Source organism: Pinus tabuliformis, chromosome X (assembly GCF_031772625.1).
Source record: "Pinus tabuliformis cultivar Carrire ecotype Pingquan chromosome X, CPIR1, whole genome shotgun sequence".
In the NCBI taxonomy this organism is placed as follows: domain Eukaryota; kingdom Viridiplantae; phylum Streptophyta; class Pinopsida; order Pinales; family Pinaceae; genus Pinus; species Pinus tabuliformis.
Window position 1 is genome coordinate 773,078,865 of NC_142308.1, and position 288,358 is coordinate 773,367,222.

Consider the following 288,358-nt stretch of genomic DNA (forward strand, 5'->3'; position numbering starts at 1 on the left):
AATGTATTTGGATCCAGATAAATGAAGTCATTACTGAGATATGGCCTTCAATTGAAATAATCTTTGAGCAAGATGAACTAGTACAGATGGCCAAGCAAGCCATAGCATATGTAAAGAAAGATTTGGATTCAAAGCCAGGAAAGGCACATGCATTGATAAGGGTTTTGAATTCCAAAACCAAAGATGAATTGGAGGAATATGATATAGAGGACATGACAGAGACCATACTGGAAGTGAGAAGAGTTCTCATTAAGAAAAATTTGATGTTGCAGCTAGAAAATAAGTGCCATAACCTCGAATCAAGTATTCATAATTTTTACAGAAAATTTTCGGTTTTACACCAAAAGGGATTACCTAGATTACAAGGAGTGACAGATAAATTAATTGATCTAGAAGATTATCAAACAAAATTATGTTCAACTGCCAATGATAAATCCATGTTTGCAAAGATCAAAGGCGCAATCACAAGTGTAGTGTTTATTGAAGGCCGCAATTATGATTTAATCATCAAGCATGAGATAAATCATTTATTTGTGGTAAAACCAACTTTTCAAAAATATACTGAGGTAGATGAAACTTATAGAAGATTAATCAAATACCAGATTCCAAATGAAGAAAGATGGGAAGAATTATGAAAATTACTGAAGTAATGAGTCAGCAACAGTCATCAGCAGATTCAGCAGCAGAATAGCAAGTTTATCAGCCACATCAGCACCAAAATCCTCGAACCTAGAGACAACAACTTCAGCAGTTTCATTTCTCTATATTTATGTACGATTTTTGTAGAAACGTATCTAGATATTTTCCAATGTATCTTGATATTTTACTTTAGATAATTTGGGAACATTTTGTATAAATAATTCCCAATTCGAATTGTAAAGGGTTGCACCCTTGGACTAAGTTTATTTGAAGCAAAATTACATGTATCTGAAGTTGTTTGATATCAATAAAAGGATTCTGAATTTGTTTCAAACAACTTGTTATCTCTGTGAGTTTTTTTCATGTTATTCATTCCATTCTGTTATTTCAACATGTATTTATTTTTATGAAGAAATCTGAATAAGATATAAATTGAATATCAGTCTATCTTAAATATCCTACAAAGTTATAATCAATTACAGAGATTAGTTTATTAGACTATTTGTCTAAATAAAATCCTCTACATCAATTAATTGTCAATTATTCATGAATTTAGATGCATTTTGTTGGTTAGTGAACACAGTTTACTAGCATTTGTCTTATGATTATTTTAAATATTCTATCTAAATACTTAAAACTCGTATTTTCTCTGAATTCTTCATTCCAAATCTTTTAAAGCTAAATTACTATTTAGAAGTAAAGAAACAGCCATTTCATTGTTTTGAAGAGAAATTAGGACACAGTACCTGTTTACATAAGCTTAAACATTAGTCTTCCACAAATTTAAAAAACAACCAAAATATTTTAGATGCTCTGGCATAATTACCTAACCTATAATTATCTCATAGGACAGCAGCTTGAATGGTGTAATTTTAATGTCACTTTCTTCCATTTTGCATGTAACTTCTCATATTAGAGTTTATCTTGTGCCATATTAAAAAGCGCAGTATCTTTTGTGAACTCTTGCTTCTCAATATTTATGCAAAATTTGTCATTCAAAAATCCAAATGAACTTGTTTTCATTTATCCTTCGACTTTAAATCTCTTATGAAAGAAGTCATTAGAGTTTCTAGGGAAGTGAACTGTGATCCACCTTTCTTCATCCAAGTTCCTCTTACCTTAACCTCGACCTAATTGACTCCATTACCAATTGAATAAAGGCACTAGTCTTGTGTTCATCACTCTAAATTTCTCTCTTTTCTCTCATTTCATGGTAGCTAGGGTTAGGGTTTGGTCAAAATCTGCATTTAATAGCACTTTCATATCTATATGTTCATCCTTTGGGTAGGAATTGCATTAATTATTGTTTTCAATGCAGAATCTACCATTTATTGCATTTTTACCATAAAATTTAGGGCTAACATCTAAATTTATTGTGTTGTTATCTATATTTTAAACCATTAAAAATTGTATTGACATATCCCTTGCTTAACTCTTTCATAGCCTTCAAGCCTTTGTTGATTTTATCCTTAGTATGTTATTTCTTGGTTGTTATATGTTTTTGCATGTTATAAATATGCATGTCATTGAAACCCTAACTTATAAAAGTATTTTCTTAGCTTATTAGGTTGGTTGAAAGTGTACTTGAACATTTGTAAATCTTATCTTCACCTCCAAGGCTTTGTCGGTACCTTCTTCCATAACCATCAAGATTTTTCACCCTTGAGCCTTCCTTTATTGAAGATCTTTCTAGGTCATATTGTTAACAAGATCTGAGAATCATTTTTCTTGGTAACTCTTTGGGGGATAACATTTGACCACAAAACAGCAACAGAGAGGCCGTGAGGTGACACCGGAGGTTGAGTCTTTGTTTCCATAAGACCTAGAATGCCTAATGAGGCTTTGCACTAAACCGTTATATATTGCGGTAACATGAACAAATACAGATCCAATTATTATCACAACTCAAAAAGATATAAATTCAATTGAAGTAACAACATAGTCAGATGTTGCAGTACAAACAATGCAAATCCCAAGTGCAGATCTTGTGACCAACCAAGCAACATCAGTGTGTGAAGAAGAAATTAAACCAATAAAATGTTATAAGCATGATAAAGGATAGTCATGCTAGAAAGGCACCTTATCAACATCTTAATCATAAGAGCATATACCTTAACCCATTTGTATATTAACATCAAACTGAAAAGAAACTACTAACCCATCTTACGAAGAATATTGATACTAATAAATCTTGGGAATCTTGTAAATGCAATGTTTTGCAAAAGATCGAATTAGAATGGTCAAATCATGTTATAGTTCGACAAATTTCTTCGGTGCTTAAAAGTTCTCATATTATCAACCATGACAACATCAAAAGACAAAATCAAGTAAAAGTACAAGACAATATTTTCATCAATAAGCTTTGACGATAAAGCCTTTCTAAAAGGAAGGCAATGTTATAAACATAAAAAAACAAATATGTATAACAATATTATTTTATTTTATTTTAATAACAATGAAAAGACATGTCTCAAAGGACGTTACTCTTAATGAAAATACACTCTCACTTAGGTAGATATATGGGGTCCACATTTGTATATCATATCCTTTTCTCATACATTATTCAATATATTATTATTCCTATATATATATCACATCTTGTACAAAATTTAGTTGACTTCAGATTAAGATTTCCATACTAAGTTTGTTTTGGCTGTAATCCCTTGTGTTTTCTACCATCGTTAGTTGTATACCCAACTGTTAAGGATTCATCCTCAGAGTTCGATCTCGTTGCAAGTTTGCAATGGCTAGCATGGTGGCAATTCAGTGTTTTCTATTCTATTCAGGTAAAGAGCTACAAGCATAGCTTCTCTTTGTTCAATATTTTATAAATAACATAATGTCGGTTTGTTTTAATATCCAAAAGAAAAATGTTGTAACAAGGCAACGGCTCTCATAATCTAATATGGGCACATTCGTCGTCTGAGACTAGATAATTGGAGATACAGCCTCACACTATTTGGTACTATAGTACTATTTGTCTTGGGATTTGTTGAGTAGAACATTGCTTGCATAGAGGTACGTATCCAACACAAATAATACAGAATCCAGATCATGCAAAATATAAAAGTAGCACTTCTGGAACACTAAACACATAGCCATTTACTTTAGAAACTGATCAAGAAAAAAAGCCCATATATATTGGTAGGAAGTGGACACTTAAGTTACAAATAATCTTAAATGAATAAAGCTTCTACTATTTTTTCATTTTCTTCACAGGTTTCCCAGTTCCTTGGCTATTCTTATATTCTTGGAGCATCTTATACACCTGCACAGCTGGACATATCTCAGCAGTTGTAATAAATCAGTTTAATGAATAACAACAAAGAGCATCTTGCAACTTATACCTTTCTTACTCCACTTGTCAAGCCCATGCTGTGAATGGCCTTCTTACCTACCCACTTTACAACTGTGCCATTTTCATCTTCGTTTTGCTGCATTCCATGAAGCCCATCTTTGTACACAGAAAAAGTTGTTAGAATGACTACTAGACTACAATCAATCCTGACCAAGAATTTCTATGGAACTCTTCTAATATATGAATGCAAAGGATACAATTGCTATCTACCTGGGGCATGCAAGACCATCCACTCAATGTACATGTGAAGCCGAATGTGTGAAAATACATGAATATACTGCCCAACTGACTTTCGCAAAATTTCCTTATATGTTCCTTGGCTAGTTTGAATCCCTAATGAAATTTCCAGATACCGATCCATGGTCACTTTTTGTTCATCAAGGCTGAGATTCAATCCACTAAGCAAGACAGAGGGAAACTCCCAAAGGCCTGCAAGTAACCCTTGTTGGGGTCTTCTCACAAGAAGGAATGAATTTCTGTCACTGTTTATACATAGAAAGTTTTCACTTTCATTTTCTGGAGACATTTCAACCACACAAACAGCTGCAAACTCCTCCCTAGGCATTGGCTTCAAAACTTTCATTGGGTAATCAATAACAGATGGAGCTGTCACAGCCTCTACTGTATTGTACACTGTGGACAGAGACTGCATGGCATGCTTATTCTTTGAATCATAGCTTCTAACAATAGCAAGTGCATTACAGTGTTCCGCAACTGGACATGAAGAACAAGCAGGACTCGTTGGGGTACAAATGGTAGCACCAAGCTCCATAAGTGCTTGGTTGAAGTCACCTGGTGCCTTTGGATCAACAAGTTGACCTGCCAACTCCCTGTACAAGGACTGCAATTTCAGCATCCTATATCCATATTATGTCAAATAGCACAAAAAATTGTCAAACCTTAGCAGGGATTTGGCATAACATTAGGCTTACTAATTACAGACAACCTGATCTCTTGGAATTGGTAAGTTAACAGCCAGAATCATGCACAAACCAATAGAATTTCAACCCACGATCATATGGAAAAACTTGAATAGAACCCTTTATATATTATCCAATCAAAGCTCTGAGAGTGGACGACAATGTGATAAATGTTATGCGTTTCTCCTATGTTTTTCTGCTAGCACATAGCATGGACAAGAATGTCTCACTGCAATGACTGGCAATATTCCTCATTTTGATTTTGACAGTAAAGATTGTCTTTGTCTTTCCTGTCACACTGGCAGACAAAGGAGGGGCTTGACTTTGAAAACTTTCAATTAAGGTAATGCTAATCAAAAGCACAACTAACCCTCATATCCATTGAAGGAAATATAGAGCAGCCACATGTCAGTCTTTCTTTTTAATTGCACCTGAGAAAAGAGTGTTTGGAATCTGTCTTGCTTGATCAGGAAGCTTGAAATTAGATCTGAGTGTGTTATCACCAATTCATTATGCATTTATTCCTACCTATTATATTGATTATATGAAACAAGGATAAGCTTTAAAGGCTAGCATTCCTACCATGTGCCTGAAGTCAAATTCGAAGACCCTAAAAACAAGATGTGAGAGAGATTGAAAGAAATCAAGATCTTCAACCATGTTCATTCTCTAAAAGCGAAAGGTGAAACCAGTGATTGTGAAGATAAGGTATGCACTAGCAAGTGCAAAATGATCTGGCAAGATTTGTACATTTATGAGTTACATACAGATTGAGAATGTCTTTGAACTTTATCATTGCTCTATGTACTGTTATCACCCCAAGAAACTCTCCTAGGTTGTATCTCAAAGATGCTCGAGAACATTACAAACTCAACAAAAATGTTGGAAATTGGATGAATGGAAGGAATGATGCATATTCAAGCCAGATAACCACTTCTACTATGCTTAACCCCAGACATGGGTGAACACCCCAAGACTACAAGGCTTTAGACCGCCAATCACTCACAGTTTAAGGAATAGGTGAAGATGGAGAATACTGACCACACAGCAGATGCACAAGACCATGTGATGGCCAGCTGCAACCAGTAAAAGGTCTGCAAATCAATTACCTAATGCACAGACAGGATGACAGCTCTCTGGCACTAAAATAACAGAAACCTGCATAACATATTCAATGATACATACTAGATTCTAACACAGAGGTGGGAAGACAGCCCCTCAAATGCTAAATATCAAGAGCACATGAATAAATGCATAACAGGCACAGCCTAGAATAGAGAAGAAGTGGAAAGTGAGCAATTAACAACAAAAGAAGCTTGTGTTCGCTGAAAATGAAGACCAGACGCTGCAGGTATCACAGTAGTTACAGTCTCTAGAAGTTGAACCTTACATCAATACTGCAACATTCAACCCTGATTACATCTTTGTTCTGGGTATAGATAGAGTTCGTTTACAAAGATATTCTGTTGTTCTATGCGTGGAGGGGTCATAATAGACCACCAACCACCTTAACTCTCTGATGGAGTGTCTGCGACAATCTGCTGGCTTTAATGAACAAATCTGATCCTTTCTGATATTTTGTTGTCCTTCTCGAGAAGGTGGAGTGTTCACTGAAAGAAGCCCCATAATTGGTTAACGCTTTGATCTGCTCGAGGCCGTCCTTCCCTTCTCGGCCATGCTTTCTTGTTAAATGTAGTTGTTGAGGATTTATTATACCGAGAGCTGAAAAACTGGGCCACCTTCTTCCTTCGAAAGCAGAGAACAGTCGAGGGTGGTACAGACAGTATGGCGGAGGCGTGAATACGACGGGAACAATTATTGGCCGTCGATCGCGCGGATGAACGGCTGGGATTGAATCGGAGGGGGCTATCGGGAGGAAACGTGGACGGACGAATGTGGGTCGTCGAATCGCAGTCGAGCAGATCCGACAATGATCGAAGGTCGAAATTACGCGGGGGTTAACGAGCGGGAGACGGGCGGGACGGTGGTAAACGGTATTCCCCGCACCACCTTTGGAGCTGCAGCGGTTTCCGTATAAACCCTAGCGATCCCAATCAACGTGCGACACGTGGCTTCCGCAACGGGCGGGAAACCGCTTTCCCCGCGCGTTAATGAGTGGACAACTCGCGCGATCGGGAGGAGCGACTACCGTCCGATCGCGCGACGGACGGTCGGATCGCGGGGGACACGCATGAGGTTTAACGTGTGGGAAAAAGGGTTGTGGTGGCGAGGACTGTTGGATCAGGACGATCAACAGTGGGGATTAAGGCGGAGGGTTATATGGGCACGGGTTCGTGTATTAAGCACCCGGGGCTAAAGAAATATGGGTTATGCAGAGTTTAGAAGAATAAAACAGAGGCAGCGAGGTAAAAGAAATTAAGCGGGGAAATAGGGAAAGGTGAGGAATGAAAAGGTTTTAGGAGAAAAACAGAGATACGAAGGGCTAAGAGAGTATGAGGAAGCTGAAGGAGAAGAAGGTAAATGACTGCTGCGAGCTCCCTTTTCTGCATAAACACATAGCCGAACTAATATTTGGTCCTCCAAATGTTGAAGTTTGTAGCAGAGCTAACACTGCCTCCTTCTGGGGATGGGATCCTCCCTGTGAGGTCTCAAGAACTGCAGACCAATGCCTTCATACAAAACAAGCTTAAAAACAGTGCCTAGTATCCATTGGGCATGGAGTCAAACTAAGTCTACACTAAAACCTGTAAAAGAAAATGCTTACAATCATTAAGGCCTGAGGACCTTAAACAACATAAATATTCAAAAACTGGCCAACTGATGGGCCATCAAAATTGTTTCTCCCTCTCGGTCGGTTCATCATAGAGCTGCAAAACTGGATTTATTTGATTGTCTACCTCAAACAGTTTGGGGCATTTGACCTTATCAAGTAGAGATGATCTATATTTCACCCCCTTTCTGTAAGGTCTCCTCCTTGGATGTTCTTCATGGGAGCCTTTGTACACCTGATGAATAACCATGGTAGCTATGTACTTGTCTGTGTTATCTGTGGCCTGCACAACTATTATAAAAGGTGTACCAATGTGTTCATGTGTGGAGGACAGAAAAACATCATCTGCTCCTGCATTTTTCTTAGAACAGTCCTCATCCAAGGAGGAGTCCAAAAACTGTGCACCCTCTTCCTCTGTCATCTGACAAGCTGCCCTATCAAGCTCTGTGGAGGCTAACTGAGCAGGTTTCGGAATATCAAGACAGATATTATCCATATCAGCCTTGAGCATTGAATTTTGTCCTGCCTTAGTGTTCAGGGGGCAACTTTGAGGGATTGTCACTTGAGCATACAGAGAAACATAAGATGATGGGGAGCTTTCTTCTCCCTTACTGATCACTGGGCTGGGGACAAAAGCAGGCTGGTGAACTTGCAGATTTGCATAGTCATTAGAAGCTAAGCTGGCCTTGGGCTCAGATTCTTCGAGAATGGTGGGACCAGCTGTTGGTTGCTTTTGCTGATCAGCTTGTTGTTCTGCAGCTACAACAAACTCACAAGCAGTGCCATTGGATAATGCTTCTTCATATGCAGCTCTGGTTAAGAAGAGGGCACTACCCTTATCTTCCAAACCATGGACCTCATCCTCTTCTTCATACTGCTCTTCTTCCATGACTATACTCTAAAAAAGGGTCTTCACCCTTTTATCTTCATTTGCATCTTTATTTCTCTGCAAAATCTGCAAATGCTCATTTGCTCCTCTATATGGATTTGGAGTTGGAAGAGAAAAGAAACAATGAGCTCCTGCTTCTTCAGAATGCTGCTCAACCATTAATTTGGAAACTTCAGAGGCCAAAAACTCAGTCATCCTAGAAATTTTATCGATATCAGGATCTGAGGATGATGAGGACTCACCCCCGTGTCCTCTTCTTTCAGCATCACCTTCGAGTCTTTCTGCAGCAATGATGTTTGCTTCTACTTCAAAGGCTGCATTTTGCATATCAGCCAAAGAAGCACATCTTCTTTCTCTTAACAGCAGGCAGAACTAAGAATCGAAAGCATTGGCATAAGTAATCACAGCAGAAGTGGGGGTAGGCTTTATTTCACATGGTATTCTGTTGTACATAAGGTTGAATCTCTTGTTGAAATCGGACAGCAGCTCATCATCTTCCCTCTGCAAGTTCCCAAACTCACTATAATAATAGAGCAGATCTTTATTATTCCCCCAGTGCTTTAGGAACACACCATCTAAAGCCTCAATGTCTGCAATAGACCTAGGGGGTAATTCTCTGAACCATTTTCTAGCTTCTCCCTCTAGGCTTTGGACAAAAACCCTCATCCACACATCCTCTTCATTGATATCCAGGTTATCAACATAACAATAAAAAGATTCAAGGTGCTCTTCAGCTGATACTCCTTCTGTACCAGTAAACTTAGGCATATATTCTTGATAATCTCTTGCAGGCATGGCATTTAAGGGGACAGGCAAGACCAAGGTCCATACCTAGCAACAACTATTCTTTCTATATTTGTAAGAGCTTGTTGACCTGCCATGACTGGGGTATATGAAAGGATACTGTAGTGGTATGGATCAATGAAAAGGATGACAGAGACAAAGGAATATAATGGATAGCATGGATGCTTTCTTGGACTGAGATCCGAAAGGGGAATGCATGAACAAGGAGCTGTATGAATCTCCAAGGGTATTTCTACAGTAGCAGAGATACATGGGACTTTTAAGGCTTACCTGATCCTGATGCTCCTTTCTACGATGTTTTTTTTCTACTTAATGATCTTCTCAGGGTCAGGCACTGGTTCAGCTGGTGATTTCTGAAGATTTCTCCGAGCATACCTCACAAACTGAGCCAGGACTGCAATGTGGAGTCGCCAAAGGTTGGTCTTTCTCCAGTGGAGTCGCCAGATAGATGATTACAACCAGAAACGTGCCCAGACCTTGTCTATCATCAAAATCTGGAACTCTGTCGTCTTCCAGGGAAGCTGAGCTTCAATCTCCTCTCCCCGACAACGGCGCCAATTAATGTTATCACCCCAAGAAACTCTCCTAAGTTGTATCTCAGAGATGCTCGGGAACATTACAAACTCAACAAAAATGTTGGAAATTTGATGAATGGAAGGAACGATGCATATTCAAGCCAGATAACCACTTCTACTATGCTTAACCCCAGATATGGGTGAACACCCCCAGACTACAAGGCTTTAGACCACCAATCACTCACAGTTTAAGGAATAGGTGAAGATGGCGAATACTGACCACACCAGCAGATGCACAAGACCATGTGATGGCCGGCTGCAACCAGTAAAAGGTCTGCAAATCAATTACCTAATGCACAGACAGGATGACAGCTCTCTGGCACTAAAATAATAGAAACCTGCATAACATATTCAATGATACATACTAGATTCTAACACAGAGGTGGGATGACAGCCCCTCAAATGCTAAATATCAAGAGCACATGAATAAATGCATAACAGGCACAACCTAGAACAGAGAAGAAGTGGAAAGTGAACAATTAACAGCAAAAGAAGCTTGTATTAGCTAAAAATGAAGACCAGACGCTGCAGGTATCACAGTAGTTACAGTCTCCAGAAGTTGAACCTTACATCAATACTGCAATCATCAACCCTGATTACATCTTTGTTTTGGGTATATATAGAGTTCGTTGCATGGAGGGGTCATAATGGACCACCAACCACCTTAACTCTCTGATGGAGTGTCTGCTACAATCTGCTGACTTTAATGAACAAATCTGATCCTTTTTGATATTCTGTTGTCCTTCTCGAGCAGGTGAAGTGTTGACTGAAAGAAGCCCCATAACTGGTTAACGCTTTGATCCCCTCGAGGCTGTCCTTCCCTTCTCGGCCATGCTTTCTTGTTAAATGTAGTTGTTGAGGATTTATTACACCAAGAGCTGAAAAATTGGCCACCTTCTTCCTTCGGAAGCAGAGAACAGTCGAGGGTGGTACAAACAGTATGGCGGAAGCGTGAATATGACGGGAACAATTATTGGCCGTCGGATCATGCAGATGAATGGCTGGGATTGAATCGGAGGGAGCTATCGGGAGGAAACGTGGACGGATGAACGTGGGCCATCGGATCGCAGTCAAGCAAATCTGACGGCGATCGGAGGTCGAAAGTACGCGGGGGTTAACGAGCGGGAGACGGGCGGGATGGCGGTAAGCGGTATTCCCCGCACCGCCTTTGGAGCTACGGCAGTTTCCGTATAAACCCGCGCAATCCCACTCAACGCGCGGCACGTGGCTTCTGCGACGGGCAGGAAACCGCTTTCCCCGCCCGTTAACGAGTGGACAACTCGCGCAATCGGGAGGAGCGACTACCGTCCAATCGCGCGACGGACAGTCGGATGGCAGGGAACGCGCACAAGGTTTAACGTGCGGGAAAAAGGGTTGTGGTGGCGGGGACCGTTGGATTAGGACGATCAGTGGTGGGGATTAAGTCGGAGGGTTATATGAGCGCGGGTTCGTGTATTAAGCGCCCAGGGCTAAAGAAATATGGGTTATGCAGAGTTTAGAATAATAAAACAGAGGCAGCGGGGTAAAAGAAATTAAGCGGGGAAATAGGGAAAGGTGAGGAATGAAGAGATTTTAGGAGAAAAACAGAGATACGGAGGGCTAAGAGAGTATAAGGAAGCTGAAGGAGAAGAAGGTAAATGACTGCTGCGAGCTCCCTTTTCTGCATAAACACATGGCCGAGCTGATATTTGGTCCTCCAAATGCTGAAGTTTGTAGCAGAGTTAACATGTACTTCCAGTTCCAAGCAAATCTCCTACAAATATCGCATTGTTCTTTGATATGTGTCTATGGCTTCTGTAACGACCCATTAATAAAATTTTAAACTTTAAAATTTTATCATATATATATATATATATATATTATAAAGTTTTATAAAGTATTTAATTAGACCTTATAAAATGAATTTATAAAAATATCACTTAAACTTTATAGCTTATATAATATAAATGTTATAAAATATGTCATTTACCTTTATAACTTTTATAATGAAAATTTATAAAAATATCACTTAAACTTTATAGCTTATATAATATAAATGTTATAAAATATGTCATTTACCTTTATAACTTTTATAATGAAAATTTATAAAGATATCACTTAAACTTTATGACGTATATACAACAAATATTATAAAACATAAAGGGAAATTGTAAGCGTAAATCTCAGCTGTCCTAAAAGATCTATATATCTACCACAGTCCATTAATAAAGGGGGCCAACCAACTGAATACTTATTACAGAGTGCAGGGGACAGTAAGAAATATCGGAGAGCCATCAATGCGTGAAAGGCGGTGGCTGCAAGTGGGAGGGCGGCCACCGCCAGGCCGGTAAATAAATAGCAGAGGCCTGAACCGGGAGAAGGGGGGGAAAAAAACCAGAGAGGGGCAGTAGAGAACGAGAAGGATAAATTCATCAGCAGGAAGCCGAGAGAAGGGATTTTTACCAATTGAAGAGCTTTAAGTGGTCTGGGGTTCTGGGCACGGAGGGACAGAGAGCCTCTGTGGAGAGCTTTCTGGATTGAGCAACTAGGTTTGCTCTGTCTGGTTGGGTGGTATTGGTCATCTCGAAACTGGGTCAAAACAGCCATGGCATCACCAGCAGCGGGATCGCCAGTTCAGTAGCAGAATCAGCAATCAGCTAGCAGTTCAGGTATGTGCCGATTACAGTTTATGCATTATTGTTTTTCCAGTTTATGAGTATTTATATGTTTGCTGTATTTCGAAACCTGGGCACTACAGCTTCACCCTTTTCAGAACAAGATCAACAGTTGTGCCTCTAATAGATGATGTCAAAATTCAATCATAATGTTATAATGGAAAATACAGTTCAAACTTCAAACGTTGGAGTGCATTTGTAAACAAAAAAGGACATTCATAGCTTACCAAAGTCGCTTGATAGTAGTAGACAACTTAGGATTTGCAGATATAGCTTTCAACCTGCAAAGCACTCGACCCACGTTACCATCGACCACAGGCACAGCCTGCAAGCATGAAGATTCCATAGTTTGGATAACCAGCTATTGCTAAAATCAGGAAATAAAATGTTAAAATATGTTACCTGCTTAAAGGCAATAGAAGCAATAGCCCCAGCTGTATAGTCACCAATCCCTGGAATATTTTTGAGATTTTCCAGAGTATGCGGAAATACTCCTCCCTGCCTTTCTACAATCTTTTTTGCTCCCTATATTTCATTCAACCCTCAACCCATAAATCAGGTACATTTTGAATAAAAAAATTAAAACCTTCAAGAACATAGGAACTGAGTTCATATGCTTAATTTTGTCCAGATTTGAATTATTCCTCAGCAAACAGATAATAAACAAATGCAACATGAATTGGAAAGGCCAGGAAGGGCTAATAAGAGAAACAAAGTAGGGTTTGATTTAGAGAAACAAAGCAATAACCTGAATTATTGCAACGATTATCCCTCAACAAACCCAACAAAAAACAAAGAAGTACAGAAAGCATTGAAAGGCTAGAAATAGTAGCTGCATTTACAAAAACAAGCATGAACTCTGTCTAGAATGCCTATCTGATTTACATATAAGAATGTCAAAGTACAAGTACCTCTAACAGATAACGGGCTCGCCTGTAGTAACCCAGCCCTGCCCAAATGTCATTAACCTCCTGGTTGAAACAAAATGAAGAATGAGATCAGTTAGCTTATTCACGATCACATATCACTCCTATCTTAATACCCACAGGACTTCAAAGGTAACTGAAGGTGTGGGGAATTACATTTTTTTTATTATGAATGGTCAGTACAAGTTACATTGTGCTATTTTGACACAATGGAAGTCAACTCAGTCTCTTCTTGAAGTATCTATGACATTGGGGTTGTTGAGAGTCCCAAGTGAAAACAAGAGAATTGGTTGGAACCAAAGACAAACCCAAATTCTGCAATAACCCAGCAACAAATGCATTACGTAGAAATGCCCAAGCACAAGTATGCTACACAAGGGATGCACAAGTGCACCCAAAAGAAATGCCAAACACAAGAGAATGCCAAAGATGTAGGTGGCCTTACACAAAAAACACTTTGTAAGAGAGATTAAGAAGATCACGAGATGAAAGTTGTGATTTATTTATAGACAACACAAGTAGGGCACTAACCATTAGTGGGGTTAATGAGTCTACCTTATACAAGTTTTAACTAGGTCAGGCTTAACCACTTTCTAGTATTACAATAAATGATCAAAGGATGGTCTTAGCCATGATTACAAATAGCTATATCATACAGATGAGTGTGTCGTGGCCATGAGAAGATTCCCACTATAATTCTAACACCCTTGATGTGTTGGAAATACTAGGAGGGTGAATCAATATTTCATTACTTTTGACAATTTTTCACTTAGTTAATCTTGAAACTGAATACAAATTAAATAATCAATCGTCCACAATGTATGAACACAGAGATTAAAGTGCAAATCAAAATTTGAAGAAGAAATAATTGAAAACAATCTTTAATTTATTACAATCTCTAGTGAAGACACCAATCCTTTGTAAGCACCAACTAACAAAAATTGCAGGCTCCAACCTGTCAAGAAGACGAGGACAACCATCTGTTAATCAAAGTTGTCATTGATGTCAATATGGCATTGTTTGTGATGGAAATATTCTTGTGATGCATGAATAACCCTTTGCCCTAACCTCATGCAAACCCTATGAGAAAACCCTAAGCATGAAGATGATGCATATTCCCTTGCTCTATTAAACCCTAGGAATGCTTGTTCTTAATGATTCCCTAAATGTATGTCTAGCAATGATGAAGCATGCCAAAACATATCCCAAGTCTATGAACATAAATTCTAGAAACCTAGACCTTATCTTAAAACCCTAGATTCCCAATGTCATCATGATGCAACCCTAAACCCTAGCTCTAAATGACACCCTAATTGTTGCATGAATAAAATGTTGGCTTTCAAACCCTAGCATGAAATCCTAATTCTAAAAACCATATACGTGAATACCCAAACCCTAGCAATATATGCATATAATGGAAAGCTAGATTTTATGATGCCTTTATTATATATGAATAAATACATTACTAAATATAAACTTAACCCTTATCCCATGAGAATTAATGACCAACGTATATATGAAACCATACATGGCATTAACTTTGATTAATGGCAGACAAACATGGCATACATGACCATACATGGAAGACATAATGCAGCAGCATGGTGTAATATATCATCCATGGGATATAACACTCGCATGGCAAACAAGGTCTTTTCCACATGGTAGACAAGATCTTATATGATCCATCTTTCACATGGCAGACAAGGTCTTATATTATCCATCACATGGAAGATAGAAGTAATGCATACATCACATGGCAGACAAATAAATAAATGTTAAAAAAAATATCCTAAAGATATGTCGGCTTCAACAAAATTCGGCCTCTCCTCCAACTGACGTATCTATTCGTATAACTCAAAAAACTAGTATATATTAATGTTTAAAACTCAGCATTCAAATCATAAAATCTCGGTGATCAATACAAATACGAGGCTCAGAAGGAGACAGAACCCGAGGAGAAAAAAAAGAATTAATTGTTTGGGCAATTCTTATTATAACATAGTTTTTATTCCTCGGATCTGTGGACAGAACTGTGACAGTATCGTTTCAGATCTCGGACGTGTATTTGCAGAGGCTGATACCTTAAGAACAGTCCTAGAACTGTTATATTTCAGACTTGTTTTTGGAGGCTCGGCTGAAGGAATGAGATTCTGTAATTGTATTTATATCAGCAGAATTTGAGACGTATCCCTGTGGAAGCTAGCAAAGAGTCTGAGACAATCTTATATATGGAGAAGCAAAAATTAGAAGGTTGTTATAACTCTGTCCAAGAATTTTGAAGCTATTATATCTCTGTCCAAGCGAAGATTCTGAGGCTATAAGACTACTGTATCAAAGGCATTCCTTGTTACAGGGAAAAGGAAGAGTTATTACCATACTCATTTCAGATTAAGGCTAAGTATATCCTACCAGTGCAACAATTTAAGCAAGACTTGAATAGGGAGTTAAGTGTCTTTTGAAGGAAGTTCTTGAGGGTGTTTTGGAGGTGTACTGACGCTGTTTTGAAGGAGCCTTTTGAAGAAAAGACTATTCTTCAAGAACCATCTAGGATACCAATTTCAATAAGGATTTTAGGGATTGGGAAACTCTTTCACAAGTCATATCCCTAAACCTAATCCTCAAATCCCCACATCCCTATCCCAGAAGACATTTTACCTTGCTCAGAAAGCAAGCAAGTTCCATTCTTGACCCTCTTCTAGAAAGGAATTGCTTGAGTCACTTTATATCCATTTGTTGATTTATCCTTCATTTGTGACTCCATATATACTGGGTCTCCTCCCATCGGTGAAAGTCCATAAAGAGAAAGGAGCCTTAGCTGAGGTGAAAATGGGCTAAGTCTCCATTTGTTGCCCTTGGCCTAACATTTGACCTTTTAGGAATCCCCTTTAGGTCACCTTTAGGAATCCAAAGCGGAGCAAGGAAGAGGACATGGACCATCGAGCAAAACAGGGGACATTTCTGTTATAATAGAGCTAGTTTGATGGAATTGAATATAAAAAGAATCCTAATAATGCTCTCCTCGAAGAAGCATATTACCAAAATCATGTAACAAATACCTTAGTCGTTATTCTTTAAGAGAAGAGAGAAGAAGAGAGTTCCCTCTTGCCAAGCAACCAAGATGAAAATGACCTAGAGGATTTCGCCAATGAGCACAAAGATGATTCTTCGTTGGGACCACAAGATGACCAGGATGATTTTGAGAGCACATGTGTTGAGGAGAATGAGGCTATGGAAAGTAAGGCCAAGACTGACCTTAACTCTCTCAACGGTATTACTCATGATGACTCTCCTTTTGAGAACCTTGAGGAAGGTGATCCCATGAGCTCCTTGGAGGATGACAATAGAGATTATTTCTGCATTGAAAAGGAGAAATGGGAGATTGTTGGGCCTCAATTTGATTATGCTCCCATTTATTATACTGACAAAGAAGAAGAGATTGAGATTGGTTTTCCCTTTATCCTAGGCATTACTTACAATGACATACCCATCGATACCCTTGGAAAGGAGAATTATTATTTTCCCTTGCATGAAGAAGGACAGTTGGAAATGATTGAATCTCCTTTTGATGAAAACCAAATCTTTGATGCTTATAATGAGGAAAGAAATGAGGCTCCTACCTACCCACCTCGTGATTATATATTCAAATAGCTTGAGCCTTTAGATTATGGGGAAGGAAAAACTGTGGAATATGACACTTCAGCCTCCCCTTTACCTTTCCCTCTTGTTCATCATCATGTGTCTTCCTCAAGTAAGTCCCTCATCCCTTTTACTATGACCTCGAGTAACCATGTTCCTTTCCCTCTTTCTGAATATGGTGTCAAGGAAGAACCTTTCATTGAATATACCTTGTCCCCTTTGACTCACCTGCAGGGTTTTGCTCACTTCATGACCTCCCCTGTCCGATGTGACCATCACATTCAGCAACCCATTTGTTGCACTCCTTCTTTCTCTTACCCTTAGTTCCCCTCTCATCACAACCATGTAACATCATCAAAGTGTGATATTACAAGAAGTGTTTGTGATGAGGAGTTCTCGAGAGCGATCTTTCTCTCCACCATTGTGTACTTAGAGGGAAAACCCAGGACCTCTAGATTGACCTATTTTCTTTCTCCTAGGACTTCTCTTTACCTTGATTGGAGATCATGTTTTCCCACCTCCCACTCGCTTCATCCACCATGTGACTATGTCCACATTCGATTTGGGAGTTGTTACATGAGTAATCATACTGGCAGGCATATGTATATTGATGTGATGATATGCTGGTTGCACTGGCTTTATGATTACACTTAGTATTAGCCTTACTATATGCATGTTAGGATAGGATGCATTGCATGCTCATTTTCTCATTAGAACTAACATCGTATGATATTTCTCATGGTAGATTAGATGCATCTAAATTAAAATTTGCATATTTTATTTTTCTGTTGATTTTATGGCCTAACATTAAGCATGTGCGATCATGAGACGTTGCGAAAGCATGTTGCCCTGTGTTCTTCATCTCTTATATGTGCAGATAACAGGTCTACGGTAACCAAGAGATTGTTGGAGTTTTCATGACCTCTCATTCAAGTAGCTTCATCCACTTCTTCGAAATATCACGTCTGTAATGTCCCCATTTTTATTTTTCTCCATAGTACAGCCAGGGTGGATTTCCAAGGCAGGGGATGGCCAGGTCAGAGGAGCAGGTTTATGTCATCAGGGGTCCCAATGGAGTTTTGAGGAGTTTTTATGGGGTCTGATAGCGTTCACTTGGCATATTCATCATCATGAGCAGTTTTGCACATCTTGTTTTTGGTTTCGTGACTTTCTGATGATTCCCGTAAAATGGGGTTATTATTGGGCACGACTTTAATTAATTATGTTCAAGGTGGCATTCCGAGAGGAATATTTGATAAAAACACCTTAGTGTAATAGCTCGTTGGAACCGGAATGAGAAGATCTACAGGATAGGACGCTGAGAAGTGATTTATGATGGTCGGAGAGAGTATGGTGCGCGGTTTACCATTTTTCTTGATTGAAAATGACTTTAATTAGTCATTTAATTAAGGAAAAATAATTAATTGGAGGAAATGGGCCAAAAGTGACTTAAGTGAAATAAAATAAAATTAAAAGGTCACTTAAGATAAAGTCAATGGAGGAGCTTCTAGAATAATAATAAAATAATAAAATAAGATGCTTCTAGAGGCTTGGAGATCTATCCATCAGATCTATAAAAGAAGAGGAGGAGGTCATTTGGAGACATCTTGGATTTGTGTATTGTCTTTGTGGTGAGGTTTTGAGAACTCGGTTCTCTACTTCAGCAGTAGCCCCAGGACGGAAACCCTTGGGTGATTCAGTGAGAGTGGGCGAGCACCCATCTCTTCCCTTGGTGGATCCATTCAAGATTCACAGGTTGCAGTTTATTGATTTTCAATTTGTTTTGGAGGCCAATTGCAGCATTATTGTAGATCTATTTGGGGCCATCATCTCAGCCATATTCCTTCTCTTGTACTAGCTTATTTACATATTAATAAAATAAGGTTGAGATCTTCTACATGTTTATATTTTCTATTATTCAGTGGCAAATTCCATTTCCCATTTTTGTCGTAAATTTTGTAGTTTAATTTGTGCAAATTGCTTATGGTGTTGATGGCTTAAATTTCTGAAGTATTTTTGAGTTGGAATTGCAAGAAAATCCAAATTGTACCATTTGGGACATTACAGTAGTATCAGAGTTGGTTTTCCTGCCAGCCTGAGGGTTTTAATTGCAAATTATTCAAGGGTTTATATTGGAGGTGCCGAAAGAAAATTATTTCCAGATGAAGCAAAAATAAATTCTTTTATTAGTTGAAGTTGTGATTTTGCTACAGTAAAATATGTTTTGTTGGAGAAACAAGCTATTATTGTTTGTGGATTAAAATTGTTAATCTATTTGCCGAAGGATAATTGTTGCAGGTATGTCAAAAAAAAATTGTTGGACTGGATTTATTGCAGGGCTGAAATTATTCTGCTAGGCCGAATTCATTTTGTTGGGCCAAAATTATTTTGCTAGATCAAATTTATATTTTTGGACCAAGATTATTTTGTTGGGTTGAATTTATCTTTCTATACCGAGATTATTTTGCTGGGCCAAATTTATCTTGCAGGGCCAAAATTATTCTACTGTGGGGAATTTCTCTTGGTGGGCCAAAATTATTTGTTGGACTAAGTTTATTTGTTGGAGCCCAATTTATTTTCCCGAGCCTAGTTTATTTTCCAAAGCCAAATTTATCTATTGGGGCTAAGTTTATTTGTTACACCCAATTTATCTTCCATATCCCACTTTATTTACCGGAGGTTTTGCAAGAGATTTCTCTCATTTGAGTCAACGATTTTGTAGTAAAATTGCAAGATTAAAGAGTTGGAGCATTGTGGTACAAATTTATCTTATTTGGAGCAGTGTGCAGATTTGGGCAAATTGGGAAACTCACACTAAATTGGGACTTTTCAGATCAACTAGAATTTACCCAAAACTTTTCTGGGTTTTTCTGGGTTTTATGAGAAGATTTTGTGCTTAAAGTTTCATAATTGTTTGGGTAGTATTCGGGCTGTAAATCAATATTCCTTCAGCAGTTCGTTTTATTGGTAAATTGGGTAATTCACACCACTTGGTGGGTTTGATATCTACTTAGATTTAAGCCAAACCATTTCTGGGTTTTTATGGTTTTGGTGTGAGGAGATCCAAGTTAAATTTTCATAATTTTTTGAGCAGTTTTAAGGACAGAAATTTCGGTTCTTCATCAGTGGCAGCAATAGTGTTTTCTCGACGATGTGTGCTACTAGTTTGGGCCATTTCCAACACTTGGGTCTACTTCTGGGTTTTGCATGCATGCAGTGTGGTATCGAATTCATTTGAGCATTATAATTCTCTCAAGCATTTTCCTCTCATACTTATTTATGTTGCAAGTGTTTCCACTTTATCTGCAAAGTGTTTGACAAAAGTATTGCTTGCTAACTGTTTGTTAAAATTTCTCAAAGAAAGTTTTTTATTTGTTGAGTTAGTGAGAGAGTATGGTGGGTCTACATGAGGTGTTCATATTATATTTAGACCTCTATGTAATTGTTGAGTGTGACTTGTGAGGGAATTGTTGCTCTATTATCATGTACTTGTCCTCATTGAGCTAAAGCCATGGAGAAACTCACAAAACTCCTAAATAAATTGGAAAAATTAAACAATGACCCTTGGAACCACCATGCATCATTGGACCAGAAACCCAAGCAAGACAACAAACCTTTATCAAGAGGAATCTATGCCATTCTTCAAAAAGAACAACCAAAGGATGTGCAGAAGGGGCAGGAAATAGGGCACAAAATATTTGCACTAGGGACAGATTTGAAGCACATGAGGGTCACATGGAAAGTCCTTTTCAAACTGGATGAACTAGATGCACTCACTTCCGAAGTGAACTAGTTAGAAGGGAAGAAACTCATTTGGGCTCTAAGACCAGCTATGCTTGCTCTCATACAACCCAAGTTCTTGGACGAACCTTGTGAAGGGGTTAGACTTCCAGTTGCATCTTGTCTCAGTAACATCATGAGACTAGCCACCCCTATATCTCCTTACAATGATGATGTTATGAGGAGAGTTATCAAGATGTGATCCAGGTGGCTCCAGAGACACACAGGACAGAGGGCTTATGGAAGCTCGAAAATCAAAGTGATCAGAATGATTTTGAACCAGGACCAGAGCGTAAATCTTGTCATCCTGGTCGCAGCAGTGCGAACGGTTCATCAATCCAAGCTCGTATGAGGGAGAACGAGCCAGTCAAAGTTTTGGTCAAAAGGTGCGCTGTGGGCCAGGTTTAAGTGTCCTACAATTTGATTGACCCCAGGGTATGAAACCTAGCTCCTGAAAGCAGTCGAAATTGTGACCTCGTTAAATTGCCCAATATCCCTTATTTTTTACAAGATTTGAAAATTGCCCCTTAAAAAAAAAATCAAAAAAATATATTTTTTGGGGTGGTGGGCCACCAACCCCACCACCCCCCCCAAACCAACATATCACAAATTGTATTTAAATTTGGCCAACGGGCCATGAACCCCGTTGGCCCCCAAACCCAACCTCCAAACCGTATATATATTAAGCATTTTAAATATGGGGTGGGTGGCCCGCGCGGGCCACCTCCGATGAACCCGGCCCACACCCCCAATATTAAGCATTTTAAATATGGGGTGGGTGGCCCGGGCAGGCCTCGAACCCGCCCGACCAGTCCGGCCAGCCCACCTCCCCGCACCCTCACACACTCCCCCATACACCATGTGATACGTACCATTAACCAATGCCCCCATTTAATGTTCAAAACCAACGCGCCTCCAAACAATGACATGCCTCCAAATAATTAATAAGCCAGCCCACTTTAATGCATGCTGCGGAGGATTATGGGGCGGGCTGCCCAATGCGGACCCGACCCCCCAATGAAAAAAATATTTATATGCAGTAGTTAAAACAAAAGGGTATTAAAATGGAGGGATCGGGGTTTGACCACCCGACCTCCGGCTCCTCCTTACTATTCGTCTCCTCATTCCAATCTACCTAAACAACATTTCTTGTTTAATCCGCCACCAAAACTTTATATAAAACCCAGTTTTCTTAATGCGCCCAATGATGGAGGAATCAAGAGTGTGCACGAAAACCGAGGCAGAATTTTTTAATGAATTTATTGCAGGGTGGAACCATGATTGAGCGAAATTTCCAATTGGGTGAAATTTTTGTAGTGTCCAAATTGGACAAATTTTATGTCGGTCCTACACTTTTCAGCAACACAAACTCGATGGCACAGTTAGTTTCCTAATCTGAGCAGCAGATTTGCAAATGACCCAGAAGAGGGAATCTTTGAGGAATCTAGGGGGAATCTAAAAGATTCCTTGAGCCCCAGATTTCCACTTTCTTAGAATTCAGAAATTTGACAGTGGATTTTGCATTATTCGATGCCACAAATCTGATGGTGTGTTCAGATTTTCCCTTTGCTCATTTCATTTTTTGGCCACTTTTCAAAGAGGAGTGTAGGTGTCAACATTCATGTGCGAGCATTCATTTCCATGCGATTCAACACCGTGAGATCGATGGTACGAACAGCTTCAGCAGTTTGACATCCTCTTCTTCAGATGGCCCCAAGATGTGAGGTATATGCAGCGTGTTCATGTACTTTTTTCTATGCATTGTGCTACACAGATCCATGTTTGATGTTTGATGAGGGATCTTGTTTCTTACTTGTTTTCATGATTCCTACTTGATGTGATGCGGAAACATTTGTGGGATGTACTTGTCATGATTCGTCATGTTTTGTTTGAGATCCCTTTGTCGTCATGTTGATGGGATACTCATGTTGTCGCCATGTATGTTTGCATTGAGATCCCTTTTATGTCATGTTGGCGGGATGCTCATCATGCATGAGTTTGTGTCATACTGATAGGAGTACCTTTTTGAATGAGATTTTCCATGCGTGAGGCATTTTCCTTGTATGATAGCGACATCACCTCTTACATACATCATCACTATTGACAGCACTTAACGCAACGGCCTACACCATCTTGACACTGGGGCCTGGAGACGTAGTCCCTCCTGGACGAACTCCATTATCAACAGCTTATGTTTTCATGTGTTGATGATTGTCATGTTTCTCTTCTTTACAGCATGCAAATGTATTCATTTATGTTCTTTTAAAAATGCAATTTAACACATCACGAAAGTAAAAGGTCTTGGAAGGGTCCTTTGTCACACCCGGACCCGAATCAAGTGGTATCAGAGCGGTCTTTGCGTGGATGTGAATTGCAAGCGTGAACAATGGAACGTGCAGCGACAGAGGATGAAAAAGAAATGTACGAGACCATGCTCAAAATTTCCAAAAGGGTGGAAATAATGTATGAAACTCTACAGAAAGAAACAAAGGAAAAGGAGCGATTGCAGTTTCAGCTGCGAGCCACGAAAGAGGCCCTGGAAGAACTGAAGCACAACAAACATAATCTTCAAACAGAGAATGTTGATTGAAGATGCTTCTACATGAAGAGAAAGAGGAAAAACAAAGTGTGCTATGACAGCTGCAAGCTAAGGACGAGGCCTTGGAAAAGCTGCAGCGTGACCCATGTGAGGTAAAAAGTAATTCTCTAAATTCATGTATGTGTCCTGATGATGATTTCGCTGTTTTTGAAATCATACCATAGGAATTGGCTCCAAACTGTTGAAGAAAATGGGGTATGAAGGAAAAGGCTTGGGGAATGCGCCGAGACAGCTAGCGAACCAACAACAACAGGTGATGAGAAGCCCTCATCAGTGCTTTCCAAATCAACATAGGAGGTAAAAGATGTTGATTTCCTTTCGGTTTGGTCTTCACATAGTATGATTTCTATTGGAGATGTGGAGATCCCAATTACAGGAACAAACATGAGGCTCCTTACCAGGATGAGGCACGAGGAGGAAAAAGAACTTGGTGTTAATAACCAAGGCATAACTCAACCATTCGAGGTTGTGCAGAGACCTCAATTTGCAGGCTTGAGATACACCAAAGGAGAATGCTCGAAGGTGTCATATGCTTCTGAGACATCGTCGAAATCGTCGAGGAAAGAGAATGATGAGAACACATCCCCATCACCCTATGGCAGTGCCCATTGCAAAGAAAGAGCTAAGGCAAGCTCTCATAGCCATACTTACACCAGAGACGGCAAGGAAAGGTATAACTGCTCTCGACATTCGAATGTTCATTTCGATTATAATCGTGTTTTTAATGATGAGCGTAAAACATGGCATCGAAAAACATGTACCTTTTGTGGATTACATAACCATACATTTTCTAAGTGTTGGAAAAGAATCTCAGCACACAAAAGGAGGATGCATGAACGACCCTCTCAACAGCATGTAAAGAAACATGTTAAGCAAATTTGGAGGAAGAAGATGTATTGCAGTCATTGCAACAGAGGTGGCCATCAAAGAGCCACTTGTTGGAGGCTCCATCCAGAGCAGCACCTTAAAGACAAAGCGTCGGTGCATGAACCAGATGAAGCAGTTGTTCGACAAAGAAAATCGCCACAAGGAAGCGACCCATTCACCTTGATAAGTGAAAAATGGTTTCTACATATGTTAGCTTGTCATGGTCGTGCTTTTGTGAATCATTTGTTGCATTTTTAAATGTAAAAGTGATGATGTGTTTTCCATCACTTCTTCAGCAACAATGATGCCTGGTCTTATTTCGTGTTGAATGATAAACTGTGAAAGTGATGTCGTGTTTCCATCACTTGTCAAAGAAAACGATATTGTTTGGCCGTATCTATGTAAATCATGTGTTGGAGTGATGAAATGTTTTCCGTCACTTGTTGAAGCAACAATGATATGTTGGTCGTGTTTTCGTAGCTGGGGTATTGCGTCCATCTTGATGTAAACTTGACCATCGAGTATGTGTTATAAACTCGTGGCAAGTATGGGATGCTTGGGTCATTAGTTGGTCATGAGAGTCAAACATGTAATTTTCAAAACTACTATAAGTTGCAGAGGTTGCAGGTGTTGACTCATCGCTTAAGGCTCCGAAGAACAAAGGTGAAGGAGATGGAAGCGAGACCTTTCAGGACGCTTGTGATGCAGACAAGGTATAGAGAAATTGCAGATTATTTTTCATGCTTTTGGAGGACCAAAAGCTCCTCAGTGGGGAGGATTAATCCAGGTGGCTCCAAAGAGACACACAAGTCAAAGAGGGCTTACGAAAGCTCGAAAATCAAAGTGATCAGAATGCTTTCGAACCAAGACCAGAGCATAGATCTCATCGTCCTGATCGCAGCGGTGCGAACAATTCGTCAACCCGAGATTGTATGAGGGAGCACAAGCCAGTCAAATTTTTGGTCAAAAGGTGGGTTGTGGCCTAGGTTTAAGTGTCCTGCAATTTGACCGAGCCCGGGGCATGAAACCTAGCTCCCGAACACGGTCGAAATTGTGGCCTCGTTAAATTGCCCAATATGCCTTATTTTCTAAAGATTTGAAAATCACCCCTTTAAAAAAAAAAACAAAAAAATATATTTTTTGGGGTGGCGAGCCACCAACCCCGCCACCCCCCCCAACCAACAAATCACAAATTGTATTTGAATTTGACCAACGGGCCATGACCCCCGTCAGCCCCCAAACCCAACCTCCAAACCGTATATATATTAAGCATTTTAAATATGGGGTGGGCATGGGCCACCTCCGGTGGACCCGACCCACACCCCTAATCATTACTCTCTCTCTCTCTCTCGCTCTCTCTCTCTCTCTCTCTCTCTCTCTCTCTCTCTCTCTCTCTCTCTATATATATATATATATATATGCCGAGGGTGGCGAGGCTCGAACCCACCCGGCCAGTGCGGTCAGCCCGCCTCCCGAGCACCCTCACACACTCCCCCATACACCATGTGATACGTACCATTAACCAACACCCCCATTTAATGTTCAAAACCAACGCGCCTCCAAACAATGACATGCCTCCAAATAATTAATAGGCCATCCCACTTTAATGCACGTTGCGGAGGATTATGGGGTCGGGGTTTGACCCCCCGACCTCCTCCTTACTATTCGCCTCCTCATACCAATCCGCTTAAACAGCATTTCTTGTTTAATCCGCCACCAAAAATTTATATAAAACCCAGTTTTCTTAATGCACCCAAGGATGGAGGAATCATGAGTGTGCACGGAAACTGAGGCAGAATTTTTTAATGAATTTATTGCAGTTTGAACCATGATTGAGCGAAATTTCCAGGAGGGTGAAATTTGTGCAGTGTCCAAATTGGACGAATTTTATGTCGATCTTACACTTCTCAGCGGCACGAACCCAATGGCGCAGTCAGTTCCCTGATCTGAGCAACAGATTTGCAGAGGACCCAGAGGAGGGAATCTTTGAGGAATCTAAGGGGAATCTAAAAGATTCCTTGAGCCCCAGATTTCCACTTTCTCATAATTCAGAAATTTGACAGTCGATTTTGCAATAATCGACGCCAAAAATATGATGGTGTGTTCAGATTTTCCATTTGCTCATTTCATTTTTCGGCCACTTTTCAAAGTGGAGTGCAGGTGTTAGCATTCATGTGCAAGCAGTCATTTCCATGTGATTCGACGCCGTGAGATCGATGGTACGAACAGCTTCAGCAGTTTGACATCCTCTTCTTCAGATGGCCCCAAGATGTGAGGTATATGCAGTGTGTTCATGTACTTCTTTTTGCTATGCATTGTGTTGCATAGATCCCTGTTTGATGTTTGATGAGGGATCTTGTTTCTTACTTGTTTTCATGATTCCTGCTTGATGTGATGCGGAATCATTTGTGGGATGTATTTGTTGTCATGATTTGTCATGTTTTGTTTGAGATCCGTTTGTCGTCATGTTGATGGGATATTCATGTTGTCGCCATGTATGTTTGCATTGAGATCCCTTTTATGCCATGTTGGCGGGATGCTCTTCATGCATGAGTTTGTGTCATACTGATAGGAGTACCTTTTTGAATGAGAGTTTCCTGCAGCGGAACATCTCTTGGAGCCACTCGTGCGTGAGGGCATTGTTATTGTATGATAGCGACATCACCTCTTATGTACATCATCACTATTGAAAGCACTTAATGTAGTGGCCTACACCATCTTGACACCGGGGCCCGGAGACGTAGTCCCTCCTGGACGAACTCCGTTATAAACGGCTTATGTTTTCATGTGTTGATGATTGTCATGTTCCTCTTCTTTACATCATGCATATGTATTCATTTATGTTCTTTTAAAAATGCAATTTAACATTTCACGAAAGTAAAAGGTCTTGGAAGGGTCCTTGTCACACCCGGACCCGGATCAAGATGATAGTAGATACTTTTCAGGACTTGGATAACAGTGTAGGTTCTACCTTTGGGAAGAAGGTTGAGATTTTAGAAGTTATGGCTATGGCTAGGACTTATGAAATCATGTTTGATCAAGAGTGTGATGGTTTGATCCTACAGATGTTCCACTTCTTCTTCAACATTAAGAAACATCATCCTGACACAGTGATATCACACATGTAGTCCATCTTGTCATCATGTATGAGAGGTCGTGATGCCATCTGTCTGGAGTTGCAGTCTCGATTGTTGTTTTTTTGGAGGAGAGAGCAGGTGGTCTCACCTGCGGCTTATGAGCTAGACGAAAGGTTGGTTGACTAGAACATAGGGTGGCTCAGGAGACAGTTGACCAAGGAGGAGCTACTCAGGTTTGGGAGATCATGCAGTAGGAATGCGCTGAGGAGAAAGGGACTTTGCTTCATCTACAAGGGACCTTGGGGACCTGACCACTCATGCTTGAGTGACACTGAGGAGATGACAGAGGTAGAGCAGGTGGAGATTCCTTCTAACCTTCAGGGCGAGGATTCTTATTTGGACGAGTCCATGGGTTCATAAGAGGACGCCTCCAAGGAGCATGAGTCATGTAGAGTTGTTGACAACAGGCCAGATTCATATGATGAGCAATTAGTGGACCATATGGGAGACATTCAGGATGATGAGTCATTAGTGGTGATTCAGCATGAGCATCATATGGTGGAGTATGACTCAGCTGAGGAGGAGGATGTCTGCAGTATGCATGATGAGCCTTCTGTGGTGATCCAGTTCGAGTTTCATATTGAGGCTGTGATAGTGGAGGATGAGCAGCCACCCTTGGGGTCCGTCATTGATGAGGAGCAGACAGATGTACATACAGCTAGTAGGGTGGCAGTATTTGCAAACGCATGTCTTCAGGAGATGTTGGAGTATGACAGGACAGTTTGCAAGAGATTGGTGGACTGGAGGAGCATAGAGTTTCCTACCAAATGAGGGAAGTGGCAGCGCATCCATCTTTGGGTCTACCCATTGATGAGGCGCAAACAGACGAAGTGGCAGTCGGCAAAGCTGCAGCAATTTCAGACAACAACCCTCTCCAAGAGTACATAGACAAGGTGTGGAGCATAGTTTGGTGACTCGTACCCATTGTAGGTAGAGAGGTAGGCTTCTTTCAACGGATGTTGTCGATTGACCAGGTAGAGCAGCACGAGTTGAGCATGGACCAACATCAGCATAGTGGACTTGTTCCTTACACCAGAGTCCATGCCTTAGATTGGCGGGAAATCATGAGTTGGTATCCTTTCGATGGAGTATCAACCTTAGTTCAAGGCACAGTACAGTAGGGGCACTTAGATGAGGGGGTTACTATATGTTTTAGTGGGCAGTGGGATGTGGACCAACAGTTCATCAGTATTTCAGTAGCACTAGCCCAGCATCAGCAGAGTGGGGTTGACCTCGACCTATGCCCGAGGTTGGATTGGAGAGAGGTGATGAGTTGGTATTCGCTTGATGGAGCAGCAACTATAGCCAAAGAAAGAGCAAAGTCTGAGCCAAGGGACATGGGCGATGATTGGCCATGGCGGCATTGGGATCCAGGTGGATATACTAGTAGCAGGTTGAGTCAGAGATGGGCATGGGCATCAGGTATTGGGGGATCCAGTCATGTTTGGATTGCTTGGAGGCATGATGTGGACTAGTGGTTCATATGGGATCCTGGTATCAGTTTGTAGATGCCTCTACAGTGCACAGGTGCGGATTTCTTGATGGCAAGCAATCTTGGCGCGACAAGGTTTGTAATGTCCCCATTTTTAATTTTCTCCATAGTACAGCGAGGGTGGATTTCCAGGGCAAGGGAAGGCCAAGTCAGTCGAGCAGGTTTATGTCATCACGGGTCCCGATGGAGTTTTGAGGTGTTTTTATGGGGTCTAATGGCATTCTCTTGGCATATTCATCATCATGAACAGTTCTGCACATCTTTGTTTTGGTTCCGTGACTTTTTGATAATTCCCGTAAAACGGGGTTATTATTGGGCATAACTTAATTAATTACGCTCAAGGTCGCATTCCGAGAGGAATATTTGACAGAACACCTTAGTGTAATAGCTCGTTGGAACCGGAATGACAAGATGCTAAGAAGTGATTTCTGGTGGGCGAAGAGCGTATGGTGGGCAATTTACCATTTTCCTTGATTAAAAATGACTTTTGTTAGTCACATAATTAAGGAAAAATAATTAATTGAAGGAAATGGACCAAAAGTGACTTAAGTGAAATAAAATAAAATTAAAGTTCACTTAAGATAAAGTCAATGAAGGAGCTTCTAGAACAATAATAAAAAAATAAAATAAGATGTTTCTAGAGGCTTGGAGATATATCCATCAGATCTATAAAAGAGGAGGAGGAGGTCATTTGGAGACATCTTGGATTTGTGTATTGTCTTTGTGGTGAGGTTTTGAGAACCCAGTTCTCTACTTCAGCAGTAGCCCCGAGACGGGAACCCTCGGGTAATTCAGTGAGAGTGGGCGAGCACCCATCTCTTCCCTTGGCGGATCCATTCAAGGTTCACAGATTGCAGTTTATTGATATTCAATTTGTTTTGGAGGCCAATTGCGGTACTATTGTAGATCTATTTGGGGCCATCATCTTAGCCATAGTCCTGCCCTTGTACTAGCTTATTTACATATTAATAAAATAAGGCTGAGATCTTCTCCATAAATATTGTCTATTATTTAGTTGCAGATTCTATTTCCCGTTTTTGCCGTAAATTTTGTGATTTAATTTGTGCAAATTGTTTATGGTATTGACACCTTAAATTTCTGAAGTATTTATGAGATGGAATTTCAAGAAAACCCCAAATTGTACCATTTGGGATATTACAACATCCCAGTTGGAGCTAGATGTTACCCACCATTTTGTGGGTGATATCCATAGGAGAAAAAAAATTCTCCAAGATGGTCCTTAGCCGGCAGCTGGCAGCCCCTTGCAACCACCAAATAGCTTGTTGTGTCATTTCTCCGCCACTTGAGCGAGCCATGTGGTCCCTCACCCATCTACCATGATAATATGTTTAAAGGTGGGCCTCCCAAACCTAAAAGTATGCCTTGTCATTTGGTAATTGAGTATTGTAGTTTGCTTATGATGGACACTTCTGAGCATGGATTAATGGGGGATTCGGCAAAAAGAATGGGCTAGGTCTGTGCTCTTGTCCACTAGGTTCACATAGGGTTAGCTTTCCCCTTCCCCTTGCCCACACCTTGGATTTGGCCTGGAATGATGTCCCAGAGGTTTATGCAGCTAAAAAGAAAGATAAAAACATAATTGACCACACTCAACAAGAAAATGTACCACAAAATGCAAAAGATGGTCGAGACAAACACATTTAGCACATGGGCAAAAGCCAATACATGAGCTCTAGAGTCTAGAGTCTACCCCATCATCATGGACATCACCCTAGTTCTTCCAGGTTATATGGTCCTCCTTCATCATATAGGAACCCATGATAATCCCAACCCCTAGTGGGTAATGAACCACCCTACCTTAAAAGGGGGGTATTCATTGCTATATATCACACATGATGCTCTTACCCCTTTAGCCCAAAGCAATTAATTAAAGAAAAATCATAAAAAGGCAAAAGGCATATAAAGAAAGGTGGAAAAATCAAGGTCAAGACACCTCATTGCTCCCTCCTATACATTATAGACCCAAGTGTGGGCTTCCCTTTTATCAACTACCCTTATACCCTAGCATGTGGCCTAGAGCTGCCCCTTCTAATCCCCTATTTCATCCACCTCTCTATCACATACCACTACCTTTTAAAGAATGTACCTAGAACATATTATCCCCTTTAGAAGTAGAAACCACTTAATAGGATACTTGGTCAACCCAATTTGGAGCTTGGAGACATTAGCACATGCCAAAAGCCCATTATGAAGTCCCCCCTGTGGTCCATCGTTGGTAAGCTCTTTTACTCGATTTCTCTAATGACTTGTTGTACTGGAAGGCTAGGGGATGCATTGGATCTTATGCAGGATTGCAAATGGTCTCCATCTTGGGTTTGGTCTCCCTATACGAGGTCCTAACCCTCCAAAGGGCTACATTGGCACATGTAGGGTGTGCGTTGAGAGCCATGGGCCTCCACAATAGTAGACAACAATCCATGGATCACTGAGGATGTTCTGAGATTGCTCGAGATTCACCTATTGGACGAGGAAGATGCACCTGGTACACCATGCCCAGTCGGCCCCACCGTTGCACCATACACTTGGCAAGTGACCCAGGACTTGCACACTGATGTGCCATCATTTATTCCATCATATAAGCCCTTGCAAATGGCCTATAGACATCTTCGACTTACTTGGAGACCCATGAGGTTATTAGTGTGCCCCCACACCCACTGGGAGCACCACAGGTTTATTGTTTGGAGAACAAGGGGCCACCCCATTGTCCATCATTTTGAGGGTCCTATTCATCATTATGGCACTTATTGACCTCATCAGGCTTCTTGGAGGACCCTACGACATGCATAGATTATTATTAGACCTCTTGAGAGGCTTATCATTTTATTTGTGAACTAGTTTGGCAGGCTTGTCACCAAAAGTTAGTTAATTTGCACATTATTTTATTTTAGGGGCTAATGTAGGCCCAATTAGGTAATTTGAACTCCTAATGAGTGTATAAATAGGAGTTAGATGAATTCACTTTGTATCATCACTTGACTTGGGATCATTCTCTCTCTTGATAACTTCACACTTTTCCATGGAGAATATTTTTGGATCATGGATGAATTTTGATGTGTGGATTGGGTCTTCTTATCTTGGAGCTTCTTATATTGCAAATGTGTTGATGGTTGGATATATTCTCTTACATGTAAGTACAATTTTGATGTTATTTTCTTTTACTTCGCTGCATACATTGATCATGAGATTTTCGCTATTTTTTGGCTAGCTATTGCATGCATTTATGGCATCAATGTGGAATTATGTATCTATACAGCTTATCTCTATTTATGAGCCATGTTTGATGAACGAACTATCCCAGAGGTCGAATTTACCTTGACAAGCCTTCTCCATTTGCAACGAAGTATAAATGCTTTTAAGGTCACTTTTCTTCTCTTGCCCTTGACCTTGGATGAAGTTGACTTTGAGAGCCTCCTTGAACAAGAAACGAGATCCATCTTCATAGTTCGCCTCGACTCCATATCCCCAAGAGGAATTTTGCACTGACCATCAAAAGGTGGTCACTTTAAACCTATTTTTTCACCTTTTTCTCTTTTTCCTAGGTATAGCCACGCTGGGCCACCTAGGGCATCAATTTCCCTACGATGTAGCTATCCAAAAAGTCCGATCTCCCAGCCACTCCAGCGCTGGTGTGTCCTCAAGGCCTCCTCCAATTTTGAAGCCATTACGATAGTGTAGTGGTAAGATAACCCAAGCCCTAACTCTGAGATCAAAGTTTGTCGTAGCATCCCCAAGGATAGTGCCTCATACAATCAATTTGACACCTTTAAGTGAAGATTCTTGCTTTGATCCTTTCCGCCTCCTTGTCTGGGTTAAGAACATTATTGGTTGCTAAATTCATGCCCCTTAACCTAGGTTGGGTCCACTTGGTCCTGTGTGGTCCCGCATCTTTGAAAAGACTATTCTTCAAAAACCATCTGGGATACCAATTTCAAAAAGGATTTTAGGGGTTGGGAAACTCTTTCACAAGTCATATTCCCTAAACCTAACCCTCAAATCCCCACATCCTTCTCCTATAAGATATTGTACCTTGCTTAGAAAGAAAGCAAGTTCCATTATTGACCCTCTTATGGAAATGAATTGTTTGAGTCACTTTATATCCATTTGTTGATTTATCCTTCGTTTGTGACTCCATATATACCGAGTCTCCTCCCATCAGTGAAAGTTCGTAAAGAGTACGGAGCCTTAGCTGAGGTGACAGTGGGCTAAGTCTCCATTTGTTTCCCTTGGCCTAGCATTTGACCCTCTAGGAATTCTTTTTAGGTCCCCTACTAGTTTGAGTGGTAACATTTTGGTGTCATTGTTGGGGACACGAAACATGTGCTTTCTTCGCCATACAACATTATTGATATATCATTTGACGACTCTATTGGAGGAGCAAAGTCCTAGTTCCTCATTGAACTTCAAAGTCAAATGATTGTAGGGTGAAGCAGGCATTTGTGAAGGCATTTCAATTCACCCTGGCGACTCCATTTTGCCATTATATGCAAGATAATGAAAAATGGTTAGAGAAAGTATCCACAACATTAGCCCCAAAGAAGAACAAGACCTATGGGAAAGATTGGATTCGTGATATGAGCTTTGTGGTCATCTGATATAACACGATAACAAGGACTTTATAGTCAATTTTTATAACAGGAGCAGTGCAAACCTTGACAGCATAAGGCAGGAGTATGAAGAAGGGCCCACAGATTATCTCTTCTTGGAGCTTGACTATTATACTGGTGCATTTAATTCGTTGTCTCACAAGATCAAAGAAAAATATGGCTCATTACCAGATGAGGATTTGGATGACTGGGATGACCAAGAAAATGAGGATGATGAACAAATATCAGTTATGGAATTGCGGACCAATAGAAGTGAAGTGAAAGACATCTCCTCTAAGGATGACGAAGAGTTGGATCTTGAAAGCCTCTAAATCACGCAGAAAAGAATGGATGAATATAGTAGGTCATGCAGGGGGTTAGTAAGGGAATGTAATTCTAATGAAGTATTTTCCCATTTATATGATGAAGAGGTGAATCTTCATAAGATGAAATGTGAATATAAAGAGAACCCTACTAATGCCCTCCTCTTCGAAGCATATTACCAAAATCATGTAACAAATACCTTAGCCATTATTCTTCAAGAGAAGAGAGAAGAAGAGAGGTCCTGCTTATTAAGCAACCAAGATGAAGATGACCTTGAGGATCTCGCCAATGACCAAGAAGATGATTCCTCATTGGGGCCACAAGATGTCCAAGATGATTTTGAGAGCACATGTATTGAGGGAATGAGCCTATGGAAAGTAAGGCCAAGAATGACCTTACCTCTCTTAATGGTAGTACTCATGATGACTCTCTTTTTGAGAACCTTGAGGAAGGTGATCCCATTAGCCCTTGGAGGATGACATTGGAGAGTATTTCCGCATTGAAAAGGATAAATGGGAGATTGTTGGGCCTCTATTTGTTTATGCTCCCATTTATGATAATGTTAAAGAAGATGAGATTGAGATTGGTTTTCCCTTTACCCCGGGCATTACTTACGATGACATACCCATCCATACCCTTGGAAAGGAGAATTATTATTTGCCCTTGCATGAAGAAGGACAATTGGAAATGATTGATTCTCCTTTTGTTAAAAACCCAATCTTTGATGCTTATAATGAGGAAAGCAATGAGGCTCCTACCTACCCACCTCATGATTATATATTCAAATCGCTTGAGCCTTTAGATTATGGGGAAGGAAAAACCGTCGAATATGACACTTCACCCTTCCCTTTTCCTTTCCCTCTTGTTCATCATCCTGAGTCTTCCCCAAGTAAGTCCCTCGTCCCTTTTGTTATTACCTCGAGTGACCATGTCCCTTTCCCCCTTTCTGAATATGGTGTCAAGGAAGAACCCTTCATTGAATATAACTTATCCCCTTTGACTCACACACGGCGTTTTGATCATTTCATGACCTCCCCTCTCCGATGTGACCATCACATTGAGCAACCCATTTGTTGTACTCCTTCTTTCTCCCACCCTTTGTTCCCCTCTCATCACAACCATGTCATATCTTCAATGCATGATATTGCAAGCAGTGTTTATGATGAGGAGTTCTTGAGAGTGATCTTTCATTACACCATTATGTACTTAGAGGGAAAATCCAAGACCTCTAGATTGACCTATTTTCTTTCTCCTGGGACTTCCCTTTGCCTTGGATGGAGATCATGGTTTCCCACCTCCCACCCGCTTCACCCGCCATGTGACTATGTCCACATTTGATTTGGGAGTTGTTACATGAGTAATCATACTAGCAGGCATATGTATATTTATGTGATGATATGTTGGTTGTGTTGACCACTATGTGTCAACTACCCATAGCAGTACACCCCCATTCGACTTTCATCATTAGCCCGATCATGTTATGTTGTAAACCCAGTCTGCATGTGTAAATTGTATGTTGAAATTTGGTACCGGAGGACAGGTGGTTCCCTTAGGCTTTGATCTTTGGCCTAGGGAAAAGTGTCCAAAAGAATTTAATTTTTCTCCTAAAGTGACTTTATAATTTTATAAAGTTAAATCTAATTTAAAAGTGACTTTAAGTGATAAAGTTACGAAGCCTAATTTTAAAGTAACTTTTATAAAGTAAATGAAAAATTAGAAAGGAAAAGTGACATTGGAAATAAATGACTAAGTGGGTCTTTATTAAAGTGGGGTGAATTAAAAAATAGAAAGTGAGATTTAAATGAGCATTTAATCTCAGCCATTGATCTAAATCTATTTCAGCCATTGGATTTAGAGATCACCCAAAAGTCACTTGGATCACCCAAAAGTCACTTGGAGTTATATTAAAGGAGGAAAAGGAGGAAAAGGTCATTCATTCTTTCATGAGCAGATTGGAAAAAGGAGAGCAAGAGAGCAAGAGAGATTTCTGTGCAAGGAGGAGAAGGAGACAGCAGCTTGGCACACATTCCAAGGCAGCAGTTGAGCAGATTTGTACAGCTGATTCAGCACATAGTGAAAGGCAGATTTTTGCACAAAAATCGAGGAGCAGTTTGCTGATTTTTCTGCACACAAAACAGAGGCCGTACAGCATTTATTGCTGCCCTGTTTGCTGTAATTTCAAGATTGCTGTGAGGCACGAGAAAGGAGATAAGTTGTAAATTTGCTTGCTGATTTTTTGCTGAATAATTCTCACTGTAAAAAGACAATTTTCAGAAATAAAGAAGAGCTCTCAAACTGGTTTTCCCCAAGAGTTGTAGGGGGTTTTTCCAGGGTCAAGTTGACCAAAAATATCAGTGTTTTAATGTGTTTTAATGGCTGTTTTTGATTGCTGATTTTTAATTCTGCAATTTCCAGCATTCTGAAAAATTTCCAGAATTTGTGTTTTCAGCAATATTTATTTCTTTCAGTCTGTTAAATGTATGGTAATGGGAATGGGCATTTAACTACATGGGAGAAATAAGGAGAAACTGAAAACCGGGGTGGGAAAACAGAGATTTTTACATGGTATCAGAGCTTGAGTGTTGAAGGGCAGTTTGGGACAGCAAAAGGAAAAATTACAGTTGCTGATTTTTCACTCAGAAAATTCCAGCAAGCTGATTTTTTCATAAACAGCAGTTTTATCTTTACTACAGCAGTGCTATTCTTTCAGTTTTAGGACAGCAGGATGTCATTGCGATTGAGGGTGGAGGATAGGTTGGATGGACATATAAATTACAGCGTTTGGAAGGAGAGAATGCAGAGTATCTTTGAGGAGGCAGAAGTCTGGGATATCATGGTGCATACCGCACAAAACCCTGTTGTTGTCCCCACTGATGTTACTCAGTTGGCTGAATATAAAAAGAAGAACAATAAGGGTAAGAGGTTGATTCTAGACGGAATCAAAGACCATTGCATTCCTCATGTGAGAGGAAAGAGCAATGCCCATGAGATGTGGACAGCATTGTCCAATCTCTACCAGAGTACCAACGAGAACCGGAAGATGGTCCTGAAGGAGAAGCTGAAGAACATTAAGATGGGGAATGATAGTGCAGCTGGATATCTTACAAAGATTACCAATTTGAGAGATGAGTTGGCAGCGATTGGAGAGGCCATTCCATCCACTGAGTTGGTGCGTATTGCAGTGAATGGTCTCCCCCGTTCATGGTTGAACTTTGCTGATGGGGTTTGTGCACGTGAGACCCTTCCCACATGGGAGAGGTTTTGGGATGATTGCATTCAGACAGAGATTAGGAAAGGACAGCTTAGGGCAGCCAAGCCAGTTGAGCAGGATGAGGACGTAGCACTGGTGGCAGGAGGCAAGAAAGGCAAAGGGAAGAAGCAGGCTTCCACAAGCGGTGGTGGGGGCAAAGGCAAAGGTAAAGGTAAACAGGGGAACTCACAGAAGGACTATTCCAAGGTGAAGTGTTGGAATTGTCAAAAGATGGGACACTATGCAGTTGTGTGTCCAGAGAAGAAGAAGAAGAAGGGGAAGAACCAAGACGTGGCAGCTTCAGCAGAGATTGAGGACTTTGCTGGTCATTTTGACCGAGAGTTTGCGTTCACTACATGTGAGTCCTCTAATGCAAGATCACTGCCACACAGGTTCAGAGGGAGCATGCTTTTCCCTCGATTAGCAGAGCATCTACAGGTATCTGGTATGTGGACAGTGGGGCTTCACGTCACATGACAGGAGTCTGGGAGTACTTCTCAGAGCTTTCAGAGAGTGGCACTGATATTGAGGTAGTACTCGGTGATGACAGAGTTGTTAGAGCAGTCGGGGTGGGGACAGTGACATTTCAGAGGGAGTCCAAACCTCCCTTGAAGGTGTCAGAGGTTCTTTATGTGCCAGGGATGAGGAAGAACCTCATATCCGTCTCAGCTTTGGGGGACAGAGGATATGAGGTACTGTTCAGGGGAGGACAGGTGTTGATGTATCCCAGGGGCACTCCAGCTGATTCAGCTAGAGTGATAGGTGTACGCCATGCAAAGGTGTACAAGTTTGCATTTCAGCCCCTTTTGGCATTGAGCAGTAGTACCGACAGCAGAGCTAGCAGTTCTGAGCTGTGTGAGATTTGGCACCGCAGGATGGGACATATGTATCATGGAGCCTTGAGGACATTGCGGGAGATCACTACAGGTGTGCCAGATTTCAGTACTGATCACTTTGATACTTGCAGAGGTTGTGCGATGGACAAGTTTGCCAAATCCCCTTTTCCTAGCAGTGACAGCAGAGCGACGGGGATACTTGATTTGATTCATTCCAATGTGAGCGGTCGGATGTCTCATGTTTCCTTGAGTGGATATGAGTACTATGTTTTATTCATTGATGATCACTCCAGGAGGACCTGGATTTATTTTTTGAAGACCAAGAGTGAGGTCTTCAAGCGGTTTCAGGAGTTCAAAGCTCTTGTGGAGACTCAGACAGGTCGAAAGATCAAGTCCTTGAGGTCGGACAATGGAGGAGAGTACACCCTTGGAGAGTTTGTTGACTATTGTGCGGAGGCAAGCATTAGGAGGGAGTTCACTGTTCCTTACAACCCCCAGCAGAACGGGGTTGCAGAGAGGAAGAACAGATCCATTATAGGGACTGCCAAAGCCATGTTACATGATCAGGGGTTGCCATTGTTCTTGTGGGCAGAGGCCTGCAACACAGTTGTTTACTTGCAGAACAGGAGTCCGCATCGTGCCTTGGGGCACATGACTCCGGAGGAGGCTTTCTCTGGGAAGAAGCCTGATCTTGGTCATCTTCATATCTTTGGATGCATTACATACTCCTATATACCCAAGGAGAAGAGGACCAAACTAGAGCCCACCGCAGAGAAGGGTATCTTTGTGGGCTACAGTGAGACCTCAAAGGCCTTTCGGATTTACATTCCTGCACAGAGGAGAGTTGTTGTCAGACGGGATGTGAAGTTTGAGGAGGACAGGGCCTTTAGGAGGTCACGAGAGTTAGAGTATCTGGATCAGCCAGACCCTTAGCAGCAGTTGAGTCAGTCGCAGGGATCCAGTGGGCAAGGATCAGGAGGATCCGGAGGTACATCTATGAGGATGTCAGGTCCGTCAGTGAGCAGTGGCTCGCCGAGCCAGAGGGGTGGTGCTCCGGGCAGCATGCAGAGCAGTTCACAGAGCAGTTCACTAGGGAGTCCATTGATGGATAGTTCACACGGTACCTCAGCTTCTACAGGTTCAGGTGCAGGCAGGAGGACAGCAGACAGACAGTCAGGAGTTCAGGCTACTGATGATGATGAGGAGGAGGAGTTTCATTCTCCAGTGGGAGAAGTGCGCTCAGGGAAGAGGAAGCCCAAGTGGCTTCAGGACACCTTGAGAGATGCCACATATGTTGCTGAGCCGAAGAAGCCGGTCAGAGAGAGTAGACCACCTGAGAGGTTTTGTAGCTATATGGCAATGGTTACCAGCATCCTTGACTCTGAGCCTTCTAGCTATGAGGAGGCAGCTAGCCAGCAAGTCTGGAGAGAGGCCATGCAGGAGGAGTATTCTTCTATCATGAAGAATGATGTTTGGGAGGTGGTGCCAAAGCCTGAGGGCAAATCCGTGGTTACTTCCAGATGGCTTTACAAGGTAAAGCATGCTGCAGATGGCAGCATTGAGAAATTCAAAGCAAGGTTTGTGGCTAGAGGGTTCTCCCAGGTAGAGGGAGTTGATTATGAGGAGACCTTCGCTCCCGTGGCTCGATATACTTCGATCCGCTCCATTATATCGATAGCAGCAGAGATGGGTTGGAAGATCCACCAGATGGATGTGAAGACCGCATTTCTCAATGGCTTCATACAGGAGGAGGTGTACATTGAGCAGCCACAGGGCTTTGAGGTGCATGGGAAGGAGTCCCATGTGTGCAGACTGAAGAAGGCCCTTTATGGCCTGAAGCAAGCTCCCAGAGCTTGGTACTCCAGGATAGATACATATTTGCAGGGGATGGGTTTCACAAAGAGTGAGGCAGATCCGAACCTTTACTTTATTGTGATTGGTGAGGAGCCTCTCATTCTGGTGCTGTATGTCGATGACTTGATCATTACAGGTGCAGAGAGACTCATAGAGCACTGCAAGAGAGATCTTGCGGCGGAGTTTGAGATGAAGGACATCGGCTTGATGCATTACTTTTTAGGTTTGGAGGTGTGGCAGGAGGAGGGGCATTTCTTCCTGGGGCAGGGGAAGTATATTGTGGACATCCTTAGCAGATTCCAGATGGAGGATTGTAGACCCATGTCGACACCGATGATCACCAACTGGAAGAAGCTTCATGCTTCGGATTCCGAGTTGGTGGATCCCACATTGTACAGGCAGCTGATTGGTTCCTTGATGTATTTGGTCAACACTAGACCAGATATCTGTTTTGCAGTCAACACGATGAGTCAGTTTATGTGTGAGCCTAGGAAGGTTCACTGGGTGGCTGCAAAACACATTTTGCGGTACTTGCAGGGGACAGTGGATTATGGTCTGGACTACAGGCAGGGAGATGGAGTGAGATTGGCAGGGTACACTGATTCTGATTGGGCAGGTTGTGCTTCTGATAGGAAGAGCACTTCAGGGTGTTGTTTTGGGTTGGGTTCAGCAGTAGTGTCATGGTTCAGCCGGAAGCAGCAGTCAGTAGCACTGAGTTCAGCGGAAGCAGAGTATATGGCAGCCAGTCTAGCTAGTTGTGAGGCTATCTGGCTTCGCAAGATGTTGTTTGGCTTATTTGGTCAGCCGTTGAGACCTTCAGTGATTTACTGTGATAATCAGAGTTGCATTAAACTCACGGAGAATCCAGTATTTCATGACAGGTCAAAGCATATCGGGATCAGATATAATTTCATCAGAGACTATGTTCAGAAGGGAGCTGTGAAGCTTGAATTTATTTCCACTGATGAGCAGGTTGCAGATATCCTTACCAAAGCCTTACCACGGGGCAAGCATGTCTACTTCAGAGACAAGATGAGTGTGGTGAGGAACACCTTCCTCGGTAAGAGGGAGTGTTGAAATTTGGTACCGGAGGACAGGTGGTTCCCTTAGGCTTTGATCTTTGGCCTAGGGAAAAGTGTCCAAAAGAATTTAATTTTTCTCCTAAAGTGACTTTATAATTTTATAAAGTTAAATCTAATTTAAAAGTGATTTTAAGTGATAAAGTTACTAAGTCTAATTTTAAAGTAACTTTTATAAAGTAAATGAAAAATTAGAAAGGAAAAGTGACTTTGGAAATAAATGACTAAGTGGGTCTTTATTAAAGTGGGGTGAAATAAAAAATAGAAAGTGAGATTTAAATGAGCATTTAATCTCAGCCATTGATCTAAATCTATTTCAGCCATTGGATTTAGAGATCACCCAAAAGTCACTTGGATCACCCAAAAGTCACTTGGAGTTATATTAAAGGAGGAAAAGGAGCAAGAGAGCAAGAGAGATTTCTGAGCAGGGAGGAGAAAAAGACAGCAGCTTGGCACACATTCCAAGGCAGCAGTTGAGCAGATTTGTACAGCTGATTCAGCACAGTGAAAGGCAGATTTTTGCACAAAAATCGAGGAGCAGTTTGCTGATTTTTCTGCACACAAAACGGAGGCCGTACAGCATTTATTGCTGTCCTGTTTGCTGTAATTTCCAGATTGTTGTGAGGCACGGGAAAGGAGATAAGTTGTAAATTTGCTTGCTGATTTTTTGCTGAATAATTCTCACTGTAAAAAGGCAATTTTTCAGAAATAAAGAAGAGCTCTCAAACTGGTTTTCCCCAAGAGTTGTAGGGGGTTTTTCCAGGGTCAAGTTGACCAAAAATATCAGTGTTTTAATGTGTTTTAATGGCTGTTTTTTATTGCTGATTTTTAATTCTGCAATTTCCAGCATTCTGAAAAATTTCCAGAATTTGTGTTTTCAGCAATATTTATTTCTTTCAGTCTGTTAAATGTATGGTTATGGGAATGGGCATTTAACTACATGGGAGAAATAAGGAGAAACTGAAAACCGGAGTGGGAAAACAGAGATTTTACATTGTAAATAATCTTAGCAGATCTGAGTCATGTATGTAAATTGCCTAGGCAAACCTAATTTTCTAGTGATAATCTACATTCCGAAAGGTTTTTTCTCTCACCGATCCATGATCAGCAGAGTTTTCCTCCAGCCTAACCCCAAAGCCGGAATGGATTTTGTCATTAAAGTCTTAGGGGAATCCTAGTGTGCTTCGAGTCTATGTAAAAGTAATTTGGAAATAATCCTAACTATTTGGTTAGGTTATTACAAATTGCTTGATCTACTAGATTATATTTGTGTTGCAGAACTGGATGATCTATGAGGGTCTATGTCAAATGGGTTTTCCCCCTTGAGATGTAAAATTGTAAAAGTCATGATGTAAAGTGTCTTGAGGGTTAGAAAATGTTTTAATCCCCTCATAAGTCCTAAGTCCTAGGTGTTTTTTTCCGAAAGGCTAAGTTCGAGGGTCAAGTAAAAATAATAAAAAATTAAAAAATAATTAAAAAATAGAAAACAAAATAAAATAAATTAAAATAAATAAATAAAAAATAAAATAAAATAATAATAAGTCAAAAGTTTTGAGGAAATAAATGCAAAATTTAAATTTTTAATATATTAAGATGCATTTAAAAATTTCGACGGATAAAATTAAAAGGGATTTTGATCCTCATCGACGGTCGAGATCATTTTGACATGGATCACTCGAACTAGCCGTTGGGAATTTTTCGTTTAAATAGGGTGTCAGTGGTCATTTGAGATCATTCGATCTTAAAGTCGTGTGCTAAAGAAAGCTCTCTTGTAGTCATTTTTTGTGCAATAAAGAAAGACTTTGGGGTTGAAATCTCGTTGGTGTTACTCTTCTGGAATTGCTGTAAGATGTTTTACTTTTCTGCATGAGTTTATTTTTAGCCATTGATGATAGCTTGATGAAGAGTGATTTTAAACACAGGTATCTTGTTTAGTCGTTAGGGTTTGAATGGTAGTTAAATTTTTGGATATGATGGAAGGTATCTCCATTACATTTGGATTTTAATATCATTTTCTCCTTCTTCGTTAATGGTTGATTTAAGTTGTGCAGGAAATCCTTTTATTGAGATTATCGGGCGTTTGGGGAAGTTCTCGGCTAAACCAGCCAACTCTCGGATTGCATTTTCTGAAGAGCCCAGCCAGTTTTGATCCCGGGCTTATCATTAGAATTTCTGTTGCGGATGCATGAAGGGTTTTCTGAAGCACCTCACATTAAATTTAAAATTCTGAAGATATTTCTGTGGCATACTGGCAAATCTGGCTATTTAGAGCCTTTAAACTGTGAATACTATAATTATTTAGCTAGTTTTAGGGTTTCTAGTTTTGTTTCTTGCACATATTATTTCTGGGTGTTTGGTTTTTGTTATTGCAGGTTGCAAGTTAGAAGAAAACTTTTTTGTCCGAAGCCAGATCTAGGCCCTGGAGGGTAAGATCTGGCCTCAGCATCATTTTCGCAGGGATACTCTTCAAAGGAGTTTCAAATTTTCTGAAGAAATTCGAGGGTTTTTTCAAGCTATCTGTTTGTTGCTTGGGATTTCATTTTGACAAAAAAATTTCGAAATTTTTTTTATGTTGTGGCATCCTAAGGTTTCATTTGTGGTACAGGAAAATTTTCAAGGAGGTTGTGCAATTGTTGTTCACCATTCTCTCCACGCAGTCATTTTTCTGCTTCCTCAGCAATCTACTACGCCCCTCATCTGCATTTGTCAACTGCTCCTCCAAACCAGCTGTTATTGCTATCATTGGCGTTTTCTCTTCCCATCCAACCGCAGCTCCTCTCTTTTCCACGCTGCCATCAAGATCTCCAAATCTCCTCCACCGCTTTCAAAACCCGTGGTCCCTTCCTGCATTTCGACTTGCTCAATTCCTCCACGCATTCTTCGAAACCCCCACGCAGTCTTCTGTAAAGCCTGCGTCTAATCCTCAGTCGTCGCAGTTTATTCTGTCTCCGAACCTGCACGCTAGGAAACAAACATATATTTTTTTTATGTTGTATGTATTTCATTAGGTTAGGTTTAGCGTTAGCATATTTTGTTTAGGATAGCGTATTATTTTTATTTTTTTAGTATGTGTTAGTATATAAAAATAAAATAAAATAAAAATCGATTTTCATTAGTTTTAGAATAGATTTATTTAGATTTTAGTTTTGTTTCATTTTAAGCTTAGAATTTTATTAAAAAAAATAAAAATAGAAAATAAAAAGTCATAAAAGGTTTAAATTTTAGTTTTTGTTTTGATTTTTAGATTTATTTAATTTTAGATTTAGCTTTGTTTATTTCAAGTTTTGGTAGATTTTGGTACTAGTTTAATTTAGGATTTGATTTTAGAGTATAGAAAGTTTAATTCTTAGGTTTTTATTTAGTCTTGTTTTAATTTTTTAGTTTATATTTCAAAAAAAAAAGACTAATTAAAAATTGAAGATTCCTTTTAAAGTCTTTTTTCTATTGTGTTATAGTTAAATGTGCTTAAATGTTTATATTTGAAGATTAACTATTTGAATCTGGTTAGCATTTAAATTTTATGGTTGTTTAAAGCATTCAATCTTTAGAAATTTAATTGTTGGATCATTATTAAAGCGTTGAGAGTTTATTGAATAGCTTGTATTGCTTGGGATATTTGATGATAAATGATTGTTTTACAAGGTTCATATTTCTGTAACAATTAATAAATAATCATTTAATCATTAACTCCACAAGGCACTGGTACATTAATTTCTAAAATCAATCAGGTGTTAAATTGCCTTGCTGTGTCTCCCAACCCAACTGGTTCACAGTTGGTCTTCCTTTATCCCATAGGGTCTACCCCCCTTAGCCTCGCGAGACGGCTTAAAAGGAGAGATCGGGGATCAGGTTGACAGCCCCCGGTTTGAGCATTGTCGCGCTGCCCAGACAATCTATGCGACAACATTTTTTGGCGTCGTTGCCGAGGATAGAGTTTTTCTGTCCCAAGCGTTTCAACAACATTTCATCTTCATTCTTCTCTCTCATCTGGAATCTAGAATCTTTTCATTTGAGCCAGCAAGGTCAACATTTTTTGGCATCATCTCATCCTTTTCGCCATTCATCAGCCTATCAAATGGCCAGCATTCTTTGGCATCATTTGATCTTTTCATCACCTTATCTTTCGTCATATCAGCAACTATTGTTCAGTTCGTTTCTTGTTTGGGTGGCGACTCCATTTCTTTTATTTTTCCCAGACAATAAGCCTCTCTCATATCTGCTTGTTTATTGCTTTTTGGATCCTAGAATTAGATTCACTGTTCAAGTGGCGACTCCACTTCTTTCATCTCTTGATTTTCTTGAACCAGGGTCTCTCTCTATCATCCATTTGGTCCCTCGCTATTCATCATGGATTATTCGTTTACCCCATGTCATTTTACTGATGTTCTCCATGATGTTCCGAAAGTGGCCATTTCTAAATTACCTTTGTTCTCGAGTGGTGATTTAGTCGTTGTTAGAAAGTATCTAGGCAAGTTTGCTCGTATAATGATCATATATTGTAGATCTCCTCAGTATGATCATGAAGATGTCAAAATGCGTCTATTTGTCCTTTCTTTAGAGGGTGATGCTTTGAATTGGTTTAATAATTATCCTGAAGATTCTTTCACTTCTTTACAAGACATTGTCAATGCTTTTAAAGATAGATATGGTTATCCAGATAGCTCGCCTTGTGCCCCTAAAATTGTGCAACAAAATGAAAGTAATCTTATGAAAGGTCCAGCTGTTGATGAAAGATTTAAAGAAAATTCTTCATATCAGAATGGGCCATCCACCTGTATCATTGCAAATCAAATCCAGGATAGTGGAAAAGCAGGGACAAATTGTGAAATCAATGAAAAGGAAAATCAAAAGCAAATTATAGAAGAACTAATGCGGCTGGTAAAAAATATGGAGATCAATCAAACTAATTATGCCCATGATATGAGAACTTTATGCACCCACCTCGAAAAACGTGATAAGGAGATGGAAATCATGAAAATTAAACACCCTGATCACATAACCGACATGCAAAGTCAGCATGCTAAGGAAATGGAGACCACGAAAGCTAATCATGACAGGGAAATTAATTTTATGCAAAGCAAGTTATCAGGCTTAGAGGAAAATATGACGATCATGGAATTCGATTATAATAATCAGTTGGCTACCATGCAAGAAAATCATTAGAAAGAGATAAACTCTATGCAGCATTGCTTGATGACCATAAAGGAAAAGAACGATAAAGTAATAAAAAATATGGAAGCCAGTCAAATATTTCTTCAGAATAAATTACTGACCATGGAAGAAGACCATGCCAGGGAAATCAGTGCTATGAAGGTTGAACACTAGTCAGATGGATGCCATTAAAATACGGGTTCAAAAATTTCAACAACGGTCAGAGGATGAAAGAAACCAGGAACGTCAATAGATCAAAAGCCTCCTTATCTATTGCAACAAGCTCCATCTTATTATGAGGTCCTTTGTTCCATTAAAAAGTGGCTAATTGAAGGTGACCTAGATAAAAGGGAAATTAATAATCAGGTTGATGCTCACACGGCTAATCCACGAGTCTTAGAAGATCAGGTTATAACTCATGACCCCTGTAAGATTGATCCATCATCCTTGACAGGGCAGATGCAGAATGAAGAAAGACATGTCACGCATATGTTACATACTTCATCTGAGAGCTCTGAAGCAAAAAGTTCCACGTCATCAGTGATACAGCCTGCCACAAAGAAAAAACGCAAAAGAAAGAGAACAAGAAGAAGACTTGATGCATCAGATGGCCGCGAGCAACTTTATTTTCGGATAGGAAAAAGTCCTACCATATGCAGAATTGGACATGGCACATCCGATAAGCAGCCGACAGATTTGCCTAAAAGCAGGCAAATGCTCAGTATACACTATATTGAACACATCTGATGCCATGGGGCATCCTCTATATTTCTAACCCTACTCCTTGTTTTTTCAGCATTTTCATTTCTGTTTTAGGATTAGATTTACTTTTCATGTTACTAGATAGTTAATAAATGAAGAGCTTATATCTTTCCTGTGCTTAATGTTATATGATGATTTTTGGATGGACGCTACTTATGTTTTATTGTGTGTTGCGTGGATGCAGATTCTGGATTCTCACATTCCTACAGTGCAGCAACATGTCCCCAAGTAGAGCCAGATGTTGACCACTACGTGTCAACTACCCATAGCAGTACACCCCCTTTTTTCGCAAAAGGGATAGCGCTTGATCGACGTGTCCGTGCCATTCGACTTTCATCATTAGCCCGATCATGTAATGTTGTAAACCCAGTCTACATGTTTAAATTGTAAATAATCTTAGCAGATCTGAGTCATGTATGTAAATTGCCTAGGCAAACCTAATTTTCTAGTGATAATCTACGTTCTGGAAGGTTTTTTGTCTCACTGATCCATGATCAGCAGAGTTTTCCTTCAGCCTAACTCCAAAGCCGGAATGGATTTTGTCATTAGAATCTTAGGGGAATCCTAGTGTGCTTCGAGTCTATGTAAAAATAATTTGGAAATAATCCTAACTATTTGGTTAGGTTATTACAAATTGCTTGATCTGCTAGATTATATTTGTGTCGCAGAACTGGGTGGTCTATGAGGGTCTATGTCAAATGGGTTTTCCCCCTTGAGATGTAAAATTGTAAAAGTCATTATGTAAAATGTCTTGAGGGTTAATCCCCTCATAAGTCCTAGGTCCTCAGTGTTTTTTTCCCAAAGGCTAAGTTCGAGGGTCCAGTAAAAATAATAAAAAATTAAAAAAATTAAAAATAAAACATAAAATAAATAAATTAAAAAATTAAAAATAAAATAAAATAATAATAAGTCAAAAGTTTGAGGAAATAAATGCAAAATTTAAATTTTTAATATATTAAAATGCATTTAAAAATTTCGACAGATGAGATTAAAAGGGACTTTGATCCTCATCAACGGTCGAGATCATTTTGACATGGATCACTCGAACTAGCCGTTGGGAATTTTTCCTTTAAATAGGGTGTCAGGGGTCATTTGAGATCATTCAATCTTAGAGTCGTGTGCTAAAGAAAGCTCTCTCTTAGTCATTTTTTGTGCAATAAAGACTTTGGGGTTGAAATCTTGCTGGTGTTACTCTTTTGGAATTGTTGTAAGATGTTTTATTTTTCTGCATGAATTTATTTTCAGCCATTGATGATAGCTTGATGAAGAGTGATTTTAAACACAGGTATCTTGTTTAGTCGCTAGGGTTTGAATGGTATTTAAATTTCTGGATATGATGGCAGATATCTCCATTACATTCGGATTTTAGTATCGTTTTCTCCTTCTTCGTTAATGGTTGATTTAAGTTGTGCAGGAAATCCTTTTTTTGAGATTACCGGGCGTTCGGGGAAGTTCTCGGCTGAACCAACCAACTCCCGCATTGCATTTTCTGAAGAGCCCAGCCAGTTTTGATCCCGGGCTTATCATTAGAATTTTTTTTGCGGATGCATGAAGGGTTTTCTGAAGCACCTCATATTAAATTTAAAATTCTGAAAATATTTCTATGGCATACTGGCAAATCTGGCTATTTAGAGCCTTTAAATTGTGAATACTATAATTATTTCGCTCGTTTTAGGGTTTCTAGTTTTGTTTCTTGCACATATTATTCTGGGTGTTTGGTTTTTGTTATTGCAGGTTGCAAGTTAGAAGAAAACTTTTTTGTCCGAAGCCAGATCTAGGCCCTGGAGGGTAAGATCTCGCCTCAGCATCATTTTTGCAGGGATACTCTTCAAAGGAGTTTCAAATTTTCTGAAGAAATTCGAGGGTTTTTTCAAGCTATCTGTTTGTTGCTTGGGATTTCATTTTGACAGAAATTTTTCGAAATTTTTTTTATGTTGTGGCATCCTAAGGTTTCATTTGTGGTACAGGAAAATTTTCAAGGAGGTTGTGCAATTGTTGTTCACCATTCTCTCCACGCAGTCATTTTTCTGCTTCCTCAGCAATCTACTACGCCCCTCATCTGCATTTGTCAACTGCTCCTCCAAACCAGCTGCTATTGCTATCATTGGCGTTTTCTCTTCCCATCCAACCGCAGCTCCTCTCTTTTCCACGCTGCCATCAAGATCTCCAAATCTCCTCCACCGCTTTCAAAACCCGTGGTCCCTTCCTGCATTTCGACTTGCTCAATTCCTCCACGCATTCTTCGAAACCCCCACGCAGTCTTCTTTAAATCGCTCCATCATTAGCTGCTTGTCTATTGTTGTCATTCAAGCTACCTCATATGTAAAGCCTGCGTCTAATCCTCAGTCTACGCAATTTTTTTTCTCTGCTCCATCCATCATTCGCTGCAGCGTCCTACCCACGCAATCCTCCGTTGCCTTGCCATTTCCAGATCCGCGTGCTATTCGATGTCTGCTCCCTTTCACACAGCCTTCAACCTGCAATCAAATCATATGCAGCCCTACCCAATACCATTTTCATTGCTTAAAAACTTCCTCTCCCTACGCTGCCTTCAAACGCAACTTCCCACCGCAGCCTCCAGAACCTCCGTCTGCCTCACTCGATTTCTTCTGCCGTAGACCATTCTCCAACCTCTCAGCCGTCAAAGTTTATTCCGTCTCCGAACCTGCACGCTGGGAAACAAACATATATTTTTTTTATGTTGTATGTATTTCGTTAGGTTAGGTTTAGCATTAGCATATTTTGTTTAGGATAGTGTATTATTTTTATTTTTATTATGTGTTAGTATATAAAAATAAAATAAAATAAAAAAATCAATTTTCAATTGTTTTAGAATAGATTTTATTTAGATTTTAGTTTTGTTTCACTTTAAGCTTAGAATTTTATAAAAATAAATAAAAATAAAAAATAAAAAGTCATAAAAGGTTTAAATTTTTGTTTTTGTTTTGATTTTTAGATTTATTTAATTTTAGATTTAGCTTTGTTTATTTCAAGTTTTGTTAAATTTTGGTACTAGTTTAATTTAGGATTTGATTTTAGAGTATAGAAAGTTTAATTCTTAGGTTTTTATTTAGTATTGTTTTATTTTTTTAGTTTATATTTCAAAAAAAATTAAAAAAAAACTAATTAAAAATTGAAGATTCCTTTTAAAGTCTTTTTTCTATTGTGTTATAGTTAAATGTGCTTAAATGTTTATATTTGAAGATTAACTATTTGAATCTAGTTAGCATTTAAATTTTATGGTTGTCTAAAGCATTCAATCTTTAGAAATTTAATTGTTGGATCATTATTAAAGCGTTGAGAGTTTATTGAATAGCTTGTATTGCTTGAGATATTTGATGATAAATGATTGTTTTACAAGGTTCATATTTCTGCAACATTTAATAAATAATCATTTAATCATTAACGCCATAAGGCACTGGTACCTTAATTTCTAAAATCAATCAGGTGCTAAATTGCCTTGTTGTGTCTCCCAACCCAACTGGTCCATAGTTAGTCTTCCTTTATCCCATAGGGTCTACCCCCCTTCGCCTCGGGAGACGGCTTAAAAGGAGAGATCGGGGATCAGGGTGACAGCCCCCAGTCTGAGTGTTGTCGCGTTGCCCAGACAATCTGTGCAACAACAGGTTGCACTAGCCTTACGATTACACTTACTATTAGCCTTACTATATGCGTGTTAGGATAGGATGCATTGCACGTCCATTTTGTCAATAGAACTAACATTCATATGATATACCTCATGGTAGATTAGATGCATCTAAATTAAAATTTGCATATTTTATTTTTCTGTTGATTTTATGGCCTAACATTAAGCATGTGCGATCATGAGACGTCGTGAAAGCATGTTGCCCCGTGTTCTTCATCTCTTATTTGTGTCAATAACATATCTAAGTTAACTAAGAGATTGATGGAGTTCTTGTGACCTCCCGTTTAAGTAGTTTCGTCCACTTCTCCGAAAGATCACTTTCTAGTTGGACCTAGATGTTACCCACCATTTTGTGGGTGATATCCCTAGCAGAATTTTTTTCTCCAAGATGGTCCTCAATCGGCAGCGAGCAACCACCAACTAGCTCGTTGTGCCCTGAGCCATCCATGTGCTCCCTCACCCATCTACCATGATCGTATGTTTGAAGGTGGGCTTCCCGAACATAAAGGTATGCTTTGTCATTTGGTAATTGAGTATTGTAATTCGCTTATCATGGACACTTATGGGCATGGATTAATGGCGAGATTCAGCAGAAAGAATGGGCAGGGTCTGTGCTCTTGTCCCATAGACGCCTTTTGGATATTAACCTTGGATTCTAGTCTAGTGAGATCTCTTTTACTAATCATTTGGCTTTAGGTATGGTATTTCATGGGAAACCTTGATTTTGGTTGAGTGGTCTCACTCGTTATCCGCATATATTATCCCCTTTCCGCTCATTATTACCCCATTCATCATTTCCCCCACCTGGGTCCACATTTCTCCACTAGGTCCACATAGGGCTAGCTTTCCACTTCCCCTTGCCCACACCTTGAATTAGGGCTTGAATGATGCCTCGGAGGTTGATGCAGCGAAAAAGAAAGATAAAAGCATAATTCGCCACACTCAACAGGAAAATGTACCACACAAAATGCAAAAGATGGTTGGGACAAACACATTTAGCATGTGGACAAAAGCCAATACATGAGCTCTACCCCATCATCACGGTCATCACCCTGGTTCCTACATGTTCTATGGGCCTCCTTCATCATATACGAACCCATGAGTGTCACTACTATATCTCACACATCATGCTCTTACCCCTTGAGCCCCGAGCAGTTAATCAAAGAAAAATCATATAAAGGCAAAAGGCATATAAAGAAGGGTGGAAAAATCAAGGTTGGGGCACCTCATTTCTCCCTCCTATACATTATAGACCCAAATGCAGGCTTCCCTTTTATCAGCTCCTCTTTTACCCTAGCATGTGGCCTAGGGCTGCCCCTTCTCATCCCCTACTTCATCCACCTCTGTATCACATACCAACACCTTTTAAAAGATGTACCTTGAACATATTATCCTTTCTAGAAGTAGAAACCACTTGATAGAATACTTGGTCAACCCCATTTAGGGTTTGGAGACTAGGGGATGCATTGACTTGTTGTACAGGAAGGCTAGGGGACACATTGGATGTTATGAAGGATTGCAGTTGGTCTCCATCTTGGGTTTGGTCTCCCTATACGCGATCCTAACCCTCCAGAGGGCTACATTGGTACATGTAGGGTGTGTGTTGAGAGCCATGGGCCTCCACAACAGTAGACAGCACTCCATGGATCCCCGAGGATGTTCTGAGATTGCTCGAGATTCACCTGTTGGACAAGGAAGATGCACCTGGTACACCATGCCTAGTCGGCGCCACAATTGCACCATACACTTGGCTGGTGACCCAAAACTTGTACACTGATGTGGCATCATTTATTCCATCATCTGAGCCCTTACAGATGGCCTACAAACATCTTCGACTTACTTGGAGACCCATGAGGTTATTGGTGTGCCCCCACACCCACTGGGAGCATCACAAGTTTATTGTTTGGAGAACAAGGGACCACCCCCTTGTCCATCACTTTTGAGGGTCCTCTTCATCATTATGGCACTTATGGACCTCATGAAGCTTCTTGGAGGGCCCTACGACATGCATAGATTATTATTTGACCTCTTGAAATGCTTATTATTTTATATGTGAGCTAGTTTGGTGGACTTGCCAACAAAAGTTGGTTAATTTCAATTTGAACATTATTTTATTTTAGGGGCTAATGTAGGCCCAATTAGGTAATTCGAACTCCTAATGAGTGTATAAATAGGAGTTAGATGAATTCACTTTATAACATCACTTGACTTGGATCATTCTCTCGCTTGAGAACTTCACATTTTCCTTGGAGGATAGTTTTGGATCATGGATGAAATTTGATGTGTGGATTGGGACTTCTTATCTTGGAGCCATAGTTTTAAAACTCCGACTCCGACTCCGACTCGGCCGAGGATCGACTCCGACTCTGACTCCGAAACGGTAATGACTCGGCCGGCTCGATTTCAATGACTCGGTCGTTGTAAAAAATACATTAAATATTTATTTTTTTTATAAAAAAACATAATTTTAAAGATTTTAAACATAATTTTAAAGATTTTCATTCATGTTTCCAAACACACAGCATTATAATATAGATGGAAGACAACATATGATCAAAGTAGGCTCATGAACCAATCCATTATATCAAAATGGTACCCAATGGCAATACATAGTCAACTGTCATACATGATCAAAGACTCAAAACAAAAAACACATAACCAAGGAGGCTAGAAATGGCCTCTACAACAAAAGTAAACTGTGATGGTGACCAGACTCCAGTACTAGTACTACTGGCTAGTAGCTACTGCCAGAGGAGCCAAGATCATGTCGATCAATCTCTGGATCATCATCATCAGAGTCAGACAGGGGGCCCCATGGCTCCTCATCATCATCATCATCTCCAACTGCAACTGTAGAAGTGGTACCACTAGCAGGCTGTGCAACTGCAGCAGATGCAAGCTGAGATAGAGTAGATATGCGGCTGCGCTTCTGTCGTGGCTGAGCAGAGGAAGCACCTACAACTGGAGTCCTTGTTGGCTGTGAGACTGAGGCTGGTGGATTGGGATCTGCATTCAACTGAACAGGCTGAAGTTGAACAACATGTTCAAGTTCAACTCACGTCTCCATATCTAAATCTAAATCAAGATCCTCATCAGGATCAAACTCTACTGGACGACTCTCCACTACCCAATCTGATGTTGGATCAATGTCTTCCAACACAATGGGATCTGAATCAGGTCTTTTGTTCAGCAAATGGTTTCGTCTGAGCCGAAGGATGTATTGGACATAAACTAGATCATTTAACCGTTTTTTATCCAAACGGTTTCTCTTCTTTGTGTGAATCCTCTCAAAGACAGACCAATTGCGCTCACACCCAGATGCATTGCAAGTTGACTCAAAATACGAATTCCAAACCTTTGCAATTCAGGACAATGGCCACCAAAGGCCTCCCACCATTGTGCTGCAAAACACATAGGAGTGTAATGAGTTAGCTCAACAAGATTACAAATTATATCTAACTTTCAAATTATAAACAATTTAACAAACTTTAAAAAAAAAGTAAAACTATTAAGAATTTGAAAATTGAAATTTTTGTTTACCTGGCTCATCTGCTTCTCTAGCAATCTTTGCTAGGTTCTTCCCAAAGGTACCTGAAGCATTGCTGAAGATTGTGGCCTGTCGGTGTATCTCCAGCTGATCAAACTCCAATGGGATCATGCGATCAATGCAATCAATCAGTCCATCTCTGACCTCCCCCCTCAAAGCTCCTGACTCCTTAGCTTTATAATGATACCGTGGGTTCAAAAAATACCCAGCTGCATGTATAGGGCAATGGAGTTGATTGTTCCATCTTTCATCAATGATTGCCCAAATGGGCCCATACTTTGCCACTCTATCCTTGTATACCATCTTTATTTGCTCCTTTGCTTGATCCATAGCCTCATAAATGAAGCCCATAGCCAACCTTTCCCCATCCACCAACCGCAACACCTTAACTAGTGGCTCAGCAAGCTTCACAATCTCTGCTGCCTTTCTCCAAAAAGTTTCTTCATAGACTTTCCTTTTCAATTCTTTGCCTTCCGGTTTGTTATACCAATTGCTTTGATTACATTCATCGCTGGAAAACATCTTTTGCAAGTTTCTATGTTGGGAAAGCATAGAATGCAATGTTAAAAAATGTGTAGCAAATCTAGTGACGACAGGCCTAATAATATCCTTGCCCCCAGTGTGTTTCCTCATGAGGCTCAAAATCAATGTATGATTGTAGATAAATTTTGCTATGCTTTTGGCATTATCTATAGTGTTTTTTACCAAATCTAATTTTCCAATATCCTCAAGCATGAGGTCTATGCAATGTGCAGCGCATGTACTCCAAAAGATGGTCTTGTGTTTTTCCTCTAACAGTTTACCAGCAAGAACATAGTTAGAGGCATTATCTGTGATGAGTTGAACAACATTAGCCACCCCCATCTCCTCAACAAACTGATCCAATAGCTGAAACAACAAGTGGCCATCTTTTACCTTATCAGATGCATCAACTGATTTTAAAAACATGGTTCCCTGTGGGCAGAAGACAAGAAAGTTTATGATGGTACGGTTTCTTTGATCAGTCCATCCATCTAACATGATGGTACACCCTGTTCTTGCCCATGAGTCCTTGAACTCTTGGAAATACTCATTAATGGATTGAATTTCTTTCTGCAAACGAAACCCCCTTAGCTCATGCATAGTAGGGCCTTTGAAGCCTTTTCCAGCAGCATGTATGGCATCAAACATAGGCTCATAATATGGTGAACGAGCAGCATTAAAGGGGATATCAGCATCATACCACCATCTAGCTATGTACTCACAAGCAGTCTCCCTCAATTCTTTCTTCCAATGGTCATCTAAAGTGGGCTGCATTTGAGTTTTACTAACTTCAGGACCATGTGCATATGATGGAGAGGAGGGAGTGAAATAACTTTTGATAGTCACATCACCCTTTTTCATTCTACCCTTTCCCTTATCTTGAACAGAACCAAAAGAGGGAGGAACATATCGAAAAGGGTTGGATGTATCAGTTTGAGGGATAGAGGAAGAACCCTCAAAATCATAATGGGGGTTGGCAGCCATCATTTTTTTTATCTCCCTCTTCCTCCCAATTTCAGCCTGTATGTCTCTTTGCCTAGCCTATCTTCTTTAAATTTCTCAAAGCTGGCCAACAAATTCTTCCTAATCTCCCCAATTTCGGTGAGGTACATGGGGTAATTTGGCCTCTAATCCCTGCCAAGTGTTGTTTCAGCCTATTAATGCCCCCAGGACCTTCCTTAATTTTCCTATGGCAAACTTTGCATTGCATTTGACTATCAACCATTTCAACATATGCCCAAGCAGGATCTCTTGCTCTAGGTGCCATTTTTTGACTAGGAAATGAAAGCAAACAATCTGAAAATGAACAACAAACAAAAAAAAAAAAAAAAAACTTGATTCAATGTTCATTTATTTGACAAAAAACACTCTCTAAGCATTCTAGATATGCACCTAAAATTTACTAAGCAAAAACAGATTTATAGAGGTGAAAAAAAATACCTCCAAGAACAAACTGCCTCCTCAAGCTTGCTCCAAGAATCAGCTCCTCAATGCTGCTCCAAATGGCTGCCCAAGAAACTCCTCACTCCAGCTACAATGCTCCTCCAAGACTCCTCACTGCTGCTCCAAAACAAGCTCAATAACTGCTCACTAACTCTCAAAGAAGACTCTCACTCAAATGCATAAGATTGCTGTGAGAGAATGAGAGCACTTGGGTGTGTTAAATAGGGTTTGGGAGGGGGAAATGGACCCCAAAAGTCATTTAGAAAATTCATATAACTGCTTGGAGTCCAAACCAACCAAAAAACACTTTAAAAATCCATTAAAAATTTATTAAATCGCAGTTTTACGTGTGTCTGGGCGTTTTTTTGTGACTCGGCCGAGTCATAATGGAAACGGCCGAGTTGGCCGAGTCAGCCATGAGTCGAACCGTTCCAAGGGCCGGGTTACATCAGAGGGTAATGGCTCGGATCAACCCGGCCGTTTCGGTATCGAAACGGCCGTTTCTTAAAACAATGCTTGGAGCTTCTTATATTGGAAATATGTTGATGGTTGGATATATTCTCTTACATGTAAGTACAATTTTGATGTTATTTTCTTTTACTTTGTTGCATACATTGGTCACGAAATTTTCATTATTTTTGCACCAACCAAACCAACCAAAAAACACTTTAAAATCCAAACCAACCAAAAAACACTTTAAAAATCCATTAAAAATTTATTAAATCGCAGTTTTACGTGTGTCTGGGCGTTTTTTTGTGACTCGGCCGAGTCGTAATGGAAACGGCCGAGTTGGCCGAGTCAGCCATGAGTCGAACCGTTCCAAGGGCCGGGTTACATCAGAGGGTAATGGCTCGGATCAACCCGGCCGTTTCGGTATCGAAACAGCCGTTTCTTAAAACAATGCTTGGAGCTTCTTATATTGCAAATATGTTGATGGTTGGATATATTCTCTTACATGTAAGTACAATTTTGATGTTATTTTCTTTTACTTTGTTGCATACATTGGTCACGAAATTTTCATTATTTTTGCACTAGTTGTTGCATGCATTTACGGCATCAATGTGGAATTATGTCTCTATATAGCTTATCTCTTTGTATGAGCCATGTTTGATGAACGTATTGTCCTAGAGGTCGAAGTTACCTTGACAAGCCTTCTCCATTTGCAACGAAGTATAAATGCTTTTAAGGTCACTTTTCTTCTCTTGCCCTTAAAATTGGACGAAGTTGACATTGAGAGACTCCTTGAACAAGAAATGAAATCCATCTTCATAGTTCTCCTTGATTCCATATCCCCAAGAGGAATTAGGTGTCGATCCATCAAAAGGTGGTCACCTTAAACCTATTTCTTTACCTTTTTCTCTTTTTTCTAGGTCTAGCCACGCTAGGACACTTAGGGCCTCAATTTCCCGACAAAGTAGCCCTCCAATAAGTTCGACCTCCTAGCCACTCCTATGTTGATGTGTCCTCACGGCCTCCTCTAATTTTGAAGCCATTCCGACAGTGGAGTTGTGAGATAACCTAAACCCTAGCTCCAAGATCAAACATTGCCCTAGCATCCCCAAGGATAGTGCCTCGTAGGATCAATTTGACACCTTTAAGTGAATATTTTTGCTTTGATCCTTTCCACCTCCTTGTCTAGATTAAGAACATCATTGGTTGCTAAATTCATGCCCCTTAAACTAGGTTGGGTCCACTTGGTCCTGTCTGGTCCTGCATCTTTGAAAAAATTATTCTTCAAGAACCATTTGGGAGACCAATTTCAATAAGGATTCTAGGGATTGGGAAACTCTTTCACAGGTCATATTCCCTAAACCTAACCCTCAAATCCCCACATCCTTCTCCTAGAAGACATTGTACGTTGCTGAGAAAGCAAGCAGGTTTCATTCTTGACCCTCTTCTAGAAAGGAATTGCTTGAGTCACTTTATATCCATTTGTTGATTTATCCTTCGTTTGTGACTCCATATATATTGGGTCTCCTCCCATCGGTGAAAGTCCGTAAAGAGTAGGTTGCCTTAGTTGAGGTGACAACGAGCTAAGTCTCCATTTGTGGCCCTTGGCCTAGCATTTGACCCTTTAGGAATCCCCTTTAGGTCCCCTGCTAATTTGAGCGGTAACATGGTGTGCTTATACTTTGGTTGGATCACCTTCACAAAATATTTCATATCTCTTCATTCCTATGGATTTTAAGGGATTCCCATATCTCGTTGGAAAGGTCTCGGAATATGCTATTTGATTGTGTAATGTCCTCTTTCATTTAGACAATCTTTAATATCAATAACAACCATTTTCAACAATCTCCCATTTTTTTATTGATGGCAAATATTTGATATTTGCTTCGTCTAACAACTGCCCCCTCTATCTTCATACTTCTTTCCAATTGCTCCCCCTGTGTGCATTCTTTCCCCTTTTGACATCAATAGCAATGGGTGCACCCCTAAGATTGTGCTTCCTTTACTGAGATAAAGGAGAGATCACTCCCAACTTCTGCCAGAGATATTCAAAAGTTTCTATGGTTAGGGCTTTGGTAAAGATGTCAACAATTTGTTCTTTGGTGCCAATATATTCAATCTTGACATTCTGCTAGTTGACTTGTTCTCTAAGGAAATGATACTTGATTGGAATATGTTTTCTTAGTGCATGACAAAAAAATTTGAGATATTGACTACACTATGTGAAAATTTCATCTATTGCAGCAACTGGAATTATTCTCGTAATTGTAATTTTAATTATGCAGTTTATTTGCTACGACAAACAATGAATAAAAATCACAATTGCAATTTTCACCATAAAAATACTACAAAAAATAAAACATTGAAAATTGAGAAATTCTTGTACACACACAAGAATTTTGACATAGTTATTTTTAGACAATTGTCCCTTGAAAAACCCAATGTGGGAAAATTGGTGCAACAAATGAGGGTTTTATTATTATTCTTCAATAGCAATTTTGAGTACAATAATTTAGATGCTCTAATGGCAATCTAATCTGAGGAAAAATATTGACAAAATTATTGTGATAATTTTCTCTCACCCCACAGCTAATTCCTACCCCCGAAATTGCCTCCCTAGCCACACGCAGATCCTTCTGCATCAACCACTGCGTAGTGCTTGCGCAGACCCTCTAGGAATTTCAGCCTTCCTCATACAGCCTCTCCCGGAAATGAGAACACTTCCTCCTAAAACGTTGCTAACCACCTCTACAACCTGCTACTCACCCATTGGCTCTATCTTCTCTGTTGAGTCTCTGCTACTAAGAAAATCGAATTGGCTGGACAACTGAGTATCTGCATTGGTGTATTCTCCATCATCACATTGATCCCTTCTTATATCTTCCTGATGGGACTCCAATGGCTAAGATTAAATCTTAATCAATGGATCAGATCATATCTAGATCGATCCATGTGAGTTTCTAGAGAATTCTCACCTTGACTTAATTAATTCTAATTAATTAGCCATGTTCCCTAAGTTTAAACTTAGGAAATATTTAAATATTGGCTAATAATCTAATTAAGCCATCTCTAGGTGGAATTTCCAGAATTGATTTTTAGGTTTTCGAGATCTCATGTATTCTAGCCTCTCGACCAAATTTCCTGGCTAGAACACATTCGATGCTACAGAAACTAACACTCCCTCTTAGCGATGACTGTGTTCTCTCTAGTGCTGCACATTTTCCCACGACACCCTATCTTTGTATCACCTTTTGTCGCGCTGCTGATGTTTGGGTACTGTGATTGTCTGCCACTACCCACCAACCATTGTGCACCTCTAGTGTTGCATGTGTTGTTGTTGACCCCATTGTACCGCTGCCAACACTACAACTCCTTCTCATTTGTTGTTGCTACAACTATAACAACTGCAACTAAGAAGTATCCAAAATAATTTGTCGCTACTACTGAAATGGGTTCTCCACCGTACCATTTGTTCTTTGAAATAGATGAACTTAGCTCTCCCTAGAGCTTTCGTGAGTATATCTGCAACCTGTTCTCTGAGAACATACTGTAGCTGGACTGCACCAATTTGTACATAATATCTGATGAAATGACATCGAATATCTATATGTTTCGACCTATCATGAAACACTGGATTCTCAGAGATCTTGATGCAACTCTGAGTATCACAATAGATAAAGGTATGCCTTGTCATTTGGAAATTGAGTATTGTAGTTTGCTTATCATGGACACTTTTGAGCATGGATTAATGGGGGATTCCACGGAAAGAATAGGCTAGGTTTGTCCTCTTGTCCCCTAGACCCCTTTTAAGTATTAACCTTGGATTCTAGTCTCGTGGGATCTCTTTTACTGACCATTTGGCTCTAGGGATGGTATTTCATGGGAAACCCTGATTTTGGTTGCATGGTCTTGCTCCCTTATCCGCTTATATTACCCTTTTTCCATTCATTATTACCCCATTCATCATTTCTCCCACCTCGGTCCAGATTCCTCCACTGGGTCCACATAGGGTTAGCACGTCCCTTCCCATTGCCCACACCTGGGTCATGGCTTGAAATGAAGCCCAGAGGTTAATGCAGCTAAAAAGAAAGATAAAAGCATATATGGCCACCTTCAACAGGAAAATGCACCACAAAATGCAAAAGATGGTCAGGACAAACACATTTAGCACATGGGCAAAAGCCAATACATGAGCTCTACCCATCATCATGGCCATCACCTTGGTTCCCACAGGTTCTATGAGCCTCCTTCATCATATAGGAACCCATGATTGTCCCCACCCTGGTGGGCAATGAACCGCCCCACCTTAAAAGGGGGTATTCGCTGTTATATCTTATACATCATGCTCTTCCCCCTTGAGCCCCGACTAGTTAATCAAAGAAAATCATAAAAAGGCAAAACGCGTATAAAGAAGGGTGGAAAAATCAAGGTCAGGGCACCTCATATACCACGATTGCTACCTCCTATACATTACAAACCCAAGTGTGGGCATCCCTCTTGTTAGCTACCCTTGTACCCCAACATGTGACCCACGGTTGCCCCTTCTCATTCCCTACTTCATTCACCCATCTGCCACATGCCACCACCTTTTGAAGAATGTACCTTGACTATATTATCCCCTTTAGAAGTAGAAACTGCCTAATAGGATTATTGATTAACCCCATTTGGAGTTTAGGATTCATTAGCACATCCTGAAGTCGATTATGGAAGGGTAGGCAATTATGAAGTCCCCACCTTGTTAGGATATTCCGACACATAGGATATAGTTAAGTTCAACTTGGTCTAGTATAGAGTTAGGTTAGAGTTAGGTAAAGTGTGTTTCTTTACCGTTGTACATTTTGTAACTTACAATCCGACGGTCACGATATGTAGTGATCCGACGGTTCACTCTCACCTCGGTATTACCGACACTTGATCCGTGGCTTGACACCCGATTGGTCCATGAGTTCTATTTAAAGCGCATGGAGGGTCATTGTTCGGGTAATCCGTGCATGAGAGAAGCTTATGTAAATTTTCATTCTTTGATTAATAAATTGCCTGTAGTACCCACGTTGGGACAGGCCGTGGACTGTTTCCCTCCTTGCACTCTGAGGGTTTTAACCACGTCAAAAATACTGGTGTATTGATTTGAGATCTGGTTGTGAGCAGTGTCCTTTTGGTATTCTTTCTGTGGAACTTACCCTGTAAATTCCTACATGGTATCAAAGCAATTTGAGGGCCGCGTCCGTTGGTGATCCAAATCTGAAGCCGGTAGAACTGCATGCGGCTGTCGTTTCCTAGATCTGCTGTTTCTGACTGCTTTCGGGCCGAGAGGACTGCTCTGTTGCGTTCGGAGCATCTGTTCCAGTGAGGAACCCCTTTCGTTTCACGCGAAAAGGTTTCCGGTAGCCCTAGCTGCGTCATTTTTCAGATCGGGAGGTATACAGTGTTTTTTTTGCAGTTTACTGTTATTTTCTCTCTGCTTATTTCGGTCTCAGTTTATTTAGCCTTTTTTTTCTTAACCGGATCTATACCTTTCATTTCTGCGTATGCTCTTTGCCCTGCGACTCTGTGCGATCTGGGCAAATCAGAAACAGAAAGGAAGGATTTTTCTCATGCGTATGCTCTTTTCCCTGCACCTTAGTGTGATCTCGGAAAATCAGAAACATTGAGAAAAATATTTAGTTTTTCGGCTAAAGCTAACCTTGAGATTTTTTTTTTTTTTAAATTTCTAGTTTTTTGGCTAAAGCTAACTTCGAGCCGCAAGGTTCGTTTTTCTTTGCATATTCGTGTTGGGTTTTGTGTTTTGTGTTTTGCAGGGAAAAAGAGCTTTCTCAAGGCAAGCACGCAAACCAAGGCCCCCCCTCTCTCTCTCTCTCTCTCTCTCTCAAATTTTTTGTATAGATCAATTGGTTCAAAGCTATTTTAAGAGAGTAGAGGTCTTGGGTTCAAGTCTCCATTTTGTGGGGGCGGATTTTTTTCATTCCCGCACATTCGCGCACTTTGCCGGCAACGTCAACAATTTTTTTTCAAAAAGCCATAACTTCTTCATCCGGAAGCCTTTTTCAGAGCCGTTTTTTTTAAAACCACCTATTTTTTCGAGATCTATCCATTGGAACACTTACTTTCAGCATCTTCAGCTTCAGTTTTTTTTTTAAAAATGGAAAGTCCATGCCAAGTCATTCTTGACAGCACTAACTACTTCCAATGGGTAGCCTACATGGAAGATTTACTTAGAAGTAAAGGTCTCTTCAGAATAGCCACAGACCAAGAGAAGAAACCAAAAGATGAAGACAAGGCGGCAAAATGGGAAAATAAACAAGATCAAGCACGTGGTTTGATAGGGATGTCTATTTCTCCTGATCTTAGATTCCACATTGCAGAACTTGAGACTCCTCATGAAGCATTAGGAAAACTTGCTAAAGTTTTTGGGATTAAAAATGAAATTAGAGCCCATCAACTTGAAAATGAGCTGCTTACTTTGGATCCTAATAATTTTTCTTGCATTGAAGATTTCTTGTCCAAATTCAAGACCCTTAGATATCTCTTGGAAGGTGTTAAAGTTAAGAAAGAAGATGGTAACCTTATTTATTCCATCCTTACTAAGTTGGGACCAGCCTACTCTGTATTTGTTTCCACTTTCCATTCTACAAGGGAAGCTTTCATTTGTCAAGGACAAGATTACAAGGCCCCTTCCTTTGACTCCTTTTGTGATTCCTTAATAAGAGAACAAGAAAAACTCTTACACCTTGGTCTTCTTAATCTTGGAAACTCTTCCACGAAAGCGTTAGCCGCCCAGCAGCAACCAAATTCAAAGAATCCTAAGAAGTCATATCCTCAAAAGAATGGTCCTAAACCATCTCAGCCTCAAAATGAAAGATCATTTCAGCAAAATGATAAGACCAATAAAAACAAATGGAAGAAGACTGATAGACATTGTAACTTTTGTAATCGAGATGGCCACTTAGAATCTAAATGCTTTAAGAAGATGGAAGCCTTGGAAGCCGCAATGAAGAAACATAACATCCATGTGGAGCCTACTTCAACTTCAACTTCCGGAATGGCACTTTCTGCATGTCATTATCAATCATCTCAGTCTGGTTATGCATTAAATGTATCTTCTTTTTCTTCTCATTCTCAAGAGTGGCTCATTGATTCTGGAGCCTCTTGTCACATGGCCAAAAACCAAGCCATGTTTTCTTCTTTAAATGATTGTAACACCAAAAATATATATATTGGTGATGATAGATCTCTTAATGTTGTAGGGACTGGAACTGTTCATCTAGACAATGGTCAGTTTAATGATGTATTATGTGTTCCAACCTTATCCTGCAACCTTCTATCTGTCTATCAGATAACTCATTCAGGTGAAGGTAAAATTGTTGAATTTTCACCTCATGATGTTGTAATCAAGGATCTAAAAGATCCTAAACAGATTCTGGCTACTGGTCTTGCTGATGATTCCAAAAGGTTGTATAAGTTTCACAACTTTGGGTCATCCAATCTTCCCTCAGTATTTGTTGCTCATAATGATGAAGTGAGCAAACTTTGGCATGAGCGATTTGGTCACTTAAACTATCGCTCCCTTCAGCATCTATGTAAAGAAAACATGGTGACAGGTCTTCCTATGATATCTTGCAGAGATGGTGTTTGTTCCGGATGTGTACTCGAAAAACATCATCGGGACAGTTTTGACAAACGTGCCTCTTGGCACGCCTCAGCCCCTTTACAGCTTGTGCACAGTGATTTATGTGGTCCTCTTCCTGTTGCTTCATTCTCTGGCTGCAAGTACTTCTTAACTTTCATTGATGATTTCTCCAGACGCACTTGGGTATACTTCTTAAAACTCAAGAGCGAAGTATTTAACACTTTTTTGGCCTTCAAAGCCTTTGTTGAAAAACAATCTGGACATCAAATTCTTAAGCTAAGAAATGATAATGGTGGAGAATATGTTAAAAACACATTCATCAACTTTTGCACCGAAAATGGAATTCAAATGCAACATACTGTTCCATACACTCCACAACAAAATGGTGTAGCTGAACGGAAAAATCGCACCTTAAAGGAAATGGCTAATTGTATGCTGCAATCTAAAGGACTCAGTCTTAGTTTTTGGGCCGAAGCAATTAATTGTGCAAATTATATAATCAATCGCACTCCTACTAAGGTTCTAGAGAATATCACTCCAGAAAAAGCTTGGAGTTCCATTAAACCAGATGTAAGTCACTTTCGTGTGTTTGGAAGTGAAGCATGGGCCCATATTCCAGATGAAAAGCATAAAGCTTTAGAACCTAAGAGTGAGAAATGCACTTTTGTTGGATATTCTGAAGATGTAAAAGGTTATCGACTTATTCCATTTAAGTCCAAAAATGTTATCATTAGAAGAGATGTAAAATTTGATGAAAATAAATCGGCCTGCGAGCCTAGTCCAGCGGATGTGCCACCTCTTCCTATCTCTTCTACCTTTGAAAACATTTCTTCTTCAGATGATGAAAGCGAGGATGATAATCCTCCCCCACCTTCTCAGGATCCTCAACTTCCAAGATGGGTCCGTGCTACTCGGGATGCAGCAGGTGATCTTGCCGGTGATCCTACAGATCAGCGACGGACACGTTCTCAGTTTGAAAGAGCCTCTTCTTTACTGGCTCAAGCTCCAGTAAATCATGATCCTGACACTTTTGCAGAAGCTTCAGGCCATCCACATTGGGAAGCAGCTATGAATGAAGAATATCATTCATTGATGACAAATGATACATGGGATCTTGTTCCTCTACCAAAGGGACGCAAACTTGTTAGATGTAAATGGGTTTACAGAACCAAGTATGGACCAGATGGGAAAGTTGATAAACATAAAGCTCGTCTCGTTGCTAAGGGCTTTTCACAGGTTGAAGGCATTGACTACACTGAAACCTTCTCCCCTGTTGCCAAAATGAACTCTATCCGCCTTGTTCTTTCCCTTGCTGCCTCTTTAAAATGGGAAGTCCATCAGATGGATGTTAAATCTGCCTTCTTGCATGGGGACTTGCAGGAAGAAATCTATACGGAACAACCCATTGGCTTCATACAAACAGACTCCAGCCTTGTTTGTCGACTTAAGAAATCCCTTTATGGCCTCAAGCAAGCTCCTCGGGCTTGGTATGCCAAAATGGATAGCTTTCTTTTAGAATCTGGCTTTTCTAGGTGTCATTCTGACAATACTGTCTACACCAAGAAAGTGGGCAACTCTCTTATCATCCTTGTTCTTTATGTTGATGATCTTATTCTTACTGGTAGTGATCCCAACCTTATAAACCATGTGAAGTCCAGCCTTAAAAAGAAATTTGAAATGACAGACTTAGGACACTTACACTATTTTCTCGGTCTTCAAGTCTTGCAATCCCAAGAGGGTATTTTCCTTTCCCAGTCCAAGTATGCTTGTGATATTCTTCGTCATTTTCACATGGAAGACTGTAAGCCAGCCCCTTCTCCCTTTCAGTCTGGAGTCAAACTTTCAGTCTCTTGTACTTCTCCTGAAGTTGATGCTACCTTATACCGTCAACTTGTCGGAAAACTCTTGTATTTAACCCATACTCGTCCTGATCTTTCCTTTGTTGTTGGCCTTGTTGCTCGTTTTATGCAAAACCCCCGTGAAAGTCATTGGAAAGCAGCTAAAAGAATACTTCGTTATGTTCGAGGTACAGTACAGTTTGGGATTCATTACAGTGCCAAAGCAGCTCCTCTGTTAGTTGGTTTCACTGATTCTGATTGGGCTGGTGACCATGATGATCGGAAGTCTACTGCCGGTTATGTCTTCACTCTTGGTTTAGGACCTATTACATGGGCTTGTAAGAAACAGGCTGCCATTTCTCTTTCGTCAGCAGAAGCAGAGTATCGTGGTGCCGTGGAAGCTAGTAAGGAAGCCTTGTGGCTTCTTCAGATCCTATCAGAGTTTGGCTTTGAGCAGCAGCATCCAACCACACTTTGGTGTGATAATCAAAGTGCCATTCAGTTATGCAAAGATCCAGTCCAGCATCAGCGCAGCAAACACATTGAACTACACATGCACTTCATCAGAAAGCTCATTCATGACCATGTTCTTGAAGTGCAATATTGTCCAACAGATGATCAGGTTGCAGACATCTTCACAAAGGCTCTCACAGAGGCGAAGTTCACTAAACTTCGATATATGCTTGGAGTTCAGGAAGTTGTCACTAAGGGGGGATAGGCTCTAGTGCCTCCTTCCTTCTCCTATTGTGTCATATTTGTAAATCCTTCAATCCTATCCCAAGTTGTTCTTAAGGGGGGATGTTAGGATATTCCGACACATAGGATATAGTTAAGTTCAACTTGGTCTAGTATAGAGTTAGGTTAGAGTTAGGTAAAGTGTGTTTCTTTACCGTTGTACATTTTGTAACTTACAATCCGACGGTCACGATATGTAGTGATCCGACGGTTCACTCTCACCTCGGTATTACCGACACTTGATCCGTGGCTTGACACCCGATTGGTCCATGAGTTCTATTTAAAGCGCATGGAGGGTCATTGTTCGGGTAATCCGTGCATGAGAGAAGCTTATGTAAATTTTCATTCTTTGATTAATAAATTGCCCGTAGTACCCACGTTGGGACAGGCCGTGGACTGTTTCCCTCCTTGCACTCTGAGGGTTTTAACCACGTCAAAAATACTGGTGTATTGATTTGAGATCTGGTTGTGAGCGGTGTCCTTTTGGTATTCTTTCTGTGGAACTTACCCTGTAAATTCCTACACACCTGTGGTCCATGATTTGGTAAGCTCACTTACTCGATTTCCCTAATAACTTATTGTACTGGGAGGCTAGGGGACGCATTAGATCTTATGCAGGATTGCAAATAGTCTCCATTTTGGGTTTGGTCTCCCTATACGAGATCCTAATCCTTCAGAGGGCTACATTGGCACTTGTAGGGTGTGCGTTGAGAGCCATGGGCCTCCACACCAGCAGAAAACACCCCCTGGATCCCCATAGCCATTCAGAGATTGCTCGTGGTTCACTTATTGGAGATGGAAGATGAACCTGATCCATCATGCTTAGCTGGCCCCAGATTTACACCATACACTTGGCGGTTGATCCAAGACTTGCACGATGATGTGGCATCACCTACAAACTCATCATAGCCATTGCAGACAATCTACAGGCATCTTCGATTTGTTTGGAAACCCATGAGGACACTTGCATTCCCCCACATGTCATTTGAAGCACCACAAGTTATTACAAGGGACCAACCCCTTGTCCATTGCTTTTGAGGGTCCTATTCTTCATTGTGGCACCCATGTGTTGATTTCTGGTAGCATCGAATGTGCTCTAAGTCTCAAATTTTGCAAAGACGCTTAAACACATGCATTCTCCAATACCCAAAAATTGTTTTGAGAAATTCCACCCAGAGACAATATTATTAAAATCATTAATTATTTTTAATTGGTCCGTAAGTCTAAACTAGGAAATTAAAATAATTAATGGGTATTAATCTAAACTTTGGGTGTAACTTCTAGAAGAAGACGAGGATGAAGCCAAAATGATCTAAGGCATTGATTATAAGTTAATCTGGGCCAATGTTGCACGAAGCGCCCCCCCCCCACGGTTCCAAGCCCCGAAGCGCGTCCCGTACGAAAGCGCCTAGGAAGCTTGGCCGAAAGTGCGCTTCCGAAATTCGGAAGTGCCGCTTCCGAATTTTTAGCCGCTTTCTAGAAATTCGGAAGCGTGGTACAGAAGCGCCACTTCCAAAGCGCCGAAGCGCACTTCGTACGGCACTTCGGGCGTTGGAATCGTGGCGCTCCAGAGGAGGAATCATACGCTTCCCGTACACTTTCGTACGCTTCCGGAAAAGCGTTTAGAAAATCGTTTTTTTTCAATTTTTTTTTAATTTTGGGTGACTTTGCTTGTTGGGGGTGGATCCACCTTGGGTTAGGGTGACGAATGAAGGAAAAAAAAATATAAATATAGCAGATGCTCCCTCATGGTAATGTTAAATTCTTAAAGTAAAAGTGACATTCTCCTTTATTTTTCATTTTCATCCTTTTACTCAAATTTTTAACATTACCACGAAATGACTCAGGATGTTTGAGAGTGGTTCCAGCCTCATTGGACTTCATATGGAGAAAATAGAATTTCATATCCTATTCAAAATTCAGTAGACTTAACAGTTTTCAGGAATTCAGGATCAATGGGATTGTGGCATTTCATTAGATTATATCAAGTATGAAGGTATGCGATTAGCATTTAATCAAGAGCATCAAGCCCTATATGTACCCTAGTGTTGGTGGTGTTAATTGTTGAACTCCTTTGTCACGCAGCACGCCCTTAGCGAAAAATTACCTTTCAATCAAGTCAAAATCATCGATCAAGCATGTTAAGCTTTTTCTACCATATTTTAAGTCTTGAATTAGGTAGTTTGATCAAAATTGGGCAATGTTGACTAATATCCCTAGACAATCGAGGTAGAGGAAAAGAATCTAGATTCTAGATGGTTGATGCATCTAAATGGTTGATGCTCGAATAATTAATCATTAATGTACAATGGATGTTATGTCTATCTTGATTTATGCAAAAATATGCATGTTTTCATGTCTTCTACAATTAATTTGGTATTTGGGATGTTTGTTTTGAGTATAAATGCAAAAAAATATAAATATATATATATATAGCAGACGCTTCCGCGGACGCTTTGCTTCCTAGATTTTTGGAAAATGACGCTTCCACGTCCCCGCTTCCAAAAAACGCTTCCGCTTCGCCCCTGCTTCGTGCAACATTGATCTAGGCCATCGGTTGTCCAAAGAAAGATATAGGAAAAGGCTTGAGAGGCACTTGGAGAACACACAGAGGGGAGATCAGAAATTCGATTTTTTGAAGCAGAGCATCTATCAGAGAGATTTTCGATAGTGATCTTTTGCAGACAACGGCAGGGATAGTATCCGAAGGGAGATCTTTCCCAGTCAGAGAATACTCAGCAGAGAAGGCAAAGAGAGATCCAGCAGTGGCAGCACAGAGCTAGAGAGGTCGACACAAGGCCACACAGGGCAGCACAGAAGCCAAGAGGGAATCCAAAATTTAAATAAAGGAATCAATTACTGAAGCCGGAAGCAGGGGTGTGAGTCCGGGAGGTGAAAATCGAATTTCCTGAGCAGCAGATTGATCAGCTGAAGGGGTAACATTGTCCCCAAAGGGTGTGACGATGGGTTGACGCAGAGGCAGGCAGGGACAACTCATTCAGCAGTTGGATCAGCCAGGATTTCCAATGATAGTGTGAGGTAACCTCACTTATCTTTCTGTCAGTGATATTCTCTATAACTGGATTGTCAGGCAGGCATCTAGAGATTGTATTCAGAAATTACTATTGCTTAATAATAAAACCCTCAACTGCAGCACTAGTTTTCCCGCATTGGGTTTTTCCGGGGACATTTGTCCAAAAATAAATGTGTAGATGTGTTGTTTCTCTTTCCTATTCAGTTTCTTGTTTCCGCTTATAATTTAAATGGTGTAGACTGCAGTGTATTAGTTTCGATATTTCTTGTAGGAAACAATGAGTAACTTGATTCAGAAATTAACAAGTAGGAGAAACTTAATCAGTTGTTGCAGTAGAAATTTGGGCATCCAAGTTTTCACATGGTATTAGAGCCACAAGTGATACAAGAGAACAGTGTCGGAAACAATGAGTAACTTGATTCAGAAATTAACAAGTAGGAGAAACTTAATCAGTTGTTGCAGTAGAAATTTGGGCATCCAAGTTTTCACATGGTATTAGAGCCACAAGTGATACAAGAGAACAGTGTCGGAAGATCCCAGTGCTGAAGGAGTAAGGGAGTTCGAAATTTCTGTAGAGGCAGCAACTCGAATCCCCAAAGGGATTGCACAGTTCAATAGGAGGGCTAGATTTTCGTGGTAAATCTCTCTCTGAGTGACTCGACTGACAGGTACGATTTCCAGATAGAAATATGTCAGAGGGCGCAACATAGCAGTAGCTTCAACCAAGAGGGGTTTCTGGTGGGATGCAGTTTTCTACAAGCAGTTGTTGAGCAGAAAGACATCAAAAGGCAGAAGAGAGACACTTGAGGGAATTTCTTCCTCAGATAATTCCTAGCCAGGGAATTCGAATTCTCCTTTACTGAATACCAGTGGAGAGGGGCAGATCTACAAGCTCCAGCAGGGAGTGTGTAGGCCAGTCTAGTGCTGCGCAGAGGAGACAGGAGGCTATTCGACTTTTTCGTTTGGCAAGGATGGCAGCCAGCGGGTTGACAAATCAGGATCGTTTGGATGGTGCATCCAACTATGTGATCGGAAAGGCAAGGATGTCGTGCCTTCTGGATGAGCATTTTCTCAAAACCTACATCAACAGCGTGGAAGTTGTGCCTGCGGATCCAGATCCGCTCAAGAAGTACAAGGGAGAAATGGCGAATACAAAGAGAATGATCCTCGACAGAGTAAAGGATCATGTAGTCTGTCACATCGCTAGCGGAGGGACTTCCAAGGAGATGTGGGATACATTGTCGACGTTTTACCAAGGATCTTCCGAGCAATGGAAGATGTACTTGGAGCAGAGGATGAGATCTATACAGATGCCGAAGGGGGAACGCATTGTTTTGTTCCTCACTAAGCTTCAGGAGACCCGAGATGAGCTGGCAACTGTGGGGTCAACACCTCAAGGTTCTGAGATGGTAAGACTAGCCCTAAATTCAGTATCTGAGGAGTGGCAAGTCTTTGTCTAGAGCATCCTGGGTAGGGTGACTTCACCAAATTGGGATGAAATGTGGGCAGCTCTTAAGCAAGAGGAGTTGATGAGAGACTTGGTCAAGTATAAACTTGACGGAAGTAGCAACAGTAGGTGGAAGCCCAAGGAGGAGGAAGAGAATGTAGCCCTCGCATCCAAGGGGCAGCAGGAGCAACGAAAGAAGAAGAAAGATGTCTCGAAGATTAAATGCTTCAGGTGTGGTGAATTCAATCACTACGCAACACAGTGTCCTCTCACGAAGAAGGACAAAGATGAGAAGCATGATCTGAAGGCTACAGCCACGAAGATCGAGGAGGATGAGTTCGCCATGACATTCCAGGCATCTGCAGGAGAGAGGTGGGGAGATTTAGAGTTGTAGTTTGAAGGAGCTACAGAAGGGCAGGATCCTTGAGGAGCCCACCTCATGGATCAATTCCTTGTTATGCGAGCCCAAATCAGAAGTAGCACGATGGACCAATGTTAGTTGGTGCAGAGGAGTGTCGGAGTGACAGTTGTAGTGGCTAGGAACATCAGAGATTGAGCAGCGAAGAGCAGAGTTGGTAGCAGTGTAATTGGCAGAGAGCAAAAGTCAGCAGCAGCGCAGAGTCTTCAAAGGGTCAGCGTAAGGACTAGCAACAGTCAAAACTCCAGCAACGAGATGCATCATGTTGAACACTAGTTCAATAATTTGGGATGCTTTTCAGTTGCTGATGCAGTAGTAGCAGCAGTTGGAGGAGGTTGTAGTGTAGATGTAGTTGGTAGTGGCAGTGCGAGCAGCAGCACAAATGCAGAATTGAGAGGGAATTGTAGTACAGATGCAGTGTTGGCAATGGCAGGGTTAGCAGCAATACAGATGCAGCATTTGTGCAGTAGTTGATGGACATGATGTCAGACATCAGCAACGCAGAAAGAGATGTTACAAAACAGAATGATGCTTCAGCAGGGTGCATTGCTAGAGCACATTCCTCGCTAATAGAGATTGTTGATTTCTGGTAGCATCGGATGTGCTCTAAGCCTCAAATTTTGCAGGGAGGCTTAGACACATGCATTCTCCAATAACCAGAAATCGTTTTGGGAAATTCCACCCGGAGACAGTTTTATTAAAATATTTAATTATTTTTAATGAGTCCCTAAGTCTAAACATAGGAAATTAAAATAATTAATGGGTATTAATCTAAACTGTGGGTGTAACTTCTAGAAGAAGATGAGGATCAAGCCAAAATGATCTAAGCCATTGATTGGAAGTTGATCTAGGTCATTGGTTGTCCAACAGAAAGATATAAGAAGAGGCTTGAGGGTCACTTGGAGAACACACAGAGGGAAGATCAGAAGTTCGATTTTCTAAAGCAGAGCAGCTGTCGAAGAGATTTTTGATAGTGATCTTTTGCCGAGAGGGGAAGGGATAGTATCCGAAGGGAGATCTTTCCCGATCAGAGAATACTCAACAGAGAAGGCAGAGAGAGATCCAGCAATGGCAGCGTAGAGCTAGAGAGGATGACGCAAGGGCCACACAAAGGCAGCACAGAAGCCAAGAGGGAATCCGAAAATCAGTTGAAGGAATCGATTGCAAAAGTTGGAAGCCTAGGTGTGAGTGTGGGAGGTGAAAATCGAATTTCCTGAGCAGCAGATTGATCAGTTGAAGGGGTGACGATGTCCGCAGAGGGTGTGACACTAAGATGACGCAATGACTGCGCAAAGGCAGCCAGGGGCAGCGCATTTAGTGGTTCGACAAGCCAGGATTTCCAATGATAGTGTGAGGTAACCTCACTTATCTTTTTGTCAGTGATATTCTCTGTAATTGGATTGTCAGGAAGGCACCCAGAGATTGTATTCAGAAATTACTATTGCTTAATAATAAAACCCTCAACTGTTGCATCGGTTTCCCCGCATTGGGTTTTTTCGAGGACATTTGTACAAAAATAACTGTGTAGATGTGTTGTATCTCTTTCTTGTTCAGTTTCTTGTTTCATCTTATAATTTAAATGGTGTAGACTACAGTGTATTAGTTTCGATATAAACTGTAGGAAACAGTAACTTGATTCAGAAATCAACAAGTAGGAGAAACTTAATCAATTAGTGTAGTAGAAATTTAGGCATCCAAATTTTCACACCATGGACCTCATTAGACCTTTTAGAGGGACTTACAACATGCATAGATTATTATTTGACCTCTAGACAGGCTTACTTTTCATTTATGAGCTAGTTTGGTGGGCTTGTCACCAAAAGTTGAATTCTTACAACATTATTTTATTTTTGGGGCTTATGTAGGCCAAGGAGGCTAATTTGAACTCCTAATTTGTGTATAAATACAAGTGAGATGAGCTCATTTTCTCATCATCACTTTGGATTGGATCTTTTCTCTCTCTTGAAATTTTCGCACTTTTTCTAGAGGATGAATTGGAGCTTTATGGATGAATTTTGATTAGTGGATATTGGTCTATCTTCTCTTGGAGCTTCTCCCTTGTCAATTGTGAATGGTTGGATATATTCTGTTACATGTAAGTACATAATTTTGCATCATTACTAGCATTTTGCATCATTTCGGAGGGCTGGATCAGTGATTTTTCCAGGAGGGCCGAAATACCTAGCGAGTTGAGGAGCACATGGAAATTGGGGTCAATTTCCCAAAATTTTCTGAGCACTGGAAGTGGGTCATACAGCAGAACCTTTGCAATAAACAGTGTTGTTTTTCCAAGGCAACGCAAGGTATAGCTAAAGCAGCACATTCCAACATCCAGGCATTACACTTTTCCACCTAGGGCTTGTCTAGCTTTCCTTTTTGGCAAGCCCAGTTGCACTCACACCATACCCCAATTGTACTATTGTTTTATTTAATAAAATGGCTCAGTTGGGTGCTATTTTTGGTGGAATTCTGGGTGTTCACTTACATATTTGAATTTTTCTGTGTGCGTATTCTTATCGCTTTGTTTATCATTGTATTTCCTAAGTAGGAATATTACAGTGGTATCAAAGCTCAAATCTTGGCTCAATCGTGGGATTCTCCAATGACCTTTGAGGATAGACAGAACGTTACCTATAGGAGGCAAAGGTACCAGAGGCAGGAAAGAGAGTTGGAAATCACTCTGTATACTGAGACTCCAAAGCAAGCCGTGGTGGAGGTAGATATGGGGGAGTCCGAGAGCAAAGAGGAGGCAGCATTTGATAGCCTCTTGAAGGCCCTAAATGACTTGGCCAGAGGACAGAAGGAAATTTTGGAGGAAATCAAGCAACAGAACCGAGTCAAGGGCTTTCACCGAGAGTTTCTGCTTGGAGAGACTTCTGGGGCTTCCCACCAGTATGACCACAACTCCCCACTAACTCACCCACAAGCTTTTAGTGGGCCTACCAGGACTACGTTGCCCACATCTCTGCCCTCAGGAGCTCGTAAGCAAGGTGGCCAGGATGACATGCCAATGGGGGAATATTTTCGTGAGTGCGATGTTGAAGAATCTAAAGCATCTAGGTTAGGAGAGATTCTTCTGATGATGATAACTATTTGTGAGGTACTTTTACTTTTTCTGATTGACACAATCTTCTCTTATTATTATTAGTGTGAGTTCTCTTACTTCATCAAACAGTTACCAAACACAAAAGAGACAAGAACACAAGATATTGGCTCTCAGCCAAGGCAAAACCTCTCTCTCCTAGAGAGGAAAACCCTTTTGCAAATTTCTCTTATTGAAGTTTCAATTGACAAATTCCAAACCCTAGACCCTTGAAAAGAAGATCCTCCAAGCACAAGTCAAGCCTTTCCCTTTGATTTGAGATCAATTTCTCTTGCAACACCTCGACCTTCTTCTTAGTCCTTCTTCAACTGATGGCTTTACTGCAGAAACCCTAGTTATGCATACCATAGAAGAGACATTCTTCTTTTCTTCCTTCGCTTAGTATGGAGCCTTCCTTAATAAGGGAGAAGACTTTTATTTCTAACCAACCGAGCTCTCTTTTCTTCATTGTAGTTGCACATCTGGAACAGTAGCAGTATGGCTTCTTTTTCTTTGCACGTGTGGAGGATAATTTCAAGAAATGATACTTTGGTTGCTCTCTTTTCTTCACTTTAGTTATCTCTACCTTCGCTTGAGTAAGAGGCCTAATAAGCACTCTTTTACCAGCCCAACCAATCCTCTTCTTATGACTAAAATAGCAGGCCTGATGTTGTAGCAGAATCAGCCTCTTCTTCCTCGCACGTGTGACTGTAATTAGGCCTGAAATCGACCTTCCAAACTCGGCCTTCTACCCTTCCTTCTTCGTTGAAGTAAAGACACCTTCTCTTGCCTTTTTCACACTCTTTTCTAGCTTTGTCCTTCACTGATTTCAGAGATCACTTCGTTGTCTTTTGGTGAGGTCTAATGGCCCTATATATAGGAGTTTGTCCCTCCTATTGGGCGAACTTGATCAATTGAGGCCGACTTGTCCTTCAAATTCCAAATTACCTTTTTTTGTTGAGGCCGACATATGGAGGAGGCTTATAACTTTGCTTGGAGGTCATTCATTGACTCTAGTACATAGGTTTACATAGTGTAACATGCCCATATGGGTCTTCAATAATTACATTGACTCTTTGACTTTCCTAAAAGCACTCAAACATGTGCTTGACCTATGCAATGAGCAAGAAACTCATTTTTACAATTTACAAAAATAATAATTCTGTTCTTTTACAAGTACAAAGATCAAAATTACATTTATGAAGACCGAACCTAGTTACACTTTCTTCAACATGTCAGTCCATGGGGGAGGAGTTTCGAGTTGCATTGTCCTTCCAAGATTACTGCCAGCTCAAGCAGAACAAAAAGGGCAGAGGCACAGGGGTTCCAGCACGCAGAATTCAAAGCTACAACGTACCATTGGGAGATGTATCTCCCCACTTTTGTTGGGGCATCCAAGTGCACGGCTAGGGCTTGGGTCGAGAAGTTGGACACATATTTCCAACTCAGATGGATAACAGAGGTGGAGGCCATCAATATGGCTACCTTACAATTGGAGGGAGAGGCCCATGACCGGTGGTTCATTGGGCTAGCTACGCTAGGGCATGCTAGCGTAACTTCTTATGACGACTTCACGCGAAGGGTTGTGGAGTGTTTTGATAGGAGGGATCCAAAGGCACATTTTAGGGAGCTTACACAGCACAAACAGACTGAAAACCCCGAGCAGTACATATCGGAGCTTTTGAGGGTGTCCGTGATGGTGTCGGATTTGTCGAATGCTCAGAGTGTCTACACTTTTCTGGAGGGTCTACTTGAGCCCTTGCGCAAGTAGGTGAGATCTCGTAGACCAACCACATTGCAGGAGGCAGTAACTTGTGCCCGGGATTTGCAGGACGCAATTCCCAGGACTAGGGCATCGATTCCACCACGAGCCATCACTTGCAAGCCTATCGCCCCACTTGCATTAGTGAACAACTAGCCATTGGCAGGATGTTAGGCATTCATTGTTGGACGAGGAGGGTTGGTTTTATAACTTCTTTTGTGTGTATATCAGATCTGCTATTCCCTGTGGGTTGTTGAAGGATGCAGGATTATGACAAAGTTGGTCCAGACAAAGAGTCTCGTCGAGAGCTCCATCAAAAATTATCTAAGCCTAGGACTATCCAGAGCTAGTTTTCGAAGTTGTAGTTGGTCACTGGGATAGTTTTGCTAAAGCTAACTGTGGAAACTCTATGGGGCGACATATATACCAAGTGTTGTTCTTTTATAAGTTTCTTTGTATTCAATCAAGCAAATGTCCAGTGTCACTTTGAGACAATAGTGTAAATTCTGAGTTTGTATATGTAGCTTGTCTGACAGAATTTATTAAAAGACCTGTAATGAGTTGTATTGGCTATAGATCTATCTGGCAAGGGTTGATAGGAGGGTGGTTGAGTCTTGACATTGTTGAGTGACAGTTTATATGTTGGGCCATTGTTTTGAGTTATATAGGGTTTGAGTAGCTTGTTTGTATGTTGAGGCATGATAAGCATATTATTGAGTTGGATATGAAATATTTGAGTTTGTTGGTCACATCACTATCAGTCAAAATCTTGTAGAATTCAACCTGATATATTGTCCCCATTGAACTAAACCATGGAGAAACCACTGACAAGATTAACCACAGAAATTAGTTCCTTGAACCACCCTACATCATTAGACCAGGGAACAAAACTAAACAACATACCTTTGTTAAGAAGGATTTATGCCATTCTTCCCAAGGAACTGCCAAGAGATTTGCAGAAGACGCCAGAAATGGGACACAGAATCTTTGCACTTGGGAAAGATTTGAAGCACATGAGGGTCACATGGAAAGCCCTTTTCAAACTAGATGAACTAGATGCACTCCTTTCCAAAGTGAAACAATTAGAGGGAAAGAAACTACTTTGGGCTCTAATTTCCGAGATTTGGACAACAGTGCAGGCTCTACATTTGGGAAGAAGCTTCAGGTTCTGAAAAATTATGGCCATGACTAGGACATATGGCATCATGCTCGATCTAGAGTGTGATGGTTTGATCCTGCAGATGTTCCAATGCTTCTTCAGCATTAGGACACATCATCCTAACACAGTCATAGCACACAAGTAGTCCATCTTGTCATCATGTATGAGAGGTCGCGATGCCATTTTCCGGCAGTTGCAATCTCGATTGTTGTCTGTTTGGAGGAGAGAACAGTTGGTCTCACCTGCTGCTTATGAACTAGACGAGAGGTTGGTTGAGCAGAACATCGGGTTGTTCAGGAGACAGTTGACGAGGGAGGAATTTCTCAGGTTTGGGGAATCATGCAGCAAGAATGAGATGAGGAGGAAGGGACTTTGCTTTGTCTACAAGGGACCTTGGGGACTTCACCACTCATGCTTGAGTGATGCTGAGGAGATGACAGAGGTAGAGCTAGAGGAGATTCCTTCTAACTTTTAGGGTGAGGATTCTTCTTTGGACGAATCCATGGGTTCATACGATGATACCTTTGAGGAGCATGAGTAGTCATGTGGAGCTGATGACAGTAGCCCAAATGTGCATCCATTTGTGGTATAGGAGTATGGCGAGCAGTTGATTGTTCCCATTAGGGAAGGATATCCGAAAGCAGATGAGCGACTGATGATACAGCATAGAGAACACATAGAGGAGCATGAGTCAGATGATAAACATAGTGTGCGAGATGGGCCATTTTTGGAGAGTCAGCTAGTGGCTCATGTTGAGCCCATGATGGAGGATGAGCAGACCCCCTTGCAGCCAACCAATGGAGTGGAGCAGACAGATGTGCAGGCCGCCTCCAGGGAGGCAGCGTTTGCAGACACTTGCCCTCAGATGGTGTTGGAGATTGACAAGGTAGTTTTGCAGGAGACCAGTAGACAGCAGGAGCTATTGGAGATAGTGGTGCATCCATCTTTCGGTTGACCCACTGATGAGGTGCAGGTAGATGCACAGGCAACTAGCAAAGCTGTAGAACTTTCAAGGAGCATCCCTATCCAAGAGTACATAGAGAGGGTTGGTAGTGTGAAAATTTCTAAATCTACACATCAGAAATCCTATTGCAATCACGGGTTTATCATCTCCTACTTGTTTTTACATTCAACAAGTTATTTAATTATTTAAATAGCGATGAAAACACTATTGCAGACTATACATACATATAGATCATGAACTAAAATAGAACGAGAAAAATACACAAGGGACACCATTATTTTTGGACAATCGTCCGTAGAAAAACCCAATTCGGAAAAACCAGTGCAGCATATAGAGGGTTTGTATTATTAAGCAAACAGAATCTGAGTACAACAAGTTGCCTCTCACACCGGCTAACCTTTCAGAGATATTACAATAGCAAAAAATACACACGAGGGTTTACCTTGTTCTCCAAGTCTCAACTGATCCACTGAATGCCTGACTCTGGCAAGCACTACGAAAATCCCAGCACAATCTGCTTTGTGCGGGCCAGTGTCTTGCCTATGGGAGACTGCATCACTTCTCTGCGGGAACGATTTACTCTCAAAAGCTTCGACTTCAGCCCTCCCAGATCAGAACATCGAACTCCCAGCAAATCTCGAACTTCCCTCGATTATCTCGCACTGCCACTGCAAGAACCCTCTTGGCTTGCATCAACTCTGCGTGAGACCCTTCCTGGGTTGCGTAGGCCTCTGCGCTGCCTCTCTAATGCTATTGTTGCCTCTCTGCCTAGTACTCGTTGGCTCAAAACTCCCTTCCGATCCAACTCTTTGCTACTACCCCTCTCACTGCAATAGATCACTTGTTCGATTTTCTCAACAAACCTCGCCCCAGAAAAATCAAACTCACTGATCTCTCAAGTGTATCTCCAACTGACCCTCAAGCCTCCTCTTATACTTTTCTTGTTGATGAATCAACGACCGAGATTAAGTCCCTAATCAATGGCTAAGATTAAAACAGACTTGATCCTCGTCACTTAGAAGTTTCTCACCCATATTCTTATTAATACCCATTAATATTTTTATTTTCCTAAGTTTAGACTTAGGAACCCATTAAAAATATTAATTATTTTAATAACTCCTCATCTGGGTGGAATTTCTCCAAATGATTTCTGGGTTCTGGAGATCTCATGTATTCTAGCCCCTCCACAAAATTTTGGAGCTAGAGAACATCCGATGCTACCCAAAATCAACACTCCCTCTTAACGAGGAATGTGCTCTAGCAATACTTCTCAATAGAAGTACTACACTGATCCACTGCATCGGTCCTCTGTGTTGTTGATGCTTGGCCTGATGCCCTCCATCCACTGCACTATTGCTTCCTGTACTGCTGCCCATGACTCTGCCACTGCCACTGCTACATCTGTATTGCAGCTCCTTCTCAACATGCTGCATCATGTCGCCCATAGCACTGCCACTACTAACTGTTGCACTGCAACTCAGTTGCTGAGAAGTAAGCAATGGAAACTTCACCCAAAAATTGACATGTTGGTCAGTCTGGATGCCTCGTGATGCTAAAGCTACCTTTGCTGCTAATCTGTGTTGACCCTCTGCTGCTACTGCGCTACTGTAAACTGCTTTGTGCCTCTTGCACTGCTACAACACCCACTGCGCTACCTCAGACTTTGGCACTCTAGCTTTGCCAATGTCGCTCCATCACACTTTGCTCCAACTGACACCCGTCATTTTGCTACTGTCGTTAAAGCCTCCCATAGTCGTATGTGATCCAAGAGTTTGGGCACCTCAAGGATCTTGCCCGTTCATGTAGTCCTCTCGACTACAACTCCATGTCGCCCCACCTCTTCTCCAGAGGCGCATGAGCACTCATGGCACAATCGTCATCCTTGCCTTCCCTGTCAGCTTTTGCTAGAGCAGCCTTCGATTCAGAAGCTTCCTCCTTGCCCTTCTTTCGGGGGCACTAAGTGGCATAATGTCCAAGTTCCCCACACTTGAAGCATCTGACCTTGGAAATATCCTTCTTCTTCCGCTTCTACTACCCTTATTGTCCCGATGATGCGAGAGTTGCATCCTCCTCCTCCTTCTTGACCTGGGCTCCTTTGCTGCTACCCCCCGCCTTGGTCAACCTCCTGATCTCTTCTTGTCGAAGAGCTGCCCACATCTCCTCCCAACTGGGGAGAGTCGCTCTGCCCAAGATACTTTGGACAAATGTCTCCTAGTCCTCGGTGACTGCATTCAAGGCAGTCCTGACCATGAACTCAAGATCTAGTGTAGACCCCACGGAAGTCAACTGGTCTCTAATCCCTTGCAACCTGAGGAGGAAGGGATCGATCTCTTCTCCCTTCTGCATCTGGTACTGTCTCAGCTGATTTTCTAATAGCATCTTCCGCTAGATGGAAGTGCCCTGGTACAAGGTGGTCAGTGTCTCCCACATCTCCCTTGTTGTTTCTTTCTCAGCAATGTGTGGTACTACATGATCTTTGACCCCGTCTAGGATCATGCACTTGGCCTTCGCCTGGGCCTCCTCGTACTTCTTTAATGGATCAACGTCGACCAGAACAACAACTACTTTCAAGGCATAGTCCTTGATGCGATGTTTTCCTAGGATTGCCAAGATCCTGGCCTTCCAAATGACAAAATTGGATGCTCCATCCAATCTGTCCTGATCCCTCAGTCCATTGACCGCCATCTCTGCTCAAACAAAAATAGGACCAGTTTTCTTCTCCCTCTCATGATGTTAATCCAGCAAGACTTGCATCTGGATTTCTTTGGCGCAAGAAACCCTCTAAGGAACAAGCTCCTCTAGACTCCCTCTGAGTCTTGATTTCCTTCACGGAAATCCTCCTCCCATATGTTGAATCACTCCTCTCCAATCCTCCTTTACTGCTGCAACCCAAGTCTAGATTTCTTTGGCTGGAAATCTGACAAGATAGTGACTCCCTCTACCTCGACTCTGTCTCCACAGACATTGTTTTACACCAACAGCAACAGTGTCCCACCAACTCCACTGATCGAATTTGCTCTGCTCCTCCAACCCCAACAACTTATTGTTTCGAGCCTCTCAGGCTCTCTGCTCGCCCAGAGAGCTGACGCAGTCACTGCGTGAGCTCCTCTCGAGTTCCGCGTCACCCTCTACAGGCTCAAAAAGCTGATGTAGGCACTGCGTAAGCCTCTGCGTCACTTCTTTAGCTTTGCGTCACTCCTTCAGCTGCTCCTCTGCCTCTGAAATGACATTGTCAATAGGGATAGTTGCTTCTCTGCAGCCAATTCTCTGGATCTCCCGGCTGATGTCTTCAGTGTCCTATGATTTGCAACACTCTAATACCATGTGAAAAAATTATGAATCTACACATCAGAAATCTTACTGCAATCACTGGTTTATCATCTCCTACTTGTTTTTACATTCAACAAGTTATTTAATTATTCAAATAAGATGAAAACATTATTGCAGACTACACATACATACAAATCATGAACTGAAATAGAACGAGACATATACACAAGGGACACCATTATTTTTGGACAATCGTTCCCAGAAAAACCCAATTCGGGAAAACCGTGCAGCATATAAAGGGTTTGTATTATTAAGCAAGCAGAATCTGAGTACAACAGGCTGCCTCTCACATTGGCTAACCTTTCAAAGATATTATGGCAGCAAGAAATACATACGAGGGTTTACCTCGTTCTCCAAGTCTCAACTGATCCACTGAATGGTTGACTCCAGCAAGCACTGCGAAAATCCCAGCACAGTCTGCTTTGTGTGGGCCAACGTCTTGCCTCTGGGAGACTGTGTCACTTCTCTGTTGGATCGATTTGCCCTCAGAAGCTTCGATTTCAGCCCCCCCGGCTCAGAACATCGAACTCCCAACAAAATCTCAAACGTCCCTCAATTATCTCACATTGCTACTGCAAGAACCCTCTTGGCCTGCGTGAGCCCCTTCCTGGGCTGCATAGGCCTCTGCGCTGCCTCTCTGCCTAGTACTCGTTGGCTTGGAACTCCATTCCGATCCAAATCTCTGCTACTGCCTCTCTCACTGAAACAGATCACTTGTTCAATTCTCTCAACAAACCTCGCCCCAGAAAAATCAAACTGACTGATCTCTCAAGTGTATCTCCAACTGACCCTCAAGGCTCCTCTTATACTTTTCCTATTGATGAATCAATGACCGGGATTAAGTCCCTAATCGACAGTTAAGATTAAAACAGACTTGATCCTCATCACGTAGAAGTTTCTCACCCATATTCTTATTAATACCCATTAATATTTTTACTTTCCTAAGTTTATACTTAGGAACCCATTAAAAATATTAATTATTTTAATAACTCCTCATCCGAGTGGAATTTCTCCAAACTATTTCTAGGTTCTGGAGATCTCATGTATTCTAGCCCCTCCACAAAATTTCGGAGCTAGAGCACATCCGGTGCTACCCAAAATCAACATGTAGCACAACTTGCCCACTTTTGCCTATTATAGAGAGAGGAGTAGGTTTCCTTAGACAGATCTGGTTGATTGACCAGAGAGAGCATCATCAATTGAGCAGGGACCCATATCCGTCCAGTAGACTTGTTCCCTACACAGGTGTCCATGCGTTGGATTGGGGAGAGGTGATGAGTTGGTACACAGTGGATGGAGTAGCATTCACGGTTGGAGTTATAGCACAGCAGGAGCTTTGGAGCCTTGATACTTGTTCTGGGTGGCATTGGGATCCAGGAGGATTTGTTGATGATGGGTTCAATCAGAGATTGTTCTGGGATCCGAGCATTGAGGGGTCCGTTCATGGTGGGTTGACACAGGAGCAGGGCATCACCCAATGGTTCATATGGGATCCGGGCATTGGGTCTCAGTTGCATTGGGCCACCAAATTGGTCCACAGATTTGGATTGCTTGAGGGCAAGCAATCTTGGGGCGGGAGGTCTATAATGTCCAGCGCAGAGGATGGTCAGGTCAGTGGAGTAGGTTTATGTCATCAAGGGTCCCGATGGAGTTTTGAGGAGTTTTTATGGGGTCCGATGGCATTCGCTTGGCATATTCATCATCATGAGCAGTTCTGCACATCTTGTTTTTGGTTCCGTGACTTTCTGATAATTCCCGTAAAACGAGGTTATTATTGGCATAACTTAATTAATTATGCTCGAGGTGGCATTCCAGGGAGATTAATTGATGGAACACCTCAATGTAATAGCTCGTTGGAACTGGAACGAGAAGATCTACAGGATGGGATGCTGAGAAGTGACTTCCAGTGGCCGAAGAGAGTATGGTGGGCGATTTACCATTTTCCTTAGTTAAAAATGACTTTAATTAGTCATTTAATTAAGGAAAAATAATTAATTGAAGAAAATGGGCCAAAAGTGACTTAAGTGAAATAAAATTAAATTAAAAGGTCACTTAAGATAGAGTGAATGGAGGAGCTTCTAGAATAATAATAAAATAACAAAATAAGATGCTTCTAAAAGCTTGGAGATCTATCCATCAGATCTATAAAAGAGGAGGAGGAGATCATTTGGAGACATCTTGGATTTGTGTATTGTTTTTGTGGAAAGGTTTGAGAACCCGGTTCTCTACTTCAGTGGTAGCCCCAGGATGGAAACCCTCAGGTGATTCAGTGAGAGTGGTCGTGCACCCATCTCTTCCCTTTGGTGGATCCATTCAGGGTTCACAGGTTGCAACTTATTGATTTTCAGTTTTGTTTTGGAAGGCCGGTTGCAACATTATTGTAGATCTGTTTGAGGCCAAATTATCTCAGCAATATGGGTTGTATGTGCATGTAAACCCCAGTTCATCTAATATATAAAGCTGAGTATTTTCTTGTTCTTTGTGTTATGGGATTGCAGTGCTTTATTTGCTAAATTTTACATGGCAATCTTCAGTTTATGAATAAAAGTTTTATCTAAAGAAATTGAGTTAGAATTTGAAGAAAATTCTTGATGTGAAGTGTTGGCTCCAAATTTATTTCATTTGGGAGTAAATTGGGACATTATAACTTCACCCTCAACGACTTGTATAAATATAAGTGACCTCTCACCTCATTTGGCATCATCATCATTCACACATTCTTCTCTCCTTCACTCATTGGTTCGTACAACTATTGGGCATATTCTCTCACTCACACTGTACACATCTCGCAAAGGAGGACGAATTTCAAACAGAATTACAAGGCCGAAAATTTCAGAGTTTCCTGCAGTTTGACCTGCATTGAGTTTGACTTTCCAAGCGGATTTTGACTACGATTTTCTGGGCAGATTTCTATTTGGGCAGACTGTACACTTTGGCACAGAAATCAAGGCATTCTGGGCACTTTCACTGTACCAGAAAATTGCATGTTGACCACAGACTTCAGGGCAGAAGTTTGACCAAGTTTGATCACTGACTTTGGGACTGTTTTGGGTTGATTTTGACCTTCTGTTCAGGCCAAGTTTGACTGGGTTTGACCAAGCTTCAAAGGAGACATTTTGTTGTTGTTTTGACCACCATTGACTTTCTAGTTAGGGTTGAATTTCACTGTAGTTGACTGCAAATTTTACAGGGTTGTTTTGACTTTGATTTGGCAAGTCAACTTTGACTTTTGTACTCTTTCTCTCTCTGTTGAACATTTGATAAAATAATAAGAAGAATTGATCAAAGTGTTTTCCCCATATTGGGGTTTTTCCCTACCATCCGCCAAATCTAGTCTTCTGATGTCTTGGCTTGTCTTCTGCATTTTATTTTATGTTCTATCTACAGTTATTGTCAATGTGATTTATGGTTAATGTGATTGCTATTGGAATACTGAATTGGAAACTGTCATTGGGCTGCTAAAGGAACAATGAAGTAATTGTGTTAAGCATAGAACATACCATGTTAATTAAAATTAACAAGGCTTCTCAGTATAGGTCACCTAAATGGTCTTCTAGGTAAAAGGATCAAAGGTGACACTCTGATAACCTTAATCTAGGTACTCAAACTAAGAACAAGGCTCAATTCTTTGTGATAAGGAACAGCATGCCTATGAAGACGCCTACAAGGTAAAGCTTGTAGCCTAGGGTTTTCAATATATGATTCAACAATGGCACAATTAGGCATACAAGAAGAAGGAAAAGGTTTGCTTGAAAGGTATGATCAACAACAAGAGCAACAAACCTTCAAATGACCCTAAGTTGAAGCCTAAACACAGAATTAGGGTTTTCCAAGCCCTAGAATTGCCTAAGGTTGATGATGTTAGCCCTAAGGAAGCACTTTCAACCATGCAAATTGCTAGATTTTGATGTTTTAAGGCCAAAAGCAAGGTGAAACAATTTCAAATCAGCTCAATGTCCATGCCCTAGTTAAATTCGGCCTGAAACACCAACCTTGACGACTTGCCTTGAAGGTTTGAACGAGGAAGAAAATATAATTTTTTGTAGTTTTTTTAATCACCAAGATAGATATCAATGCCTTCTATCTACTTCGGTGATGGAGACTTAGGGATTTTCGTCATGGAAATATCAAACCCTTGAAGGGAATAATGGGGGAAATCCTAGGATTTCACTTGCTAACCGTAACTATTATTTTACGAGGGGACAAATTTACCAAAGAAAATCTCTCTAGGAGGTTCTCTAGGGAGTTCAAGGATACAAAATTACAGCACGCAAAATTTACCAAGTATTTCATATAAATATAAGCACTTAGACATGTAACATAGAAACCCCATGCAATAATCATAAAAGATATTCAACAAAAGGTACTCACAATATTCTCAAAAACGAGCCTTCTTTATCCCAAAATGACACCTCCGCAATAAGAACTAGTCTCCACTAGCCAAAAATACACAAGATCACATCTCCACAAAGCAGCGAAGTACAAATAGCTAGGCCGAGTTCTCTAACAAAGGCTGATTTTTCCACAAGTGATGACGAACAAAATGAGAGAGGTGATCTTTTATTTATATGAGGTCTACCTATTCTAATGTCTAACTAAAAGCCCCTACATAAGTTTCATGTTAGAGTGAACAAAAAGTATTTTTGGGTTACAGGCCAACCCACTAACTTTACAACAAAATATGTTGAGATAAGCTCATACATGTGAGCCATAGACCTAAAAAGGTGATGACCTCATGCCCTTTTAGGGCTCCAAATGCTCCATTAAGGAAAAGACAACGTTGAAAATGTCTCCAACCATCATGACCATCCTCCATTTGAATAGAAACCTCAAATCAAGCATCACAGCAGCGCCAAGGGTCCAAAATTTAGTTGTGGGTGCTACACATCATCTCCATGTGTGCCAAGTAGGCAATGTGGTGGCTTCTATCTCTAGTGTTAGGGTTCCATCAAGTGCAACAAGGCCCCCTCAATTATCATAAGGATAACCATCCTCATTTGGGCCCTCGATCCTAGCATGCCCATCAAGTAGGGTCAAGGCCAACTTGTGGGCATGCTAGGTCCATTAGTAAATCACCAAGAATCCTCTATGCTAGGCAAGAGAAGCTAACATTCTAGTTCCTGGGGATGCTCTAGGATGTATATTAACTACTTAAGCCATCAAAAATCCCAACACTCTACCAAAGGTGGGCAACGCTGCATCTGCTAAGTCACCATTCTCTCTAAAATGTAATGTATGGCCTAGGCATCATGTGGGGTAGGGTAACCTCAAGGCCTCTGCTACTCCAGACCACTTGGCAAAACCAACTCAAACTTAAGTGAAAGAAATTAGTCATTAGAGACTATGATCATAAATGCATCTAAGTGGACCATACTTAAGTATTATGGGCATATTACTACTTCAACTTGGGATCATCTTCAAATGTCTAACTAGACCAAATCCTGTAAAGGTATTCCCTACCCTTGTAGACATGACTAAGCGGTCCACCCTATTAGATGTTAGTTTTTGTAGCATCGAACAAGTGTTCTAGTCTCGGTTTGTGTCTAAGAGACTAACGAACACGAGATCTTCAAAACCCATAAAAGGTTTCGGGAGATAAGCTTGTGAAACACTTTAATTAAATTAATTAGATGTCATTTAAAATTTTCCCAAGTCTAACTTAGAAAAACTAGTTAATTAATAGTAATTAATTTCGGGAGATAAGCTTGTGAAACACCTTAATTAAATTAATTAGAGGTCATTTAAATTTTTCCCAAGTCTAACTTAGAAAAACTAGTTAATTAATAGTAATTAATTAAGGAAAGTTGAGAAAGCTCTAGAAACTCACAAGGATCGATTTTGAGATGATCATAGCCGTTGACAACGATTTAATCATGGTCGTTAGTGATCCAATGAGAGATTATAAGAGCAAGTCGATGGGGATGGAGAGGATACAGTTGTGACACAGGGAGAGCGAGCTCTTTGGCAAATCAAGCTATCCAGTTGCAAAGATTCAGTAGGAGAGAGTTTGAGCCAGAGAACAATGATTGAGGGAGCAACAGCAGGAGAACTCTGAAGCATCTTCAATGGAAATTTGCAAGAGTGTGAGGCAGCATCTAGTCCACAAAGAGACTATGCAAGGGCTATGCAAGCCTCCAAGAGCAGCAATTCGAACCAGCAAGCAAGGGATTGATTCAATAGCTAAGTGCCAGGAAAATCTTCCAGAGGGCCAGCGAATTCATCTCAATGGCAGAGACAGTCAAACATAGACAGTTTTAGGCTATTCTGGAGAATGCGAGTTATAGGCAGCGCAGAGACTACGCAGGGGTATTTCCAGAGGCAGTTCAAGTGGCTAGTTGAGGCCGGATTCATTGTGGATAAGGGAAAATTTCCCTTAGAGATTTTTCCAGTGATTCTCTCAGAAGAGGATTGTCAATTTGGCATCCAGATTTATGTACTCAAATTTTGTTGTTGCATAATAATAAAAATAAACCCTCATCTGCCACACCGATTTTCCCTTAGGGATTTTTCCAAGGACGTTAGTCCAAAAATATTGGTGTCATTTTTATTGTGTCTACATCTATTTTCTCAGCTTCAGTTTATCTTCCGCAACATAATTTGATTGTGAAGAATTGCAATGTGATTTATTCGTTATTTGTCATAATAAATAAACTGCATAATTAATTAGTTAGAAGAATAGATTTCCAGTTGTTGTAATTTTGAGGAAATTTCACATGGTACCAGAGCAATTTTGATTAGATCAGAGACTTAGTAGCGAGAAAAATTTGTGCAGGTTCAGTGGGAATTATGAGCACGAATTTCTTAGATCTACGTAGGCCACCAGGAAGTGCGAATTTGCAGTGGTTAGGGGTTCAATTTTCAGTTGCAGGTTGCAGAAAAATTTGATCAGCCTCAGAAGCAAAGATTTGCAAGCAATGGATTTGTTGGATAGAGGGTTCTAGTGAGCAAATCAGTTAGTTTGATTGAGCATATCTAGGTGCAATTGGCTTGCAGTTAGTCTAATAGCAGCAAATCAGCTTTGGGTGGAATAGAAAAGCACAGAGGAAGAGGAATTTCTAGAATTTCTCAGAGGGTTTCCAGATCCAGTTTCCAGGAGGAGATCCATGATTTCCAATTCCAGTAGGTCGTAGCAGTTGTGCTAGTCAGCCAGTGCGAGCTTCAGGAACAGCAAATAGTGTGCCAAATTTCAGAGGACATCCAGAAGGCTAAGCGAGTTGCCCAGTTGAGGTAGCAGGCAATGTGAAGACCGGAGAAGGACATTCGGAGGCAGACAATGGCAAATCTGTGCATTCGAAAAGGGAGTGAGAGTAGCAGAAAAAGAGGTCGGGCAGGAAAGGGAGGAGATTCCTATTTATTTCCCAATTTTTGAGTTTTCGCAAAGATGGTTGCAACAGGTCTCAGAGATCAGGATAGACCTGACGGAGCCTCAAACATTGGTATCTAGAAGTCTAGGATGTTATTCCTATTAGATGAGCATGGCTTGAAAAAGTTCGTGACAACAATTGTAGTTGTACCGGCAGACCCTATCTAGTTCCACGAGTATAGGAAGGATATGGCCAAAGCCAAGAGGATGGTCTTGGATGGAGTCCAAGATCATATTGTTCCACACATTGCAAAGAAAGCAACAACAAAGGACATGTGGGATGTCGTTGTGAAGTTATACCAGGATCCATCTGAGAATCGAAAAATGGTTCTCAAGGAGAAGTTGAGGACCACAAAGATGATGAAGGGTGAAGGCGTAACTTTGTATCTCACCAAAATTCGAGATGTCTAAGATGAGCTAGCAGTTGTAGGGGAGAAACTAGAGGACAGTGAACTTGTGTGAATAGCACTAAATGGCTTTACTAAACAATGGACCACGTTCATTCAAGGGATTACTGGACGAGGCAGAATACCTGATTGGGAACATCTTTAGAGTGATTTCACACAGGAGAAGCTAAGGCTCAGTGTTGTCCAGGGCACTACCAGCAGAAGTAGCAAAGGACAGAAGGTTGAGAAGGAGGAGGAGAATGTAGCCCTTTCCAATAAAGGAAAGGTGAAGAAAGGTCCTAGTCAAAGACAAGGCTCAAAGGGAGGACAGAAGAAGCAGAAGGATTTGTCAAAGATCAAATACTTCAGGGGTGGTGATTTTGGTCATTACGGCACCCAGTGTCCCAAGAAGAAGAAGGACAAGAGGGGGAGCAGAAGACCGCAGCTTCGGCAGACATAGATGAGATAACCTCCAGGATGGAGGAGTTTGCATTTATAGCAGTTATACCTCCAAATGGACGAGGAGCATGAGGCTTCAAAGTTGCAAGAATGGGCAGGGTCCAAGCAAGACTACATCGGATGGGTGTTTCTTCTTACCTTGGCTATGAGGGCCCACAGTTTTCAGTAACAGCAGGGTCAATGTCAGAGGGCGTAGTAAGATCTTGAGAGATAGTTGCAGAGACTAGTTGCAGTCAGATTCTAGAGGCACTGTAATATCCCCAATTTTGTGAGCATGGGAATTTTGCCCAACTTTGGTAACATTAAAAAAAGGGGCAAATATTATTTTGGAGAAAGGTGGCAAGTATTATTTTATTGGAGATTGGTGGCAAATTACTGTTTTCTTAAAATGGAGGCAAAAGCCACTTAGTGGAAAATGGCCCCCACCAATAAAATAATAATTAAAAAGGGAGTCTAGGACCATGGGGAGAAATTATAAAAGGAGGATGGACTCATTTGCTAATCATCTTTTGACTATTACACTTAACACTTCATCTTCTCATGGAGTTGTTTAGCACAAGGGTAGAGTGTTGTTTAGAATAGGAATTTCAGGTGGGATTCCACCCTATCTTTAGAAGACTTCGAGTGCCTCCCTAGTTGGGAATTCAGAGGGTGCATTGTTGGGCTTTCATAGAGCTTCATTGATAGCAGTATTTCCAATTTTGTGTATTTTCCAGGCATAGAGGCAATTCGAGTTATTCATTTTGGTCGAGTATACAGCGAGTTGGAGTCTGGGTTATTTGCAGGAGGATTTTCCTAGTTGGAGTCAGGAATTTTGTGGTGACTTTGCAGGGATCAAGAGCAACAAATTTGTGGGACAAAATTCTCTTCATTTGGAAGTGCATAAGGGTTTCTGGCGTAGCTTGCGCAAGGGAAGAAGGGAGAATAATTGTGGAAAGACAAGGGTCAGAGATTGGTGGTAAACCTCAAGGGAGAATTTAGCGAGTGGGAGATTTGGGCATAATTCCATAATATCAAACTATAGGGCATTTTTTGGCCAAATTTAGTGATTTGCACTTATTGGAGGTCACCGGGGGTCAGTGGATTTAGCCCAAACACTTTCTGGGTTTTTGTGGGTTTGGTGAGAGGAGTCCAGGGTTAATTTTGTAGAATTTTTTGGGTAGCACTTATGGCAGAAACCAATGTTCTAGTCAGCAACCAGCAGCATAAATTATTGGAGAAGGGTGCAACTCACTCTGGGACCATTTCCACCACTTGGGTTTGTGAGATTTTTCTCAGTTACTCTAGGTTCCTTGTGAGGAGGCTCCTGTTAATTTCCTGGAATTTTATGAGCAGTTTAGAGGCTCAAAACACCAATTACATTCCAACCAACAATAGTAGAAATTACTGGGCTAGCGTAGAGCCTTGGGGAGAGTAGTTTCCAGCAATTGGGCAGCTCCATTTTCACTTGGGACTTGACTAGCTTGTTGTAGCAAGCCCATGTTCCTCTTATTTATTTATATGTACCTTGTTTTCTCAGTTAATAAAATGGCTCAGCTCTTGGTACAATTTCTATTGCAATTTATCATTATGCTGGTGTGTTAGTTTTATGGTTACATGTTTATTCTTTATTTGTTGTTATCACTTAATATTTCCCGTTAGGAATATTACAGCAGTGTAGAGACAATTTGGTGTAGATAGTTACTCATTAGATAATGGAGATACTAGTTGCAGTCAAAGACTGAGGATACAGTTGTAGAGCCAGTATGGGGACGCAGTGGATCTGTAGATTATTTCTCAATTGTTGTAGTTGCTGCAGCTCCATCATCATGAGATCAAATGCAGCACAGACAAAGTTGGCAACAATGCAGGATGGCAGTGTAGTGTCAACAGTAGCGCATATGCAAGATGGTTTAGCTACAAGGTTAGTAGATGAATCAGAGTATGCAGAGTAGCTTGATGGACAGTGATAGGATGTTACAGATGTCAGACAACAGTAGTGTGAAGGAAGATGTTATGGGAGAGAACACCTTCCTCACTAAGAGTGTTAACTTTTGTAGCATCAGATAGGTGTTCTAGTCTCGGTTTGTGTCTAAGAGACTAAGTAACACGAGATCTTTAAAACCAAAAAAAGGTTTTGCGAGATAAGCTTGTGAAATGCCTTAATTAAATTAATTAACCATTATTTAAATTTTTCTATGTCTAACTTAGGAAAATTGGTTAATTAATAGTAATTAATTTAGGAAAGTTGAGAAAGCTCTACAAACTCACATGAATCGAGTTTGAGATGATCTTAGTCATTGATAACGATTTAATCATGGTAGTTGGTGATCCAACAAGAGATTATAAGAGAAGGTCTATGGAGATGGAGAGGATACAGTTGTGAGACACAGTGAGAGAGAGTTCCTTGGCAAATCGAGCTATACAGTTGCAGAGATTCGACGTGAGAGAGTTCAAGCCAGAGATCAGTGATGGAGGGAGCAGCAGCAAGAGGATTCTGAAGCATTCTCTAGTGGCAGTTTGCAAGAGTGTGAGGAGGCAACATCCAGTCCACAAAGAGACTGTGCAAGGGCTGCACAGGCCTCCAAGAGGATTGATTCGAACCAACCAAGCAAGGGATCGATTTAGCAACTAAGTGCAGGGAAAATCTTCCAGAGGGCCAACAAATTCATCTTAGTGGCAGAGACAGTCTGTCAGAGGCAGTTCAAGGCTATTCTAGAGACTATGAGTTATAGTTTGTGCAGAGGCAGTGCAAAGGCTAGGCAAGGGTATTTCCGGGAGGTTGTTCAAGTTGCCAATTAAGGTCGGATTGCTTGTGGATAAGAGAAATTTTCCCCTAGAGATTTTGCCAGTGATTCTCTCAGGATAGGATTGCCAGTTTGGCATCCAGATTTATGTAATCAAATTTTGTTGCTGCATAATAATAAAAATAACCCCTCATCTGTTGCACCAGTTTTGTTGTTGAGATCAGAGGCAACGCAGACAGAGTTGGCAGTTGTGCAGGATGGCACAGTGCAATGTCAACAACAGCGCATATGCAGGATGGTTCAACTATATGGTTAGTAGATGAATCAGAGTATGCACAGTAGCTTGATGGGCAGTGATAGGATGTTACAGATATTAGACATCAGCAACGTGAAGGAAGATGTTAGGGGAAAGAACACCTTCCTCGCTAGGAGTGTTAGTTTTTGTAGTATCGGATAGGTGTTCTAGTCTCGATTTGTGTCTAAGAGACTAAGCAACATGAGATCTTTAAAACCCAAAAAAGGTTTTGCGAGATAAGCTTGCGAAATGCCTTAATTAAATTGATTAACCATCATTTAAATTTTTCCTATGACTAACTTAGGAAAATTGGTTAATTAATAGTAATTAACTTAGGAAAGTTGAGAAAGCTCTAGAAACTCACATGGATAGAGTTTGAGATGATCTTAGTCGTTGATAACAATTTAATAATGGTCCTTGGTGATCCAACAAGAGATTATAAGAGCAGGTCAATGGAGATGGAGAGGATACAGTTGTGAGACACAAGGAGAGAGAGCTCCTTGGCAAATCGAGCTATCCAGTTGCAGAGATTCGACAGGAGAGAGTTTGAGCCAGATATCAGTGATGGAGTGAGCATTAGCAAGAGGATTCTAAAGCATTCTCTAGTGGCAGTTTGCAGGAGTGTGAGGAGGCAGCATCTAGTCCACAGAGAGACAGTACAAGGGCTGCACAAGCCTCCAAGAGAAGTGATTCGAACCAGCCAAGCAAGGGATTGATTCAGTAACTAAGTGCCGGGAAAATCTTCCAGAGGGCTAGTGAATTCACCTCAGTGGTAGAGACAGTCAGTCAGAGGTAGTTCAAGGCTATTCTAGAGACTGTGAGTTATAGCCTGCGCAAAGGTAGCGCAGAGGCTAGGCAAGGGTATTTCAGGGAGGCCATTCAAGTGACCAATTAAGGTCAGATTGCTTGTGGATAAGAGAAAATTTCCCTTAGAGATTTTGCCAGTGATTCTCTCAAGAGAGGATTGCCAGTCTGGCATCCTGATTTATGTACTCAGATTTTGTTGTTGCATAATACTAAAAATAAACCCTCATCTATTGCACTGGTTTTCCCTTCAGGGTTTTCTGGGGACGTTAGTCCAAAAATATTGGTGTCATTTTTATTGTGTGTGCATCTATTTTCTCAGTTCTAGTTTATTTTCCACAATGTAATTTTATTTTGAAAAATTGCAATGTGATTTATTCGTTATTTGTCGTAACAAATAAACCGCATAATTAATCAGTTAAAAGGATAAATTTCCAGTTGTTGCAATTTCGAGGAAATTTCACATTAGGTTCTTCTAGCCCCTTAGGGGAGGTGGCGTTTCCAAGGTTAACCCTTCAATCAATAGGTGTTGGTGTAAGTGGCAATGGATGGGAATGACTTCATGGCCAACTGCCATGGTCAAGGGGGTAGCTAGTGGGAGTCTACATCCTAAGTGTATAGATGTAATGGAGGGAGAAATCATGGATAGATGAGTTACCTTGCTTGGACTTCTTTTTCCACCCCTCTAGTGCACCTTTTACTTCTTTTTAATAATGCTTTGTATTTTGGTGCATAGCTCAATGATCAAAGCTTGCTCTTTATAATATAGCATTTGATTTACCCCTTAGGATGAGGCAGTTTATCACTCATCAAGGTTGGGACATGCAAGGATTCCTTTTGATGAGATGGAGCATCAAGTGCTCAAGAACAAAATGATGGCTAATGAGGGGGGTAGAGCTCATGATACGCCTTTTCCCACATGCTAACTTTTGTCCCAACCATCTTTTGCATTTTGATTTTCTTTTTCTATCATTGCAGCGATATTATGCTTTTTCATTATTTTCACTGCATCAACCTCCAAGGCAATGTTTTCCGACCCTACTTAAGGATGTGGATAAGAGGGTGCCAAATCCTAACGAACAAATCACAATTCACCTAAAGAATGGAGGTGGTATCAAGGGACAATAATGTGATATGGAGAATGTTAAGTTATGGTAAAGGGAGAATGAACACACTATTTCAATCCAAGTCTTCCAAGTAGTGCCCCTCCTATAACCCTAAGGCCTTAAAGGAGGTCCCACTAGACTAGGGTTAAAGATTAACCACCCGGTAAGGTGAGAGAACAAGTTTACAGTCAAGATCATTCAATCACCCAAATTACCCCTTTATCCATACTAAATGCCCAAAACATTAAAAGAACCCTATTGCAAAATGACCAAAGTAAATGTTGAATGGTTGCCCACCTTCATCCAATAGGAATGTCGAATGGTGAGAGGTGTATGACTAAAGCAAATGGTGGAGGAACTGGCATATCATCATCATCAAGCAAATGCATAGGGAAGCTAGTTGGTTCCTTGTCCAAAATAGGAGAAAAAGATTTCTCCTCTGGGGGTTATCCATTTTGGGGAGTAACAACTGGCTCCAACTCGAGGACGTGTGCTCACCATAGAGCACATGATCCATATGCTTGAATGGGGAGTTCATGAGAACCCCAGCAATCCCCGGGATCACAGACTTGTTACCTGCATACTCCAATCAACTTGTTTGGAAGCATTTCATGGGATGTCGATCACCACCCTTGTTTTCATATGATATAATCCAAAAAGAAAAATGCAATCTGATCTAGGATACAATACAACAACACGATAAATGCAATATAGTAGAATGCAATGCAACTACCTACTCTACACTATACTAGCACACAATAGTCATATAATCAATGTAGACAACATATCATTTGATCGATATTACACATCTTATCCCTATGGTGAACCATGGGATAAAACAAGGAACCGTCACAATTATCTATATCACAATACTCACATGTTGGATCATAGGGGTGGGAGGTGTGAAAGTAAATGAACCATGAATTAGTTGTACTACCATTAGAACAAAGAGGATGAAAAGGGAGAATCCAAAATTTTCCTATATTTGTTGATCCTCTCTTACAACCTGAATATGGAGTAATCAATGATCAATTTTAGGATCCCTTGCCCAATAGCTATCTCAGCCAATATAACTCTCATTGACATCCTTGGGGACATGTTGCAAGTTGCATGAGGAGGGAGATGATCAAGGGGAAAGGTCTTGACAAATAGGCTTCTCCTCACAATAATCAATTCAAAAGGGCCAACCAAAGTTGACTCATCAAGATCAGGGTTTATGGGACCCGGATGTGAATGGGGAATGGCATCACGAAGAAGCAAAGGTGGCTCAAAGAAATCAACAGCCATATCTTGTTGATCATCACATGGAGTGCAAGGTAGAAAGAAGTCATCTTTGACATCATCATCAGTGTCATAATTCAGATCCTTATCAAAATGATGGCCATTTATATCTCATTCTCATTCTCCACATGAAAAAACTCATCAATGTTAATCTTCAGGGAACTAATGGCATCACTTTTTCAAGGTCTTTGGAAAATGTATCATCAAACTTAATATCCATGAAAGGGTTAGAGCTTGCATCAACTTCACTTGTTGAAGCATCACTTTTAGGAGGATTCTCCTTAATAACACCATGCTCCTCACCTAGATCATCCTCGAGGTCACTTTCAATGTGTTCATCTTCAATATGCTCTACTTGATAATCAGGGGTGGTCTTCTCTTTTAGATGATAGCGATCTTCATTAAGTCTTACATCTTCATAGGGATGACGAAGGCATTCCTTTTCGATGGCTATGGCCAAATCTTGAAGGGTATCTTCACAAATTAGCCCCCAATACTTCATCAAAAAAATATATATATATATATATCCAATAAATATCTTAATGGAGGGAATGGTTCTAGGTCCACAAGAATATTTAAGACATTCAAATTGATCAGTCTCAAGAGAATTAATGAATAACCTTATGAGAACATCCTCATGAACCATATTGACTTACGAAACATATTTGATAAATTTTGCTATGTGATCAATTGTTGAAGAAGGATCACCATCAAATTTCAGAACATTTATCATGGAATTTGTATCACAACGATTTGGATATTTAAGAATATCCTTGACATCCAAAGCAGGGTACATCTCATGCAGATCCCAAGGAGCCATTGCCATGAGTCTTTCGTAACAAACAAATGGGGAGTAGCAAGCGTGAATTCAAAATGTCTTAACAGATGTTTGCTTCACCCTAAAGCTCCATGAAGAACTAGCTCTTTGTTCTTCCAATGGACTTTCCATATGAGTAGATTTATCCTTGTTTGTGGAATAAGCTCAATCAAGAAAATGAAGCTCAAACTTCAAATTTCGAGGAGATTGACTCAAATCCTCCTCGGCAACGATGCCAGAAACAATGTTGCAGGAAGCGTCCCCCCCCGGTTCCAAGGCCCGAAGCGCGTCCCGTGCAGATGCGTCCAGGAAGCGTCCCCGGAAGCGCGCTTCCGCCTGTTTTGGACACTTCCTGGAAATTTCGGAAGCTTTCCTCCAAAGCGCGCTCCGTACGGCGCTTCGGCAATACGAAGCGTGGCGCTTCGGATGGCGAAGTGTACACCTCCTGTACGCTTCCGTACGATTCCGGAAAAGCGCCGCGCTATTTAGAAAATCGCTTTTTTTATTTTAGGTGAGTTTGCTTGTTGGGGGTGGGTCCACCTTGGGTTAGGGTGAGGAACGAAGGCAAAAAAAATATAAATATAGCAGATGCTCCCTCATGGTAATGTTAAATTCTTAAAGTAAAAGTGACATTCTCCTTTATTTTTCATTTTCATCCTTTTACTTAAATTTTTAACATTACCATGAAATGACTCAGGATGTTTGAGAGTGGTTCCAGCGTTATTGGACTTCATATGGAGAAAATAGAATTTCATATCCTATTCAAAATTCAGCAGACTTAACAGTTTTCAGGAATTCAGGATCAATGGGATTGTGGCATTTCATTAGATTATATCAAGTATGAAGGTATGCGATTAGCATTTAATCAAGAGCACCAATCCCTATATGTACCCTAGCGTTGGTGGTGTTAATTGTTGAACTCCTTTGTCACGCGGCATGCCCTTAGCAAAAAATTACCTTTCAATCAAATCAAAATCATCGATCAAGCATGTTAAGCTTTTTCTACCATATTTTAAGTCTTGAATTAGGTAGTTTGATCAAAATTGGGCAATGTTGACTAATATCACTAGACAATCGAGGTAGAGGCAAAGGCTAGACAAGAGGAGAAGAATCTAGATTCTAGATGGTTGATGCATCTAAATGGTTGATGCTCGAATAATTAATCATTAATGTACAATGGATGTTATATCTATCATGATTTATGCAAAAATATGCATGTTTTCATGTCTTCTACAACTAATTTGGTATTTGGGATGTTTGTTTTGAGTATAAATGCAAAAAAAAAAATATATATATATATATATAGCAGATGCTTCGCTTCCTAGATTTTTGGAAAATGATTCTTCCGCGTACCCGCTTCCAAAAAATGTCCCCGCTTCATGCAACATTGGCCAGCAATGTTGCTTCAAAATCTAACAAGTCTTCTGAGATGCCTCATAAGACAAAAGCCAAACTAAGACACAGCAGTGAGGTGGATGCCATTTTCACCTCTGCGCTCCACCTCCTGCTCTTTAGTGGAATTTCACCACACGGGACGGTTCCCAATATAAGTCACCTAAATGGTATTCGGGGTCAAATGATCAAAGGTGACACTATGATAGGCTTAATCAAGGTACACAAACTAAGAACAAGGCTCAATTCTTTGTGATAAGAAATAGCATACCTATGAAGAGCCCTACAATGTTTCTTGTAACTTATTGTTTTCAATATATGATTAAACAATGGCACAATTAGGCATACAAGAAGGAAAATGTTTGCTTGAAAGATATTATCAACAATAGAAGCAACAAACCTTCAAATGACCCTAAGTTATAACCCAAACGCGGAATTAGGGTTTTACAAGCTCTGTAATTACCTAGGGTTGACGACGCCAGCACTAGGGAAGGACTTTCAACCATGCAAATTGCTAGATTTTGATGTTTTAAGGCCAAGAAAGGTGAGACGACTTCAAATCAGCTCAATGTCCAAGCCCTAGTTTAATTTAGCATAAAACCCTAACCCTAGCGGCTTACCTTGAAGGGCCGAATTTTAAGGAAGGAGGAAAAAAGATAAAGTTTTATATTTTTTTATCACCAAGATGGATGCCAGTGCCTTCTATCTACTCGGGAGATGGAATCTTATGGATTTTGGCCATGGAAATATAAAACCCTTAATGGAAGTAAGCAAGAAAACTCTAGGTTTTCACTTGCTAACACTAACCATCAATTTATGAGGGGATAAATATATTAGAGACAAGCTCCCTCAGAGGTTCTGCAAGGAGTTCAACGATACAAAACTAAAGCGTACAAAATTTACCAAGCATTTCATATAAATATAAGCATTTAGACATGGAGCATAGAAACCCTAGCAATATTCATTACATGCAATAATCATACAAGATATTCAACAAAAGGTACTCATGATATATCCCATAACAAACCTTCTTAATCCCAAAATGAAGTCTCCACAACAAGCACTAGTCTCCAATATCCAAACATCCACATAAGATCTGTGATATCCCCTCTAATTAAAATTACCAGGTAGCTACACCAATTTTGCAATTTTTCCTAAGGATAATAAATTTTGGACTCACAAATTAGGAGAAGTGGGTAAAACCAAAGAGATTTAGTTTTTTATTAAAAAGGAACCCCACTATAGAGAAAAGCGAAAATCATGGCAGTAGTGGAGTGTGGGAGCCACTCCAAGAAGGAATATGCACCCCTTGGAGAGTTCGATTTGGAGAGAGAAGAGGGAAGAAGGGAGTTCGATGTGGTGGAGCCCGCAAGGGAAGGAAGGGCAGCAAATTACAAATAGGAGAAGAGCCACTCATTGGGGACTTTTGCTCATTTGACAACCAAACCATTCTTTGCTCTAGTTGTTTAGCTAAGTCAACAATGTTGTTCAGCACACGAGCTCTCCAGGCGAAAATCTCACCCTACCTTCAGTGGACTTCGAGTGCCATTCTTAGGAGGAGATCCATTTCACATTGCAGAGCCATTCTGGTGATCATTCAGGCGGCAGGCCAACTCGTGGGGTTTTTCCTAGCAGGTTGGGCATAGTAAGGTAGTACGCACTTCCTAAGACTAGCAGTTCTAGAGTAGTGTTTTTGTCGGCTTTCAGGGGGAGTATTAGACTACAAATTGCAAAAGTCTTAGGGTGTTGTTTGGGCATATTTCTAGGAGGTTTTTGTTGTAGTTTCATCACTCTTTCAAAGATTGAGTGGGCCTACGCAAAGGCTTTCTTTGAGCCACACATGGGAGTTGATAGGATGGGTATTTGAAGCTTATTTGGGTTGGATTTGGTGAAGGCATCCAAAGGGGAATTTTGCTAGCATTTGTCATCATTTTTGGAGGGTTGAGCAGTGATGTCCAGAGGTGGGCCGAAATTCCCAGTCATTGGAGGAGCACGTAGAAATTGGGGGTAATTTTGGGATCAGAACTAAGCCAAAATCTTTTTGGGTTTTGGTGCGTTATTTGAGATGAGACCGTGGTTAATTTCCCAAAATTTTTTGAGCAGCAGAGGAGGGCCAAACAACAAATTCTTCCAGCCAGCAATGCAGTTTTTCTGGGGCCAACGCAGATCATTGTGGGGACATCTCTTCAGCACTTGGGCAGTATTTTTTCATCACCTAGGACTTGTTAGCTTACCTTGAGCAAGCCCAGGTGCACTCACTCCATTCTCATGTTGTACCCCATTTGAATTATAATGAAAATGGCCCATATTGGCACAATTTTTGGAGCATTTATGGGTATTTAATTTTGTGTGTGTATTTTGTGTTGCATGTACCTTGTATGCTTTGTTTATCATTGTTAATTTTCCTTTAGGAATATTACATTGGTATCAGAGCTCTAATCTTGGCTCAACCATGGGATTGTTTCTATGACCTTGGAGTTCAAGCAGAATGTTGCCTACCGGAGGCAGAGGTACCGAAGCAAGGAAAAGGAATTGGAAATCACCTATGACACGGAGACCCCAGAGAAGGCAGTGGTGGAGGAAGATATGGGGGAGTCGAAGAGAAAAGAGGAGGCAACATTTGACAGTCTCCTAAAATCCATGAATGACTTGGCCAAGGGGCAGAAAGAGATGCTAAAGGAGTTCAGGCAGCAGGACCGAGATAGGGGCACCAACATAGTCTTTCTATTCGGGGAAACTTCAAGGGTTTCCCACCAGTACGACCACCATTACCCTCTGACTCACCCACAAGCTTTCAATGGGCCAACCAAAGCCACATTGCCCACGTTTTTTCCCTCTAACCCAAGTGAGCAGGTGGGACAGGATTATTAGATGCCCATGGGAGAGTACTTCTGTGAGTGGTAGTCCATGGGGGAGGATTTTAGAGCGGCAATATCTTTCTGAGACTTTTGCCAACTCAGGCAGAATGAGAAAGGCAAGAGCACAGGGGGTTCCAAGCACGCAGAACTCAGAGTTACAGTGTACCATTGGGAGGATGTACCTCCCCACATTTGATGGGTCTACCAAGTGAACCGCTGGGGCTTGGGTGGAGAAGCTAGACACTTGTTTCTAGCTTAGCTGGATGACAGAGGTGGAAGCCATCAAAATGGCTACCTTGCACTTGGGGGAGAGGCACATGACTGGTGGTTCCATGGTTTGACCACGCTAGGGCATGCTAGCATGACTTCTTATGAGGATTTCACACGGAGGGTTGTAGAGCGCTTTGACAGGAGGGACCTGGAGGCACATTTTAGAGAGCTAACCTGGCTCAAACAGACTGGCAGTATCGAACACTACATATCAGAGTTTTTGATGGTTTCAATAATGGTGCCAGACCTGTCTAATGCCAAGAGGGTGTACACGTTTGTAGAGGGTCTGCTTGAGCCATTGTGTGGGCTAGTGAGATCTCGCAGGCCCACCACTTTGCAGGAGACAATGACTTGCCCCAGGGATTTGCAGGATGCAATCCCCAAGACTCGGGCACTGGTTCCACCACGAGCCCCCTTCCCACAGAGGGGATGTGACACCAGGCCCCCACCACAAAGATCTAACCCAAGGCATGGATAGTTGGACAAGGAGACTAGGAGGGACCTCCGGAGGACGAAGTTATACTTCACCTGCCAAGAGCCTTGGGCCCTAGGTCATAGGCGCACCACGGGCAAGGCCCATTACATCGAGATCTTCTCTGACAATGAGCAGGAGGATGACGTATAGCAGGATGTAGATGGGGGTGACAGGGACCCGCATGCAGCAGGGGGACAACCCCCGCCACCCCCACCTAGGGGATCACCTTTCGCACCTGCTTGGGAAGTACTTAATTCATCGCGTTGGGTTCCCAGATACTTGACCCTAAGGATCTGAGGCACAGTGCAGAGGCAACATGTCTCAGTTTTGGTAGACAGTGGGGCCACCCATAACTTCATTGACACGCAGATGGTGCAGAGGAGGGTATCACTACGGACGAGTTCGAGGGGTTTCTGTCCTTGTGCCAAGGGATAGGACCATGCAGTGCACCTGATATGTCCCAACTTTGATAGTGACCATGGGGAATTACTCAGTGACCTACCACTTCTTTGTGGTACATGTACCGGACACCAATGTGGTGATGGTTGTCTAGTGGTTTTACTCTCTTGGGCGAGTCACCACAGATTGGCAGAAACTGGAGATGGAGTTTATGGGACCAAATGGGAAGTTGGTTGTCTTGAGGGATATGCACTCATACCTGCCACAAGCAGTTTCAGCACACAGGATGGAGGTCGATTTGAGGCATGGGGACATTGAGTGGGCAATGGAGCTAAGGATTCCGGAGGCTGGGGGCCAGCCCCAACTGCCACATCCAAATGTATGAAAATTCTATCACTGCAGCAACTAATTTACTTTTCCTACTTATTTCATCATAAGTTATTCATGGAATTATTCAACAAACATTAAAATAAATATTGTTGCAGATATCACATCAGAATATAAAAACAAAAAAAAGCACACATTGACACAGTTATTTTGGACTAATGTCCCCGGAAAAACCCAATGTGGGAAAACCGGTGCAGCAAGGGAGGATTTTATTATTCACCAATTTTCTTATACAACAGGGTGCCAAACTGGCTTACCCACAGATAGACAAACTTCTAGCACTTTCCTAAACCCAACGTAGGCCCTACTGACCTCTGCTCTGGCCTGAAACCCTTTGCGTCATCCTGAAACCCTCTGTGTCAACCTACTGAGGCTCTGTGCAGCCTCTCTGGGCTTCTGCATCACTCCTACAGCCTCTACGTGGATGACGCAGGCCCTTCTGGCTCTGCGCAGCCTCTGCTGCCTCTGCGTAGCTTCCTCTGGTTCTGCGTCTGCCTCTTCTGCGCTGATCTCACGTCTCTTTGTTCCGTACTTGCTGCCTCCTGACTGCTCTCCATACCACTGGTTCAATTTCTCAGCAAACCCCACTCCAGAAATTGAATTGACTGGTCTCCCTCAGTGTGTTCTCCAAGTGCTCCTCAAACCTCCTCTTATACTTTTTTGTTGACATCTCAACGGCCAAGATTAAGTCCCTAATCAACGGCTAAGATTAGATCTGGCTTGATCCATGTCGTTTGGACCATTCTAACACAGATTCATATTAATACACATTAATATTTTATTTTCCCTAAGTTTAGACTTAGGGACTCCATTAAAAATATTAATTATTTTAATATCTCCTTATCTGTTTAGAATCTGCCCAAACCCTTTCTAGGTATTGGAGATCCCATGCGCCCCAACCTCTCTACCAAATTTCGTGGCTAGAGCACATTTGATGCTACCCCAAATCAACACTCCCTCTTAGCGAGGATTGTGCTCTAGCAATACTCCTCACTGAGTATTACTTTGATCATCCGGCATCAATACCTGCGCTGATGCTAGGCCTCCCTGCCCAACATCCTTTGCACTGTTGCATCATGTACTACTGCCCATGGTTCTACCACTGCCACTGTTGCATCTATACGACAACTCCCTCTGCATCCGTGCTACTGCTGGTCCTTTCTCCCAGCACTACATCCGCACTGCACCTTCCTCTGCATCTGTGTTGTTGTTGGTCCTTTCTCCCAAAACTGCATCTGCACTGCAACTCCTTCTGCATTTGTGCTGCTAACACACTACATCTGAAAGGGGTTCTTTACCATCCCCATATTTTCCCTGAAGTAATCAAATTTTGACTTTCCAAGGGCCTTGGTGAGGATATCTGCCACTTGTTCCCCGGTAGGAGTGTAGCTCAACTGTACAACTCCACGTTGGACACAATCTCTGACAAAGTGACATCGGATATCAATATGCTTTGACCTATCATGAAATACTGGATTCTCAGAGAGTTTGATGCAACTTTGATTATCACACATGATCCTAGTCACCTCCATATTTCTTCTAAATAGGTTTACCTACAGTTTTCTAAGCCATATGGCCTCACACGAAATTGTGCTTGCTGCCATATATTCTGCCTCAGACAAGCTCAGAGCCACGGACTTCGGTTTCTTATTGCACTAGGAGGTTATTCCTGATCCAATGTTGAAACAGTACCCAGAGGTACTTTTCCGATCCACTGAACTTCCTGCCCAATCTGCATCAGTAAATCCGCTCAACCTGATATCCTTCCCCTTGTTGTACAAGAGCCCATAATAATGTTCCCTGCAAATACCTGAGAACATGCTTGGTTGCTGCCCAGTGAGCCCTCTTTGGTTCCACCATGAATTGACTGAGGGTGTTGACAGCATAGTAAATATCCGGCCTGGTATTGACTAGATACATCAGGGACCCTATGAGCTGTCGGTATAGGCTGGGATTGACATCCTTGTCTTCTGATGCATCAATTTTCTTCCAGTTGTTAATCATTGGCGTAGCCATAGGTCTACAGTCTCCCATCCCGAACCTTTTCAAAAATTTTGTAGCATACCTTCCTTGCCCAAGGAAGATTTCTCCTTTTTGCTGCCAAACTTCCAACCCTAGAAAATAGTGCATTTGTCCCAGATCCTTCATATCGAACTCTGTGGCTAGATTCTTCTTGCAATCTTCAATGAGTCTGGATGATCCTGTCAGGAAGAGATCATCGACATATAATACTAAGAAAATGGCTCGCTCTCTACGACCAGATAGTAGAGATTCGGATCCGCATCACTCTTGACAAACCCCTTCCTCTGCAAGTAGCCATCTATTCGACCATACCACGCTCTTGGTGCCTGCTTTAGCCCATACAAGTCTTTCTTTAGTCTGCATACATGAGACTTCTTCTCATGAGTTTCACAGCCCTTTGGTTGTTCAATGTATACTTCTTCTTCTATTACCCCGTTCAGAAATGTCATCTTGACATCCATCTGATGGATCTCCCATCCCATCTGGGCTGCAAGAGACATCACGGTCCTAATAGATGTATACCTGGCTACCGGGGTGAAGGTTTCCTTATAGTCAATCCCTTCCTTTTGAGTATACCCCTTAGCCACAAACTTGGCCTTGTATTTTTCAATATTGTCATCCGCAGCATATTTGATCTTGTAGATCCATCTTGAACCTACCACAGATCTGTCTTGAGGCCTTGACACCACCTCCCAGACATTGTTTACCATAATGGAGTTATACTCCTCCACCATCGCATCTAGCCAGACCTGATGCTGAGCAACCTCTTTGAAGCTGGCAGGCTCTCCATCCTGAGCTACTAATGCCTGATACCTGTCTGGTTGTTTTCGCTCCCTTTTACTGTTCCTTGGCTCTCCGATGAAGTTCTCTGCATCATGCAGAATCTGACAAAGTTCCCTACTGGTTCTTCCTCTGCCAACCGATGCTTTTGTTTGCTCCTCTTCCTCATCCTGAGAATCTTCCTGATCTGAGAAAGGATTCTTCACTTTCGTTGGTTGAAGAGGCATGACCAACGGATCCTCTTTCGACTGCTCCTTGGAAGGCATTTCGCGAGATCTTCTGAAAGCTCTGTCCTCCATGAACTTTACATCTCGTTGTACTACTACCTTCCTGCTCCGTGGAAGATAGATCCTGTATGCCTTAGCGTTCTCGTTATATCCTGCCAGATACCCCTTTTCTACAGTCTGATCCAAGTTCTGCCTCTTTTCTTCGAGTATGCGACAATATGCCAAACTCCCAAATATCCTGAAATGACTGACTTCAGGTGTCTTCCCAGTGAAGACTTTCTCTGGAGTAATCTTGCCCAATGCCCGATGAGGATTCTTGTTCTGAACGTACACAGTTGTGTTGCATGCTTCTGCCCACAGGGATTTTGGCATATCCTGATCATACAGCATGGCCCTAGCTGCTTCTACAATAGTCATGTTTTTCCCTTCTGCAACCCCATTATGCTTCGGATTATAGGGAGTTGTCCACTCTCCTCTGATGCCCTCCTTAGTGCAATAATTAGTGAAGTCCTTATCGACATATTCTCCACCATTATCTGAGCGCAAGACTTTGATTTTCTTACCTGTCAGATTCTCCACTAGAGCCTGAACTACTTGAATTGACAGAAAACCACATCCTTGGTTTTCAAAAAATAGATCCAAGTTTTCCTCGAGTGGTCATCAATGAAGGTAAGGAAATACTCGGCACCACTAAGAGCTTTGACGGACATAGGTGCGCAGATATCTGAGTGTATCAATCCCAGTACACTCTTGGCCCTATGGTTGCTCCTAGGAAATGTCGTCTTGGCATACTTTCCTAGAGCGCATCCCCTGCATACATCATCTCGTTCTGTACTCAGATTCGAAACTCCTATTACAGTGCTCCTAAGAATTCTCAGAGCTCCATGGTGCAAGTGACCCATCCTTCTATGCCATAGTTCGTTCAAGTCTTTGTCCCCATGACTACCTATTAGTGCCATTGGAGATTCTATTTGTAATATGTACAACTGATTACTTTTGATCCCAATCTGCACTTTCTTTTTCCAACTCGGGTGTTTGACGTATACCTTTTCCTTGATGAAGTAGACGCCATAGCCCTTGCCTTGTAGTTGTGACACGGAAAGTAAGTTCATCCCCAATCCTGGCACATGCAGCACATTTGTGGCACGGAACCGCTCTCCCGATTCTGTCTGAAAAACTATGGTACCCTTTCCTACTGGGGTACACTTTGCCTCGTTCCCCATGGTGATCTGAAAGTTCATCTTCTCTTCTCGATATTCTGAGAAACACTCCCTAATTCTCGTCATATGCCACGAGGCTCCACTGTCTATATACCATACTTCTGATGATACAGCACCAGTCATGCACGCCACTTCTTCTTCCAACTTGGAAGCCAACATAGAGAAATCGAAATCTCTCTCTCTTGTGCAATCTTCTGAAAATCTGCATGAGTCCCCTGAGGTGGATGCCTCTGCATCGTGGTCTCGACCCATAACTGATTTTCCCTTTCTGTCTCTGATTACTTGCGTGGATACCATGTGAAAATTCTATCACTGCAACAACTGATTTACTTTTCCTACTTATTTCATCATAAGTTATTCATGGAAATACTTCAACAAACTTTAAAATAAATATTGCTGCAGATATCACATCGTAATACAGAAACAAAAATATGCACACATTGACATAGTTATTTTGGACTAATGTCCCCGGAAAAACACAATGTGGGAAAACTGGTGCAACAAGGGAGGATTTTATTATTCAGCAATTTTCTTGTACAACAAGGTGCCAAACTGGCTTACCCACAAATAGACAAACTTCCAGCACTTTCCTAAGCCCAGCGTAGGCCTTACTGACCTCTGCTACAGCCTGAAACCCTTTGTGTCAGCCTACTGAGGCTCTGCGCAACCTCTCTGGGCTTCTGCGTCACTCCTGCAGCCTCTGCGTGGATGATGCAGGCCCTTCTGGCTCTGCGCAGTCTCTGCTGCCTCTGCGTGGCTTCCTCTAGTTCTGCGTCTGCCTCTTCTGTGTTGATCTCCCATCTCTCTATTCCGTACTTGTTGCCTCCTGACTGCTCTCTAGACCACTGGTTCAATTTCTCAGCAAACCCCGCTCCAGAAATTGAACTGACTGGTCTCCCTCAGTTTGTTCTCCAAGTGCCCCTCAAGCCTCCTCTTATACTTTTTCTGTTGACATCTCAATGGCCGAGATTAAGTCCCTAATCAACAGCTAAGATTAGATCTGGCTTGATCCATGTCTTTTGGACCATTCTAACACAGATTCATATTAATACACATTAATATTTTATTTTCCCTAGGTTTAGACTTAGGGACTCCATTAAAAATATTAATTATTTTATTATCTCCTTATTTGTTTAGAATCTGCCCAAACCCTTTCTGGGTATTGGTGTGCCCCAACCTCTCCACCAAATTTCGTGGCTTGAGCACATCCGATGCTACCCCAAATCAACAAGATTTTCATGCCATCTTGGACAGATAACCGACAGTGTTTGGAGACATCCCACCAGGGCAGCCACCTGCAGGGGGTTCGAACACACTATTGAGCAAGAGCCAGGGGTGCAGGCAGTCATCATGGTCCCATATAGACATCCCAAAGCCTATCGGGATGAGATTGAGCATGTTATTCAGGAGTTGTTGGCACTGGGGCACATTAGGCCCAGCTCTAGCCCCTTCGCTTCATCAGTTGTTCTGGTGAAGAAGAAGGATGGTACACTACGCATGTCCATTGATTACAGAGCTCTCAATAAGAAGACTGAAGGATTGCTACCCCATTCTCTGCATTGATGAGCTTATGGATGAGCTTAGAGGAGCCAAGTACTTCTCTATGATGGACCTACGCTCGGGGTATCATTAGATCAAGCTGAGGGATCAGGATATCCCCAAGACAGGTTTTAGATTTTACTACGGCCATTTTGAGTTTTTGGTTATCTCCTTTGGGCTAACCAATGCACCCACCACTTTCTAGTCCTACATGAACCACATGTTCCGTCGGCAGTTGTAAAGGTTCGTGTTGGTGTTCTTTGACGACATATTGATCTATAGCAGGACATGGGAGGAGCACCTACAACACTTAGAGGAGGTGCTTCATATTTTGGAGGAACAACAATTTTATGTGAAGTTGTCGAAGTGCAAGTTTGGTTTGACAGAGATGCTCTACCTGGGGCACATTATTGGGGAGGATGGCGTGAGAGTACATGAGGAGAAGATTAGAGCCATCCGAGATTGGCCAATGCCCCGAAACGTGACTGAGTTGAGGGGCTTTGTTGGCATATGCACTTACTACAGGAAGTTCGTAAAGGGCTTCTCACGATTGGATGCACCCCTCACAGATATGACCAAGAAGGGGGCATTTGCATGGACAAAAAGGTCGCAGGCAGCATTTGTGCACCTCAAGGAGGTGATGAGCAGTTGTCTAGTGTTGGCATTACCCGATTTTACACAGTCGTTCACCTTAGAGTGTGATACATCAGTTGAAGGCATTGGCGCATATTGTCACAGGGGGGCCACCCGATCGCTTTCAAGAGTCAGAAACTCCTTCCCCGTGAGACGTTATACTCCATCTACAGCAAGGAGATGTTGGCCATCATGAATGCGTTGGACAAATTACGGCAGTACTTGGTGAGCAATAGATTCAGAGTGAAGATTGACGGTTTGACCATAACAGTCTTCGCCACTTTTTGGGACAGAAGGGCCTCAATGATAGATAGCAGAAGTGGGTCAGCAAGATCCAGACCTACGATTTTGACATAGGGTATGTCAAGGGGAAGTATAACGTGGTGGCAGATGCCTTATCCAGGAGGACCGCGACATTTCACTCATGAGCATTGGCCATGATTGGAAGGCACAATTATTGTTGGAGTACTCCAAGGTTCAATAGGCGTGTTAGATGTTGGAGGGTACTCATGGGGATGAGCGCTACTACGTAATGGTTGATGTCATTTACTACAAGGGGTGCATATTTATGGTACCCAATTCATAGTTGAGGGAGAGGATTCTCCAGACAGCACATGATTCACCCTTGTCGAGGCACCAAGGGTTCCTGAAGACTTACAGGATGAGTTTCACATGGAAGGGCCTCAAGGGGGACGTGTTGAGGCATGTGCAGGAGTGTGAGGCATGTCAGAGGAACAAGGAAGAGTTGACCCATTCAGTTGGGTTACTACAGTCGCTTCCCATTCCAGAGGGGAAGTGGGAGAGCATTCCTATGGACTTTATCACAGAGCTTCCCATGGTGCAGGGTCATGACTGTATATACGTGGTGGTGGACAGGTTGATGAAGTATGCACACTTCTTTGTTATCCCCACCCGATATTCTACTTCACAGGTTGCAAAGTTGTTCTTCAGAGAGGTTTTTCGTTTGCATGGTCTTCCCAAGACCATAGTCAGTGGCAGGGACAGTCATTTTATGAGGGGCGTTTTGGCAAGAGCATTTCATATTAGTGGGCACTGAGCTCACTCTCGGTACTAGCTACCACCCTCAGACAGACGGGCATGCAGGGATAGTCAACAAGTGGCTGGAGGGTTACCTGCGGAATTATATGACGGTGCAGCAGCGAGCTTGGATGAGGTGGTTGCACTTGGGGGAGTATTGCTAAAATACAACCTACCACATGTCCACCAGTATGTCACATTTTCGTGCTTTATATAGGTATGATGATTTATCCTTTGCTGACCTTGTTTTTGTAGACAGTCGGTCCCCAAGGGCCAAAGATTGGATTCAGGAGAACCAAGACATCCTTAAGGCTCTCAAAGACAACCTACAAACCGCCCAAAATCAGCAGAAAATGTATGTGGACAAACATAGGGTCGAGAGGCACTTAGAGGTGGGAGACATGGTCATTTTACGCCTCCAACCATATAAACAGTCCACGTTGAAGCAGAAGGGGGGCGAGAAGCTACAACCACGTTTTTATTGACCCTACAGGTGATCAAGCAGATTGGAGAGGTGGCTTACAAGTTGGAGCTTCCACCAAGAAGCAAGGTCCATAACGTCTTTCATGTCTCATGCAAGAAGGTATTGGGACAGCATGTGACAGCTGCTATTGAACTACCCTCGTTAGATGATGAGGGGCATTTGGTACTTGAGCCAGAAGCCGCTTTGGAGACTAGAGAGAGGAGATTGACGAGCCTGATTATTAGGGAGTATTTCGTGCGATGGAAGAACTTGCCAAATGAGGATGTCACATGGGAGGGTCAGCACATTCTACAACACCCAGCATTACAGTTGCTTAGGGACAAGCATCATTTGGGAGGGGAGGACTGTGATTTCCCCTCTAATTAAAATTACCAAGCAGCTACACCATTTTTGCAATTTTCCTAAGGACAATAAATTTTGGACTCACAACTTTGGAGAAGTGGGCAAACCCAAAGAGATTTAATTTTTTATTAAGAAGGGACACCACTATAGAGAAAAGGGAAAATCCTGGCAATAATGGAGTGTGGAGGCCACTCCAAGAGGGAATACGCGCCCCTTGGAGAGTTCAATTTGGAGAGAGAAGAGGGAAGAAGGGAGTTCGATGTGGTGGAGCACGCAAGTGCAGGAAGGGCAGAAAATTACAAATAGGAGAAGAGGCACTCATTTTGGGACTTTCGCTCATTTGACAACCAAACCATTGTTTGCTCTAGTTGTTTAGTGTTGAATTTTCTAAGTCTATCCGTTAGAAAATTAATCTGTATTTTGTTGGTCTATTTCTTCTACTTGTTTAAATTTGAACAAGTTATTTAATACAATTAAATACTGAAATAAACACAATACTGTCACAACATCTACAGATCAACAATTGAAAGAAAACAAGCACACAAGTACACCATTATTTTTTGACAAATGTCCCCGGAAAAACCCAATGCGGGAAAATCGGTGCAGCTATTCTAAGGGTCTATTATTATGCAGTATTTCCTTGAGTACAACTGGGTTCCTAACCGGCTCACCCGACAAAGAAAAAATACATGGCAGCAATACCTCTATATTTGGAATAGGTATTCAGAAAACCTGTCCCACGAAAACCCCTCTGGCACAACTGAAGCTTAGCGCTGGCCCTTCTGGCCTCTGCGTCAGCCTCCTGCTAACCTGCATCATCCCCAGGACCCTCTGCATCAACCCTCTGAGGCACTGTGTAGCCTCTAGGACCCTCTGCGTCACTCCAGCAGCCTTTGCATGGATGATGCAGTCCCTCTGCCCTCTGCGTTGTCTCTGCTGGGCTCTGTGTGGCCTGAACTGGCTGTTGATCTCGCTCTCGTTGCTTCTGCACTAGTCTCTTAGTACTGTCTCTGCCTCTCTGCCCAGTACTCACTGCCCCTCACTATTGATCACTGATTCAAATTTGCTTAGCAACCCTGCTCTAGCAAAATGAATGACTGATCACTCTAGTGTGTTCTCCAACTAACCCTCAAGCCTCTTCTTATACTTTTCTCGTTGGTCCTTCAACGACCGAGATTAAATCTCTAATCAACAGCTAAGATAATATTTGGCTTGAACCATGACTTTTGGAACCTTCTAACCCAGTTTTATATTAATACCCATTAATATTTTATTTTTCCTAAGTTTAGACTTAGGAACTCCATTAAAAATATTAATTATTTTAATATCTCCCAAACCGGGTACAATCTGTCCAAACCATTTTTGGGTCTTGGAGACCTCATGTGCTTTAGCCTCTCCACCAATTTTCATAGCTATAGCACATCCGATGCTACCCCAAATCAACAAAGTGTTGTTCAGCACACGAGATCTCCAGGCGTAAATCTCACACTACCATCTATAAGGATCGATGCAAGCCCTCCCATTGTCTCCCACGGTGAGACACATCCTCATCTGGGCCCTAGATAAGCTACCAAGTGTGTGGTGTGTTAAAATTTGACAGTGCAGTGATGAATTTCTCCTAGAAGAAATCATATCTTTCAGTTTTGTTTGAACCACCTGTTAGCTCTGCTATACAACGAGGATTTTCTATGGTCAGAGACAGGCTTGGTCTGCTTGGTTGTGCTCAAAAGGGTTCAAGGCATACACAGAAAGTCTTCAAAATCCTCTTAAGGATCATTCAAAGTCAAAACCATCGCAAGAGGAGAGCCCTTGGAAGGTCGGCAATGCATTATCGGGAGGCGGAAACACTATAAAAACATGAAAATACCCGCAGGCGCAGGCTTAAATGATGGTGGCACAGCAGCCGTTAGATCTGGCCGGTCAATGGTCCAGAACTAATCAGCAGATCGCAATCGCACTTTTACCCAGCTGCCTCCTATCGCCCTTGAGCACCTCCGATGCGATATTGCAATGCGATCTAATCGCGATCGCAAATCACATCCGTGCCCTGCTGTCTCCGTTACGCCCTGTGTCTTTTCCGCTGCGATATTGCGATGCGATCTGATCGCTATCGCAGATCGCACCCATGCAAGTTAAGTCTTCACTCTTTGTCTTCCTCCAATGCGATAGCGCGGTTGCACCGCCGCCGACTGATCAATCCCGATGATCCAACGGCCCACATTTGTTTGCGCTCGCTCCCCAAGTACCGATGCGGTGTTCATCAACGATCGCAAGTTGCAGGGTCGGGTCTTGATGTTAATGTAGACCAACTCCATTTCCGTCGATGCGATATCAGGTGCCGGACCCGATATGATTCACCATTCCCTTGTATAAAGTCTCATGTCCGCTTTTCCGCCTCCGATAGTGTATCTGCCTATACTTAGTCTTCCTGCCTGCGTGTTCCTGCCGAGTCATATCTTCCGTCCATCTGTGCGATCCAACGGCTAATGTCTTTTCTCCGTCTTGCTCATGCCTCTGTTATACTGTCCGCTCAACCATTTCATACTCCCGAAAGGACGAAGGTGGCCAGTATTCAGCACTCTGTGAAATTAATCTTCAACTACTGCATTCAACATGAAGAATGGCCGAGAAGGAAAAGGACATGCCTCGAGCCGGTCACAGCATTTATCAGTTATGGAGATTGTTTCATATTACACTCTACCGGCTCAAGAGAATAGCAGAACATCCGAGATGGTCAAATTCATTGGCAGACATAGTGAGAATGTAGCAGAGGACCCATATCTAGTTGTAAATGTAGTTGGTCATCCATTAAGACACCCCCACGCATAGCACAACAGGACATTTTTGTAAACAAACTCTATATATAGCCAGAACAGAAGTAATGAGATTGATGAGTGTTAGATGAGTGCCAGTGTGTTGTAAGTTTCAACTTCTGAAGACTGTAAATACTATGACACCTGCAATGTCTGGTCTTCATTTCCAACTAATACAAGCTTCTTTTGTTGTCATTTTCTCACTTTCCACTTCTTCTTTGTTCCAGGCTGTGCCTACTTTGCATTTATTTCATGTGCTGTAAATGTTTAGCATCAAAGGGGCTGTCATCCCGCCTCTGTGTTAGAATTTAGCTATATCATTGAAATTGCTTGCAGATTTCTGTTGTTTTAATGCATAGAGAGTTGTCATCCTGTCTGCGTATTAGATAATAGATTTACAGACCTCCTAACTGGTTGCAGCCAGCCATCACAGGGTCCTGTGCATCTGCTGGTGTGATCAGTCTTCTCCATTATCACCTTTACCTTAAGCTGTGAGTAAATGGTAGTTAAAAGCCTTGTAGTTTGGGCGTGTTCACCCATGTCTGGGGTAAATCATAGTAGGAGTGGTTATCCGGCTTGAATGTGCAGCATATCTTCCACTCATCCATCATTTTATCCAACAAAATTGTTGAGTTTGTAATGTTCCCGAGCATCACTGATATACAGCCTAGGTGAGTTTCTTGGGGTGATAACATTAATTGGCGTCGTTGTCGGGGAGAAGAGAATCGAAGCTCAACTTCCCTGGGAGACGACACAGCTTCAAGCTTTGATGATAGGGTTTTTATCTACCAACACCACATCCCCAACCTTGTATTCCTTTTTGGGCTTCCATTTCTTGTTTTGCTTGTGATTAGGCCTTTTAAGGATACAGACCTCTTGAGAAGGGAGAATAAGGGATGGTTTCTCGGTCTCGGGGATCTTGTAATAAGGGATGGGCCTTGGTTTTACCACGTGAGTAGGGTACATAGGTTCTCTATAGAGGGTAAAGGGAGTTCCATCAGACTGCGGAATGGTGACATAAGATAAGTCCATTTGGAGTTGACCACCCACAGTAGCACCCCATTTCCTAGACAATAGCATCCCCCATACATCGGGAATATCTATGACCACGACATCCATGAGCAGTGATATATCGGGGTTCATAGCTAAGGAAACCTTTAGATCCTTTATGAGGCCTTCTACTTCGACAGGTTGGGAGTTGAAACTGCAAACCACCTTATACCTTCAAGTAATGCTAAGATTTAGTTGCTTCATGACCTTTAATGGCATGATATTTGCGGAAGCCCCTGAATCCAACATATAATTATGTAAGAGGAGGTCATTGATAGCTAAGGTGAGCAAGAAGGGTTCATGTCCTAGATTTGAATTGGAAAGGTGAATGTTTTGTAGTGTTATTGGTGTGTCCTTTTCTTCTTCAAACCCAAGGGCTTTTCTTAACTTGCCATTATTGTCGTGGGAGCCTCACAATTTCCTTTAAGGGAACTTGCACAGTCATCTTTCCTACAACAATACCTATATCAATATCAAGCTCAACCTCCTTACCCTTGGACTTGTTTTTGGGCTCTCCCTTTGGAGGATTCCTTTTAGGATTTTCTTTCTTAGGGGGATCTTTCCTAGGAGGTTCTTTGGGGGGAGGTTCTTTAGGAAGGGGCTACTTGGGAGGAGACTCTTTCTTGTTGGGCTCCTTTGAGATTGTGGAAGGGTCTTTATCGTTCTTTCTTGAATATTGAATCCCCTTAAATCTTCCACTATCATCAACATTAAGGATTGGCTCATCCTTCTCTTCTTTGATGGTTACTTCACTAATGGGAGGATGAGTGTATGTGCCACCTAACAAAATATTGAAGGCGTGGGAATCCACCATATTAGCTTGCTCCTCACCCTCTTCATCTTCACTTTCATCTTCATCACTTTGCTCACTTTCAGAGGATGTCTCTTGTTCCACAACATTAGTTGGGGCCAATGTGTTAGGAACTTGAGATGAGCTTTGTTTACCTTCATTTGTCTTCCTAGGAAAAAGGCTTGTTTTTCGGAATGAAGCTTGAATTTTGAGCCTTTTCTAGGGTGGTGAACTTATTCATGTAAAGTTTGTCCCTTGAGTTCATTTCCTCAAAAAGCTTATCAACCTTCTTGAGGAGAACTAAAAGGGTTTCCTCATTTTGGTCCTTGGATTTACTTTTCTTGACCTCAACCTTAGCCTTAGGATGTTCATCTATATCCATTTTGGAAATTCTTAGGTTTTGTTCAACTTCCATAACTACTTCCTTGGCCTCAATCAAGCTCTTAGGTTTCTTATCTCTCAAAGCATATGTCAGATAACCGCCCACATCATTAATGAATTTATCAAGTATGTTAGCATCAGGGGGTCTTAAATGGTCAGGGATATCCCTAACTACCCTATCAAATTTTTGGATGAATTCTTTGATGTCTTCCCTTCCCCTACTTATTTGGTAAAACTTTTCAATGTTGAAAGTTCCCTGGGCATCAAATGACCATCTTTTCATGAAAACATCTTCAAATTGGTCAAAGTTCTCTATGCATCCCAGAGGGAGACTAAGATACCATTCCCTAGCTTGTCCTTCAAAAGACAAGGAAAATAGCATCATGATCCTATCTTCGTTGAATACTAACCTAGGAGAAATTGCCCAAAAAAATTCTTCAACATGATCACGGGCACTTATGGTAGCATCACCCTTAAACTTGGGTAACCAATTATTGTATTTTTCAGGTAAAAGCTCAGGATTATCACTCAACTTCAAAGGCGCAAAGACACTAGTCAAGTGCCTCTTACTTCGTGGGATCTTGGTTTGGTCTTGATTTTGGGTGGTGCTAGAACTTGTTTCCATCTTGGGGGTAAGATCACCAACCTTTTCAAATTTAGGAAGAAGGCTGATTCTAACGGGTGATGGAGTTCGTTCTCCCCTTCTTGCAACAACCCTAGTCAAATGTCACGTCTCAATAATTCAGCTAATAAAATTTGTTTCTTTCGTTTGTTAAACACTATAACCACTTACTATTACTCATTCCCTTTTTGTTACCCATTCACTGTGATGATAGTCAATTCATATTTATTGAATGTAGGGTGATATTGAGGGAAATATAATATTCAACCTAAGTTGAATATGTCCTCCTTATGTATCTAAAAAATTACAACATCCTATTTGTTTACATTTCTCACTTAAGCAACTTGTATGCATGGTTTTTGTCTTGCTTATATTATTAAAGGTCTCATGAAGCTTGCAAGCCAATCATCATATCCCTAGGTGGATTTTACCTGTCTTTGGAAACCTAGGCAAAATAGTTGTTTTGTACCACCATACTTCATAGGTGGTTATTGATGCATACTCGCCTAAACCAAGGTCTCTTTTGTGTTATGGTTATACCATTCATATACAATACTTGATCTTCAGATATTAGGGACGTTAGTGTTTTAATGGTTATTTATAAAACTATAAAGTTATTATTGCTATTCAACATATCATTAGGGGAATTTTGAGGTCTAAAATGGGCCTCCTAAGAAAAATGTACAACCAAAATAAACTTTAGAAGAACCAATAGGATTCAAGATGATGATGTCAACCATGGGGGATGATTCACCAATTTTGAAATAAAAAAGTAAAAATAATAAAAAATAATAAAATAATAAAACTACTTTTTCAACCTGTATTTTCAACTTATCTCCGAAAGCTTTTACTCAAATTTTGAGCAGGAGTACTCGGTGGATGCAAAATTTAATTTCTCATCCAAGGAGTACCCATGTTTCATGCTTTCGACGGACCCTACTACATGAAAAATAAGAAATACATGAAAAAACGTGATTGCAATCACGTTTTCATGTATTTACATTTTTCGTGTAGTAGGGTCCATCGAAAGTATGCAACATGGGTACTCCTTGGATGAGGAATCAAATTTTGCATCCAACAAGTGTTTCCGCTCGAAATTTCAGTAAACCCATAGGGAGATAAGTTGAAAATACGAGTTGAAAAATGAGTTTTTTTTTCTTTTTCCCCTCTAAAATTTGATGATGTAATCTAATCTTATTTTATTATTTCCACTATTATTTTATAATTTCCTTAGGAGGCCCATTTTAGACCTCAAAATACCCCTAATGGTGGCATTCCCATTGTTCTATCCTATACTCGACAACTGATAAGAAGGTAGTACCCCAGGCACTGCGCGGCAAATCCTATTATGCCACGTGTTCATTACCATGCGTTGGTCACATGGGTTTCAGGTTGGCTGTCAATCTTGAAATTTGGTGAACGGCTCTGATCAATCGAGGCAATCGAACGGTTGACGCATTACTTTACAAACCCTAACCCTTAATTTCATTTTTCTGTTGCTCATTTGTGCGCCGCTCTCCTGTTAATCGGTCTATTGTTATCTAGGGAGAGCAATACCAATGGTTGTCTTGGAGGATAACCGTATTGCCAGGGAGGAGATATGTTGATTTCCCTTCACACGATATCGCACCCGATGTTCATTTTTCCTCGACGCCCCTATAGGTGTTTCCTCTTCATGAACTCTCTCCGTGCCTAGCCACTGGTAAGTCTGATGCTTTGGTTATAACTATAAATTCGTTTATTTTGCATTCCAATTCTTTATATGTGCCTAACCTATGAAATCTTTGCTTCTTTATGCAGGTTTCCTCACCAATTTCCACCAGGTGAAAACCCTCTGCTACATTTTGTGTGTTGCTTATTCCACGACTTGTGTGATAGTGTGTAAAATTGCTCTTTGTTCTTCATTACTCCTGATTTTGTGAATCTCGGTTCAAGATGTAACTAGGGTCTTCCAAGATGCAAGGACTCAGGTTCGATGCTTGCTCGAGGACGCTGGTATTCGCGGCACAGAACCTTTACCTGTAAGGTCAAGTTCTAATCACCTCTGAATATTCTATTGTTAAATTTCCGCACTACCAGGCAAACAGAGTTGTGAATTTATTTTATTCTTTGATACCCTTGCATAGGGTAAGTTTCCCAAATGTCTATGTGGTTACCTAATCTTAGCTTGATTTCCATGGAGCTGCTAGGTCTGCATAAAGTTTATTACCGATACCTTCCTATCAGTATCTAGGGTAACTGTCTCTTTTGCTGGCATCACGCAGATTCTTCCCAGTGCGGAGATCCTGTAGCCTTCTAATATCATTGAGGGTATTTTGTGGATTGGGAGAAGAACAGCAAATTTCCCCATGACCCACAATGTGAAACCCCTTGCCAGGTAAAGAGTTAGGGTTTTTCGTTCCATAATGGCTACGGTCGAATTTCATTAACCGCAACTACTCTTACAGTTGTCCATCCTAAACAAGTAAAGGTTTTAACGTTCGCCTTGTTTTCTTTCGTTCTTATCTTATATCCTAAATTCATTCTACATAATTCCATATTTGGTTTTGAAATATGATGCTCTGGCAATTTGTTTCCTCCAGGTGACTACAACCCCTTTCATTTACCTCCTTTCGAGTTCAAATGAGAAGACGTCGTCATTAGTGTAGACGAGCTCCCAGGCTTCCAGGTTTGTTATCCCACATTCATTATGACCCGAACACTACAGCTCACCTTGACCTTTCTGGTCGGTGATGTTAACAATTGAATTACACATCCCCTTAGGAGTAGCATATATATATATAAGCTTACTGGATTATCACCATGTTGGTGTTCTGCTACTGTTTAACTAGTCCGTTATATTCATCCTGGCTTCTTATATTGCTTCCAGGCTCAACTGAGGTGTTCCTGGGCGTAACCTTGTTTACTAGTTTTTCTAGCATGGCTCTCATTCCATGACTATTCTGAAATCGGAAATAGGAGCAATTTTCCCTTTTAGCATTTGTTAAAAAGATTTGAGTTGTATTAATGAACTGTGTTTTGCGTACAGCCTGCTCCAGGCGGTTGGGAATGTAATTTTGTTTTTTAAAGTTCCAACAACATATTTATGTATTTAGGTAGTTCAAATATTTCTTAAGTAAACTATTGTTGTGTTGATGACACTTGCCAGCTATATTAATCGAATTTCCACATAATTTTATTTTTCATGGTGATTTTATTTTCTTGTCTAGCTGCAGTCGTAGGTTTTATATTAACACATTTTTATTTTCAATTATCAAATTGGGTCAATGCAATTTCTCCCATGTTTTCGTAACTTTTCCCATGTTTCGATACCGCTAGTCGTATGAGCTTTGTAAAGGTGGTTAAAATGCTCATAAATAGTTCGTTCTCGTGATCGCTACTCTGTTTTATTTCTTTTCTTGTCGCCTCATAGCAATTTCGACTGTAAATCAATTAACCCTTTTTAATACATTTATATTCACACGTTGTAATAATTCTTTGCTTGATGATCATGTATATGGACTATGTACTAACTTTCTCACCAGGAATTCTAATACCATCCTAAATCCACTAAGCACTACGCTCCTGCGTAGCTCTAAATTCCACTGATACTGCATTTTATTTGAAAGATATTCTCAGAGGCATTTCCTTCTTTATGTACGTCAGGCGTTTGGTAACACGTAGAATGCCGTAATAATTATATTCACGGGAAGGTATATTTTTTTTCTTTGGAATTACAGTGGAACGATGAGGAGTATAGCTATCTCAGTCTTTGATGCTTATTTTCTGGAGGATCCGGTTAATGCTCCTCCCGGATTCTGTTTGTATTTTCTATTTAATACCCGTAGCAGATTAACCAGAATTGCAACTAATCCTCTATATCTGCTAAATTCCGAGTTTTCAAAATTATTTATATAAGCATATACATTTTGGGTAAGCCTTGAAATTTATTTTCACGCAGAAGTTGCACTTCTCCTTACTACATAACCTTATCCTCACCGTGAATATCCCTTTTTTCTGTTAGTGACTAGATTTATAATCAAACCCCATGACTATTACCAGAAAGATTTATCTAGTAACGATTATCGTTTCGGCATAACCTCCCTGCATCCTACAGTGAACACAAATTCTGGGTGTGGTTTAATATATGACATTAGATTACATAAATAGATGTGAATACCCACCCAAGATTACCTATGTAACAAGGATAAAATTCCTAGTTGCGAAGTATATATATATATATATATATATATATATATATATATATATCCCTGAGGTCACTTTCACCAATTGTGTGTGGCAATTGTTAACTAGTTGGGCATTTCTAAATGCTCAAACCTGGTAATTCTTTTCACCTTATTCATATACACTCCTCTGAAATTGATTAGTCAATTTTACTCTATGTTAATTTTATTCCTTCTCAGCGACTTACAAATCAATGCGCTTGGTACAATCGCTTGTAGCATAGCCATAAAACTCTACTCATTCCAACTAAATTCTTCCTTTTTAAACAATTCAAAATAGGAAATCATTAACCTATAAATTCATCTCCTAGCTGCAATAACTCTTCAACCACTAACTCATTGTTTCCCCAAGTACCCGCATCTCTATAGAAGAGTCAATTCTTCCGAAGAGATAACTTGAACTATGAATAATCTCTAAATTACAATATTTACATACGATCAAAATAAAAGAATAAAATAATGATGTATTCACATCAAGGCAACAATGGAAATGCTTGGAAATTCCACACCTGCGTCCACCCAACCTAGAATTGTTTCTTCCAGTTCATCCTCGAGTTGCGAAGGTCTCGCCCAGGTATCCCTCTTGTTGATCCCTTCAACAGGTATTTAATACCTTTTTCTCATGACAATTTCCTTTAGCGGTGTCCTGCTTTTGTGGATATTTTTATTCACTAGCCTAGGCTTTTCCATAAAAGTTTGCCTTTCTCTCTCGCGGTGCTTTTATGTTTTTTCCAAGCTAGGCATCTTTCTCCAGCTAAGCAACTTAATGGATCTTCTCTCCCATCCATTAAGCTTATCTATAATTTCATCTAGAATATTATCATGAAAGAATTATCCAATCTCATTTACCAATGAGATTTTATTTGTTGTCTTTGGCAAGAGTCTCATGTCTAGGTGTCTCATTTCCAAGTACATATATCTCATTTATTTATTCATTAATAAATGTTCATTTACATAATTATTCCAATATGTTTCCATGGCTTTTTCGTCATTCTTTCTAACATAATTCAGTTTAAACTTTAATCAGAGCAATATTACAGCAACGGAGGATATTACATTCTCCTCCCCTTTTACTAACACTATCTTCGGTGTTCGTTATCCGGTTTCTTCTTGCTGGAACCTGGCTGAATACTGTATTCTTCTCTGCTTCTTGCTCTTATGTATCATTGCACTTGTATTATTGCACTTTTATTATGAGCCCCAACTCGATTCCAGAGCCGTATCTCTTTCTAGTTTAAGGTACAATGGTGCGGCCAGACAATCTCCCTCGTCTCTACCTATATCATTTTCCACTCGATTAGATGGAAGTTATCATGTAGCTATCTTTTGGGTAACGATACATGAAAACATTAGAATTTTCTTAACACCGACAAGCAATACTTCTTGCCTTTCATGCTTGCAATCAGCACTTTATTTCATTTGGTGTGATGTCTCAATTCAGAAGCAGACATACTCTTGCATTTATGCCTTGTTCCCCTTCTAGCAGATTGGTATACATGTTAAATATGTGCTTCTTTAACTTTCACCTACACTCAACATACTTTCCACTTGCACCCCACAAGATCAGCACCATTAATATATACTACAATAGACCCAATGTCCATACTCATTATCCTTAATATTGTCTACTTATTGACTTTAATATACATAATTTTTCACATGGCCCACATAAAGATAACAATTATTAGGGTTGTTTGTAGCATATTACTTAGATAACATTGTATCAATTGTGCCTATACTATTTTAGCCAATTTCATGGCAGCTATGTGATGATTAAAATAGCCTTCATGTCACTTATCTATGTCTATTCTTGACTGTATTTAGTGGCAGAAAGAAATTGCCTCCTTTTCCCAGTATGCTTGCACTCATGCTAACACTCGCTTTCTGCAATTCGTCTGCATCTGTCCTATGCATTCAAACTATGTTATTAAAATTTAATATAATGTCATGACAATGCCATAGATATCTTTTTTCTTTTTTTTTTTTTTTCTTTTTTTCTTTTTTTTGTCCCAATTATTCACAATTATATCTAATGACATAGGTGTGATTTATTGTGAATTTCAATATAGGAATTTCCCACTTTCCTTTCATATTTCTTACATATGGAAACCATAATTACCTGATCATTTTCTCTTTTATGATGTGAGTTCATTACTTGTATCATGTCCTATGCATTCAAACTATGTTATTAAAATTTAATATAATGTCATGACAATGCCATAGATATCTTTTTTCTTTTTTTTCTTTTTTTCTTTTTTTTTGTCCCAATTATTCACAATTATATCTAATGACATAGGTGTGATTTATTGTGAATTTCAATATAGGAATTTCCCACTTTCCTTTCATATTGCTTACATATGGAAACCATAATTACCTGATCATTTTCTCTTTTATGATGTGAGTTCATTACTTGTATCATGTACGCAGCCGTCATGTGTATTTCAGTGTGAGATAATCTTCAACTGACCAGTTCGATTTATTTATTTTTTTGAAGGTGACCTTAATCAATTTCCTTGGGATTATTTTGTTACACATGTCCATACCCTTCCAATAGTCGACGAGGGTATAAAGACATCACCAACATAGATACTTACTCAATTCACCTTGTTATACGTATCCACACACAATGCATTAGTGAATTCATTTTCACCTATTCCAACCATTTTCAATCTCATGAGTATGTTTTCATTACTAACAAAGTTAAGTTTAAGGCTTTCTTTCCATGATTTGGATGTGCCTTTCCTCAATTTCTTCTTAAGGTTTTTCCATTTGATGGTCTACTCCGTTGATTTTCCTTCTATCCTACTAGCTTTCCCAGTGGCATGATTTCAATCCACCTACTCATAATTGTTCTAATTCAAAAATCCTCGAATTTTTTTCACATTTTTGTGGGTTCACACATACACCTCTTTATACAATTTATCAGTCAAATTTGAACCTCAACTCTCAATTTATATGTTAAAATTTGGGTACCAGAGGACAAGTGGTTCCCTAAGGCTTTGATCTTTGGCCTAGGGAAAAGTGTCCAAATTTATTTGTACTTTTCTCCTAAAGTGGCTTTATAAGTGGTAAAGTCAATTTAATTTAAAAGTGACTTTATAAGTGGTAAAGTTACATTCTAATTTAAAGGTGACTTTATTAAAGTCAATGAAGAATTAGAAAGTGAAAAAGTGACTATGGAAATAAAAGGCCAAGTGGGTCTTTATTTAATTAGGTGAATTAAAAAATAGAAAAAGTGAGAATTAAATGCACATTTATTCTCATCCATAAATCTAAATGAATCTCAGCCATTAGATCTTAGGGTAACCCAAAAGGTCATTTAGAGAGTAAAAGGAGAAGAGAAGAGAAAAATATCAATTCATTCTTTCATGAACATTTGAGAGAAAGAGAAGAGAGAGCAAGGAGAAAACTTCTGAGCAGTGAGGAAGTGAAGGAGAGCAGCAAAAAGATATTTCAGCAAATCTAGGCAGCAGCGTTTATTGGCACGTATCCCAAGGCAAAACCATACAGCAAGAGAAAGACACAAAAATCGAGGAATAGGTACAGTAGCAAGCGCACGAATTTTGAAGCAAGTTTTGGGCACGATTTTTGAAGCATTCATACTGCGAAAATCCATACAATCCATAGAGCAAGTTTCAGGCACGATTTTTTAGGCAGGTCGTACAACATTTAATGTTGTTATATACCTAGAAAATTTTATGTTTTGGCAGTTCGTTGATTGGCACGATTTTTGAGGCAGAGTTCAAGCACGAAAATCGAGATAAGTTGTAATTTGTGGTCGCTGGTATTTTTTCTGTGTATCTCAGTTTCTCTGTAAAAGGATTTTCAGAAATAAACTCAAACTGGTTTTCCCCAAGAGTTGTAGGGGGGTTTCTCCAGGGTCACATTGACCAAAACCATTGTGTTACTTTCTATGTGTGGCTGTCATAATTTTGTTGTGTTTTATTTCTGCAATTTCAACAGTTGTGAAATCTATAAATTTGTGTTTTTAGAAAATATTGTCATTTCCAGATTTTAGAATTTTTATCATGCTTGGATTTAAACTAAATGTCGGAGTGATAAGGAAAACTGATAACCGGAGTGGGGGTTGAAATTCTTCATAGTATCAGAGCTTAGTTGGCTGAAAAATGCAGTTTGGGACAGCAAAGGGAAAATTACAACAAGCTGATTTTTACACAGAAAACAGAAACCTTTACCACAGATTTGAAAATTTCAGTTTCGTAGGATAGTGAAACATATCTTTGGGTTTGAGAGTTGAAGACAAGTTGGATGGGCAGAACAACTACAGTGCATGGAAGGAGAGAATCTAGAGCATCTTGAAGGAAGCATAAGTCTGGGTCATTATGGTAAATACCACACAAAACCCAGTAGCAGTACCTGCTGACCCTATACATTTTGCAGAGTTTAACAAAAAGAATGCTAAGGCAAAAAGACTGATTCTGGAAGGAGTCAAAGATCATGTCATTGCTCATGTGAGAGGAAAGACTTATGCACATGAGATGTGGACAGCCTTGACCAGCCTTTACTAGAGCTCAAATGAAAACACAAAAATGGTCCCAAAGGAGAAACTGAAGGCCATTAAAATGGTTAAGACTGACAGTGTTATAGCATACCTCACAAAGATCACTTTAGTGAGAGATGAGTTGGCAGTCGTAGGTGACGTCATTGCACCCACTGAGTTGGTGAGGATTGCTTTGAATGGTCTTCCGAAGACTTGGGAGAATTTTGTGGATGGCATTGTTGCACAGGAAAACCTTCCCGGATGGGAAAGGTTGTGGGATAATTGCATTCAAAATGAGATCAGAAAGAACCATCTTAGGGTAGCCAAACAAGTGGAGTTGGATGACAATGTGGCATTGTTAGCAAGAGGCAAAAAGGGTGGAGCAAAGAAGCAAGCTTCCAATAGTGGAGGCAAAGGCAAAGGCAAGCAGCAGAACAAGGAGAAGGACTATTCCAAAGTCAAATGTTGGAATTGTCAAAAGTTGGGACACTATGTTGTTGTGTGTCCGGAGAAGAAGAACAAGAAAGGGAGAGACAAACCCATCGCAGCTTCTACAGAGATAGAGAGCTTCTCAAAGAGCTTTGATCGAGAGTTTGGGTTCATATATTGTGAGGCCACTAGTGTAGGATCACGTGCCATACAGGTTCAAAGGGAGTGTGCACTCTCCACTACTAGCATAGCATCTTCTAGCATTTGGTATGTTGACAGTGGCGCTTCCCGCCACATGACAGGAGTCAGAGAGTACTTCTCAGAGATTTCAGAGGATGATACTGATATGGAGGTAGTACTTGGTGATGACAGCATGGTTAGAGTAGTCGGTGTGGGGACATTGACATTTGATAAGGGACCCAAACCTCCCTTGAAATTGTCAGAGGTTCTATATGTGCCTAGAATGAAGAAGAACTTAATATCCGTCTCAGCACTTGAGGACAGAGGGTATGATGTGTTGATCAGGAGAGGGTAGGTGCTTATATATCCCAGGGGAACTCCAGCTTCTTCAGCTAGAGTGATTGGTGTGCGCCATGCCAAGGTGTACAAGTTCTCTTTCCAGCCCCTGATGGCATTGAGTCACAGAACTTGAGACAAAACCGACAGCAGATCTAGAAGTTCAGAGTTGTGTGAGATTTGGCACCGCAGGATGGGGCACATGTATCATGGGGCCTTGAGTACATTTCGGGAGATCACCACTAGTGTGTCAGATTTCAGTTTTGATCATCTTGATGTATGCAGAGGATGTGCTATGGGGAAGTTTGCCAGATCCCCTTTTCCCAGCAGTGACAGCAGAGCGATCGAGTTCCTTGACTTGATTCATACTGATGTGAGTGGTCGGATGTCTCATGTATCCTTGAGTGGCTATGAGTACTATGTTTTATTCATTGATGACCACTTATTTCTTGAAGACCAAGAGTGAGGTCTTCAAGCAGTTTCAAGAGTTCAAAGCTCTTGTGGAGACCCATAAAGGTAGGAAGATCATGGTCCTCGGGTCAGACAATGGAGGGGAGTTTACCCTTGGTGAGTTTGTTGATTTTTGTGCTGAGGTGGACATTAGGAGGGAGTTCACAGTTCCTTACAACCCCCAGCAGAATCGGGTTGCGGAGAGGAAGAATAGATCCATTGTAGGGGCTGCCAAAGCCATGCTTCATGATTAGGGGTTACCTTTATTTTTGTGGGCAGAGACCTGCAACACTGTTGTGTACTTGCAGAACAGGAGTCCACATCGTGCCTTGGGGAATGTGACTCCAGAGGAGGCTTTTTTTGGGAAGAAGCCTGATGTTGGGCACTTTCGTATCTTTGGGTGCCTTACATATTCCTATGTCCCCAAGGAGAACAGGACCAAGCTAGATCCCACTGTAGACAAGGGCATCTTTGTGGGTTATAGCGAGACCTCGAAAGCTTATCGAATTTATATTCCTTCGCAGAAGAAAGTGGTTGTCAGGCGGGATGTGAAGTTCGAGGAGGAAAGAGCTTTCAGGAGGTCAGAGTATCCAGAGTCACCAGACCCTCAAGAGAAGTTGAGTCAGTCACAGGGATCCAGTGGTCAGGGATCAGGAGGTACATCGATTACAGTGTCAAGTCCATTAATGAGCAGTGGCTCTCAGAGTCAGGTGGGTGGTTCTTTGGGCAGCATGCAGGGCAATCCGCAGAGCAGTTCACAGGGTAGGCCACTAATGGACAATTCGCACGGTACTTCAACATCTACATGCACAGATTCAGGCATGAGGTCAATTCGCATGCCTTCAGGAGTTCAAGCTTCTGATGATGATGAGGATTCTTTCATCCGGTAGAAGAAGTATGCTCGGGGAAGAGGAAGTCCAAGTGGCTTCAAGATAACTTACGCAATGCCACATCAGTTGCTGGGCCAAAGAGACAAGTTAGAGAGAGTAAACCACCTGAGCGGTTTTGTAATGGTAGCCAGCCAACATGTCTGGAGAGAGGATATGATGGAGGAGTATTCTTCTATTATGAAGAACGATGTTCGGGAGGTAGTGCCGAGGCCTAAAGGTAAATCAGTTTTTACTTCGAGATGGCTCTACAAGATAAAGCATGTTGCAGATGGCAGCATCAAGAAGTTCAAGGCTCGATTTGTGGCGAGTGGGTTCTCACAGGTAGAGGGAGTTGACTATGAGGATACCTTCACTCCCGTAGCTCGGTATACATCTATTCGCTCCATTATATCGATTGCATCAGAGATGGGTTGGAAGATCCACCAGATGGATGTGAAGAGCGCATTTCTCAATGGCTTCATTCAGGAAGAGGTTTATATTGAGCAGCCACAGGGCTTTGAGGTGCATGGGAAGGAGTCCCATGTATGCAAATTGAAAAAGGCACTCTATGGCCCAAAGCAAGCTCCTAGAGCTTGGTACTCGAGGATTGATACATACTTGCAACAGTTGGGTTTCACAAAGAGTGAGGCTGATCCGAACCTATACTTCATTGTGGTGGGTGAGGAGCCTCTCATTCTGGGGTTGTATGTTGATGATTTGATCATCATTGGTGTAGAGAGACTCATTGAGGGCTGCATTTGAGATCTTGCTTCAGAGTTTGAGATGAATGATATCGGCTTGATACATTATTTTCTGGGATTGGAGGTGTGGCAGGAGGAGGGGCATTTCTTCCTGGGACAAGGGAAGTACATTGTGGATATTCTTCGCAGACTTCACATGGAGGACTGCAAACCCATGTCTACACCTATGATCACAAACTGGAAGAAGCTTCACGCTTCTGATTCTGAGTTGGTGGATCCTACTCTATACAGACAGCTGATTGGTAAATTGATGTATTTGCTCAACACTCGACCAGATATATGTTTTGCAGTTAACACTATGAGTCAGTTCATGTGTGAGCCCAGGAGAGTGCACTGGGTGGCTGCAAAACACATTCTTCGTTACCCTCAGGGGACTGTGGATTTTCGTCTGGATTATAGACAATGTGATGGAGTGAGACTGGTAGGGTACACGGATTTAGATTGGGCAGGTTGTGCTTCAAATAGGAAGAGTACTTCCGGGTGTTGTTTTGGGTTGGGTTCGGCAGTTGGTTCGTGGATTAGCCAGAAACAACAATCAGTTGCATTGAGCTCAACTGAGGCAAAGCATATGGTTGCTAGTTTGGCTAGTTGTGAGGCCATATGGCTTCGCAAGATGTTGTTTGGTCTATTTGATTAGGCATTGAGACCTTTAGTAATTTACTGTGATAATCAGAGTTGCATAAAACTCACGAAGAATCCAGTTTTTCATGACAGGTCAAAGCATATTGAGATCAAGTATCACTTCATTAGAGACTATGTCCAAAAGGGAGTTGTCAAGCTTGAGTACATTTCCAGAAATGAGCATGTAGCAGACATTTTCACCAAAGCCTTACCACGGGGCAAGCATGTCTACTTCAGAGACAAGATGAGAGTGGTGAGGAATACTTTCCTCGGTAAGAGGGAGTGTTAAAATTTGGGTACCAAAGGACAAGTGGTCCCTTGAGGCTTTGATCTTTGGCCCAGGGAAAAGTGTCCAAATTTATTTGTACTTTTCTCCTAAAGTGACTTTATAAGTGGTAAAGTCAATTTAATTTAAAAGTGACTTTATAAGTGGTAAAGTTATATTCTAATTTAAAGGTGACTTTATTAAAGTCAATGAAGAATTAGAAAGTGAAAAAGTGACAATGGAAATAAAAGGCTAAGTGGGTCTTTATTTAAGTGGGTGAGTTAAAAAATAGAAAGTGAGAATTAAATGCACATTTATTCTTATCCCTAGATCTAAATGAATCTCAGCCATTAGATCTTAGGGTAACCCAAAAGGTCATTTAGAGAGTAAAAGGAGAAGCGAAGAGAAAAAGATCAATTCATTCTTTCATGAGCATTTGAGAGAAAGAGAAGATAGAGTAAGGAGAAAAATTTTGAGCAGTGAGGAAGTGAAGGAGAGCAGCAAGAATACATTTCAGCAAATCTGGGCAGCAACATTTATTGGCACGCATCCCAAGGCAAAACTGTATAGCAGGAGAAAAGCACAGAAATCGAGGAAGAGATACAGCAGTAAGGGCACAAATTTCATGGCAAGTTTTGGGCGCTATTTTCGAGGCAGCGGTACTGCTGAACTCCGTAGGATCCATATAGTCTGTACAGCAGGTTCCGGGCACAATTTTCGAGGCAGACCGTACAACATTTAGTGCTATTTTATTGCTGGAAAAATTTATGTTTTGGCAACTTGTTGATTGGCATGATTTTCAAGGCAAAGTTCAAGCACTAAAATCGAGATAAGTTGTAATTTGTGGTTGCTAGAATTTTTTCTGTGTATTTCAGTTTCTCTATAAAAGCATTTTCAGAAATAAAGAAGAGCTCTCAAACTGGTTTTCACCAAGAGTTGTAGGGGGGGTTTCCAAGGTCACATTGACCACGATCACTGTGTTATTTTCTATGTGTGGCTGTCATAATTTTGCTGTGTTTTATTTCTGCAATTTCAGCAGTTGTGAAATTTCTAAATTTGTGTTTTCGTAAAATAATGTCATTTCCAGATTTTAGAATTTTTATCATGCTTGGATTTAAAACTAAATGCATGGAGTAATAAGGAAAACTAATAACCAGAGTGGGGGTTGAAATTCTTCAGTTTCTCGACCCAATTAACTATCTCTCCCAATACATGATATTTGTTCATTGTCAATTAAGAATTCTCGTATTACAAGGTTCAACACAGATGGAAATACTCGATGTCAGATAACCAATGACATTTAAAACTATGTACTCCTAAGAAAATATAATATAAATTTTGATTATTTGTTGTATACTTCGTCGAGTTTTCCAACATTGGTTTCCAACTGCAACTATGCCTTGGTACCCTTTTCCACATTTCATTATATATATATATATATATATATATATATATAGTTAGTTAGATTTCTGAATTTTGTTTTTTCTATTAAGTTCCCTATCATGCTTCTTTCTTGTATTCCTTCTATGATCCTCTTAGGTTTTCCCCCATAGATCTACATCGCAAGAACTCCTTTTCTAGATGTAGTGACACTTCAATCAAACGAAGAAAACACTACAACATTGCTATTTGTGCTCAGCTCAAACCAGTTTTGATGACCAAAAATGGTCTACTAGGACCTTTCCAATCTACATTTAGTGATGTCAATTGGGGACTCCCATAGGAACACTTATAAAAGTCTCAGACCTTATCACAGGTGTGTCTTTATATTCTTTCACCCTTTCAATGCGACAAAATTTGCTCTCGATTCTCATGTGAGTACAGTTATCCTAGATTATGGTATGGGTTAATGTTCATACCAACTGCAACTACTAATGCCCCTAGTTTATAACTTGCTATGTTCACGTGTGTTTTGCTTAAATCTTTGTTCCCACGTGTACCATAATGGAAGTGTCAAAGCTGCCTCATGTTATTTATCAGCCAGAACAGTAGGAAATAAGGTTGTATACTTGTAATTTGGAAAAGTATTGTGGTGTCAATCGAATGAATGAATGCCTTGAAACTTCATCTCATATAGTTTAGAATAACAAAAGAGATATTGCAATAATGCTATTGTGGTAAAATCTATAAGAACTATTTGAGTTTATACAGGTTTGGACCTATTTATATATTTGGTCGGGTCCATTATTTTTCTGATTTATGAGCTTATGTATTGTATCACTCTTCTTTGTGTGCCACAACATCACTTCTTGTTTCTGTTAGCAACTTCCACAACACAAAATTTAAATTTAAGTGTTCCTAAGAACTTATTTAACTACTGGATAAGATGTTCATCCAAATATTTCTCTACCGTTTGCAATCAAGCTTTAGTAATTGTAAGAACCAACTTTTGCCCCCAAAGCCAAACATATATCAAGTGGGTGTATGTTGTTTCCCTTTATTACTGATAATGTTAATTTTGCTACCTCCGTTTGGTGATCAAGAAGTGAGGACTTGTTGGTTTTCTCATATTTCGTGGTATATTACTAGGCATTGGTACAGTTCATAAAAGATCGGCGAGTGATAACCAAACAAACTTATCCACTCTGCCCTTTGTTATTGGCATAATCTTTTTTATTAAAATTTTGGGTTGGGTCGTCTTTAGCAACAATTTCTATTGCCAACTTTCTAAAATACAAAATCAACACCTGCCGGCTTTTTCAATTTTTCTATAATCCAACTATCGGTTTTCCCACCCAAAATGGTATTCTCACTGGTTCAGGCATTATCTTAGAATTATTTAGGAAGGTCAAATTTTTCTACCTACCATATGCTCCTTCCTATATGTGTGTATGTAGTGATTTAAAAACAAAAAGAAACTGAATTAGTTTTATGTTTCCTTTACCATTCAGTGGTGTTTCCTTTACCATTCAGTGGTTATTCAGTACGAACTTATTATAATTATTTCCTCCAAATTGTTGTTCCGGAACCAATGTAAGTCCAGTAACCTAGTATTTTCGCAACAAATTCTTAATTGTATACCTATGTCCATTATGTCCGAGATTTTAACCTAGAAAATTGATTGTCAAGAAAAATATTACAACAGTTGTACAGAGACTTCACAATTCTCAATTTAGTGTTGATGCCCATTAGGCCCAAGGGTTGAGCCTAAGCTCTGATACCATTTGTTACGTCTCCATAATTCACCCACAAAATATTTTTTTTCATTCATTAAACACTATAACCACCTCCTCTTACCGTTAGTCATTCCCTTTTTGTTACCCATTCATCGTGATCATATTCAATTCATGTTTATTGAATGTAGGGTGATATTGAGGGAAATATAATATTCAACCTAAGTTGAATATGTCCTCCTTATGTATCTCTAAAATTACAACATTCTATTTGTTTACATTTCTCACTTAAACAGCTTGTATGCATGGTTTTTGTCTTGCTTTTATTATTAAAGGTCTCATTATGCTTGCAAGCCAATCATGATATCCCTTGGTGGATTTTACCTGTCTTTGGAAACCTAGGTGAAATAGTTGTTTTGTACCACCATACTTCATAGGGGATTATTGATGTGTACCCGCCTAACCCAAGGTCTCTTTTGTGTTATGGTTATACCATTCATCATACAATACCTGATCTTCGGACACTAGGGAAGTTAGTGTTTTAATGGTTATTTATCAAACTATAAAGTTATTGTTGCTATTCAACATATGTGGCGTTCCCACTATTCTGTCCAATATGCGGCAACTGATAAGAAAGGCAGTGCCCCAGGCACTATGTAGAAAATCCTATTATGCCACACGTTTATTACCATGCACTGGTCACATGGGTTTCAAGTTGGTTGTCAGCCTTGAAATTTGGTGAACAGCTCTGATCGATTGAGGTAATCGAATGGTTGATGCATCGCTTTGCAAACCCTAACCCTTAACTTCATTTTTCTGTTGCTCATTTATGCGTCGCTCTCCTATTAATCGGTCTATGGTTATCTGGGTAGAGCATTACCAGTGATTGTCTTGGAGGATAACCGTATTGCTAGGGAGGAGATACGTCGATTTCCCTTCACACGATATCACACCCATGTTTTTTTTGCTCGGCGCCCCTATAGGCATTCCTCTTCACGAACCCTCACTATGCCTAGCCACTGGTAACTCTGATGCTCTGGTTATAACTATAAATTCGTATTTTGCATTCCAGTTCTTTATATGCGCCTAACCTGTGAAATCTTTGCTTCTTTATGCAGGTTTCTTCACCGATTTCCACCAGTGAAAACCATCTACTACATTTTGTGTGTTGCTTATTCCACGACTTGTGTGACAGCGTGTAAAATTGCTCTTTGTTCTTCATTACCCCTGATTTTGAGGATCTCAGTTCAAGATGTAACTAAGGTCTTCCAGGATGCAGGGTCTCGGGTTCGATGCTTGCTCTAGGAAGCTGGTATTTGCGGCACAGAATCATTACTCGTAAGGTCGGGTTCTAATCACTTGGATCTTTTTATCCACTAGAAGAGGCTTTTCCATAAAAGCCTGCCTTTCTCTCCCGCAGTGCTTTTATGTTTATTCCAAGCTTAACATCTTTCTCTAGCTAAGCAACTTAATGGATCTTTCTTTCCCATCCGTTAAGCTTTTCTAGAATTTCATCTAGAATATTATCATGAAAGAATTATCCAATCTCATTTACCAATGAGATTTTATTTATTGCCTTTGGCAAGAGTCTCATGTCTAGGTGTTTCATTTCCAAGTACATACATCTTGTTTATTTATTCATTAATAAATGTTCACTTACATAATTATTCCAGTATTTTTCCATGGCTTTTCCGCCATTCTTTCTAACAGAATTCAGTTTAATTAGAACAATATTACAGCAACGGAGGGATATTACATCAAAGGAGGAATGTCGTCACCTTCAAGTTGGCGAGGGGATTGGACAATGAATAGAGTCGTCAGAGGAATACTTGAAATGTCGTTTATGGATCAATTCCTCAATCAATCACTAGGGAGGTAGACCTACTTCCTCCCAGGGAACGACACCAAAATGTTATCGCTCAAACTAGCAAGGGTCTTAAGAGCAATGGCCCTATAAAGCAGCTACTAGGTCAAGTGGAAACAATGGAGCAATGGCCCACTGTCACCTCAACTAAAGCTCCCTGCTCTTTACGGGCTTTCACCAATGGGACGGGTCCCATTATTAGGGAAATCACTAGAAGAAATGTGTCAATAGTATAAGGGTAGTGATTTCCAAGCCTATTCAAAGAAGAGTCTCTAATGAAAGGGATTGCTTGCTCTTGAAGCAAGATGGAAGGCTCTCCAAGAAGGAGGGCTAGAAGGAAACTTAGACCTAGGTTTGAGGGATATGTATTGAAATGTAGTGCTCTAAGCCAAGGAATCCTCGAAGAATAGAGTTTCTAAGAAATCCTTGTGAAATTGGAGTGTCGAAGTTGTGGGAACACAAAGAATCCCTAGTGGACCCAAACGAGGTCAAGGATGTGGGGTAAGAATTCAAATAGATAGACTTGACCAAGTGAAAGAGGAGAAAAGGATCAAAGAGATAAACTTTGTCTTTGATGTTCAATGTTATGACCCTTGACGAAGCCACCAACCAAAGGCAAACTAGGGAAATGGTCTCCAAGCTAGGGCTTGGGATATCTACAGATTCCACCATCGGATCCAATGTGTCCCCTCACCTTCTAGTACAACCAATCATTAGTGCAATTGAGTAAATGAGCTTACGAATCATGGAACCAAGTGGACACTTCATAGTGGCATGCCCTTCCATAGTGGCCTTTAGAACGTACAAGTGTCTCCAAGTTCAAGAAGACAGTTAACCAATGACCCTATTAGGTGGTTTCAACCTCTAAGGGGGTGACATGTCCATGGTACATCCATCACATGGCAGGTGGTGCGTGATATAATGATGGAACAAAGTGGGTCATCAAGGAAAGACTCCAAGCCACATGCCACGGTACAAGGGTAGCCATAATAAGGGAAGCCCACAAATGGGTATATGTATGTAGGAGGGAGCAATCATGGTACATGAGTTACACCAACCTTTGTTTTTTCACCCTTCTTCATATGTCTTTTGCCTTTTATTAGTTTCTCTTTTTGTAACTACTTGGGGCTCCAAGGGATGAGAGCATGATATGCAAGATAAAACAGTGAATACCCCCTTAAGGTGGGGAATTCATTGCCCACCAGTGGTTGGGACAATCATGGGTTCCTTGATGATGTAAGGGGCCACTATGAGGGGCCCTAGGAACCAGGGTGACGGTTATGATGAAAAGGGTAGATCTCATTTTGGCTTTTGCCCACATGTTAAATTTGTATGTGTCAGCCATCTTTTGCATTTTATGGTACATTTCCTATTGAGGGCAGCGTCGTTTATTATGAAGGTTGCAGCACTGAAGAATTGGAGGTTGAACGCAGCAATTCAAAGGTAAAATACAATGACAGCGGTTCTGAGGAGGTCAACACCTTTCGTAAGTGTAGGAGCTTGGATAAGAATAATAGGAACGAGGGCAGCATTGTTTTTTCTGATTATGGAGGTTGCAGCACTAAAGAATTGGAGGTTGAACGCAACAATTCAAAGGTCAAATACAATGGCAGCAGTTTCGAGGAGGTCAACATCTTTTGTAAGCGTAAGAGCTTGGATAAGAATAATAGGAACGATAAGGGCTTAAGTGACGAGGGGTATGGGCATGACTTCATCGTAAATGTTGAAATTAATTTTGATAGTTCTAAAACTCCGCTTTTTAGGGTTTGCCCCAAGGATTGCAACCGTGAGATGAATAGAAGTAGGGGGGATAATAAATTAGTTTTTAATAACAAGGATTATGGCGATACGAATAACCTTGGTTCGAAATTTGAACCTAAGAAGAAGGTTGTTAATCTTTCTTCCCAAAAATTGAGTCCGGAGACTGTTAGTATTCACAGCAAAGGTTTGGGATTCGCGGTTACTCCTAAGAACATTCCATTTGAAAGCATCATTTGTAGCATTGAAGATGGGATTCATGGCCTCTCCGTGGAGGACAAAGAGGTATTAAGGCAGGAATGTTCTCTCATAATGAGGAAAGCCAAGCCCCCAAAGAGTAATTTAAATAAGGATGAACAAGTTGCTCTTAAGTCCCTTCGTGATAATGACAAGATTGTGGTTCTTAAGGCAGATAAAGGAGGAGCGGTTGTTGTTTTGAATAAAGATGATTACATTCATAAAATGAATGAGCATCTAAATTGCGGTAGTTATAAGAGACTTAACTCCAACCCCATTCCCAAGGTTATAAAAGAGGTCAAGAAAGCAATTTTGGAGTCCAATCTTGATGATAAAATAAAAAAGAAGTTAATTCCTTCCTGTGAGGTTATCCCTAGAATTTATGGGTTACCTAAAATCCACAAGGAAGGGGTCCCTCTTAGACCAATAGTCAACACCATTGGGTCCCCCACCTATGAATTAGCTAAATATGTTGCTAAGATCCTTAAGCCTCTTGTTGGAAACACATATTCTTTTATTAAAGACTCCAATGATTTTGTAAAGCTTATCAAAAATGAGAGGGTTGATAAAGATGACATTCTTGTGAGTTTTGACGTAGTATCCTTATTTACCAAGATTCCCTTGGATGAGGTTGTTCATGTTATAAAAGAAGTCACTGATCCAGAAACAACTAAGCTTGCGGAGATTTGTTTGTGTTCCACTTTTTTCAGTTTCCAAGGAGGTTATTATGAGCAGATATCTGGGGTTGCAATGGGATCACCCCTCTCACCAATTGTTGCTAATTTATACATGGAGTACTTTGAGAAGAAAGCGCTTGACTCATACCCTTTGAAACCAGCTTGGTGGAAGAGATTTGTTGATGACACCAACATAAAGTGGACTCATGGTAGGGCAGAGCTTGAGAAGTTTTTCAATCATCTTAACTCTATCTCATCTGAAATTAAGTTTACTATGGAGCTTGAAGAAAACAGTAGCATTTATTTTTTAGATGTCCTTGTTATTAGAAAGGAGGATGGTACTTTAGGACATTAAGTCTTTAGGAAGAAAACCCACACAAAAAGCTATCTTCACGCTGACTCGTACCACCATTAAGCCCAAAAATTTGGTGTCCTTAACACTCTTGCTGTTAGGGCCCTGAGAATATCTGACTCTGATCACCTTAATGAAGAAATTGAGCACTTGACCTTTGTATTTAAGAGTATAGGATACAAGGATAAGGATATTAAGAAATCTATAAAGAGAGTTGAAGGAAAGGTCCTCTCTAAGGGCCCTCAAGCTAAATGTGGTAAAGTATTCCTTCCTTTCATTCAAGGAGTTATAGATAAGATCACAAATATTTTAGGAAAGAAGGACATATTCACTCAGTTTACAACATCTGGAACAATTAAGCAAAGAATGAGGTCTGTTAAGGATTGCATCGATCATCAACAGCTTAAGGGAGTTTATAAGATTGATTGTTCTTGTGGCAGAAGTTATATTGGAGAGACAGGGCGCTCTTTAAAAACAAGACTAAAAGAGCACGGAGCGACATTAAGAACGGAAGATCGCACACCTTAGCCCTTGCTAAACACTCCTCAAAGACCAAGCATCATGTTTGTCTAGAAGATGCCAAAATTATCACTAGGGAGGAGCACTATCAAAGGAGGAAAATCAGAGAAGCCCTTGAAATTATGAAATATCCACACAATCTAAACAGAGATGGTGGGAGTGAGATCAATGGAAATTGGCTTCCCCTAATTAGACATATCAGCGCTTCAAGGTTTGCTTCAGAGGTATAGTATCCCTATATATATCATAACTTTCTTTCCTTTCCTTATCTTGAATTTCTTAAAGATTTTGCTCCTTCATTAACATTATTTATTTAATAAAAATTTAGCTTTAGTTTCTTATTAATTTATTAGCTAGCTATTTATTTATTTCATTTATGATTAATAATTATTTATTCATAATAATAATAATTTTGTTTATTACAAATAAATAATTAATTATTATTAATGGGTGAATTAAAAAATTATTAATGGTATGTTATTATTTGTTTATATTTCTTATTTATTGATTAGGATGTTTTAACCTTTATCTTTTTATTAGATGTTTTATTAGTAAATAAATAAATAAATTATTATTATTATTATTATTTATTTATAATAATAATTAATTATTATTATTATTATTATTTTTTTATAATAATAATTATTTATTTATTTCCATAAATAAATAAATCAATTAATAAAAAATAATTATTATTTATTTATTTATATGTTATTATTAAGGCATTTATTTCATTTGTAATGAATTAATTTAGATTTTGGTAATTTTAGCAATTTAGTCCGCCTTTTTAATTTTTGTTCGTTCATTATTTATTCACCTTCTCTAGCCGGTTTGACTTTTCTTTCAATCAATCTCTCATTTGTGTCTTGAAGATGGATTCCCTTTGGGATTCAAAACGTCAACAAGGTGTATACAATACAGTGGATAATCCGAACTATCTTTTTCCAAACTTATGCTTTTTCATTTCTTTTAGCTGCATCAACCTCAAGGGCATCATTCCAGGCCCAACCCAAGGTGTGGACAAGGAGAAGAGGAAGCTAACTCCTTGTGGACCCAATGGACAAATGTGGACTCAGATGGGAAATATGGTGAATGGGGTTATAATGAGCATAGGGGGGTGATCTATATGATGTTGAGAAGCGGGACCACACAACCAAAATCGGGGTTTCCCATGTAGTGCCACCCCTAAAGCTAATAGTCAATAGAGGAGATCATGCGCGTCTAGGATACAAGGTTAACCATCAATTTGGGCAAGGAGACAAGAGTACAAACCAAGCCCACTCTTTCCGCCAAATCCCACCACTAATTCATGCCCCAAAGTGTCCATGATAAGTAAACAAAAATACCCAACTATACAATGAAAAGCCATACCTTCGGGTTTGGTAGGCCCAGCTTCAAACATACGATCATAACAGATGGGTGAGGGAGCATATGCCTGGCTCAGGTGGCAAAGATAATGGCACATCGAGCTATCTGGTGGCTGCAATGGGTTGTTGGCTACCGGTTGAGGACCATCTAGGAGAAAAATTATCTCCTATGCATACTACCCATGGGTGGTGGGTAACAAAGCCTACATGAAGCCCAATAAAAAATTGAATTTTTTTTCCATAAATCTTCTCGGCCGACATAGGAGGCCTCTTGGCATATGGGAATACCTCCCAATCTTGCACAAAAATCAACATAAACCCCTCGTAAGGTGAGAGAACAAGTTTATAGTCAACATCGATCAATCATCCAAATCACCCCTTTATCCATACTAAATTCCCAAAACATTAAGTAAAAGCACCTAATTGCGAAATGATCAAAGTACCTATTGAATGGTAGCCCAACTTCACCCAATGGGAATGTCGGATAGTGAGAGGTGTATCACTGGTGCAAATGGTGGAGGAACTTGCATATCATCATCATCAAGCAAATGTGTAGGGTTGTTGGTTGTTTGATTGTCCAAAATAGGAGAAAGCGTTTTCTCCTAGGGGGTTTACCCATTTTGGTGGGTAACATCCATCTCCCCACTTCTCATCCTTAGAACATTTTGGATTGTGCCTCTACAACCTCAACTATTTCTTTGTTTATGTTGCTAGGCTAAGCCAATTAATGCTCTAATCCATTGCTAGTGAAACTTTTTCTTCCTCATCCCATTGATGGGTGCATAATAGTTGCAAACTTGGGAAGAAATTGGTCACCACTAGTCCTTTCTCCTAGTTGTAGCTAGGACAAGTGCCAAAGGTGGATCCTAAGCAAAATAACTACAAGCATATCATAATCCACGACAAAAGGAAAACTCAAGCATTCTCGCAAAATAATAAACAAAATAAACCATTGCAATCTAGTAATCATCACACTGTCATTAGCTACATAATTGGTTAGTTTAGTATATATCAAGTGGAATAAGGGATAAACTGCAATGTTTTGGAAGAAATTGATTATACAAAAAATTTATATAATGAGCCAATTCAAGATCCCATCACATTCTTCTATCATGAGCATTCTCCATTATCCCATTCTCATTTTCTTCTTCTCCATCTTCAATGTTCAAGGAGGAAATTGTGTGAAACCATTGTTATGCCTATTGCCACACAATCTAGCAAAGTTCCTAGGAGGGGTACCTAAGGGACAACTACTAGACCAAGTGACAACAATGGGACAAAGACTCACTGTCACCTCAGTCAGTGTCCCCTGCACTTTACAAACTTTCATCGATGGAAGAACTCTTGGTATGGAGGAAATCATTTGAAATGATAGGATCATTGACAAGGTATGAAGTGATTCCCAAGGCCCATTCAAGGAGAGGCTCAATGCTTCAAGAGAAGCTAAAGGCTCTCCAAGAAATACCTAAGAAGAGAACCAAGACCTAAGGTTCAAAAATGATGAGTATGTCTATGGTCAAGACCCTCAATATGATATAGGACCTCTCAAGAAGTTTGAAAGATGATTATATACCATTAAGCAGGCTTTCGCTATTCTTGAGAAACCTAGTTAGGGCTTTCACTAGACCTAGGGGTTTTAGGATTATCGTGGGAGGAAATTCCCTCCAAGCACTTTCTAGGTCAAGTTAAGACAGAGGAAAGGGGTTCTTATGATTTATTCAAATGAATATTAGGCTCATACTATCGTCAAGAAAGCCACTTTGTCAATGAAGGACTGCTTAGGTTACCTTTTTAGGGAAACCACTAGGGCATCAAATATCTTGACATTCTACTATGAGAATTGCTTTAAAATTTGAGGTCCTCTAGAGAAAACATCAGCGCAAATCCCTATCCTGGCGGATTTGAAAAATAAGCCCTCCAAAGGATTTTGCAAGGTGCCCTAGCTAGTCTTCTAGGAAAAGGGGGCTGAAACTTTGAGAAGAGAAAAAGAAAGGGGAAGGAGAGGGTGATCACCTAATTTCTTGGATCAGTGCCTAGTCCTTCGGCTATGGAGTCTATGTGATTCAAAATTTGGCCGAAGTTGCCTTCAAGGAGGCTAAAAAGTGATGCCCTAGAAACTACTTTTCAACAATTGCCCACCCAAGACCTATGGACTTTTATGGAAAGAAATCAGATTTCAATCCACTAGGAACATTCATCTACTTGTTATTCAATGAGTAACATGCACAAATTTGCAATCTAATAATTTTTACAATGATATTCAATAATTAGGGCACAAGAAGAACTAGCTAGTTGCAAAATTTCCACACATTAGACATGATTACATGGAAAAATCTTCAGCAAAACCACTTACAAGCTAACAAGAGATATATCCAATCCAAGATCAAGATAGCAGCTCCAAGAAAGAACAAGAGTTCAACTTGCAAATATATCGAAATGCATCAAAAGAGCTCCAATAGACATCCAAAGAAAAGTGTGAAATTCTCACGAGAGCGATATCCAAGTGTGATGATGATGTTTGATACATATGAGACTTATGTTTATTTATATGAGCCTCTTCTAATTCGAATTAGTCTAATATGCCCCTAAAAATATTTAAATGTGCAAAATAACCTAAGTTACCAGAAAACGGATACGGGAACGGATACGGGTACGGGGTTTGAAACGGATACGGCAAATTTTCAAAAAATCTGGATACGATACGGCAGGAAACGGCACATAATAAATATATAAAAATTTAAAATATATATATATATAGATATTAAAAATAAAAAAATCATATTACCATTCATATTTCATAATCTAAATTATCATCTATGATCTATCATGATTCATGATTCTTCATCATCAATTCAAGTTTCAAACTTTCAACTTTCAACATATGCCATATGGCATAAACATTCAACATTGCCATCATCATTAAGGATTATTATAACATTCATGATTCAAGTTTCAAGTTTCAACATATCATCAGACATCAAGTTTTTGTTTCAAATTTCAAACATCAAGTTATCAACATGACAAGTTACAAACTTACACAAACACCATCATTACCAAAATTAATAATGCATACTAATTACTACATACTATGATAATGAAAGTACAAATTTCAGTTTGGGGAAATAGTTTCGCTGTTACCTATATCAGATCACAATTATTATAATTTATTATGTCTCACATGCACTTCAGCCATCTGAGATCTCATTCTGGTGAAGTAGCTGGTGTTCTGTTTACAGTTACACTGTGTAATTGTCAAATTGAAAGTGGCTTCCTACAGCCAGCTCCATGGCCTATTGGAGCCTAAAAATTAAAATAGTAAACTGTAAAATGCCAATGCACAGCAGAACTAAACCTAATGGATGGGCTGTTCTATGAACATTGAAAAACCTAGCCCTACAGCAGAACTAAACCATGTCAAAGTACAGCAGCATGTGTTTATCATTAACTAGAAACCAAATGATTGGATATGGTTAAGCATAAGCAACCCATGATTGCATTATTATCTTCAGTACCTACTACCATTATGTTATGAAGCAGTGGAAGAATTTCTAGATACAAATTCTATAAGACAAATGGGAATCAGGTACAACATATCCAGAAATCAACTGGCAGTACTTGTAAGAGTTGTTTCTCAATCTATCATATGACATAAATTCATACATGAAGAGACCATGTCCCTCACAAGAGTAAGAACAATGAGATAATATAAATATATGAGTCAAACCATGTCATGACTGAGGATGGATGCCTCATTTAAAGATCAATAATGTACAGTAATGTCCACCTACAAGAAATTAGAAATTTAGAATAGGCCACGTTAAAGGATTGCGAGGTAGTAGGGTATATCTGTATCATTGCTTCTGGGACAGAGCATTGGACAAACTTACAAAGCCTAAAGGCCTTCACAAAACAAGAAAAGGGAGAGACTCAGAGAGCATGATGCACTTGCGGTAGTTCACTGCCAGCCTCCAGGCTCCAGCAGTTATCCCGGATGTTGGAGGCTGCAGCAATTTAGTGAAGTCATTTTATTTTCGATGTATTCAACTGCAGCTTTTCTTTCATGGGGCCTGACACTAGTCAAAGGGACCGTAATCTAATGGCTAGAACTCCATTCGTCCATTCATCATTTATTCTAATAATATGACCCTAATTGGTTGTTAAAGTTTAACTTCTAAATTTTATCCCTGTTTTAATACTATGTTTGCAACAAGGCATAGATATAAATATGTTTATATCAGCTGAAGAATATGTGCGTAGATATAAATATATTTCTTTAAACTGAAGAATCCGTGCAATTGATATTCTATTATTCAGTCGTTTCCCCTCTATTAACCGTTAAATTTTCGAAAGAGTCGGGATCTGTTTCAGGCTCTAATACACATATTATTCGAGCGTTCACTCAGCGAGTCAGCAGTCAGCACTGCGTCTCTTTTCAGTGTTCACATTGTTGAATCGGGCCATAGGATAGGGCAAAGCCGCAAAGGTTTTTGACTATAAACCGACGATATTCATAAAACTGTGACGGTATTCATAAAACAGTCTGTGAGTCGTGACTATAAGCGAACAGTGATGCGACTATAAGGCTTAAGCTATTAAAAGTTACGTGCGTCGTGTACCTTGAGGCTTGTAGTTGATGCCGGCAGGAACCAGTCACTCCAGCGATGAAATTTGAACACTGAAACTGCAGTGAAAACTCTCGAGTCTCAACTCTCAGCCGCGGCACTCACTCAGAAGTTCAGAACTCTTCAACGGTTCAACCTTGTCGTTTAGGGATAGGTTAGGTAAGGTAGTTATAGTAGTGAATAGATTCTAGAATGAAGCTAAAACATTGAATACCGTCGGCTGTTCAAAACCTAAAAATTAAAATGCCAAATTTCGAAAATCAGTTCCCGGCGGCCAAGTGAAATGAAAATCGACTGAAACGTATTGAATTTTTTTAGATACGGATTCGATTTTCCTGATACGTTTTAGAAAATTTGAAATACGTTTTCATTTTTGCTGAAACGTATCAAATTTTTTTAAACTGGACGTATTTTCCTTCGAAACGCCTGAAAAACGGCAAAAGAAAATCTGATACGTTTCCAAACCTGCAAATACGTTTTTCGGCCATTTTTTTGCCGTTTCCGGGCAGAATACGTTTCTGATACGGAAAACGACATTTTTGCCTGCTAGGGAGCCGTTTCCGGTATCTTAGAAAATAACATAACTTTGGTGACAAGCCCACCAAATAGCTCATAATGTAACAAAGAAGCCATCCCAAACGAGTCGAAAATGATGAAATGGTGATGAAAATAAAAAAACATTATTTAAAGATTTTCATTCATCTTTCCAAACACACAGCATTAGAATATAGAGAGAAGACAACATATGATCAAAGTAGGCTCATGAATATATCCATTATATCAAAATGGCACCCAGTGCACTGTCCAATACATACATGATGATGATATAGAGATCAAAACAAAAACACATAACCAAGGAGGCTAGAAATGGCCTCTACAACAAAAGTAAACTGTGACCAGTACTACTCGCTACTACTAGAGGAGCCAACATCATCTGGCTCAACCTCTGAATCAGAGTCAGACAGGGAAGCCCATGGCTCCTCCTCATCATCATCTCCAACTGCAACTATAGAAGTGGTAGCACTAGAAGGTTGTGCAGTAGCTGCAAGCTGAGATAGACGAGATATGCGCTTCTGTCGTGGCTGAGCAAAGGAAGCATCTGCAATTGGAGGACTTGGGGCTGGCCCTGAGGCTGGTACAAGTGGATCTGCATTAAACTGAACATTATGTTCGAGTGATGCCTCCACCTGTAAATCCAAATCAAGATCCTCATCAGAATCAAACTGTTGGATGACTCTCCACTACCCAATCTAATGTTGGATCAATGTCCTCCAACACAATGTGATCTGAATCAGGTCTTTTGTTCAGCAATTGGTTGCGTCTGAGCCGTAGGTTGTATTGGACATAGACTAGATCATTTACATGTTTTTGATCCAAACGGTTTCTCTTCTTCATGTGAATCCTCTCAAATACAGACCAATTGCGCTCACACCCAGTAGCACTGCAAGTTTGACTCAAAATACGAATTGCAAACTTCTGCAATTGAGGACAATGGCTACCAAAAGCCTCCCACCATTGTGTTGCAAAAAACATAGGAGTGTAATGAGTTAGCTCAACAAAATTACAAATTATAGCCAACTTTCAAATTATAAAAGATTTAACAAAATAAGTATTAAGAATTTGCAAATTGAAATTTTTGTTTACGTAGCTCATCTACTTCCCTTGCAATCTTTGCTAGGTTCTTCCCAAAGGTACCTGTGGCTTTGCTGAAGGTTGTGACCTGTCGGTGTATCTCTAGCTAATCACACTCCAATGGGATCATGCGATCAATGCAGTCAATCAATCCATCTCTAACCTCCCCCCTCAAAGCTCCTGCTGCCAGAGCTTTATAATGATACCGTGGGTTCACAAAATACCTAGCTGCATGTATAGGGCGATGGAGTTGATTGTTCCATCTTTCATCAATGATTTCCCAAATGGGCCCATACTTAGCCACTTTATCCTTGTATGCCCTCTTTATTTTCTCCTCTGCTTGATCCATAGCCTCATAAATGAAGCCCATAGCCAATCTTTCCCCATCCACCAACCGCAACACCTTAACCAGTGGCTCAACAACCTTCACAATCTCTGTTGCCTTCATTATCTGTGATGACTTTAACAACATTAGCCACCCCCACCTCCTCAACAACCTCATCTAATAGCTGAAACAACAATTGTCCATCTTTCACCCTATCAGATGCATCAACTGATTTTAGAAACATGGTTCCCTGTGGGCAGAAGATAAGAAAGTTTATGACGGTATGGTTCCTTTGATCAGTCCATCCATCTAACATGAGGGTACATCCTATTCTTGCCCATCAGTCCATGAAATCTTTCAAATACTCATTAATAGAGGCAATTTCTTTCTGCAAATGATAACCCCTTATCTCATGCATAGTAGGGACTTTGAAGCCTTTTCCAGCAGCATGTATGACATCAAACATAGGCTCATAATATGGTGAACGGGAAGCATTGAAGGGGATATCGGCATCATACCACGATTTACATATGTAATCACAAGAAGTCTCCCTCAATTCCTTCTTCCAATGGTCATCTAAAGTGGGCTGCAAAGTTCTACTAGCTTGAGGACCATGTGCATCTGATGGAGAGGAGGGTGTGACAGTGAAATAACTTTTGATATTCATATCACCCTTCTTTTTCATTTTACCCTTACCCTTTTCTTGAATAGACTCTAAAGAGGGAGGAACATATCGGAAGGGGTTGGATGCATTAGTACAAGGGATAGAAGAAGAACCCTCAAAATCAAAATGCGGGTTGCTAGACATCATTTGTTGTATACTCCTCTTCCTCCCAATTTCAGCCTCTAATTCTTTTTGCCTAGCCTTTTCTTCTTTAAACTTCTCAGTTATTAACTTATTTAACAAATCCTTCCTAATCTCCCCAATTTCTGGTGATTCACATGGAGTAATTTGGCCTCTAATCCCTGCCAAGTGTTGTTTCAACCCATTAATGCCCCTAAGACCTTCCTTAATTTTTCTATGGCAAAATTTGCAATGCATTTGACTATCAACCATTTCAACATATGCCCAAGCAACATCTTTCACTCTAGGTGCCATTTTCTCACTTGGAAATCAAAGGAAAAAGAATCTGAAAATGAAAACAAAAAAAATAGCATTGCTTCAATGTTCTTTTCTTTCACAAAAAACACTCTTTTCAATTTCGAGATTTGCACAAAAAAATAAATAAGCAAAAACGGATTTTTAGAAGTGAAAAAAATACCTATAGGCACAAACTGCCTCCTCAAAGTTGCTCCAACAAACAAACTCCTCAATGCTGCTCCAATGGTTGCCCCAGAAGCTCCTCACTCCTGCTACAATGCTTGCCCAAGACTCCTCACTGCTGCTCCAAAAACAAACTCCACAACTCCTCACAAACTCTCACTCAAATGCAATAAGATGGTTGTGAGGAAATGAGAGGGGTTGGGTGGGTTTTGTAGGGTTTAGGAGAGGGGCATGGACCCCAAAGGACCCAAAATCATATTACAACGGGCTTTGGGGTCCCCAAAAATCAATTTAAAAAAAAAATGCCGCTGAAATGAGTTGACTAGTCGCTCTTACCGAGTCGGTCGAGTTGGCTCGGACTTGGCCGAGCCGTCCGAGTCGGTAGCCAACTCGGCCAGCGCGATAACAACCCAGCTAGCCAGTCCGGTTCGACCCGGCCACCATCCGACCCGGTTTGACTCGGTTGTTTCAGAGTCTATTCGATCAGGTCTTAAAACAAAGATCCATACAACTTTGTCACTTCAAACCCATCCTGACACGTTTCTCATTCGTCAAAAGATCTTAGTTCCATGTAGCATTTACGCAACTAACATACAGGGAATTTAGTAAATTAAAGAAAGTATGCACACATAGTCGCAGGCCTAAACTGCAATTGAATTGTCAAATAAATTAGGCATGTTGCTATGATTAGATTGATCGATTGATTTGATTTATAAAAAAAAAAAAAAATATGCACGAGACTAAATTGGCCTTTGAGATGAAATATTAAAATTTTGTGAGGGAAGTCCCCATTCAAAGCCATGAGATACTGAAAACCTGTATATGTATAAAATCCTGGTTGTGTGCAAACACACAAATATATGTATAAAACATGTATATTTATACATAATTAATTATTCACAGTAAATATGTATATTGGTTTTAAAAAAGACAGGGATAATAAGGCATTTATAAGTGAGTTTCAGCCATAAGTTAATTAGCAAAAACAGTCATAACAAAAACATTGACGGAATCATCCACTGCAACCACAAAAGTAAATGTTGACGCCCTACGTTGGAGATGAAGTCGGGCAAGCTCGACAGAACGACAGAGTGTGATAAATCTTTCAGCTCCCGCCTCTCGCGTTAGCATATGGAAATAATTACGAAAGTAGTTTTATTTTATGAAATTAATTAAAAAAAAATATTTAAAATTAGCCAGAATGATTACCGAGCATGACTCAAAATTATGTGGGCATTGTCCGCGCGGGTTCGAACCCTGCCATCCACGGTATCTTAATGCAGCAGGTTCCAATTATATAATAATAAATAAATAAATAAATAAAATAAAAACTAAATATTTCGTTGCCTCTGAATCACGGATTCAAACCCCACTGGCACCAAAGCACCTTTTACTGCATACGCAGAAGAGAGAAAATACTCTACAGGGGAGCTCGAATTTTCAGTGTTCTAGTGGGACTACCAGACTACCAGGATTAGACTAAACAAATGTAAGGATAACTATGTCAGTTGTAACAATTCTGATACACTATTTCTATAATTAACAAAAATTACAATTAAATTTAAATTTCACAGTAATTCTATACCATGTGGAGAGCCTAAAAGGTCCACAAGAGTTCAACCTAGCTCTGATACCAAATTGTAATACCCCAACTATGGAATTTATAACCAGATAGTAGATTGTAATACCCTAACTATAGAATTTTTTACCAGATAGTAATTGGGATTTAAAAATTTAGATTTGCAGAAGAATACGTGGGATTTTTTTGCTGTTGAGGTCAATCTCGGGTTGTTGACACTCCAAATTCGCTCTTGTTACCAAAAGACCAACACCTTTCCAAACTAGGCAGAATCTCGATACCCAACTCCAAAATACTTCAAATTTGAAGTAATTTGGGCCCCGTGCTCAAAAGCTTCAAGGACAATCAAGGCTACTCTACCTGTAGTTCTTTACTATAAGTTCTCCCTTCCTGCACTGCGCTCACAAAGAAAAAAAAAGGATGCCTTCTCCGTCACACTCCCTTCTTTTTTATTGCTTAGAGCCACCGTTCATTCATCCTCCACCGTCGTGGCTGTGAGGCGAGGATTCTTGCCCCCTGTCCCTTTGCGTGGCTCCTCACAGTGATTTAAGGAGGTAGTCACATTTTATTTGACACTCATTATTTTATTAATTTACATAGTCCCTTTTCATTAGGGTTTATTTAATATTATTTTATTTTTCTTTTAATATTTGATATTTAATTTAAAAATTAATTCTTTTATAACAACATATTTCTTGTTTAACTTTTAACTTTAATAATTTAATTTAGAACCTTACGGTTTACATAGTTTTATATAATATATATAATTTCTTTTATTTAATTAATTTTTTTTGTATTGATATATTTGGAATAATGTATTAGTTATTTTATGGTGGTGGTATAACAAGTATTCCATAAGTATATATTTATTTGATTTTGGCGAGTTCAGGTATTTACCTCGTATCTCAATAATTCATTCACTGGACTTTTATAGACGGTTTGCATATATACTAATGCAACGTATGCGATACATGCATATGTAGCTATCATATGCATGTCTCGTATGCATGCTAATATTTATGTTCTATTTGTAAGTTGTAGGTGGGTCATTACAAAAGGTCGAAGTTTTGTCACTGCTTCAAGGTCGAAATTTTGTTGTTGTTGTTATTAGGTCGAAGAGTTGTTGCTTCTAGGTCAAAGTGTTGTTGCTTCAAGGTCGAAGTTTTTGCATCTGCTTCTAGTTCGAAGTGTTGTTGCTTCAAGGTCAAAAATTTTGCTACTACTTCTAGGTCGAAGTTTCCACTGTTGCTTCTAGGTCGAAGTTGCTGGAAGGTCATCATCTGCAGAAGAAGGGAGGGTTGACTTGGTGATTGGAGGAAATCTATGTCTAGGTCAAAGAGTCTTGGATTATCTCGTCTTGTCTGGTGAAACTACTGAAGGAACAGTTCTTGAATGGGTTTTCCCCTGGATAGGGGTTTTTCCCTAGCTGTCCGCCTACATCTGGTGTCTTTGATCTTAGTGTTATGGTTTTGGTAATTGCTTGATGAACTAAGATAAAAGAAGAACACAAGAAATTTAATAAGAACATAATATCACAAGTAATTATCAACATAAGAAAATATTTATGCCTTTCTGATTTTCTAACATGGTATCAAAGCTAAGGTGAAGAAGAAGAAAAAGGCAGCCTGAAGATCTACTATAAGGAGAATAAGGAGTCTTAAGAAGTTGAATAAGGTTCATCAAGAAAATGGATCATATAAGGGGATAAGCCTACTATCTACAAGAACCATGTCTAACTCATTTAAGGGATAAAACAAACTAGAAGGAGCCTCCAACTACAGGGCATGGAAAAAGAGGATAGATCTCATCCTAGAGAAGAATAAAGTCTTGGATCTAGTGAAAGGAAAAGTGAAGAAGCCTACAGATGAATTAAGTGATGTAGAAAAAGCAAAGTTTAGAGAAACAAAGATATTGGCCATGAGCCTAATGGTAGATGGCATAAAGGATAACATCATCCCATATATTTCCAACATAGATTCCGCTCAAGAGATGTATGAGGCCTTATCCAAATTGTTCACAATCCAAAATCTTGGTGAAATTGCAAGCCTCAAGAATGAACTAAGAACTATGAAAATGACAAAAGATAACATTGTGGCATCTTTCTTTGTAAGAATAGCTAGAATCAAAGATGAACTCCAGTCAATAGATGAGATAGTCCCTGAAAAGGAGCTCGTGATCACTGCTCTTCTAGGATTACCAACATCTTGGAGTGTCTTTGCATCAGGAATCAACAATTGGAAGGATACTCCTACATTCGAGCAATTATGGAATGCATGTAGTCAAGAAGAAGTCGGAATTTCATTAGCAATCAACAAAGAGAATGAAGAGGAGAAAATTTCAAATGCCTAATCCGCTCATCATAAGAATAAAGGAACCTTCAAGAAACCCAAAGGGCCAAGAAAGAAGATAGACCTATCCAAGATTGAATGCTACAATTGTCACAAGATGGGTCACTATAGAAGTGATTTTCCTAATAATCCTAGGAATAAAAAGAGAAACATGGATCAAGCAAATGTTTCCGATGAAGGATCTCCAAAGAAGAATAAGATCGAAGAATCAGAAATAAAGGACTTACACTACTAAATCCTTTCTCTCTTAACCCCTCACTCTAAGTTTTGAATTGTTTTCCTTTATACTTGGATTTCTAGTACTTGTAAGTTTAACATGCTTTGGAAAAACATTATTGAATTGTTTTGATAAAGTTATAGGTATCCCTCGAGATTGGATTAAGAGGGAGCCCTCACCATTTTACCAAAGATAAGTATCTTACTCCTTGTATTATCTTTTTATATTTGGTTTTCCTCTCTTATCAAAATATATTTGTGTTCGATGCTAATAACATTTCTTTCATATTTTCCTTGTTTAGGAAAGCTTGCTAAATACTCAAGGGTTATGGAGGAGACCTCACAAGACAAAGCATGACAAAAGTTTTGTTGCAATGGAAGTTTTTCAAGGATTAATGCCCTGCAAGGTTTGTTAAGATACAACTCAAAGGTATGTCTTAGACCATAAGCTTTGTTCCCTTCACAATAAAGGTATAGTCATTTCTTTAATCTACTTTACATTACTAGTGTGGTTTAACGGTAAGTCTACTTTGGCGAAGCTCAAGAGACCATGTTTCAAATCTCATTGAGTACATGACCTGCTGTGGTGGCGGCTCGAGAGCAGATCCCCCCCCCCCCGCCTTGGCGGCACGAGAGTCTCGCTTTGCTAAAATCATAGGATCTTAGTATATCGACTTGCAAGGAGTTGGATGTACTTTTGGTGTTATAGTGGCAGCTACGAGGATTGATCATGGGTCTCCAATAGATTAGGACTGGCAGTTACCAATTCACCACGTGGTTAAAAAAAAAACATCGTTATGTATAATACCTTTGAATCATAAAGATTCTTATTTGGGTGATTAACTATTAGATTGAATCTACCCTCTTTATACATTTGATCATTCTTATGGAACCCTAAAAAGGTTCTCTGTAAAAACCTAACCTAAGGGTATGTCAATGCTAATGTGAAAACCCTAGTCTACTTAGGGTTATTGATGAAATCTAGAAAATACCATTCTTTTGATGTTTAGGGTTTTGGTACTATTATAGAAACCCTGGTCCCTTAGGATTTGTTGTGTATTGAAATCCTAGACCTTTAAGGATTTGGTAAATTAGGGTTTATGAGCAAAACATTTATATATCTGGAGTAAGCTCATAGGAATGGAACCCTAGGTGTATATTTGTCTATCTGATCGAAACCCTAGCCTGATCAAAATTCTTATATGTCTAACTTTAATGTATTGATATCTGTGTCTTGGGTTTGTCTAATAAATATTGCTATGATATGTGCATGATTATGAAATCCTAGATATGTATATGTGCTAACCTAATTGCTGATGATCATAGTTCTAGGGTTTGTCACTAAACCCTAGTAGAAGTTTGATATTCTAGGATATAATGATATTAAAATCTAGGGTTTACAAAAAGTTGGTCATATTGTTGAAACCTCAGATTGTGCTATGATTGGTTTTGATTGTTGATATTTAAGGCTTAGTGTCTCAAAAATGAAATCTAGGGTTTGCATTAAATCCTAATAGAAGTCTATGATATAAATATTGAAAATTGTTAGATGCATTATGGAATTGTACTTGTTTGAATTGCTTCTAGGGTCTGCAATATATCATAATAGAGTCTGTCATATCTCTAAAAGTAATATTGAGGCCCCGGATATAATAATATTGATATCTTGATTGAGTTACTTTAAATGTTGTGTTCTAGGGCTTGTGATAAAAAACCGAGCAAGAAGTTGAAGACTATGAACCTACCTAAGTGTGGGTATTGGATATATGATTTTAATAGTTAACTTCATGCTTCTATGTATTTGGTTGTACTTGTTGTCTAAGTTGTGCAAGTACGTAATCTTCAAGATGTTGAAGATATTCGTAAGAAAAATTGACTTGATTGGCAAGCATGATGAAGCAAGTTATATGAATGATGTTGATCAAGATGACTCTGATAAGAAGGATTGAAACCATGAAAGATTCTCTGATGTCATAAAAAGTAGTTGATCTCCATAAGTTAAGAGGGAGCTTGGATAAAAGAAAGTTTATATCCCCAAAATTGAGAGGGAGGGCATATTATAGTCATGGTGGATACCTTGAAGAAGAAATTCGAGAATGTGTGTTGAGGTGTTGCTGAAAGAAGAAAAGCAAGATCTGGTTGTAGAATATGTTGTTGCATGTAAAGAAGAAAGGAAGTTGTATGGTTGAGGAAACTTCTGTCAAGATTCGTTTGAGAGGCCTCTAAGTCCTACTGTGATAAATTGAGACAATCAAGGCAGCATCAAGATATCTGAAGACCCCGAAGGTTTGTGTTTAATTATGTATTTGAACGTTTGCTACTGATTGGGGTTGTGATTTTTCAAGTAAATCTCTCAAAGTTTTGGAATCATGCTTGATGTTACCAATCTATTTGATCGGGAGAGATTTCATGTTGCCAATTTGAATAATCGGGAGTGTTGAGGCATTTTGTGTAATACAAAATACCTGGGAGGACATCTAGCTGGCTTGTGTGTTGACGTCTAGTTCCCGAAGTACGGAGGGTGGCATTGGTCATAGAGCTCTGACCTTGCATTACGCACCTAGTTCCCTGGGCTTATGGTTGGCAAGTCTGATGGTACCTAGAGCGGTTGAAAGCTTTAGTCCATCTTAGTCCCACCCAAATAGATTGCCCTGGTCAGGAATCTAGTATGTGGCACCGTGTGTGCCTAAACTCTTCATGGTTCATGTGTTTTGAGATTTTCCACGTACTTTTATATATGTGTGTAATTATGAATACCTCCGTAGTTAAGAGGGAGTGTTGAAGAATGTAACTAGGTTCAGTATTCATAATTGTATTTGAATCATAACGAAATATATTTATCAAAAGAAAGAAAAAGAATTTTTTTTTATTATTATTATGACTTATTAAAGCATGGGTTTCATGCTTATGTCATCATGTTCTAGTTCAAAGTCCCCATTGACGACTTCTAGGTTTTATCTGCAGTCATTAGAGTCATTGTCCATTTTATAAGACCCTTCTTGGGCTTTTGATGTAAAAAGAATTATTATTGAGTCAAATAAGTCATTTGTCACCTCCACACCAAGTCGGCCCTTACCTGCTCAAGTCGGCCTACATTAGGGTAATTCGACCCACAGAAGAGGCTATTAATAAGTGCAGTGCAATTCATTTGGAGGATATCTCTCATACAAGTTCGATTTACAAGACAAGGAGCAAAAAAAGTGAAAAGTTCCAAGAGAAGAAGGAGAATTGTTGGAGAAGGACAAAGATCTAAGTTTTGGGCTACCTCTCTCTCACTTGTGCATAGTTACAGGGCTACTGCTGGGGTCGAAGTTTTGCTGTTGGAGAGGTTGAAGTTCGTTGTTGCTTCAAGGTCGAAATTTTGTTGTTGCTATTAGGTCGAAGAGTTGTTGCTTCTAGGTCGAAGAGTTGTTGCTTCTAGGTCGAAGTGTTGTTGCTTCAAGGTCGAAGTTTTTGCTATTGCTTCTAGGTCGAAGTGTTGTTGCTTCAAGGTCGAAGTTTCTACTACTACTTCTAGGTCGAAGTTTCTATTGCTGCTCCTAGGTCGAAGTTGTTGGAAGGTCATCATCTGCAAAAGAAGGGAGGGTTGACTTGGTGATTGGAGGAAATCTGTGTCTAGGTCAAAGAGTCTTTGGATTATCTCGTCTTGTCTGGTGAAACTACTGAAGGAAGAGTTGGCGATTGGGTTTTCCCCTAGATAGGGGTTTTTCCCGGTTGTCCGCCTACATCTGGTCTCTTTGATCTTCGTGTTATGGTTTTGGTAATTGCTTGATGAACTAAAATAAAAGAAGAACAAAAGATTGTTAATAAGAACATAAGAATATCAGAAGTAATTATCAACATAAGAAAATCTTTATGCCTTTCTAATTTTCCGACAGGCACAAGCAGTGGACTAGTGGAGATAGAGGCATAAGCAGTAAAGTAGTGAAGTAGAAACAAAATCATTACAGTGGTGGGACATCAACAGCAGTATCCTATTGCCTTGTAAAGATTTAGTCCTAGAATCATTGTCATCAATTGAGTCAAGCATTGTACATCATTGTAATTGGGCCATTGTCCCTGGTATAGGTATCCAAATTTTGTAAAGAGTTTGTGTCATTGCCTAGAGTTGAAGAAGGCAAATTTGTTTTCGAACAAGGATTTTGGTTTGTAGTTGGAATAAGAGTTCTTGGTTTTTTGGGATAAGGGTTTAGGTCCTAGTGTTGTTGTTCAGTCAAAGAAATATCATTGAAAATATCATTGTAACGTGGATCATTGTCCTTGGTACGAGAGTCCACACTTTTATTTTATTTTTGTCATTATAGGGTGGTAGGGCGGTGCTAGGGCAAGTTGTGGCTCACTAAGGTGTTGGGGCATCCTTTCAACTGACTACTGATAAAACTAAGGCATTGGGGCGTCCTTCCAATGGGGGCTAGAGAAGAATGTTTTTCTAGAGTTCTAGGAAGTTGTGGCTTTCTTTTCAATGGGGTTGAAGATTAAATAACTTATTAGAAAAGCATTCGGTGGCTTTTGACCAGGAGGGGGTTTTCCACCTAAAAATTTGTGTTTATTGTCTATATCTTTCTGCATTGTTGTTTACTGCTTTACTAAATAATCGTAATATTGTTGAAGATTAACTAATGCTATGAAAAGGATTAATTAAGTGTTAATTGCTAAGAAGTATTGATTCACCCCCCCTCAGTATTTCCAACAATTGGTATCAGAGCAGGTTCCTTCACTAGCTGTTTAACAACTGGAAAGAGATCATGGAGTACACTAAGAATAGAGTTCCTTTGTTTAATGGAGATCACTATGCACTATGGTATGGAAGGATGCAGGTTCATTTACTTGCACAAGGCTATGAAGTTTGGGAAATAGTCGAACAGGGCTATAAAGCAACAACAGATAAACAGGGTAAGAAAAATGTCGTATATGATGCCAAAGCCAAGGACATTATTATAAGTGGACTCTCTCAATCTGTCTATGTTAAGGTATTGGCCTGTAAAATAGCTAAGGAACTATGGGACAAGCTTCAAAACATATATGAAGGAGACTCAAAGGTCAAAGAAGCAAAACTTCAAATTTGCAGAGCTCAATTTGAACAACTAAAGATGAAAGAAGACAAGAACATTGCAGCTTACTTTCAACGTGTAGACGAAGTAACAAATGCCTAGGAAGGACTAGGAGAACCAACAAATAAAAAGGTCCTTGTACAGAAGGTCCTCATAACTCTTCCAGCAAGATTTAATCCTAAGGTTTTGGTCTTAGAAGATAGATCAGACTTAAGAAACCTTAGTATGGACGAGCTACACGGGATACTTACAGCTTATAAAATGAGGGTTGAAGAGGAAGATGGTTCATCTAATATAGAAACAACATTCATAGCATCCACGACGACTAAGAAAGGCAAACAGGTATCTAAACCGAGATCTAGTAGTTGCAAATAAGGGGAAGAAGAAGAAGAATTTTCAAATGAAGAATTTGCCTACCTTACGAGAAAGATGAAAAGAGGAACAGATAAGTACAAAGGAAAACTTTTGTTAGTATGTTTCAACTGTGGTGAAATTGGTCATTTTGCAACTAAGTGCCCTCATAAGAATGAAACATCTACGAAAGGAAAGAAGGATCAAAGAAATTTCAACAAGCAAGGCAAGAAGAAAGGGTTTAAGAAAAGCTTCTTCTCCAAGGAAGATAGTTCCTCATTCGAAGAAGTGGGTCACATTAATGAAGAAAACAAACAAAGAGTATTATTTATGGCTAGGCATAACAAGAAGGAAGCACCTGACGAAGATGAAGAAGAAGAAATGACTGAAATCGAATTTCAAAATGAAGTTGTCAAAATTATAAAAGAAAAAGCAGAAATGAAAAGTGTCAACTCTCTAGAAGCCGAGTTGAAGGAAGTAAAAGAACACACCAGAAACTTGAACAAAAGGATTGAAGAAGAAATCATTAGCCTTAGAGTACAGTTAGAAGAAGCCAAAAGAATTGAAGAATCACTCAAGAATGAGTTAAAAGAAAGCAACGAGGCAAGGGAAGAACTAGAAGCTGAAATAGTCTCTCTACGAAAGGAAGCAAAAAGGGGAAATGTTCTACAGAACTTTGCAAATAGCTCTAGAACCTTGGATGAGCTCATTAGCAATCAAAGGCTATATAGTGATAAGATTGGGTTAGGATACAAAGAAGCATTCACAAAAGGCTCAAGCTCTTCCATGACTAGAAAAGGCGAAGAACAGAAAACATATGCTGAAACAGTTAAAGGATCCATTAAGAAGGATGAAGATTTCCCAGCTAAACAAACCACTCAAGATCAGCAAGAAAGTACTTGGAGAACTGTTCCACAAAGAAGGTTTCCTCTTCCCAGGTATCAACCCATCTTTCATGGTTTCTGTTATTGTTAATTTTAGATAATAATGTTATGTCCTATGCTTGCATCAGTCACTTCAATGTCCTTGTATTAGCCCAATGATAATTTCAACTTAATTTCCAATAGCAATCACATCGACCATTAATCACATTGACAGTAATTGTAGATAGAACATAAACAATAAACTGCAGAAGACAAGCCAAGACAAGAGAACACCAATATTTGGCTAATGTCAAGGAAAAATGGTAAACCCCAGGATGGGGAAAGCCCTTGATCAATTCTTCTTATTATAAATATCAAATGTTCAACAAATAGAGAGTACAATAATACAAAGTCAAAGTCAAAATTGACTTGCCAAATCACTGTCCAAAATAGCACTGTCAAATCTGCAATACTGCTCTCAGTCAACAGCAGTCAAATCAACCCTAACCAAAAAGTCAATGGTGGTCAACACAACATCAAACAATCCACTTGGAGCTCGGTCAAACCTAGTCAAATTCAGCCTTCCTTGCTGATCAAATTCAACCCAAAACAGTCCTTCAAAGTCCAGTCAAATTCGAGAGAGAAAATCTACTGTAATTTTCTGCAATCAAAATTGTAATCAACCCTGAAGTCAACGCTGGTCAAAGTGCCCAAATTTCCTCGATTTTTGTGCCCAGCAACTCAACCTTCCAAGATCGAAATTTTGGTGATCAAATGAAGTCAAACTAGTGAGGGGAACTTGGTCAAACGATGTCAAACAGTTCTGTTGTAGAAAGTCAACCCAAACAGTGAAAGATGCTTCCTGAAATCCGCACGTGTGAGAGAGATATAGGTTGCTTGCAATTTTTACGACCCAATCAAATGAGGAGAGAGAGAAATGACGAATCGTGATGATGCTAAATGAGGTTGGAGGTCTCTCTTATTTATATGAGTCAATGTGGGTGAAAAGACATGTCACTTGGGCTTCATGACCCTACATGATGATGTGGTCGACCTTGATAATTTGCACATGTGTGGGATTCACTTCGAAAACACATTTCTCCTTGTCCAAATTTAGTGATCTTTAGGTCGATTTTGGTCCTCTCGAAAAGAAGAATTCAATGCAATAATTATCTCCATCAAGTGATCTGTCCAAAGTGGAATTTGGCCCTAGTTTCCAATTTTAACAATTATTCATGTGGAAAATTTGGACATGAGTTGCAAACTGTCAAGTGTATGATAGAAACAGAAGCAGCTTTGGAAGGCCTTTAAGGAATGATTATCCCAGAAACTTGCAAAACAATTACAGGCAAAACTACAATAGGTTTGGTCATTTATGCAATGAAGTAGAGTGCCATAGGTGCAACAACTTTGGACATTTGGCTAAAGATTGCAGGCTAACCATTCCTCCAAGAGAATCACAGCAGAATCAAAATGATCAAGTCTGGAAGAATAAAACTGAAAGATGTGCTCTTGCCTTAAAGGCTCAAAGCAATGTTTGGTACGTTGATAGTGGTTGCTCGACACATCTGACAGGAGATAGGAATAAATTTATAACTTTGAATGAAGGAAAATATGGAAAGTATCTTTTGGAAATGACGGATCTGCAAATGTTATAGGAACGGGCGCTGTCAAGCTTGGACGCAAGGATGTGATAGCAAAGGATATTGAAAGTATGAATCACAGTCTGCTAAGCGTAAGTCAAATGTGTGATCAAGGGCATACGATGTTGTTCAACTCAAAGAAATGTGAAATAAGAAGAAAAAAATCCGGCCAACTGGTGGTTACTGCAACTAGAACTCCAAACGATATATACACTTTGGATGATGTTGTTAAAGGATGTTTCTTGGCAAAAGAAGATGAGAGTTAGCCCTGGAATAGACAGATGGGGCATATAAACTTTGATAATCTTGTTAGAATCAGCAAAAAGGAAGCTGTGAAAGAAATACCACTAATTTCAAAGCCAACCAGTGCTATATGTGAACATTGTAGGCATGGAAAACGAACAAGAGTTGAATTCAAGACGAAAGAACACTCCACATCAAAACCATTGGAATTGATATATATTGATCTAAGAGGAACAATGAAGACTAAAGCACTAAATGGTGAATTGTATTTTATGTTAATAATTGATGATTATACTAGGATGACAGCAGTTAGCTTTTTGAAGAAAAAGTACAAAGCATTCGAATGTTTCAAGATCTACAAGGAAATGGTTGAGAATGAAATTGATTTGAAGATTAAATGTTTAAGATCTGACAACGGTGGAGAATTTACTTCCAAATTGTTTTAGCGTTTCTGTGAAGAACATGGAATAAAAAGGCAGTTCTCAACAGCCAGGACACCACAACAAAATGGAGTTGTTGAAAGGAAGAATAGAACTGTACAAGAAATGACCAAAACAATGTTGAATGATTCAAAATTGGAAGACAAATTTTGGGTTCAGGCAATTGATACAATAGTATATATTTTGAACAGAGGTTTGCCTTGAAGCAGTGGTGATATGACTCCATAAGAACTATGGAGAGGAAGACTATCAAATGTCAAACATTTTAGGGTATTTGGAAGCAAATGCTACATCAAAAGGGAAGACCAGAAAACAAGAAAGTTTGATTCTCGAGAAGATGAAGGCATTTTTGTCAGGTATTCATGAAAAAGAAAAGCATATCGATGTTATAATAAGTGGCTCGACGGAATTGTTGAAAGTATCAATGTAACATTTGACGAAGTTCACGGGACAAAGAATGAACAAGGAAATTCATCTTCAAACACATTTGAGATACAAGAGACTAAATTAGAAAAGTTCAAAGAGGAAGATCCGAAGCAAGCACAATTGAATGAAGAAACAACTACCAACCAAGAAGAGACAAGAGATGAACAACAAGCTCCATTGAAGACCCCTAAAGAATGGCATCAAAAGAATAATCATTCAAATCAGATCATATGGGATCTCAATGAAGGCATAGGAACCAGGAGAACCCAAAAACTTCATACACCACAACAGGCCATCTTGCTCTCTTAACGACATTTGAGCCTGTTAAAATCGGCAACTAGGGCCAAACTCCATTTGAGTCATCTTATTTATGGCAACTGATATTTTTCTTGGATCCCTCTCATCGAGAAGTGTGGGAATGATCTAAATATCATCCGATTCCGATAAGTATTCATGAAGTTATGAATTTATGTGTTATAAGAAAATTCGTCAAGGTCAACCAGCAACTAAATAACACCCACATGTGCTCACCTTTTTAGTATAAAAGGAGATGACTTGAGAGTCATTTCACACACACTTCTCTCTTGATTTCTCTCCACTCGCTTTGGGTTATAGTGTGAGAGAAATCTAAGAGTAAGTAGCCCCTAGATGTTGGAGGAAAGGAGGCTGCCCTAGCCGCAACAAAGAAGACAGGCCAGCAAAGCTATGGAAGGGATCTACGTTGACCTAAAGGAGCTCATGGAAGAAGTTTAACACGGCTATGGAGGAGGCCTTAACAAGCCCTAGCCGGAGTCCTAAAGCAGCCCTAAACACTGTCCTTAGGAAGCCCTAACCGCAGCCCTAGCCTATGACAGCTCTACACATCCATTGGTGCATCACAAGGGCTCACTAAAGGAGCCCAAGGAACTCGGCTAAGCGAGAGAGGTAACTCTATGGAAGCCGCAGCAAGAAGGCTAGGACAGCGAGGGAATTAAGGTTTGTTTCAGGGCTAACCGAGCTGCTTTATAGGATCGAGGAGCTGAGCTTGGAGGCCGAGTTGAAGAAGGGTGAACGCAAGACTGATTGGGACAGCGAAAAGGTAAGGTTAGTCTGTTTTGAGAGGGTTGTAGGTGACAGCATGGGACCACTTCAAAACAGGGACAACGTGGAGAGGTTTTGGGTCAGATTTGTGCCCAGAACAGCAGCACGTATGTGGAGGACTCTTCCTTAGTAGGGCCGCAAAGATTAAGGGTTGTTGCAGCATGACCAAATGCCCTAACCAGTCACAGTATAAACAACAATGAAAGCATACAATTGAGACAACAGTTATGGCATGGCAAAATTGATGGGACAGCAGTTATGGCATGGCACAATTGATGGGACAACAACAATACAATTGGGACAGCAGCTATGTCATGGCACAATTGGATAGCAGTTGTGATGGGACAGCAGCAATAGCCAATTAGGACAACAGTATGGTAAGCAAGATGCATGAGCAGCAGGTTACAATGACAACATGATAGCAACAAAGTTACAATGATGGCATGGGACAGCAATGTAACAATGGGACAACAACAAAGGCATGCTTACAATGAAACAACAGTATGGTAAGCCAGGTGTAGTAAGCACAATATGGCAAACATGGTGCAGCAATGGCACATGGTGATACATGATACAGTACAGCGATGGGTAGTCATGATTGATGAAGCATGATGAGATGTAGCATAGTAATGATAGGTGTAGCATGGTGCAGCATGATGACGAGGTGCAGCACAATGATAGGTGAAGGAGTCACCTTGGAGAATCAGTTGAAGCAGCATGTCTTCAACTAAGTTCAGCTATCTCATGTATTATCTTCTTAGAGATGATCTATGCTCTTATTTAGATAAGTCAAAGAGTTGACATCTGTTGTAGATGTACTATCTCTCTCTCTCTCTCTCTGCTGAACTATTGAAGAACATATCAGAAGAATTGATCAAGGGTTTCCCCACATTGGGGTTTGTCCCTCGCTAGCGCCACATCTTGTGTCCTCTTGTCTTGGCTTGTCTTCTGCGATCTATGTTTATGTTCTATTTGCAATTTACTTTAAAGTTGATGTGATTGCTAATCTGGAAAAGATATTGAGCTAACTGTGAGAATTGAAATAAATTGCTCTAAGCATAGAACATACCTAAAATTAACATGGTATCAGAGTTGAGGTGAAGACAAAGCCCAAGCAAGAGTGAAAGAGCAATCACCGAAGATAGTTGGGAAAGGACAAAAGGCTCAATGGGTTCCTCATCCCTCTTCAAATTCACCAAGGGTGAAATCGAAGCAGAGAACATTATCAGAATGGCGCAGCAGAAGCTTCTAATGGCCTACCTAAAGATCACTTCAATGGGAAGTTTGGATCTAAGGGTGGAAGGAAAGGCAGATGCCTTGGTTGTAATAAGTTCGGCCATTATGCGAAGGAGTGTCCAAATAGCAGGGACACATCACTTGATGAAGATGACAATCATTCCAGGGACATCTTCAATGATCGAAGGAATGACAGGTAATGCAGGTCATCAAGGAAATAGCTGACTCTTCAAAGAAAGCAAGGAACCCCAGGTATGAAGAATCAAATATTGTTTTTGATAAGATAAAGAAGCGTTATCTTGTATTGGCCCTCTCCTTCAGACTCTTTGGGAATCTGGCTTATTGATTGTAGTGCTTCAAGGCACTTCATCGGATAGAAGGGTGCTCTCTCTAATGTGGTAGAGATGGAAACAATCGTGGGATTATTCGTGGAGTCAATGCCACCTATCCTGAAAAGGGTGTAGGGAATGTTACCCCTCAATTTAATGAGGGTAACTCAATTCATTTACAAGAATCTCTTTTATGTACCTGATCGCAAGAAGAACCTGGTGTCCATTCCGGCAATGGAAATCAAAGGTTTCTAGGTGGCATTCATCAATGGAAAGGTACATGTTTGAAAATAGAATTTTCAAAGATGCTTTTACTCATGGGTTCAGGGTTGGCAATTTGTATCAAGTTGCAGGATGGTCCATTGGGGATCATGTCAATTGATATATCTCATCTATAGCACCGGAGGTCTACTTATTATAGGACCCTGCCCAATGTGAGTCAGATGGTGACAGGGATGCCTGAATTCAAAAGGAGCATGAAGGTACATGTCTAAGATGTACCGAAGGAAAATCTTACAAGGGACCATTCCCCTCATGTAGCAGGCCCACAGGTTTGGAACAACCCGAGGGGTTTGAGATTCATGATCGGGACTATCATGTATGCAGGTGAAAGAAAGCCCTCTATGGCTTGATGCAAAACACCCCGGGATTAATATGAGAGGATTGATAGTTGTCTGATGAAGCTGAGATTCACTAGGAGTGAAGCCGATCCAAACCATTGCTTGAAGGTTGTGGATGATATACCTCTCATACCAGCACCTTCCGAGGACGACCTCTTTCTCGCAAGTGCAGACCCTCTCATTTGCAAAAGTAAGAGGGAGTTAGATTCTGGATTTGGAATGGTGAACTACAAGCCCATGACTACCTCAATGGAGCTTAATTTTCAGAAGTTATGTGGTATGGATACCGGACCTGATTTGGGAAATGCCTTTGAGTTTCACAAACTCATACTAGCATTGATGTTCTTGGCGAACTCCCATCTGGATATATGTTTTGCAGTTAGAATGGTGAGCACATATATGGTTGAGCCTCACTAGATTGGTGCCAAGGATATTTTGTGATATCTTCGGGGCACAATCTCTCATAGATTGAGATACACTGCCGGAAATATGAAGCTGCATGATTATTCGAATGCTGACTGGGCAGGCAGTGTGGAGAATCGCAAGAGCACTTTTGAGTGTTGGTTCTCTTTGGGTTCTGCTTCGATATCCTAGATGAGCAAGAAGCAAAAGTCAGTTGCTATAAGCACAGCTGAGACCGAATACATAGCTACGAGTATGACCTTGTGTGAAGCTGCCTGACTGCAGAAGCTCTTAAGTGAGCTATATGTACACATGATGGATACCACCATGATCTTCTGTGTCAACCAGAGGGGGATTCAATTATTGAGGAATCTCGTATTCTATGATTGCTCCAGCATATAGACATCAAATACTACCTTATCTAGGATATGGTACGTCGATGAGCAAGGAGGCTCCATCGCCTTGAGACTGATGTACAGGTCACAGACATTCTGTCAAAGCCCTGGGGAAAGGTCAAATTTGTGACTTTCCCGAACGACTTGGAGTCGTTGAGGGACCGTCTTATGAGGGTCCTGCGTGATGCATGCATTGAGCTCTGGGAGATCCGGGGGGCTTGGGGTACTTCTTGGAGCAACAAGCGACCATAGGGTGACTCACCCTCCCCTAATGGTGCGCTACATATAGGGTGAATGGTTCAGCCTTCTCCTGTGATACCCCGTGGTGACTTATGGACAGGATAAGTGGTTCTCCTGTCGAGGCATCCTACCCATGCAGTCTGGGACTCATGGGAAGTACCTCTCATCTGGCCAATGAGCAGGGAAATGGGGTTAGGGACCATAGTAATACTATCGATAGACGCATCGTTGTATCTAACGTACTCCCTATGCTAGGATGACCTCCATTGATCTGGGATCAGTATGAGTGGTTTGAGACACTCTCTTGTGATATTGATCTGGGATCAATGAAACTGACTTTGGTTAGTAAGAGTGACACCACTCACTCTCTTTTGGAACTGATTTGGGATCAGTAAGAGTGGTATGACACACTCTCTTCATATGGAATTGACTTCGGGTCAATAGAGAATGGTATGAGACATTCTCGATCAATTCTTCTTCTTCATGGTTCAACAGAGCAAAGCAGGGCAGGGCACTGATGGCAGAGATAGTACAGTCTGGCGAATGGATCAGTGGATGGAGTTCTCCCTAGTTGAGAGGGAGTGTTAAAATTGGAATCTAGGGCCAAACTCCATGTGGGTCATCTTATTTATGGCAGCTGATATTTTTCTTGGATCCCTCTCATCGAGAGGTGTAGTATTGATCTAAAGATCATCTGATTCCGATAAGTATTCATGGAGATATGAATTTATTTGTGTTATAAGACAATCCGTCAAGGTCGCCCAGCAACTAAATAACACCCACATGTGCTCAACGTTTTAGTATAAAAGGAGATGACTTGAGAGTCATTTCACACACACTTCTCTCTTGATTTCTCTCTACTCGCTTTGGGTTTTAGTGTGAGAGAAATCTAGGAGGAAGTAGCCCTTAGATGTTGGAGGAAAGGAGGATGCCCTAGTCGCCGCAAAGAAGATAGGTCAACAAAGCTATGGAAGGGATCTACGTTGACCTAATGGAGCTCATGGAAGAAGTTTAACGCAGCAATGGAGGAGGCATTAACAAGCCCTAGCCGTAGTCCTAAAGCAGCCCTAACGCAGCCCTAATATTGTCCTAATGCAGCCCTAACATTGTCTTAAAGTAGCCCTAACACAGACCTAAGGAAGCCCTAAACGCTGTCCTTTGGAAGCCCTAGCTACAGTCCTAGCAGCCCTAGCCTATGACAACTCTACACATCCATTAGTGCATCACAAGAGCTCATCAAAGGAGCCCAAGAACTCAGCTAAGGGAGAGAGGTAACTCTATGGAAGCCGAAACAAGAAGGCTAGGACAGTGAGGGAGTCAAGGTCTGTTTTAGGGCTAACCTAGCTGCTTTTAGAGGACCAAGGAGCTGAGCTTGGAGGCCGAGTTGAAGAAGGGTGAACGCAGGACTGTTTGGGGCAACGAAAAGGTAAGGGAAGTCTGTTTTGAGTGGGTTGCAAGTGACAGCGTGGGACCACTTAAAAACAGGGACAACGTGGAGAGGTTTTGGGCCAGATTTGTGCCCAGAACAGCAGCACGAATGTGGAGGACTCTTCCTTAGTAGGGCCACAGTGATTAAGAGCCATTTTGGTGGATGGTTAAGGGTTGTTGCAGCATGACCAGATGCCCTAACCAGTCACAGTATAAATAGCAGTGAAAGAATGCAATGGAGACAGCAGTTATGGCATGGCACAATTGATGGGACAACAACAATACAATTGGGACAGCAGCTATGTCATGGCACAATTGGATAGCAGTTGTGATGGGGCAGCAGCAATAGCCAATTAGGACAGTAGTACAGTAAGCAAGATGCATGGGTAGCATGTTACAATTACAACATGATAGCAGCAATGTTACAATGATGACATGGGACAGCAATGTAACAATGGGACAGCAACAAAGGCATGCTTACAATGAAACAACAGTATGGTAAGCCAGGTGCAGTAAGCACAGTATGGCAAACATGGTGCAGCAATGGCACATGGTCGTACATGATGCAGTACAGCGATGGGGACAGTCATGATTAATGAAGCATGATGAGATGCAGCATAGTGATGATGGGCGCAGCACAGTGAGGTGCAGCATGATGACGAGGTGCAACACAATGATAGGTGAAGGAGTCACCTTGGAGAATCAGTTGAAGTAGCATGTCTTCAACTGAGTTTAGCAATCTCATGTATCATCTTCTTAGAGATGATCTATGCTCTTATTTAGATAAGTCAAAGAGTTGACTTCTGTTGTAAATGTACTATCTCTCTCTCTCTACTGAACTATTGAAGAACATATAAGAAGAATTGATCAAGGGTTTCCCCACATTGGGGTTTGTCCCTGGCTAGCGCCACATCTTGTGTCCTCTTGTCTTGGCTTGTCTTCTGTGATCTATGTCTATGTTCTATCTGCAATTTACTTTAAAGCTGATGTGATTGCTAATCTGGAAAAGATATTGAGCTAACTGTGAAAATTGAAATAAATTGCTCTAAGCATAGAACATACCCAAAATTAACAGAGCCAAACAACTTTGAAGAAGCCAGCCAAGATGAACAATAGGGAGCTATTATAAATGAAGAATTGGATCAAATTGAGAAGAATGATACTTGGGAATTGGTTCCACGACCGAAGGATAAAAATGTCATTGGAAAAAAATGGGTTTTTCAGAAACAATCTAAATGAGGATGGACAGGTTATCGGGAACAAAGCAAGGTTGGTTTGCAAGGGATATGCACAGCTTGAAGGAACCAATTTTGAAGAGACATTTACTCCTATTGCCAAAATGGAAGCTATCAGGATGTTTTTAGCTTATGCATGTTCGAGGAAGATCAAAGTATATCAAATGGACGTGAAATCAACTTTTATAAATGGAGAATTAGAAGAAGAAGTATATCTAGAACAACCCGAAGGATTTTTGCTAACAGATAAAAAGGACTATGTTTGCAGATTAAAGAAGGCATTGTATCTTGACAAGTAATTGCAAAAACAAGGATTCAAGAGAGGAAGTGTTGATAGCAACCTTTATGTAAGGGTTGAACACGTTACCTTGACAATTATTGAAGTATATGTGGGTGATATAATATTTGGAAGCGACGATGACAGGTTAAGCGAGAAGTTTGTAGCAAATATGCAAAGTGAGTTCGAGATGTCGTTACTTGGTGAATTGACATACTTTTTGGGACTTCAAATATCTCAGCAAGACAAAGGGATATTTATTTGTCAAATTAAATATATCAAGGAAATGTTGGAGAGGTTTCAAATGGAAGATTGCAAACCAGTTCTCACTCCAATGGTGACAGGTTGCAGTTGAGCATAGATTACTCATCCAAAGATGTGGATCAGAGGATGTATAGATCTATGATTGGTAGTCTTCTATATGTAACAACTTTCATGCTATATGTGATGCAGGTTGTCGAACAGGTAGCACGATTCTAAGCAACACCAAAAGATCTCAAGGGAATAGCAGAATATGGACTATGGAATCGTATAGGAAATGAGTTAACCATTGCAGCTTATACAGATGTTGATTAGGCAAGAAATGTTGACGATCGTAAAAGCACTAGTGGAGCAGCTTTCTATCTAGGTGGTTGTCTTGTTTCATTGTTAAGAAAGAAGCAATATTCAATATCCTTATCCACAGCGAAAGCAGAATACATAGCAGCAGCAGCTTGTTGTACATAGGTCCTCTGGATGAAACAAACCTTGCAATATCTTCAAGTGAAGTTTGATGGGCCCATTCCGATATTCTGAGATAACACCAACACCATCAATATCTCCAAGAATCCTGTGACGCATTCAAAAACGAAACACATTCTAATCAAGTACCATTTTGTTAGAGAACAAGTTGCAGAAAAGAATATCAAAGTTGAATACATTGGGACAAAAGAACAAATCGTTGATATCTTTAGAAAACCTTTACCGTGTGAGACATTTGAGTATCTTCGCCAAAAGCTTGAGATTTTCTCAAGTTCCCATTAGACTGTTATGTTATCTCGTCAAGTAGATAGGGGGAGTAGAGGAAGGTTACAGGTCCACAAGAGAGGCAGGTTGTCAGGGGGAGTTACCCTTTGCCATTGATGTCAAAGGGGGAGAGAAAGCACGTTAGGAAGGTTAGAAGCATGATGTCAGGGGGAGTCGTGATCGCAGGGGGAGTACATGTGTTGCCATCAATGCCAAAGGGGGAGATTGTTGATAGGTGGTTGTCATTGATGTCAAGCCAAGCAACACCAGGTGATGCCCCGCTTTTATTTAACAAATATGGCGTGGCAATTCCCAATTTTTTGAGTCAAAACATATATAGTTGGATTCTCCTCGAAAATATGTTTTTGGTGGTATGTGGCACCCCATGTAGTTTTTCACCGTTTGACAAATATTTGCATCTAAAGTTGGGGGGCGGTTTGTGGGCTAAAACCCCATGGGGTGGTGACATGGCATCTTAATGATGGTCAACATTATGAAGTCAAAAGGGTTAGCACATTATCAGATCTTGTTCTTGGGTATCCTTGGGTAGTAACACAATTCTTTAATCATTAATCCTTCTCTCCTAAAGAATTTGCCACCTCATTACATGTAATCAACCTCCTAATCGATAATATAATATTCCAAGTTTAGTCTTTGGTAACCTCACTTAAGGTAGTTGTTGCATCTTGTTTAAGCCCAAATTCCTCTAATGATTTTCCATGGAACCCCTTCCAACTATCCAACGTTCATCTAATGGAGCACCTTCTATTCAAATAATTTATCTATAAAAGAAGATCATTACCTCCCTTATTATGTATGAAAATGAACGCATGATCTTGCGAGAAAATCCTCAGAAACATTTCGACCCTCCTTTGCTCAAGAAGAGACAGATCCAACGTGTGGGTTAGGATTTGATATTTTTATTTGTCTTGGGTGATTCGTATGGGTATATTTCCTTGCAGGTTCGAGTATCTAATGTATACCTCCTTTTCTGCGGCCCAACACTACAACCTTATTCCTGAAGAAACCGAAGTTCTAAATCTATTTAGTTAAGATATTAAAGCACAGATCTATATATAATTCCTTGAATAGCTTCCAGTCCTGCAGTTAGGGCCCAAGCATACAGCAAATGTAAATAAAAGTTCTAAAGATTCAAGAAGGCATACACTCTACCAAATACCACCGAAAGAAGGCTCACCTCTCATGGTACTAGGGCAATTAATCCTAAGCAAAAAAACTGTCGATTTCTGGTAGCATCAGATGTACTCTAAGCCTCAAAATTTGCAGAGGCTTGGACACATGTATTCCACAATACCTAGAAATCGTTTTGGGAGATTCCACCTGGAGATAGTTTTATTAAAATAATGAATTATTTTTAATGGAGGCCTGAGTCTAAACTTAGGGAATTAAAATAATTAAAGGGTATTAATCTAATTGTGGGTGAAACTTCTAGAAGAAGACGAGGATCAAGCCAAAATGATCTGAGCCATTGATTAGAATCTAATCTGGGTCGTTGGTTCTCAACTAGAGAATTATAAGAGGAGGCTTGAGGGGCATTTGAAAAACACATCGAGTGGAGATCAAACGATTGAATTTCTAAAGCACAACAGTTGCCGGGAGAAAAATCCGAAGTGATCTTTTGAGGGGCAGGATAGTATCCGGTGGGGAGTTTTCCTGGGTCGGAGAGTACAAGGCAAAGAGGGCAGAACGACGTCCAAAGAGGTTGACGTTGGGCCACGCAGAGCTGACGCAGTGGCAACGCAAAGCATGAAGGGAGATCAAATTCCTGCTGAGGAAATCGAGTTTCAGAAGTCTGGAGTCGGGGTATGAGACCGGGAGGCTGAGAGTTGAAGTTTCCAACCAGCAGAGGATCAGAAGGAAGAGCAGCATAGTCTTGAGCAGAGGTGACACAGAAACAGTGTGGGTTGACGTAGTTATGCGTAGAGGCTCACTTCTAGCAGATCAAAGCTAGATCTAGTGACAGGGTGAGATTATCTCACTATTTCGTTTGTCCAGTTTCTCTCTGTATCAGATAGCCAATTGGGCATCCAACGAATTGTACTCAGAATTACTACTGCACAATAATAAAACCCTCAGTTGTTGCACCAGTTTTCCCGCATTGGGTTTTTCTAAGGACTTTTGTCCAAAAATAATTGTGTAGATGTGTGTGATGTTTATTTCTCTCCTGTGTTGTATTTAGTTTCTGCAGTTTTATTTTGGTGTAGGTTGCAGTGTATGGATTTCGGTATTTTCCATGGAAAACTGTGAGTAACTTGTTCAACTAATTTAACAAGTAGGTGAAATATAATCAGTTTGTTGCAGTAGGAATCGGGTAACCGATTTTTCACATGGTATCAGAGCACAGATCGTGAGCAGAAGAACTCAGAAGCAGAAAGGAAGAGGAGTTCGAAATTACTACAGAGGCAGCAATTCGAAACCCCATCAGGCAACGCAGTCCTTGGGCCAGAAGGTCGAAGTTTTGAGGAGAAATCAATTTCTCTGAGTGAGTCGACAGAGAAATTCGATATCCAGATCGAAGCTTTCCAAAGGCAGAAGAGAGCAGCATATTTTTCCTTGCAGAGAAAATATTCAACTGGGACGCAAATATTTTGCAGCAATTGCTGGCAAAATAGAGTCAGTGGGAGAGAGAGAGCCACTTGAGGGAATTTCTTCCTCGGAGAATTCCTAGCCAGGGAATTTGAATTCTAATTTGTTGTGCAACAGTAAGGGGCAGCAAATCTACTGACTCCAGAAGGGAGTGTGTAAGCTAGCCCAGCAGCAGCGCAGAAGAGAAAGGAGGTCATTTGACTTTTTGGATTGGTAGAGATGGCAGCCAGTGGGTTGAGAGATCAGGATTGGTTGGATGGTGCATCCAACTATGTGATCTGGAAGGCGAGGATGTCATGCCTTCCGGATGAACATTTTCTCAAGATCTACATCAATAGTGTAGTAGTTGAGCCCGCAGATTCAAATCCGCTCAAAAAGTACAAGGGAGAGATGGCAAAGGCCAAGCGGATGATCCTCGACGAAGTGAAGGATCATGTAGTATGTCACATCTCAAGCAAAGGGACTACCAAGGATATGTGGGATGCCTTTTCCATGCTATATAAAGGATCTTTCGAGCAACAGAAGATGTACTTGGATTAGAAGATGAGATCCACACAAATGCAGAAGGGGGGACGCATTGATCCGCTCATTGCAAAGCTTCAGGAGACCCGAGACGAGTTGGCAGCTGTGGGGTCAACACCTCAGCCTACCGAGATGGTGAGGTTGGCTCTAAATTCAATCTCAGAAGAATGGCAAGTGCTTCTCCAGAGCATCCTGGGCAAAGAAAGATTATCGGATTGGGAAGGAATGTGGGACGCTCTTCAGCAGGAAGAGATGAGGAGAGACTTAGTCAAGTGCAAACTTGATAGTAGCAGCAGCAACAGTGGGTCGAAGCCAAAGGAGGAGGATGAGAATGCAGCCCTCGCATCTAAGGGGCAACAGGAGCAACGGAAGAAGAAGAAAGATATTTTGAAGATCAAGTGCTTCTGGTGTGGCGAACTTGGTCACTATGCTACACAGTGTCCTCTCAAGAAGAAGGACAAGGACGAGAAGCATGATCCGAAGGCTACATCTGCACAAATCGAGGAGGAGGAGTTTGCCATGATCGCCTAGAGGTGGGGTGATATAGAACTGTAGTTTGAAAGAACTACAGATGGGCAGGATCCTTGAGGAGTCCACCTCTTGGATCAATACCTTGCTACGGGAGCCCAGATCAGAAGTAGCAGGATGGACCAGGTCAGTTGATGCAGAGGAGTGTCAGAGTGACAATTGTAGTGGCTAGGAGCGCCAGAGACTGAGCAGCGCAAAGCTAGAGTTGGCAGCAGTGCAGTTGGCACAGAGCAAAGTCAGCAGCAATGCAGAGGCTTCAGAGGGTCAGCGTAGAGACTAGCAACAGTCAGAACTCCAGCAACAGATGCATCATGTTGAACATCAGTTCAGTAATTTTGGATGCTTTTCCGTTGTTGATGCAGTAGCAGCAGTAGCTGGAGAAGGGTGCAGTGCAGATGCAGTGTTGGCAGTGGCAGGGCCAGCAACAGCACCGATGCAAAATTTGAGAGGGAGTTGAAGTAGAGATGCAGTGTTGGCAGTGGTAATGTCAATAGCAGTACAAATGCAGCATTTGCGCAGTAGTTGGTGGGCAGTGATGTCAGACATCAGTAGCGTAGAGGGAGATGTTACAAAGAAGGGTGATGCTTCAGCAGGTTGCATTACTAGAACACATTCCTCGCTAAGAGGGAGTGTTGATTTCTGGTAGCATTAGATGTGCTCTAAGCCTCAAAATTTGCAGGGAGGCTTAGACACATGTATTCAACAATACCCATAGACAGTTTTATTAAAATAATTAATTATTTTTAATGGAGGCCTAAGTCTAAACTTAGGGAATTAAAATAATTAAAGGGTATTAATCTAACTATGGGTGGAACTTCTAGAAGAAGACAAGGATCAAGCCAAAATGATCTAGCCATTGATTATAATCTAATCTGGGTTGTTGGTTCTCAACTAGAGGATTATAAGAGAAGGCTTGAGGGGCATTTGGAAAACACATCAAGTGGAGATCAGAAGATCGAATTTCTGAAGCACAGCAATTGCCGGGAGAGAAATTCGAAGTGATCTTTTGCAATGAGGGTCAGGATAGTATCTGGTGGGGAGTTTTCCTAGGCCGGAGAGTACAAGGCAGAGAGGGAAAAACGACGTCCAGAGAGGCTGACGTTGGGCCACGCAGAGCTGACGCAGTGGCAACACAAAGCTTCAAAGGAGATCGAATTCCTGTGGAGGAAATCGAGTTTCAGAAGCCGAGAGCCGGGGTGTGAGACCGGGAGGCTAAGAGCAGAAGTTTCCAGCAAGTAGAGGGTCAGAAGGAAGAGTAGCGCAGTCCCCAACAGATCAGAGTGGGATCTTCCAGTGACAGGGTGAGATCATCTCACTATTTCGTTTTGTCCAGTTTTTCTTTGTGTCGAATAGCCAATTGGGCGTCCAAAGAATTGTACTCAAAATTACTATTGCATAATAATAAAACCCTCAGTTGTTGCACCGGTTTTCCCGCATTGGGTTTTTCCGGGGACTTTTGTCCAAAAATAACTGTGCAGATGTGTGTGATGTTTATTTCTCTCCTGCGATGTATTTAGTTTCCACAGTTTTATTTTGGTGTAGGCTGTAGTGTATATTCAGTATTTGTCGTAGAAAACTGCAAGTTACATGTTCAATTAATCTAACAAGTACGTGAAATATGATCAGTTTGCTGCAATAGGAATCAGGTAACCGATTTTTCACAAAAACTAGCTCTATAAGGTTCGGATCTATTACAATAAGTAGCAAGACATTTGTTTCAGGTCTACAAGAAGGATTTGAGTCATGACAAAAGCTGATTTAGCTCAGAATTGATAAAATAACATATATCTTATTGTTTGCTACATAAGCTACCCTTGCGGATTGGTGATTAGGATATACAACGGTCACCTTGACAAGAAAAACAAATCTCTGTAGTTGTTTGTTGAGGATTGCATTTCAGGTCGATTTGTTATATAGTATTTGTTCTTGTTTGTTCTTTTGTTGTAGGTGGAGACTGATAAAATAAGCACATATTTTCAGGTTGGTTTGCTTGTAAATTTTTCTTTTGTTTTGTGAATCATTCAAGGATGTTACAGGTATAGAGTTTCATATTTCCTTTTGGCTTTGTATGGGACTTGCTTAAAAAAAATTGTGTTATATGATTAATTGCATACTACAGTGTTCAGATTTATTTTGGTATGGTCATTGGTTCTAGTATTTTTTGTGTGTCTAACTTCTTGCAAGCAGAATATTTCAGGTATTTTTTATGGTTGTTATTGCAACATCATTATAGTCAACTTTATTATTGTTGCACTAACCCTCTTTTGCAGGCAAAGGTAAGTGAATTTTTTGGTTAAAGGGTTATTTGCATTTTCTTTTGAGTATTGGGATTCGCCTTGGGTATATCTCAAATTGCAGGTGCAAACTTTCTCCAAGCATCCTCTAGCAGTGTAAGAACCTACAACAATTCAGGACAAAATAATGATCTCAAAGAGCAACATGAAAGAGTGTTTCTTACAGTGAAGGCAGTGCAAAAGCACAAGGCACAAGCAGTGGACCAATGGCGATAGAGGCACAAGCAGTAAAGCAGTGAAGTCGGAACAAAAGCATTACAGCAATGGAACATCAACAACAGTATCCCATTTCCTTGTAGAGATTTAGTCCTAGAGTCATTAATCATAAATTGAGTCAAGCATTGTACATCATTGTAATTGGGTCATTGTCCCTGGTACAGGAACCCATATTTTGTAAAGAGTTTTTGTCATTCCCTAGAGTTGAAGAAGGCAAATTTGTTTTAGGACAAGGGTTTTGGTTTGTAGTTGGAATAAGAGTTCTTGGATTGTCGGGAAAATGGTTTAGGTCCTAGTGTTGTTGATCAGTGAAATAAATCTCATTGAAAATATCATTGTAATGTGGATCACTTCCCCTGGTATAGGAGTCCACACTTTTATTTTATTTTTGTCATTATAGGGTGGTAGGGTGGTACTAGGCAGGTGAATGAAGTCACCTTCAGGTTGGGGCCTATAAACACTTTAGGGTGGTAGGGTGGTGTTGTTAGAAAATCAAAAAGGCAGAAAGATTTTCTTTATCTTGATAACTACTTGTGATGTTTTTATGTTCTTATCAACTTTCTTGTATTCTTCTTTTATCTTAGTTCATCAAGCAATTACCAAGACCATAGCACGAAGATCAAAGACACCAGATGTAAGCGGACAGCCAGGGAAAAACCCAAATCTAGGGGAAAACCCAGTCAACAACTCTTTCTTCAATAGTTGCATGAGATAATCCAAGACTCCTTGACCTAGACACAGACTTCCTCCAATCACCAAGTCAACCCTTCCTTCTTCTACAGATGATAACCTTCGAGCAACAACTTCCATCTAGAATTTCAACCTTGCAACAACAACTTCGACCTGGCAGAAACAATTTCTAGTAGCAACTTCGACCTAGCAGCAACTGGCAGCAACAGCTGAACTTCGACCTAGAAGTAGCACTTTGATCTTGAAGCAACACTTCAACCTTGAAGCAGTACATCGACCTCGAAGCAGCACTTCGACCTTACAGCAGTAGCCCAGAAAATTCACACTTGAGAGAGATAGATGCCCTAGAAACTTTGATCTTGCAATCCTTTTTCTTTTTCTTGCAACTTCGCACTTTTCTGCTACCTCTTCTTGGATATCGAACTTCTATGTGAGTGTGTGTCTCCAAATGAATCGAACTACACTATATATATACCCCTTTTTGGAGTTTGAATTACCTTCATGTAGGTCGACTTGAACAGGTAAGGGTAGACTTGGTGTGGAGGTGACAAATTACATATTTGACTCAAAAATAAGTCTTTTTACATGATTCAAACACCTAAGAAGGGTCTCATTAAATGGGCAATGACTCAATATAAATCCTAGAAGTCCTCAATTAGGACTTTGAATTAAAACATGATAGACCCAAGCATGGAACCCATGCTTTAAATTTTAATAAGTCATAATAAAAAAATATTTTTCTTTCCTTTGATAAATATATTTTATTATGACTCAAATACAATTATGAAGACCGAACCTAGTTACATTCTTCAACAATCCCTCTTAACTAGGGAGATATTCACAATGACACATACAAGTACAAGTACAAGGAAGATCTCAAAACACATGAACCATGAAGAGTTTAGGCACTGCGATGCCATGGACTAGATTCCTGACCAGGGCAATCTATTCAAGTCCTTAAATAGTTTAGGCACTCACGGTACCACGAACTAGATTCCTGACCAAGGCAATCTATCCAAGTGGGACTAAGATGGACTAAAGCTTTCAGCCACTCTAGGTACCATCAGGATTACTTGTTAACCATCAACCCAGGGATCCAGGTGCGTAATACAATGTCGGAGCTCTATGACCAACGCCACTCTCCCTACTTTGATAACTAGACAACAACACATAGTGTCAGCCTGATGTCCTCCCACGCAATGTGTATCACACACAAAGCCTCAACACTCTCAATTATTCAAAGTAGCAAATCCTTCCCGATCAAACATATCGGTAACATCAAGCATGTGAAACATGCTACCAAAAGACCAAGAGATTTACATGTACAAACACAACCCCAATCAGTAAAAACTTTCCTTCTTTCAACAGCACCTCAAAATTGTCAGGCCACCGCCAAGCAGTAACTCTCTAAAGGTAGTAAAACTGATTCGTCTATTATTCCATAGGTAGGTTATTGTTATATACAATAGGAGTGATTGTTCAGTTCATCTCCCGATGACTGTTCACATTCCTAATTTATTTATTTACAAATTCCCCCAATCATGAAGATTAGGTGTCAACATTCCCCCCTTAATCTGAAGGGATGTTGGTGAGTCCAAGCATCATTCTGAATCGTTCAAGCTTTTCCTTTCCAAGTGCTTTGGTGAAGATGTCTGCAATTTGCTCATTTGTGGAACAATGACGGAGATGGATTGTTTTGGCCTCAACATGATGTCAAATCAGATGATATTTAGTATTGATATGCTTTGTTCGATCATGGAACTTTGGGTTCTTGGCCAACTTTATTGCAGAGGTGTTATCAATCATGAGTGGAGTTGATTGTACTTGTTTTACCTGCAAATCTTCAAGAATTTTCCTGAGCCACACAATTTCTTTCGTTGCTTCCGCTGCTGCCACGTATTCTGCTTCTGTTGTGGAATCTGCTGGAACTGATTGTTTGCGTGATCTCCAGGAGACAGCTCCTGATCTAAGACTCATAGCATATCCTGAAGTAGATACCCCAGTTTCTTTGTCTCCATCGAAGTCTGAATCAAAGTATCTAATCAAGCTGAAGTCGTCCACCTGTGTATACTTGATTCCAAGGTCTTGAGTTCCCTTCAAGTACCTTAGAACTCTTTTTGCAGCAGACTAATGTCCCTCACAAGGCTTTTGCATAAACCTGGAGAGGATTCCAACAGTAAATGAAATGTCTGGTCTGGTAGTAGTGAGGTAGATGAGACTTCCTACAAGCTATCTATACTTTGTTGCATCCTCAAATTCCTTTCCTTCAATAGATGTGAGCTTTAAGTTTTGTTCCATTGGAGTAGAAAGAGGATTGCACTCTGTCATGCCAAATCTGTTTAACAAATCTCCAATGTATTTCTTTTGAGAAAGAAATATGGATTTTGGATGTTGGGTTACTTCAATGCCAAGATAGTAAAGAACATAGCCCAAATCAGTCATTTCAAAACTTTTTCCCAATTCCTTCTTTATGGATGCAATGTAGCTTTCATTGTTCCCTGTCATTAAAAGATCATCTACATATACCACAAGATACACAACTGTTTTGCCAACTTTCTTGACAAATAAAGTTGCATCATCAAGATCAAAATGATTGAAGTTGAGTTTCAGAAGATGCTCAGTTAATTTTTCATGCCAGGCTCACGGTGCTTGTTTGAGGCCATACAAGGACTTCACAAGTTTGCATACTTTATGTTCATGTCCTTTCACAGCAAATCCTTCAGGCTGGGACATAAAAACATTCTCTTTTAGATCTCCATTCAAGAATGCAGTTTTTACATCCATTTGATGGACTTTCCAACCGTTCTGAGCTGCTAGTGCAAAGAGTGTCCGGATGGTGGCCCATTTTGCTGTGGGGGCAAAAGTTTCCTCATAATCGACCCCTTCCTTCTGTGCAAAACCTTTTGTCACAAGCCTAGCTTTGTGCTTGTCAAGTGAGCCATCAGCTTTGTACTTGTTCTTGTAGACCCACTTGCAGCCTATTGGTTTGGTTCCAAATGGAGGATCAACCAGCTTCCAAGTGTCGTTCTTTATGAGGGCATCATACTCCTTTTGCATCGCTTCTTTCCATTCATCATGAGAAGCAGCTTCTTTGAAGGAAGTTGGTTCAAAATCTGTAGACAAGTTCAATTCACAATCATAAGTAACATCCATATCAACAGGTGAATTAGAGTCATCTACATCACCTCCATTTTGTTGGTTTGAGTTTCTGGTTCCTGTTTTTCCAATTTCATCAGGATGAACACTTTCAAGTGTCTTTGTCAGCCACTTTGGGGGACCTTTCTGAGATGGTCCAGGCTGCTCTGTTGATTGAGTTGGGACTGAATCAAGATTGAGTCTCCCAATTCTATCAATTACATCACTTAAGGCATCATCCATTGTTGGAGTTTCATTCGGGGGAGAGTGTTCTTCAAAAGAAGATTCCACATGTTGATCTAGTATAGGAATCCCCCCTTCAAGATGTGGAATCTGATTATCAAATTCTTGAAATGATTTCGTTTTTGCGAATCTATCCAAGCGATCAAGTTGCCACTCAACAACATTGTCAGATTTGGATGATTCACGAAAAATTACATCTCTAGATACAACAAACTTTTTATTTACTTCATCATAGAGGCGGTATGCTTTGGAGGTGTTTGAAATTTGAATACCCCAGGAAGATACACTTACGACTTCTAGCACCAAGTTTGTTTCTATGTACGTTTGGTATCAAAGCATAACAGGTGGAACCAAAGATCCTGAGATGTTTTACCAAAGGAACATGTCCATACCACAATTCATAAGGAGTCTTGTTTCTTATAGCATTAGATGGACATCTATTCTTTATATATGCGGCACATAGAACATCATCAGCCCAAAACATTATCTTTACATTTTTGAAGAAAAGCATGGATCGTACCATATTCAAGATTGTTCTATTCATTCTTTCAGCTACACCATTCTGTTGGGGATTATAAGGCACAGTTGTTTGATGTTTGATCCCATGTTGGCGAAGATAGTTTTCAAATTCATTTGATGTATATTCTTTTCCATTATCAGTGCGAATAGACCCAATATGAGATTGTGCATCATTTTCAATCCATTTATGAAAATTCTTGAATGTTTGAAAGGCATCAGATTTGTTCTTCAATAAATAAACCCAACACATTCTGGTGTAATCATCAATAAATGTCATGATATATTTATTTCCATTTGCAGAAGGAACAGGCATTGGACCACATAAATCTGAATGAATGAGTTCAAGCTTCCTATGTGCTCTTGAATGTGAATAATGAAAAGACTGTTTGCTATGCTTTCCTAGAATGCAAGCATCACATTGCTTATGTATCCTAGGAATTGTAGGCAAACCAGCAACACCATTTTTCTTCAATAAGCGGAGACTGTCATAGTATAAATGTCCAAATCTAGCATGCCATAATAAACTTGATGGAAGTGTACCTTCTTCATGATGAGAAATATATGAGAAATGTTGTGCATGAGCAGAGGTTCCTTGCAGTTTGAGAAGCCTTTCTTCTTCTATTCCCCTCATGACAAGTGAGTGGTCAGATGCTTTTCTTACCTCAAGCTCGCCATCAAACATATGAATGGAGTGACCTTGCTGGCGGATGTGAACCAAGGACAACAAGTTTCTCTTGAGCTGTGGGAGATATAGAACATGATCCAGAAGAAAGTCTGGAAGACCAGGCAATTTAAGCCTGATTGTGCCAAGCCCTGATGGCTTGATTTTTGACTGATCTGCAAAGCATACTGCTCCATCAACATTGTCAGTGAAATCTTCAAAAAAATCTTTTCTATGAGTCATATGACAGGTTGCTCCTGAATCAAGCAACCAATCATTTTTCGAAGAAGCAAGTGAAGCATTAAACAAATCTTCATTTACTCCAATGTTACATTGTGCCTCAATATAGTGAGCGGATTCAGGTGCTTTACCTTTGTCTGTATCATCAGTTTTACCTTTCTGTTGGTTTCTTTTCTGCTCAATTTTGTCCCATGGTAGCTTGCATGTAGAGGCATCATGTGATCCATTTCTTTTGCAGCGAATGCAATGTAAGTCTGCCTTTTCTCCTTGAGAATGTCTACCCCCCTGCCTCTGAAGTATCTTCCTCTTCCTCTTCGTCCACCTCTTCCTCTTGTAGAATCTTGAGCAGGATGCTTTTCTTTATGAGCAAGGCACACAGTCTCTTCAGAAGATTCAGGGGCTGCCTTCTTTCCAAAGGCTTTCTCTCTTTCAGCAAATTCTTCATTTACAGATGCTGCGATTAATGCATAGGCTTTGTTGTTCTTGTTTTCCCAAATGACGAGCTCTTTGTCTGATGTAGGCTGCACTGGGTCATTGTCTGCTTCTCCGACACACACTCCTTTCCACAACTCATTGAAGATGAGGGTGTGTTTTATCATCCGGGACCATTCAGGATAGTTCTCCTTGCCAGTGAGAACTATTCCTACCATAGAGATGATTGAATGCATTCTGTAAAAAATACTTCTGCTGATAAAAAAAACTTCTGCTGATGTACAGTGAAATTGTACTCAGATATATTAAAAACAGAGGTATTATTTTGTCGTGGTATATGGGGGACAACGTGGGAGCCAAACGCAAGAGCGTTAATAACATTCCAATACGACAACAATAATAACATTCCAATCGTACAACGTTAATAACATTCATATACAACGTGGGAGCCAAACGCCGGAGCCAAAAGCAACAACGAACTAATGTATATCAGCATTATATATGTATAGAACAATGTATTTAGGTAATATGGAACAACGTATTTAAGTATCAGTTCTGCAATGGCGCGGTGCCTCTTAATTTTGTTGCTTCCCGCTATTCTCTCCCTCTCCCTATTGGCGGACGCCAGGTATGAACTTGTTCAGCCTGGCCAACAAGAGGTGGACAATCCTCTGGTTCTCCACGATGCTTTCGAGCAAAACCCCCTCCGCCTACCGAGCGAGAAAAAGAATGAGATGATGAAGGACGTTCCCCTTGTGCGAGATATGAGAAATCGAAGCGGTGAGGGAGGTATGTTATGACAGTGGGATATGAGAAACTGGAGCGGGAGGGAGGTATGTTATGACAGTGTTATGGAGTGATGAATCAAACGGTTCACCGCAAGAGTGCACGGAGGTGGTTTAATACAGTGCGACCGAAGGAGAGGGCGCACAATGAATACACTTGTGGGAGCTGAGGGGACCGCATACACAATTACTCCAGTGTATAGCGTATGGAAACGGTAGAGCAGTGGATACAATCACTCCAACGTATAGTGCCATTCAACTGACTAAAAAACTTCAAGCATTCACTGTATACGCCATTGACCATCAATCTTTTGCAATTTATGAGCTTGATAACGAATTCCGATTTTTGAAAGCACTTACCAAACACCGCAACACCTCCAAGCTTTGACCAGGCTCTCATACTAATTCTTCAATCGTTTTGAACTTTCCAAAGCAAATGTCTCAACACAGCAATACGACCCCTTCAACAGTAATATTATTGTTGAATACAACATGCAATGACGCGCTTCAACGAATGTATTCAAGAATGAACGAGATTTGCAGAGTTTCGACAGAGATTTTAGCATAGAAGCGCAGAGAGCGAAATGAGCTCGGACAGGCCATCATCAGGACAGAGGGGAAGCAGCGCTCAGTGGACAGAACGACAGAGGCATTTGAGGACAGAGGCAGAGCAGCGCTCAGTGGACAGAACGACAGAGGCGTTTGAGGACAGAGCTCAGGCCAGCGTATAGCCCACAGTAGCAAAAATGAAGGGAGTTACAACTATTTTTAGAACTGGCTCTGATACCATGTCAGGCCAGGCAGTAACTCTCTAAAGGCAGTAAAACTGATTTGTCTATTATTCCATAGGTAGGTTATTGTTATATACAATAGGAGTGATTGTTCAGTTCATCTCCCGATGACTGTTCACATTCCTAATTTATTTATTTACAAATTCCCCCAATCATGAAGATTAGGTGTCAACAAAAATGCATTCTCCAATATCTTCTTCAAGGTATCCATCATGACTATAATATGCCCTCCCTCTCAATTAGGGAGATTTCTTCTATCCAGGCTCCCTCTTAACTTTAGGGAGATCAACTTCTTTTTCATAACATCGGAGAATATTTCATGACTTCATTCCTTCAAAACCATTTTGATCATCATCATTCATACAACTTCCTTCATCATGCTTACCAATCAAGTCAACTTTACTTACAAATATATTCAACATTTTGAAGATTATCTACCTGGACAACTTAAACAGCAAGTACAACCAAGCATGCAGTTAACCATATCAGAATCATACAATAATGGAAGCATTGAACTTTTAGACATCAAATACCTAAACTTAGTTAGGTTCATAGTCAGCAAGAGACACGTACTTCTATACTTCAACTTTGTGCTAGGGTTTTTGTTACAAACCCTAGATCATATCAGAAAATTAATCAAGATATCAGTCTCATTATATCTAGGGCTTCAATATCACTTTCAAAGATATGACAAATTCTTCTATATAGCAAACCCTAGAAGCAATTCAAACAAGTGTAGTTCTACAACGCATCTAACAACTTTACAATTCATATGTTAGATTTTTACTAGGATTTAATGCAAACCCTAGATTCCATCTATGAGACACTAAGCCTCAACGATCAAAAACAATCCCAGCATAAGCTCAGGTTTCAACAATATGACCAACTACTACAAGGGTTTATTGTAAACCCTAGATTCATCATCAAAGTTGAACATTATCATTATATCCTAGAATATCAAACTATGACTAGGGCTTAGTTACAAACCCTACAATGAGCATCAACAATTAGGTTAGCACAAATACATATTTAAGACTTCATAATCATGCACAAGCATATCATAACAACATATATCAGGTAAACCTAAGACACAAAATATCAATACATTAAAGTTAGACATATAACAAACTTGATCAAGCTAGCGTTTCAATCAGACGGACAAGCATACACCTAGGGATTCATTCCTAGGAGCTTAACTATAGATATTGTTAGCTATTTGTAATTTTCCCTAAGTTGAGGAGATAAATTAAAGGTAACCACAAAACCACTTGTAAGCTAGAATCTAGCCCTTCTAGCTTTAGAAAGGGCTCTCTCTGTCTAGGAAGTTCAATTACTCAGATGTTAGGCTAGGTATAGTGCTCAGTAGGGTATGAATTTTAAAGGTTTGTTGGTAGGAAAGGAGACAAATCCATTGGGCATATGGTCATGTCTACCTGATTATGTTTCTAGTGATGAAATGAAGAGAAAATGGAGATTCCACAAGGGCGAGGTAGGTAGTCTCTTTAGAGCTTTTTAGTCTAAGTTCGTTGTAGGAGGGTGAGTGAAGAAAAAATGGAAAATGACAAAAGAGCATCAAGCATTAAGATGAATTCTAACTGTCATTTTAGCAAAAAACATAGATGTTTAGTAAACTGATACAGAGCACTGTTTAGGGTGAATTCTAAATCAAATCTTTGTTTAACTAAACAAGAAGATAAATTCAAAGCATGATTCTCATATAAGATAACTTACACAGAAAGGAAGCACATCTCAAAAGAAAACTAACTCAAGAATCCTTGAAAAATCCACCTCTGTATTTCATTCACTGTAAAAATATCTCAAAAATAAGTGCAATACAATGTCCTTTTCTCCTTAACTTGACAAATAACATTTTCCTTTACATTCATATCATAAATAGGCCCAAAATGAGTTAGTTCCCACCTCCAGGGTTCGAGTTCCTCATTAGGATTTTCAGTTTCTAACTTCTATAATGAAAATAGAAGTCACTGCTAAAGACTAGGGACTGCATAACTAGATCTTTTCTAAGCATTTTACATTAATTTCTCAGCCCCAAATAGAGCTTGTGAGTCACTGAATGCTTTATTACAATTACCTAAACCATAAAAACAAATTACAACAATTTTTGACTAAGTAAACTCGTTCAAAAAGAAGTATGTCTGGAAGCGCAGCGCCTGGCACTGTGCAACTCCCTAATTCTCCAGAAATGCAAAAACTCAGCGAGGAAACACATTGCTCCATGCTTGTGATATCTCTAGTTGATTTCTGTGTTTCTTGGTGACTTCATCATGTATGAATAAGCCTGAACATGGATATTTTCCCCTTTGGAAGATTTATTTTACCGCACAAAGCCTCCAACTTTGACAAATTATTTTGTAGCCAAAAATGCAGCGCCAGTTTCAAAAGCGTGGCGCCATCTTTTTTCATGGTTTGAGTGACAGTGATGTTTCTGAACAAGCTGCACATGTTGATGATGATGTTGACACTACAATAACCATGGCATATACCCCTTTCAAGCCTTCCTTCACCGACAATGCAAAATGTTCATCTTCACACCAAAAACCCTAACTTTAAGACTAGCTAGGGTACAAAATATTGTGAAAGTTGCTCCTTCAAAACAACTTTAAAATCCTGACTAAATGTGGTTGCAAGAGGGACTATATGCAAAACATTATCACCTGGAACTTCAACCCCATAAACAAGCATATTTTAAGCAAAGTCAAAAATCAGAACTATGTTATTTTACCCTTCCAGCATTCAAACTTTGGCTACCTCAGCCAACAGGTCTAAATTGCCTCTATATTTCTCTTACATTTCCTTTAACTGTTGTTTGGTGGCTCTTAATTCTTTCCTCATAGATGGATTATGTCTGCATACATTTTTCATTTCCCTGTGTAGTGGAAGGGATCTTCTCAACATGTATTTGGCATTGTCCGTGGCTGGATGATAAGTGTCCAAAAGATCACACATTTGTTTCCTAGCCATTCCATCCTGTTGCTTGAGCTTAGAAATCTCCCTGTGAGCTTCCTTCAGTTGCCTTATGAACCTATTAAAGGTGCACTTCCCCTCATCTACCTCTGTCTTCTCTTCTTGCACTGTCTTCTCTTCTTGGATTTGTAGTTTTCTAGATGAGGATCTGGTAACCCTAGCTGCTGGAACTTCTGCCTTCTTAACATCTTCTTTGATTACCTTTTCTTTGCCCTTGGATTTGGAAGCAGCTACTGCAGCTTTAATCACTGGAACATCTTCACTAGGTTGAGTTGTCTTTACTAGAATAACATTCTTTAGCTACCTATTTTCCTACTGCAATTGTGCAATCATCAAATGGGCCTTCTTCAATTGTTCTTGCAATTCTGCAATCTCCCTGACTTTATCATCAACAACTTCATCTTCTGGTATGGTCTCCATGGTTTCAAATGTTTGCTCCAAGGGCAGCCTTTTTGTAGCAGACATACTGAGGGGTTTCTTAGGGACATCCACCACTTTTGGAGAAAATTGTAGCTTCTTGCCTTTCTTCTTTCCTGTAGACTACACTGTAGTTGAGGGCCTCTTCACTGAACTTCCAGTTGGTGATTGAATGTCCTTTACCACTACTGAGGGTGTTTCCTTCTTGCTCAAGGGACTAGTTGGCACATCATCCACCAAGTTTGAAGAATCAACAAATGACTACCATGATTGATTTCTTTTATTCAGCTCCTCCAATACCAACAACTTAGTTAAGGAAAAATGGAAAAGGCTTGGTTCCACTTGACTTTGTTTCCCCTGCACTTTGTCAGCCATCTTACTGAGACTCCTGAATAGATAGAAGGGAAAATTCAAGGGGATCTTCCCAGTAAAATGCATCAAGAGTCTGAAATGGTATTGATAAATCCTTCCAAACCTTCCCTCACATGTGAAATACCTCTGAATAGCTTGCAAAATCTTGTTGTGATGTTCAAGTAGATACTCTTTAGGAACAATGGACCCATACTCCTTGTCTCTATACTCAGGCTTCAAAAAATCTTTATAATGGGCAATATCAAGGGGCATGCCCTTGAACCATTGCTCTCCCTGAAGGGGAATCTCTATTGCATCTGCTATTGTGACCTCTGTAACTGGAAAGGTGAGCGCTCCAACCTTAGCCTCCAACCCATTAAAGCTCATGGAAAACTCCTTAGTAAGTTGTGCATTATACCCTTGAATCTTTTCACAAAACCTGATACATCCCACCTGCTCAAAAGCAACTCTGATAGTTGGGTCTGCATTGATGAATGTGAGGTCTTGTGGTTCAAATCTGACAATAGCACCTCCCTTGTGCTTTCTTCCCTCTGGAGTTGACATGGTTTCTTGTTTGCAGCAGGGGATACTATAGGGTTTTAATGCAAACTTAATTTGTGCAACAAGTAATAGCAATAATGAAAAGAGGCCCCAAATTTTATCTTTGATAGAAAATTAAGAAGGAAACCCTATATAACACAGACCAATCAGTACAAATACCTGTTGGAAAACCCGACACAACTAATACATTTTTATTCTTGTGGCAGAAAATGCAAAAGATAGGCGCAGAGCCAGAAATGCAGCGCATGAGAAGATAGGCTTTCAAACACCTCTAAGGCAAAAACGATTATGGTAGGAGCTTTAATTCAGTCCAAAGCCATGGCTCACTTTGCATATGGAGGCTCCATAGAGAAAAAACATAGACTTGGCAAAGATAGGCACAAAAAACACAGCACACAAAGAAAGCGCAGCGATTAGCAGAAAGCACAGCAAATGGAAAAAGAGCAATGATGGCCAAAAACGCAGCGATGATGAAATTAGGTACCTTGCAGGTTTCTATGTTATTTTCTTCGCTCATGCATGTAATTGGGTAACCATTCAAGATCAAGGAACTAAAATAAATTGGAATTTGCACCTATGGGAGAGATTTGATCATTGGGTTGAGAGAAACGCAGAGCTCCCCTGCCTCCTTTACGCAACAACCAAGCACGAACACCAACGAACTTCTGATGGGAATAATGGAGATCTGAGAAATCTCGTATGAAGACAACCATGCAAATAACCCCCCCAAGGTGGCTGAGAGCGGATTTTACCGACGATAATTACTGTTTGAACTTGAAAGACCAAAGCGCAACACTTTGCAAAAACGCAGCAATTGTCCTCTTGACCATTGTACTCTTGTTGATGTCATGATCAATCATGATTTGACATGTAAACTGACTCAAGACACCTACAATTTTGTGCCCATGATGACAAAGCATGGCAGCACAATCTTTCTCATGATCACTTGATGTAACTTGACCCCTAAACCTAGCTAACTTGACCCCTTGGGATAAAAAGACCATCTTTGTAACTCTTTGCACACTTTGACATATTTACAATGAATAAAAAAAATTATTCCACCTAGGACCTCAAGCTTGATCTTCCATAAGATCATAGCCACACTTTTATGCTTTTGACAAAATTTGAAAGACAAAATTTATTTTTTGACTACTATGACTATAGGATACTAACACTGGCTCCAATGGGGATGGCATCCTCCCTATGAGGTGCCAAGAACACCATAGACCAAGTGTGTAACCATTGGGCTTATCGACTTCTTGACGTAACTCCAAACTGACTCAAACTGACTCAAAAACTTATTACATTCTGAAAAAATGGCAGTAGGCCATCAAAATCTCAGGGCCTTCTCTTCGGGCTTCAAATTTTGATAATCAGCTGCCCACACCTGCAGTACTGAAAATTAAATGAATATATACAATGTAGTGATGAAATTCAGCTGAATTCAAGTGAAATAATGCTTGAGGAACCTGCCATTCACAGGTCCTCCAGTAAGAAACTCCCCTGTTAAATCTTGTAGCAAGTATGCATTGCTCCCGTGAAATGCTGCAACCTTGAAAGGTCCCTTCCAAAGGTTTTCAAATTTACCATGCTTCCCTTTTTCTTCATTTCTAGCATCCCATTTTAAAACCAAGTCACCAGCTTGAAAGTCCTCAACCTTTGTCCTCCAATCAAAGATTTTCTTTATCTTGTCCTGAATTGTCTGAGTGTTGTTGTACACCTCCTCTCTACTTTGTTGCAGCTGAATCATTTGGTTAATCCTCCTTTGCATGTCATTTGGTTCTGTATCCTCTTCCTGCAATAATTTCATGACTGGAATTCCCAAAGAAGAAGGGAAAATAACATTTGTCCCATACACTACCTCGAAAGGAGACATACCAATTGATTTTTTGGTATTTACCTGATCAACCCACAAGGCATAAATTAACATTTTGTGCCATGTTTTCTTGTTATCCTGTAGCAATTTCTTACCAGAATTTTGTTAGAGGACTCAGCTAAGCCATTACCTTGTGGGTAATATGTTGTTGAGCGATCAAGTACAATGTGATATTTGTGACAAAATTCAACCATTCTTTTAGACTTAAAGGCAACAGCATTGTCTGTGATTAATTTATAAGGACAACAAAATCTCGAAAGAATGTTACCTTCTAGGAATTGAATGATGACTGTATCCGTGGCTTGCCTGGTTGGTATCGCTTCTATCCATTTTTTGAAATAATATGTGGCTATTATAATCCATTTGTGTTGACCTAAAGATGAGGGATGGATTTCCCCAATGAAATCCAAACCCCACTTCGAAAAAGGTGCCTGCACTGCAATAGGTTTCAAGGGTAAGGGTAAAAGCTTTCTCTTTCCTTCAAAAATATGGCATTCATGGCAGCTTGATACCCTTTTGTACACATCAGCAAATAAAGATGGCCAGTAAAAGCCAGCCCTCAAGATCTTATTTGTTGTGGCTTTCCAAAAATGATGCCCTTCACAATCTTCTTTATGAAATTCCTCCATAACCTTCTGGGCCTCGTCCTACGACAAACAATTTAACAACACACCTCCTGAATCTTTCGAATAGAGAAATTGATTTAAGATGTAGAATTTTACAGCCTTCAACTTCAAAAATCTTGCTTTTGTTTTGGTCAACTCTAGAGGAGCCTGTAAATGTTGCAAAACATAAATTATGTCAGCATACCAAGGGGAGGAGAGAAACCTTTCGAATACCTGTTGAGTAGATTCTTCATTGTTGTCATTAGACAAACGAGCAATAACGTTTATGTCCAACACACTGAGATATGAATCTGCCACCAATTTGGCCAATCCTTGAACCTTTATCAACTTAGTAGGTTTAATCTCCACATCATACTCCAAAATTGTTGCTATCCATCTGCCCCTCCGGCCTTCAGGATCTAACAGTCTTAAAATGTCCTTCACAACAACATTAGGAACATATGCAACCACATGGGAATGGAGCACATAGACTCTGAAATCCTTCAAAGCCTTTACCAATGCATATGCTTGTTTCTCCATAATGTTATACTTGATGGAAGAATTTCTTAGACCTCTACTGAAGAATGTTATGGGCTGCTCATTACCTTGCTGATTTTTCTGCAAGAGGACCACTGCAATAGTGTGCTCGGATGCAAAAGAAAAAATGATGAAATCTCTAGCATAATTTGGACTTGCCAAAACAGGAGCAGTAGCTAAAGCCTTTTTAATCTCTTCAAAATATTTCTTATTTTCAAGAGTCCATCTGATTTCACTTTCCTTCCTTAGCATGTCAGTCAAAAATCTGATAATTTCTGCTAAATTAGGAATGAACCTCCTCAAAAAGTTAATTTGGCCCAAAAATGACTGTACCTCCTTTTTACTCCTGGGGATATCAATTTTCTGAATTGCAGCCACTCTGTTTGGATCAATTTTGATGCCATCTTTTGAGATGATATGCCCAAGCAACTTGCCCTCCTCCATTGCAAAATGGGACTTCTTCAGGTTCAAGGATATGCCATACCTCATGCACTTCTCAAAAACTTGTCTCAAATGTTTCAAATGGTCAAAATCAGAATCTGAAAAAACAATGATATCATCAAGATAAATGACAATAAACTTATCCTTTTCATCGGTGAATGCAATATCCATGGCCCTCTGAAAGGTGGCCCCTACATTCATCAGCCCAAAGGGCATTTTGGCATACATGAAGGTACCCCAAGGAGTGATGAAAGTTGTCTTTTCTTGGTCATCCGGATGCACCAAGATCTGATTATACCCTGAAAAACCATCAAGCATGGACATTCTTCTCGAGCCAACCACCTTCTGCAATATATGATCCATCTTAGGGAAGGGGTAATTGTCCTTTAAAGACACCTTGTTGAGATTTCTGAAGTCTACACAAAGCCTTATCTCTCCTGTTTTCTTCCTCACAAGTACCAAATTTGACAACCATTTTGAAAATCTAAGGGGAACAATAATCTTTGCATCAAATAGTTTATTGACTTCCTTTTCAATGAAAGGCAACAATAAAGGATTTGTTCTTCTTAACTTTTGCTTAAAAGACTTTCGATCTTTTTTTATTGGGATGGTATGTTGAATGATACTTTTGTCATGTACTTTAAGATCCTCATATTCCCATGCAAAAACATCTGAATACTCCCTCATCAGGTCAAGGTATTTATTTCTAACTTCAGGAGTCAAGGATTTTGAGAGCTTAACGAACTTAGGCTGTTGTCAGGTTCCTATATTGCAGTCTTCTGCTTCTGTTTCAGAGGGAATTACTCTAGGATTCTTTGCCACATCATTTTGGTCAAACAATTCTTCAAGAGGCACCAAACCTTTCAGAGTTATGTTGTTTTTCAATTGTATAACATCCTTTTCTGCTATCTGGTTTACAAATCATCCAAATCTGATCCTAAACTCTGTTGTTCATCCCCCCCAAGACAATTTTCTTGATCTATATGTGAATTAGAAAACTCTTCAGTCATTTGCAGAAAACTAACCAGCTATTTATCATCTTTGAAAACTTGCCAACACTTCACATTATCGGGGACTGCTGACCTATGTTTGACTTGTATTTCATATTTCCTATTAGGATAAATGGGAATCCTAAATGTACTAGCTAAGATGGCCAATACATCAGCAATTGCATTCTGTTCTCTAGGAATCAATGACGGATTATATTTAGGAAACGTTTGCAGCATTTCTATAGGCCCTCATCCGAGGATGTCTGGTTTGATACTCACCTTTGGTTTGGTTGATAACCAATTCTGAATCACCATGGACTGAAATTCGCTTTGCTCCCAAATCTTTCAAAGTTTGCAGCCCTATAATCAGCGCTTCATATCCAGCCTATTGTTTGTGTAATCAAAGGCTAATTTGTAGGAACACAACCATGATTTATCCACCTTTGGGCTCATTATCCATACTCCAGCTCCAGCCCCTTCTTTACTCACTGCCCCATCAAAATCCATGTTCCAAAGGCCCTCTTCATCATCATTATGTTTTGATTTTGTTTCCTGCAATTCACCTACAATCTCCTCTGATGTGTTGTCCCTGTTTTGATCATCTTCCTCCAAGCATAGATCATTGTATAAAATAAAGGAATCCATATCAGAATGCACCAAATAAATAGGATGGTTTTGAGGTCTTTCCTTACCACTTACCATATACTTCATCGTTGTTTCCCGGTACAATCTCCTTGGTTGTCCAAAAACAGGGATTGTGGCATATGACATGTCCATTTGTAGAGTTCCCTTCAATTTTGCAAACCATGATCTTGACAGCAACATACTGAATTTTGGGGGAATGTCAGCCACAACTATGTCCATCACTAAGCTCTTTGCTGGGATTTGGGTGAGGGAGACCACCAAATCTTTAATCAAACCCAAGCATTTCACCTTACTTGAATCAAAGGAGAAAAGATCTTTGTAAGGCCTTGTAATATCTAAACCAAGCTTTTCCATGACAACCTTCGGCATTAAATTGTGTGATGCAACTGAATCTAACATGGCATTGTGTAGGATCAAATCATGCACATTCAAACTGACATAAAAAGGTGGCACATCTCCATCTTGAGAATCCCCATCAACTTTTGGGCCAAAAAGCAATTTCGGATGATCATCACTTAAATTGGCAGTGTCTAACACTTCACCTATCTTCAATGCTTTGACAAATTTTATTCTTCTACCATCATTCTTAATCAATTCATTAAAAGGAATAGAAATTCTGATTTTTGATATCTCATTCTCCAAACCAAAATATGATTGACTTTTTTCTACCTCTTTGGTGGCTGCATCTTTTTTTCCAGGAATTCCTTTGGAGGATCGACCTTCTTTTTGTTGCAGGAAGGTACATCAACTTGGGCTTTCTTGGGAGGCTTTACTGGGACCTTTTTATTTCTCAAATTGTATTGTCTTTGTACCTCCAAAATGGCATTTTGGTATCCCATCTTGTAATCTTCTGATTCCATCTGCATAATGTCTTCCTGTGGCTGAGAAAACATGTCTTGTTCCTCCTTTGTCAAAAAGACATCATACCCTTCCTCACCAAAATAATGAATCTGATCTTGATCTTCTGTTGTCTCCTCATCTTCTGCATAATTCTGTTGAAAAGGAGGCCTAATCTGCTGCTGATCTCCTTGGTTTCTTTGCTTTATCTGCACTTGGGGCCTCCGAATGTTTGGATTTCTAACTTGAGGAGGAGCTTGCTGATCTCTTCCAACACATTTGTTTACTAGGGTCAACTTCTCCACTGTTTTCACCATGACCTGTAGCTTATTGTCCGGATATGAAGCCTCTTCTTTAGCTCCTCGTTTTCCAGCCTTCATTTTGGCCTTCTTGTTCAACAAATTGGTCTCTACCCCAACTGCATTTTTCTACATATATTCTAAAATAGTTGGATCTCTTTCCCTCAACTAATATGCAAGTTTTGCATCAAAAGCATATGGGTAGTGAAGCAGAGCCAATCCCAGAGGAGGCTTAAGTTCAGCTGGTATTGAATTGTAGACTTTGTTGAATCTAGCTGAAAAACCTTGAACTGTTTCACCTGGTGCTCTTCTTAAATTATCATACTTAGCCAATATTTGAAGAGGGTTCTTTTTTACTTCCCACCTGGCAAGAAAGCTTTGTTCTAGTTGCTGGAAATTTGCAATACTTGCAGTTGGCAGACTTCTGAACCATTTCTTCACCTCTCCCGAAAAACTCTGAGCAAAAAGCCTTATCTTGGCATCCTCATGGTCCACCTCTTCCAAATCTATAAAATCATTTAGTTTGTCAACATGTTGTTGTGTTGTCAAAACCCTTGTACCATCAAACTGAGGCAATCTTTGATCGTAGTTTAGGGGCAAATCATGAAGTTGGCCCTGCAAAATTAATGGTGCATAACGAGCAGCCATGACTAAATGAGATGAACTGGTACGGGCTTGTGGAGTCTGAAATGAAGAGGAAGAAGGTATAGGGACTAATATTTGAGTGGCTGATGCAGGAGTAAAAACAGTTGACACAATAGGGGTGAAAATCAGTGGAATGATCAATGGAGCAGAAAATGGTGAGATAGAGACAGTTGGGACAGAATGGAATAATTTGGAGGATTTAGTGGCAGCTTCGTGGAGCTGATGGACAAGATCTTCAAGCTTATGGAATTTAGCCCAGATATCTTGCTCTGCTTCTAATACACCTTGCTTTTGAAAATAAATAGAAGATTGCAACTTTGACTGATCAAACTTTGTATCTAACAAACTACCTTCTGATTTGGATCTGAAAAGACTTTGTGCAAACCTCAAATCAAATTGGATGTAGTCTATTGACTCGATTTTTTTAGGTAGGGACAGGGATCTTTCTATGACACTGATCTTGGTTTCTTTTGCAAGCTTCTTCTTTCGAAACAACTCCTCTGGACTATCCAAAACTTCAGGTGGGTTATGATCTGGATGATGTTTGGTGTATACTTTCCTAGAAGCCAGATATCCTTAAAAAGAATTGATTTCAGTTGATCTTAAAATCACTAACAATTTGGGCAAATATTCAGCCAATTGGTGTCTAGTTCTCTGACACCCTCGAGAACTAGATCTAGTCTCTAATTGCATATTTTTTCGAGGGAAAAGCTTTCGCTCCCCGGCAACGGCGCCAAAATGTTAGGTCTCTGTAATTTTCCCTAGGCTGAGGACAGAAATTCAGACGCACCCACAAAACCACTTGCAAGCTAGAATCTAGCACTTCTAGCTTTAGAGAGGGCTCTCTCTGTCTAGGAAGTTAAATTACTAAGATGTTAGGCTAGGTATAGTGCTCAGTAGGGAATGAATTTTAAAGGCTTGTTGGTAGGAAAGGAGACAAATCCATTGGGCATACGGTCATGCCTACCTGATTATGTTTCCAGTGATGAAATGAAAAGAAAATGGAGATTCCACAGGGGTGAGATAGGTAGTCTCTTTGGAGCTTTTTAGTCTGAGTTCGTTGTAGGAGGGTGAGTGAAGAAAAAATGGAAAATGACAAAAGAGCATCAAGCATCAAGATGAATACTAACTGTCATTTTAGCAGAAAACATAGATGTCTAGTAAACTGAAACAGAGCATTGTTCAGGGTGAATTCTGAATCAAATATTGTTTAACTAAACAAGATATATTCAAAGCTTGATTGTCATATAAGATAACTTACACAGAAAGTAAGCACGTCGCCAAAGAAAACTAACTTAAGAATCCCTACAAATTTCACCTTTGTATTTTATTCACTATAAAAATATCTCAAAAATAAGTGCAATACAATGTCCTTTTCTCCTTAACCTGACCAACAACTTTTTCCTTTACATTCATATCATTAATACGCCCAAAATGAGTCAATTCCCACCTCTAGGGGTCGAATTCCTCATTAGGATTTTCAGTTTCTAACTTCTGCAATGAAAATAGAACTGACTGCTAAAGACTAGGGACTGCATAACTAGATCTTTTCTAAGCATTTTACATTAATTTCTCAACCCCAAATCGAGCTTGTGAGTCACTGAATGCCTTATTACAATTACCTAAACCATAAAAACAAATTACGGCAAGTTTTGACTAAGTAAACTTGTTCAAAAAGAAGTTTGTCTAGAAGCGCAGCGAACTCCCTAATTCTCCAGAAATGCAAAAATGCAGCAAGCAAACGCAACGCTCCATGGTTGTGATATCTCTGGTTGATTTCTGAGCTACTTGGTGACTTCATCATGTATGAACAAGCCTGAACATGCATATTTTCCCCATTGGAAGATTTCTTTTACCGCACAAAGCCTCCAACTTTGACAAATTCTTCTATAGCTAAAAATGCAGCGCCAGTTTCAAAAGCGCAGCACCATCGTTTTTCATGGTTTGAGTGACAGTGATGTTTCTAGACAAGCTGCACATGTTAATGATGATGTTGACACTACAATAACCATGCCATATACCCCTTTCAAGCCTTCCTTCACCAAAAATGCAAAATGTTCATCTCCACACCAAAAACCCTAACCCTAAGGCTAGCTAGGGTACAAAATACTGTGAAAGTTGCTTCTTCAAAACATAACTTCAGAATCCTAACTAAATGTGGTTGCAAAAGGGACTATATGCAAAACATTATCACCTGGAACTTCAACCCCATAAACAAGCATATTTTAGGCAAAGTCAAAAATCAAAACTGTGTTATTTTACCCCTTCCAGCATTCAAACTTTGGCTGCCTCAGCCAACAGGTCTAACTTGCCTCTATCTTTCTCTTGCATCTCCTTTAACTGTTGTTTGGTGGCTCTTAATTCTTTCCTCATAGATAGATTCTGCCTGCATATATTTTTCATTTGCCTGTGTAGTGGAAGGGATCTGCTCAACATGTATTTGGCATTGTCCATGGCTGGGTGATAGATGTCCAGAAGATCACTCATTTGTTTCCTGGCCATTTCATCATGTTGCTTGAGCTTAGAAATCTCCCTATGAGCCTCCTTCAGTTGCCTTCTCAACCTATTAAAGGTGTGCTTCCCCTCATCTACCTCTGTCTTCTCTTCTTGCATTGTCTTCTCTTCTTAGATTTGTAGCTTTCTAGATGAGGATCTAGTAACCCTAGTTGTTGGAACTTCTGCCTTCTTAACATCCTCTTTGATTACCTTTTCTTTGCCCTTGGATTTGGCAGCAGCTAGTGTAGCTTTAACCACTGGCACATCTTCACTAGGTTGAGTTGTCTTTTCTAGAATAACCTTCTTTAGTTACCTATTTTCCTGCTACAATTGTGCAATCATCAAATGGGCCTTCTTCAATTATTCTTGCATTTCTGCAATCTCCCTGACTTTATAATCAACAACTTCATCTTCTGGTATGGTCTCCATGGTTTCAAATGTCTGCTCCAAGGGCAGCCTTTTTGCAGCAGACCTACTGAGGGGTTTCTTAGGGACATCCACCACTTCTGGGGAAAATTGTAGCTTCTTGCCTCTATTGTTTCCTGTAGACTACACTATAGTTGAGGGCCTCTTCACTAAACTTCAGTTGGTGATTGAATGTCCTTTACCACTGCTGAGGGTTTCTCCTTCTTGCTTAAGGGACTAGTTAGCACATCATCCACCAGGTTTGAAGAATCAACAAATGACTACCATGATTGATTTCTTTTATTCAGCTCCTCCAATACCAACAACTTAGTTAAGGAACAGTGGAAAAGGCTTGGTTCCATTTGACTTTGTTACCCCTACACTTTGTTAGCCATCTTACTGAGACTCCTGAATAGATAGAAGGGCAAATTCAAGGGGCTCTTCCCAGTAAAATGCATCAAGAGTCTGAAATGGTATTGATAAATCCTTCCAAACCTACCCTCACGTGTGAAATACCTCTGAATAGGTTTGAAAAGCTTGTTGTGATGTTCAAGTAGATACGCTTTAGGAACAATGGACCCATACTCCTTGTCTCTATACTCGGGCTTCAAAAAGTCTTTATAATGGGCAATATTAAGGGGCATGCCCTTGAACAATTGCTCTCCCTGAAAGGGAATCTCTATTGCATATGCTATTGTGACCTCTATAACTAGAAAGTTGAGCGCTCCCACCTATAACTGGAAAGTTGAGCGCTCCCACCTTAGCCTCCAACCCATTAAAGATCATGGAAAACTCCTTAATAAGTTGTGCATTATACCTTTGAATCTTTTCACAAAACCTGATACATCCCACCTACTCAAAATCAACTCTAATTGTTGGGTCTGCATTGATGAATGTGAGGTCTTGTGGTTCAAAATTCAAATCTGACAATAGTACCTCCCTTGTGCTTTCTTCCCTCTAGAGTTGACATGGTTCCTTGTTTGCAGCATGGGACACTATAGGGTTTTAATGCAAACTTAATTTGTGCAACAAGTAATAGCAATAATGAAAAGAGGCCCCAAATTTTAACTTTGATAGCAAATTAAGAAGGAAACCCTATATAACACAAACCAATCAGCACAAATACCTGCTGGAAATCCCAAGACAACTAATACATTTTTTATTCTAGTGGTAGAAAATTCAAAATACAGGCACAGCGCATGAGAAGATAGGCTTTCAAACACCTCTAAGGCATAAACAATTATGGTAGGCGCTTTAATTCAGTCGAAAGGCATGGCACACTTTGCATATGGAGGCTCCACAGAGAAAAAACACAGACTTGGCAAACACAAGCACAAAAATGCAGCACGCAGAGAAAGCGTAGCAATTAGCAGAAAGCACAGCGAATGGAAAAAACATAGCGATGGCAAAAAACACAGTGATGATGAAATTAGGTATCTTGCAGGTTTCTATGCTATTTTCTCAGCTCATGCATGTAATTAGGTAACCATTCAAGACCAAGGAACTAAAATAAACAGGAATTTGCACCTGTGGGAGAGATTTTATCACCGGGTTGAGAGAAATGCAGCACTGTGTGGAATTCAATGCTCCCCTGCCTCCTTTGCGCAGCAACCAAGCGCAACCACCAACGAACATCTGATGGGAATAATGGAAATCTGAGAAATCTCATATGAATACAACCATGCAAATAACCCCAAGGTGGCTAAGAGCAGATTTTGGTGGCAATAATTACGGTTTGAACATGAAAGACCAAAGTGCAGCAATTGTCCTCTTGACCATTGTACTCTTGCCGATGTTATGACCAATCATGATTTGACATGTAACTCACTCAAGACACCTACAATTTTGTGCCCGTGATGACAAAGCATGGCAACACAATCTTTCTCATGATCACTTGATGTAACTTGACCCCTAGAGCTAGCTAACTTGACCCCTTGGGATAAAAAGACCATCTCTGTAACTCTTTACACACTTTGACATATTTACAATGAACAAAAAAAATTATTCCACGTAAGACCTCAAGCTTGATCTTCCACAAGATCATAGCCACACTTTTATGCTTTTGACAAAATTTAAAAGACAAATTATTATTTGACTAGTATGACTATAGGATACTAACAAATACTATAAGGGTTTTGCTCATAAACCCTAATCTATCAAAGACTCTAGGATTTCAATACTCAACAAACCCTAATGGACTAGGGTTTCTATAATAGTATCAAAACCCCAAACATGCCATTATGATAAAAACCCCAAACATCAAAAGAATAATATTTTCTAGATTTCACCAATATCCTTAAGTAGATTAGGGTTTTCACATTAACACCAACATACCCTTAGATTCTTGGTTGTCCCCATATTCGATTTTATGTATTTACTCATAGTATCGTTGCCCTTGCTCGGTAGTTCCGTAGCAGGTGCTTTCGGACGTTTTCTAGGTTCAGAAGGAACCGCCATAGTAACCACCACGTGCGTTTCATTATCTTCTATCTTATCCTTGACTGCTTCTCATGAAGTTGCACCGGGAGCTAGTGCTTGCTATCTAAAAATTGCTCCACGGATCTTCTCTGAAATGTTTGATGCTTCTTGGGGCTCCTTTGGCGACCGTGAAGTCACCGGATGAATCGCCGAGTAGATGGATTCGATCCGGACGCTGCAGTTGCTCCGCGGCGATACGGACTCGACTCGCTCTATGGGAACTACCCTGGGCACCATAGCATGTCGGGAATAAGGGGGGGGACATACTGGACGTAAAAACCCCCGGCTGGCTGTGCTGCCCCGCCTTTCGATACACAGTTGAGGATATCACGAACGCTACAGGTGTGGGAGCGATCGATCCCCTGCGGCGAGGAGATCCCACGCACAGGTTGGGGAAGGCGGGCGGCGGCTAAGGGCGGGCCTCGCATATGGGTAGCAAGAGGGCGCTTATGCCCGGGCTTTAGGGGGCCTTATGGGGAAGAGTCCAATAGGGACAGCACACCCCCCACTTCAAGCGCACCTCTGTATCGACTGAATAACTGGAAGAGTATAGTCGGTGGAACCGGTGAACCACGCATTCTGAGCTGGTTGGATGCGTGGGGCAGAGGGCTCGTAGTACACTCAACTATTGATCGATCCCCCTCTTTTTCTACTGACTTTCATAGGGGGGGGGCGAATCAGCGGGAAGGAAGAAGGGGCCCAAGCAGATGCCGTACACTTACTTGAGTGGCAAAGGAAAGCGATAACGAATGGCGCCTTTCTTTACTGATTCACTTTGGTAGGTTATAACGCGCGCGAGGGGAAGGTTCAATTTACTTATTGGGTGGGGGGGCTTATGGTCGAGCCTGCTTGCGCATCCTGAAAGGTCAACCCAGTAAGGTCCTGTCCTGATCAACCCTTCTAACTCTTTGAGGGGAAGAAATCATAGTACCTTTCCCTTCTCAAGAAGGGCAGGATACTACTTTCTTCCCCTCAAACGGGACCCTTCGCTATGCTCTTTGAGGGGAAAAAATACTATAGAGGGGGAAGTTGGGGGGGGGGGGGGGGGGGGGATCCTGTTCGGACATACGGTGGTTGTTACCCTTAAGAACCATAATATCAAGTTGGTGAGCCGTGTGATGGGAAACCTCCCCGCACGGTTCGGAGAGCACTTAATTAGAATGTTCCTGGGGGTACCACATCATTGCAAGGGTAACAGAGCTCGATTCGCAGATTGGTTCGACCCGGAATTCACTTCCGACCCTGTGTTTGATAGCCCGACCGTAGTTATGCCAATTGTGGTTACATTCGTAAGTAGCTTGGTCCATCCTCATTCCATTTCATATATGTCCGAGGATCCACATAGCCCTCGATTTATGTGTCATTCATCCATTCTTACTTTTTTTACGCCAATGTCGGTTACCGGAGATAACTTTATTCAATTATTCCCGGGATGGGAGGGAGTAGGTCTCGCTCCATATTCGTCAATTAATTTCCGGTCCACACGACTTAAGGCAGATAAAGCAGCTATCAAAGCTATGCTTGTCAATCGAGTAGGTGATTTTGGATCAGCTCTCGGGATTTTGGGTCGTTTTACTCTCTTTCAAACAGTAGACTCCCCGACCATTTCTGCTCGTGCTAGTGCCTTTTCCGAACCCCAAAATGATTTCATTTTCCGCAATATTAGATTTCATGCCATAACTGTTATTCGTATCTCGCCCTTTATTGGTGCTGTTGGAAAATCCGCACAGATAGGATTGCATACTCGGTCACCCGATGCAACGGAGGGTCCCACTCCAGTATCCGCTCCGATTCATGCAGCTACTATGGTAACAGCAGGCGTTCCCATGATAGCGAGGTGCTCCCCTCTATTTGAATACCCACCCACGGCTTTGATTGTTATTGCTTTTGCAGGGGCTATGACGTCATTCTCCGCGGCAACCACTGGAATATTACAGAACGATTCAAAGAGGGTCATAGCTCATCCAACTTGCAGTCAATTAGGCTATATGATCTTTGCTTGCGGCATTTCCAACTATTCGGTTAGCGTCTCTCATTTAATGAATCACGCTTTTTCCAAAGCATTACTATTCTTGAGTGCAGGTCCAGTGATTCATGCCATGTCGGATGAGCAAGATACGCGCAAGATGGGGGGGCTTGCTTCCTCGTTACCTTTTACCTATGCCATGATGCTCATAGGCAGCCTATCTCTAATTGGATTTCCTTTTCCAACTGGATTTTATTCCAAAGATGTGATCTCAGAGCTCGCTTACACCAAATATACCATCAGTGGTAACTTCGCTTTCTGGTTGGGAAGTGTCTCTGTCTCTTCCACTCCTTATCACTCTTTCCGTTCGCTTTTTCCGACATTTCCAGCACCAACTAATCCATTCGGGCGAGACATCTTACGATGTCATGATGCGCCCATTCCGCAGGCCATTCCTTCAATCTTTCTGGCTTTCGGGAGTCTTTTTGTAGGATACTTGGCCAAAGTGTGACCCGTTAGCCCATAAGTAAGTACTGTGACGAAGCGGCTGTTGCTCACCCAACACGATCATACGAGGTAACAATTCACCCAACACGATCATCCAGGGTGAACAAGAATTGGGGATCGGATGCGGGCGAAATTCCCGCCAATGGCTGAGATGCTCAGTCGACTCTCTCCCCCTTTGTAGGGGGGGTCCGGCAGCCCCTGATTCACGAGTGAGCAGAAAAGGGAGGAGGAAAGAGGCCCTGGTGAACCATCGCAATAAGTGAACAGGTGTAAGCTTTGCTGCCCGACAGTATTCAGTACTGACCACACTGAGGGACAGGCCCTAAAGCGAAGGACGGGAACGTTTCGGGCAGTGTGTTCCAATTTTTGGCCTTGCACCGAACATCCAATGGACCATGGACTAAACGGCCACTGTCTGAAAGGACTATGTCCAGGGTCCCGGCCGCCCCCACAAGGTACATCTTGCGCCTATGGGCCGCTATAACTATCCAAGAATACACTCGGAACTGGAGAAAAAACCCGGTGGACCGCCGAGCTACAAGCGACACAAGAGCAGGATTCCCCAAAAAGCCAGGGCTGTGAGTGGCCAAGAGGGCCACTTGGAGACTTGGGATCTCATAAATGCGAGAATCAGCTAGTTCTGAGTAGGGTCATGATAGATAATACCCGAACGATACCCTGAACTGGGGAACCAAAGCTAACGCAAGTTACCTTTTTCCCGGCCCTCCCTTCATTTCATCGAGCACCTGTCCATCCTGCCTAAAATGGAAAGAGACATGATGAAAAGGAGCGAAGCCGCTCGACCAAAGGACCGGCAACGGGGCTCGACCATAAGCCCCCCCACCCAAGAAGTAAATTGAAACTTTAGTTGCTCGACCATCATGTTTCATTAAAGAAAATTTCCAGTTATAGGTTAAGTGAACAGAATGTACATTAGAAAAAACCCTCTCATGGACAGTCGAGCGTGCTTACGCACCCTCACCATATGAATAGTGAGTGACTCCGTCCCTGAAATTCTTCTAATAGATTCTTTATATAACATGAATTACTGTCTATCAAAAGCTGACTCGACCATAAGGATGCTACAGTAGACTCGACCAAAAGGGAGAGGTGTCGTTAGGCCGCTCGACCATAAGGGAGAGGGAGAGGAAATACTCCCTACGGAGCTGAGATTGGAACTGCTTGGATTTAGTCAATACTGCCTTCCTTATTTATGAGATCTTACATGCTTGTTTGGGTGGGCACTTAGAGTTGTATTCTCTTTTGAAGCTACCATTACCTTTCTGTGCAACAGCTACCAGCAGTCTCGGATCGTTTTCACTAACTGCCCTCTTGCTTTTATTCAATACAGAGCCAGCAGACCCCGAAGATGATTCGAAGGGCTTGAGTGGGCTCTTACTTAGAGCCTGGAATACTTCCCTTTACGTGCATGCTACCAACATTTTTCCATCATTTACTTACTGCTTCACCTAACCTTAGTGAATGGAGTTATCCCTAATTTACTTATTGGGTGAGGGGGCTGGTCGAAAGTTCGCTTACTCATCCTTAAAAACCACTTTGCTTTAGCTAGGAATGCTAAGGTAGGTAAATATACTATTGCTATTGGTGGGGGGGCAGGCTTTACCTGGCCAGATACGATTGATTAATGAAAAAAGCACCCTATGAAATGAAATCAACCCCAGCTTTGAAAAGTGCTTCCTTCATCCAACAACTTCAACAAACATACCCCTCTTTCTTTACCGATATGATCGGGAAAACCGGATAGCATACATTGGAGTGCATCCTGAACCACGCACGATTTATCTGCGTAAAGACTATTCGTAGACGTGTCTTTAGCTCTATTTTTGTCGATAAGTGGTGTATACTGGAGCTAGATCTTTTTTATTGAAGGGAAGGAATGATTGGTGTAAGTGACTCTTGTCCCTGGGCGAGCTGCTGGGTTGCGAAGGTATAACGTTGAAGAACATGGAGATTGCGAGGATTGCCTATCTAAAGAAAAATGAGTACCTAGCACGCGGATATAACTAGGGAAAAGGACAAGATAAGATCGTTTTTAAGCCATAACAGGGTGAGTAAGCAAACTCTCGACCAGGGGGAGAGGGTTAACCTTAGAAGGAAAAAACCTTGAGATGGTAGATAGATGATATGGCTTTGTACTATAGTATTAAGTTAAGAGGAGTCGCGTGGCAACGAACAACCTAGCCTGCTTCGCTCGAATAAGACAACCCTTTCCACCCATCGGCCTAACCACGAACCTAAAGGCCATACTCCTTAGGATGCTTAAGCAGGCTCGACTGATAAGGAGAGGACCGGCAGGGTGCGTAAGCACACTCGACTATCAAGGATTGGCAACGGGGCTCGACTGCTAAGGAGAGGTCCGACAGGGCTCGACCAACGGGAGAGGAACTTTAGTTGCTCGACCATAAGCCCCCCACCCAATAAGCAAACCCAAGAGGGCCCTCACCCATATGATGGATGAGCGATAAATCGATGGCGGCCCGGGGGTCGAGCGTTCGTTACCTCACCCTATATTTATTACTTAGGGGTCACTCACTCATTCCGATGGGTGAGGGGCTCGACTGTTAGCCCCCCCACCCAATAAGTAAAATGAAACTTGACACCCGAAGAAATCAAGGCCTAATTTAGACTCTCTCTATATACGAGATTCTGGTACGATCCATAGAAAGAGACAACCCCTGGATGGCTGGGATAAGAAAGAACCGGGCTTACTTGATTGCTTGCTGGCTGATTCGACTGACTCAACTTCTGCTGGAGGATCTGAAACTGCTGCTAGTGGGCCAGGAACTGCTCAACGGCGGGTATGGAACTACTCTACCTAGGTATGCTTATAGGTTTGCTTACTTTGGTGCTGCTAGCTATGGATCTCGATCTCAAAATATGGCTAACCACCTAGGGATGATGTTGTTAGTGGTGCTACTGCTGCTGGAGGCAATGAAATTGGTGGTTTAACGCCTGGCAATGAAATTGGATGATATGCATTTGGGCTTTTGTTTCATTGGTTGATGCCCGTTCCAACTGGATCTTCGGATATGTTATTAGTCTTATACTCGTAGCCAAACATGCCTTAGTTTCAGAGATGTTAGTATTCCACCTGGTGGTACGATCGCGTTGGCACGCTCTTCTATGGGTTAAGGGGCCATATCGAGAGAACGCATGAAACACTGAACGAATAAGCCTCACCTCACTCTTGGAAGGGCTGGCTACCGAATCCATTTATTGAACCAGGGAGCAAAGCTCTCTTACCCGCCTAACCTAGCGCCTCTGTGGATCAATCCCAAAGCTGGTCCCTATTGTCGATGGTGGTTCTGAATCAATAGGATCTGGAACGCACGAAGGAATTAGATCTTCCATAACTGGATCAAGATCAACAGAAACTGGGTCTAGCTCACGAGAATCAGGAACTGGATCACGCTAATTCGGGGGACTGCCTCTGGGTCATCCGTCACTTCATCCCTATAACCAGAATCTGGCTCTCGATCTCAATAATCAAACTTAGAAGGCGTACTGAATGCGGATGTAACTGAATGGATAGCGTATATGCGGGCGTATGGAACTGAATGCGGGGCGTGTATGGATGTGTGATGCGGGGCGTGTAAGATGTAGGAACTGTGTGCCGTATCGGCAAGTCATGGGGTCAAGCGGTATCGATAACAGGCATCGCGGTAGTGCTCAACATAAGGCAAGCGGTAGCAATCAGATCATGCGGGTATCAAGCAGTAGTTGTACTCACCTGGTATCGAGTCACATCATTGCACCTCGCTCCCTTATCACACCTTCCTTCATCATTGAGTAAGATCAACGAATAACATCATCCTGGCCTCTTCTCTCTTCAATTGTTCCTCCCTACAAGTGCTGCTCATTCTCTTATCTGTGCTACTAAATTGAACGATTCTCGGCCTCCATCCATGCATCTTCCTTCCGGTGAGGTCTCCTTTGTCTCGGCTAGCGGCAGCGATCCTCTATTTCTTCTCCCCCGGTCTCGGCTATCGGCAGCTAACTAGGTGCTCCCATCGAGCGGTAGCGATACTCCTTCCCTCATTGAGTCACTTCATTGAGTAACATAATGCATCATCGGCCTCGCGCTTCAAATACTATCATCACTCCCGGCGGATACAATCACAGTGTGTCTGTCTGTTGCATGATCAAATCCTATCCTCGACAGGAGCCATCGTAAGCATTGTCGTCGATTCATGCCTTCGATCCAATTGCTGAACCTAGTGCCGTATCGATAAGTGAGGCGTAGGGTCGAGGGTGTAGGGCGGCGGGTAGAGTTATCGGGTCGAGGGTAGAGAACATGAGGCCCTATAACCCTTGCAGTGGTATATGAAATTTGTCGAGGCTGGTGCCTAGGGTGCTGTTAAGACCCTCGATAAGGTGAAGACTTGTTTCCTTGAACTAATTGGTCTCCATCTCCTCCTGGAACTCCTCCTGTTTCTTTCACTGCTCGTCCTGCTTTATCTTCCTCTTTACAATCTTACTCTCGCTAACCAAGGTATCCATCTGCACCAGGAACACCTTAATAAGCTACAGAACCAACAGAAACAACTCATGCTGGCATTATATCTACATATGGTAGCCAAACTGATACCACTCTACCAGGTCCTCCCTCTCTATCTCCGTAGACATCTAACACTAGACGATTTGCATCTGGAGCTTTCACTTGGTCAAATGCCTTTACCGCTGCTTATGGGTCAACTCGATACGCCCATCCTGGTATTCAATAGGATCTCGAACACACGAAGGGATTAGATCTTCCGTAACTGCATCAACTTCCACGCATGAAAGGTCAACCACTCCATCAACAGAATGAACTACTTTGGCTCCATCAACTGCATCAACATCAACAACAGCAGAAACTCCCTCTAGCTCACCATATTCAGAAACTTTTTCACCATCATTAGGGACTCCCTCTCCCTCATACCTAACTGAATCCCTATCAACTGTAACTCCCTCTCCTTCATCCCTAACCCCAGAGTCTTGACTTCAAATAGTCCATACAGAAAGGGGATGCTTTTAGCCTTTACCTACATATACAATTGGATACACTACCTGCTATATTGCTTTAGACAACCTGTGCTTTTAAATAAAGCACTTTTCTCTTAGGAGAATCCTATTTGATTAGCTCCTTCTCCTTTGCTCATCCTCAGAGCTTCAACACTTTACATCAGACCTACACTTACCTTTGGTTTTACCATAGGTCGGTCTACTTTGCTCAGCCTTTTGAGCTAGCTGCTTAGTACCCCATCCACCTATTTTAGTTAGTCGCCCATTATACCTACTCCTGCTAGTACTTTACCCTTTAGACCTACCTCTTCTGCTCATGCCCTTTCAACAGCTCCCACTTACTATTAGGTCTTACCAAATCATCTTACCTACTTTTCTTTTGCTTTACACCATTTAGGTTTTTGATTTGAAGCCGGGCCGGAGAACCTAGGAACGAAGGAACCAACCAACCAACCAACCAAGAGTATGCTTATTTACCTACGTGCTCAACCACCTTTTAGTACATTCCAGTTTGACCACTACTTCCATTTTGAGATCCTGCTTTGACACCACGAGATACACCTTAACCTCCATATGAGACAGCTTACCTAGTTATTCTTTTACCCTTGAAGCAGTCCCTGTTAGTTTTGTTTTGAAGCTATGGTCCCACAATTACAACCTCAATGCTACTCTCCTTTTTACTTCAATGGAAACACCAACCCTGAAACCCTTTTGATTCGGGAGATCGGAAGCACTTTAGTTAGGACCTATTACTCGGTGCTTAGATAGGCCCTACTCGGTCAGACCTCAGACTTTCAAAGTGACAGCAAGGGGGTACTCATGGTTCTAAATCCTAATCAGGCATACGTAACTAACGGCATACGTAACTAACCTTGTTCACGTAACTAACCCTGTTCCTCTTCTCTCTGATCCCTCCCGAACCGAACGTTGTGGGCCCTTTGCTTTCTTATTGGGAACTCCCCCTGAACAACTCCCAGAACGCTTAAGACTTCTCGACTTGCGACTTCCCGAATTGCCATTGAAATGAGAATGGATTCTCAAAGCAAACCTTCTCTGGAAATGTGTATTCCTAAAGTGAAAAGATATGTCTCTGTCTCAAGTGGTATGATTAGGCATCCGGTATATGAAAGTGAATTTGAAAGGCCTAGATGGTATGAATTTTCATTTATGCTTTTTGGAGCTTATTGTACACTTAATGAAATGGCTGGTATACTTCCTTCCAAATCCTAACTCAATTGGCCGGCTGGTAGGACTCCTCAACTTGCTGTAATAGGGTAAGTGATCCAGATCAGTTCATTAGGGCAGTTATGAATAAGTTACTTAGGTAGGGCAGTTATGAATAGCTAAGATGTATATAATATAAGTAGGTATTCGTGTGCGTGAACAATGTCCTTCCTTATTCATATTTCATCCTTATTCATATGCTCATATATGCTCATATTATGAGGTGCCTACCTATGTGCGAGGAATACTCTTCTTCCTAGCCTCCTCCTTATAGTCCTTCCTAGTCTCCTGCTCCCTCCTCCTATAGTCCTTCCTAGTCTCCTGCTCTACTGCCGCTTACTTATAATGCCATCCTGATCCGATCATCCTGCATCCGATAATGCCATCCCATAATGAGGGGTATAGTTAGTAACCCCTTGAGTAGTAACCCGGTCTAACCCTTGATTAGGCGGAACTAACCAATGAGGCTACACTCTCTCTCTGTTGTGCCTGACCCTGCTGACCCTTCTGCTTGTCCTGCTGACCCTGCTGCTGCCCTGTCCCCGCCCTATCCCTGTGCTCGGATCCCGAACGTTGGGACTATCTCTCCTATCCGGACCGTTCCTCTCAAATCCTCTCCTATCCGAACCGGACTATGCTTGCTCGACTATCGGGAACTAACCCTTCACTCTCCCCGTAACTAACCCTTAAGACTTCCCGTTCCGAGTTTGGAGGTTGGAAATAGGAATGAGTCCGAGATGATAACTGAGCCTGTAAGATGGCTGAAGTACGTTCAAAGGTATGTCTATGGTGAAAGTGGGGTAATGATAGATCCGGGTGCAAAAAGTTCATTTTCTAGGGAATATATGGCATGAATTTCGAATCTGTGCTTTGGACTCCTCCAGTTGCTAAGTAATAGGTAAGTGATGCGGGTAATAGGTAAGGTAATAGGTAAGTGATCCAGACCTGCTAACCAACCCAATAAGCCCAGCCAGCCGTTGAACCCACCCACCCGATGGGAAGGTAGGACCGGCCTTTCTTTGTTTCTTGAACCCGTTTCCTTTGCCTTTCACTTGTGTCGTGTTGTTAACCATGCATTAATAGCTATGCCCGGTCTACTTGACTGAATTTGGTAAGAGCTATGCCCGTCGATTAATAGCTATGCCGGGTATTGGTTGGATTGCTAAATAGATGGATAGATCGATATATAGATAGATCCACAGATACAGAGATAGATCTCGAGATAAATGGATTCAATAATATATTCTATCTGAGCATATGCCACTTGTAAATATAAGTCAAACTCCAAGTCTGCTGGGTAAGTCTTATTAAATATAGATTAGGAGGGGTAACCAGCTAACTAACTCCAATGGAGATATGGGGGACCTAATTCAAGAGCTACCGAATTCCCTGAACTTAGCTCTGATAGCTCCCCGAACCAGAGCCCAGAATCAGGCCAGGTCACTTTCTCCAAACCCAAACCCCACTAAATCATGAGCCATTATTAATAAGCAGCACACCAACGAACTTATACCTAAACCCGAATGAAAGATGAGGAAGGGTGAGAATGAATGGGTTAAAGATTGGGGCACACACTTGGCCTTCGGCCTCGAGAACAAACTGGCTCCACCCATTCCGATGCTCCACCCAGAAAATAGATTAAGATTTCATCAGGTGAAATAAAGCATATAATAAGGTAGATCGGGTAGATCCGGGTAAAGGTGTTGGATAAAGATCCAGGTATTCTAGTTGGGTGTTGGTGTTATTAGCTCTCATAGCTGCCCGAACTTAGCTCTGCTCTAATAGCTAGCTCCCCAAACCAACTAATTTCATCAGGGAGATGCTTGGTCGACTAGCAAGATCCGGGGATGAGAGCCACTCCCCAAACCAACTAATGTCATTAGGGAGATCGGGGTCAAGTTCGAAGAGAGAAATCTGGGGAACTCCTTGCCCCCCGGAGGGACAAGCGGCTTCGCACCTTTGAACAGGTGAACTCAAGGGATGCACTCTTCTAGTGTTGACTCAGGGTACCCGAATGAGAGCGGAACTAACCCCCATGAAACATAAAAAGAGGATAACCCCAAGGGGATGTCCTGGTATAATATTGAACTGGAAATTGAAATGTCAACCGAAATTGTCACTTCTCACCTAATGGGGAGAAAGTTGAAAGGTGTGTGTGGTGGGATTCCTAAAAGGGTGTCAGTTATTTTGTTGGGTAAAGATGCCAAGATGTCGAATCTGGCCTTTTAGCTGCAATATATGGCCTGAAAGAGAAAGAAACCTACCCCCGTCCCCCGTACCTGGTTCGACTATTGGGCAATAGCCCCTTGACCCCGTATATGAGTGGTACCCAGTTGGATGCATTAGCTGGGCAGCTTGGTTAGCCAAACACCTTCATACAGATGCATGCATAGGTAAGGAAGAAAGGAAGTTTGTCTTTACCTAAACTACCACATGCTCATATATAACTAACTACCACCATTTCATCGGGCTATCAATTAGGAGGGGCAGTCACTTACTCATTGTCTTGGTTGGCATTCATTATATACGTAATTACGTCATTCGAGATATGTCATTTTGCGCATCCCCCAAATGGCCAAATTAGGCTATTTCTTAGGTCTACGCAGGTTCCCTTCCCCAGCTTGGGCGTGTCAAGTAGCCGTAAAACGCATGCAAATGGCCTTTAAAACTAAATTCCACTCTCGATGCATGCCTCTGGAAAACTACCGCAACATAGGCTAGCCTATGAGCTTGCTATCGAGTCTTGTACACCCGAAGCAAGGATGCATAAGCATGCACGACTGATAAGGAGAGGTACGTTAGTGACTCGACCAACGGGAGAGGTACGTTAGTGACTCGACCAACGGGAGAGGTACGTTAGTGACTCGACTGATAGGGAGAGGAACCCGCTTGCTTGATGTTAGGAGGGCAAGGAATGTATATCGCTTGTCTGTAATCAGACAAGGAACTGACTGAACCTAAACTACCACATGCTCATATATAACTACCACCATAACAAGGAGTCGTAAGGCCGCTCGACCATAAGGTCCGTCAGGGTGCGTAAGTACGCTCGACTAATAAGGCCGCCATCGGCTCAACTGATAAGGACCGGCAACGGGGCTCGACCATAAGCCGCCCCACCCAATAAGTAAATTGAAACTTTAGTTGCTCGACCATAAGGGAGAGGAGAGGATGCTACAGCAGGCTTGACCATAAGGTCCGGCAGGGTGAGGTAACGAATGCTCGACTAAAAGTCCGCCATCGCTCGACTGTTAAGGAGAGGGAGAGGTGTCGTTAGGCCGCTCGACCATAAGGGAGAGGGAGAGGGAGAGGAGGTACCCATGCTACCATGTCGTATCTAGCAACCAAGCTACTTACGGAGGAGGCTTATCCGCCTTCTTAGAATGTTTATCCCTACGGCGCTGCTCCCTTCTAGGTAAGGTTCTCCTTACCTTTCACCTTTCAGGACCTTACTGCCTGAAAGGACCAACCCAACCCTTCTCACTCTTTGGGGGGAATAAATCATAGTACCTTTCCCTTCTAAAGAAGGGCAGGACCTTACCGCCCGCCTGAAATCTATTCCCGAACCTACCTCAATTTCACCCGGTAAGTAAGCTAACTTTCGATCGATATTTCCCCACAAAACTGAGCTGAGTTATTGGCATTGGCACTAGCATTAGCCCCTGTTTGATTCGTTATTATTAGCAAGCAAAATTGAGCTATCCGGATCAATCACGGACGGATGTCACGAAGCTCCCTTCTACCTACTCCTTTTTTGTGACAGGGATGCTCCTCCCATGCTACTGCTGAAGAACCAAATTCATGTCACTCTTCGATTGATTTTTCGTCGATTCATTCACACACACATTTCTTTATTTATTGTAGGGGCTGACTGCCGGCTGGAAGCTGTATGAGCGGTAACGTCCACGTACGGCTCTGTGAGAAGGTGGACGGAAATGGCCTTGTTGTACCCTACTCTCGTCTTCGATGGGGTCTGCTCCTTCTTTTCTAGGGGAGTATGCCAATATGATCTTAATGAGGTGCGGAGCTTTGCATCTGACATTCGTTGGGCCTCTGCCTGCGGGAGCCAGCGTCCCCGGGCCTTATCTGACTGAGCAGAGCTCTTTGAGGGGAATAAATCAAGGTGCCGTAAGGCCTAAAGACCATAAGGAACGTAGTCGCTCGACCATAAGGATGCTACAGCAGGCTCGACTGATAAGGCCGCCATCACCGGCAGGATGCGTAAGCATGCTCGACTGGCCGCCATCGGCTCGACTGTTTTTTTTACTTATTTGGGGGAGCCAATAAGTAAATTGAAACTTTAGTTGCTCGACCATAAGGTCCGTCAGGGGCTCGACTGATAAGGAGAGGATGCTACAGCAGGCTCGACCACATTAACCCTTATCTAACGAACGAAGAAGTCATCTTTTCAGATCAATACTTCAGACAATAAGGCAGGCCTTTAAAGGAAGGATATATTATTTGATTCTGGGAATCTTGGTCTGGGGTAAATCCTGGAGTAGGTAAGGTCCCCGGCCTTATCCGGTCCTGAAAGGCCGGCCTTACTGGGTTGGTCCTGACTGCGCCGGTCAACCCAGGAGCAGTAAGGCAGGTAAGGTCCTGTGCCGGCCGGTCTTACGCTAAATCAGAACCTTTCAGTTTGAGGGGAAGAAAATAGTATCCTGACTGTGCTGGCCCTAGATTGATTCCCTCAAGGGTTGCTTCGCAGAGCTAGCGAAAAGAAGAACCAGGACCTTTTTTTGCAGTAAACCCCTCCGGGCGATCCGGAGAAGACTAGTGGTAGGTGGTCCCGCGAAGCTTTCGGAGAAGGGTAGCCTAGTGTGTAAGCACAGCAATGAAGGCGAACCCTCGGACGACCAATCTAAGATTAGGGGGGAGATCCCAAGTAGTGGTGACCTTGTAACTCTTCCACCTATGCATGTACCGAATGCTCATACGGGGAAGTGCACTCCTGGGTCTGGAACCAGGGAGGGTTGCTCCGATAAAGACTTTCCCGTCCACTCAAGGGGGTGCGAACACACCTGCGCGGATTGCAGGTGACGGTGACAAGAATGGCGGGGAAGTGAAAAGTACCCGACGACATCCAGGGATGAATGTAGACCCATCGGACAGGGATAATCATTCCGGTCCCGGGGGAGGATACTCACTCATTTATTATGAAGTGGTAGAACCAGTGGCCCTATCACTGGCAGGAGGCGAAGCGCACCCACCCATTGACTGCCTGCTGCTATTGCGAAAACAAGGTGCCGTAAGGCCGCTCGACCATAAGCCCCCCCACCCAATAAGTAAATTGAAAGGATTGCTCACTCATTCATATGGGTGAGGAAGGATGGCTTGCTCGACAATAGGTTCTTTATTGCTCACCCATCAAGGGTGAGGAGGGCAAGGAAGGAACTAGTCTCTTGAAAAGGGAGAGGATGCGCAAGCAGGCTCGACCGCTAGCCCCCCCACCCAATAAGTAAATTGAACTTTTCCATTAAGGTTGGGCCATTGGGACCTACTACTCTGTTGATAAGGTTCCAAAACCGCATGGAGCGATACTACAACTGCACTCTATGAAGAGGTTCCACACACAACCGCTGGAGCAATACTACGCTCAGATGAGGTTCCACTACCGCACATAGGGTAGAGGGCACACTATCATCAGGTGAGGTGGTTAGGCCAATAGTGAGTCAGACATTCCGGGTGGAAACTTCTGGATGAAGGAAGATGGATTGATTTTGTCACCTTGCCATGAGTACCTCCGGGGGTGGGGTAAAGAGCCAATGGTTCAACCAACACGAAACGGAACTATGTTCCTATTCAACCTTACGGTACGGGAATGAAACCACTGAACCAACTGAACCAACTTATCAGTGTGCGCAGAAAGAAAGAGTGCAAAATGAAGGCTAAGAGCTATGGATCTGTAAAAGCAGAGCGCTAACAAAAGAAGGAACTGGTACGGGAATGATTAGAGCATAGCAGGCAGGAGAATAAAAGCATAGAGCGAGAGTTTCAAAAGCGAAAAGCTATAGGGTCAAGAGCAAAGAGCTAGAGTCTTATTGGAACTTTGGATATTATGACCTATAGAAAGAACCAGCTAAATAGATCCCAGTCTTGATGGATCATAAGGGTATCGGCTCATTTGGATAAATGGGGGGGCGTATGTAGATCTATCTATCTATCTGTTTTCTTGTTCTACCTGCTACGCTCTTTTTTATAATTAAGCTACGCTCTTATATTTGCCAACCCTACCTAGTTGCTATGCGCAATGCTCTTATCTGCCTGCTACGCTCTTATCATTTGCCACCACCTCTCTGGGCTCAAGGGGTATAACGATCAAAGCTCAAGGGTTGAAGCAAAAGGTCTAATTGAGGTATAATGGCCAACGCTTAGTAGCGGAATGCCGGTAGAATTGGTGCGTAATGGTTATCGGTATCTAACCAGAGCGTAGCAACACCCTCCCCTTTGTTGAAAAAAGTAGTAGTAGTAGAAGAAGGGAGGGGGAAGATCAGAGTCCCAGCACCAGCACCAGCAACACCAGACAATTGTGATCATGAAGCGATAAGGGGAGTTCGATCATGAAGCTTAAGCAATCAGGTTGTATTGATCATACTCTCGATCAGTAGTTGTGTCGATGCATCCCTCCTTCCTTGTTTCCTAACTGCCCCCGTCTTAATTCCTCCTCATTTTCCCGAAGGTGGGTAATAATCCTGTCTATGCATAAGAAGTGTATGAAGAAGATATTGCATAATCAATCAAAAGGTTCTGAAGGGAAAAGCAAAAAGTAGAAGAGAATGAAAGAAGAAGCCTGAACGCACAACTTGTTGGAACAGTAATTTGATGTCCAAAGGGAGGGGTAAGGATGACCTTGTTTCCACACGTTTGTTCCGCAATAGTCCAAGCTGGCTTGCCTTGCAATCTCTCCACAATAATGACTAGGGTTATGTTCTTCACTCCCAAATGGTTCCTTCGAAGAGCCTGCCTCTTCCTCGTGAAATTGTTGCCCCTGGTCCCCCGAATCGATGTTGAACCTAGTGCGATAAAGCAGCAATAAGTGCCCTAACCGTCCAGCTTCATGCAATAATCAATCCCAGCCACCTGCCTCCCACCCACATAAATAGAGGTATGTATGGGATTTCAACCTTCCAAATGTCGAATTCGAAGAGCGCTGCTTCGCACCTGCCTCGTCCGATCGATCAAGCAAGAAGTAAGACGACCAGTAAGCCATGCCCTAAAGCACTAATACTAGCCCCGCCTTCAACCATTTCTTTATTGCTTGATCCACAACTGGCCCATAATTGCCTAACTTGCTAACAACCCTCCCTCTCTGCCCAACTACTGTAAAGCTTCAAATGGTACCAACCTCAGGCTTGAAAGTCAATATTTCAAAGGCCATATTTGCACGCTGTTGACCCATCATTTCCATGTCATGTGGGTGCCCGCTGCCTCACTCTCAGACCCATCCAACTGAGTGATTCTTACATCCATCCAGCCAAGGAAAGACATCCCCCCAATAAGTAAATGAAGGCCATTTTAGCGTGTTTTCATCCCAATTGAAAACTGTCTCAGGAGTGCTCGTAAAGGGTTGCCCCTTTCTTCTAGGCTTTTGGTGAATGGTTCTTCGTCTATCCACTGTCTGTTGCATATTATCCTCAAATAGTGAATCAATGTATGTAACGCATCTTAATTCCTTCCATCCATTCGAGGTAGGAACCTACCTACCTGTGTTCTGTAGAGGTAAGCAATGTAGGAACGCCATCGTGTTCCGTAGTGGTAAATGAGGGTATGGGGGAGCTCAACTGCTTATTGTATTAAGGCCTGGATATCTTTGTACGAGGTACGGTGTTGTGACGATATCGTTAAGGGCGAGGTACGAGGTACGTGTGGCGAAGAACCTTAAATTTCACGTTTGTGAAACACTTCGTTTCAAGTCATAAGGCAAGCAGAATAACATATATAATAGCAGATTGGATTTCGAGAGCATAATTCAATATGCCCATAACAACATTGTCTGCTAAAGCGTAATTACGTATATACCGAATGAATGCATAATGACATATATAATGAGATTGATTTCAGTCACTAGAGATAGCATAAAGAGTAGTGTCGATAGCGTACAAGCACCAACCAAAAAGAAGAGATACGCTATTCTCGCCCGTCAACCAACTAGTCGATCTGCATGGCTTACCGAACAGCGGGTTTCGTTCCCGTCTCTCGCGCCGCACTGATCGAACCATAAGCGGTTCATTCTCCCAATCTTTTCGATAAGCCCGAAAAGTCCCAGATCAGATGGAAAAGCTAATCAAATGGCTATTCTATACGAAATATTGATTCCGGAGAAAGAAGTGGAGCAAGAAAACACAGAGACGAAAGGAGAATCTGACCTTCCTTCTTTTTTGGGGCAGAGATAACGTGGGCTCCCCGATCGCATGTATCTAGGTCCACGGGACCAAGAAGGTACCGAACCAATAGTTTTTGGGAGCCTTATATATATGCTTCAGGGGAGGAGCGCAAATGCTACTAGCTAAAATAATGAACTTCCTCTTGCTTGCTTTTCACCCGAGCCATTAAGAAATAGCTTATGATATAATCAATATGGACCCGGGAAGCATGCGAGGGAAGGAATATAGGGTAAATCCGTAAATATTGGTTCCGGTGGTCTTATTTTCCTTCCTGGTCCTTCAAGATAAGATTCCGGCTATGGGGGGGTGGGGAAGGAATAGTTGAAAAGAATAGTTGGCCATTTACTCCATCCATTAGGGTTGAGCCTCTTATTAAGTTTAGAACCAGAGTAGCCGCTTTAGCAGGCTGGCTGCTAGTATTCGAAATGCGATGGATAGACTACGCTTACCACTTTCCGTTCGTGTCTGCCAATGGTGAGCAATGAATTGGGGGGGATCACTTTCATTTTAAGGGGGGTTTGGTAGTTGCTCGATAGAGCTCCATAGCTTTGTACCTACCATCCTCCCATTCATAAGGTGTTGGTGCTCGCTAGAGCTGGCTAGGTTCGTACCTACCATCTCCCATTCGTACCTATAACAGATAGTTACTTAGGAAGGTGTTGTAGTTCGCTTGCCATCCTCCCATTAGACTAGAGCTGGCTAGGAAGGAAATGCAATGCAACGAAGGTGCTTTAGTTCGATAGGTCAGGGCTCTAGAGCTGGATATGAAAAATCCCGATTTCTTTTCTTATTCTTCGGATTGTCAGGATAGTCACTTTTATAGTGACCCTTTTTATGACACTAGTAACATTCTATCTTGGGTAGGTCTACCTTCCTTCTTGGCCCTTTAGACTTCTTGAAGGTTCCTTTCTTGTGATGAGCGGAGTAGGCATTTGAAACTTTCTCTTCTTTATTCTCTTTGTTGGTTACTAATGAAATTATCATTTCCTCTTGACTACATGCATTCCATAATTGCTCGAATGTAGGAGTTTCCTTCCAACTGTTGATCCCTAAAGCAAAGGCACTCCAAGAGGGTGGCAATCCCAATAGTGCAGCAATCACGAGCTCTTTTTCAGGTACTATCTCATCTATGGCTTGAAGATCATCTCTAATTCTAGCTATCCTTACAAAGAAGGAAGCCACAGTATCATCCTTTGTCATCTTCATGGTCCTTAGTTCATTCTTAAGACTTGCAACTTGACCAAGATTCTTGATGGTGAACAATTTTGATAAGGCTTCATACATCTCTTGAGTGGAGTCTATGTTGGAAATGTATGGGATAAGGTTATCCTTTATACCATCTACCATTAGGTTCATAGCCAATATTTCTAACTCTCTAAACTTAGCTTTTTCAACATCACTTGATTCCTCTATAGGCTTCTTTACTTTTCCTTTGACTAGATCCAGGACTTTATTCTTTTCAAGGATGAGATCTATCCTCTTCTTCCATGCCCTGTAATTGGATGCTCCTTCTAATTTGTTATCTCCCTTTATTGTGTTAGACATTGTTCTTGAATACAGTAAGCTTCTTTTCTTATATGATCCCCTTTGATGACCCCTTATTCAACTTCTTGAGATTCCTTATTCACCTTTCAATAGATCTTCAAGTTGCCTTTTTCTCTCTTCACGTTAGCTCTGATATCAAAAAGGCAAGAAGATTTTCTTTATCTTGATAATTACTTGTGATATTCTTATGTTCTTATTAACTTTCTTGTATTCTCCTTTTATCTTAGTTCATTAAGCAATTACCAAAACCATAGCACAAAGATCAAAGACACCAGATGTAGGCGGATAGCCAGTGCAAAACCCCAATCTAGGGGGAAACCTAGTCAACAATTCTTCCTTTAATAGTTTCACGAGATAATCCAAGACTTCTTGACCTAGACACAGACTTCCTCCAATCACCAAGTTAGCCCTTCCTTCTTCTGCAGATGATAACCTTCCAACAACAACTTCGACCTTGCATCAACAACTTCGACCTGGCAGCAGCAACTTCGACCGAGCAACAACTGAACTTCGACTTAGAAGCAGCACTTTGATCTTGAAGCAACACTTCGACCTTGAAGCAGTACTTCAACCTTGAAGCAATACTTCGACCTTTAAGCAGTACTTCGACCTTGAAATAGTACTTCGACCTAGAAGCAGCACTTCGACCTTGCATCAATAGCCCAGAAAACGCTTGAGAGAGAAAGATGCCCTAGAAACTTCAATCTTGCAATCCTTTTTCTTTTTCTTGCAACTTCGCACTTTTGTACTGCCTCTTCTTGGATATCGAACTTATATGTGAGTGTGTGTCTCCAAATGAATCGAACTGCACTGTATATATACCCTTTTTTGGAGTTTGAATTACCTTCATGTAGGACGACTTGAACAAGGGCCGACTTGGTGTGGAGGTGACAAATTACATATTTGACTCGAAAATAATTATTTTTACATGATTCAAAAGCCCAAGAAGGGTCTCATTAAATAGACAATGACTCTAATGACTCAATATAAATCCTAGAAGTCCTCAATGAGGACTTTGACCCAATGTTGCGAACATCGTGATCGGGATTAAATCGGCGAGGGAAAAAAATCGGAAAAAACGGGAAAAAAATCAGCATATACAAAAATCATTTTTTTTTCAATTTTTGTTAATATCTAAAGCATCTACAACATAAAATAAATGCATTGATACATAAATATGATAAAAGAACTAACATATAAGACGTGTGATATCATTTCTAGTGCTACATCACACATAACAGTGAATCATGTCCTCAATAGTAAGTCCTGAGTCCCAACTCAACCTCAAAATATCAACAAAAAATATAATAATGTATCTCATATCGCGAGTCATAATGTCATATACAATGAAATGAACCAAATAACTAATACTATTGATTTCCTTTGCCCCTCTTGTGAGAAAATGCAATAGCTTTCCCTCTAGATGTAGATAGCAGTGGACTCTGTTGTGCTCTAGAAGTTGAAGAACTAGGAGCTACAGGAGGTATACCACGTCCTCTATTGGTGACAGAGGTATCTTGGGTAGGTGGTGTCACTTCCTCCTCCTGTTGCTCCTCCTACTCCTCCTCTACCCCCTCCACTACCTCCTGCTCTAACCAATCAACGGCAGACTCCATGAGAGGCCTCTTGGCCTCAACCCTCCATGCAGCAGTGGTGTCAATCCCATCCAATGAGATGGCCTCCATATCAAGTGTCCTCTCAAGTTGTCTCACCCACAATCGAAGATTGTAGTAGACGTAGACCATGCCATTAATTGTTGGGACTCCAACCTCTACAAGGGTCATAAAATAATAATTATAAAAAATAATAATAATAATGAATTCAAAAAATTAATTGGAAATTTGGAATATTTTAAGTTTTAACCTATTGCGCTTCTTGGTGTTTATTTTTTCAAATACACTCTAGTTGCGCTCTCATCCTGAGGAGCTACATGTTTGGCTAAGGATTCGAATGGCAAGCCTTCGCATATTGGGTACTATGGCATCATAGCTTCTGGACCATGCATCTACAACAAAATTACAAATAAGATAAACATAAGAAAAAAATAAAATTTGAAAGTTGAAGCAAAATATGAAGTTATGAACTTGAAAAGGCGATGAAATTTGAAACAAACTTAAAAATACCTGGCATTTTAGTCTACCTATCAACCAGAGCCATATCAAAGCTAAATGTGCCACTTGCCAACCTGTATATCTCCATTTCTTTGGAGATTTCTGCACGTTCTACTGGAGATGGCACTATCCTCCAAACACAAGTGAAGAATCCATCCATGACCTCAGCATCAAATAAGAACCCACAGGGGTAAGCAAATGTGGGGTTCAGGTAGATCCTTGCAGCATGAATGGGACAATGGAATGTGTTGTTCCATCGTTCATCATTCACTTCCCATAGGAGGAGTTGTTTCTAAAACCTCTCATCTCCCTTATTATCATAGTAGGTCTGAATGAATTCTTTGGCCATGTCCATGGCCTCATACATGTAGCCCATTGCAGGCTTGTCACCATCAACTAATCGAAAAACCTTTACCAAAGGTTCAGTAATGTTGCACACCTCCTGCACTCCCGCCCAAAAGCTTTCCTGGTATGAAACTAATATGCATATGGCCTCTCCCTCTGGTTTGCGGCTAAATACCAAAGCACGCCACTGATCTGAAAGAAACATTCTCTTCACATCCCACATAGGATTCAAGAGGGATTGAAGAGATATGAAACTGGTGGCAAATTGTGTAATGGCGGGGCGCACCAACTCCTTCTTGTTGGTGAATGTTCTCCTCAATTGAAGCACAGATGCAATATTATATATAAATTTTGTAATGCTTTTTGATGAGTCAACAATATCTTTGACAAAATGAATTTTTCCTATGTCCTCCAACATCAAATCAATGCAATGTGCAGCACAAGGTGTCCAAAATAAAGTAGGATGCCTCTCCATAAGCATCTTGCCAGCAACAACATAATTTGCAGCATTGTCCGTTATGACTTGGACAACATGTTCTGGACCCACCTCCAAAATAAACACATCTAGCAAATCACATAATAATTTTGCATCTTTGATATGTGCAGATGCATCAACAGATTTCATAAACATTGTCCCCTTGGGACAATTAACCAAGAAGTTTATAAGGCTTCTACCCTTTTGATCGGTCCAACCATCTGACATCACAGTGCATCTTGTGTGTGCCCATGATGCCCTAAACTCCTCCAATCTCTTGGTGCAGTCAACCTTTTCATTTTGAAGAATGCGGCCTCTAAAGTCATCATAAGAAGGGACTTTGTACCCTGGGCCAACAATTGCAATAGCATCAGCAGCAGGCTGGAAAAATGGATTATTCCTTGCAACGCTGAAAGGAATATCACTCCAAAGAAGAAACTTGCCCAACAACTTGTCAGCTTCTTCTTTCTCCTTTTTTTTAATAATTGAAGAGATAGATGGTTGTGAACCAGACGTGGTTCTAGGAACAAAATATGATGAGGCAGCTACAGGGTTGGTTGTAGATACTGATGCTGAAGTAGAACCAGTGCCACTCTCATATTCACCTCCTAACACTCTATTCTCTGCTAGTTGACTCTTCAAAGCTGACTTGGACAGTTTGGTTTGCTCTATTTCTTCCAATCATCCGAGGGCTCTTCGGATAATTTCTAGATTTGTATTAGTGCAAGGCCCTACCTCATGTCCAGGGATTTCTGCAAGGTGATATTTCAATCTGTATACCCCCCTGTCATATGATGCTCGCACAACTTGCAACTCAAGTTTGATCTGTCAAACCCTCCATCAGGTTCATCAAATTCCCATAGAGAGTCCAATTTCCTTGGCATGTTTGTAACTTGGTTGAACTCTTGAGTTTTAATGTAAGATGAAGTTTGAAGTTGAACCTAGGGCACAAAAAGAATTGCAAGTTAAAAAAGTAAAAATAAAATTTACATACAACACATTAAATTTTTTACAACACAAAAAAAAACCTCCATTTTTTCTAAAATCTTTTGCTTTTGTCCTCCTCTGCCTTTGTATATGACTTCCTCTCCTCCTCAACTCTCAAACTTGCCCACTGTCTGAAAAAAATGACAAACAAAAACCAAAAATTGGCTTTAAAACTCGTTGTTTCCGCCACTCACGTTTATTACCAATCGGATCGCGATTATTTCGAAAAAATCGCGATTAAAAAAAAAACAACGATTAAATCAGCGAAGCAAAAAAATCGTGATGTTCACAACAATGCTTTGACCTAAAACATGATGACCCAACCATGAAACCCATGCTTTAATAAGTCATAATAATAATAATAATAATAAAATTATTTTTCTTTCTTTTGATAAATACATTTTATTATGACTCAAATACAATTATGAAGACAGAACCTAGTTACGTTCTTCAACAGGTGCTAGGGTGACTTGTGGCTCGTTATGGTGTTGGGGCATCTTTTTAGCTGACTGCTGATAAAACTAGGGCGTTGGGGCATCCTTCCAGTGGGAGCTGGAGAAGAATGTTTTTCTAGAGTTCTAGAAAGTTGTGGTTTTCTTTTCAGTTTGGCTTGAAGATTAAATAACTTATTAGAAAAGCATTCGATGGTTTTTGAACCGGAGGGGGGTTTCCACCTGAAAATCTTGTGTTTATTGCCTCTATCTTTTTGCATTATTGTTTACTGCTTTACTGAATAATCGTTATATTGTTGAAGATTAACTAATGCTCTGAAAAGGATTAATTAAGTGCTAATTGCTAAGAAATACTAATTCACCCCCCCCAATGTTTCCAACAAGGTGTCATGTGGATAATGATGAGGTGGATGGGGACACAGGGGTCTCAAGGCCAAATGCCATGGGCTCTGTTACCCACCATTTTGTGGGTGATATCCCCAGGAGAAATTTATATCCATGATGAGCCTCAGCCGGCAGCCCCTTGATGCCTCCTACTAACTTGTTGTGCCATTTCTCTGCCACCTGAGCCAGCCATGTGGTCCCTCACCCACCTGTATTGATCGTATGTTTGAAGGTGGGCCTCCCGAATCTAAAGGTGTGTCTTGTCATTTGGTAATTAAGTATTGGGTTTACTTATCATGGAGACTTTTGGGTATGGATTGATGGGGGGATTTGGCAGAAAGAGTGGGTTTAGTTTGTGCTATTATCCCCTTGATCTCTTTTGGTTGTTACCCTTGGATCTTAGTTCCATGGGATCTCCCTTATTGACCATTTGGTTCTAGGGTGGTACTACTTGGGAAACCCCGACTTTGGGTGCGTGGTCCCACTCCTTTACCCGCACACATTACTCCCTTTCCACTCATTATACCCCCATTCATCTTTTCTTCCACCAAGGTCCACATTTCCATTTTGGGTCCACATAGGGCCAACCTCCCTATCCTCTTGCCCCCACCTTGGGTCAGGCCTAGAATGATGCCCCGGAGGTTGAAGCAATTAAAAAAAAAAGTGAAAAGCATAATTGGCCACATTTAACAGGAAATTGTACCACAAAATGCAAAAGATGGCTGGGACAAAAATAATTATCACGTGGGCAAAAGCCATTACATGAACTCTACCCCAATCATTGGCTATCACCTTGGTTCCATAGGCCCTAGATGAGCCTCCTCTATCATTCAGGAACCCATGATTGTCCCAACCCCTGGAGGGCAATGAACTGCCCCACCTAAAAGGGGGTAATCACTACTATATCATACACATCATGCTCTTGTCCTTTGAGCCCAAAGCAGTCAATTAAAGAAAATTCATAAAAGGCAAAAGGCATACGAAGAAGGGTGGAAAAATCAAGGTCGGGGCACCTCATGTACCACAACTGCTCCCTCCTATACATTACATACCTAGGTGTGGGCTTCCCTTTATCTAGCTACCCCTATGCCCCACTATGTGGCCCAGGGTTGCCCCTCTCATTCCCTATTCCACCTCACTTATTTGTCACTTGCCACCCCCATTAGAGGGATCTACCTTGGACATACTATCCCCTTTAAGGGTTGAAACCACCTAATAAGGTACTTGGCTAACCCCCTTTGGAGCCTAGAGACACTAGCACGTGCTAAAGCCCACTACAGAGGGCATGCCATTATGAAGTGCCCTCATTGTTATTCATGATTTGTAAGCTCTTTTACCCGATTATTTTAATGATTGGTTGTACTGGAAGCCTAGGGGACGCATTGGATCTTATGCAGCATTAGAGGTGGTTTCCATTTGGGTTTGGTCTCCCTATATGGGATATCCTAACCCCAGAGTTCTACATTGGCACATGTAGGGTGTGCATAGAGATCCATTGGCCTCCACGGCAGTAGACAGCACTCCATGATGCTCAGAGATTACTAGCGATCCACTTTGGGATGATGGTGATATGCTTGGTACATTATGCCCAACAGGCCCCCATAGGAGCCCCGCACTCTTAACAGGTGTCCCAGGACTTGTACGATATCATGGCAGCATTCATTACACCACTTGGACCCTTGCAAAGGATCTCTGATTCATATGGAGACCCATGGGGTCATCTATGTGCCCTCATACCCACTAGAAGCACCACATGGCTAACTACTTGGAGAACAAGGGGCCACCCCCTTGTCCATCATATTCCGAGGAATTTATTCCTCAATATGGCACTTCAGGATATTATTGAGCCTTTGGAGGGCCCTACAACATGCACATATTGTTATTTGGCCCCTTGTGGGTCTTATTTTTACATTTGTGAGCTAGTTTGGTGGGCTTGTCACCAATAGGGGTTTTATTTGCACATTATTTTATCATTAGGGGCTAATGTAGGCCCATAGGCTAATTCGAACTCCTTAGGAGGCTATATATTGATGTTAGATACACTCATTTGTATCATCACTTGACTTGGGATCTCTCTAATCATAGAGAACTTCGCATTTTTTCCTTGGAGGATATTTTTGGAGATGGATGAATTTTGACGTATGGATTTGTGCTATTTATATTGTCTTGGAGCTTTGTCTTGTAAACAAAATGTTGGTTGGATATGCTCTATAATGTTGTAAGTAAATTTTGATGTTATTATTCTTGTCGTTGCATACTGCTAAACCTAGGGCTAGACATTACATGATTGAAATGTGGAATTGAGCATGTTTTAGCTAAGTTATTGTATGGGGCAATGTTATATAAATGAAATGTCCTAGAGATTATTTGTCTCGATAAGGTTGCATTGTTTGCTTTGAAGTATAAATGCTTGAAGGTCGCTTTTCTTTTCTTTCTCTCAACATTGGATGAAGTTGACTTTCTAAGCCACCTTGATCAAGAAACCAAGTTAGTACTCATCATCATCCTTGACTCCATATCCCCAGGTGAATTAGGCATTGATCCCTAAAAAGGATGGTTTTTCCCTTAATGCTTTTCACCTTTTATCACTTTTCCCCAGGTCTAGACCTCAAAGGTCACCTAGGGCATCAATTTCCCGGGAATTGACCCAAGGAAAAACTTCGATCTCCTATAGGATACTGTGTTGGTGGTTCCCCTCCCTCTCCTCCAAATTTGAGGCAATTCTAATGGTGGAATCTCCGAGAATCCCAAGCCCTAGCTCTAGGATCGAATTTTTCCTAGACATCCCCAAGGTTAGACCTTCACAGGATAAAGTCAACCTTTTGAAGTAAATATTCTTGTTTGGTCCTTTCCCTTCACCTTGTCCAGGATAGGAACATCATTGGTCACTGCATTCCATCACCGAACCTGGGCTGGGTCCACTTGGCCTGTGTGGTCCCACTTCTCAATAAAAATTATTTGTCAAGGACCATTTGGTAATCCAAGTTTCCCAAGTATTATAGGAATTGAGAACCTCGTCCATAAGTCTATTCCTTCTCCCTCAACCCTCCAATCCTCACCCCTTACCCTTGGAAGATCAAGTCCCTTTCTTAAAGAGCAAGCAAGTTCCATTCTTCGCTACATCCATGGGAAACAGTTTCTAGGGTCACTTTCCACCTATCCATTGACATATACTTTACAAGTGATCCCTACACTACCGGAACTCCTCCTATCGGTGAAAGTCCATAAAGTGCAGGGAGACTTAGATGTGGTGACAATGGATTAAGCCCCCATCGTTTCCCTTAACCTAGCAGTTGCCCTCTTAGGAACTCCTTTAAGGTCCCCTGCTGGTTTGAGTGGTAACAGGCTCAAGGGTGGTAATGATGAGGGATGTCCACATACTTGGGTGTATGAATGTAGGAGGAATCAATCGCGGTACATGTGTTATCTCAGCGTTTGTTTTTCCACCCTTCTTCATTTTCCCTTTGCCTTTAATTGATTTTTCTTTATTTTACTGCTCAGGGCTTCGGGGGATGAGAGCATGATGTGTATGATATAGCAATGACTACCCCCTTAAGGTGGGGTAGTTCATTGCCCACCAGAGGTTGGGGCATACATGGGTTCCTTAATGATGCAGGGGGCACTCATAAGGGTCTGAGGAACTAGGGTGATGGCCATAATGATAAGGGGTAGAGCTCATGTTTGGCTTTTGCCCATGTGCTAAATTTTATTGTCCCAACCATATTTTTCATTTTGTGGTACATTTCCTTTTGTATGTGGCGATATTATGCTTATAATATTCTTCTTTTTTCGCTGCATCAACCTCCTGGGCATCGTTCCAAGCCCGACCCAGACATGTGGACAAGGGGAGGGGGAGTACCAAAGCCTTGTGGAGCCAAAGAGGGAGGATGATGAAATAGGGCATGTAATATGTGGAGGGTAGTGAAAAATGTGGAACGGGAAAACAGGACCGTGCTACCAAAATCGAGGTTTTCAAAGTAGTGTCGATCCTAAAGTTGTAAGCCAGTAGCGGAGATCCCACGAGACTAGGGTTTAGGATTAACCCCTCAGTTAAGGTAAAGGGAACAAGTCTACAGTCAAAACCCTTCCTCCTTCCTAGCCACCCAATAATCCATACCCAATTGTGCCCAAGAAAAGCAAGCATAAGCACCCAGTTACATAATGAAAAATCATACCTTTAGGATTGGATGGCCCACCTTCAAGCATATTATCTCGACAGATGGGCAGGGGATATACGACTGGCTCAGGGAGCAGACATCTGGCAAAATATCAACTACATTGGTGGTTGTCAGGGGTTGCTGGCTGAAGACAAATCTAGGAGAAAATTTTCTCCTATGGAGTCACCCACTGGTGGTGGGTAACAATCCCTATAATTGGTGAGAGAACCCCATGGAATTATAACTAGTAAAAACTTATAAAAATGCAGGATTCACTGTTGAGAATTCAAAGAGAAATAGGAAGGTTTCTACAATAAAACCATGGTTAGAGTTTCCCTAACTACTAAAGCAAGTACCACAAATCTACAACCCTATTATTGTTTCCCATTCACTGCATAGGCCAAGTTATATCTTCTAGGTCATTCAAAGTAGGAAACCAATAGTCTTGGATTCTTTTTGAATGCATTGGGAAGGAAGAAAATCCATGAAGGACTGTGAAGTAGAGAAAGAAAAGATCTTCCCTATGCTATGAAAGGGAAGAGAGTGGCAAGGTTGATTGATGGCTTGAATGAGAGCCAAGAGTGCTCAGTAATTAGAAAATTGGCTTCAAAATCGAGAAATGGGTTTGCCTATGTGAGATTGTAGTCTTCTAAAAGCTTCCTTCCATATTTTATTCCTAAGTTGGGCAGTGAATCACTCCTCAACAATCGGTTTCGTGGACTTCAGTTGGAAGAGAATAAATATCCACAATCAATTTTGTATGGAATGTTTATGTTTAAATTCTATTTTAATAATGGGTAAAGAGTGAATTCAAAATATGCATGTTATTTCCACTATTAATCATTTGTGCATATGAATTTGTTTATAATGTTGCTAGAGTTCATGTTTGCTTTACACCTGCAAAATAAAAGTTTGAATTTTATTTTTCCTTAACAACCTAACAGTTGGTTAATGAAAGAAAGAATTTAGCATCGAATGCCCTGATGGCCAACGGAGGCATCTAGAATCTAGATACATGACACATCGGCTCAAATACCATGTTGAAATTCACAAGTGAGAATTGAATGTAATCAAAAGACAAAACCTAGTTTTTTAAAACCTAGTCATGACTACAATGGAAAGAGATAACCCCAGTATGCTAGAAAGAGAAAAAAATTCCCAAGCACAAGCGCACTACACCAGAGATGAACAAGTGCATATTAAAAGAAAAGAAATATTAAGCATAAGAAAATGCCAGAGATGTAGCTGTCCCTAAGCATAAAACACTTTATAAGAGATATCGAAAGGATCAAAAGATGAATGCACAAAGCAGAGTGAGATGTATTCTACAGCCTAGTATGGATGAGTTGTGTAACAGAACATAAGAACATGGTATTGGTTGGTGAAAAAAATAAAATAAACTATCAAAAATTAAAAAATTAAATCAACCTATTTTAATTGCAAAGCAAAGTGTACTCTAGAACAAAATATCGATTAGATGTGTAAAATAAAGTCATTTTAATAAAACACTATCGCAATCATAGAAAAGAATAAAAAAAAAACATGATATCCCATAACGTAGAACCATCTGAACCTTCAATTTTTAAGTACATCTTACATTTTATTTTTTTACCTGTGTTTAATATATCTAAGGCTAGGATCTATTCAGTGATTTACAAATAAAAGTTGTGGCATATTCATACACAACTCAAGTAAGACAGTAACTCAGGGGGTGCTAATGAGCTTCAAGAAGAGTTGATAAGTTCACGTGTACAAGTTTGACTAGGTCAACTTTAACGATTCCCAAATATTCTAATAAATGAGCCTTAGCCATGATATAATGATACACATGGCTGTGCTGTGGCCACATGTGAAAATCACACCTATAGTTCTAGCAGAGTTCTCCATCAAATTTACAATCTCAAAACAAAAGGGGCCTCCGTTCAATACAAACATGCATTTAAATGATTCTAAAACTTAAAAAATGGGGGGAAGTTGGTAGTCATGAAAAAGATGAGGAAGGACCTCTTGAGAAGCCTGGGCAAGATGATGAAGATTGGGCCATCTGTCCATCCAGCGATTGTAATAGCTGACAACAGTAGCCACCCTTGTTTGCTGAAGCATTACCTCCGATACCCACACGGCATATGCCCTGCTCTGTTCATCCCCCTCCTCGCCACCTTGGTTGGACCTCCAAGGCAAAACGCGATGGTTTCCATTGTACCACTGAATGAGGCATTTTGAGATAGCGGAGGCCTCTTCGTCTCTAAAATCTGTGACCCCACTCAAACAATCTTCTATATCTGCAACACTGTCAGTCTGAATCTCCTTGGATTTTACTAGAGCTTTGTAACTCTGCGGTTTAGGACTCTTGATCAACTTCCCCTTGACGGATACCGGTGTGCAAGCAGCATGAGCTCTCCTCTGGTGGATTTGCGCGGCAACACCACCTTCGTCTACATCCACATCCACAACGATGCCCGCCCTTCTGCAGGAACGCCGCAGAATGGGAGCATCCCCCATTGGATTGGACCCGCAACCGCAACCGCAACCGCGAGAGCAATCCTCCGTGGGCCTTCGACTTCCACTGCACTTCAGTTTTTGAATATGAAATTATTTGAATGATTTATGATGATGCGTTTGCTTGAACGGAATGTGATTTTTTTAGTAAAGTCACAATGGCATATGCGTTTGATACATCTCTTATATCTACCTTTTTAAAGTAACTCACAGTGTGATTGGCGATAATGTGAATTGATTTTTCATAATTTCTTAAAGAAAATCAAAATCACATTATTTGAAATCATTTTTTTTTTGGAAGGAGGCAAAGTATTGGATGGTGAGCGGATTAAAAGTAATCTTAAATCTTATATTTTTTATTTTTATAATAATTAATATAATTATATTTTATCAATAATAAAAAATACATTTATATTTTATCAATATTTATTTTTAAATATTAGTGTTATGAAATTTTACAATGTGGGCAATTGATTAAAGTTTAAACTTAAATAATCAAGTTAATTAAAAAAAATTAATATTTATATTATTATGAAATTAATTAATTTTAAATTGAGAGATTTGTTATGGAAGAGATGTTGTAATGTTTATGTTATATAAATTTTTTTGGACTTAATCAAATAATATGAAAATTAAAGTAAAATAATAAATTTAACAATTAAACTAACATTGAAGTAAAAATAATCAATTTAACATTGGCCTTTTTGGTTCCAGTGTTTCACAACTTATGATTTTGTCAATGGTATTTTTATGTAAGAAGAAAGAAATATATATAGTCTATCAACTTAGATCCATCTTAACTCGGATCTATTAAGTGCAAAGAGGGATCAAATCTCTTTTTGTAGAAACCTCTTTTAAAGTGAAAAGATATTTGAACCCTATTGTTGCTTGGTAGATCATGACTTAAGATGGGGCTAGGCTTCTTCTTATAATTGAGTCTAATGGTTAAGAACATGTGTTTCGTCATATGAAGTAACAAGTTCAAGCCTAAAGGGGGTACAGTATGTACACATATGTAAATTATAGCACTCAAATCCTTGTATGGAGGTCATTATCAACACATTATTTAATTGTATATAAAGAAGCCTGATTTTAGGCCAAAACATTCTACGATGGACCATGGTATCATGTTGAGACACATTATTGAAAAGGTTTGGGGGGCAAAGCATAAGTATTATGTTGCTTTGTTGACTTAAAAAAAAACGCATTTAACACGGTCCCTAGAGATAAGTTGTAGAATTGAAGAACTTGAAATTCCTTTGCATTATAGGGTCGTTGTCCATATGCTACATGAAGAGGTGAAAGTCAAAATAGAACTTCAACAAGCATTTCAAAAATATTTTGAAGTGACATTGGAGTTAAGCAAGGTTGCCCTCTATCCCCTACTCTTTTCAGTTTACATATTGAGAAACTGGAAGAATGGCTAAATCTGTAAGGTGGGAATGGTGTTTGTCTGGGGGAGTTTGTGATAAGGCTTATTTTATATGCCAATGAACTTGTGTTGATTGTTAAATCAACTCATCGATTGCAGATGCACCTATATGCCCTTGAGCATTTTTGTAGAGCAGTGGGGATGTAAGTCAATACCAGCAAAACCAAAATGGTGATTTTCTCTAATAGAAGGAAGTAGAGCCAACATGTGTTCTTCTCTAAAGGCAATACTCGCAAAGAAGTAAATGAGTACATGTACCTCAGGATTGTGGAAAGAAAAAAATTTAGAAGGGTGGAAATCATTATATGCTCTTCAAAATAGATGTAGAGAGGTTGAGCTATGGAATTGGAAAATGACTAAAGTGCTTTTTGGGCTCCTAGTTCGTCCAATGATGCTTTATGGGTGTGATTGTGAGCTAGCAACACTCCCATTTCAAAATGGAAACAAATTGAGAGAATCCAAAGTGCTTGATCTTGAACAAGTTCAAAATAAAAAAGTTTGGTTCCTTATGAGATAACGTTGAGTGAAACACAGGCAGCTTCCATCGAAGCAATTGTTATGGTGTGTCTCATAATATATCTGAAAGGAATTGAGCAAATGGAAGTAAGTAGATGGCATAAAATTGTCTTCAATGAAAACATAAGTAAAAGAAAGAAAACATGGATGAAACAAAATAACGAATAGATGCATAAATGAAATATTTAAATCAATGTTTGTCCCACAAATAGCAAGGAGTTAATGAATTTTGTTATGGAGAAGTTCCACAAGCGTATATGAGGAAAAGAGTTGGGTAGAAAGAAGAAGTATTATGTTGAGGAAGTCAACCTTACTAGTGATCTCCAACAAAAATAGTACATTGGAGTTAACATTCCATGGAGAGCAAAGACTATTATTGTTCAATTAAGAACAAATTCACATAAACTTCGTGTGAAATAGGACAATGGAAAAGACCTAAACAAGCTTGGGAAGAACAGGGGTGTATTTTATGCACTTGTTGATGATGAGCCACACTTACTGGTTCAAAAATGTCGATAATCAAAATGTCTGATGTGAGTAGTCAAGAAATGTTTGAACATAAAAACATTTCATTTTGGAATGTGACGTTTTCAAGGACATCAAGGATAGTTATGGCAATATGTGAGCAACTGCTTCTTAGCATTGTTTTTTCACTATTTGAATGATGGATCAACTCACCATCAATTTGAATAAGAAAAAGATTGAATTATGAAAAGAAAAAAACATAGAGGTCGGTGATCTGATGTAACACCCTCCTCCCACATCTACCCAAGTAACCAGCCAACTAGGGTAAACATGTGACGAGAGGATACTATGATGTGATTCAACCTACTAGGTGACCTTAAGGAAGTGGAATCGATGGAAACACGTCAAACATACCTCCCACATCAACAACAACACTCCCAGGAGCCAGGGTATCATGCCCCTGGATCCCATTAAGTTTTTAAGCTATTAAACCTCTAGACACTCCCATGTTATGGGCATGCCAGCATCTAGAGAGCTTTGGACGCTCCCACAAGCCTGCATGCCTGCATCTAGGGACTATTTCCAGCAAACCTGTGCCAAAGTCCACGGGATTCAAGGCACTTTTCAAGCCCAGAATTTCGACCATTGCCCAAAACTTACTGTAACTTCCAGGATCCATTAAGCACATGATGACAAGACTAATAAACCAAAAACTAACTCCAGGACTAGGCTTGACCATCCCCAACTAGGACTGACATTCTTTCAAACACTTGGCATTAATGCAATCTACAGGTGTAAACAACAAATTTAAGCATGGGGTCTCATACTTATCTGAGAATCACTAAGAAGAATTGTTCCCTTATATCATTTACTGCATTATCATCTATTATGTCATAGATACATTGTTTATTCGTTTACAAATAGAAACACGAGGAGAGCCATACATCATCATTGTCAGAATACACGCTCATAACCAACAACATAATAACAAAAATACCATGAATGCATCAACCATAGAATCCACATATAAACCAGTACATTCACACATGAAAACCCAAGGGAATGATTTTCTCATTAATGAATGTAGAAATCAACCGGGGATGGGACTACCTTGTTCCACCCAACCATAGATTGGTTGAGCCAAATCTCTCTTCATCCAATCACCCTTGTGCCATATTCCAAGCATGAATGTGGGACTCATAACCAACCAAAAATAACCAAAAGAGCATGGATGCTACCGGATTTCTCCACCTACACCATAAAGAATTTTAATGCCTCCTAGTCTCTCAGGCCTTATCGTAATCCACTGTCTGATCCAGGGATCACTAGGCCCTACACTGAGACCCACTCTCTAGGCTTTACCATAAATCCCATTGTGGGACTACTAGGCCCAATGGAGAGCAATCCACCTCTTGGCTTTACTGTATATCCCGCCATTCATTGGCAAGGATTCCTAGGCCCACTGAGGCACACAATCATGGCTTTATCACAACCCACATTCCGGCTCAGGGGTTACTAGGCCAGTGAATTTACCGTGATCCACCGTCTGGTTCAGGGACCACTAGGCCATGTGTTTGTCATTTCGGAGATCCACCTCACTCAGCTACGAATCCATCCGACAATCTAGCTCAACCGAAGTATGAGAACCCATCTCATCAAGGCTATCCGGAAATGGCTAGGCTAGGCTGAAAACACCGTCGCACATGGCAAAACCCATGCCATGACAAAAAAGAACCACAAGCAATACCATGCATGCCAAATCTAGCAAGGAAATCACACATGTAAATCAATACCTATAAAGAATCATGTTGTAGCTGCTTGATCCTACTCTCCCTTGCTTACTCCTTCCTTCTTTTTGCCTTCTTTTGCCTTTCTTGCTCCAATGGCAAGTGCTCCAAGAAAACTCTAAGTGTCCAAGAGTAAGAGAGAGAGAGAATAATGAGAGAGCTCCAAAACTGAAGTGATTAAACATACCCACTGATCCTCAGAAGCCTTTTTATCAATTAGGCCTCTATTTTCTTCATTTTCCATTATTTTCCTTCATTTTCCTCCTCACATGCAATCTATGACCTTTCACCTCCCTTTTCTCCTAATTTCCATTATTTTCATAAATAAATGCGCCAAAAATGTCATTTTGTCTTTCCAAAGTCTTTGCCTTTTCCAATTACCTTAATCATACTAAACCAAATGAACATCCACTAGGATGTTTTACCTGACATTCAGCTTGGAATAAGTGTCCCATCAACCATGGTTTTATATATATATATATATATATATATATATATATATATATTTAACTTTTATTACATAAAATTTTCACCAGGGCTATTACAGAACCCTCTCCCTTGGGGGACACCGTCCTCAGTGTTCAACTTTACATTTACCCTGGCAAAACCGCTGGAAAGAAAACATATAGTTCATGGAGTTTTATAACATAGCTCAATGCAGTATTTACAATGATCACCCTGCTGAAAGCAAACCAACATAACAAAATGACAACTATAATGACATGACACCCATACCGCTTATTAGAGCTTTATAACATAGCTCATGGTGGTATTTACATCCCTATACATATGTCAAAACATCACACCATAACATATGCCAAAACATATACCAAAAATCATACCCAAACTGCTTTGCCTCAACGGGAAAACATTGAAGGATACATAGCCCGCATCTAATCCGTCATCTCCCATGTAGCTTCATCGGACCCAAAATGCTTCCACTGCACTTTAACTTGCTCGATTGCTTGGTTCCGGAGCATGAGCACCTTTTTTTCTGCAATATACACTAAGGCTCCAACTGGAATTCTCCATTTGGCTCCACCTGTAATACAGACTAGTCAATCACATGATCAACATCTTTAACATACTTCTTAAGCAACGATATATGAAAAACATCATGGACTTTCACTGTGGACGACAATGCAAGTCGATAGGCTACTAGTCATATCCTCTCAATAATCCTGAAAGGTCCATAAAATCGTGGTGCCAACTTGGCACATGATCCAATCCGTAAGGATCTCTTCTTCGGTTTTATGTGTAAATACACATGTTCTGCAACCTGGAACTCCTTGAACAACCTATTCCGATCTGCATAGCTCTTCTACCTATCTTGTGTTGCTTTCAAATTCTTCTTGATTACTTGCATTTCAAGTTCTATTTTAGCCAACATGTTTGGTCTAGTCAACACCCTGTTAACCGGATCACTCTAACTGATGGGAGTATTGTAACTTCACCCATACAATGCCTCAAATAAACTCATCTTCAAACATTCATGATACCCATTATTGTAAGCGAACTCTACCAGTGGAAGATATTCCTCCCACTTTCACTGTTGATGCATCACGTACATCCTCAACATGTCCTCCAATATTCGGTTGACCCTCTTTGTCTGTCCATCTGTCTGCGGATGATAAGTTGTGCTAAAAGCCAACTTTGTGCCCAAACCTGCAAACAACTCCTTCGAAAATTTTGAAGTGAACTTTACATCCCTACCTCACACAATATTCTTTGGAACTCCATGCAATTTGACCACATCTCAAATGAATACATGTGCTACATCACTAGCTACGAATGCATACTTCACTGGAATGAAGTGTGCAACATTTGTCAACCTTTCCACAACAACCATGATGGAATCATGATGTCTCACTGTCCTCGACAATCATGTGATAAAGTCCATCGAAATGACCCTCATTTCCACTCTGGAATTGTAATCGGTTGTAGTAGTCCACTTGGATGCTTACACTTTGCCTTGACCATTTGACAGTCCAAACACCTAGCTACAAACTCAACCACATCCTTCTTTATATTCATTCAGTAATAGAACCTCTTCACTGCAGTTAATGTCTTCTGTAATCCTAGGTGGCCCAAATATGGTTTCGCATGAAACTCCCTCAAGATCACCTTCTTGAACTCATTGTTGCCTGACACATATATCTTGTCTCTAAATCTAACCAATCCGTCTAATGTGAGACGGTAGTCCAAATCCTGTACAGCGGCACCTATACATGTACTCTACTACAACCTGTGCACAATCTCCATATACCTGTCATCATACCGACCTGTCTGCAAAATCCTATCTTGTAAATTTGTCCCATAGGAGCTCATAGATGCCATGTAATTTACCTATACCCGCATGCTAAGAGCATATGTGACTATGTTCCCCTTTCCTTTGATGTACCTGATCTCGAAGTCAAAATCATTCATCGTGGCCAACCATCTAGCTTGCCCAGAGTTCAAATTTGGTTGGTCAAACAAGTACCTCAACCTAATGTGATCACTCATCAGTACAAACCTCCTGCCAAGAAGATAGTGCCTCCACATCTTCAATGCATGTATGATCTTTGCTAACTCAAGATCATGTGTCGAGTAGTTCTGCTCGTGCTCGTTTAGTTTTCGTGACTCATAGCATACCACATGTCCATCCCACATAAGGACCCCATGAAGTCCTATCTTGAAAGCATTTGTGCATACTACAAACTCCTTGTCTGAATCTGCAATCTTTAACACTTAAGCATGTGTCAACAACTGCTTAAGTTGCTTAAAACTGGCCCTACACTCCTCTGTCCAGTCAAACTTCTTACCTTTCCTCTGCAATGATGTAATAAGATAAGAAATATGTGAGAAGTTCCTAATGAACCTCCAGTAATAACCTGCCAACCCCATTATGATCTCACCTCATCTACATTTCTAGGGGGCTATGCACTCCATGATGACCCTTATCTTTTCTGGATCTACTGCAATGCCCTCCTTGGAGACAACATGTCCCAAGTAATGTACCTTAGTCTGGAAGAAACTGTATTTGTTGAGCTTAGCATACAACTGATGCTCTCAAAACAATCTGAACACCGTTTCCAAATGCTCAGCATGCTCTTCCTCATTTTTAGAATACATCAATCTGTCATCAATGAACACAATAACAAACTTGTCCAAATAAGGATGCAACACATTGTTCATCAAACACATAAATGTAGTTGGGGCATTAGTCAAACCGAATGGAACTACAACAAACTCGTAATGCCAAGACCTGGTCCTGAATGCGGTCTTGTAGATGTCTTCTTCGTTGATGCATACCTGGTGGTATATTGACCTCAAGTCGATCTTAGAGAACATTGTTGCTCCCTTCAGTTGATCAAAAAAATCATCAATCCTCGGTAACACATACCCTTTCTTAATGGTCACTTTGTTCAATTGCCTGTAATCAATGCACAATCTGAGAGTACCATCCTTCTTCTTCATAAACAACACTGGTGTGCCCCATGGTGATACACTTTCCTTAATGTATCTCTTTTCAAGCATCTCTTTCAACTGCAAATTTAATTCTACCAACTCAGGTGCACTCATCCTGTAAGGTGTTTTTGATGCTGGAGTTGCCTCGGGTACCAACTCAATAGAAAAGTCTACCTACCTATGAAGTGGCAACCCTGAGAGATCCTCAGGAAATACATCCTGAAACTGCTGTAAAACTGGGTACCTGCTCAAAACATCTGCATCTTCAACTTCCTTACCCTTTCCATTAGAGTTATGAACTGCAAATAGCACACACCCTTTCATGTGACTGCGCTTGGCCTGCATAGTTGTCACCATCCTAACTGATGTGGCTTTCTTCTTCTCCTGTAAAACTCTTGGTTCCCCGTTGTCATCCAAGAACTCAATAGCTTTGTCGTAACAATCCACCTTGGTCTTGTGATGGTATAGCTAATCCATACCAAATAGCATATTGTATGACCCCATGACAATATGTTCAAGTGCATTGTTGTAGGCATGCCACTCAACTCAAATGCACAACATCTTACCCAATGGTGAACTCTTTTCTTTGTACTTGTAGCCAATTGCACTAACCAAGATTTTGCATGCAATTCCTTACTCAAACCACACTTATCCACCAAGTTAGGACTAACATAGCTATAATTAGATCCAGGGTCAATCAAAATAGAAATAACTTGATCACAAAGCTTGTCATCCATATCAATGATAGATGCATGGTGCTCTGCCTGTCTGTTGTCCACGGATGCATAAATACGAGGAATGCTCTTCCCAATATCCCCAACAGTCTGTGCCTCCTGTGCACTACATATCTTAGGCCTACCACCCTAATTATGCGGACAATCTCTCCTAAGGTGTTCCTCACTGCATGTCCAACACTCCAACCATCCTATACCATTACCTCTATGTTGTTGTTGTGATCCGTGTCCCTATCTAGCCGCATTAAACTTCTTTTGAGGTGCCACATTTTCATTCTCCTCTACATTTTGAGGCCTTGCTCTCTTAGGCTACGATTTACCTTTACCATTTTCCTTATCCTTCCCTTTCCATCCTTGCTTAGATTCATTATTACGCTTTGATTGTTCATAGCAATGCTTCAATTTCCCAATAACTTCATCAAGTGACCAAGGCTCATCATACTCAATCCGATCTCTAAGTGCTAATGGAAAACCACTGAAAAATCATTGAACTTTAGCCTTCTCATCTTTAAGATATGATACATACCTCCATAGTTCCAGAAACTTGGTCATGTACTCTTCATTTGTCATTGACCCCATCTTTAACTCATAAAATTCTTTGGCCTTATTATCGTAGTACCTTTCTGACAAGTATTTCTTCTTGAAAAGCCTCTTGAACTCATGCCAACTCAAGTCCTCTGTCCTGATGTCTCTGACCTGCTTCACGTCTTCCCACCAAATGTCTGCTTTACCCGTGGCTTTCCCTTTCATGTTGAAGATAGTGATCTTAGCCTTCATGTTATTTTTGTACTCATGCAACTCAAATAATTTGTTCATCCCAAGTATCCAAGCCTCTGCATCTTATGGTTTTTTCAATTCTCCATCAAAAGTAGGTGGCTTTGCTTTCTTAAATTCATCTTGCAAGTATCCCCTATCACTCCTCTTGTACGGATGATAACGATGACGATCATGATGTCTATCCGAACCAAAACTAGAATAGTACATGTACTCATCACCCCTCATATCCATAGTGTCCAACAGTGTTCCATCTCTCACCATGTCAGCTTTATCCGACATGTGTCTACCAGGAGACCTGCTGCCATATGCCCCATTAGTTTTGTCCTCCCGCCCATGGTTGATCCAAAGTGGCCCTTTCCGCTACAATTCTGACAAACTCTGAAGAAGTGTTGCAATAACCTCTCCTTGTTTCTCTTGTGCCTATATGATCTTGTCATCATCTGCCTTACAACTCCTTATTTCTTCCTTCAAGCTTCTCAATGTGTCTACCAAATCAGAGGAGTGCCCACCACGCTGCTCATCTAATTCATAGGGAGAATCCTTGTAGTCTACCTTCTTTCTATTCATTTTTATCTTTCTCCTACAAGGCATAATATGTCAGCTAAACCAAATCATAATAAACCAGTGTAACTTAGTATAATTTGGGGAGGATATCTCATCTGCAAGATCATCCAAATCAGTGTGATACATGTATAAACATAATCATAACAACATATAACAACTAAGTGTGCCAACACATAACATCATTCTAGCTAGAGTCCAGTCATCCTTGCATGACCATGTCACTACACATACTATGACCTCATGCATGACGACATCAACCATACCAGTGTATGTGGACAATACACAATCATAAACATAGACGATACACCAACATACACACGGACAACACACAAGCATAAACATGGACAACGCACATGCATAAACACATATAATCAAGCATAAACAAACAATACTTGTAACAACGAGTAGCAAAATCTAACCAAGCATACAAGAACGATACATGTAAGCAACATATAACAACATGTAACCAATCATACACTCATGATGACACACTTCCCATCAACAACATCCTCTTTCACATGGCGACATCACTACAACCATAATCGACACCATGCATGTGCAACAAGCACATAGACCACAAGGATGAAAACACATGTGCAAACGACATGAATGCATGACCAACACACCACCCATCCAGTCCAAGGGGTGAACCATGCTCTGATACCACTTTATAACACCCTCCTCCCACATCTACCCAAGTAACCGGCCAACCAGGGTAAACATGTGACGATAGGATACTATGATATGATTCAACATCCTAGGTGACCTTAAGGAAGTGGAATCGATGGAAACACATCAAACATACCTCCCACATCAACAAAAACACTCCCACACAGGTATCATGCCCTAGGGTCCCACTGAGTTTTTAAGTTACTAAACCTCCAGACGCTCCCATGCTATGGGCATGCCAGCGTCTAGTGAGCTCTCGACGCTCCCACAACCCTACATGCCTGCGTCCAGGGACTATTTCCAGCTGACCTATGCCAGAGTCCGCGGGATTCAAGGCACTTTTCAAGCCCATAATTTCGGCCATTGCCCAAAACTTGCTGTAACTTCCGAAATCCATTAAACACATGATGACAAGACTAATAAACCAAAAACTAAATCCAGGACTAGGCCTAACCATCCCCAACCAGGACTGGGATTCTGTCAAACACTTGGCATTAATGCAATCTATAGGTGTAAATAACAAATTTAAGCATAGGGGTCTCATACTTATCTGAGAATCGCTAAGAAGCATTGTTCCCTTATATCATTTGCCGCATTGTCATCTATTAGGTCATAGATACATTGTTTATTCATTTACAAATAGAAACATTGAGGAGAGTCGTACATCATCACTGTCAGAATACATGCTCATAGGTAATAACATAATAGCAGAAATACCATGAATACATCAGCCATAGAATCCACATATAAACTAAGACATTCACATATGAAAAAACCAAGGGAATGAATTTCTCATTAATGAATGTAGAAACCAATCGGGGATGGGACTACCACGTTCCACCCGACCATAGATTGGTTGAGCCAAAACTCTCTTCAGCCAATCACCCATTGTGCTATCTTTTAAGCATGAATGTGGGACTCATAACCAACCAAAAATAACCAAACATGCATGGATGCTACCCGAGTTCTCCACCTACATCGTGAGGAATTTTAGTGCTTCTTAGTCTCTAAGGCTTTACCATAATCCACAGTCTAATCTAGGGATCATTAGGACCTACACCGAGACCCACTCTCTTGGCTTTACCATACATCCCATCCTGGACTACTAGGCCCAATGGAGAGCAATCTACCTCTTGGATTTACCGTATATCCTGTCATTCACCAAGAAGGATTCCTGGGCCCATCAAGGCACACAATCCTAAATTTACCACAACCCACAGTCTGGCTCAGGGGTTACTAGGCTAGTGGATTTACCGTGATCCATAGTCTGGTTCAGGGACCACTAGGCCATGTGTTTTTCATTTCAGAGATCCACCTCACTCAGCTTCGAATCCATCCGGCAATCCAACTCAACCGAAGTATGAGAACCCATCTCATCAAGGCTATCCGGAAATGGAAAGGCTAGGCTGAAAACACTGTCACACTTGGAAAAACCCATGCCATGACAGAAAAGAACCACATGCAATACCATGCATGCCAAATCTAGCAAGGAAATCACACATGCAAATAATCATATTGTAGCTGCTTGATCCTGCTCTCCCTTGCTTGTTCCTTCCTTCATCTTGTCTTCTTTTGCCTTTCTTGTGCCAATGTCAAGTGCTCCAAGAAAATTCTAAGTTTCCAAGAATGTGAGAGAGAGAGAGAATAAAGAAAAAGCTCCAAAACTGAACTGACAAAAGGCACCAATTGATCCTTAGAAGCCTTTTTGTCAATTAGGCCTCTATTTTCTTCATTTTCCATTATTTTCATAAATAAATGTGCCAAAAATGTCATTTTGTCTTTCCAGAGCCTTTGCCTTCGCCAATTTCCTTAGTCATACTAAACCAAATGAATGCCCACTAGGATGTTTTTTCCAACATTTAGCTTCGAATAAGTGTCCCATCTACCATGGTTATATATATATATATATCTCTTATTACATGGAATTTTCACCACAACTGTTACATCCAATAGATTGATTTTAGTCTCATAAACATTAAATCTCATTCATTTATTCATACACCAATTTGATGTCAACAATTGTATAAATAATAACAAATTACTTTATTGTAAACATTTCACAATCCAGTATGACATTAATACTAATATAACAATCAAATTATTTAAAACAAAATTAAAATAAATAAATTAAAATATTATTATTTAAAACAAAATATAAATTTAAAATAATAATAATAATTATTAATAAAAAACACCAAACTTCCATAGCACGAAGCCACATATTGTTCCAGATTTGTGCTACCTTTAATGGTTGTTTATTATTATTATTATTTTAGTGGCTTGTGGTCAGTGATTGTACAGGCAAAGCTTGTAGAGTTGGTAAAAGATAAGCCATTGTGATATGGGGAAGCCACAAGGCGGGGCCCACCAAATACATCCAGATGGCAGAGTGCAAACAAGGCCAATGTTGTAATCCAACTAGCTTTTTCGGTTGGCTATCGCAATGGCTATAAACTACATATAATAAAAATGGTGTAAACTACGTATAATAATAGTGGAGCTGAGAGTATCAATGGAGGCTAATAAGTACTCTTTGTTTTGTTTTACCAGGGCTTCAAACCTGGGACCTCCCTTTTTGACATGACATGATGTTCTTCTTCTGTTTTGTTCCTGCCAGGTTTCGAGCCCTGGATCTCCTTTTGACTTGACATGATGTTCTTCTGTTTCTGCTTTCTTACCTAAAGGGATAAACGCAACATGGTTCAAGCAAATCAGTTCCACACCTCCGCCCGCTTCATCATTTAGTTCTTCAGAATACTAGGGTGGCCGGCCAAGAGTGGGGTTTCAGATCTTGGATGTGAGTTGCACCCCACCCCACCCCATGGGATTCACGTTTTCTAAACTGCTTATGGTTATGCTCGTGGGAGCGGAGCGTTCTTTGGTTTATGATACGACTTCCGAGGTAGGTTTTGAATGTGTTCATATTATTATAGGGAAAAAGAAGTATCAATGATACATCTGCTCTGCTTGATGATAGATGCATTTTTTAACGAAATTGTCAGGTCCTTGGTGTGCTCCCTCATTATGTATGTATGTATGGTTTAAGATCATTTTTGTAAGAAGCTTAGGGCAATCTGTCATCAGATTTAGAAATCTCAGGGTTTATGATTAAAGAGCGGTTGTAATTGGGTTTAATTCAAGAAAATTAATTGATAAACCTATTATTAAAAAAATATCATCTTTGTAAGAAGCTTACGGCAATCTGTCATCAGATTTAGAAATCTGAGCGTTTATGATTAAAGAGCGGTTGTTGTAATTGGGTTTAATTCAAGAAAATTAATTAATTAATAAACTTATTATTAAAAAATATAGTGGTGAAGGTAGTTTAATTTCAATTGGTTTTAGGGTCAATTTTTCTGGACACCCTCAAGGTTAGGTTTTATTAATAAACTGACTAGATGTGATTCCTTTGGGTGGATCTGTTTAGAGATTCTCTCAAACAAAAAAAATATATATTTAAAAATAAAAATATTTTTAAATATTAAAATTTTACATGTTTATTAATTAAATTTAAATATGAAATTTGAAATATAATAATTACCAATATCAATCATTATTTAAATTTATATCATAATGATTTATATTAATAACCGTTATATTTCAAAACTTCATATTTATTTTAATTAATAAACATGTAAAGTTATATATATATATATATATATTACATTGATGTTATGCATATCATATTAAAATAAAAAAATTGTGAAACATGTTAAAGAAAAATGTCACCTACACACATATATATTATTAGGGTTTTAATAAAGTTAAAACTAAACATATTTCTATGTATAGAGATGTGAAATTTATATAGATACAACAAATATTATTGAGAAATATCATAGATCAATCTTAACTTCAGATCTATCAAAACCCTAGAGGAAATGCAAGCTTTTCTTCAAGTTTCGCACTCAAAAAAAGGTTTGCATCTTGAGAGATTTGATCCCTCTCGACACTTGGTATATCTGGAGTTAAGATGGATTGATATTGGTAGCCGAGTATGGGGAGAAGTCGTGAAGAACAAATAATAAAAAAAAATGCAAGTCATGTCCATCTTAAACAACACAAAATTAAATTAACTAAAACATAAATAATCATATAAACACATACATATGCATGTAACAACATCTAAAAAAATAAGCAAGCCTAGATCAATCTTAAATCTGGATCTATGAAAGCACAAAGAGGAATAAATTTTATTAATGTTAACTTTTTTAATATGGAGAAATTAATACATGACATGGAATTAAATGATTAAAAAGTTACACATTAAGAAATGTGATATCTTTCTATGCTCGATAGATTTTGGTTTAAGATGGATCTAGGCTAGAGATTAAGAAAAATAAAAGGAATGAAGTGTTCTTATGCATTGTTTATAATTTTAGCATCTAACAAGGAGGTAGGATCTCCACACTTGTGGTTTATAACAGATAAGGGATATTGAAATCATCTCTCTTCTCAATGTCAATTATGAGACAAATTTGACGGAAATTTGGCATTGAAACCATAAAAACCAAAACTTGCCATCTCAACCACACAAATATCATAGGTCTTTGAATTAACCCAAATGGTTAAAATTATAGTTTGAACCATTGACATTAAGATTTTAGTGATCTCGGGTTTATCAAATTCTCAATGAGGTTATTGAAAATGAGGTGATGTAACCCACATGGTCTTCATTAGGGTAGCAATACCATACCACGTGGGTTCATATTGGGGGATATTTATTGAGGAAAAAATGGCATAATATATTGGGGGATATATGGGGTAAAGAGTTTTTATATTGGCAGGTATAAAAAATGGAGCTCAAATTTAAAGAAAAAAATATAAAGGGGTATAAAAAAATGTTAATGAAAAAATGGATACCTACAATATCTAGTGGAAGTAGGGTTTTTTTAAATTGGGAAGGTGTATTGGGTTCGTATTGGTAGGGGGTTAAATAATGTGGTATTTAGGGGAATTTTCCAATATGTAGTCAAATTAAGGGTATTGTTTAATATGCCATGAACGCATGTGATAGGTCAGAGGTTCATTAAGTGAAGCCCACATGGAGTAACCCCTATACTACACCCACTCTCTCTATGTATAGAGATATTTGTATGCTCATATATCATAGAGTGTTAAATGATATGTAAGTAGGTATCGTTGAGTATTCAACTCCCCCCTTTAAACTATTCTCAAATTTAGGGTGCCACCATGTTTTGTTGCATTTTCTTGTTTATTACGACGTATTTTTTCAAAAAGAACATGCTTTTATTTTCGTTTGATCAAATCTAATTTTTTTCTTCATTTCTAAACTTCAAGGAATCCTTAAAAACTCTAAGAAAATCTCATATCTTACATTGAACAGAAGAAAAAAAGATAAATATTTGAATAAAACAACTAGAATACTACATTTTCTCTAAAAGCTTGATGCAACCATTAACGTCAATATAATTGAACAAGTACAAGATCCAAAATCTAAAATTTGTGTTGATTGTTAATGGGACAATCAACGTCAATGAAATAGAACTAGTATAGAGGGTCAAATTACAAGCATTTTTCTAGTCATTGATGAAGTCATCAGTGGTCAGTGAGATATTTTGAGTGTGTAATCAAAGTATAACTTTGTTCACCAATGTCGATGGATATTCTTTAAAATTGTCAATGGCACATTGATCAGGATTAGATAATTATATTGTTTATCAATTATATCAATGCTTTTATAGTGGAAAATTGTAGGAATCATTTTTTTTTACAAGATCGTTATGGTTTTATATATTCCAAAAAAGAGAGAGGAGAAAGCTCTTGATACATATAGGGCTGGAAAGAGTCATGCTGAAGGAGAGAAAATCAGGAATGCAGTTCCGAGTTCCTTTAGACATGAATCCAAAAAATCCAGAGATTCCAACTACATTTCTAGCATATTGCCTTACAAACTGAGAAAGCAAGAAAATGCACTTACATAACATAACTTTCAAAAACTAAGAGGCTTCAAAAACACTTATGGGGCAATTTAATATTTATTTACAGATTGATCTTGTTGAGATCTTTGTTTACTACTTTAGTAGTTTGAGTTTTTTCCCTCCTGATTCAAAGTAATGTTTTTGAGGTAGTGATTGTCTCCTCAAGGTGAGTGCACTTGTTGGTGCAGGAGTCTATTTCAGCCTTCTGACTCTCCAATTGTATCTTCAAATCACAATTTTCAGACCTCATTTGAATATTCAAGTCTTGAATTGTCTCTCTTATCTTGACGATCATGAATTTGTTAGCTCTGCAAGTAGCGTATTTCTCATTTTGGGAAGCTCGGTCTACTGGATTGAAGTCCATTGTTGAGCGGTCTTTTGTTGTCCTTTGGTCTGATTTATGATCCTCTGTGGTGCGCTGGTTCTTCTTGGTATCTTTGCTAGATGAAGGCCCTGCTGTTGTTCCTCTGAGCTTGATAGAGTGATGCCCGTGATCCTTCTTGCTGTATGGACGAAGTTCCAACTTCCCTTGGATGAAGCATCAGTCTGCTGGTTTGTTTTGAAACAGGAAGCAGAAGAGATCAAGCTTTACAACATAGACAACGAAGATGGAGGAGATAATAAAGATGCCATTAGAGAGAGTAGAAAAGTGCATAAAGCCTAAGGGAGAGCAGAGCAATGACGTGAAGCTCATGAGAGGATTTATTGCATGAGGAGAGAAGCAATCCATTGGTTGCGATCTTGCAGTAAGCTTGGGATCACAGAGTGGGGGAGTGAAAATGCCTAAGAGGGCCCAGGGAGGGTGAAGATGGATGGAACACGAGATGAGAAGAAGGGATGGGGAAATAGAGAAACATGGAGTTTGTTGGGGGAGAGATCAACAGGTAGAACAGGAAATGATCGTGGAGTAAAAAGAGGAGTAGGAGGCCTGAAATATATAGGAGAGTGGGGAGTGGAAGGAGACCAAGTTAGAGGAGAAGAAAAACCTACTTGGGCTAGCTCGACTGGATGTGTATTGAAAATCTTCACGCTAATGGTATGATAAAACATGCGCAAAGAGATGCATGTGGAGTCATGAGACCTCCATGCTCTGTCAGTAAAAAAGAAATCACTGCGAGGATATGTTTGGGTACTGCAGATAAAATTTGCATTGAACCACAAACAATAATCAAATGAAGAGATTTTGGACATGATTTTCATACAGGGACAATAGGACTAAGGAATAGATGTGATGAACACATCCTCAGCTACTCTTGTTTCCCCTTCAGACTTAGCTACTACCAAATTTGCATGGTTGTTCGTGGAACTGTTGTTTTCCCGCAAGATATGTTTAAAGGTGACATTTCCCTGGTCTTCCATATTTTGCCTTATCCTTTTGAGGATTCGATGCATGGAAACATTTGGAGGGTTTCTTCTACTGATCATGGCTTCAATTATGATTGTTGAATCTCCCATTATTATAAGGTCTCTGATTTCATTTTTTTTTTGTATCTTGGTTCCCACTTGCAGGCCATAAGTCTCTGCCTTATGGTTAGAGGTTTCCCCCAACCCCCACTCATAAGTGACTGGATTATTCCCCCCTGGTTCGAGGAGGATCCCTCCTGCTCCAGCTCTACCCGGATTGTTTTTGGAGGCACCATCGAAGAAGAGACAATGCCTGTTCAAATTTCCTTTCCATGTTGAAAATTCTTCCTTATTTAATCTAATTTTCTAGTTTTGAGTTGGGGGTCTAACATTGGGACTGATATTCCAGTTACTTCTGATAGTTGCTTGGCTGATCCAATTCCTTTCTTCTTGCTGGAGGTTGCTACTATCTATTGCTTTTAAACCTTTCATGTTTAGAAATTCTGAAGTGAGTCCCCAAGTTTTTGACAGAACTCTTCCAATCTTTGGGGTTTGGTCTTTGAAGATGTTTTTATTTCTTGAGAGCCAAATCTACCAACAGAGAAATGACAGGAGACTTTCCCAGAACCTTTTGATGGTTTGCTTGTTCTTTGATGAGTAAGGGTAATTTTTTTTTCTATTCAGTAAAGAAGTCATTAAAGGTTATGGAGAAGTTGAGCTCCATTTCTATAGGAATAGTAAGCTACTTCCAGCACTCTCTAGTAAATGGGAAATCCAAGAAGAGGTGTTGGATAGATTCTTCTTCTTTTAGGCACATTGAGCACCTTGACGGGCCGAAGAATCCCTTTATTTTAAGGTTATCAGTAGTAAGAATTCTTCCTTTTAGGAGAGTCCAACTGAAAATCTTAACTTTGGGGAGGCTTTCTGTCTTCCAAATAGATTTCCAGGGGGCTCAGTCTTGCTCATCATGCTGAGCTTGGAGAGTGTTATATCCATATTTGACTGAATAGGCACCCCACTAGGATCCCAAATGATTGTGTCTTCATATTCCATATTTGTTGGTGCTGATCCTTTGAGATGGAGGAATAAGAGATCCCATTGACTTTTTAAATTTTGAGGCAGATTTGGAATGTGCCAATCATGCCAATTTATTTTTTTCCATCGAGAAATAGAATGCAGGGAGGTTAGCCCCTTAGCTTGCATCCATTCTCTTATCTCTTGGATACCGGGTAGGTTGATAAAGGCTCTTTCCCCATGATTTTGTCTCCCCATACCTTGATACTTTTGCCATTTCTGAGCATCTTTGAAGTGTATTTAGTGATAGTAGGTAACATTTTTTTGACTAGCTTCCATACTTGTGAGCATGGCCTTATTGGGACATTTTCATCCAGCAAGTGGGTTCTTTGATGATTCATATATTTTAAAGCCAAAGTTTGTTTCCACCAACTATCATTTCCGGTTATCATTCTCCATATAATTTTTGCCCCTAAGGCAACATTCATCATTCCAGGCAGACTTATGGATAAGCCTCCCTTCTCATAAGGAAAAATTACTTGTTCCCATTTTACCAAGTTGAATTTTTTGGTCACCTTTTTTCCTCCCTGCCATAGAAAAATCCTAATTATTAATTCCATTTGTTTGTGGATGCTGGCCGGAGCCAGAATAGTGGCATATTGGTAAATTGGCAGAACAGTGAGCATGGCTTTGATTAGTGTCACCCTGCCCGCAATGTTCAACCACAACACTCCCTAGCTTTAGATTTTTTCCTTCATCTTTTCAGTTTGTGTGCTCCATAACTCAGCCTTCAGATTTTCTTTTGATATGGGTAGTCTTAGGTAGAAAAAGTGATTCCAATTTTCATGTATGAGTATCTCAAGGATTTGAGATATTCTTCGCATGGTGCAGGAGGGAGAATTCCAACGATATATTCTACATTTTTCATTCTTTAAGAAACCACCTGAAACCTCCATGAATTTATCTAGGACTTTTTTGAATCTTTGAGCAATAATGCATGAGGCTCCACCCATCAACAAAGTGTCATCTGCAAACAAAGAGTGATTAATGTTTTTTACACCATGTGAAATGTGCAATCCAATTAGTGTTATTTCTCTCCTACTCTTTTCCAAAGCTCTACTTAACGAGTTTGCCATTATTATATATAATAAGGGTGAAAGAGGGCAGCCCTACCTCAACCCTCTAGAACTTTGAAAGAAATCACTCAGTCTTCCATTTATCAATGGGCCTATCCATGGTCCCATAATGCAGGCACTGATTACCTCAATGATTTCGTTTGAGAAACCAAATTTCTTTAAGACAACAGTGAGGTAAGGAAGACTTACACAGTCAAAGGCATTGGCCATATCCAGTTTTATGATGATTCCCTATTCTTTTTTCAACATGCTTGAGTGTAGAGCTTCCTGGACAACCAAAACATTGTCTATAATCTGTCTATTTGGAACAAAGCCTCCTTGGTTTTCCGAGATAATCTCAAGGAGAACTTTCTTTATTCGGTTGGCTATGATCTTCGTTATTATTTTGTAAGAGGATTTGCACAATGAAATAGGTCGGAATCTGCTAAAAGTGGAAGGCCTTGCATCTTTTGGAATTAAAGCCAGAGAGGATGATTTAGTGAAACCTCCCATTTTTTTTAATAAACACATTCCTTATCATTCTTACTAAATCCTTTTTTATTATCTGCGAGTGATGTCTGTAAAAATCAATTGCAAATCCATCTGGACCTAGTGCTTTATCTGGATGGAGGCCCCAAACAACTGCCTCGATTTCTTCTTCTGTGATTTCTTGCATAATTTCCAAATTTTGTTCAGCACTTATCTTGTTTGGCACATGCTGCAAAAAGGTTTCGTAGTCTGCTCTTTCTCCATTTGTTGTTAGGAGGTTTTTGAAATGTTTATGAGCTTCTTTTTTTAATTCAGCAGCTCCTCTAATTTCCTGTCCCTCTATTTGGATTTTGTTGATCTGATTTCTGGCTCTTCTGATTTTCATTGTATTATGAAAAAAGGTTGTGTTTTTGTCCCATGCTTTTAACTAAAGGCTTCTTGACTTTAGTCTCACCACTTCTTCTTCTTTCCAATTTTCTTTGTATATTTCCCAAAAGAGGGCCTTTTCCTGAAGATGGTTCTCTTTTGTCTCCTCTTTGTTTTCTTTTGCCCCTTGAAGTTTCTCCATTTTTTTAATAACTCATTCTTTCTTTTCTTTGTTTGCTTTTCGTTTTCTATGGTCCATATTTTCAGTTCCTTTCTCAAGTTTTTTTAACTTGGTTTCCCACACATAATATGGGGACCCTGTGACTTTTTGAGACCACACTTCTGCAATTAGATTTTTGAATTCTTCATTGCTGTTCCATATTGGGCAGTATCTGAAAGGTATTGGGCCTTGATTTTCCATCAGCCCCATAATAATTACCACCGACTTGTGGTCTGATGTTGTTGTGTGAATGATTCTTGATCTTGCTGAATTGTAGTTGTAGATGATGTTGTACTGAACCAAAATACGATCTAATCTTTCCTTTATATTGTTGCTTCCTATCCTTTTGTTGTTCCACGTATACTTACCATTGTTGGGAGGGATGTCTATTAGATTGTTTTTTTCCATTATGTTTTCAATGGCATCCCTTGAGGGGTCTGAATGGTAAACCCATCCAAATTTCTCCTCTACATTAAGGACAAGATTGAGGTCCCCTACCTAAGTGTCATTTAAGGTTTCTTGAATCGTATTCCAACATTGTTATTTTTCCCCGAAGTTGTTGGGAGCATATATGTTGACAATGAAGAATTGCTCATTGGTGGTTGTCTCTTTTAGGTCTGTTCTAATCCAGTGTTGTTCCTTTTTTTGCTGTAGCAGCTCCCATTTTCCTTTCCTCCATAATGTGCAAATTCCACCTGAGGCCCATATAGCCTGTTGAGTTGTTCCTTCATAACTTTTTAGATTTTTTTTTTATCATTTTTTCCAAATCTTGGCGACTAGTTTTGGTCTCCTGAAGCATTAGAATATCTGGGATTTCCTTTACTATAATATATTTTGCTGGATTTACTTTAAAAGGTGTCCCCAAACCACGACAATTTCAGGAGACCACAATCATTATTTATTTAGTTGATGGGCAGAGGGTCCTTTCCCTCTTTGATGATTTTGGTTTTTCTCATTATTCCCAGAGCTTTTCCCAAAAAAGGAGTCCATGGGCTGCTACGTTCCTAAAGCCATTTATTTTGTTGATGCTTCATCTCTAAGTTCTTTGTTATATTTTATTCCTGCTTTCTTTTGGTGATCTAAGGTTTGAAGAGATTTCTTTTATTGGTTTCTTGTCAAAATTCTATCAATTGAGGGGGGATGGGGGCTGAGAGGGATAATAGGAATGAAGGGGGTGAGGATATGGGAAGGAGAGAGATAAGGGGAGGAGGGGTGGGATGAGGGAGTAATGGGAGGATCATCAAGAGGTCCAAAGGGGTTGGGATTGTTGAAATATGAGGGGATTAGGGGAGGATTGGCTGGGGGGGGATGACAGAGAAGGATCAGAGGGGGGGAAGGGGAGCTTGGATATGGCTTGAGGAGGGGAGGGGTTATTTGTTTGCCGATTTTTTCTTTTTAACGTGTTTCCATTTTGCTTCCGACTCTTCTAAATTTTCACATTCTTGTTTTTTTGGACATCTATTTGCAAAATGACAATATTCATGGCATACCTTGCATTTAAACAATATTTGTTCATAGTCCAACTGTTGTATGCGCGTCCATTGATCTACTTTAATCTTTACTGCCTTTGGTAAGCCCTTCCATAGATCCACTTCGACACATATCGTCGCACATGCATGCATGTTCTCTTTTGGTTCACATCTATCAATATACTTCCCCACAACATTCCAGATGGCCCTGACAGATCTATCACCCCAACAATGTAGAGGGAGATGAGGGAGTCTTACCCAAACTAGCATTGCACTAGGAACATCCATTTTAGGATCGAAGTTAGGGGTCCATCTGTTTAAGTACAGGCCTCACATGTCCATGAAGTATGGGCCGTTTCTGAAGAATAAGTCTTGATCTTTCTTTAGTTCGAAATGAAAGGTATATATCCTCTTCCACAGAACCTTATGGAGCTTTTTCCATTTATTGAAGAGGACCAGTTCCTTTCAACCCATTTCTGAACCGATCAAGGTGAGGGCTAGAGTCCCATAAACTAGCAAACCAATCCCCTTTCTGATAGAGACAGAGTCGCATGGCGAGGAGGAGATGGAGGTAGAGAGATCTTTGGGATGTCTTTGAGTTTCTTCACAAACTTGGATATCGAAGGTATGTTTTTTGGGGGGTAAATGACTGAGATCAGAGATGCAAAGGCATCTGCATTTTCATCTTGCTTAGGGATTAGTTTTCTTGGAGGAGGATCTCCATCCTTCGGTGGATCCAGTGGTTCCATGATCGCAGCAAGAGGCCGCTCTGGTCAGCTCGATGCTCAAGGCTACAGAGGCCCTCGGGGCGCACCAGGAAGGAGTTCACAGGGAGAGCACACGTTGCAGGTCCATTATTGCTTCGAATCAATAATAGTAGGAATCATTTTATCGATAGAACCCAATTTACATTATTAGGGTTTTTAAAACTTTTTGAGGCCATTTTAAGGCCTTAAATGATGTTTTTTAGGAGTAAAATTTTCATGCATAAGAATGGAGCCTCATGGTGCTATTATACTCTCAAAGACCTTTTTAATGGTTCAAAAATTGCATCAATCAAAATTTGTATCCAAAAGTTATGCCTCCTAGAAGTTGACCTACCTTGTTTGACCATCACAGTTCAAGAGCATGCCATGTCAACCCTTGTTACTCATGTAAAAGGGGCTAGTTGTATGGATACTTGGAAGAAGACTCTTGAGGGTTGAATAATTCAAACATGACCCCCAATTGGATATCGGGCTTGTTATAATCAGGTCTCTAGGAGGAAAATGGGTTTAATTCTATTCAATTATATCTTGTTCCATAGTTGAGAAAAGTGACTTGGTGCAGAAGTAATAGAACATAACAGAGGGAGGTTAGTGTTATGTAGCAACCTATTAGGCCAAGTGCTCAAATAACTCCATAGAGAGTGCCTTGTTCTTTTTACTTTCATTATTTCCATTCCAAACAAAAGAGAGCATAGCAACCTCACAATCCAACTAGATTTTCTTTCGTAAGGGTTTCTTAGAGCATATATTTGTGTTTATTGTGATCGATGTGTGATTGTATTTTATTGTTTTTTATTTTCCACAATTTATCTATTACATGCATAAGCAGAAAACCATGATTAATAAATTCATAATCTAATGAATTTAATCCTCATAGTATAGATTTTAGCCTAATTTTATCAGATTTATTGTGATGTGTTGGAAATGTAGCTAGTTTCGGTCTTCGTAATCGTTGTTGTACTCATTTCAATATGTATCATATGTAACAAACAAAAGAAGAAAATAAAAAGATTATTATTTTAAAGCATGGGTTTCATGCTCTTTATTGTTAGTATTCTAGGTAAAAGCATGTTCATCATGCTTCTAGGGTTTGTTAGGTCATAGGATATATTGTCATGAGTCAAGAGAGTCAACATCATGTTTATAAGACCCTTCCAGGCAAAACATATCTTGTAAAATAATTTATTTTGAGTCTATAAAGTCCTAGAAACCTCTAAAGTATAATTCAGCCCTGATAGCTTCAAGTCGACCTAAAGGAGGGAATTCGATCACCAATAAAGTCTATATATAGAAGTAATTTTGATCTCATTTGGCACTCACTCAAGTACAAATTCAATCTCTCAAAAAAAGGTTTGATATAAGGCTAAGAGAGGCAAGGAAGGCGAAGAGAAGGTTTAGAAGGAAAGAAGTCAAGGAAAAATTTGTTTCTTTTGGGCTCTATCTCTCTCACACATGCGAAGAACTAGGGTTTATGTGGCTACAAAAGAGGTTGAAACTGCAGGTGAATTGTAGGAAGATCAAGTTGCAGGAACAAGTTTCTGGAAGAACGAGTATCTGGTTTTGACTTCATTGACCTCAGAAGATATTGTCTTGCTCAAAGGAAGGTCTCTTAAAGAACCATTTCATTGTTGGATTAGAATTTCTACAACAATTGTAAGGTCGAAGTTACATGACAAAGTTGTTCGACAAAGTTGCAGGGTTGAAGTAATCCTACTGGAAAGTTTTTCTTGAAGGGATGACTTGGTACTTGGAGGAGGTTTGGTCTAGGGTTTAGGTCTTTGTTGTCTCATTTGAATATTCTATAAGGGGAGAAGACTTTTCTGGGTTTTCCCCTTTGAGGGGTTTTGCCTTTGCTTGGAACCTAACTACTGTGTCCACTATCATTACTATTTTTATCTTGATACTCATTTGATGAAGATATTTAATAAAGAAGCACAAGAAGAATAATAAAGTTCACAAGCAAGTATAAGGTTAATAAAAATTGGAATTAATAGTTGCCACATTTCATTTTCCAATTTCCCAGCATGGAAGAAAAGGATTGACGTGGCACTTACAAAACATGAAGTAATGGAACATGTTATTGGTGAAATTGTTTAACCTACCAAAGACAAGACTCAAGAACTAACAAAATACAAGAAAGGAGAAGTAAGGGCACAAAGTATCATCATTGAATCTATTAAGGATCCTCTTGCTCCATTTGTTGCAAATTTTAAAACTTCTAAGGCTATGTATGGCAAGCTAGTGAATTTGTACTTTGTAAGTACATAAGGGCAAAAGACGTCTTTGAGGAATAAGATATATAGAATGAAGAAATCAGAGGATGAGTACATGTCATCCTTTGTAATGAATATCTCTAAATTAAGAGATCACTTATAGGGGCTTAGAGCGACAATTTCTTATTCAGAAATGATAATTTGTGTAATAAATGCATTATCACCATAATGGAGTAGCTTTGCAACAAGCATCTACTCTAAGAAATACTCAACTTTTTTTGATGAGTTGTGGGTTCAATGCTTCTTGGAAGAAACTAAGATCAAGGCAAAGGATGACATTGGATCAGATGAAATATATCAAGCCTTTATAGCTAGAGTCGAGAAGCTAAATAAGGGAAAGTTTTGGATGTTCAAGAAGAAAGATATGTCCAAGGTTCAATGCTTTAAATGCAATGAGTATGGACATTTTAAGAGGGATTTTCTAAACCAAAAAAACAACAAAATAAAGGAAAGAAGTGAGGCTCACGTAGTTGAGGAAATGGGAGAACCTAAGAAGAAGTCAAAGAAAGAATACATGAAATATCTTTACTATTAAAGAAGGCATCATGTCTGTCAGGTTCTTTATAGTGATTGTTAGGACATCTTTCGGTACTAATCACATCAAAGTTTTATGTCGACGCGTTTCGAGCCATCTAGTGTGGTTCATCATCAGGACAAGATATAGAGTTAGATCATGGCAACTGATTAAATAGCGATGAAGAGAGTTAATTTTTTGATCGTTAGAGTTTAACAACTAGTTTTGACTAAATATTAAAAAATATTATAATTAATGAATGAAGACCTTAAATGTTTTTTGACAAAAAAATGAATATTAATTTTAATCAATTTTAAGACTTTTTTATCACGAGAAGAATTCAGTTAAATAATATTAATACCCAATAAAGGTTCAAGCAAATAAATTCTTAGAATTGACTGCTTAAATAAATAATTATCTAACTTCTTATGACTAAGTAAATAGAATATATTTAAATTTTAATCTATGACTAAATAATAAATATACTAGGACTAACTAAATAATTAAATAAATATAAATCTTTAAATAATTAAACCTCTAGATTTGACTAAATAAATATTTAATTTAACAATGATGTTGGTAATTATAACATCACGAAGCATGTGATAGTAGTATACTTAGATTCTACTTGGTCAAGTTGCTTTCATCTTGTCTTTAAAGATAGATAGATAGACCATTTTGCATATTGTTCATCTAGGCATTATCTAACATTATGTTAGAGGCAATCATCTTGCTAAGGTATCATTGTGATGTAAGAACCATCATTTAAGAAGGTTCTTGGAAGAAGCATTATGACAAGGTTAGCATACATTCCATAAAGTATGGAAACAATACTCTTAAAGGGATGAAGGAATGCAATGGGTCAGGTTGCAGACTCATAGGTAGATGATGAATTAAGAGCATAGGAATGCATACTGAGAATAACCCTTGGATAAGATTCATATATGCAAAGTCTTGTAACATGCTTATGTGATGTTTAAAGAGATGAATCTTACTTACTCAATGATGAATAAAAAATTAATACTTTCTCTAAAATATGTAGAATAATGATTAACATCCAATATAATATCGAGAAGAAAAGTTCTAATTTGGTAATCCTTGGGAACTCTAATGCATGAAGGAAGATTCATTCAAAGATGGACCATGAGGATGTTGGTTGGACAAGAAGGTCATCATGATGAAGTAAGTCTAATTTTATTTTTTGGTTATCTGGTTATCATATTATTTTGCTACCTAAAAGGATATTTGCAGGAATATATGAAGAATGTTGAGGCAAGATCAACATAGGATACTTGGAAATTAGAAAGTTAAGATATATTCATCTTGGGATTGAAAAGTAGCAGTGAGGAAAGATAACCTGAAGGTCAACAAGGGAGATCACTTTCATGCAGAAGTTATGATCAACTTGAAGTTTGGAAAGGTTGAATATAATGCCTTCATCTATGATGACAAGATGAAAGTGGTGACGTGGATCTTGTCACAAGATTGAAGAGTGAAGATGGCTCCATGATACCTTAGAAGGAAGAAATATCGATACAAGAGATGTGAAGGAAAGAGGAATCCATGTATCTATGAAGAACAAGTAGTTTATACTCTTATGAAGAGAAACCTCAAGACTTGTGGTGCTGGATTTCCAAATTGAAATAAAGTCTAGAATCTCCTCTAGATTTGAGAGGGATAAGGAGTCTACTTAAAAAGGAGCAAGGATATATTCCCTAACTAAGAGGGAACAAGGATATCCTCTCTGGTTTAGAGGGAGTGATTATGAGCATCACATGTGCATTCTCTTCTTCATGTGTTAGAAACTTGACTAGGACTAACAATCGTATGTCTAAATGAAAATCATGGAGAAAGAATGGTGGAGGATTGGATACGCATTTTTGGTTTCCTCAAGGATAAATAATCTAAGAAAGGAAAGGTATCGACACTCTTTGAGGATGAGACATGTATCCAAGATGAGATTGATCGAAGAGGATCAAGATTCTTTGAGGATTCATGAATGGTAATCCAAGATAAGAATAGTCCTAAAAGGACATACCTTGTAAACATCCGGATGGGGTATGTGCCTTGTAGAGGTAGTGCGATATCATATGTAAAGCCTCCTAGAATAATGCTCTTGAATGAAGTTGAGATTGTCTAGCCTTCAAAAATAGTTTGGCTTATCAATTTGACTCTTCTTATGAGAACTCTCAAGTGTGAGAATGTTGTTGTACTAGTTGTAAAATTATGAATACCTCCATAGTTAAGAGGGAGTGTTGGAAATGTAACTAGTTTCAGTCTTCATATTGTTTTTGTACTCATTTTAATATGTATCTTATGTAACAAACAAAAAAATAAAAGAAAAATATTATTATTTTAAAGCATGGGTTTCATGCTCTTTATTGATGGCCTTCTAGGTAAAATCATGTTCTTCATGCTTCTAGGGTTTGATAGGTCATATGATATATTGTCATGAGTCAAGAGAGTCAACATCATGTTTATAAGACCCTTCCAGGAAAAATATATCTTGTAACATAATTTATTTTGAGTCTAGAAAATCCTAGAAACCTCTCAATTACAAGTTGGCCTTGATAACTTCAAGTCAGCCTAAAGGAGGGAATTCGACCCCCTGTAAAGGCTATATATAGAAGTAGTTTCAATCTCATTTGGCACTCACTCAACCACAAGTTAAATCTCTTAAGAAAAGGTTTAATATAAGGCTAAGAGAGGCAAGGAAGGAGAGGCAAAGGTATAGAATGCAAGATGTCAAAGAAAAACTTGGTTTTTTGGGGCTCTATCTCTCTCACATGTGCGAAGAACTAGGATTTTGAGAGCTACAAAAGAGGTTGAAATTGTAGCTCTGAATTGCAGGAAGATCAAGTTGCAGAAACGAGTTGTTGGAAGGATGAGTATCTTGTTTTGACTTTATTGGCCTTGGAAGATATTATCTTTCTCAAAGGAAGGTCTCTTGAAGAACTGCTTCATTACTAGATTAGGGTTTTTACAACAACTGTAAGGTCGAAGTTGTAGGACAAAGATGTTGGACAAAGTTGTAGTAGTGAAGATGGAAGATGGTTGAAGTAATCCTATTGGAAAGTTTTCTTGAAGGGTTGACATGTTATTTGGAGGAGGACTTGTTCTAGGGTTTGGGTCTTTTTTGTCTCATTCGAAGATTCTATTAGAAGAGGAGTTTTATGGGTTTTCCCCTTGGAGGGGTTTTGCCCTGACTTGGAGCCTAACTTTTGTGTCCACTGTCTTTGCTATTTTTCTCTTGATACTTGTTTAATGAAAAGATACAATAAAGACACACAAGAAGAAGAATAAAGTTCACAAGCAAGTATTGAGGTTTAGTAAAAATTGGAATTAATAGTTGTCACATTGCATTTTCCAAAATGATGAACTATACTGTGGAATATTGATGGAATTTTACAGATCATAATAGTATTAAAGTAGGTTTTTGTGAGCAATCTCATGGGAAGTTGTATGGGATCTAGGAAATACTCTAAACATAAAGTTGTATAACCCTGGCCATGGCCAACAAATTTATTTACAAATCCCTAATTTGGCAGAGTTGAGATTCTCAAGGCTTGAATCGTAGGTCGTAGATATCAGTCGCAATATCAAACTCCTTATGGCGACTCTAGCCAACAAGTTTGGAGATCGAGTTTCCAAATCAAAGGTCATATCTGAGGGGAAATTGAGGGAACCTGAAGACCGATAAAATAAGTCAAGGAAAGAACCCAAAAAGAGCAACGAAGTTTGAGTGTCGTCAAACATTCATAGTCCCTATTCAAGGTGCAAGTGAAGGTTCACATTAATTCATATCAAGGTGAAATTAATGCCCTAAAATTGAGTCATTAGTTGCAACAATTAGAAGAATACTTTAGCGTTCACCACATAGATGAGGAGTAGAAATTGTTTGCTTGGCTTAAGTAAAAGGGAAATGCCCTAACTTGGTGGGAAAGCCACATGAAGACACCTAGACTAGAGGGTGATCCCAAAGTAACTAAGTGGGAGGAATTTAAAAACCTCACAAAGTCCCAATTTCACTATCAGGTATGTAGAGGAAAAATGGATCTGATGGCGGTACTTGATGTAGAGGTAGGGGTAGAGAGTATAGGAGTACACCAAAAATTTTAGGAAGATGGTCATGATGCTAAAATATCTCCCAAGAGTCCATATGTACTCTTTAATTATTTGGAGGGTCTACACTATCATATATGAAAGTAGGTTATATTTTTCAAGCCAAGAACAGTGGATGAGTCTTGTGTACATGCACAATACCTTGAAAACATAGGCTAAAAGAAACGACAACCAAATGGTTTGAAATGGAAAGAGCATTAGGAAGATTCCAAATAGGGGAGGAAGAAGTGGAAAGTGAGAAAGGGCAATAAGGCAACATCTACTGCACATCAATTCAAAGATCCTAGAAATAATTGCAATAACTACAACATTATTGGCCACATAGAGAATATATTTTGGAAATTGCATCCAGAGTTGAACCTAAAGAGACAAAATAATGATGGGAAGAAAAAGAATATTATCATCATATAGTTGAGAAATCAAGTGGAAAGTAGCTTCGACGTGAATGAAAAGTTTGTCTGTATCTCAGCGTTGAAGGAAGTGAACTTGAATAACCTTTATCATCAAGAAGAGAAGAAGATGAACAAGCTCTTCCACATTACGATACAAGTCAAGAAGACCAAGATCGATGCCATGTTTGACTTACGTTCATAGGCTAATGTCATAGCAATGGATCTGGTAAACAAACTTGAATTGAAGATTTGAGATCATCCTGGCCCATACACCCTTGGATGGGTAAATAAGGACGTGGAAATTAACGTAACAAATAATGTAGGATAAATTTTGTTATCAATGTTGATTTTATTGATGAAGTAGAATTATATGTAGTTCCATTTGAAGTATGTGGAATGTGTTTAGGAGTTCCTACATGTATATGTAAAATACAATCTTCATGCTAAGATCCAACCAATATTGCCTCATCAAAGATGGGAAATCATTCAACATCAATGTGCATAAAGGAAAGTTGGATATTTCATTAGCAAGTGCCAACCAAGCCAAGAAATTGGTAAATTCTAGAAATAAATATGTATTACTATTTTTAAGAGAAAATCAATCAAATAAGGAGTAAATAAGGGTAAAGGAATCCCTAGAGGTGTGTACTAAAGAATAGAAATAACAACTGGAAGGGTTGTACAAAGATATTGGGGAGAAATTAGGGATATTAAATGGATAACACCCAAGAGGAAGTGGATCATGAAATCCAACTATTGTTGAACTCTTCATTATTAAATATTGGGATATACAAACAATCTATTATAGAATACATCAAAGTGTAATACAGCAAGGTGTGATTTAACCAACTACCTCACCTTGTGGGGTACCAATCATAATTGTGCCAAAGAAGGAAGGGACTTGGAAAATGTGCATTAAATACAAAGTATTAAACAAGATTGTTTGGTCAATTTAGTGTGTCCTAAATTGCTATTTAAAATGTCAATCTGAGAGTCGTAAACTTCTGAAGTGAAGTGCACTGTATATGCAAGATAACCGATTTCTTAGTTCTTTGTCGTTTTTGAGTTTTTGGTTTGTTTTTGGGTTTATCTTCTATGGATTCCCTAGTGTGAGATGGAAAAATTGAAGGTCAAGTATGGATGGTAATGGTGATTTCTACAATGATTTTCCAAACTTTAAAGTTCTCAAAAAGAAGGTTTCAAACTGACTGTAATGAAATCAATTCTCAAAAGAAAATAAAAATGTACCAAAACAGTGAACTAGTGACAATGAAGCCTAGTATCCTTACTGTTGTATGAAAAGAAAATAAAAATTGAAATCAAAGCAACTCAAAGACTGAAAGCAAAGCAAACTAAATCACACTACTTCAACCCATATTCTGACCCTTCACCTTTCGACTCGCTCTGGCTATAGGAAGTAATCATAAACAAGCTGAGTAATATGATATCTAAATTGCAGGAAATGAAATTGCATAAAATGAAACTAAGATTTAACTACTCATTCATATTTCAATTCCTGAAAATGACATAAGTAATTTAATCACTAACTTGCAGGAAAGTAAACTAAATCATACTACATCAAGTAATATTCTGATTCCTCACTATTTGAGTCGCTTGGCTATAGGAAGGAAATCATAAACAGATGAGTAATATGATATCTAAGTTGCAGAAAAGTAAATAAGCAAAGCAAAACTGAAAGAAATGACAATGCTGGAATTAAAACTCAGTAAATGAATCAGCAGAAAGGACAAGATGATCTCATGTCATTAGTCATTAAAACTATGTAATTTGCCCGGGCTGCCTACAAGAACCTGAAAGAAAAATACTGATCAGCTAGCAACCATGAGAAAGCATAAAAGAAAAGATGAACAACAGTTAGTATAAATATCAGGAAATATATACAAGCAACTGATTATAAAAGCAGTAACATAATGAAAGAAAGCGAGAAACTATACAGTAGATACAGAGCCTTGGTGTACAGGGGCCCTCTGCAACCTCGGCCAATCAATACTCAGTCACAAATTGAACTCAAGAATGCCGTCTTCTCATATATTAAAGTGTAGTAAAAACAAAGAAATAGAGCACGGCACAGTGGGCTCATAAACACAATCAATATTACATGTAAAAGCTAACTATCAAGCGTATGATAACACGTTATTTATAAGTGAAAATGCTATAACTAATTCCTATATTCTACGTTGCCAAACAGACACGTAAATCTCCACGGCCTGAGATCTAGCGGTATGGTAATCATGACAAATAAACCCATGGAGTGGTGGCTGCTCGATTTGGTTCACAGATTGATCCACAGGTGTTAGCACACCTCCGGAGATTGAGGATCTTGCCACGCAAAACTTCATGTGGGCAAAACAGAGCCGTGCCACTACAAAACTCTTGGTTTGACCACTCCTTTGACCGTCTTTGACCATGGTTGTTTGTGAGTGATTCGGCTGAACCAAGGGGACACACTCCATGTACATGTCATTTGCAGCTTGCCCATGTGGCCAGATTCTCCATTGGACACCTGTAACATAGTCTTTAACAAAATGGCTGCGGAAACTTGAGCTGGCTGCGGAAAGTGACAAGTTTCCATAGCTGATTGAACAAAAATCTAAATCAAACAGCAGTCACAAACATAGTTAGGAAACCATTTTATAAGCTCTTTTTAGACTAATATGCAATGATTTGACATCTTGGTGGATCAAGTAAATGGAAAAGAAGGCGGAAAAGGTATATAGGGAAGATGCAAGTTTGGGACTCAACATACCCCCACTGTGAAGGTGTTGCATGTCCTCATGCAACCAAAATTTTAGTCATTCCCCTTTAATCCATATGTTCTGAAGCCCCTGCTAAGACATCTAGTCCTCTTTTCTTCTTCCTTGGTGCTACCACCATCCTGGGTTTCCTTATTAGACATCTGAATTTGAGATTGATCAATTCTCTGCTCAACTTTCTGCACTTTTTCTTTAGTTTCTTGTTCTTCTTTTGCCATAGTCCCAAATGAAGCATAGTATTATCATGAATAATTTTATCTACTTTTCTCTGCTCCTTAAGTGCTTCATTTTTTTGCTTGATATGCCTGTTTAGAACCTCTAATTCAAACACGTCTTGCTTTAAGGATTGAACTTGTGCATCTGGTGTCATGTGGGGCAGAGTGGTACTCGAACCTGCAGCTGTTTTTCTAAAGATTCGAGGTAGTCATATACCTCCTGTTGACTGGGATCTATTTCAGGTGTCTTTCTTGGACTGAGTTCAAAGTCTTGTGGAGGAGGAGGGCTTCTTTCTAGCTCTGGCCGAGAAGGGATTTCATCAACATGTGGAGGACTAGTTTCAATACTTGGCTGAGGACGAGGTGGACTACGGCCAGCTGGAGGTTTCTCGGGTGTTTCCCCACCCAAGTCAATGAAGTGGGGCCATTTTACTTGTGTTTTACTCCCCTTTCCTCTAAGCCTGGTGCTTCTTCTTAAATATGGTGGACTAGTACTCCCTTCTTGTATGCTCTGTTTCCCTTTTTCCTTTTTCTTTGCTATAGCAGCCTGTTCTTGAAGATGCACTAATCTCTCCGACAATGTTTGATAATCTTCCTCTATAGATGGCTCAGGTGATTGGTAGACTTCTTCTATGTTTCTTTTGCCTTTCACTTTTCTCTGTTTCTTGTCCTTAGTTCTGTTCTCTTTTTCTTTTTGACCAACTTCTTGAGTTTCTGTAGTAGGAGAGTCTTGGACTATGGCACTCTTTTCTTTTCTCCTACTCTTTCTTGGTGTCTTTGGTGTACTACTTTCAGATGCCTCAGATGGCTCTTGAAAGTAGTTTCTTATTAAGAATTGTTCCCAAGTATCTTCGTTTTTCTTCAGTTGGTCTTCAATGAGAATCTTTACAAGTCCATGATGATATAGATGAGGTTCTATATTTCCTATGTGCTTTTGGACTATGATACTCATCTTTTTCAAACTCAGCAGTAAGAAATAAGGCAAATTAAGAGTTTGACTCTCTAAGAAATTCATCAACAATCTAGCATGGTACATGTACATTGAACCAAGCGTCCTTCGCAAGTGATAAATTTTTGGATAACTAACAACAAGCTAGCCCATTCTTCTTTCAATGCATGAACATGAATTCCTTTTGTAAACACAGTGGTGTCCATACCTGGGTTTTGTAGCATAATTCTCCATGTCTGTTCGTCACGCTTTTTTTTTTAAACCATCGCTCACCTCCCTGGGGTAAGCCTGTGGCAGCTGCTACTGTTGTTTCAGTCACCGTGAGCTTCAAGTCTCCAATTTCCATCATCTAGCCATCGAAAGACCGTGCAAAGGCTTTGGTTACCTCTTTATTATAGCCCTTAAATTTTTGGATGAAGCGTAACCATTTGGCTTTCTTCAACAAATCTTTTGCTTGAGGGTAATCTTCTAAATATTTAGGTCCTTTTGGTTCAGCCCTTAGTAATCGTCCCATTTCTTCCTCTGTTTTAAATTTCAACTGAAAATTCAATTGCGTGCGAGGGTTTAGCAGAGGGAAGGTGGCTCGGTTGCAGGGTTTATGGCAAAATACAGTGGCTGCAATCGGTATATGGATAGCAGGTAACGGGAGTGCTTAGGAATTACAGGTGAAACAGAGGATGAGCAACCGTAGTGAGTTCACAAGATGAAGTGCAGACGTATGTGAAGAAGATGGTCTTAATAGAATGGTAAGGGAATGGAGTGAAGTCGAGATTTTGAATTAAACGGCTGCGTACGAAATGTTACACGTTTTAATGGATGGCTGCGGAAAATGCGGTGGAGAGGAGCCGTAATGAGATAGGTCACATCTCATGATTACAGGTGGTGAATGAAAGTGCATCCAACTATGAGTTTAAACCTGAAAATCAATCATGAGATCGTTAAGAAATGAATGCATGGTGTGCGGAATAATATCGTTGAATGGTAGTGGGTAATGGAGCTATCATGACGATCATTGCACATAGTAGAGCTTTTATGGTTTGATAACTATGCATAATCGTGACTTTAATTGCTATTTGAAAAAAAAAATTGCTCATACCTTTGGAAACCTTGTCATTTGTTGCTCATTAGCTTTTAACCAACTGCTCTTCATTGATGTCTGGAGATGCTCCATGTCTTCATAGCATATGCTCAATCACACTTGCATTTTCATGATTATTGCACTAACATTTTGACTATGGATTTGAAAAACAAAGTGGTGGCTGCGGAAACTGCTACCAGCTGCGGAAACTGACACAACACCCACTTAGCTGAACAAAGATAGTTAGATAATAACTGACTGAGTGAAAATGGTCCCGAAAGGGACTTTTATTGATGAAATGAAATGATATGAATGAAATGGAGTGAAATGAAGCGGAATGAAGTGAAATGGAAATGAGATGGAGATGGAGTGGAATGGAAAATGAGGTGGAGTGAAGATGGAAAAAGAAGGAGAGAAGATTTTTTTTTTTTTTTTTTTGGAAAATATAGAGTGTCAGGTGTCCCTAATTTTCACTCTACATTTTCTGTATAAAACCGCCAATCTGTGATTGGTTTGGTTTTCAGTCTTATACAATCTTTTTTTTTTTTTTTTTTTTTTTTTTTTTAACTGAAAGAAACAAAGGCTAGGCTGGTGGGGAAGAAAGATTCTTCTTCACTAGCCTTATTGTAGAATTCTCTTGAAACATTTTGACAAATTCCTCTTTTGAGAGTGGCTTATGATAAATTTTCAAATCGGTGGCCATGCACAATGAAAGGAGTTTGAAATTCATCAATGGTCTTGATTCTTACCGCTCCATTGCTAAAGACTTTGTCAATCTCATATGGCCCAAGCCAATGGGTCTGAAATTTACCTTTGAAGTCTTTAAACTTGGAATCAAAAAGTAGTGCCCAATCTCCCTCTTGAAACTTTTCTCTTTGATGTATCTGTCATGCCACTTAGCTCTTTGATGTTGAACTAGATCAGTTCTTAAAATTGCTTCTTGTCTGATCTCATCTAGCTCATTCAGCTGCTCTATTCTGTGCTTTTGGGCTTCTGATAGATTCATCCCCAACTGAACTACCATCTTGAAAGTCTTGACTTGAAATTCAATGGGGAGCAGGACTTCTTTCCCATAAACAAGTTCATAGGGAGAATGTCCTGTTGTATTCCTCCATGTAGTTCTGTAGGCCCACAAGGCTTCAGGAAGCCTTTCTGCCCAATCTCTTCTGTGTAGATGGACAGTTTTGGTGATGATGCTCTCAAGAACTTTGTTTGTAGACTCCACTTGGTCATTTGCTTGCGGATGGTAAGGAGTAGATTTTCTATGCTTGACTTTGTATTCTTCCATCAGCTTCTCCATCAAGTTAGATGTAAATTGACTTCCCTGATCTGTCACAATTTCTCTTGGGACACCAAAACGAGTAAACATATCCTCATAAAGAAAATTAACAACTGAATTTTCAGTGGTAGAAGGAAATGCTTTGGCTTCTACCCATTTAGTGACATAATCAGTGCATACCAATATATACTTCTTCTGTTTAGATGGTGGATTAATGGGTCCAATAAAATCTAAAGCCCATTTTTCAAAGGGTTCGATGAGTACCTGTGGTTGTAATGGCATTTCATTTGAAAGAGTCGGTCTCCCAACCCTTTGGCAGCTGTCACACCTTTTGACATATTGTTTTGTATCTTTGAAGAGGGAAGGCCAATAATATCCTAAAGAAAGGATTTTATAGGCTGTCCTTTTGTCAGCAATGTGTCCACCGCATGGTTCATCATGACATGCCTTGAGGATGTCAGGCATTTCATCTTCCCGAACACATCTTCTGATCACACAATCTAGCCCTGTTTTAAACAATTCGTTAGAAATCCATGAATAATTCGAACTCTCCTGAATAATTCTTCTTTTTTCACTAGGAAACAAATGTGGAGGTAGCTTCCCTGTAACCAAATAGTTAGCAATATCTGCATACCAAGGAGTCTTAGTAGTTACTGCAAATAAATATTCATCTGGAAACTTATCCTCTACAGGAGAATCTTCGTTAGTATTTTGGATCCTAGACAAGAAATCAGCTACTGTATTTTGTTTCCCTGGTCTATCTAACACAGTAATATTGAATTCTTGTAAAATTAAGAGCTATCTTGTAACTCTGCCATTAGTAACAGGTTTGTTCATTAGATATCTAATTGCAAAATGATTAGTATGGACAAAAGTTTCATAGCCTGTTATATAATGTCTAAACTTATTGATTGCATGAACAATAGCTAATAACTCTTTTTCAGTCACAATATAGTTCAACTCGGTGGGAGTCAAATTTTTACTGGTGTAGTAAATGGCGTAAGGAACTAAATCCTTTTGACCCAACACAGCTCCTAGAGTTGTATCTGAAGCATCTGTAGAAATATGGAAAGGAAGTTTCCAATTTGGCCCTCTCAAAATGGGTGCTTCAGATATTATTTTTTTCAAAGTTTCAAATGCAGATTGACAATCAGGATCCCATTTGAATTCGCAGTCTTTTGTAAGTAATTTGAAGAGTGGAGATGCTATTTTGGTGAAGTTTTCGATAAATATTCTATAGTATCCAGTAAATCCAAGAAAACTTCTGACATCTTTTTGACAATTTGGAATAGGCAACTTGGAGACGACTTCAACTTTTGATCTATCAACTTTAATCCCATCCCCCGAAATATGATGTTCCAAAACAATACCTTCAGTAAACATCATAAAGCATTTTTCATGACTCAATGAAAGGTTTGTTTCTTTACACCTTATAAGGACTTTTTCCAAATTCTCTAATGCCTCTTCAAATGAATTACCATAAAATGTAAAATCATCCATATAAACCTCTACACAATCATGGATTAGATCAGAAAAGATTCCTAGTACTGCCCTTTGAAATGTTGCAGGTGCATTACAAAATCCAAAAGGAAGTACTCGGTAAGCGAAAGTTCCCCATGGACAGGTAAATGTGGTCTTATCTTAATCTTCAGGTGCTACCTGAATCTGATTATAGCCACTAAAACCATCCAAAAATGAAAAATACTTTTTGCCTGCTAAAGTATCTAATGCCTGATCGATAAAGGGTAAAGGAAAGTGATCCTTCAAAGTTGCTTTGTTCAATTCCATGTAATCAATGCATACCCTCCATTTACCATTCTTTTTAGGTACTATAACCAAAGGAGAAACCCATCGGCTATCTGAAATTGGATAAATGAAGTTTACATTGAGTAGTTTTTGGAGCTCTTCTTTCACTATCTCCCTAAGGTTTGGATTCATCCTTCTCTGAGGTTGTCTGATTGGTCTACTATTTTCCTCGATATAGATGTGATGAATGCAAGTCTTAGGGTCAATACCTTTCATATCGGTATACTCCCATGCAAATGCAGTAGAATGTTTTTGCAAGATTTTGGTTAGCTCCCCCTGTTGTGATTTTTCCAAGTTTTTGTTGATATTCAATGTTTTACCTGGAAAGATCTCAATGGCGGAACTACCAAACTCTTCCACAGAGAAAAGAGACATTTGTCTAGATGATAGATACTCAATGTCAGAATCTAACTGAAACTGTGTGTGGTCATATTCTGAAGATGTTTCAAAGTTTTCTAATGTGTTCAGAATTTGATTATCTTCACTCATTTCAGAAATGGTAAAGACAGGTTGTATAGAATCCTCATCATCAACCCACTCATTATCTCCTATTTCTGTAATTGCTTTTGCTGGAGGATACAGATTGAATTTCTTTGTCGAATTACCATTAGAAATATACATATCCCCAAACCTAAAACTGATAAAAGCATCAGCTATGGCTAGCCAAGGTCTTCCTAAGATGAGAGGGTGTCCTCCTAAATTACTCTTGGGAGTTAAAATCATGAAATCTACTGGATATTCCCAAGAGTCTAAGGAGACCGAAATGTCTTCTAATACACCATCTGTTTTGATAATTGATCGATCTGCAAGTTGCAGTAAAGTAGGTGTAAAAAGAAGATTAGGAAGTTTTAGCTGTTCCATAGTCTGTCTACTCATAATGTTGATAGCTGCCCCTAAATCAATCAAAGTATTTGGAATTTCTACCCCATTGATATGTATTTTGACAATTGGACTACCAGGATCTACATACTTCTGCATAGTAATTTTTCCCATCATGATATCTGCAATTTTTTCTACCAGGTGGATTATTTTTGTATCTCTCGGTTTCCTTCCTGGTCTTTTAAGACTCAACTCCTTTATTGTTTTTGCTAGAATAGGAATCTCTCTAATGGCTTGTAGCAAGGGAATCTTGATACAGACATTCTTTAATTCATCTAGAAAATCATAGTCAGGCAACAAGATTTGTTTTTCCACCCCTTTGTCAATTTGTAATCTTTCAGGAAAAGGAGGTGTGGATGAAGATGCAGGTTGCTCAACAATAGGAGTTGTGGGGGTTGACTCTTTTTCTTTTTCTTTTTGAATGCTTGGGTTTTGAAGAGATACTTCAGAACCTTTATTAGCTTCAAGAGAATCTTCCTCAGAAATGCTTTGCTTTTGAGCATCTATAGAAGGCTTATCTAAAACTCTACCAGATCTGAGTTGTACATCATTGAGAGGAACAATCATATAGGTAGGAAATTGTTGTCCTTATATCATGTAAGCATTTTGAGGGTTTTTATTATTGGAGTTCGGCAATGGCTGGGAAGGTAGTTGATTTGTTTTCTGTTGGAATGGAAGCAAGAGTTGAGAATTTGGATTCTGGATTTAAGACATCTGTGGTATATATCTTTAGACATAGTTACTGGAGAATCCACAGTAAAACTTATTTTTCGTCAACGTTTCAAATCCCAACTGGGATCCATCATCAGGACTTTCTTGAATGCTGATAGAAGAAGAGCTTAATTGAGGGATTTAAGCTCTTCTTCTATCAGCATTCAAGAAAGTCCTGATGATGGATCCCAGTTGGGATTTGAAACGTTAACGAAAAATAAGTTTTACTATGGATTCTCTGGTAACTATTTTGGATTCTGTTGAGAAGGTTGTTGTTGTTGTGGAAATGGCAATGATAGTTGTGGATTTTGATTTGGAAGTTGTGGAGCTTGTTGATTTTGAAAAGATGGAGGATATTGATAAAATTGAGCAAATCTCCCATAAGGATTTTGCATACCTTGTACCCATGATTGAAAAGGATTTTGAGGTTGGGACCAAGGTTGTTGCCAAGGATTCCAATTTGGTGGGGTTTGAAAGTTCATAGAGTTATTAAACCCTTGATTTTGTTGCCCTTGCCAAGGTCTCCTTGCAACAAAACATAGAGACTCAATTGAATTTGGATCTTCTTGAAAGACAGCTTTGAGCCCAGGAATTGAAGGACAATCCTTGGTCTTATGGTTTTCTGAAAAAATCACACATGTTTCTACAACTTTTGCATCCAAGGGACATTCCCTTAGAGCATGTTTCTTTCTACATTTTGGGCAAAAGATGGCCAAAGCTTCAGCTTCTGCTTTCTGCTTGTTTTGTATTTTAAGGGTGTCTAGTTGCTCACTAAGACTCCCTAAGATATCAGTTTTGAATTCATCAAGCATGTTGCCAATCTCAGCCCTACTTACTGATCTAGTTGCAAATTTGTTTGCTCTAATGAGAGAAGGATTTCTAGGCCCTTTTCCAGTTTTAGATTTTCCCCTTGAGAGATGGACACATAGCTCTGCTATATCATGAAGTGGAAGTTGAGATATATCTCCTTTTCCCATCATGTTCAAAATATCTATCCATTCATCTCTAATGGCTTTTAATAGAAGGGCTTTCAAGGTTTCTTCATCTAAGTTATTCATCTTAGTTCTTTTCAGGTTGTATTGAAATCTTTCAAGTAAATCTTCCAAGTTTTCATCTTCTCTTTGCACCATTTTGAATACCTCATCCTTGTGATTGGTGGGCATGCAATAGTCCAGGTATCTATCCAAAAATGTTTGTTTCATATCATTCCAAGTCCTAATGGATTGAGTGACTAATCCCATGAACCATTTCAAAGCAGCTCCTTTCAATGCTGAAGGAAACAATTTGAGTTTTTGAGAGTCTTCCAGATAATCATAAGTTCGACACACGACTTCAAACTCAAATGGAAATGTTTCAGGATCCTCATTTCTTAACCCATGAAAATTTGGGAGGACAGATGGTGAGATGTTTTTCATTGTTGCTCGAGAATCCTCATCAACTATAGGAAATCAGAATGAATTATCTCCATCCCTATTTCCCCCATTGTTACCTCTACCTCCTCCATTATTTCCTCCTCCTCCTCCTCTACCTCTACCTCTACCAAATCCATTTACTACTTCCTATGTCATGATAGTTTTCTCAGAGACTTCAGAGTCCTTTGATTCCTCTACTAATGGCGAACGAGGAGGAATTTCTCCCTCTTCTTCTTCAGGTGATTCTACTTCTTCAATTACAATCTGTTTTCCTGTAGAAGTAAAGAAAGGGTCTTTTCCTAATTCAGATTCGATGGATGGTGTGGGAGAGTCTCCTAATTCAACTACTGCCTCTTGAATTCCAGGAATCCTAAGGCTAGGAGTGTGAGTTGGAGATGATGGAGGTGTCTCTTGTCTATTCCTTGAAGTAGATAGAGTTGTAAAAATCGAACTCTTGGCCCTAGCTAAAAACCTTCCCCTAGAATCTCTTGCCCTATGCATGTCCCTTTCTTTTTTTTCTTTCTTCAAGTCGGGCTAATAATTCTCTTTCTGATCTTCTAGGTCACTCTAGGTGCAAGAAGAGAGCATACTCAATAAATTATTAAACCAATAACTCTCTCTTTTCTGATCCTCCAGATCACACTAGGTGCAAGAGGAGAGCATACTTTGAGAAGTTATCAATTTTTCCTTCCTTGAATTTTTCTTGTGTTTTTTTTTTTTTTTTTTATAAAGAAATTGGCTACCTAGTTTCACTTCCCCGGCAATGGCGCTAAAATGTTTGGTCAATTTAGTGTGTCCTAAATTGATATTTAAAATGTCAATCCGAGAGTCGTAAACTGCTGAAGTGAAGTGCACTGTATATGCAAGATAACCGATTTCTTAGTTCTTTGTCGTTTTTGAGTTTTTGGTTTGTTTTTGGGTTTATCTTCTGTGGATTCCCTAGTGTGAGATGGCAAAATTGAAGGTCAAGTATGGATGGTAATGGTGATTTCTACAATGATTTTCCAAACTTTAAAGTTCTCAAAAAGAAGGTTTCAAACTGACTGTAATGAAATCAATTCTCAAAAGAAAATAAAAATGTACCAAAACAGTGAACTAGTGACAATGAAGCCCAGTATCCTTACTGATGTATGAAAATAAAATAAAAACTGAACTCAAAGCAACTCAAAGACTGAAAGCAAACCAAACCAAATCACACTACTTCAACCCATATTCTGACCCTTCACCTTTCGACTCACTCCGGCTATAGGAAGTAATCATAAACAAGCTAAGTAATATGATATCTAAATTGCAGGAAATGAAATTGCTTAAAATGAAACTAAGATTTAACTACTCATTCATATTTCAATTCCTGAAAATGACATAAGTAATTTAATCACTAACTTGCAGGAAAGTAAACTAAATCATACTACATCAAGTAATATTCTGATTCCTCACTATTTGAGTCGCTTGGCTATAGGAAGGAAATCATAAACAGATGAGTAATATGATATCTAAGTTGCAGAAAAGTAAATAAGCAAAGCAAAATTGAAAGAAATGACAATGCTGGAATTAAAACTCAGTAAATGAATCAACAGAAAGGACAAGATGATCTCATGTCATTAGTCATTAAAACTATGTAATTTGCCCGGGCTGCCTACAAGAACCTGAAAGAAAAATACCGATCAGCTAGCAACCATGAGAAAGCATAAAAGAAAATATGAACAACAGTTAGTATAAATATCAGGAAATATATACAAGCAACTGATTATAAAAGCAGTAACATAATGAAAGAAAGCGAGAAAATATACAGTAGATACAGATCCTTGGTGTACAGGGGCCCTCAGCAACCTCGGCCAATCAATACTCAGTCACAAATTGAACTCAAGAATGTTGTCTTCTCATATATTAAAGTGCAGTAAAAACATAGAAATAGAGCACGGCACAGTGGGCTCGTAAACACAGTCAAGATTACATGTAAAAGCTAACTATCAAGCGTATGATAACGCATTATTTATAAGTGAAAATGCTATAACTGATTCCTAGATTCTACGCTGCCAAATAGACACGTAAATCTCCACGGCTTGAGATCTAGCGGTATGGTAATCATGACAAATAAATCCATGGAGTGGTGGCTGCTCGATTTGGTTCACGGATTGATCCACAGGTGTTAGCACACCTCCGGAGATTGAGGATCTTGCCACACAAAACTTCACGTGGGCAAAACAGAGCTGTGCCACCGCAAAACTCTTGGTTTGACCACTCCTTTGACCGTCTTTGACCATGGCTGGTTGTGAGTGATTCGGCTGAACCAAGGGGACACGCTCCATGTACATGTCATTTGCAGCTTGCCCATGTGGCCGGATTATCCATTGGACACCTGTAACATAGTCTTTAACAAAATGGCTGCGGAAACTTGAGCTGGCTGCGGAAAGTGACAAGTTTCCACAGCTGATTGAACAAAAATCTAAATCAAACAGCAATCACAAACATAGTTAGGAAACCATTTTATAAGCTCTTTTTAGACTAACATGCAATAATTTGACAACTTGGTGGATCAAGTAAATGGAAAAGAAGGCTTAAAAGGTATATAGGGAAGATGCAAGTTTGAGACTCAACAAAGATTATGCTCATGAATAGGTACCCCTACCCAAGATTGATGATTTGTTGGATTAGTTGCAACAAGCAAAATATTTCACCAAGCTAGATTTAAAATTAAAGTATCACTGAGTTTGAATCAAAGAAGAGGATACTTGGCAGACCACCTCCAAAATCAAACAAGGTTTGTATGACTAGTTAGTCATTCCATTTGATCTATGTAATGCACTAACTATTTCATGAGATTAGTGAATGATGTATTGCACCCTTATCTAAATTCATTTGTTGTTGTTTATTTGGATGATATAATGGATTATAGTGCTACCTAGTAGGAGCACATCTCGCACTTGACGCAGGTGTTAGAGACTTTGAAGAAACATGAACTAAAGAAATGTGAGTTTGCATAACATTCATTGGTGTATTTGGGCCATGTGATTGGTGGAGGGAGCTCAAGATAAATACTACAAATGTGGGTGCCATCATGAAGTGGCCTATCCCTACATATGTCTATGGAGTTAAGAGTTCCAATGGGACAAAATGGTACATGAGGAAATTTATATCTTCATTTTTAATAGTAGCTACACCACTCCACATTATAACATTAAGTGGAAAGGCCTTCAAGTTAATGAAGGGTCAACAAAAGGCCTTTGAAGAGTTGTAGAAGAAAATCAATCAAGCACCACTTCTTGTGTTACTAAATTCGTAACAACACATTGAACTAGAAATAGATGCAAGCGGGTATGACATTAAAAAGGTCTTGATGTAGGAAGGCCTACATACTACCATTAAAAAGTATTTATGGGGAAATTCTCAACTACCTCCTTAGGACAACAAATTATATGCCTTGGTACAAGCCATAAAAAGGTGGAAACAATATCTAATGGGAAAAGAGACCGTGATCCACATAGATCACCAGGTACCATGATACTTGTAAGCCTAGAGTAAGCCACAACAAACTAAACTCTGCAATTAGATGGGGTTCTTCATGCAGTTTCATTTAGTAGTCAAGCATAAGAAGGGAAACGTAAACAAGTTGGTTGTCATGCTTTCAAGGCCACCCAGATTAAAAATTACAACTCTAGGAACTCTAATGCACATGGATCCTTTCACCCATGATGCATGCAAAGGATAATATATAGAAAATGAGGACTTCAAGGAGGTGTTTCAACAATTGCAAAGGCAGAGTCATGCAAACAAGGGAGAAGCACAATTGACTATTATCTCCGAAATGGTTTACTTTATAGGTCATACAAAGCTTTATGTTCCCAGAGGTGAGTGACTATAGCTAATCAAAGAGGCTTACAACTCCAAGGTTGAAGGGAATTTGTTAGGTCCCTATAATACTAGTGATTCCCCCATTACTATTGTCGTTGTATCCCTTATTGTTATTGTTGTGCCCTTATTGTCCCCATATTGTTATTATTTTGCCCTGTAGAATCCAACTATTGTTATTTTTGTGCCTTTATATTATTATTGTTAGTCGGCTTTGGTTATATTGTGACCCCTTAGACTCCTATATATAGAAAGGAGGTTTTGTCATTTGAATCATCTAAGAATTGTTCATTTCTGTAATGTAAAGGAGGTTGTCCCCTCGAAGAGGCTTATTTCTAAGGTGTTGATCTATCTTTTCTATCTTTTTGTGAGCTGGTTTCCTAACATTTGGTATCAGAGCTTTGGATTCTAGGGTTTCGCTGCTCGAAACAGGTCATCGTGGAATTTTCACTATAAATTTTTTGCTACAAAGTTTGAGAAGCTAAAAAAAACCCATTTGAGACAGAATCAGTCTAAAGAATTTCAGATCTTGTCTCGCTATGTTTTCAAAGATATAGTCTAAGGAAGTTAGGGTTTTTGCAGACCCCCAAATTACATTTCAAACTGGTGACCTTGGGAAAATCTTCATAACTTTCGCTCTGAGCATCATATTGAATTTTCGTAAGAAGTTACAGAAAGAGGACAAACTATAGTTTTTTGGTTATCATTTTTAGAATATAAGGTTGTTGGGCATGGAATCCCCCGAAGGCATGTTTTGGGGCTTAAAGCCCAAGTTTTGACCGAATCTTGCTGTAAATCTGCACGAATTGCGGGCGTGGGGCATGAAAGTATGATAGAGTCACAGGGTTGTCTGCCCTAGTTTTGTAATGTACTGTCGACTGGATAGACCTACCCATGGTCTGCAGACCATAGATTGGATAGATAGAGCGAGGCCCTAAGTGTAGAAGTAGAGGAGATAATAGATGAAGATGAGAAGTCTAAGGGATTGAGTTGCAGTGTAAAGTGTGTCTTTGGGTCGTAGAGTAGGAGAAGGCTCTGTAGCTGTGTGCGCAGAGGCCTAGTAGTCCGCAGCTGAGTGCGTAGACCCCTGCAGCTGAGTGCGCAGGGTGAGTCAAGTCTGTAACCATGGAAAGAATCAATAAAGAGAAGTTTTTCTATAATTCTGTGTATCTGTTCTTGGGTTAATGCATGATTGATATAATTTGCGAATATATTGTTTATTTACTGCGTGCACCTGTATGAAGGTTCTATGTTGTTAAGTATAACTTAAAGCACTCAAGTAGGCAAAGATAATTAACTAATATTGGAATATAAGCAAGGTTTTGGGTAATAACGCAGAGCACGGTGCACAACCCATGAGTAGGGCTACGCGAAGGTAGTATATCAGGCCGTGAGGAACAGAAAAGTGTGTGAACAACCTACACGTAGGGACAAACTGTGGACCAATAGAACTCATCAGGCATCTCCACGGTGCAGAAACTTGGTTCTAGAACCCTCCCATACTACTTCGGGTGAGACCTCAGTCTGCGTTCTGCAGACTGTTGCCGAAAGGGCCAGTAGTACCGGGATTTGTTTGGCTAATTAAATCTGAACCTGGGTCAGGCCCCAACAAGCCAACAAATGGTTCCGCTGCTAGGATCGGGATCTACATAGGGATGTCTGATGTCGTACCACTGGAATTGGACAAAGAAAGGAATTGAAGAGTGTTTGGATAGAAAGATTCACGAGTTCGCGACATAGGAAAATAGGAATCCACGATTATCAAAGGAAGAGTGGTAAGATTGCTACTTATATACGAAAATCCACGAAATTTTCTTTGCATCCTTCCCTACTGAGTTATACGAGTGGATCGAGAAGCTAGAAGATAGCCAAGGAAGGTGTAAATAAGACAAACCGATTGTGTGGACTCCAGAATTGGTGTGCAGACTAGAAACATTAGAGGATAAGATCGCGCGCGTTATTGATCACTGGCTGGATCGAATCATAGGAGGGTTCATCACCGAATTCACAGTAGATACTTCGGTCAACTATAGCGAGGCAGAACGACGCTTCCTCAAGGGACCACGAGGTAAGTACGTTAAATATTTGAACACTTGGATTAAAATGCTACTGTGTGAAAAGCGAGTGATGCGAATAAATTGATGTTTGGGGCTACGTGGAGTGGGAGAATCTACATAAACGAAGGTAGAACGGAACTAGAAACTAGCCCCTTGATTTCACCTCTGCGAGGTAGCGAAGAAGAGATGGTGAAGGTTTTGCCAAGAAGTGCAATCAACCTGATAAAGCAGAGAATTCCACGCATACCACCCCCACCCACACCACCACCCGTTTCACTATCTTCACCCCCGACTTCGCCCATACCACCTCCGCCACCAACGCGAAGCAATATGGCCAGCGTGATAAAGCTACCAGTGCTCAAAGGAGTAGGGAATGAATATCCTGACCAGTTTTGGTTCGTGATAAAAGCGATATGGGAAGCATAGGGTGTCACAGACGACAATATAAAGAAAGCAACGTTGGTCAGCGCTTTGCAGGATCGTGCACTAACCTGGTACATTAAGCATTCCAATAATAATCCGAATGTAGGGATAGCGGATATCGAAGCTGTGCTAAACAAGGAATTTAGTAGGCCAAAATCGGAGGCACGGTCGATCATTAGATTCAAGGAAATCACCATGCTACCAGGTGAAACCCCGTGGGAGTTGGATCAAATACTGAAGTGCACAATTCGCGAAGCGAACATGACCTTAACAGATGGGCAACATTGCGAATGGTTTGTAGCCTAGCTAACACCGCATCTACGGAACGCGTTGTCGCAATTAAGGCTAGCCACTTAGGCTGAGGCTTTGGAGTTCGCAATGAGATTACGCGAGACTCTGATACAAGATCCTAACCTGGGAGTCCAACAGATTCATGCACAGTTGAAAAACTTGTGCCTGGAGATGCAGAGTTTGAAACAAGACAGGACGGCTCATCCATAAGTGTGCGACGAGGTATGGTGCATAAAATGTAAGGGCCAGGGGCACGACAAAGACCACTGCCCAGTGTTTGCAAATTACCTCGTGGGAGGAGGGCCAATGGCGCTAAGACTGGAGGCACAAGCAGGACCAAGCGCGACGCCTGCATTGTGGTGCATGATTTTTCAGATAGGAGGGAAGCATGCTACAGTTAACTGTCATCTATTACAAAAGTATATACAGAATTCCCAGGAGTTGTTATGTAATTTCTGTAGGTCAGTAGGACATGATGAGCACACCTGTAGAAGTTATGAACTAATAATGGATCAGACTATTGCCTACAGAGTTCACGCCGAAACACGGGCCCTCGATCAAAATGCAGGAATGGCGTGCATTGGATTTCAGGGGCGCGGACGAGGCCGAGGTGGAATGCGACGCGGAACAGGTCACGGGCAACTGATATGTTACAATTGCAGAGGGCCAGGGAATTATGCCCGTGATTGTACAAATCCAACGAGACCATCATGCTTATATTGTACGCAATTTGATCATGAGACAGAGGACTATGCCACAGTCATAGCGAGGTTGTGCGATAAAGGAGCACTCTAGCCTCCCCTGACTTAGAACCTGCAAATGATGAGGTCTGAGCCGCGCGAGGAAGACCCCAATGTAAATATCGTGCTCCAGAGTGGTATTACGACATGGGATGACAAAGGTAAGTAGCCTAAGAAAGTACCTGGGTTTGCAAGGCTCCAACAAGGAAACCAGAATTTGATTTAGAGCATGCTAAGGAGACCTTCATGGAAGCTAAGAGGAGCTTCGCTGATGCCTCTAGTTCAAGAAGTAAGGACATATTGGAGCCATAAATGGACCCATCGAAGCTCACTACATTCTTGGAGACATGCATGAAGCTACTGCGCGATAGCAAGGTTGTGAAGGGGCTGCAAGAACTCATAACTAGATGTGTTGGGACCGCGCCAGGAGAACCGCGTGTAGTCCGAAAGCTCGAGAAGCACACAACGCGAACAGGAAGGGAGATGAGATTGACTGTGTATATCGGGAAATATGAGATGGATCAAGTGATTATGGATCTAGGATCATACGTGAATGTCCTGCCAAAGTAGAGATGGGAGTGCATGGGCAGGCCTGCGTTGTAATGGTCTCCTATCCAACTACGCATGGCGAACTAGCAAAAGATCCTACCTATGGGAAGATTGCAGGGAATCACAATAGACATCGAAGGAGCAAGCACACTTGCAGATTTCGAGGTGATATATTGTTGACGACAACAATCCCTACCTCGCACTACTGGGAATAGCTTGGGCCACTAACATGAATGGAGTGATAAATCTAAAGAAGCGTAAGATGATTTTTGAGAAAAAGTCACTGCACGTAGTGGTACCTTTAGACCCTGCAGAAGGATCGTGCTACACAGAACCAGTGCGCGACAACGACTTGGACTGCATCTACAAGATAACCGCATGGGAGAAAGATTGGGTAAATCCAACTGTGGATGGCGAATCTCATGGGAGCGCGAAAGCTCCTACACATCAGATTCTGATGAGGAGATAGAACGATGGTAAAACTGGTTACACGAGGTAACCATGCTCAATTGTAACATGATGACAAGATCGTTGCACTGCGTAGCAACAGAGGTAAGAGATCTGCCTACGTATGACAGATTAGCTGAAGTGGAGGAGTTCCTAAACAAATTTGAAGAAGAAGTCTCGGAACAACAACGTTTAGGCGCTCTGAAATGGGTACTACGTGCTACGCCCGCAAGGTGGTGGGGTACGCACCAAAAGAGTTTTGAGGACTTGCACGACTGTCGAAGGATGATACGCCTACGATTTGGGAAACCTCAGATGTGGTTAAAAGACAAGTATGACGGACGAAATGGCTTGTGTGCTCACCTTTCCAGGTGGCTACAAGCATATGGTAAGAAACTTGTAAGAATACACAAAGTACTCATGGTAGGAGACACGATCGAGACGCAGGTACGAGAAAGACAATGGTGCGAATGACCCCTCCATTTAGGACCAGGAAGTATGGTAAGACCAAGCGCGCAGAATCACATTCATGCAAAAGCTTTTGACAAAGTATGTGAAGCACTGAACACGGTCCACCATGTGAAGTGCGTTGACTGGGACCTGCGCGTACTAGTGGTTCTCTGGGCATTTAGGACCGTGTGAAAAACCATGACCGCGCAGGCACTGCCAAGGCTGAGGATGAAGGAACTGAAGTAAGCCCTATAATACTTGGAGAACTTAGGCTGCACATGATCACACCAATAGATACAATGGTTCGTGGAACCTTGGAAGCAGAAATCCAACAGGGAATTTTTAGGCTCCAAGGGATTGAAAAAGAAAGGGTGTGATTAAGGAAGAAAAGCGCTTTGGTAGAAACGGAAGTCAAGAAGCTGGAAGATGAGATAAGGGACGATTTTCTCGATAAGAAGACCACGATGATAAAACAGGGTGTGCATGATCATGCTGAAGATTTTGAGCACTATCGCTATGAATATGTCAGTCTGATGCCTTGGCTTGGACTGCATATTACTAAGTGAATTAACCAGGGTGATGCGTTGTAGATGATAAGGTGCATGACGACGCCAGTAACGGTAAAAGGTAGGTATTTCCTAGGAAGAATGTTAGATGACTAGAGAAACCACACACAGGTGGCGCGACCACATGAATAGCCGAGGAAGGAACAATCTTAGTGATCCAAGCAGTTGAAAGGAAGCGCAGGACTATAAACCACTCTGCTTGGAAGTTGCGCGAGGTTGGAGTTGCGCACAGAAACGAAAAGTCACAAGGTTCATGACCGCACACGGGGGGTTGCGGTGCCGTGCGGGTTGGCCAGAAAGTGACCATTGAAGTCATTATTCACAATGGGATGCTCGACTTGAGGCTAAATGGAGCAGGAAGAAGGTAGTTAAGATGCAATTTATGGGCAAGATTTGGAAAAATTTGCTGCTAAGGAAGCATTAATGAACCATATTTGGGGGTAACGGTCGAATTCAAATTCAATAAGCACTATAAAATACAAAAGGTTTCCCAACAAACAACACTTGGTCATTTATGAATTGAGCGATTGAGCAGAGCCCTGATTGTTGTAAGCCGAGCGTTGATTGAGCCCCTGAGTTCGCGAGTGCTATATTTCTAGATGAATACGATGGCAACAACTGAGGACGTTATGGAGATAACCGAAATGACCGCTGGAGAGGCCGTGCAGGCCCTTGCTGTGGGAGATTCTTCGGAAGGAACCGGGATTGTGGCAGAAATTCCGAAATCACCGCTCGCGCGAAGACCCAAGAAGGACAAACAAGCAATGGTTCCCGTACGTGTGTCCCCGCGGAACTTGCTGCGCACCAAGCTATCAATGGAGGAGAAGGGGAAAGCCATCACCATAGAGACTGACGAGGAAGAAGAAGATCTAGAGGATCTTATCATTACAGAGGAGGAGGATGAAGGCATGGAGGAGGACACTTAGCCTGCGCACCCTGTGACAAAATTTCCTCCCTCTGTCCCCTCGCGAAAAGGGAAGGCTAAGGTGCCCAAGGACCTGGACGAGACCAAGAGCTCACTCTAGACCCCACTCCTCCCAAACAACATTATTTTTTAGGGCACGCACCTGGGACGCGTGCTGAGCTTGAAATTCAAATATCGGGACCGCGCTGACCACGAGAAGTTCCCTCACCTTAAGACCAGGAACCTGATGAAGCCCAAGCAGAACACCACGATGGGGGTTATAGAGCTAGAGTCTCGAAAGTGGTTGCGCGAAGTGGAAAAGGCTGGGCTACTGTATCTTCTTTGGGTACCGCATTTCCATCACGCCCAATAACGATTTTTGTCATCAGGTAGTTGCTCTGCCTGGTGCATGATGGGTGTTTGTGGCTGGAGGAGCTCATCCCCATCATGACAGACTTGATTCACCACGTCTCCCGGCTTCCTTGCAAAGGAGAGGACCATGCAGACATATAAGAAGGTAAGGGCAGTGACTTGGCTATTGCAGAGGTCATGAAGAAAAAGTACAAGCTAGAAAAGAAGAAGAGGGGCTACGCCTTCTCCAACATTAAGGAGAAAGCAGTACACGTGGCGACACAAATCCTAGCAGGAAAGGTCATGTGCAAGTGCTGCACAGACGAAGTACCCGCGCCGGTGGTAACACTGGATGAGCAGTGCGCAGAGGGGGTCCAATTTAACTGGTTTGAGTTCCTCTACCAGGAGTTTTAGAAAATTTCCGCGAAGCTCAGGCACAGGGCAAAACGTTCCACTATGCATGGCTTCTATTGTCCATAGTGCTCATGGCTGGGGAATTAATAGAGGATAGTCAATTCCCCATAATTGATAGGGATTTACCGGAGGCCACGAAGTACTCTTCGCTCTGAGCCACAAAGGATGCTAAGAGGATCCGCAACAACAAAATATTTTGGGTGTTCATGGAGATGAACCTCAGAATGGGGATCAATTGCAAGCCGTGGTTGTCACCCACTGTCTACAACAGTGTGTATAGTTTTGCAGAATTCAAGGCGGACATGCATAACATTTACATTAGGGCACACAAGGACCCGACCAAGCAGTGGATAAAGCTACCCTTCGTAGCCACATACGACATCATTTTCAATGTACTAGAGGCATGGCCGCCAATGTGGTGCACCCCAGACATTGCAGAGATTGAGAAGTCGGTGGCGCAACGAAAGAAAGACGAGGCCAAACTGCGCATCGCATAGTTGGCCGAAAAATGAAGGAAGGAAGTAGCAGCAGCAGAAGTGCGGAAAGTGCGAGACGTGACACAGAAAGCAGCTGAGCAGGAAAAGGTCACAACAGTAGCAATAGAACAGGAAGCAGTCACAAAGGTGGGTGATGTAGAAATTCCCATTGTAGATCAACGGATTATGCAATATAGTAAAACAGAATACAAGATCTACTTCTACAACACTTTGCGGAAGCTTAATCAATTGAGCAAGATCAAGAGAACACATATAACTGAGAATGATAAATCAATATCACATAACACAGAAGAAATAACCCGGGGAAAGCCTCAGCCTAAAACCCCAATTTCTGTATTATCATACAAGTGGAAATATTGTTCAAGTTACAAAAAGAATCAGCTCACAAGCTATCCTGCTCTCTCTGCAATCAAACAATACTGCTCATAGACAGTCAAAGGCTCTCACAACCTTCTCCTCTGCCCTCCAAGCCTCCTATTTCCTTGCGTAGTTTTCCTTGGGGTCCAGTGCTTCCACCTATGTGAATTGGCCTCTTCACACACTCTTTAACCTCTGATCTAACTGCACAATCCTGAAGGAGATGAATCCTTCTGCATAGATGAGTTTCCTTTATAGGAAAAATTCATCCAACTGATAGTACATTGTCCCTCCTCTGATCTCAATTGGGTCTCTGACAGAACTGACATGCGTGAGTTATTTATGAGAGAATATTCAGTTATCTAAAGTGCAACAGTTGCATGCAAGCATTAACTAACTGAACTCACAATTAATTCAACAAACTGTTTGAATTAATCTAACTGGACTTGACTTAGTTAACTGAGTCAACTAATTACAACTCATCCTTATCTCTTTAACTGAAGGACAAATTCCTCAATTAATGGAGAAACTATTGCATGTCCCCACATAGACTTCATGTTTGATATTCTACAACTAATTAACTCATGGTGAATTAAGCCTCAAGGGTTAGCCCAACTGGTCAAGTCGTGCCTCGCCAAAACGGGAGGTCACAGGGTCGATTCTACCCGAAGCCCTTGGGGTTAGGTCTGTGATGGCCGAGGGGTGTGATCCTAGAGATCAGGCCTAGTTATTTTGTGGACGTAGCTTGCACCCCTGACCACGGGTGTACGTGAACCACCGGGGAAAAAAAAAACTCATGGTGAATTAATTAATTATTTTACAAACAACTGCTAAGATCAAATTTGAATTTTACTTCACTATTTTAGCTCAGGTACTAACTAAAATAAGACTCCATCCTGAAATGCTATTTTTAGCACTTCCATTTTTCATTCCTTGTTGCTATATCCAACACTGGTACCCGAACTGATATTTATAACAGTGCTATTTTTAGCATTTCTTGTTGCCATTTTCAATAGGCGAGGGGCAAACTACGCCTTTACAGTGGCAGGAAGTAGAGGAAGCAGAGATAGAAGAGGGAGGTGCAGACCTAAGGTGGAAATACATCAGAATTATACAAAGCCTTATCTCTCACAGCTAGCCAGCTCTCAGTACAATCCTCCTATATGCTCACAGGCAATCAAAGCTTCTCACAAGCCTTCCTCTCTACCCTCCAAGTTCCTATTTCCTTGCGCAGTTACCTCAGAACTGTACAATCCTCAAGGAACCTTATTCCTTCTACATGCATGAGTTTCCTTTATAGGAAAACACATGCAACTGATAGTACATTGTCCTTGACATTTAGCTCAACTGGGTCTTTCTTAGAATAGACATGCATGAGTTTCTGATGAGGGAATCTTCAGTTATCTGGAGTACACTGGTTGAGTGCATACATGCATCAACTGACTGATAACTCACAATTAGTTCCTCAAACAGGTTGGAACTAATTTAACTTGACTTAACTCAGTAAAATGAGTTAACTAATTACAACTCAAATATAACTCAATCTTATCTCCTTAATTAAGGGATAATCTCCTTAATTTAAGGGATAACTCTTGCATGACTTTAGAAAGACTTCTAACTTGAATTTCTCCAACTAATTAATCCATAATGAATTTATTAATGATTTCCAAGTAGCTGGTGAGACTAAATTCGAATTTAATTCACAATTTTAATTCAAGGACAAATTAAAATTGGAATATTCTGGATTCTATTTTTATCATTTCTTGTTGTTATTTTCAACACTCCCTCTTAACAAGGAAGGAATTCAACTCGATCCCGATCATGAACCTTTGGAATTTTATGCATGCAACACTTCTCTCTAGTGTTGTTGCTCCAACAACTCCAGAAACAAAAAAAAAAACATCCAACCTGAATCAATATGATGCATCTGTCATCAAAGTCTCTGACTGCTATTGCCTCTGTCAACTGAAAACTTTGCGCTTCGGTTGACTCTGCCTTTTTGCACTGTTGTCAATCCTTCTTTGTGCTCTTCAGTATTTGACTGCTCTAGCATCTGTCACTTTGATCTCTGACTGCACCAATCCCACTGATTCCTCCAGCTACTCTGTACTTTGGGCTCCCATAGCAAGGTACAATCCATGAGATAAAACCTCTCAATGGACCCTGCCCAATTTTAGCCTTCTTGAGACTATCACTTCACATCGCCCCACCTCACACCTAAAGGTATGGCTGCATGTGATCCCTCTGCCCACTTCTCCAATTGTGGCTCCTCCACAATTGTCTGAGACTTCTTCTGGGACTGGATGTTGAGAAGTAATTTACTCTCCCTCTCAACCACCAAGTCTCTAACATTTTCCTTGCACCTCAAGGCTTTGCATGCATCTTGAACTTCAAGAACATACATGTTCTTAACTCGTGAACTGATCTGTTTCACCTGTCTCGTGGTGATGTGTCTAAGGAAAACCTTTCCCTTACTAAAGACAACATCGTAGCCTTTGTCCTCCAACATCGCGACCGATACCAAGTTCTTCTTCAGTCCAGACACATACTTCACATCTGTCAAGGTGATAGGATCTCCATGCTCCCTCTGAAAAGCAACCGTGCCCACTCTTGAAACATTATACCTTTCATCGTCACCCATCTCTATGCACATCTTGAGGTCTTTCTCCTCCAAGGTATTGAATAAACTTTTATCTCCAGTCATTTGGAATGAGGCTCCACTGTCAAAATACCAACCACAACCCATCATTGATGACATCATGCATGTGATGAGGGTAAAGTCCCTTCTTGGACTTCTTCGATGGGCAATTAGTCGCATAATGTTCCATCTCATGACAATTAAAGCATCTCACTTTAGACTTGTCACCCTTCTTCCATCCATGAGAAGAATTCGATTTGGAATGGGAATCCTTCCCCTTCCCTTTCCTTTCCTTACTTGCTAATGCCATATTTTCTTCATCATTATCCTTGGATAAAGAACCATCTCAAGTGCTCCCCCTGATCTTCTCCTGCATGAGATCCGACCACAGTTGTTCCTAGTCTGGCATTTTCTCCCTTCCATTCACAGAGTCCTAGTAGCTATTATATCTCTTTGGAAGGCCAAGGAGAGCTAGGCTTACCATATCATCATCGACAGTAGTTATTCCCACACTACCAAGTTCATCTCTACAAGTGGTGAGCTTGTTTAGATATGTGGAAATAGTATCGTCGTTCTCCATCTTGATTCTTCAAAGCTTATTCTTGAGCACAAATTTCCTCTGGTCACTACTGTTCTGGTAGAGGTCCTTCAATGTCTTCCACATTGAATATGGAGTATCCTTCCCATGGAGACTCGAGACAATATGGTCTCGAACTCCCTTAAGGATAATCTGTCTTGCCTTCGCCACACACTTCTTCCACTTAGCCAACTCTTGTGCATTAGTTGAACATGGTTTTGGGATTTCTTGATTAATGAAATCCTTCAAGCCGTTGTCTTCTAATACAGCCTCCATGCGATCTTTCCATGTTATGTAATTCGAGCTTCATTCCAAGGCATGCTCGAGTCTCAAGCCATAGAACGTCATTGGCCAACCTTGAAGTATGATAAGAATTCGATTTGCACCTGCAACCCCGAACTTCAAACTTTGAATTCTCTTCTCTGTATATTGTTCATAGCTCTGATACAGTTGGCTCCGATACCATGTAGAAATTCTGTAAATTCTCTACAAATCTACCTTTGAGATCTCTGTAGAAAATTTGACTATAGATTAACCTGATAATGCAATATACCAAAGAAAAATACTATAATCTACTTCTACTATCAAACTTGCTTTGTGGAAGCTTAAATAGTGAACAAAATCGAGCTGAACACATATAACCAGAAAAAGAGGAATCAATATACATGAAACACAAAAAATACTCAGGGGAAAGCCTCAGCTAAAAACCCCATTATCTGTATTATCATACAAGCTGGAAATACATGAGAATTATACAAAACCTTAGCCCTCATAGCTAGCCAGCTCTCAGTACAATCCTCCTGGATGCTGACAGGTAATCAAAGCTTCTCACAAGCCTTCCTCTCTGCCTCCAAGCTCCTATTTCCTTGCGTAGTTACCTCTGGGATGATCTCCTTCCCCTAGTGTAACACTGCTCTCACACACTGCTCTAACGCACTGTTAGAACTGCGCAATCCTCAAGGAACGTTATTCCTTCTGCATGCATGAGTTTCCTTTATAGAAAAACACATGCCACTGATAGTACACCGTCCTTGACATTTAGCTCAACTGGGTCTTTCTCAGAATAGACATGCATGAGTTTCTGATGAGGGAATCTTCAATTATTTGGAGTACTCTAGTTGAGTGCATGCATGCATAAACTGACTGATAACTCACAATTAGTTCCTCAAACAGGTTGGAACTAATTTAAGTAGACTTAACTCAGTAAACTAAATTAACTAATTACAACTCAAATATAATTCAATCTTATCTCCTTAATTAAGGGATAATCTCCTTAATTTAAGGGATAACTCTTGCATGACTTCATAAAGACTTCTAACTTGAATTTATCCAACTAATTAATCCATAATGAATTAATTAGTTATTTCCAAGCAGCTGGTGAGACTAAATTCGAATTTAATTCACAATTTTAATTCAAGGACAAATTAAAATTGGAATATTCTGGATTCTATATTTATCATTTCTTGTTGCTATTTTCAACAAAGATGGATGGCATGGAAGCTAATATGGATGATTTAAAGAAAGGCATGGAAGATTTGAAGACAGATTTGACAAAGTTTCTACAAGAAATGTGTACTAATGGCGAAAGGGTAGTAAAGGAAACTCATGATGAAAACAAAATAAATGTTAATCATGATTTCATAGACTCTAACGTTGGATCGAAGAACCACCATGTTCCAAAGATCAATATGAGGAAGTTTGATGGAAAGGATCCCGGAACATCGATACTACAGATGGAGCAATTTTTCGATCTTCATAATGTGCAAAACACACAAAAGGTATGCATTGCAACTTTATATTTGGAACCAAATCAGTTTGTATGGTATTGATGGCTTTGCTCTCGTAAACAAATTGTCACTTGGACTATTTTTACGGATGAAATGATAGCACATTATGAGGATAAAAAAAGCAACACTTTTTTTTAGCTAATTAATAAATCTCAAACAAAAGGGTTCAATGTTGGAGCACATTGAGGACTTCCAAAAATTGAATATAAGGGTAAAAGATATTCCAGAGGAGCATAGGATTGCATAGGGACTTTAAAATATAACATCCAACATTAGGTTCGCCTTTGGGAACCAGATTCATTGGAGAAGGCATTCAGGTTGGCAAGAAAAATGGAAAGCAAAATTATGGCAACAAGGAAGCCTACCACTCACAATCATAAAGATGGAAGTGTTGCTGCCCCTAGCCATCCACAACCTACAAGGTTGACACCGCAACAATTGGAAGAAAAAAGAGCAAAAGGGCTTTGTTATAGTTGTGATAGCAAATACACTAAAGGTCATAAGTCTGCCGAGAAGAAATTATTTTACATAGATTGTGAAGAGGAGGAAGAAAAGGAACAAGAAACGTTAAAAAAAGAGGATATACACCAGGAAAAAACCCTATAAAAAGAATAAATGAATCTGGCCATATCTTGTAATGCATTGGTTGGAATTACCACTCCTCAAACTATCAAGATAGAAGGGCATATTAAGAAGAAAAATGTAATAGTGTTGATGGATTATGGAAGTACCCATAATTTTATTCATTGTAAGATAGTCAAGGAATTGAATTGGTTCTTATATCCAACACCAGAGTTTCAAGTGATGGTTGCAAGTGGAGGAACCATAAATTGCTCAGGAAAGTGCCATAATATCAAGCTATCCATGGGAGAATATGTATTGAATAGTCCAATGCTTTCCATTCCAATGGGTGGTGCTGATGTTGTACTAGGAGTTCAATCTATAATCCTTGGGTACAATAGCTTTTAATTTTCAAGAACTTTTCATGAAATTCTCTTCAGAAGGAAAGGAAGTTGAATTAAGGGGTATTGCAGGGAAACC

The 288,358-nt window shown here is 40.3% G+C and overlaps 1 protein-coding gene and 1 pseudogene across 2 annotated transcripts; both read right to left on the reverse strand.

Moving 5' to 3' along the window:
* Positions 1-3,759: 3,759 nt before the first annotated feature.
* Positions 3,760-229,051, reverse strand: LOC149142168 (HhH-GPD base excision DNA repair family protein). 2 transcript variants are annotated; one of them, XM_089448873.1, is made up of 8 exons: positions 228,402-229,051; positions 197,885-197,992; positions 13,482-13,541; positions 12,973-13,095; positions 12,798-12,895; positions 4,208-4,827; positions 3,987-4,093; positions 3,760-3,907 (listed from the first exon to the last, which is right to left on the reverse strand). In XM_089448873.1, the coding sequence occupies exons 1-8, from the start codon at positions 228,897-228,899 to the stop codon at positions 3,836-3,838; spliced, it is 1,686 nt and encodes a 561-aa protein (XP_089304999.1). In that variant the 5' UTR covers positions 228,900-229,051; the 3' UTR covers positions 3,760-3,835. The 2 variants fall into 2 exon arrangements, with proteins under 2 accessions (XP_089304999.1, XP_089305000.1); XM_089448874.1 differs by lacking the exon at positions 197,885-197,992 and having other exon boundaries at positions 228,402-229,049.
* On the reverse strand, positions 211,208-212,814 carry LOC149142169 (uncharacterized; annotated as a pseudogene).
* Positions 229,052-288,358: the final 59,307 nt, after the last annotated feature.

Coding starts and splice junctions, on each gene's coding strand:
- LOC149142168 (XM_089448873.1), bottom strand. CDS start 228,899: ATGGGGGATGCTCCCATTCTGCGGCGTTCCTGCAGAAGGGCGGGCATC. Junction 197,993..228,401: donor TTGCCCAGGCTTCTCAAGAG/GTCCTTCCTCAT, acceptor TATTCCCATCAG/ATGTTCGTTGGTGGTTGCGC. Junction 13,096..13,481: donor GAGCCCGTTATCTGTTAGAG/GTACTTGTACTT, acceptor AATGAAATATAG/GGAGCAAAAAAGATTGTAGA.